This window comes from Thamnophis elegans, chromosome 1 (genome assembly GCF_009769535.1).
Source record: "Thamnophis elegans isolate rThaEle1 chromosome 1, rThaEle1.pri, whole genome shotgun sequence".
In the NCBI taxonomy this organism is placed as follows: Eukaryota; Metazoa; Chordata; class Lepidosauria; order Squamata; family Colubridae; genus Thamnophis; species Thamnophis elegans.
In genome coordinates, this window is record NC_045541.1 from 25385210 (window position 1) to 25609905 (window position 224696).

General features: G+C 38.7%; 3 protein-coding genes across 9 annotated transcripts; 1 reads left to right on the forward strand and 2 right to left on the reverse strand.

Moving 5' to 3' along the window:
* Positions 1 to 62041: 62041 nt before the first annotated feature.
* Positions 62042 to 119628, forward strand: LOC116503307 (neurabin-1-like). Of its 3 annotated transcripts, none has more exons than XM_032209634.1 (19): positions 62042 to 62548; positions 63871 to 65770; positions 74652 to 74784; positions 77046 to 77166; positions 78072 to 78176; positions 78677 to 78794; positions 81299 to 81442; positions 83332 to 83385; positions 84646 to 84875; positions 86497 to 86587; positions 86674 to 86845; positions 87476 to 87627; positions 91026 to 91335; positions 98336 to 98417; positions 102636 to 102707; positions 104106 to 104301; positions 109032 to 109148; positions 112686 to 112874; positions 118429 to 119628. In XM_032209634.1, exons 2-19 carry the CDS (start codon positions 64157 to 64159, stop codon positions 118594 to 118596), a joined length of 4068 nt encoding a protein of 1355 aa, XP_032065525.1. In that variant the 5' UTR covers positions 62042 to 62548; positions 63871 to 64156; the 3' UTR covers positions 118597 to 119628. The 3 variants fall into 3 exon arrangements, with proteins under 3 accessions (XP_032065525.1, XP_032065541.1, XP_032065534.1); XM_032209643.1 differs by lacking the exon at positions 62042 to 62548 and adding an exon at positions 62716 to 62841; XM_032209650.1 differs by lacking the exon at positions 109032 to 109148 and having other exon boundaries at positions 62043 to 62548.
* Positions 119629 to 120850: 1222 nt separating this feature from the next.
* On the reverse strand, positions 120851 to 142809 carry PDK1 (pyruvate dehydrogenase kinase 1). Of its 4 annotated transcripts, none has more exons than XM_032209690.1 (11): positions 142491 to 142808; positions 138038 to 138179; positions 136711 to 136782; positions 134517 to 134701; positions 133907 to 134002; positions 132977 to 133054; positions 130160 to 130236; positions 129524 to 129622; positions 127773 to 127883; positions 124575 to 124688; positions 120851 to 124473 (listed from the first exon to the last, which is right to left on the reverse strand). In XM_032209690.1, exons 2-11 carry the CDS (start codon positions 138145 to 138147, stop codon positions 124333 to 124335), a joined length of 1083 nt encoding a protein of 360 aa, XP_032065581.1. In that variant the 5' UTR covers positions 138148 to 138179; positions 142491 to 142808; the 3' UTR covers positions 120851 to 124332. The 4 variants fall into 4 exon arrangements, with proteins under 4 accessions (XP_032065581.1, XP_032065552.1, XP_032065572.1 ...); XM_032209661.1 differs by having other exon boundaries at positions 142430 to 142808; XM_032209681.1 differs by lacking the exon at positions 127773 to 127883 and having other exon boundaries at positions 142430 to 142809.
* Positions 142810 to 151582: 8773 nt separating this feature from the next.
* On the reverse strand, positions 151583 to 224482 carry ITGA6 (integrin subunit alpha 6). 2 transcript variants are annotated; one of them, XM_032215272.1, is made up of 26 exons: positions 223961 to 224481; positions 195218 to 195345; positions 194049 to 194128; positions 192054 to 192315; positions 187968 to 188099; positions 179678 to 179891; positions 177567 to 177760; positions 176964 to 177055; positions 173790 to 173917; positions 172521 to 172616; positions 171517 to 171578; positions 170811 to 170968; positions 169691 to 169846; positions 168600 to 168715; positions 168098 to 168287; positions 167918 to 168001; positions 167060 to 167139; positions 166832 to 166909; positions 166642 to 166744; positions 165120 to 165293; positions 163461 to 163559; positions 162038 to 162148; positions 161858 to 161953; positions 160946 to 161071; positions 158069 to 158198; positions 154448 to 154535 (listed from the first exon to the last, which is right to left on the reverse strand). In XM_032215272.1, exons 1-25 carry the CDS (start codon positions 224110 to 224112, stop codon positions 158091 to 158093), a joined length of 3219 nt encoding a protein of 1072 aa, XP_032071163.1. In that variant the 5' UTR covers positions 224113 to 224481; the 3' UTR covers positions 154448 to 154535; positions 158069 to 158090. The 2 variants fall into 2 exon arrangements, with proteins under 2 accessions (XP_032071154.1, XP_032071163.1); XM_032215263.1 differs by lacking the exon at positions 158069 to 158198 and having other exon boundaries at positions 151583 to 154535; positions 223961 to 224482.
* Between the last annotated feature and the right edge of the window lie 214 nt (positions 224483 to 224696).

A 224696-nucleotide genomic window follows, 5' to 3' on the forward strand; every position in this document is an offset into this window, starting at 1 on the left:
TGAACCATATTAGAAGTGGAGGAGGAGAAAAGCTGGACTGGGGTGGGTCTTGATGTCGCAATGACTTGACATGCAATATTGGGTCTCCAGGATTGCTGTCGATATCTCTGTTTCTGGATGGTCCTTTTGGACCTAAACTGTTCTGAAGGAACAGTGATAGAGAAGAGCATGTCCTGCTGATCTCAGAGGCATCGCAAAGCCCCTGATTGATCCAGGAGAAAGCTCTTTTTGCCAGCTACAAGAGAAGCAAATGGCTGCCGAAGGTTGGGACGAGCCTCTGAAACAGAAGCAGTACAGGAGTGTGTCGAATTGGTGAGAAAAAATTTTATTATTAGAGAAGGGAAAACCCAAAAGAATTGGAATTTAAAATAAAATTGAAGACAGAAGAAAATTAACTCTGGTTTAAGATGATCGTGTTATCTTTTCTACTTTAACTTTGTTTTCTATGGATGGACTCTTTACAAATGCCTCTTACTTTTAAACTGGACTGGGTTTTTTTCCTTCTTCCTCTATACTTTCTCCATTTTTTGTATTCGTGGATTAAAAGCTTCTCTCGTAAGGCTGGGACGGAGAGTAATTTTTACACTTTTTTTTCTTTTCCTCTCTCAGAGAGGCAGAAACAGATGGAAAAGAGGTAACACTGCCATCTATGGCTAAAGGCTTGGCAATATCTGATAAAGCTATAAGCTTTGTTTACAAAAAGGCTCAGTGAAAATGTTTTGTTGATACAGGTGTTGCTTTGAAGGAAAGAGAAAGCTTTGATTTGAAAAACTCCACTGAATTTGTTTGACCTAAAAAGTCTCGGATGTTTTGGCAGTGTTTATAACCTGGAAAATGGCACAACACAAAGAAGAAAGGGCACTAAGTTTACAAAGAATTTTTTTAGAAATTCAAAAAGTTTTAATAATTACAGAGAGAATTGAAAAGAGACTTGAAATTATAGATCAAAATACAGAAAGTACGGGGACAGTGATGAAGTTTGAGGACAGAGCTGAAAAAATAACAGAGACATATTAAAGTGATAAGAAAATTGTTGACACTGACAGCAAAGTGAGAGTGGAGGGAATTGACAAATGTGAAATATGGAAAGGATAAATTGATGAACCGGATCTTCATTTCGGATGTCAGAAAATAGATGAAGAAAGGAGATAAAATTTGGCAGAAATAATGAGAGTAATCTCGGCAAAAGCACTAATGATAACAAAAGTGAAGCTGATAAAAAGAGCAGATAAAGGGTTTTGAATTCTTATAAGACATGCAATGAACAACAAGTTCTTAAGAGAAGTCCACATAAGATTTATCAAGAAAATATTTGGAATACAGACTTTACAAATGGCAAGAGATATTGGCCTACACTATCTCTGGAAGGATACAGAATGATGAAATGAAATGTCACAATAAATTTTAGTTACATGTAGTTAAATTTTGAGTGCTATGTACAACGTAATAATAGCTATAGTCAAATAAATGATTAATAATGATAACAAAGCATTTATATATACTCGATTGATAATATGAAATTTTATACAATACTGTAAGTGAGGATATGGAGATGATGTTGAAAAGCCTTTTTACAAAAGTTAAACAATTTTATATAGAGTAGAATATAAGGATGTAATATCATTGGATGATTTCAGGATGATGTAACAAAATGTCATAATATAAATTTACTTTAAATTTAATATGCTTTATGTTGAAAGGTTGCAATAATAGCTAGGCTTAATGGATGTTTAATAATTATATCAATTTGTATATAAGTATATTAGATTGATGATACTAATAATGGGGGGGGAAACATGGAATTGAAAATTATTAGAGAATGTTATCAATGCTAAAATAATAGAATGATGTCATAATAAATTTAGTTAAATATAGTTAATTTTTAAGTGCAATGTACAACGTAGTAACAGCTATTGTCAAATAAATGATTAATAATGATAACAAAGCATTTATATATACCAGATTGATAATATGAAATCTTATACAAACTGTAAGTGAGGATCATGGAGATGATGTTGAAAAGCCTTTTTATAAAAGATAAACAATTCTATATAGAATAGATTATAAAGATGTAATATCATTGGATGATTTCAGGATAATGTAATAAAATGTTATAATATAAATTTACTTCAAATTTAATATGCCTTATGTTGAAAGAATGTAATAGTAGCTGGGCTTAATGGATGTTTAATAATTATAACAATTGGTATACATGTATATTAGATTGATGATAGTAATAATGGGAAAAACATGGAATTGGAAACTATTAGAGAATGCTATCAATGCTAAAATGATTGAATGACTTAGACTAGGAGGAAGCATAATAACAATATATACAAAGATATCTTGATTGTCAATATGTGAATTTTGATAAAATTCAAGTGAAGACTACGGAAAGGACACTGAAAGACTTTGCAACCAATCGACACACTATGTGTAATTGAAGAGGCTTTTATGTTATATGTGTTCTGTGTTTGTGTTTGTCTGAAAATAAATATATATATATATTAAAAAAAAGAAGTGGGGGAGAAGGAGCAAACTCTTGTGGATGCCTGGAATCAGAAAACAACAATGTTATACAGAATGTGTTTTATTTGACCAGCAGGACAACTCACTCTTTATTCACTAAATATATTTTTGGAATGAAATAGTATGTCTCACAAACTTGATGGAGTTTCAGATTTATAGTTATGCTCTTTTGACATATGAGCTTTTTTCAGCAGTAAAATGTATTTGTGTAAAAGAATGAGGTCAAATATTTGAACACAACATCTACTAAAAGATGACCTCAGATCATTCCCTAGTCAGAACTGGCTGCTCAGAGGGACTTGGCTTCTCCAAACTTGAGGTCACAAGGGCTCATTTTTCCCTTCCATTCTGGGCCACGACAGCATCCATAAATTCTTTGTTGTACATCTCCCTCAGGATTGCTTTTCCTGACAATGCTGCTAATTACTAAATTAAATGTGAAGTTGGAGAATTGTAAGTCAGGATCAGATTGCCTCTGGAGTTCTAGAAAGCAGGAATTACACCTCCTGGTCTGAAAAATGGACCGAAGGGAGATGCTGAACAATAGCAATAGCACCTAGACTTATACACTGCTTTATAGTGCTTTTACAGCCCTCTCTAAGTGGTTTGCAGAGTCAGCCTTTTGCCCCCAACAATCTGTCCTCATTTTGCCCACTTCGAAAGGATGGAAGACTGAGTCAACCTTGAGCCAGTGAGATTCAAACTGCTGAATTGCAGCTAGCAGTCAGCTGAAGTAGCCTGAAGTACTGCACTCTAACCACTGCGCCACTTCGGCTCCTAGTTAACAACCTTCTCTGTTAACTAATTCTCAGCAGAGCAGAGTTGGGTGTTCTCCTATTAAACACTGATAGAAATAAACTTGCCCCAGAAGAGGAAAACAAGAACACAGTTCCAAAACTAAACTGTTTTAGGAAGAGAAAGGCAGTTTATTTATTTATTTAGTTTGTCAAACATGTACGAGATAACAGGTATAAGTATAAACATGGACATAAACAAAGGAAATGGCTACAAATAAATGGGGACAGTAGGACAGGGGCACGCTGGTGCCCTTATGCATGCCCCCTTACCTCTTAGGAATGGGGTGAGGTCAATAGTAGACAGTTTAAGGTTGAAGCTATGGGGGTTTGAGGATGTAACAATGGAGTTAGGTAGAGCATTCCAGGCATTGACCATTCTGTTACTGAAGTCGTATTTTCTGCAATCGAGTTTGGAGCGGTTTACCTTGAGTTTATATCTATTGTTTGCCCATGTATTATTGCGATTGAAGCTGAAGTAGTCATTGACAGGTAGGACACTGTAGCAGACAACTATGTGTACTATGCTTAGGTCAGACCTTAGTCAGCATAGTTCTAGGTTGTCCAAGCCCAAAATTTCAAGCCTGGTGATATAAGGTATTCTATTGTGAGCAGAGGAATGGAGGACTCTTTTCATGAAATACCACTGGACTCACTTGATTGTATTAATGTCCAAATTACAGTGTGGATTCCAGGTAGATGAGCTGTATTCGAGAATAGGCCTGGCAAAAGTTTTGTATGCCGTAGTTTGCAGTACAATGTTACCAGAGAAGAAGCTTCACAAAATTAGGTTAACAACTCTTAATGCCTTTTTGGCAAGGCTGTTACAGGGAGCTCTGGGGCTTTGATCGTTTGAGGTGAGTACTCCTAGTTCCTTGACTGAGTGAGGGTTGAGCTCAGGCACTCTTGTTATGTTTTAAGCTGTTTTTAGATCTTGGAGTCAGTCTTGGGACTAGTCCTGGTGGCTGCTTGGACTAGTCCATGGAGTTTTATTTGCAATAATTCGAAATGGATTGCCATTGCCTTCTCCCTAGGGCTAAGAAAGATGGACTGGCTTAAGGTCACCAGGCTTTCTCCCTGAGTCAGGACTAAAACTCATACTGACTCACCAAACTGGCTCTCTTTTATGGAATCAGGGCATAAAAATAAAATGTTTGTGCTGAACTTAAAGTGCATTAACTTTAATGTTTTCACCATTCTGTTTTGTTCGTGTTCTTTTTTTCTTATTTGTAACCCCCCCCCCCCGACTTGGTTGTGAGCTGCCCTGAGTCCCTCTGGGGAATAGGGCGGCATAGAAATATAATAAACTCAACTCAACTCAACTCATTCTTATCAGAACAGAATGCAAGAGAAGTTTTTCCCTACCAGGGTCCCAATAAACTTTGCAACTGCTTCTGCTACATGTATGCTTTGAAGAATCCATGGAGCTTTTCTCCCATTCTAAATAGCAGGGGGGGAGAAGTTGAAAGAAAGGGGATCTATTCCCCCACCACCTCTGTTTCTTCTGGTACTAATCAAAAAATTAGAATAGAGCTGGAACGGACCTTGGAGGTCTTCTAGTCTCAGGCAGGAAACCCTACACCGTTTCAGGCAAGATATTGTCCAGTCTAAAGCCTCTAATGATGAACCACCCACCACTTCTGAAGGCAACCTGTCCCCCTGATTAGTTTCCATCCATTGTTTCTTATCCTGCCCTTTGGTGCTTTGGAAAAATAAGTTGACTGCCTCCTCTTTGTGGCAGCTTCTCAAATGCTGGAATCATGTCACCCCTGGTCCTTCTTTTCTCTAGACTAGCCAAACCAGTGGTGGGATTCAAATAATTTAATAACTGGTTCTCTGCCCCAATGACCAGCTGGGTAGGTGTGGCTCATGTGACCATGTGTGCATGGCCAACTCAACATCACTCATGTCGATGGGCTCTTTGTCTTAGCTGCTACAATGTAATAAGGGTTAACTGGAGAGGCAGTTTCTGTAAGCAGGGCAATAAAGATTAAGCTAGAAACAACACCAGAATGTTTCCTTCCTGCCTTCCTTACAGGATTAGCCCTGCAAAGTGGGAGGAAAAAACAAAAGGATGTTTCTTCCAACAACTAGTTCTCCGAACTGCTTAGAAAGTTAACAACCGGTTCTCCCGGGTAGTTGCGAACTGGCTGAATCCCACCACTGAGCCAAACCCAAATCCTGCAACTGTTCTTTCTACGTTTTAGTCTCCAGGCCTTTAATCGTCTTGGTTGCTCTTCTTTGCACTTTTCCCAAAGTGCAAATCCTTCCCTTATGCCACTGCACACTCCTCTGCATTTTCAAAATGCGCCTATTAAAGACATTTAACATCCTCCTTACTTAAGCACCTACACGGTAGCCTTAGGCAGTTTAGAAGAGGTAACTATGCTGCTGAACTCAGATTGATTTCTCTTTGGCAGCATGCCCAGAACATGCCACCTAGGTTGATTACTCGGCTTCCTGCTTTTGTGTAATGTGGACTCTACATTTGGGGGCAGGGGGGCGGGGGAACGTCTTTAAAGAACACGGCTCATCAGCAAGCCAAGTATTTCTGTTGCTGTTTTTGCAACTGATAGGGCACCTATTGGTCATTTTCTGCCTCTGGTAAGCAGCAGCACCCGGCCTCTTGCACTTGGCATAGAAGTTCCTGGTTATCCCGCAGCTGGGAAGCATAAAAGGGTGTGTTTGCATAGCAATGTGAAATCTTGTGTTCTGCAGCTTCCAAAAGGGATGCTAATTATATGGTACTGTATACAGCACAAAAAGCAAGGCAAAGCACATTGTTAGGTGAGATCACACTCTACAGTACATTTTTGGCTGCATATAGAGAAGAGTTCAGATACATTTAACGATTTCATTGTCGTTAAGTGATCACTGCAGCAAAAACAAGTGGAATAGTTCATATTAATTAATATGAATTATGATATGAATTAATTATAATATGAATTAATGGAAGAGATGCACCAAAACATGTTGTAACCAGCTGATATACTTTTTTTTAATAATATATACCTGTGTTCCTTTTTTTGGGGGGGGGGGGTTTCTTTTTTTCTTTTTTTTTGTTCTTTTTGTCTTCTTTGGTGTTTTTTTTTTTCTTTTTTTCCCCGATTTTTTCTTTTCCCACTGGTGTGGGCATGTATTGTTTAAGAAACAAAAATTATTATTATTATTATTATTATTATTATTATTTAATAATAATTATAGTCAAATGAAAATGGATATATGATGATGGTGACATGTATGAATATTTGAGTTAAAATGCTCGAGTTAACATGAACTATGTTTGTTGACTGTGGAAGAGATGCGCAAAAGTCTATTTGTAACCAACTGATACACTTTCTATAGCATGTAAAGAAGGATGTTGTATTTGTTTTAAATTAAAAATTAAAAAACTGAAAAAAAACAAGTGGAATAGGAGAGGTCTTAAACCGAATCAAAGCTTTTTATTTCAGAAATAATGTTTCTTATGGACAGTGTCTGTAGGGATAAAAACCATAATGATGCTGAGCATTATATCAATACCAATGTTGTCCCCTGCAGTTGTTAATATCTGACCAATACTCCACAGCTAGCATACATATCTTTTCCACTCCTATATCTATGGAGTTTCTCAGTCATGGTTGTCCCAAAGGTGTTTTTTAAAGAGACAACTGGACTTTCTGGTTTGTCTTTGAAGACGTTTCACTTCTCTTCCAAGAAGCTTCTTCAGCTCTGACTGGATGGTGGGGAATCTCCCATCTATAACACAGTCCTTTCAACAGTTCCAAGAAGCTCCACACCCATTGGCACCACTCAGGTGACCCTGATAACACAGATGAACCTCCAGGTCACTTGAACGACTCTCTAAAAGGATGCACATGTCCAGCTGTCTGCAAGGAGCATAAAATCCTTCCATTCCCCACCATCCAGTCAGAGCTGAAGAAGCTTCTTGGAAGAGAAGTGAAATGTCTTCAAAGAAAAATCAGAAAGTCCAGTTGCCTCTTGAAAAAGCACCTTTTGGATTTCCAGACCTATGTTTTCTGAACAGCAATATAAGAAATACTTGGCATTCAGTGTCCTTTGCCCACCAATTCTTTCTGTATTCACTTTTCTAGTCTTAAAGGGTTTTTTTTAAATGGCAGGAGATGAACCAAGTGAGGGATGAAATCCAGTGGATGTTAGGCTGTCAGTGAAGTCCAGACAAGAGGCACTAACCATGTATGATAAAGTTACAGGGACAGAATCTTGCAAATCCTGACTCTGTGGCTTCTTCTGCAAACCCCAAAAACTTTAATCTTAGACTGCCTACTGTCGACCTCACTCCATTCCTAAGAGGTCTTTAAGTGGCGTGCATAAGCACATCAACATGCCTACCATCCCTGTCCTAATGTTCCCTTTTATTTGTTTCCATTTCATGTATTCATAATTATGTTTATATTTATATCTGTTATCTAATACATGCTTGACTAAATAAATAAATAAAATTGAAAGTAATTCTCTCCTCCCCACCTATACAGTCAAAAATATTAGGGAGGGTCCCTTCTGAGATGTTTGCTGTGCCTCCATCGTATCTCATCTGCATCACCACCACCTCCTCCTTCTCTTCTTCTGTCCTTCTGTCCTCATTTATTTGTACTCATTTCCTTTGTTCATGTCCATATTTATACTTATACCTGTTATCTTGTACATGTTTGACAAACTAAATAAATAAATAAATCAAAATAAAATAGTCACAAGCCAGGCCACTAGCGCAGGAATGGGAGGACCAGAAAACCACAGGCAGCAGCAGATTACCATATCCTCCAGGTTAGTATCTGATTGTACCTTGAATTTCTAAGGAAAAACAGGACTAGGAACTCTACTGCGTTTGTCCCTGATAAAAGTTTTCCCTCTGCAAAATATGCTGCAAAAGTTCCCATTCAGTGATGTGTGTTAAAAATTAAGGCAGGCTGACTTCCGATTCCAGATTGCGTGCTTTAAAAATAGTGATCTGTTTGTAAAATGTACTAGGATATGTCCAATCCAACTGGAACAACTTATGACCTACTTCCAGAACACAAACCATGAAATAAATAACATCGTGGAAGAAACAAGATTACACTGCCATGAAAATTTGATTGCTTTGTTAATGCCTGGCTGCATCAGAATGTGATGGCTGAGATCCCAGATTCCACAAGGAGGGCCTTCAATATTCACACAAAACCCTGCACACACACACACACACACACACACACACACACAAAAACACACAAATAGAACTATTTTTTTCTTTCTCTCTGGTGGACTGGAAACATTTACCCTCCAGCAGCATATCTGACTGTGAAAACTACAGAGATGAGTAGAAATTAATTTGATAATGTTTTTGCATGTAAATAAAAAAAAAACTTTCCCAAACTTCAGATATAGAATAGATTCATTATGAATAGCATGCAGTTTTGGTTACCTTGGTGATCTTTGCTGAGATGGGGAGGGAGAGCAGGGAGACTTATGCTGATTGACTTCTTAGACCTTTTTAGGAATTTCTCCCTAGTTTCAGAATTTTTTCTGAATTGACCTGCCACCTCTCGTTCTCTCTAAAGTTAATGTTATGTAAAGATGGATTTCATTATTTGGGTCATTCATTCATTCATATTTTTTATGACTCCCCAACTCCAATGGGTAGGGTAAAAAACCCAATACACACACACACCCATTAAAACTTTCTCTTTAAATGTAAGGTCAAATAACTTTTTCTTACCACTCATAAAAAAAAGTTAAAACATAACATCATACACACAGATTAAATCAACAAAAATCAGAACAACCTCCACTCCATGCATTAATACATTAAACCCTTGCCAACCAAAGCCACGTTTTGAGTTTTCCAGGAGACAAGACACTGTCCTTATCCTTAGAATGTGAGGGCCACAACAGAGAAAACCTTCTTCCTCAATCTTAAAAGATGGCAATGTGTTAATAGGTAGGACCTGTAACATACTTGTTCTGCTGGAATTGCAGACAAGTTGTCCTTCAAACATCCAGATCGGGGTGGGCTGCTACGGGTTCGCCTGGATTCAGAAGAACCCATAGCTAATGTTATGGCTGGTTCGGAGAACCTCCAAATCCCACCCTTGGCTGCCCCTCCCAGAAATCTCTACGCAGCCCATTTTGGTTGCGAAGTAAGTGCAGGGTCCGTGCAGAGGCACGGGGAGGGGGAAAATGTTTCCGGCTTCCGGAGGGCCTCTGGAGCCCAGAGGAGGCCCTGCTCTAGATGATATCAAGTTGCACATCCCTGATTTAGTATAATCCACATTTGTGAATATGATTGTTTTGCTTCTATTCTTTGACCCAGTTTAAACTCAGTTTCACTCATTTCATCCCCATTACACTTATTAGCACTAGGATGCTCATTAAATATTATTGAGATGTTGTACCCTCACTGTGGAAATACCAAAGAAACTTGGTTTATACAACATTCAGCTTTGTCAAACATGAGGAAGATTTTCTTAGCTATTCAGCCTTACATTAGGCCTTTAATTCTGAATTTTCATTTGGTTGGAATTCAGAATCCTTCCATGCTCCTGAAATTTTGCACGATTTGAGTTCAAGTGGGTCACCCACCATTAAAAGTATGTCCACTGATGCTTCCTTTGTTTCCACCACTCTACCATTTTTTCAAAGATGCTTTCAATTAAAAACAACAAAATGGGTAATCCGCATCTTGCAAAAGGAAGCACTAGCTCGTGTGTGTGTGTGTGTGTGTGTGTGTGTGTGTGTATAAGAAGCAAGAATGGATGATCTTGAGCCCCTTTGGGAAATAACCTTTATGGTAAGTAGACATTGTAGGAGGCGAGATATATGTTGATGACAGCAAAAACAGGACTTGGAAAAGGGTCTACCACAGTGGTGAAATACAAAAAGTTTTAGTACCGGTTCTGTGGGAGTGACTTGGTGGCATGGCAGGGGAAGGATACTGCAAAATCTACATTCCCACCCCACTCCATGGGAAGGATACTGCAGAATCCCCATTCCCTCCCCACTTCTGGGGGAAGGATATTGGAAAATCTCCATTCCCACCCCTCTCTGGGGCCAACCAGAGGTGGTACCAGTTCTCCAGACCTGTCAGAACCTGCTGAATTTCACCCCTGGTCTACCAGACCTTTCCTAATTTTATGTAAGGAGGTGTTTAGTAACTGGGCCTGCCCATTAAAATGGCTGCCTTGTAACAATTCCAATAAAATGCTCTCAAGTTTCCTAAGACATATACTAGTCCCGAAAAATTGGGGAATCACAATTGCAAGTACTCATGCTGAAGCCACATTTCTAAAGCCAATTAGACCTGGCTCAAGTCAGTGATTGCTTGCAAGACCATTTGAAAAACTCATGAGCTGGGTTTTGAATCTTTGTAATAATATTTTAAATCATGTCATTGTCCTCCTAGCTGTTGTCTGTATTTATACATAATAAGTAAAGTTGGGAAATGCTTTATTGATATGTCCTAGCAGCCTGATTCACACATACTATAAGTTGGCATCATTAACCATAATTTGCAAAACACAATGGAATGTATTTATATAGTACCATGACCTGTGTAACATAGCATAAAATATATTGTAAAAATTGCAAGCCTTTCAGCAATAACAATTTATACTGCATAGTATAAAGATTAACTAACTGGAGTTGATATTTACACAAAACTATAAAAGAGGATGATACAAGAGCTACTAAAAATGAAAAATAAGGAACTAAAAGGCTGGAGCCAGTCCATGAATAAAAACAATCTAGACAATAAAACATGGCAAAAGATTAAGAGTTGGTATGACTAACACAAAACTATAAAATATTATGGCTCTAAACACCTAATACATTCTGTAAACCTATCTAACAAGAATGCTACCATTAATGACATCAGACATCAGCTATTTATATACAGCGTGTCAACACAGCATTACTTTAGAACCTATCGAACTATAGAAGGAAGCATTACAGCATAATGTATAAGATCAAAGAGACATACTCACAGATAGAAATTGAACAATTCAACAGTAGAGTTGAACTTTCTCTACCGATTTACTTGTTTCTATTTTCAATAGATTCTTGGCAATTTCAATTAAATGTTTCAATTTAATATTTTAGCAGAGTAGCATGATGAACTGGACAGTATAAGTAGTATATTTTAAATGTTTTGAATACAGTAATCTTATGCACTGAAAGAAGACCTGCTCAGTGGATTCCAACTTTCTCAACCCAAAATAATGCATATGTTCCAAAAATGGGGATTTCTTATATCTTCTCTCCAATGCTCAAGAAGGGAGAACATTAAAACACATTAGTGTGAAGGTCCTTGTGTCCTTTGGAAGCTCTTTCTGAAGTATGCCACAGTGCTATTGCATACCTTTGATTATCAAGAAAAAAAAGATATTGACCAAACTATAAAGTGGCCAGTCTATAGTTGCTTGAAACTTTCACGGATCTTTCACGGTTTCAATCACGCATGATAGGCTGTCTTTCATGGCTGCAGGATTCTTTTTGTTACAGTGCTTCTTCTTATGGCCAAATCAGTTAAAAACCACATTATGGGTAATTAATGTGAGAAAACAACCAATGTCTATAACTGTATCTCCAATATGATGCCCAGATACTTTACTATATTGTGGATACTTCCTTTGGCACCTATCAGATTCTCTGCTCCACAGGACTCCTTACATACATGCGGTGCCAGCATCTCGCTTGATTCTTATTTACTAGATGTGGAAAATTCTGAAGAAGAAGAAAAGCAGACCATTGAGGAGCAGGGACGTGCAGTTAGGGGAGGCAGGGGAGGCAGGGTCTCACCACTGTCATCATGAAAAGAAAAAAAATGTAAAAGGAAAAAGGCTGAGCTAGTTGCTGCCAGAGTCACGGTGGATGACTCTGCTTAGTGCTTAACTGTTTAAAAAAGCCCTAAAAAAGTATCCTCTACAGGAGAAGGCAAGAGAATGAGGTGCTCATCTAGTCTGACTTTATGATCACTTGAGCAGAGCTAAGCAAGGGTTAAAAGCCAAAAAATTCCTTATGTAGATGAGGCACGTTGTTCTCCTGCTTCCTGTAGAGGACACTTTTTTAGAGGTTTTTTTAAACAGTTAAGCAGAGTCATCCACACGGTGACTCTGGCAGCAACTAACTCAGCCTGATCTCAGCTCTTGCCTTTTTCCTTTTACATTTTTTTTCTTTTCATGATGGCAGGCAAGAATAGAGTTGAAATCCTCTCTGAAACAGCTGGAAAAGGTACGTGTGTGGGTCGGAGGGAGGGGGAGGAATTCAAACTTCATCCTCAAGTGTAGATCCCTCCCCAAGTGTAGTTTCATTGCATGCAGAGCTACGTTGCCTTTAGACACACACACACACACACACAAATACACACACACGGATAAAAGTATATAAGCCCAGCTTCACTGATTATAAGTTTGAAAAGGCAATGTGGCTCCACCTGCAATCAAAGGCTCGGATCGGAAGGCAGCAGCGGAATCGGGGGGGTATGGCAGAGGAGCTGCTTTCAAGCCATTGGAAAATATATCCAATCCAACTTCTGTGTTTGTGTTTGTTTGAGATTAAGTGAGTGAGAGAGTGATCCAGCTTCTCTGTGTGCGTGTGTCTGTTTGAGGGAGGGGGGAGGGAGGGAGAGAGGGAGGAAGGAGGGGGAGGGAGAAGAAAAAAATGAAGGAAAACTTTTTTGCAAAGGAGAAAAATAAATGCTGTCGCTTTAAATCAGAACTGAGCATGCCTGGCTATGGAATTCTGGGAGTTGAAGTCCACAAGTCTAAAAAAAATTGAAACCCCTGTGTCAGTGCCTCACCAACCTCACTGCATGTCATTGTTGAGGAGGAATATTTATTTTGATTGATCTTGTACCATCAAGTCAATGTTAACTCTTAGCAACCCAGTAGGTTTTCTCCATGACAATCTGTTCCTAACTTGGTATTTCAAGTCTTCCATCTACACATCACCACTATGAAGTCCATTCACTTTGTTGCTAGTCATCCTGTTTTCTTTCATCTTTCCCAGCACAAGAGTCTTCTCCAATGAACTGGGTCTTCTCACAATGTTCCTGAAATAGGATAATTTGAGTCATGTTATTTGAGGAGAAATACCCAACTGTTTATTCAATGATTGTTGGATCCCAACCTTACAAGAAAGATGATCTCCAAAGAATGAGAAGGCAGTGTTTCAAGATATTGAGGATTATAGAACAGGAAATTCTAGACATGTGATTTGTTGGCAACATTTTGGAAATCTACACAGTCCTTATCTATGTACTTAGGGCACACAGTTTTCTTAAGTAAAATGGCCCTTTTGGCAGCAACAGCAGAGTTGGGGAAGTCCTAGTAAACAGATGGAACATTGTAGGACTTGTAGAATTAGGCAAAGAGAAGAGCAGGTCACACCCAAAAACAGGGAAGAAGGATGTGCAGTCTCGTTTTCATTTGTTACATCAATTTTTCCTCTAACACACTAAATTGTCTCTCAGCCAGGGGTGGGATTCAGCCAGTTTGCACCAGTTCAGATAAATCAGATATTAATTGTGCATCCATTCACTGAACCAGTTGTTACAAGGACCAGCTGAGCCCACCCATCCTACCAATAGGCCTACCGGAAGTACTGGAAGTACCAGAAGTACCGGAAGTCCAAAACCAAGCCTGTTTCTGACCTCCAGGGGGCCTCTGGAGTTTAGGAGAGGCCATTTTCACCCTCCTGGAGGCTCGGGGAAACCCTCCAGAGCCTGGGGAGGATGAAAACTCTCCCCCCGCCATGGTGCAGGAGGCCAAGTAGGCGACGCCCAACATAGCCATATCCACCCAACAACCAGGCAGAGTACCAGTTGCTAATGTTTTTCAATCCCTACACACAGTAAGCCCTACACACAAGCTTTTCTAGAAAAAAAATAAGTGTTTAAGCAAATGGATATTGGCTGGATATTGGTGATCCATATAAATGTTGATCCATTTATATGATTCTTCTGAATGAAAGAAGAACATAATTCAGGATACGGGCATATACAGGATTGAAGCTGGCAAAGTCAGAACAAAGAATGAGAGATGGGAAGTACTATCTCCTTTTTCTTTTGGTTTTTTTTTAATTGCCAGAAATCTGTCAGATACAGTTGGGGCTGGGAAGTATGCCATATAAAGTGCACTCGGGGAGATATATGGTGACAATGGGAACTGGTCAGTTGCTAACCCAAGGCAGGAGGCAGAGTATGAAGATCCACAGGGCTTCTGAGACCAAAGGCAGTGGTGAAGAAAAATTTCCCTACTGGTTCTGTGGGCGTGACTTGGCAGTCATGTGACTGGGCGGGCGTGACTTGGCGGTCATATGACAGGGTGGACATGGCTTGGTGGTGATGTGATGGGGTGGGGGTGGCTGTACAACTGATTCACACACAATGTAAAAACAGTTGGACTTCACACAAAATGGCCCCTGCAACAAGCAGGAACCTCACAGAGAGCTCAAAAACCAACTATCACACTTTACACAAAAATAATACAAAAGCTGCACAACTGACTCACATACAATATAAAAGCATATTGCCCCCCACAATCTGAGTCCTCATTTTACTCACCTCAGAAGGATGGAAGGCTGAGTCAACCTTGAGCCTGGTGAGATTTGAAGGGGCAAATTGCAGGCAGCCGGCAGGCAGCAGAAGTAGCATGCCGTACTGTACTCTAACCACTGCACCACCTCGGCTTATTAAAGCAGATACATCTTTAACACAACCTATTAAAATAGCTATATCTTGTGCCATTAACTTGAAAAAATGTGTGGTTACTTAAAATGCTTCTGGGATGTATTCATTCCAAGCATCCATTCTGAATACTTTTTGCAGCATGTATGTACAGCCCAAGTAATTATACGTTTACATGAAACACATTCCCTGTTAGATTGGCGCAAATGCAGCAGGCAAGAGTCACTAGTGATCTCAGCCCTTTTTTTGGACAGCCAATCCGCGGTGAGCATAAAAACTGATGTAGATGTTTGACGTCCATCCGTACGTAACACTCCCTTTAATGCAAGGTCAAGTAGCTTTTCCTCACCACTTGTAAAAAAGAATAGCATTTATTTTCAGCTATGTTAGACTATGGCATGATACTCTGTCGTGCTTCGTTCTGCTTATGAAAGAGGCATTTTCATAAAGCCTTGCCCACTATTTGTTAATGTATAGCCCGTTTTTTTGTAGAGGCCATAAAGTTGAGTCAGAAGGACATGCCGAAACACTGAACCTGATGAGACATGTTGGGAACAGAGTCCAGTAACCTATTTCAAGATTACCTGGGAAGTCTGAAAGATGGTGCATTGACTCACCTTGATTGTCTTACTGCAGTTTCAGTGTTAAAAATCTCACCTATACACAGAATTATAAACCAGACCCACAGCAAGTAAAAGGATCTTAGCTGTTTGCTTACAATCCTATCGTCCGTAAGTCCGTTTGATTGATTGCAAAACTTTTAAATAGATAACCATACGCTTCTACCATAATGTTCTACCATAGCATTTTTAAACATTTCTCTTCTTTTTAAATCTCTTCTTCTCCTGCAAATGATCAACAGCAGTAAAGTAATAAAAAATACAGAAATAATGAATTTTTAAAAGGAGAGAATTGTTTGAACTAGATTCACATGCTACAGCAGGGGTGTCAAACTCTATGTCATTGCGGGCCGCATCAGGGTTGTGTTTGACCTCAGGGGACCTGAGTGGGCATGGCCAGAGTGGGTGTGGCCAGCTCAACATCACTCGTCAGAGACATGAGTGATGCCACAGGTGGAGGCCCCAGTGCTCTACCAGCAAAAACGAGCTCCGGGGCTCTGTTTTTGGTTGTGATGGCCTCTTGCAACCCTCTGTCAGCAAAAACGAAGGTTGGGAGGGCACACGCAGTCCTCCCGAATTCCGTTTTCACTGGCAGAGGCACCATAGGCCAATCCTTCGCGGTTTCCAAGGCGGACCTCCAGGCCAGATCTAAGCACCCTGTGGGCCAGATCTGGCCCCCAGGTCTTAGCTTTAATACCCCTGTGCTACAATTAGCTATTCAGGTAGTCCTCGACTTACAACAGTTCATTTAGTGACCATTTAAAGTTACAACAGCCCTGAAAAATGTGACTTAATGACTATTGTGACCTTTGCAGCATCCAGATGATCATGTGAAAATTCAGATGCTTGGCAACTGGCTCATATTTGCAACCTTCTGACAAGCAAAGTCAATGATTCACTTAACAACTGGGTTACTAACCTATCAGCTGCAGTGATTCACTTAACAACTGTGGCAAGGAATGTCATAAAATGGGGCAAAACTGACTGAGCAAATGTTTCACTTAACCACAGAAATTTTGGACTCAATTGTGGTCAAAAGTCAAGGACTACCTGTAGTTGTTTAACCATGGCTTGTTCAGCAAAACTGTTTGGGTTCATAAAGGGCATTTAGTCACAAGCCCTGGTTTACAAACTCTAAAGGCTATGCTCACAAAACAAACCATACTATGATAGGATGATGAGTGAATTGATTGACTGAATACATATTGTGAATGGCAACAATCCGAATCATAATCTTCAGCATCTCCAAATAGGGCTGGAAGACATTTGTGTCTAAAACCCATTAAATTATTGCTACCTGCCAATCTGGATTTCCCCCTGTGTGTTTTCTGTTTGGATCTTGCATTGGAGAGCTGGCCAGCAGACTCTCAAATCAGGTCAATGGGCCCATTCTAACCAAGGGTGGGCTTCAAAATTTTTAGCAAGGGGTTCTCTGCCCGGTTGCTGGTGGGGTGTGGCCATAGTGGGCGTGGCCTAGTCGGCTTCCTGCACAATGGGGTGGTGGTGGTGGTATTGTCATCCCAGGCTCCAGAGCCTCCGGGAAGGAGGCTTCCTCGAGCCTCCGGGAAGGCGAAAATGGCTGAACTTCCTGAACCTCCTGTAAGCTCGTTTTTCCCCTCCCAAGGCTCCGCGCGCATCCTGAACTTACCTGCATCCAAAACAGGCAGCGTGGGCATTCCTGGGAGGAGCAGGGTGGATGGGGCCAGCCAGGAGTAGGATTTGGGGGTTCTCTGAACTGCACAGAATCTTAGCTAGAGGTTCTCCTGAACCCGTGTGAACCCCCAGCAGCCCATCCCTGATTTCTATCTACTTCAAACTGCAGGTAGGTAAACAATTAAGGATTGTATTAACATATCAGCAAAACAAACAGTGTAACCTGCTTCACCTGCAGGACCTATCAGAGGCCAAAAGTGTCAAATACATGGAGGGATTCCAGCTTACCAGTAGTCCTTGACTTACAACAGTTCATTTAGTGACCATTCAAAGTTATAAAGTCACTTGAGAGATCGCCTGCTACCAATTATCTCCAATAGACCGATTAGATCCCACAGATTAGGCCTCCTCCGAATTCCATCCACCGGCCAATGCCGGCTGGCGACTACCCGGAGGAGAGCCTTCTCTGTGGCTGCTCCGACCCTCTGGAACGAGCTCCCCGTGGAGATTCGAACCCTCACCACCCTCCAGGCCTTCCGCAAAGCCCTTAAAACCTGGCTGTTCCGACAGGCCTGGGGCTAAAGAGCTTTTGCCCCCTTTCTTGAAGGGTATGGTTGTTGTGTGCTTTTAAATTGTGTATTGTTTTATTCGTCTTTTTTATCCCTTATCTGTATCCCTTCCCTGACTTGGATTGTGAGCCGCCCTGAGTCCCCTTCGTGGAAAAGGGCGGCATATAAATGCAATAAATTCAATTCAATTCACTGAAAGAAGTGACGAGAATGTTTTTCACAGTTATGACCTTGCAGCATCCCATGGTCACAGGGTCAAAAATCAGGGGCTTGGGCTACTGACTCACGTTTATGACAGTTGCAGTGTCCTGAGGTCCTGTGATCCCTTTTGTAACATTCTGACAAGCAAAGTGGAGGGGGAGATTCACTTAACAACCGGTTTACTAACTTATCAACTGCAGTGATTCACTTAATAACTGAGGCAGGAAAGGTTGTAAAATGGGCAAAATCCCCCCCCCCCGGCTGTGGTGCAGGAGGCTGACTAGGCCACGCCTGGTTGCTGGGTGGGCGTGGCAAAACTCACTTAACAAATGTCTGACTTAACAACACAGTTGTGGTTGGGCTCAGTTGTGGTTGTTAGTCAAGGTCTATCTGTATTTCTGAAAAGCACAGACGCATAGATCGAGACATAGATACTGTGTTAAGCCACAATATAGTTAAGTGATGGTAAACCTTTTCGGCCCTGAGTGCCAAAACTGGAGCATGCGCCGGGACCCAGAAGGGAACAGCTGGTCGGTGCATATCTGCGCAGCAGCCAGCTGCTCTTCCAGGTTCTAGCAGACAACTGGTATGCGCATGCCAGAACCCAGAAGAGAGTAGCTGGCCGGCGCACAATGGTGCAACGCAGGGGTGGGTTGCTGCTGGCGTTATTGCCGGTTCGCTACGTGCATGCTTTACGTGTGCGTCCTCTGTGCGCTGCTTGGGCATACACAGTTGCCTATTAATTGTTCTGCGCATGCATGGCCAGCCAGGTGGCCCTATCAGTTCGGCAACCCAGTCCCCATGTCCACTACAGTTTCACCTGAACCGATGCGAACCGATAGCAATCCACCTCTGGTGCGACGGAACCCAGAAGAGCAGCTGGCGACGGCACCCGTGCCCATAGAGAGGTGTGGGCATCAGGGGTATAGTTCCTTTATGGGTAACTTAATGCAAGCCAATAAACCACGGTTAAACAATTCATGTCTTAGTATGGCGCAAAACAGTCAGAATTGGTAACATTAAGATACCTGTCACAATAGCTTGACTTTACAGTTAATAAAAACAGTAGCTGCCTTTTCAGGTTACACTTGTTTACCGTTCCATTCATAAATATAAAATGTGCTGAAGCCATATGGTGGGCCATCTGTTTGAATAGGATAGTAGTTAACTGGGCTTAGAGCTTATGTTTAGCTATTATGTTTAGCTACCGTGTGTCTCTGGCTCTACACAAAACAATGGAACAATGAAGTCTACATTAGATTTCCTACACATATACACTCCTCCTTTTTTCTTTGGCAGTTTGGTACATGTGTTTGCTACAATTCCTTTAGTAGTGCACAATGTTACTTATCAGTTAACACATCTAGAAACACATTTGATTCAGAAATATAAATTGTATGCTAAGAAATGTTGTATAATACAATATAAATTTCTCCAAGGTTTTGTTGAAATGGAGAATTTCACTATTGTACTCCTTTCAGCTGGTCTTCCAATCTTAGTTATATACAGTCCCCCCCCTTTCTAATCCCTCCTCATTTGCAATTGCTTTCGCCTGGCTACAGCTGATCTGGTCAGCCGCAGCAGCAGCTGTAGGAACAAGCAAATGCCAGACTATAATTCATGTTTCAGGAATGTCTCCTGTGGGGGTTGGAGCAATAACTATCCCGCGTTTTTCAGAGTCCACTCAAATAACCAGTAATAGAAAAAAGGTGTGGTCGACAGGTTTTTCTTTCTTTCCATGTCTTTGCAGCAATGCCTATAGGTTCATTCAGGAGGTTTATAAAAGGCATAGTCTAAAAGATTAATTCAACATGAGATGTAGAAGGTCGGGACTGAGTGAACTAAAGGAATATAATAAAAGGATAATCACATCCATCCAGTAATATATATAAATATATATTCCTATACACAAAGACACTAATCACTCATGTCAAAATGGATCTACCATTTTAAAAATGCAATTGAATATGCCTGCAGTTTTAACTATTTTATTGTATTCGGCAAAAGACCCACTTCATATATTTTGACTAATGAGGAACGAATGGCTAATGTTGAATAAGGAAATGAAAAATGTAATACAACCCTTATGATTTTTGGGGGTGGGGGGGCGGCTTAGCACTAAGAAAAGGTCACAAATCCTAATAGCATATACTTTGGGTAATAATGATTTGTGAAGTCCTGGACTTTATTGGAGATGGTAAGGTTTCTTCAAGAATGAAATTAACATCCCTTTCCTCTAGGCTTAAAACTTCTTTTCTGAAAATGCTTATGTCAGAACCTGAGACTTCCTGGACATTTCACTGTTACTCACAATGGGAAGTTATGGTGAATTGCACCTGAGTGGAATCAGGAATGACTAATTCCATTCTTTTAAGACTAAGTAAAATTCCCCATCTTGTTTCCTGATTGAGGTGACCTTTCAATCCATGTTTAACGCAGGTTCTAACTCCTCCTATTATATATAATATAACTCAATAATCCTGTTATTCATCTCTTTCTCTGCCTCCACAGTGCCATTCAGAAACTGTCTGAATAACAGTTTCCATGTGGTAAAGCCACTGTAGTTGCAGAAGGATAGGTTGCAGATCAGTTGCGAAAGGTCAGCAAGGCCTTTGGGACAGAACGGTGCAAACATGTACTGTGATCTAGATGTCATTTTCAGTACAATTATGTAGGAGGTATCCAGAATAGCAACTACACGGATTCCAAAGACTCAATTCCAAAGGTTGTAATGGGAGGATGCTGTTAGGATACTGAAAGGTTCCATTGGTCCAAAGCTCTTTAATATCTATTTCAAATTGTTGGCCATCTGAGTTCACTTTCTCTGTATTATCTGAACTGCACCGTAGAGGAGTTGAGCTATTTTCTTGAATCCTTAATGAATCAAATGTGGGGCTATAATCTTGGTGGGAATAAGTATTCAACAGGCCAGGGCTGGGTTCTTCCCAGCATTACTACTGGTTCAGTGCCTGAAAAAATTTGCTCCACACGTGTGCTTAAAAGGGTCTGCACATACGCACACCATTAAAAAAAGCCGGGGGGGATTACATTTTTTCAATAAAGATTGTTCTGCGCATGTGCAGAACAGAAAATAAAGATGGCAGCACTCAGGATAGAACCGGTATGGTCACGTGTCCCGCCGAGTTATTACTTATTCGGCTAAACCAGCCCGAACCGGCAGGAACCCATCTGTGCAACAGGCCATGTTTGGAACAACATTTCCTATCTCTATCAATAGAGACGTTTACGTGGCTTTAGTGATTTGAAACATCTTTGATCTGATCAAACTAAAGCCATTCCTGGACAGGGATAGCCTGATCATATTAATCCGTTACCCTGGTGTGGCCCTATTGTATCATTCTGCAGGAATTATATAGAGGGTTGTCCTCCTGTACTGTCCTCCTGTATTGTACACTTCTGGATGCTGATGCCTGGCTTTAAATCCCACAGAGGCTTGGCATCCAAATATTTGGAGGAATATCTCTTCCTCTTGTATTTTAATGCCTTCAAAATAATGTAAAGAGCTACAACTAGCATCAATTCAATGTTCTTTTTGATGCTGAGTTTAAAAAAACCTTGTTTGCCTAGGCGTTTCAATAGGGTTGCCTCCCTGTTCAATAGCATTGCCTCTTAATTTATTGTATTGATTTTTTTGATTGTGTATCTATACAATAAACACACGCACACACACACACACACAACCTATTGGTCATCCTTTTAGAGATATTTTCTTATTTAAACAGAGAAACAGAAGGACCACATGCAGATTGCTATTGTTTGACTTTTAAATTTAAAGTAGAAAATATCATTTTTCTAAAGAAGAAACGTGCACAGCAAGATACATATAGATGTTTTTTGTTTAACAAAGGCTGCTTTTGATGACAACATTTATGGTTGATCTGCTATTCTTTTTACCACAATGCTGTATGTTGCCATTTTTACCTCAGAATAGTATAGAATCCCTGCCAGCTTCTCTAGTGAGTTGTAGGAAGCTGTCAAAGACAGATTAAAAATAGGATCGTGTGAGTTCCCGAGGACTAGGGCGGGAATGATCTTCCAGGAGAAGAAGGTGCCAGTTGGAAGGAAGCAATTGAAAAATGAAACATATGAGCAAACATATGTGGCAGCCAACTGCATTAACAGAGGGCTACAATCAAGATCAAGTGAGGTACTAATACCACTCTTTAAAGCCTTAGTAAGATCCTACTTAGAGTACTGCATCCAGTTTTAATCACCACACTATAAAAAAGATGTTGAGACTCTAGAAAAAGTGCAGAGGAGAGCAAAGAGGATGATTAGGGGACTGGAGACTAAAACATTATGATGAACATTTGCAGGAACTAGGCATGGCTAATCTAGTGAAGAAAAGGACCAGGGGAGACATGATAGCAGTGTTTCAAAATTTGAGGGGCTGCCACAGAGAGGAAGGGATCAAGCTATTTTCCAAGGCACCTGAAGGCCAGACAAGGAATAATGGATGGAAACTGACCAAGGAGAGATTCAACCTGGAAATAAGGAGGAACTTTCTGACAGTGAGAGCAATCAACCAAAGGAACAGCTTGCCTTCGGAGGTTGTGGGAGCTTCATCACTGGAGGCTTTCAGGAAGAGATTGGACTGCCATTTGTTGGAAATGGTATAGGGTCTCCTGCTTGAATGGGGAGTTGGACAAGATGACCCATAAGGTCCCTTCCAATTCTGTTAAACTAATCTAAGACAAAACTATATTAGCTAATGTGTTTGACTGACTCCAGAGATATTCAGTTTCTACTCCATCTGCAGTCTTAACATCCCACTTGATGACTTTTAGCTCAATCTACCTCATAGGGTTGTCGAGAAGAAATATAAGCCGATGGAGCACTATGTATATGCCTTGAGTTCCTGTACAAAGACGAAGTATAGATAGATGCTAGAGATACAAGAGAAGGAACATATAAAGCAATAAAAATATCCAGGCCTTTCTTCTTGTACCTTATCAATGTTGGTTCTTTAAGAGTCACATGATGAGTTAATTCTTTGCTGCTGGGTAGGGGAGGGAGGGAGGGATTACGAGAATGGCTGGGAAACTGTCACAGAAGATTGAAAATGAACATCGCATTACCATTGCAGCAGCCCAGCAGTCACAACTTCCCCAAATTTTATTATCTCAGAAGTCATGGGTCCCAGATTTTGAACACACATTCGGTAAGTTAACCCACTTGAGATACCGTGGTTCAAAAATTGTGATCCTATTTTACATCATTTTGCCCACTTCTAGGTTGTGACAATAACAGGATGGATGGATAGAGGGATGGATGATAGATGGAAGGATGGAGGGATGATGGAGGGATGGATGGAGGGATGTTGGAGGGATGGATGGATGGATGGACAGACAGATACTGTAGATAAATAGAATGTAAATCATTTGTATATTCCTCTGGGATTCTTGGAGTACTTATGTATTCGTTTCAAGGAATTTTCATGTGCCTTTCTTCATTGGTTATAATCCTGACTACAAGCAATAGTTTTTCTTTTCTTTAAACAACAGTTTACAAAATTATCTTTTTATGTGTTTCCTTCATGTTTGCTAGAATGAAAGATATTATCCAAATATACAATCTACTGTACCCTGTTTTGAGGACTTGGTGTTTTATGTTTAAAACATTTTAAAAACCATAATGTTGGATTATTTTTTTTAAAAACAATAACAAAATAATAAATAAATGTGTAGTATTTGATATGTAAGATGGTTTTGAGGGTCCCCCCCCTTCCAATGTTATCCTTCATTGTGAACTACAAATCAAATACCCATTTCTGGCTGGGGAAAAAGCCATGAAGTAATAATACAATTTGTTCATATTTGATTAAATATGGAATTAGAAAAATAGTTTACATATAAGATAGTATTGGTTTAAGATGTTATTGAAACTTATAAAGATCGAACAAGGATGCTTTAAAAACTGATTTGCTGCTTACAGTACACTACCTTATGTAATGAACTGTTATTTCTTTAATATGCTATTGTTTTGTTCAGATTGAAACTGTAAAATAGAAAATACAGTTCTACTACAAAACATTAGTGAATAGATACTAATTCAACAAGGTTTCTTTTGTCTCTTAATCTGTACTATTTTGCTTGTGATTCCATAAGGCACCAATCAGTTTTTTAAATTCCATCTGCCAACTATCAGACAATTTATCACACCAGACCCTGAAATTTTTGCTTAGGCCTTTTTTTCCCCCAAAAGAAGAATTTGTAATGAGAAGATTGTGCATTTTCTCAAAACTAAGCAACAATATTTTCTTCTTAAGAAAATGCAAATACATTCCTAATTTGCACAGTTAGTTCATTAGAAGACAATGGCCATGTAATCTTTTGGCACAACTCCCAGTTGTAACAGCTAATTTGGCCAATGGTGAAGGATGCTTGTTATTCAGTAGCATCTGGACAAACATAGGTTATCTACCCTGATTTAGCCCAGAGCCTCTTACTGACTCTCTGACCCACCCATTACCACTTTGCAGCTGCATTGCACATCTGGTCTATTCAAGCCTCCAAATAAAATCCGGGGGTGATAGAATAGCCAGCATCATCTCATCGCTTCATCATACATTTTGATGTGTTTAAAACTTCCATTTTATAAGAAGAAGAGGGGGAAAGGTTGCATTCCACCCCTCTTCCTGTCAAGTTAGTTTCTATTTGCAGAAGGCTTTCTTTTCTTTCTAGATGGGAAGCATTTAAATATGATATTTCTCTGATCTGAAATGCATATCAAAACTGTGCCATCTTATTCCCATCTCATTCCCTTGTGTTACTGAGATTAACACGAGGCAGATTTTTTTCCAGTAAGAGCACTGTTAATGAATGCTTAGATTTTATTTCCATTTGTTTAGTTGAAATCTCGGTTCCACCACGAAATCGCGGAGGACAAAATCGCGCTCGCCGAAAGCGCGCATTTGACGTCATCACAGCGCGAGGAAAACATCGCGCTGTGATCGAAAAATGTAAAAATAAAGCTAAAACCTTACCCTAACCCCCCCAAACCTAACCCTTAACCTAACCCTAAATCTAACCCTAAACCTAACCGTTAACGTAACGCTAAACCTAACGCTAACCCTTAACCTAACGCTAAACCTAACGCTAACACTCTAAACCTGACCCTAACCCTTAACCTAACCCTAACCCTAACCCTTACCTTTATGTGAATCGGCTTGCTTTAATTTTAATTTTATTTCAATTTTTAATTTTTTTCATCGCGCTGTGATGACGTCACATGCGCGCTTTCGTCGAGCGCAATTTTGTCCTCCGCGCTTTTTACGGGTCATGGAAATCTCAGCAGCTCAAGCAGTATATGTTTCAAGAGTCAGTCATGGAACTGTCTATATTTCCCAAGTCTGGATTTGCCTGATATTTTTTTCAATGGGTTGTGTCATTTAATGGTCTCTATATTTTTCCTCTATAAGGACATGGTGGCTCAGTGGCTAAGATGCTGAGCTTGTCGATCAGAAGGTTGGCAGTTCAGCGGTTCGAATCCCTAGTGGCGCGTAACCAAAGGAGCTCCCATTACTTGTCCCAGCTTTTGCCAACCTAGCAATTCAAAAGCATATAAAAATGCAAGTAGAAAAATAGGGACCATTTTGGTGGGAAGGTAACAGCTCTGTGTGCACCTTTGACATTTAGTCATGCTGTCCAAATGACCACGGAGATGTCTGCAGACAGCAATAGCTTAGTAGGTCTATGATGAAGTGGAACATTCAAAGCATTGAAATAATACAAGGTCTGGAAAATAGAAAGAAGAGGAGGAGGAGGAGGAGGAGGAGGAGGGGGAGGAGGAGGAGGAGGAGGAGGAGGGGGAGGAGGAGGAGGAGGAGGAGGAGGAGGAGGAGGAGGAGGAGGAGGAGGAGGAGGAATGGTGGTGATATGAACCCTTCAAGGAGTAACACCAGGGAGGAGAAATGAAATATAATGTCTGATACAGAATTTGTACACTAAAGACAAAGTCAAAGTACCTTCTATAGAATCTTCTATGGAGAATCTCCGTTACACTAAATAATATTCCATAAAAGTTCCATGGAATAAAATTTAGAAAGTGGTAGAAGATGGATAATTCTGAAGGAAGAGTAATGTGCAGGGTTCCAGAGATTTTAACATGACATTTTCCTAGAAATTGGCACACAGCTGAATCCAGCTATAGGTGAAGTGTCCTAAATCGTACTGGTTTTAATGGAGGAAATGAAACATTTCCCCACAATTTAAATAAATGGGAATAATTAATTCTATCTGGTTTATGCTCCTATTGCCTATATGGAGCCATGAAAACACTTGACTCAAAATAGGTAACACACAAGGAATCAAACGTTGGAGTAGAAAGTCATCACATGGTAATAAGTTAGCCTTTCAATTTTTAATGATATAATCCAATTAGGGAAAATTTTAAGAATTCAAGAACTATAGTTTATTATCTATTTTTCTAAAGATCTATCGGTGAATTTTAATTAAATAAGAAGTCCTGGTTCTGATCATATGTATGTATCTTCAGAGTATGCTCCATTAGTAAACCTAACTAACTTTTGAATCAATGTACCCAACAATTTCTGCCAATTTAGCAGTTCGAAAGCACATAAAAAATGCATATAGAAAAATAGGGACCACTTTGGTGCGAAAGTAACAGTGTTCTGTGCATCTTTGGCATTTAATCATGCTGAACACATGGACACAAAGACATCTTTGGACAGTGCTGGTTCTTTGGCTTTGAAACGAAGATGAGTACTGCCCCTAGAGCCAGAAACAACTAGCACGCATGTGTGGGGGAACCTTTATCTTTACCTTTACTCAACAATGGAATAAAAACCAGAGCAATAGACATTTCCAATGCATTCAAACTTACTTAAATCTATTAAAAGAACATGGAGAAGATTAGGCAGCATCAATTACAAAGCCAACTGGATCAGCAAAAGCAATCTCTTGATACATATTACATGCCATCTGGAGAAAATACATTTGAGCTTATAAAATTCTGTTATCTATCATTGTCCAGCCAATTTTCTAGTAATTTCCATGGCATAAAAATATTTCATTTATAGCAATCCATCAATGATAAATTGAGATACTTGCAGATTGGAAAAAAACAAAATGAAGAGTCCAGTAAATCAAAAATAATTATTAATTTGTCTTCATAATGGGACAATGATGTCCTTTTTCAGCAGTATTCCTCAACATGTTGCCCTATAAATATCTTAAACTTCAATATACACTCCAACCATCATGGAAGGATATAAGAGCTCCTTTGCTCTAGTTTTTGTCTATTCCTGTAGAGCTGTATTTCACCTGACAATGTTAATGTTTTGGTCGAATAGTATATATGCAATAAATGCAATATAAAGTTAGTTTCTTCTTTGGTTTCATTCTTTGGATGAAGTCTTTGTAAAAATAGATTGTGTACTTTACATAAATTTCTTGGCCTTCTGGTCAACAGCTTTTAAATCATATTTGGCTTTCATTAAACTATATATTTTATTTTTAATTAAAAAGGATAAAAGGAAATTCTGAACCCACTAAAAGAACTTTGTAATAGATACACGAGCAAAATACAAGGAAAAATCTAAAAAGTGAGTAGGAGGAGTTGGAGAAATCTGAAAAGCTCTAGGAAAATAAGAGAGGAGTGGGCTGAAGATCACCAAATAACTGTTGGAAAACTTAGTATATTAAACTATGTCAGGTTAAATAGTATAACTAGTCCTTCTTAGCAATAGTTGGATTGGAGAAAGTCTGTTTCATTAGATCTTCCTAGCTTCCATTTGAAGGAAAAGAATTATACGAACTCACTAACTTTTCATGGGTATATCTCGACAATAATGTAACATTTTAGGTGGAAACACAAGGAAACTTTTATTCACATGGAAGCATCCACATTATCTGATCCTGCTTCTAGCCTTTTTTGGTTGGTAGGTTGACCTGGCCTGGCTTTGTCAATCTTCTTGGCGCATTGAAAAGAAAGTCAAGAAATGAAAAGAAAACTGAGAAGGTAAGAAAAGTTGAAGTTCTAAAAAGACCCCTTTTCACCGAGCTTGCTAATAAAGACGATCTATCTCTTCATTACCATGCTACACATCCACCTCAGTTAGACTTCACAAAAGGGGGAAAAAAGCGGTCTTTATAGTTGTACATGATTATATTTTCCTTTTGTGTTGAGTTCAAAGTCTTTTTTTTGAAAAAGCATGGGTAGATTGCTCACAATGTAATGGGCCATTCCCAGGAAATGAGGGAGAAATGGCCTTTGCGGTTTTATATGAATAGAATAGGTTATGTATAAAAACAGCTTTAAAAAAATTAATGCATATTAGCTTCGAACAGCCATATTCTAACACCGTGTGGCTCTTCCAGTAGAGCAGATGAATGGAGGTATAGAAGAAGAAACCTTCAATGACAAAGAGATAAAGGCTTAGCTAAAAGGACCTGGATCTGTGTTTCAGGTAGCTCTATAGGTTCCATCAGGAAATGAGTTATTAGGAGTAATGAAATCAGAGATCGGCAATACAAAAACTTTTCAGATCCTTCAGAACAAGGCAACGACACTGGCCTTTACTTCTCCACTTTGTAATGATTTCCTTTGAATGGTGGTTCAGAAAAAGCTGCGAGACGTCTTCCTGTTAGTGCTTTTTCATCTGTTCCAAACATTGGCCAATAATAACCCCAAACCTATTCTTCTCTTTCTTTTTAAAAAAAACATATATTGACTATAATGACTATCAATTATCTAGTCAATGCATCCGATTTGAGAAAGAGTTAGAGCTCCTCTGTGCTGCCGCCAGATGCCAATATAGAAGTTTGCTAAGATAGAGCAGGAACGTAGCGTTTTGCACGGCTGTTCCTTTCCCAACTGTATCCTCCATTGTGGAAAGAAAAACATGTCAACACTGTGACATATTGGCAAAAATTGTGGTCAATTGTTCCTAGCAGCTTTTAGAAACAACTCTTCCGTTGAAAGAAGTGCTTCCTTCTTAGGCTGACATTTGCAAGAAAGCAGGAAAACATGCTAAATGGCTTTCAAAAGAACTCTTCTTCTGTAATGTCCTCACCAGTTAAGCGTAAAGTTAATAGGATGGGTTAAGAGCTCATTTATTTTCTTAATTTTTTTATGCTGTTCATCTTCTCTGTTGGTCAAGAGTTCCCAACAAAGAATTGGCCTTTTGGCTACCTTTATCTATTTGCTTATTACAGTTAAGGCTATCTAATAATGAAAGAACTCTAGAATATGTAAGGAATGGGTAAATTAAACTTAACATTCAAAATAATTAAGAAATAGGCAATCTTTCTCAATATGATGACCTATTGAAGAGATATTATAGGACTGTGATGGCAAACGCATGGCATGTTGGCTGCGTTTGCACGTTGGGCTGTTTTTCGCCTTCCTGAAGCCTCCAGAGGGAGAAAAACAGCCCAACAGGCAACCCAGAAGTCGGAAAATGGACCGTTTCCAGTCTCTGGAGGGTCTCCAGGGGGCAGGGAAGGTCGTTTTCACCCTCCTCAGGCTCCTAGAAAGCCTCTGGAGCCTGGGGAAGGCAAAAAATGGACCTACTGGACCCATCGGAAGTTGGAAAACAGGCCGTTTCCAACCTCCCCAAGCTCCAAGAAAGCCATGCATGCATGGGGCAGCAGGGAGGGGGGTCACACATGCATGTACAGGGTGCATGATGCAGGTGGGGGCATTAAATTATGGGGTGGGCATGCGCACATGTGTGATAGCGCTTGTGCGCGTGCTTTTGGCACCCGAGGCGAAAAAGGTTCACCATCACTGTTACAGCTGTTTCTCCAACAAATATGATGGCATCAAAGTGATGTAGAATGTGCTATACAATCTTATTATATTGATATTTTGGGACTTTTTCATCCCATAATCCAAATTCAGAGTTTTACCGATTTCTCTCATATTTTCCCCTGCCAAACAAGCAAGCTGTTTAAGAATGGATCTTTAAAACCTTTTTAGTTCTTTGCTTCTATCCCATTGGTTTGCTAAGGACTCACAGGGTTGACCCTAACTAAATTCGAGGGATGCTTTGAAATTTTGAGCCTCAATGTATCAGTACAGCTGTGTACCCAGTTGAAATTTCTGCCTACAATTACGTACACTTATGGAAAGCTCGGGGAAATAGGGTTTTTTTCATCAGAACTCTGCCTTTATGGAAACTTGGCAGAAGTTGACATTTTAAATTAGAAGTTTGTTGGAAGGATGTTGTATTTTTTTAAAAAAATATTATTTTATTTTGGGAGAACTGATCATATTTATATAGCAGATACAATTTGTGTTATAGAAAATAAGATGGAAGGGGTCATGGTTGCAATAGCCCTTGTCAAGCCCACTTGGCAAGATTTGCATGTAATTAAGACGAAACAATGAAACTAATATAATGTCATTATCTGGGCTTACAAATGCACAATTTAAATGCACAGTTTGACCCACAAAGACCTAGGAAGGAGGAAAAAATTGGCTGGGGGAAATCAAAATATACTTTCAAAGTTCAAAATTTCACTATTAGTTTCCAGTGGAACGGCATATTTTAAGAATGTAGAGTTAGGATTCCTTCCAGCATGTAAGCAATTGCCTTTTTCCAAGTCAGCACCGATCAATTAAAAAGATGATAACTGAACTGGAAGAAATTTTAAAGGTTAGCCCAAAATCCTAATCTGTGCAGGATCCATTATAGCATCTCTGAAAGATGAGCAGCATCTGCTTAAAGACCTCCAAAATAAGAGAATTTAATGTATTGTTTGCCTTACAACGTTGCTATAAAATTAATCAGTTATACCATTACATTGTAAAGAATAGCTAAAATATAGAAGCATATATAGCAATAGCACTTAGACTTATATACCACTTCACAGTGCTGTTACAGTCCTCTCTAAGCAGTTTTACAGAGTCAGCATTTTGCCTCCAACAACAATCTGGGTCCGCATTTTAGCCACTTAGGAAGGATGGAAGGATGAGTCAACCTTGAGCCAGTGAGATTTGAACTGCTGAACTGCAGCTAGCAGTCAGCTGAAGTAGCCTACAGTACGGTACTCTAACCACTGCACCACCTTGGCTCTATATATCCTGGTGTCTTTATCCTCTCTACATTAATGTGCATTCCTCCAGTCTCTGGGTTGGCAGAAGAGTTAGTTAGCCAGCATGGTAGACTGGTAGTTAGTTAGACAGCATGCAAGATTCACTGTTTTCATCAAATGTCTTTTTTTTATATGTGCATGCGATGTCGAGGTGGTGCAGTGGTTAAATGCAGCACTGCAGGCTACTTCAGCTGACTGCTAGATCAGCAGTTCAGCGGTTCAAATCTCACCGGCTCAGGGTTGACTCAGCCTTCCATCCTTCCGAGGTGGGTAAAATGAGGACCCGGATTGTTGTTGGGGGCAATATGCTGACTCTGTAAACCGCTTAGAGAGGGCTGAAAGCCCTATGAAGCGGTATATAAGTCTACTGCTATTGCTATTGCTATGTCCGAACATGAGTACAAAAAAATGGAACTTGCATTGCATTGATAAGTGAACTGTTTTCATCATTCCTTTTACCTTTTGGTGGCACCAAATTAATGTCTCTTTCTTTCCTGCCTAGGTCTATTTTATCTCAGTAATGAGGGTAGCGATGGATGCAGTTTTTGCAACTGGATGGGAGAAAAGTAAAAGAAAATTGTTAGTGAACTCCCCTGGCTTCATTTGCCTTATCACCAAGTGTCACCTGCCAACAGGGGGACAGTGTGGAATCTATCAATAATTTTTCTTAGCACAAAATTGGTTGAGGAGGAGACAAATCTTTGGCATAAGGTAAAGGTTCATCCCACACATATGTGCTAGTCATTCCGAAGAGCCAGCGCTGTCCAAAGATGTCTCTGTGGTCATGTGGCCAGCATGACTCAACGCCGAAGGCGGACTGAACACTGTTACCTCCCCACCAAAGGTGGTTCCTATTTTTCTACTTGCATTTTTATGTGCTTTCGAACTGCTAGGTTGGCAGAAGCTGGGACAAATAACTGGAGCTCAATCTATTACATGACACTAGGGATTTGAACCGCCGAACTGCCGACCTTTCTGATCAAGAAGTTCAGTGTCTTAGCCACTGAGCCACTGCATCCCTTTGCCATCGATGCATTCAAAAGAATCTAGATTATCAACTAAGACTTGGATAAAATTTTAGTAATATCCCAAACTGTGGTACAGTATTGTTATTTTGGAACTGTCCTAAACATTTTTTTAAAAAAAGATATTCACTCATACGTAACTGCTGCAGAATAAAGTACCTGCAAGGTAAAATGGGGATGAGCTTTCCTGCTGCATCCAACAGGCATGTTATTTGGCTGTCTTTCCTTACAAGTTAGACTTCAGGATTCACTTGGAAGTGGGGAGAATGCAGAGAAACACGAAGAAGAAGAAGAAAAATAAATGAGAGAGACTGTCATAAAATTAACTTCCTGCAAATCATTGTTTCGCTTCTCTGCCAGAGGTGGGTTGCCAATTTTTTTCCTACTATTTCGGGCGTGATCCCGCCCGCGCGCAACACTTCTGCACTTGCACAGAAGCATCCGAGTGGGTGGGTGGTTCGCCCAATCCAGGCTGAACCAGGAACAACCCACTTCTGTTCTTTGCCCTCCCCCATCTCCAATACCGTACAAAACATCTGGTGTAATTTAATAAAAATTAAAGACCCAATCAATTTCTATTAAATTGATCTTCACCAGGTATCAGGCATGCCTAGGGACAGAGTTCTTTTGATACGGAGGAGCTTATTCCAGTTGACTCGCCCAGTTTATGGACAAAATCTGATGCAATGTTGATGTTTTCATTTGAAACAGAACTAGCATTTTGACTCTGCCAAATTCATGTTCTTTTTTTATTTTATTTTTTGGCCAGGGTTTTGATCTATACTTTTTTTCCTCTGTTTTATGGCTTTCTTCAGGCTGGGCATATGCTACTTTGAAATCCCAAACCTCTGGCTACCTAAATTGGAATGACATATGAATAATTATTTCCTCAAAATGCTATTGTTATTATTAGGCATGGCATGAATAAACTTATTGAGAATTCCTCTTGTACGCTTTAAAATCCTTGTCTGTTTTTAGATCCTTTTTTTGTGGTCCTTTCTCTTTCATAGTCTCTGTATCAATATTAAGAATTGTTATAGCTATCTTGAATCTTGATTTAGAAGTATTGTGTGAAAGCGCCCTGCTTTTAATTATATTTTATTTCTTATAGGTTCTGTGCCATTACTGACATGGGAGTGATTTTTCTTGCTTGTATTTTATGCTGATGGATGACAAAAATAGAGGCTTCATTTAGTGTTGCCATCGTTGTTGTTTCGGAGAATGCACACTTTGTCCAGCAGGCAGCAGGCAACACAAACACAATCATCTAAGAGAGTTGTTTTTCACACCAGCTGTTCTTTCTCTTGTTCATTTTCAATGATGTAATTTGCAGGGAGGATCATTCTGACTGACACCATCATGTGTGAATGGGCGGGGCAAGCTTAAACATGTCACCCTCACAGGCACTTGCTTTGAAAAATCATCCCCCCCCCCCCCACTTTTCTGATGCTGTTAAAAGAAAAGGGAGCGGAGAGAGCGGAAAAAGGGAGAGAGACTGTAACTCTGCTTGGGGGTAATTCAGCCTCGAGGATATATCTCAACACATTCTTTGATATCTGGCTCAGTTTATCAAACCAAAAATAATTATTTAATTGTAATAATGGAAAGGTTGAAAGAAATGTCCTTCTGGGTTCGGCTCCAAGTGGGGGGAAAAGACACTGGAGACATGGAGCTGCTTGGAAAGATGGTTTTAATGGTGGACAGGACGACATGGCTTGAGTCCTGAACAGAAAAGGTGATCACATGCTTCAATGTTGGTGGAGAAGAAGAGAAAGCAGGGCTGAGATGCTGAGTCCCTGGTTTTATGCCCTCTCTGGCCTTTGATCTTGATCTTGTATTCTGATTGGTTGTCAGACTCCCATGGGGCCATGCAGGGGCAACTCTCTAGGCTGCATTTTGCACCCAGGATTGGTTGAGTTCTCAGATGCCATGTGGCAAGTTGGGTAAAGGGCCAATATTATCATGCCTTAATCCCATCTCCCTGGAGCTGAAGGGGAGAACTCTTTATTATGTAAAGAAACTGGCTTGGCCTTCTTAATGGCCCATTGACAAAGTGGGTGGGGGCAGGAAGCTGCAGGGAGCTATTCTGTCTTTATAAAACATGTTTCTTCCTTTTCACATCCAGAGAAATATTCAGCCTTTTCAATATTTCCTAGGATATTTCATTTTTCTGGGAGAGGGCTGGGTGATAACTTTCCACAGAAGTATGGAACCAACGTATTTAAGTACAATTATAAAGATTATAACTTACTTATATACGTGCCACTTGATACTGTAATAATATGAGTATGCATATGTCACTCAAGATATCTGGGCAGGGAAGATTGTAGTGAAGTAGTTCCTATAAATTCAAAAACTTCATCTTTGAATTGTGTGTGTGTGAGAGAGGGGGGGGGATATATTCAATTTGTTTGGCATTACAAACTTCTTATGCTTCACTTTTCAGTGCTTTTCTTAACACATGTAAAACAAGATTTGATTAACCATCTGACAATCACTGTGCTTTTCAATTGTTCCGTTACATTTAGACTATCTTAATAAATTGACACCTACTTTCAGAACGAAAATTATGGGATTATTTATCTGTTTCCTGTCATTTCAACCAATTTAATGCCTTGAATTTGCCAGAGTATTAAAAAAAAAAGTCATTTTGGTCCCTTCTCTTAAACGTATGTTGCTGTAGTTACAATAAAAGTATAAAAATGCTAAACCAATTTAAAGCTCTAATTTCTTATTGGGGATTTTTGTACTTTCTTTACTGTTGTCCATAGCATTTTCAAGGATTTTGCAATTAAATTATGTAAAGTGCCATGGGAATTAAAGAAAACAACAAGCCTAACATATATATCTTTGGTGCTGCTGAAGTAAAACGCCAAATGAACAAACAAACATTTATTACGGTCACAGACCAGCATAAGAACCTCAATATATTTTAATGGAGTAAATTTGTGCACTACCCCGCACAGAAACTACACAAAGGCTGAAATAAGCCTCAGAACATTAGCTGCTATTTGACCAACAGCAACACTGGGGGCAGCAGCGTCATTCAGCAGACTCAGGAGCCGATACTGTTGATGGATGGTAGAAGAAATATCTTGCCCTTGGGTTTTGGTGGAATATGCTATGCTTTCACCACTCAAGAGTGCCAAAACAAGATTCCAGAATGCTTTTAACTACTTAGCAGGTGCTTTCTTCCCAATTAAGAGGCACATCAGCCTTTGCAATTTTGGCGTTGTCTACAAGTTTTCCACAGTGCAGCCTCAAATTGCTTGAGGCCATTTTAAGGAATTTATTTCTTTATTTCTCCACTAGGCCTCAGGAATACCCTGATATTCAGTCCAGACCATACCATCTTTGATTGGCAGTTTATTCTGCTTCGTTACACCTCTTGCGCTGGTTTAATATAACAACAATACCTTTTACCATTATTCCTGCCATTTAAGCTTGGAGGGGAAAGTAGCAGAATGCTGGCCAGTTTTGTTGTGGGGAGGAGGGAAATGTATAGTATAGCCTTTATTGTGATTGTACATTGTGTATACAACGAAATTATACATCATGTATACAATGAAAGTGCCATTGTTTCATACAGCAATGAACTTGTTCAAAAGAAGGGCCAACTTTTCATCATGCCTTGGGTGAAGCAGTGGTAGGATTCAAAATATTTTACTACTGGTTCTGTGGCTTGGTGGGTGTGGCAGGGGAAGGATACTGTAAAATCCCCATTCCCTCCCCACCCCAGGGCAAGGTTATTGCAAAATTCCCATTCCCTCCTGATCAGCTGGGACTCGGGAGGCAGAGAATAGATGGGGGCGGGGCCAGCCAGAGGTGGTATTTACTGCCTGAGAAATGGTCAGTAGCCACTACTTGTTCATAAAAATCCAGAAAAGAGAATTGAAGAGATTCTGCGTCACAGCACACCAGTGAAGGTATGTGTCTGTCATTCAGAGACGGTTGCATAGCTGTTGCATTTATATTTATCCTCTAATTCCTCCATGTTTCTATTTGAACCGAAAAATGTTCATCTGCCTGCCTCTCAAAAGGAAGTTGGATCAACTAATCAGCATGCAGGACTCACATCCCCACACAACATGTAGTTGAGATTTCTGAGGTATGAGCGTCAGTCTGTCTGCAATCATCTACAGACAGATGGTTACCCATCAACTCCTTCAGAGTGTAGTTATGCATCAACACCTACCTGCCCACCATTGTGGACAAGTCTAAACCAAGCTTAAGGGAACAAGGATTAGCCATTCTGGAATGAACATCTTGTGTCAAAACATCTTTGCTTATTTTATGTATCACATAAAGTATCATCCTGGTTTTGCTGCAACAAATTGATGTGGCTAATCCTACTAAAAGATGCCAGAATTGTTCTAGATCGCTTTGTATATTTAAAGCCTTCTGCAACTTTCTGTCTCAGATGCTGATTAAATGCAGAGATGGCTTGAAAATTCACCTCCTGTGTTTTGGATATTAATATGCAATGCTGAATTAATTGGATAAAAGCCCTTCATATTACTTCCTCATCCTGGCATAAATGTTACAACTGTTTAACAGTTTATTACAATCAAAATACCCATTCACAAATCTACTTTTAGAAGTCTGACTCATGGAGTTATTTGACTATTTTAGAGGCACCCATAAGCAGCAAGACAACAGCAAACTGCAATTATGCACCACAATTGTACATGCTTGATTGCCTCGGTTATCAAAAGCGAAGATAAGCAGCTGCATGGCCATTGCCTCCTTCTACAAATGGAATCAAAATAATCCTGCATTCAATTTTACATCATCAATTCCCCCACTTAAAAGGACAACCTGGTCATTTCCCCTATCCCCCTCCAACAGAGGTGCATGGCTACATTTTTTAAAAAAAATCAAACGGCAGAGATCCAGAAAGCTTGTGCCATCCATATATATATATATACAAGGCAATGAACAGAGCAATGCATAAAAAATGTAAAACAAGTGAAATGTATAAAATGCTGAGAAGAAGATATATATATGGATACCCGTGCTTTGCGATGAAACGTGTGATCAGGCTATGCAGAAGAAATTGGCTCAGTGGTAGTTGGTGATTGAAACACATAAGGGAATATTTCTCCCACAGCCTTGAGCTCGGACACAGTTCCATAGGTGGAAGGTGTAGACATTTTGATGATGTACCCACATTTAGTACTGTAAGGAGCCCCAGAGTGCTCTGAGTGAAGGAGTGGAACGTCTGCCAGTTTGAACTGAGCTAACAGAACGGGAGGCAACTGGCAATTGGAACAGAGTTCTTTTCAGGTGGGGAGGGTGAGTAGAACTCCTTAGCATCAGAGCATATTAATTACCGTATAAGAAATACTAATGATCTGATGGTCATTCCGAAAAATCTTTTCTTAGCGAGCACCTAGAAGCCAAGAGGAACATATGTGCCAAAATTTCATGTTTGTAGGCTTTACAGTTCTGGAGATTTTGTGATGAGTGAGTGGTATTTGGCTTTTATATATATACTGTAGATTAGAGTAGCAGTCCCCAGCCTTTCTGGCTCTGTGGACTGGCAGTAGTGGTGGTGGTAGGATATGATTTTGTGTCTGTATGCACACCATTTGTGCGAATGGAACTCCGCACACTCTCCCACCACTTGTGTGGGCCAGTTGCCAATGGGTCGAGGATCAGTAACGATTTGCAGACCAGGGGTTGGGGCCTCTGTATTAGAGGACATTTAAGTTCCCAAAATATTAGAATTCAGTCTTCCCCAATTTGTCAGTCTTCTTGTATGTTGGACAGAATGGCCAAAAAAAAGGACTGCAAAAAATGGCCATTCCTGAGCTGGTTAGGGACTCATTTTAAGCAAGAACTGGATTCTTGTGCCATAGTAACAAGCAAGAACGCTACTGAGGCCCTTGGAATGCTAGAGGAAGAACAAGCTTGCATTCTTCATGAGCACACAGACAGGACTGCCTGTTTTTGTTTTCATCACAACTTCAACCATGACTGTAGTAATATATTGCCACAGCTAGCTAATTTAGATCAGGGGTCCCCAACCTTTTGGGCACCAGGGACCAGTTCCGTGGAGAGAGATTTTTCTGCAGACCAGAGAGGGTGTGGTTTTGCGCGCTGCCTGCATCCCATGGATGGGGCTTTGCTTGTTTGTGCGGCCTGATTTCTGGCATGCCATGGCCTGGTGCTGATCCATGGACCAGGGATTGGACACCCTAATTTAGGTTACCTTTCTCATGGAGTTTTCCTTCTTTTAGATTCTCATGCCCTCATATGTTTTTGGCTGGATTTACAGATAATCCTTGACTTACAACCATTTGTCTATTGACCATTCAAAGTTACAACAGCACTGGAAATAGTGGCCTATGGTTGTTTTTCACACTATGAAAAACACTGCAGCATCCCCGTGGTCACAAGTTCAAAATTCAGACACTTGGCAACTAGCATGTATTCTTGGGCAGCGGGTTGGACTAGATGACCTACAAGGTCCCTTCCAACTCTGTTAATCTGTATCTTTAAAGACAACCTGAGTAAGCTCTTGTCATTTACAGACACCACAAGGTGTCTTCTATAAGTTTAGTGGAAGTACTGTTTTAGTTTCAGAGGCCATTTCATCCTTAACCTACTGATTTTTTTAAACACGGGATGCTTAACAAAACAGTCCTTTCAGTGATGGGCTTTTTTTTCCTGCCGGCATGGAAATATATAGAGAAAAGGGGAATCATGACTTTCAACTCTTTCAATTTTCCTTTGTGTTGACCATGCCTGAAATATGCACCCGATTCAGTAGTGGGATTCAAATTTTTTTACTACCGGTTCTGTGGGCGTGGCTTGACGGATGTGGCTTGGCAGGCATACTTTGGTGGGTGTGGCAGGGAAGGATGCTGTAAAATCTCCATTCCCTCCCCACTCCAGGGGAAGATTACTGCAAAATCCCCATTTCCTCCTATCTGGGACTTGGGAGGCAGAGAATAGATGGGGCGGGGCCAGTCAGAAGTAGCATTTACCAATTCTCCAAACTACTCAAAATTTCCGCTAACTATTCTCCAGAACTGGTCAGAACCTGCTGAATACCATCTCTGACCCGTTTGAAGCATTTTCCCCTCGAAGGAACCCCCATTACTGTCAGCGAGTCTTTTATTACAAGTGCTTTGAGCAGCAAGTTAAGGCCTCACTTGCAAAACAGGTATGAACTCACAATCCTAAATACACTTTTCAATTCATTTAACACAATCAAAAAAAGTGTTTAGATAAGGCTGAGCTGCATATCAAAATGAGCTTGCTTTCCTGGAAGACATTCTCCACCCAAAAGAATAAACACTACCTTTAGTTATTCCAAGCATGCACCTCCGGTGACTCGTAGCTGGAGGCTAAAAGTTGCAAGGCGGTACCTGGCTTCGCTTGCATATTTGTATCTAAACGGTGCTTGCTGAATTCACCTTTTCAGGTATAAAGATGAAGAGGACATTCCGCGGATGTTTTTTTCAACTCAATCTGTAAAGCTGCTTGAAGGAGCGATATTAAGAAACACCCACGACTCTGAAGGATTTTAAAGTCTGTCTCGCTTATAGCCTGAACACATAGTTCCACAAAGGTAAGAAATGATGAATTAAAGAACTTTAAAAGCATTTTGGAATTTATATATAGGGTATAAATTAAATGCCTCAATTTCTATTTTATAGATAATCTGATTGACTTTAAAGAGTAAGTTGGGATTTCAATGTGTTCAGTCCAGTTCAGTCTGATATTGTCTTTTCTAACAAATTTTATTGCACTTTTTGTGTGTGAGCTACAGCTCATTTCATCAGGCACATCCTGCAATTAAAAAAAAAACACCATATGACTTTTATTCAGATAAGGCACTACAGCCTGATTATTAGTATTTTTTACTATAAACCAGTATGACTTTCTTCCTACAATTCACTGTAAAGCAATCGCAGTAGCTCTTGTCTTATATACTGCTACACAGTGCTTTATAGCCCTCTCTAAATGTTTTACAGAGTCAGCCTATTGCCTCCAACAATCCGGTTCCTCATTTTACTGACCTCGGAAGGATGGAAGGCTGAGTCAACCTTGAGCCAGTGAGAATCGAACTGCAGCAGCTGGCAGTCAGAAGAAATAGCCTGCAAGGCTGCATTCTAACTATTGCACCACGGCAGCTCTTTAAGTATTCCTGTTAAAATCCAAGAAAGCAAATACCAGTAGCTGAAATGCTATACAGGGGAGCGGGCTGTAAATTCTTTATCTTTCATGCCTTCAAGTCACTCTTGACTCCTGGCTACTGCCTGGACAAGTCCCTGTAGTTTCCTTGGCAAGATTTCTGGAAGTGGTTTGCTGCTGCCTCTCCCTAGGGTTGAGAGAGAGGGATTAAATGGCTTTGTGTCTAAGCAGGACTAGAACTCATAGTCTCCACTTTCTAGCCTGGTGCCCTGAATCACTGTTAACTAACTAATGCTCAAGGATAGAAATTCTTACAATATACCACAATTCATACAATATATAGGAAATGCTCTTCCCTCCTTCCCTGTCGTTTTCAGATCAACTTTCAGAAGCACCACTTAAGTATGAAAGAATGTTTCAGCAACCCACGAACTCACACAACCAACAAAAACAAATTAAACAAATACACTAATGTTGCAAGGGCAAATATATTTACAGAAACATCTTGTCTCGAATGTATATTCATCAGAATATTCTAAAATGATTTAGAATCAGTTTAGGCTATTCTAAAATGATTAGGCTATTGTGTCATTCCTGTAAATCTACTTTGCAGTGAATAGTATAATTTGAATAAGTATTTCTGATAAGTAACTAATTTTAAAAAATTACAACTAAAGGCATTGAGATATCTGACTCTCTGATTATACATGTGTGCAGGCAGAACAGTAGCATGGTAAGAAACAGTTCAGACGTATGACAGAGAAGTACAGTTTGTGGGCGTACTGAGGGATTGTAAAGGAAACCAGAAAACCACAACAACTATTCAAACCACAAACCACATGAATTTCTAGCCATGACAATCTATTGCTACATTCCTTTGTGGCTGTTTTGTATTCAGAAACATGAAATGCAATAACAATGCTGGGCTAGGCCCAACCTAGATTGCCTCGTATGGTGCATTGAGAGCAGGATTTCAAGGCAGAGTCCACCATTCTGCTTAGCTGACTGATTGCTTCTTTTGGGACTGAGTAACAATACTATCTAAGTGTTTCCCAAACAACATTACTTGAAGTAAAAAAAAGGAACTTCCCTATGATAAAAACAGGCAATCTTAATCTCGTCGAATTTTTGAAGTACAATTGCCTTTAACTAGATATATTACCTAAGGGGATGCAGTAGCTCGATAGCTAAGATACTGAGCTTGTCGATCAGAAGGTTGGCAGTTCAGCAGTTCAAATCCTTAGCGCCACGTAACAGGGTGAGCTCCCATTACTTGTCCCAGCTTCTGCCAACCTAGCAGTTCGAAAGTACACAAAAAATGCAAGTAGAAAAATAGGAACCACCTATGATGGGAAGGTAACAGCATTCCATGCGCCTTCTGCATTTAGTCATGCTGGCCACATGACCATGGAGAATATCTTTGGACAGTGTTGGCCTTTTGGCTTAGAAACAGAGATGAGCCCCGCCCCTAGAGCTGGAAACGACTAGCGCACATGTGAAGGGCAACCTTTACCATTTTAGATATAGTACCTAAGAGTACTAGAAGTTAAAAAGTCCAGACCAGAGGAAGTCTATCTTTTAAAAGACTACTGTCATCCCAAAGTCATGAATTTTGGGTTCGGGTCATCACTAACTGTGTATAATGTGGTAACTTCAACAATCCCATGATGGCTTGAATCATATCAGAGCCGTGGTGGTGCAGTGGTTAGAATGCAGTATTGCAGGCAAACTCTACTGACTGCCAGGAGTTCGATCCTGACAGGGCTCAAGGTTGACTCAGCCTTCCATCCTTCTGAGGTCAATAAAATGAGAGCACAGATTGTTGGGGAAAATAAGATGACTCTGTCAACTGCTTAGAGAGGGCTGTGAAGCACTAGGAAGACTAAGTGCTATTGCTAGTGCTGTATGGGCTGTTAAAAAAGAGCTTATCTGAGCTAGACTATATTGCCTAATATAGAAAAAGTTACTGAAGACAAATTGGATACTTTTCAGTTGTGTTGGACCCATTCCTAATGAACCTGCCATGATTCCTAATTCTAGTGACCCTACTGGGAAAGGCTATTAAACAAAGTCTGAATCTTCTGCTGAGGTATGGACAACCGAGTGCATATCATTTATCACTGAATAATGGGGAAAAATTAAACTGAAGTGGGGTAGAGTTTCCTGCCTAAGCAGGGGGTTGGACTAGAAGACCTCCAAGCAGAGGTGGTATTCAGCAGGTTCTGACCAGTTCTGGAGAAGCAGAAATTTTGAGTAGTTCAGAGAACCGATAAATACCACCTCTGGATAGCTCCGCCCCTATCCATTCTCTGCCTCCCGAGTCCCAGCTGATCAGGAGGAAATGGGGATTTTGCAGTAACCTTCCCCTGCCACGCCCACCAAGCCATGCCCACAGAACTGGTAGTAAAAAAAAATTGAATCCCACCACTGCCTCCAAGGTCCCTTTGAACTCTGTTATTCTATTCTAAGATTATTTGTTTATGAAAATTTCCTAAAATATAGCATGCTTGGGAGACCTGGAATGAGGTAAGGAGGACTTTGAAATATTACACAATATTTTGTACATACACCTAGGATCCGAAAGGCTGTGGATTTTTGTAAGCCATAATGGACTTTGGTTTTGGCTTAGGCATTGAATCCGGGCGTTGTGATTTGTACAGTGCATTTTATGGCTTATTATAGTATGTGACTCAACCGAATATGGGCTATTCAGTTAACTAAAACATGGCTTAGCACATTGTGCATATACCTCATGCTTCTCTTCAAAGTGCAGAGGATAATCAGTAAAATGGATCATAGCAGTTAAATTGTTAGGAAATTTCGATCAATTCATATTTAGGACATACATACGTGCATAATGGTGAATGTTCTATAAATAATAAATATAATATAAATAAACCCTTCTGGAAGAGGAACAATGGGGCAAAGGTGAAAGGAAATTAGTCTTCTGCTACAGGAATCCTTTCCTGCATGGTATAAAAGAGGTTGCAGTTGCAAGAAGAATTGGCTCAGAGGCTAGTTTGTTATAGTACATAATAAGGATAAAAGGGGAGGATTTATTATGCGACATAAAAAGCAAATTTCAATGAATAATAATCAAGATTGTATGAGAGTGGCAGTATTCACATAACATGCAAAGGAAAAGAAAGGGGAAGTACTGGAACATAGAAAGCTGATAAGATTGAGAGAGTGAAAGAGAGAATGATTCAGAGGTGGTATTCAGCAGGTTCTGACAAGTTCTGGAGAACCGGTAGCAGAAATGTTGAGTAGTATGGAGAACCGGTAAATACCACCTCTGACTGGCCTCGCCCCCATCTATTCTCTGCCTCCAGATTCCTAGATCAGGAGGAAATGTGGATTTTGCAGTAACCTTCCCCTGGAGCGGGGAGGGAATGGAGATTTTATAGTATGCTTCCCCTGCCATGCCCACCAAGCCACATCCACAGAACTGGTAGTAAAAAAAATTTAAATCCCACCACTGGTTACAAGGTGAACACTTCCAAGTTGTTGCTGAAAAGTACATGGTGAACAAGTGGAATGATTGACAATCTCTCTGAATACTTAAACTTAGTCTCTGATATGATACTGAGAACTCATCATTCATGCTGAGACTAAAATGTAAGTACAATATCAACTAAACTGAATGTCATGGCTGTCTAAGAACTACAGAGCTGTCCAGATCAAAAAGGTCAGCAGTTTGGCAGTTCGAATCTCTAATACATGTCTCCTGAATGACTAGGGGGTTGGACTGGATGACCTCCAAGGTCTCTTCCAACTCTGTTACTGTTTACTGACATATCATAAACCTGACCTCTGTATCACAATATACTTTTTGATTTGACATTTCCATCTGTCAAAGAAGATGGTGGAGGGAGATGTTCCGTTATCATGGTTAGTTTTCTATCTGGAAAGGCAATCAACAGTCGCCTTTCCCCCATGTAATTAAAATGGATGATCCTGATGATGAAGGAATCTGAGGAGAAAAAAATCTCAGAGCATTTTTTTGTGTGTGGCTTGTTTGTTTTTGGAAACTTGGATCTCCTATCAGCGCCCCATCCATTCTGTTTATGGTATGGCGAAGTTCCCGTTCAATGGAAAATTATATGTTGGAAGAAAAGATCTGAGCACAAGAGAAAAGCTTGTAGCTTCTACTCATGCAAATTATCCAATAACATATATGGTTTTGGTTTTTCAGCTACAAAGTACAGGCTAATACGACATTTGTCTATAATTCAAATATTTCCTCTACCATAAAAGGTTAGGAGATAGGGGATGGGCTGATCAAGTAGATAATAACTGGATCTAAAGATTCACAGAGTGGAAAGTGCATATATTCATGAGAACTTAGAATACAAACCAGGAAGTAAATAAAGCAAAGATAAATCATATTTAAAACATGTACTTCTGTTTAATTCAATAATCTCCTAGTGATCTTTGACTTCAGAGGTAACAAGAGGCTAAATTTCTTTGTTGTTGTTGTTGTTTTGTACATGCATTAACTGAGGACCATATCATTACCTGGAGTGTACATAAACATTACCTTCTATTTTACCAGTTTTTCATTTTTTAATGTACCTTTTGATCATTGCTAATATTTTATCATTGTTGATTAGTCTATTACAATTCAACTAAAAAATTCCAGAGGAATCCTTTCTCCAGACTTTTTTTTAAAAGTTCATGACTATTGATACCCATTTTTCAATATAATAATGAAATGGAGTCATAATGTCAGATAATCAGATTTTTTTTTCAATATTTAAAAGACACATCTACTAAAGATCAACTCTAAGTTATCTAAACAATAATTCCTGTTCAGTGAAGACTCAGTTTTCCACTTACTTGAAAATATACTTTGTTATTTCTATATGAACAGATTTATATAGCTGTCCAATTCACATACCTCAGTATTTCCACTGATATTTATTTCCAGCTAATAATACAGATAGTTCTCAGTTTACACCCACAATTAAGCCCAAAATTTATGTTGCTAAATCAGATACGTGTTAAGGGAGTTTTGCCCCATTTTATGAACTTTCTTGCCACAGTTTTTAAGTGAATCACTGCAGTTGATAAATTAGTAACATGGTTAAGTGAATTTGGATTCCCTCTTGCTAGTTAGACCCGGGGGCAGGGGGTGTGATGTTGTCACAGGGGGTCCACAAAGGCTTGAAGAAATGTTATGATTTAAATCTTGAGTTAAGTCTTGGGGGTACATGGCCACAAAAGGTATTTAAGGGGGGGGGTGTATGGTGAAGAAAAGGTTAAGAATCACTAGGATAGAAGGCCGGTTTTTCTATACACGTGTTGAGATAAATAATTTGCAGAAGTTGGGGGGGAAGGAATCTAATTTTCTGCAGAGAATTTTGTCCCTGCTCTCTAGGGACAATTTTGTTACACTTTAATCTGCCTTGGTTGATCTCATGCATCCTGTTATTAAATGTTTCATTGCAAATAACATCTGCTTTCATTGTTCAAAAACAAAGGAATATCAGCATCATGGTAGGATGATAGGAAGACACAATGCTGACTATAACATCTTTGAATTACAGCTTTAAAAGGCATTTTAAAGAGAGCATTTAAAAGTATGTGAAAAACTACTATGCAGTCTTAATCAATATGTTCAGCACATTGACGAGGGAAGCCATGGGAAGGAAAAGAGCTTAAAGTACAGGTAGTCCTCAAGTTACGACCACAATTGAGCCTAAAATTTATGCTGCTATGTAAAATATTTGTTAAGCGATTTTTGCTCCATTGTATGACTTTCCTTGCCACAGTTGTTAAGTGAATCATTGCATTTGTTAAGTTAGTAACATGGCTGTTAAGTGAATCTGGCTTCCCCGTTGACTTTCCTTGTCAGAAGGTCGCAAAAGGGAATCACGTCGTGAATCTACAACCATCATAAATGTGAGTCGGTTCCCAAGCATTGGAATTTTGATCATGTAACCATGGGGATGCTGCATCGGTCGTAAGTGTGAAAAAGGTTCATAAGTCAGTTTTTTCAATGTCCTTATAACTTTGAATGGTCACTAAATGAATAGTTGTAAGTCAAGGACTTTCCTGTAGCTGGGACTGATTTTACCTGTATCCTGTCATATTATGGGTACTCATATACAAGTGGCTATGATATAATTCTTTGCAATAAATTCATATTGTATGGAGCCATATTGCTTTTCCATCTCTTGATGTTTAGGGATCTGCAGTCATAAACCAAATAAGACTTGTTGAAAATAGGTACTTTCTCTGTTGCATCCAGAAAGGTTTATTTTCACCCTAAAACACTTCATTATTTTACTGCTAGTTTGCAAATGTATAATAAGAGGTGGAAAGTGGTAAGTGATGATTGAGGGGAGCAAATGCATTTGTTTATATGTAATGCATCTATTCCCCACCTTAGTTCTGAAAACTTAAAATGGCTGACAAGAAGGCCTACCTAACTGTAATCTGGTGAATCACCCAATAAGTTATTTGGTCAAGTGGAGACATGAACCTCAGTCTTTTGGTTCAGCTCCAACTCTTATTTACTACCATTCCTTTTCTGCCACTGCTTGACAATGTTGTCATTTTTCCGAGAGCCAAAAGTTTTCATTTCTAAAAGCCTTGTGAAGCTACACTAATATTGCTCTGCAGGGAACTGCAGACCATTGGAGAACACTTCGTCCAATTGTGGTGGGTTTTTGACAATCTCTGATGTTCTGTCTGTGGGTGCACCCAAATTCAGCAGGCTTTTTTTGAACTGCTTCACTTGTCACATGAAATTTGAGCGTTGAGAAATTTGGTTCGACCCTTGTTAGAACCTCCTGTCATCAGATCGCTTCCCTTTCTTCATCTCTTTGAATGAGTCACTGTACTGAAAAATATTAAGTCCATTCTGGTGCTTAAATTGCATCTGGAAAATGCAAATATCAGTCACTGGGGGAAGCACATCATTATCGGAATCACAGATGGCAGAGAGAGTTCAAAGTGCTCCTTTGAAGTTAGCATCGCACTGCGAGGAAGTCTCCCATAGGCACCAACGTTTTGAATGCTCCATAGCTTTGATTATGAATAATAATAGTAATAATCCTTTGCCATATTTTAAATTTTTTTCACATGTATATCTTTAGCAGATACTTTGGTCACAGAGGGAGTCAGATTTCTTTGGGAATAATCATCTTTGCCAGATTTATATGCCGCCTTTCATTTAGAAGCTCATGAGAAATATACCACATTTCCTCCTTTGTATTTCTCTCTCTCTCTCTCTCTCTCTCTCTCTGTATTAGAAAGCAATATACAAACTTTTTTATAGAAGATTCTCTCAATGGTAGTTTTTTTCAAACTATAAATATCTCCTTGAGTCCCTTGTTTTGTCATGGGTAAGATAACTTTCTCCAACATGTTCCATAATCAAATAAATGAAGATTATCTGTCTCGTAATTAGTAATTTACCAGGCCGGGGAGGGGGGGAGATACACATAGAAATCACTAAAATATTAAAAACAGTAAAATTAAAACTATAAAAACATAGGCTGCAGGAGATTGCCATTTATTCCCCTGGAAGTACAAGCATTTAGCAGGCCCTCACCCATGTCACCAGATCCCTAGGCCAGATGGCAAAGCCTTCAGGCTCTTCAATAAGGCCAGTAAGACCAGAGCCAATCTCATCTCAGGAGGGATGATTATCAGATGGACTTCATGGATTAGAGAAGGCAGGAGCTTGGTTACTTCTATGTCTATTATCACAAGGGCAAGTGATGTTTTTGAGCCACCAGCTTGCTAGAGCTACTCTCAAAGCAGTGGTGGGATTCAAATTTTTTTACTACCGGTTCTCTGGGTGTGTCTTGGTGGGGGTGGCAGAGGAAGGTTACCACAAAATCCCCATTTCCTCCCAATCAACTGGGACTTGGGAGGCAGAGAATAGATGTGGGCGGGGCCAATCAGAGGTGGTATTTACTGGTTCTTCAAACTACTCAAAATTTCTGCTACCGGTTCTCCAGAACTAGTCAGAACCTGCTGAATACCACCTCTGTCTCAAAGTGTCAATCATTAGGGCCAGAGAGGGTGGCATTTAAAAATGTGTGCTGGAGTGTTGCATTAACATCCATTTACCAGATACTGATGAGTGAAAATACACTTTGTCACCCTTCTGGATCTCCAGAATATTCTCTGTGACCCCTACTTACCATTCTCCTTTCTTCTAAACAGATAGATAGATTTCTACATGAACTAATCCAATTTTCATTTTCTAAGAATAGAATATTTATGGGCGTATATAGCTTTTAAAGCTTTTTCCTTTAAAGTGAAATAAAAAACAAACAAACGGCGCACAGGATCATCAGGCACAAAGGGAGACAATAAGTATTTTAGTGCCCACGTTGCCTATCCCTCTCCTTGTAATAAGATAAATTTTGTACTGTACCAACAAAGCCTAGATTTGTCTTGATGAGGTGTGCAAGTCAAGACAAATTCTCCTGGATGTATTCCCAAAAAATAAACATTAATATTTAGTATTAACATTTGTTGCAGATTACAATTCAAAGAGACTACCACATTGTATTGGCACACACTCTGGACAACAATATCTATTCTGAGAAATATTATAGATCTCAGGTGGGTTCTGAAAAGAAGATTAGGTTCTCCACTCCCTTCAAAAAGCCTTTAAAACATCTACATTGTAGATGATTTCCCCTACTTTTTGAAGATATTTAAACCACAGAACCAATGACTTTACCTGGAAACTTATTGTCAACCAGTGCAGGACCCGCAGCCTATAACATGACCAAAGTAGTTTTTATCTCCAGCATGTGGACACTTCCACTTTGCAGCCACTGTAGGTTCCAACCAGTTCTCAAAGGAGCCCCATGTGGAGAGCATTGCCATAATTTCTTCTGGTGGTGATGAGAGCATGATACCATTCTATGTCCCCTCATTCCCTATGACAACAGCTATTGTATTGTATACCCAAGATTGTCCCTAGCCATTGTCTCTCTGGCAACCCAACAGCAGTAGCTGTGAATTCAGGAGGAAACCCAAGTCACAGACCTGCCATTTCAAGGAGACTTTCATCCTTCCAATGTTATAGCCTGGACAAAGAAAGAATAAAATGGTTTTCTCTCTTGTTAGGATTTGATTTCAGCTTGTTTTATCCTATCCAGACCCCTACAGCCTTCGGGTAAGAGGTTGATATTCATGGTATCTCGGTAGAAACATAGAGGTAAATGCTATCAATGTTCTGATGGTTGTTGTTGTTAGTTGTGAAGTCATGTCCAACCCATCACGACCACATGGACAACATTCCTCCAGGCCTTCCTGTCCTCTACCATCCTCTGGTGTACATTTAAGCTTACACCTACTGCTTCGGTAACTCCATCCAGCCACCTCATTCTCTGTCGTCCCATTCTTCTTTTGCCCTCAATCTTTCCTAGCAGTAGACTCTTCTCCAGTGAGTCCTTCCTTCTCATTAGGTGGCTAAAGTATTTGAGTTTTATCTTCAGGATGTGGCCTTCTAAAGAGCAGTCAGGGTTGATCTCCTTTAGGATTGACTGGTTTGATTGCCTTACAATCCAAGGGACTCGCAGGAGTTTTCTCTAGCACCATATTCAAAGGCTTCCATTCTTTGGCGCACAGCATTTTTTATGGTCCAACTTTCACAGCTATACATTGCAACTGAGAAAACCATAGCTTTTTCTAGTTCCGATGGTAACTCATTCTAAATTGACAGATAATACCTCCTCCCCCCCCAAGCAGGATCATGTAGATATTAAAACATATGGAAGAGAGAATTGAATCCTGATCATGACAACAACTTCTCCTCTGCCCTTGATTGGAATTGCTTTTTTGGAAATATCAAAAATAGTATTCTCAATCTACAAGTGATCAGTAATGGATGGAGTGCCCCTATGGAGATTCTGAGAAATGATGATCAGCCACAACAACCAATGCTGTCTCAGATCAAAATCATGACTGAAAGATTTTTCTTTCCTTCAAGGCATTCTGCAGCTGAATCACCTGTTTGACCACCTTTCTGGAAAAGGGAAAGATAGAGAAAAGTTGATAAATGTCCAAGATAGCTAAGTACAGGGAATAACTTTTCAGAAAAGAATGTACCAACATCTCATTAAAGTTATCAGATATAATTTCTTTTTCCAAGAGATACTGACTACTGTATTTTCCTCAATCAGCTACAAAGTTTGGTATAAAATGAGTATAAAAATGGTTCAAACAACCTATTGGCTTAAAACAATTTTTCAAATTTAAAAACCTCATCAATACAAAATTTGAAAATAGCCATTCAGAAAATAAGTTCTCACTCTTAGAGAATCTTCAAGCTTACACATTCCCATCTGGAATCAGTTGAACTGATTTTAATAACATCTCTTGCATGAGCAACCCAAGCACAAAAGCTTTATTGCAAATGTCCGATTGATTAGCTTACAAAGCAGATGTTTTGAGCCTTCTTTTAGGCAAATCTACTGCCGAAAATGTTTATTTTTGCTACTGATGTTGCTTATTTCAAGTCTTATGTGCTAATGACAGTTGTAACAGAAACTAGGTTGGGGGCCTCAAGAGCAGCCATAGTTACATCTGCTTGAATCCTTTGAGTTACAAGGATGTTGACAGACTGTGTGGTGTTGTGATGGCCACCCACATGTTGTTTAGACCCCTGCCCAACCTGTCTGGGTGCTGGCTGAAATAGTAAACATATCACTTCAAGAGTAAAAGGTCCTTTTTTATGCTTTTTAAAAAGCAACTGGTTGTTGGCTCCAAAACAAAATAATATTGGAGGGAATAACTGACAACTCACTCACTTTCTAAGCAATCAGTCAAATAAACAAATATGTAATGGCAAAGGAATTGTTGGAAAACCTGTTTGGTATAGTCATTAAAGACATGAAGTTAAGAACAGGAGACTGTGAGTTCTAGCCTGTCTTAGGCACAAAGTCAACTGGATGACCTTGGATCAGTCACTTTCTCTCAACCCTAGGAAAGAAGCAATGACAAAACATTTTTGAAAAAACTTGTCAAGAAAAGTTTCAGGGACTAGTCCAGATAGTCTCTGAAAACATGATTGAATGGAAGAAGAAAAAAATGAATTATTAGTATAAAAATACCATACATCGTATCTTTCTACAAGATCATTCAGCTCAGTTCTAGACTGGAGCTCAAGACTCAGACCTTAAACTGTTACCCAGAACCCTTATATAGTCACATGAAGTACATTAATATGTGATTGTATTCAGTGGTGGGTTTCAATTTTTTTTAGAACCTCTTCTGTAGGTGTGGCCTGCTTTGTGGGAGTGGCTCACCAGCCATGTGACAAAGTGGGAGTGGATTGGCAGTCATGTGACTGGGTGAGTATGGGCAACTTGTAAAATGTGGTGAAACTCACTTAACAACGCTCTTGCTTAGCAACCAAAATTTTGGCTCAGAAACTCTGGTACTTGAAACATGCAAGTCTTAAAGCTGTCAAGTTACAAGACCCTTGCACCCCTAGCCCTTTAGAAAAAAAAACACCCAGGGGTGTTCAAACCTGACAGCTTTAAGACTTTAAGGTTTAGAGATGGGGGTGTGTGATTGGTGAGCCAGCCAATCAGTGAGCGGCAGGTGGGGCAAGCGTGGTGCGGACAGGCAGTGGGAGGGAGCTGGAACCGGTTCTAAACGGCACAATAGATTTGTGGGACCTTTTCTATTGAAGAGGTTAGAACTGCAGGAACCCACCCCTGATTGTATGTAAATAAATGTAAAGCAATACGGCTATTCCTATTATACTGTATATGACAAAGAGCTGTTCCCTCAACAAGAGTACCCTTGGCACTATTCTGATTACCTCACTGAAAGAATAATTTTCTTTGTGTAGGCTCAAGGCATAATAAGATTATTGAAAAGCAAATAAATGAAATACCTAAGAGTGAAATCAGATAAAATGAACATGCTGCTCCTAACACTTCCCTTCTATACATATACAAATCCAAAGTGGACAGGTTTAACAACAGTAGTCTGATTTAAATCTGCCCAACAGCCAAAATGGAAGCACAATGATAAAATTTTGATTTCAAAACCATCATTTTTTTTCTTGACATTGCATTGTGCCTAGGACTTTCAAACTGTCTTAAGTCTTCCCTGCTACAAGGTTTCTTTCATTTAGCTTCCACTTCCAATTTGCTAACTGGAGTCACTTCCAAGCAGCCTCCTTATCCCAATTCGAAAGTGTTCCACCAGCATTTCCAGAGGATATGACCAGAAGCTACAGTATCTCATCATCTACCTTCAGGTAAAGGAATTCCAAACTAACTCTATATGCTATATTCTGAAATTGGTGTTTTCCCTCTTATCCCCTTGTCAATCTAGACCAGTGATTCTCAAATGTTTTGGTCCCAGGACATCCTTAGTTTATTGGGTTATATCTTATCAATGCTCTATTAGAAATTAAAGCTGAGAAATGTTAAAATGTATCTATCTATCTATCTATCTATCTATCTATCTATCTATCTATCTATCTATCTATCTATCTATCTATCTATCTATCTACTGTATCTATCTCAGGGATTGCCAAGGTCACCAGACCACACTTTGAGAAATAATTTTGCAAGAATTTATTTGTCCAGATGTGTTGGACATTTTGGAATATTTGGAGCAACATACTGAAAAATAAGCTGCATTGCTCTTAGATGTAGAGGCCTTTGACAATTTGAACTGGACGCTCAAAGTTTTGGAAGTTGTGAACTTTGGACATGTAGGAGAAGAGCAGGCGGGAGAGGAGGTAGGGGTGGAGTAACACATTATCAGTTTAGAGTCCTTACATTCCCACAAGTGCTGCAAGTCCAATTCCTTCTCAATTCTGTTGACCCATATCTAATGCCAATTTAATGTTGAACTTTAATTGACCAGATACTTGTGTATCGGCTTGAATAAATCTTCTATGCTACAACCTTATGAATGGTCCTGATTCTTTGCGCCTGATAGGAAGGAATTTTATAAAATGTGTAAGATCAATTAACACTTTGCAGACAACTGAAAAAACCTGGAGATTTAATGAAGGTTTGTGTGAAACAAAAAGGAGCAAGACAGGATGTCCACTGTGTCCTCTCTTGTTTATTTTGGTTCTTCAAATATTAAATAGAAATAAAGCCCGAAATTATAAAAAAGAAATACCAATAACAGAAAGCTGTAAAAGTGTAATTGTGATTTTAATGTTTGGAAAATGTCAAATATTTTTTTTAATAATAATAAAAAAGAAATATAAGATGAGAGAACCATGGGAGTTAAGTTTAAAAAAGAAAGCTTTTTTAAGAGCTTTTGTTATCACTTGATGTTGGTTTTGGAAAATTATTTAATGGGAATTGAAACATCAATGGCAAAAATAAAACAATTTGTTGCATTAGACAGTTTTAAGCTCAAAGAAATAAAAGATCAAACGGAACTGATGAATAAAATGGCTTTTAACATCAAGGAATAATAAAAGATTTGAGTATCATGAAGACAAATACGAATTATATATTATCTCAAAATAACTATATTAAAACACAGAAAGAAGTTAAAAAAGACATGTTAAGATGGCAAAAACTACAACTGTCATTGCTAAGGGGAATTTCTATGATAAAAATGGAAGCTTTTCCTAGAATTATGTCTCTTTCAGATAATACCTGTTTTGACAAATGATGCATCATTTAAACAGAGACAGAAGGATATACCTAAATTTGTGTGGCAGGGAAAACAATCTTTATTTTAATATGAGGTGCTACAAAATGCAAAGGAAAAAGGAGGATTGGGTCTATCCAATTTTGAAACTTCATTTTGCAGCTTCTTGTTTGTTTTGGATGAAAGAGTAGGTGTGGCTAAGAAATAGAAGGAATTAGAAGGTTAAAACCTGTGATTTGGATGGTATAGATATTTATGGTATGATAAAATTAAAGATAATGTGCATTTTAAAAATCATTACATTAGTCATAACATATTGAAATATGGAATAAATGGAAACTTAGGATATACCTGTGGCTCTCAGCACAGGAAATATTTTATAGATGGGAAATAATAGGCTAACCTATTGTGACTTACTAGAATTTTGTCAGGGGGAATACCAAATAAAATGAAAAGAACTGGTGGTAGAAAATGTTATTGCCTATTACAGTGACATCTTGCTAATCATAGTTAATTGGTTCCAGAAGCAATTGTATCAGAAATGATGAGTCCAAGCAAATTTTTCCCATCAGAAATAATGTAGGGCAGTGATGGCAAACCTTTTAGACACCGAGTGCCCAAACTGCGCATGTGCACGTGCCCAAACTGAAAGGTGTGTGATGCATGAATGCACATATGCACGGACATGTTTCTGTTTCATCGTTTGCAGGGAAACAGAAGCTCACGAAAGAAATGCCACGGAGATCTGACCTGGGGCAATGGTGCATGGGCCAGCAGAGAGGGCACTGCGTGCCACCTCTGGTACATGTGCCATAGGTTCGCCATCATGAATGTAAGGAGTTACAAAGCAGCCGACACTGGCAAGTTCTAGCTTGTGTGTTGCGTACCAAATTCGATGAGTTTCAAAACAGTTGAGTATCAAGGAACCACTTTAGTTTTCTTATTTAAAGGTAAACAAAAAACTTTGTGGTTTTGTGCATTGCAAGACCATGTTTGAAGTAGAATTGTATACAAATGGGAAACATGTAATTGCTAAAATAAATAAAATTTTATTAAAATTTGAAACAAAGGGGGAACAAATAAAAGAATGTATCATAAAATGGGATTAAAAATTTGCTTATAATATACAAATGGAACATTGAGAAAATATGTAGTTGAAAGATTGAAAATTATATTGCTATAATCTTTAATATACGTCACCAGAGAAATTGTTTAGAATGTATAAAGGCACTTCAAAATTATGTTGGAAATATGAACAACAGAAAGAGACATTTATCCATGCTTGATGGACAAGTAAAAAAGGCAGAAAATTTTGGATTCAAATGCATACTTATCTGGCAGATTTTAAAGACTATTATAAAATTGAAACCAGAGGTTTTACTTTTGGGATTGATGTATAAATAGTTGGGGGAAAAGTAATGGAACTTAGTTTTTTCATATAGTAACTGCAATGAGATAACAGAGTGTCATGACTTGGTCTTGCCCACAATGGGGAAATGGTTGGTGAAGATGATGGAACTTGCTGAGATGGCCAAATTGATTTTTTTCATCAGAGGAAAGATAATATCTATGTTTATTGCTGCCTGAAAAATCCCTTGTGGACTTTTTGCATACAACAGAAAAAAATAAATGTATGATGTATAGTTTTGACAAATTAGACAGGATAGATTAGAGAAAGAAGAGAGTTATGTTGCAACTATAGAGTAAATTCATAAGTATTGTGGTAATTAATGTGATTACAGACTGCAGAAATGTACTAGGGTAGAGAATATATTGTAAATGATATAAAAATACATAAATAAAATGTGCAAAATCCTATGAGATCACCAAAATTTCACAAGCTCTAACATTTTCATGATTTTTTCAGGTAACTTTTAATATTTTTGTTAGATTGATAAATAGATAGAAACATGGTCTGATGTGGACTAAAATTCTGGTTTAACCACTCTATCACCATGGTAGAACAGAACATTTTTAAGGCTTGACGTCCAAATAAAGTTTAATTATAGCAGATATTCAACTGAGCTGGGATCATATTAAACCTATTAAACAATTAAACCTCGGGCATTATGATGATTTCATATTCTTGTCTAGATATACAGCAGTAATGAAGTAAATGTGAACTATCAAACAGAAGTATAAACAAGAAAGTTGGTTTAGCTAAGATGAGAGGCAGAGAGTTACATTTGCAGCATTAAAAAAAGTCCTTCAGAAAATAACAGGTTTGTTGGTACTAGACTAGCAGTCTGAAAATTTTGAAAAGTTTACATTTTGAACAGAAGAGATTGTTTGTCTATAAAATGTATAAACAAAAGCAATAAATATTTTTTTCTGGTGTAGCATGCATTTTTATCTACCAGAACTGTTCCAGTCCATGGTACGCTAGACAAGGCTAGGAAGGACAGCTGGTTAAAACCCTGGTAGACTCTGCAAAGTAAACTAAATATATATGTAATGATATACAATAGCATCAATTCTATGCAAAATAATAGTCATTTTATAAACTCTTATGAAACACACCAATAAGTGAAAGTGGCCATGTTAAAGGAGAATGAATATAAAGTAACATAACTGGATCCTCCAAATTAAGAAAAGCTGAATTTAATTTAGTCTGCTTTTTTCTTAGAGCATATTTTGTATACATGTTAAATGTTTTAAATTATAAGAAAAATACATGGTTAAGATTGCACATTGCGGTTTAGAAAAACAAATAATTGTGATCAGCTTTTCATTGCATTTTGGCTTACAGTTGTACACTATTAGTCATTGCTTCATACTTATTAAAAATAGAAGTGACTACATTTTTATGTTTCTTTTTTCATGCATGCACTACATCACCATAATAGGATTTGGTAGAACTTGAACTAGAGTTGCTATGATAGTTTTAAATTATAACCTTCAGGTCTGACTAGAGTATAATCTATAATTACAGACCTAGTTTAAGCTTACAGAAATTGTGGTCTAATTGTATGTAAGGAGAAATTCCGTTGCCTTTCAATTGACTAAGCCAATCTACAATTGAAATTTGATACCACTTCAACCAGTAAGCTTTCCTTAAACCTCAAACACTTCCTTTTATTACATATGATACAGAAGAGCATGCACTTTTTAAATTGTATACACATATCTGTGCAAGAAATTAGAAAAATTAAAATTTGGGAAAAAAACCCTTTGCAGACAGGTTTCTTCATTCTTCCAATGGAGTTTTTCCAAAGCTCTAAGTATGTAGAAATTCACTACTACTTCAGAGGAATTTGTTTATCGATAAAAACTTTAAGACAGAAAAATAATGCAAAAATGTAGGACATAAATATAATCTTATAGATTTAAAGTTATTGTATTAAATTTCAATAAATTATCCTTTAAATATATGTAAATTAAAATACAGCTTCATATTTATTTGTTATCTCTATGCTTTTACATCAACTGGAAAATGGGAGCGTGTTTAATTCCTTAGTGAATGGTATTTTCTTATATATTCAGAAAAGAAAGAAAAACAAGGAGAGAGAATCTAAGACTCTAAAAAGGTTGCTCAATAAACTATTCCAGGGCCCTTAGTTCAGCCCTTAGCTGGCTGAAAACTGCTAGGAATTAGAGTTGGAGCAACAATTCAAGGACCCTACATATCTCTCCATTGGAACCGAAAAACATTTCGGTTAGAATTATACACAGCATAATGTACTATGATTAATAGAATAAATCTAAATTGACTGGATTCATGCAACATGTTAAACCATATATCATGATGAAGAGATCACAATTATTAGGTTCCAACAACATACCAACTGCAACATATTAAACCAACTGTAAACAAACCACTATAGTTTAAGGACATTGGTTAGTTTCGGGCATCTCATCAACTTAAAATGTAGTTGGTTTAATTTTGACCGAGCTGAACTCAACTGTTGTGTTTTATTCAACAAACGAAAAATAAAAATAAATAAATAAATAAAGTGGTTCTCCAAACCCTGGGGAAACATCGATTCTCTGTAAACCAACTATGATGTCTAAAATGCTCAAATAATGGCAACAAAAATTCACATGGATGTCTAGGCACAGGACTTTGCTAGCAATTCCAGCAGAAATCTTGTTTGTGCAAAAATATTGTAAAAAACTGTATACACACACACACACACAATCTCAAATACCTCCTTCTGGGACAAGATACTTGGGAGATGGTGCCTGTGCAGTTGCAAATGTTTTCAAAGGTTGCATATTTTTAATATATCATGATGACATGACATAAAATACCATGATGACATGACAGAGACTTTTTTTCCACCACATTTGTTCTCTCACTATCTCAGTAGCTTTCAGTATCGCTCATCATGGTATTTTGCTAATCCAATCATATGAATTGGGGTTTGGGAATCAGGGAAATGTGGTATGGTCATTACTATTTGCAAGAATGCTCTTAAAATATGGAACTGATTAACTGTATCACTGTTCCTCACAATCATACTGTTATTTACTTCAGTATGAAACTGAGTGAGTAGCTTTTTTCATAGATCTGAATGAGGAGAGCTTATGCATATTCTAAACTGGTGTCTGTATTCAGTGAATGGCTAGATGACAGCCAGTTAACTGAGACCGAATCCCAGTAAGATTCCTTTGAACGGTGGTTCTCTGGTTTGGGAACTAAATAATCTATCTCTTAAAAATATATACTATTGTGTCATTTTTGATATTCTTTGATACAGGAAGTATATGTGCTAGTCATTCCCGACTCTATGGGGCAGTGTTCATCTCCATTTCTAAGCTGAAGAGTCTGCGCTGTCCAAAGAGTCTCCGTGGTCATGTGGCCGACATGACTAAATGGCGAAGGCACACGGAACGCTGTTACTTTCCCACCAAACTGGTCCCTATTTTTCTACTTGCATTTTTTATGCGCTTTCAAACTGCTAGGTTGGCAGTGTCTGGGATAAGTAAAGGGAGCTCACTCCATTACATGGAACTAGGGATTCGAACTGCTGAACTGTCGACCTTCTGATCAACAAGCTCAGCGTCTTAGCCACTGAGCCACCGTGTCCCAGTAGAGGAAGAAGCACGTGTTATATAAATACATAAATTAAAACAAGAGATTGTGGTACCATATCGTTTAGTTTTTGTTTGTTAAGTGCAGTGGTGGGTTCCTGCGGGTAAGGTCTGGTATGGCCGTACTGGTAGTAGCCAGGAGCAGCTGATAGCGTATCGGTACGGTGACTCGTTTGGCCTACCTGCCCGCATTGTATACCTGTTTTTAAAGAAACCAGCCAATTGTGCACGTGCACACAGCGTGCGGTGCCTGCGCGAGCCCCAACAAGCAGCTGGGCATTGCAAGGGTAGTGGATTGCACATGCGCATGCAGCGCATGTGCACAAACTGGATGCGCGGCTCTGTGAGCAGCGAACCAGTAGCGACGGTAAGAACAACCCACCACTGGTTAAGTGTCTTAAACTTTGAAAGTGTATAAGGAGTATTTTTTATATAAAGTTTCCAGCATCCTCTCAAGGAGGCAGCTGTTCCAATGCAAGCTCTTAGCTGAGATTTGGGCAATCTCTCTGAATATCCTTGATGACTACCACCTCTAATTTTGTATCTACACTATGCTGTACAAGTGTCTTATAGTTCAATACATCTTTGAATAAAAATGGGATGCTTTCAAAAATAATACAAAAACATACCAAGATCTAATTATATCTTTTAATCTTTATTTTGTGAAAATTCTACAAAAGGTAAAATTTTAAAAAAAGCAGATGTTACATTATTATAACACTAATGAGGTTAATTATATATCTAACTAAAACAATCTTTATAACTCATTAAATTTAAGGCTGCAATTCTAAACTTTTTTATTAGGAAGAAAGCTTCAATGATGGCATAAAGTAGGGTTTTCTTCAGAATAAACATGAATTAAAAAAAATCTCATATAAGATAAAGTGAATAACTATAAAGGTAAGCACTCAAGACTGCTTATGGGAAGAGTAGGAGTATGTGTAAAAGGTATGAGGAACTGGAAATGTTTTAACCTTAGCAATACATAAATGTTATATATTATTGGACTTTAATCATTATTATAATTATTTTTCAGGGTAACGCTTTGCATGAAGCAAATAACTTAAAAGATTTTTTAAAAAAGCAAATGCAATACAATACAATACAAACAACTTTTAGAAATGTAAGCAAAAAAATTGCATGCTATCCGTCTCCCCATCTCAAGAGTGTTTGTGGTTCAAGACGACTCTTGTTATTCTGTTCTTTTCCAAGAACCCATCAGTAAGATTTAGATTGCATTTTATACGGTACATAATTATATATTGTACAACATTTGTAGTTCTGAGGAGTTATTCACTGTATAATGATGATAACCTCAATAGAGAAAACAGAATACAATATTCGAACCAAGAGTTTAAATTTTAGCTTCTGTCTTGGGACCAAATATTTTACACTTTTTCATAGCTGTTGCCTTGATATGAAATTGGAGATAATTAGATTTCTTACAGCTTTATTGGCAGTTACTGTTTTCCAATTAGCATCTTCCAGATATGATGCTGCTGGCAATAAATTGAAAAACAGGAAAATGTGAGGAATTCCAGATGGCAGGACCTTAGTTTCACCTTCTTCAAGATCTTTCTCAGACTGGAATGTTGAAATATGTTCCCCAACCTTTGGAGTAAGATGAAGATGACGTACCACTCGTTTTATGGAGTTCAAATTTCCATGTTTTACTACCAAATGACAATGTTATATCCTACACTAGCCTTTTTCAGTGTGGTTCACCCTAAATGCATTTCCCAACAATTTCTGTAATTCTCAGTCAGTACAGCTAATGCTAGGCTGAGTATGATAGAAAGTATGTCAGATCTTATTATAGCTTGTAGACATGTTTAATATGAGGAAAGGTTTGCCCACGTTGCTCATCAAATTTAAACAATTGTTTGTATTGTTTGTATTAAAATATTATATATATATATATGTGTGTGTGTGTGTGTGTGTGTGTGTATGTATGTATGTATGTATATATGTGTGTGTGTGTATATATATATATATATATATATATATATATACACACACACACACACATACACATACACATACACACACAAAAAAAATAGTGAACATATTGTAAATGTACTGCATGGTGACATTTCTTGAGGTGTACACAACCTTATCCAACATACGTATTTTCTCTAATTTTTCTCCATTGATATTCCTAATGTAGATGCAAAATGTAGATTTATACACACATTGACTTCAGTACAATTTACTCTCAAATCAGTATGCTGTGTTTGCAGTTGTAACTTCAACTTGTCATTAATATAAAATATGGTGATGAAACTTTAATTTTAAAAAAACTGGGGGAGGAAAGCAGGTGACAAACTCTGTTGAAATTTGGTCCAGAATAATTCTTCCTTCTTCTTTGATAGGAGCATTACTAACAATTATGTATAGTTTAGTTGCCATTACCATTTTTTTTTCAATTTTTGTCATTCTTTTTAAAAATTTCTCATCTAGAGCTGCTTGAAAAATTGATGTGGCTTATAAATTAAACAGATCAATAAATCTTTTTAAAAATATTTTATTATATTATATATTTTTGATTTAAAAATCTTAAGTTGTTTGTATTGTATTTGCTTTTAAAAAAAATCTTAACTTATTTGTATTGTGGAAAAGGTTACCCTGAAAAATAATTATAATAATGAATAAAGCTCAATAATATGCAACATTTATGTATTGCTGATGTTAAACCATTTCTAGTTTCTTATATCCCTTTATACATACTGAGCAAACAAAATCTGTGTTGTGCAAAAAGTGAATGAAGGGTAAGTTAGCCCAAAAATGCCGACAACTTGTGCTGTTGAAAAAGCCAACCCCTTCCCCTATCTTCTTGATTCTGACTCTGAACTGCCTAGGAAATAGAAAAAAAAACAGAATCTTTTATTTATTTATTTAATAATTATGGCCCGTCACGTTTTATTAGGCAGGGAGCGAAAACGCCAGCAGGGGGGCAAACTCAACAGAACAATAGACGCGGCCAAGTTTTCCTGACCTTTTCCCTGGTTGGTATCGCCCAACGCTCTCCCCCCCCCTTTATCCCGGGATGGTACATCCCAACAGATGCAGGCGTTTCCTTAGAACTTAGACTCGCTCGCTTTTCGCCTTTCCCCCTTCAGGTCTCTCACCTCTGATCCCGCCCCCTGCTTCGCCGCTTTCGTCTCCCTCGGGGAAGAGGGGAAGGGGAGGGGGGCAGAGAAAGAAAGTCGGGCTCACGCTGGGTCGGATAGGACTCTTTGTGCGGGGGGGGGAAGAAGTGAAGCGCGCGCTCGCCCGCGCGGCCCCGAGGGAAGAGGGGAGAAGAAGAAGAAAAGAGCCGAATTCTAAAGCGATCGCGCGGGTGGGCGAGCGGGCGGGCGCGCGAAACCGAGAGTCGGAGGGGTAGAAGAGTTGGGAGTGGAGGAGGAGGAGGCGGCATGAAAGAAAAACGCAACCGATGAAAAACAACGGCCAGCCCGGGGGCAACTGCTGTCGAGAGGGGAGGCGCGAGTCGGACGATCCGTTGCGCGGCTTTGCTGGTTGGGAGAGCCAGGACGGGAAGCTGCAATTAACTGGGGAAAGGGGAAGCGCCGCCGCCGCTTAGGTTCCGCTCTTTATCTCAGGTAAGTGCGAGGAGGAGGAGGAGGAGGAGGAAAATAAAAAAAGGGAACGGTTAGTTTGAAAAGTTGGGAGGGAGGGAGGGAGGGAGCGCCGGGGCCTCGAGCGCTTCGCCAACGGGGGACCAAAAGAGGGAGGGGAAATCCGAGTTGGCAGCGGCTCCATTGTGAGCCGCTCAAATCGCTGCTTCTTGACTCGGCTCCTCCACCTTTCCTGAAGGGGGGCTGCTCGAATGAGGGGCTACTGCTCGTTCGTGATCCTGGTGGAAACACCGATTTTTTTATGATTGGCATTTCTGGTAGGGAATGCAAGAAACCCAGATTCGTGGGTAAAGGAGAGGAGGAGGAGGTAGAAGGGAGTGTTGGTGGAATAAGTGCTTGGGGGGTGGGGGGATGAGAGATTAGTTGTAATGAAATCCAGGTCTCCCTTTAATTTTCTATAATTTCTACTTTTCCCTCACTAAGGGAACATGTCCAGAAATGGTGGGCCTAGACCAGTGGGTCCCAAACTTTTTGGCCATACGCCACCTAAATATCTTTAAAATCCTGATGCCCCCCCCCCTGACATATAATTCTTACTTTATTCAAAATTGAACTTTATTGATGCGGAGGAAGCATAAAAGGCCATTAACTTGGTTTGAACAAGGTTCAAATTGCCCCATTAAAAAATCAATCCCCCCCCCCGCCCAATGGGGTGTGGGCCCGCGTTCGGAACCACTGGCCTAGAAGAAGGAAATGGCTAGTTAATAAGTTACGTTTTGGAAAGGAAAGAAGAGTTTTGTGGGAGGGAGGGAGGACAGGCAGGGAGAGAGCGAGAGAGGCAGAAACTCCAAATCTTCAGAAATGCTTCATGCCTGGAACCGTTCCGAACAATTTCTTTCCCAGTGAAAAATGTTGTGGTTGGATCCTGTGTGAAGGTTGCACACTTTCAATAGTAGATTCCTTAATCCTGAAAGGGGAAGAACTTGTCATAGTTGTTCGTCGAAGAGGGGAAGAAGAATCAATTATTTTTTGCACAGGTTGAAAGCCATTATCTGCTTTTCCCTTGTTTACTCTGTCATATGTTACAAAGGCAAGCCTTGGCAATGAAAATATCTTTCACTGTGTGGGGCAGAGTCTCTGTAAGATCCGCCTTGTGTGAACTCTTGAGTTTTTAAAGATTTTTTTTTTGTTATTTTACCCCCGTCCCTTGGCTGATAGACCACATTTTAAATAATTTTTGTCCTGTTCCTTAGGCTATGGAATTCCATTTAACACATAGGATGAAATACTTAGTATACATGAGTGATGTCTCCGGCTCACAAAGTGTTGTTGTTGTTTTTTTGCAGATATTTTTCAGGATAAGAATGGATCAGCTATGGTGCTAGCATCTCATTTTTCTAGATACATTCCTGAAGTTCTTGTTTTTGTGTGCGCCTCTCCTCCTCCTTCCCACCACATATTTCATTGCTCTTATGGAGGAATAAAATGGTGAGAGGCGTCTTCCAGTCTCATTCTCTCTCCAGGCTGTAAGAGGGCTGTATCACATTGTGGGAGCAGCACTGGCAGCTGCTGTTGGTTTTCACCTCTTCAGACTCTCATTTGTAAAGAATTAAAGGCTTTCTCCATTTGACAATGATGAAGACTGAAGGCAAAGGAGACAGGACTTTAAGAAGTGCTTCTCCACACAGAAATGCCTATAAAACTGATTTTCATGCAATTAAGTGCAGCTTTGATTCAGTGACTACTGATAATGCTTCCAACAAGTCTAATCCTCAGCAAAAGTTAACCAACTCATCCAATGGAGAAGGTAATGATCCACATGTTCGTGGCAGAGCTGTTTCATATGGCAACAGAGTGCACAAGATCAAAAACATGTTCATGCAGATGGGTGGCTCTTCCAATTCACCATGTTGTGAAAACAGTCCACCCTCTGAGCCCCGAATTATTAATAAAATAACTTCAGCTGATCTTGCACTTCCTCCTAGTAGCCCATCTTACCTCTGTGTTCAAAAAAATAACCTACTCAATAGTGGTTCCTTTGGTAGTTCCCCGGATCCTTTACCTGCATGCTCATTCACTGATAAAATTATCTGCAGCAAAGAAGAGGGAAATTTAGACAAAGCTACACTAGCAGAGAAGTTTTCTGAGACCAGGAAACTGTTTGAAAGGAACATTAAAAAACCAAGTTCACTGGATAGAAGTCCTCCCATTAAAGGTGAAAGAATTGAAGACAGGAGACGACATGGTTCTACTTCTTCTGATGGCAGCAGTGTGACAGATCACTTTAATTTCAATATTGATGTAACTTCTCAGGTTGCTGTAGATAAAACAGAGAATCAAGGAAATAGTGATCAAAAGGGGCAGCAATCTACTGGCAGTTGTAAATCCTCTTCACTGAATGCAGGACCTATTTCTCGAAGACTGGAGAGTTTCTTGGCTGACATTGACAATGATGACTTCAAAGATACTTTGAAAATGAAGGATATCCCAAACCCTGTTCAAACAGTGTTCTGTGGCTGGGAATCACCAGGAGTTAGGAAAGAAGTGTATTTGCAACAAAATCAGCCCGTTGTAGAATCTTCCCTTTTGATAAGCAGCACTTCTACTGAAAAGAGTGAGTTAAGTGATACAACTGAAGTAACTTCTCAAACAGATCACACTGCCGAAAGGGAACAACAATATAAACCCAGCATATCTTCTAAAGTAGATAGAGCCCCTATAAAAATTTCCCAAGTAGAGGTAGCTAGAGCTGAACTGATTATGGTGCAGAACAAAACTTTAGGAGATAACAACGAAATCACTGGGGAAGTCAATGTATTTCAGAAGGAAAAGCCACTCAGATTTCCAAGTTGGAAAGAGGAGAAAAATGACTGTACATTTGAGGAAATGGAAGAATCTAATAAAGATGGTGCAGTTGATCAAAAAGGAGCAAGAGAGTTAGCGTTTCTGGACAAAATTCAGGAACAAGAGCAGGTTCATGTAAAACCTGTAGGAGAGGGTGAAGAGGAAGAACAAGAACAGAGAAAGAAGTTGAGTGGGTTTTCTTCCAGTGCTTTTGGGATAGAGAATGCCGCTTTCGATGATGACAGAGAAACAGAACTAATTAGCCCGGGCCCTGAAACAGAAGAAACCTTGCAAGAGGAGGAATATAACTATAATAGTGATTACGAGGAACTTTCTGGACTTTCTGAGGAAGAAGATCCTGATCCAGCTAGAAGAGTGAAGTTTTCTACAGCCCCAATCAAGGTAAAACTTCATTAATGGGTATAAAATATAATTATTGTTGTTAGTTATTTAAATATAGTAATTATAACAATGAAGTCTATTAGTATATTCATTAGTAAATGGATGCTTTGAAATTGGTCTCTTAATTACGGTCTCCCTTCCAGATAAGGATTACTAAAGTATTTTGAGTTCTAAAGTACCTTTACGTTTAAAAAACAAACACTGGTTCAGTTAAGCAGAAATGGAATCATGACCAACCTGACTGCTTGGGACAGGCTAAGTCATTGGTTCCCAACCTTTTTTTGGCCATACCCCACCTAAGCATCTCTAAAATCCTGTGACATATAATTCTTACTTTACTCTGAAAGTGAACTCTGCTCACCCGGAGGAAGCCTAAAAGGCCATTAACTTAGTTTAAACAAGTTCAAATTGCCCCCCTGTGGGGCCCACATGGGAACCACTGTGCTAAGTGTATAATGCCCGTGTTTCATATCCTGCACTGACTGATTCAGCTGCACTGATGTCTAGGCCCATTCTTGGTGGTGTTATTTAAAGCTTTGAATGGCATGAAACAAATAAAAAGGAAATGGCTTTTTAATTATCTTTGGTGTGCTCAGCTATATGGGAGAAGGCCTTCTCAATTGTTAAGTGTTTATGAAATGTCTTTTCCAGAGAGGTATATTTGGCACCCCCAATTATGATCTATAAAAGCTGTGGTGGCACAGTAGTTAGAATGTAGTATTGGAGGCTAATTTTGCAGTTTGGCTGTTCAATTATGACTGGCTCAAGATTGATTCAGCCTTCCATCCTTCCAAGGTCGGTAAAATGAGGACCCAGATTGATGGGGGCAATAGGCTGACTCTGTAAACTGCTTAAAAAGGCTATAAAGTACTATGAAGCAGTATATAAGTCTTAAGTGCTGTTGCTATTTGGTGCCAGCAAATGTATCGCTCATAGATATTTCTGGTTTTTGTACATAGATTTTACATTCTTACTCTGTGCTGTAATAGTTCCTTTTACATATAAATATATTTCTGGTGTGATTTATTGTATTTTTATTGTTTAGCTTTATTTGATTATTTTTAATTTAAAATCCACACGTGAACTTTAGCTCTTAAAGTAATGTGGGTAGTCTTCAGCTAACAATGGTAATTAACACTGGAATTTCTGTGACTAAGCGTCACAGTTATAAAGTGCAATATCACATGACTATGCCATTTAGCAATGAAAATTACAATATTCACAGTTGCAGTTATTAAGTGAATCACAACAAATCATTATGGTCGCTATTTGCACCATCTTTTCTGGCTTCCCTGTTGACTTTGCCTGCAGGAAACTAGCAAAGAAGGTCATAAATTGTAATCACATGAATGCAGGGCACTGTGATTGCAAGCCAGGTCCACATTGCAATTACATGACTATGGGGACCTTAACCAATGTTAAGGACAAAGCCCAGTCATAACTACTATTCATTGCCACTGTCACAAGTTTGAGCAACCACTGAATGAATAGTTCTTAAGCGACGACCATCTGCAAGAGCAATAGTAGTAATAATTTAGGATATACATTATGTGGGTATAGTATCAACTTTTGAGCGGTATAGGAACTATTTTCTATGTTAGAGTAAATGAAGGAGGGAGGTATTGTGTTGTCATTTTGGTTGCCAGTCAGGAGTCAATAAATTCTTTTAAGATTTAAAGACAGTAGGTCAGATCAGAGTGAAATGCCAAAGAAAAAGAATAGAATAAAGGACTAGGGGTAATATGATAGCAGTGTTTTAATATCTAAGCATCTACCACAAAGTTAATTAATTAGAATAGAATTGGAACGGACCTTGGAGGTCTTCTTGTCCAATCTCCTGCTCAAGCAGGAGGCCCTATACCCGTGATGACATGAGTGGCCACCTCTACACAGGTGGCACGTGGAGCCATTTCTTAGGGCATGTGAGGCGTTGACCTGTCAGCTCCAGTGCATGCCAGCTGATTTCAGCCTTCATTTTCAGCCGTTTTTTGCCCAAGGGCGAAAAACAATTCAGTTTTCAGTTCAGGAACGGACTGCCGGTTTGCGCATTGGGCGTTTTTCTCCCTCTGGAGGCTTCAGGGAAGCCACCTGAAACCTCAGGAGAGTGAAAAACAACCCAATGCGGAAACCAGAAGTTCGGGAATGGACTTCCGGATTGCATGTAAAACTGTTTTTCTCTCTTCGGAGGCTTCAGGGCCTCGGGGGGGGGGGGGAGGGGAGACCGTTTTCACCCTCCCCAGGCTTCTAGAAAACCCTGTGTGCATGTGCGGAGTAGCGGGGAGGGGGAGTTCATGCACGCATGCGCAGGGGGCACAGCACAGGGGGGCATTAAATTATGAGGTGGGCACGTGATAGTGCACATGCTCATGCTTTTGGCACCCGAAGTGAAAAAGGTTCGCCATCACTGCACTATACAATTTGAGACAAGTTGCTGTCCAGTCTCTTCTTAAAAACCTCCAGTGATGAAGCACCCACGATTTACAAAGGCAAGCTGTTTCACTGGTAAATTGTCCTCACTGTTAGGAAGTTTTTCTTTAATTCCAGGTTACGTCTCTCCTTGATTAGTTTCTATCCGTTGTTTCTTTTTTTGCCTTGTGGTGCTTTGGAGAATAGCTGGAGTCCCTCTTCTTTGTGGCAGTCCCTCAAATACTGGAATTGTGCTATCATATCACCCTTTGTCCTTCATTTCTCTAGACTAGCCATACCCAGTTCCATTCTTCATATGTTTTAGTCTCTAGGCCTTTTAAACATCCTAGTTGCTCTTCTTTGCACTTTTTTTTCAAAGTCTCAGCATCTTTTTATAATATGTTGACCAAAACCAGATGCAGTATTCCAGGTGTGGTCTTATCAAGGTTTCATAAAGCAGTACTAATATGTCACGTGATTTTGATTCTATGTCTCTGTTTATTTACACACACACCCTCATACCCTTCAGGAGCTAATAGTTATGCAGCATCCCCCCAGGGCTTCAGGTTTATGGTGAGGTTCAAATTGTCTGAATTCTTTTACTACTTTTTGTTCTTGAAACAGAGTATAAACAAGAGATGGAGATGACTTCATAGCACCTCTTATCAGGGACTTGATCATGAATTTAGATAATGGAATGCCTACAGTGAATTTTTAGGGAAAATGGATTCTCTAGTAGTCATAGTCATGGAATCAATACCTTAGGAATCCTACTTCTTTGTTTATGGAAACATTGCTCTTATTCCCCTTTCCCATGGCAAGTATTAGATTAGGGAGCTGGTGTGGTCCTCTTTATCTTAATAGTTATAAGTGATGATAAGTAACAGATAAGTGGTAATCCAGAGAGATTAACAATAACAATGATACAGTCTGCAAAATTGTGCTAAGTAACTTCTTTTAAGTGCATGTGTGGAATAATATACAATGCTAGCTGGCTAGCAATTTTGCCCAGGGATATATTGATTAACTATGATGAACATCAACCATGTTTTTTTAAAAAATAAAGAGAAAAGTTTGTGAATTCAGGACATGTGGCTCATCCCTGTTTCTTTGTGCCTTACTAAGTTATGGTTTAGTACATCTTTTTCATTGCTTCGCCCACAGATAACATTGCACATTCCTTTCATTTTCAAGTACTGTGGGCAAAGAGCAGGTTAACTAGCAATTATGCAAGCTGAATTCCAGCTTATCCAGAGAACATCATATGGAAGCCAGATACAGTAAAATGTACAAACCTTACTAGTATATTAAAAAAAGAAATGAATTGGTATCTTTTAGCACAGTAATATTATCATTAATGTTGTAATAAATATAATATTAATTAAGATTCCCTTTAATATTTCTGCCAAGAGTGATAAAATGTCTTTGGCTGTAGGTTCCAAGTGAGCAAGACTTGTATATTTAAAAGTGGAAAAATAACTTGTGCATATTAGTAGATCATTGTGTTGGAAACATTAAGTGAAGTTTTCCTGATTGTGATTTTTTAAAAATTTGGAAGTAGTTCAAAATTGAGGGTAATTTGCAAACTATAAAAGTAGGATTACTTGTTTTTCATTTCTAAACAGAGATAAAGATACTATACATGATGGTTGTAAATATTCCAAAGTCACTTGGGTGAGGGTGGTGGTGCTGAAATTTAATAAATAAATTCTATAAATTAATCAATATTTGAGGCTGGCCTGATTCAGGTTATCATTCCGCATTTGATAAAAAGTAATAGGAAAAAATAGCTGATTGCCGTATGTATTATATCACCTTTAAAAATAAAAATGAAGTATAGGTATTTCTTGACTTTACAACCATTCATTTAGTGACCATTCAAAGTTAGAATGTTGCTGAAAAAGTGACGTATGACTGTTTTTCACTCTTCAACCATTGTAGCATTTCCATGGTCATGTTATCAAAATTTGGACCCTTGGCATCTGGCATGTATTTATGATGCTTGCGGTGTCCTGGGGTCATGTGATCCCCTTTTGCAACTTTCTGACAAGCAAAGTCAACGTGGAGGCCAGATTCACTTAATTGGGTTAATTCATTTAATAGTTATGGCAAGAAAAGTCCTAAAATGGGGCAAAACTCACTTAATAACTGTCTTGCTTAGCAGTGGAAAATTTGGGCTCAATTGTGGTCACAAATCTTAAGTGTATTTCTTGAATGGCTGATGCTTTCTCCTGAAGTTTATACTTGAAGTTGTGGAAGATTGATTGGATGCCTATATCCCGGTTACTTCCTCTTTAGCAGTTAAAAATTGACTCTGGTGTTGGCAAGAAAATCAGTTGGAGCAGGGCTTTTCCCTTTGTTTTATATTTGTGTTTAGGTCTTACTATTATCTATTGTTTTTTTCAAGGTTACCCCAGCTCCCCCCCCCACACACAATAGATTTTATGATGGTTATCAAATACTCTAGTTTCTCTTTGGCCCCATGTTAAGATCTCCCATCTGTTTGTTTATTTTTTTAACAAAGTAGATTTTATTTCTTAAACATTGAAATTTATAGCTAGGAAATGTATTAAATGAACATTTTATCTCTATACTATTTGGGGACTTTTCCATTTGTTCTAGGTTTCTTGTGATAATACATTGCAGTATTATCCACCTCTGTGCTCTTTACAGTTTTTTAAAAATTATCACATTCGTAGCGTCTATTTATAAATATTTAGCAGTGTCGTTTTTTTCCCTGCTTTAGTAAGGAAGATGCTTCTTTTCTCAATACATAAAACACATGGAATTATTCTGTTTTTTTGCTCTTCACATTAAGACTTATAGTAACAATTTCTCATCTAGACTACCATAACCAGTCTTGTATTTATTTTGTACAATGACAATAAAGACAATACTATACTACATCATATTTGTATATTTCAGGGTTCCAAGTAACACCCTCAATGAAAGAAGACTCTGAGTTTCCTCAAAGTTCCATTTTTATTAGAGATGTCATATTGGCACATCTGGGAAACCCCAAATGTGAAAGTTTCCAGGTTTTCTTCACTCTAGTGAAAGTTTAAGTTTCTGCCCAGCACACACATGTCCAACACATTGTCCAATCAGGCACCATCCCAACTAGAGATGCCTCCCAGTCACAGCACTCAAGGTGTAGGGCAAGATGAACTTCTCTGAGAAAAGAATTTTATTTGGATTATATATCTCCATATAATTCCCCCCTCCCATTTTCCCACAGTAGAAAATGTGGCAGGCCTAAAGGCCCAATCTAAACGATGTCTTCCAGGCCTGACACCATATATAATTTAATAAAAAACCCTCTTGTAATATCTATTCTTTTAATCAGCCATATGCTATATATGGAAATGAAGGTGTTGCATAAACACAGATCAAGTGGGTTTTTAAAAAATTGCTGTAATTTATGTTTTTTAATTATAAAATTATCTGTACTAATTTCTACAGGATGCATTTTGTTGTTGCGTGATGGTGGTATACTAGGCCTGTTAAACTCTCTAAATTAACTCTCTTTAAATTAATAGAAAGTAAACATTAATATTAAATATAACATAGGTACCCAGAATATTGTGTATATTTTTTAGATTATTTAGATTATTTTTATAAATAACTCAAGGCGATGAATTTATCTAATTCTCCTTTGTTCTCCTATTTTCCCTACAACTATAAGAGATGAGTTGGGTTGAGAGAGAATGACTGGCTCAAAGTCACCCAGCCAGTTTTCATGCCTAAGGCACAATTAGAATTCAGCCTTCAACTGGTTCAAATTGATTCTTATGAACAAAAATCAAAGAAGTTAATATACCTAATGTTTTTTTCAGTGTTACAAAGTGCTTGCACTGATGCAAATGGACAATTAGAAGAAACACCTGTTTGGTTAAATGCAGTAAATTAGCATAATCCATAATAACTACTGGTACTATTCATATATCAGAATTCAAAAGGACAAAAAAAACTATGGAATTCAGACAGTCCTTACAAAAGAAAAAAGGATGTGGTGGCATAAAAATATTTACTAATGTATGGATGGTACATGTTCAGACATGCTTCTGTTAGCATCTGCAAAGCAGGCACAGTTTTTATATTGATGTTTCAATCAGTCAGGCTTGTTTGCATTTGGCTGACTTACTCAGACATATAAGAGCTTTCATTAAAATATTTCCAAATAAGATGTCTTATATAGTTTGCGGCACTGAAAATGAAGGCACAGATCAGGAACAGAAACACATTCCTCAAATCATCAGGGATTTAGGAATATGTCCTATTCATTGCTTCTTTTACTTTCTATAATTCTCCTGCTTTCCCTTTATAACCATAGTTCTCCTCAGAAACAATGTTATCAATCCAGCACATGGTTAGGTTTTTCTTTTGATGAAAAACTATATCTGGTCCTTGACGTATGACCCTTCATTCAGTGACTATTCCAAGTTAAGACAGTCCTGAAAAATGGAGTTACAGCCTGTGTCTAAAGTTATGGCAGTGCGGTACTTTAGATGTCACATATCAAAATTCAGGAGCTTGGTATCTTGCCCACACTTACAACTGTAGGGGCACTTCAGTTCCTTCAGCTCACCTATCTCATTTACTCCCTTTTGGATGCTGTGTACGCTGCCTTGTATGGCAGCAAGCAGTCCCAAAACTATGTACCTCTGGGACTGCTTCCTCATGCACTGGGGAGCCTCAGTTGCCCCAGCCTGCACCGACAAGCATTTGTTCACCCAGCTGCCTTCTCTCAGTTTCCTACACTGATCTTTTGCGCCCAGTCCCTGAAGCAGTATTTGCTGCCTTGCTGTGTTTGCTGTCTCCTTTTGGACCCTTGTCCACTATGTTACCCTGGGCACTCCAAATTTTCCAGCTTCCTATATGTGGCTCCCCGGCATTGCACTATCCATGAAGCCCTAGGAAGCATCAGCAAGCATTCATTTACCCAGCTGCCTTCTTTTCCATTTCCCTGCACTGACTTTTCTCTTTTTGAGCCCAGCTGCCATGGCTGAAATAGAAGCACTTTGTTGTCTTGTTTTTGGACCTAGCTTCTCCAGTGAAGATATCCTACGTATGGTTTGCTGAACAGTGTCTTCCTTAAACACTGTTGGAGGGTGCTGCCCTCCAATAAGCAAACAGCAAGTTGACTCCACATTCAGTTGCTAATTTTGAACTTCATTTGGTGCTAGAACCTATTCTTTGAAACATTTCTGAAAGCGTATTTCATTTTATTTGTTTTAAAAACTATGTGGCCAATCATCTTGTGAGACACAATTCAAGCTAGTCGATTTTTTTGTTCTTTGTTTCTATGAAAGCCCTATCGTGTACTTCTAGCCTAAGTTCTCAAGAGGATTGCAGATGTTAGATACAGCATAACTGAGAAAACATAAATACTTCTCAGTCCAAAAATTAAGTCTATTATTGCCTCAAGATGAAGACATACAAAAACAGGATTTCTTGTAGCTCAGCTGAAAAGTATGTGTCAACTTATGTTTTTTTGCAAAGAGAAAGACAATATACATCCACACTCCTTCAGTTTCTACTCCAACTTACATAAATAAACTGACTAAATGGTTCCATGTCCTGCATAGTAACAGCCTATGCTTATTTACCCAGAAGAGTCTACGGATTTAATACAGAGGAAATATCTATAGCTTTATCCCCCTGGTTTATGTGGTGTTGCTTTTTTCCTTGTGTGAATGTTCATATGTGGATCTCTGCGTATTCATATTTGAGAAAGTAGTTAGTGTGTGAGAGAAAGTAGTTTGTAGACTACTTTGTAGACTGTAGATTGTAGATCCATATGGAAGATCAATTTTACTAACAGATACCTTATTTTACAGTTTAATTACTTGGCAATTCAATTAATACTAATTTAAATTTTTGCCTTTTGGGGGGATGTAGATAGTGACCAGTATGTTTGCTCATAGATCCACATTTGTTGCAGGGGATTAGTTTCAGTGGGAGTTAGCAAATACTGTTAACAAAGAAAGACGTCAGAAAGCATGGATTTTGCTGTTTATCACCTTTTCTTCCTGTCTATTTTTCCATTGGCTGGTGTATTAAATTTTAAATTCAGCAATATTATCTTTTTGTGTAAATGTAGTTATCGTTTTCTGAAATCAGTTCCTAGTTTTGTTAAGCATATAATTCAGTACATTTTGCTTCTCAGCCTTTCGGCTAAGATCAAGTGCTTCAGGTATAATGTAGAATAACATAACATAAATCCTCTAATATTTTTTTAATTTAAAAGCTGCACTATATTGAAAAACATCATTTTTCAAATAACAAGATTAAATATTTTATGGGCTTTTAGAAATTACCAGGATGTAATTTGCTGTGTGGTCCACATACTCTCAAACATTGATTTGCAAATGGGTATAACATAGGCATGTTCTAAATTGGTATTTAATTGACATTTAAAACTATTCAACTTGCATGGATAAAAAACGTTTTTGAAAATACTGTATTTTTTTAGGTATTCAGTACTTACTCAAATGAAGACTATGATAGACGCAATGAGGAGGTGGATCCTGTGGCCGCATCAGCAGAATATGAACTTGAGAAAAGGGTGGAAAAAATGGAGGTGTTTCCTGTGGAAATTGAAAAAGGTACAAATCTCGAATGTCTGTCCTAGAAAAACAACAAGGCCTTTTTAATGTTTATACCTTAATTTTGCATCATTGATACTGCAAAACCTCTAATTAGGTGTAGCATTACAAAGTCAAGAATATAAATTACTTTTAAGCTTAAGATCGTCTTCTTAAAAATTTGGATGTATAAGGGCTGGAAAATATTTTAGAAACGTTGAAAGCACTATAAAAAGCAAACATTTTTAATATATTAGTCCTGAGAGAAAAAGTCAAAACTCATATTGAGGCAATGTCATTAGCAAACTTTAAGACAATGTGTGAACTTTCTGACTTCATCTGATTTATGTTTTCTGAATGCATCAAGAAAAATAGGGTGAGAATTAGAGAAACGTGGTTGTACTAAGTAGTATTAGGTTTGATGTTAGCCGATATTTAAATAGTAATGTTAAGTATCACCAAGTTTAAAACTTAATCTGTTAGTTTGGGTAATGCAAATTCCAGTTCTTAAATTTGTGCAAAAATTACCTAGCTTTATACTTTATACATTATACTTTATCCTTTGGAGTCTTTAAATACATCAATATTTCAGTTTTTATTATAAGCATAGGTTGATTTGTCTCTTAATATCTATCTTAGCTTGAAGGAAATAACCAAAGAAGTTATTACGTTTAAAGCATAAAAATAATACCAAAATTGATTCATTAAAAATTAAAGACCTGGTGAAGAAGGTCTATCTTTATTCTTTTTTTCACTGGACAGTGGGAACTGAACCCAGCTCCCAAGGGACCGTATTCAATAGCCTTGGATCAATAGGTGCTATATAGATAAATTTCTGAAAGCATGGACATCTTCAAAAAGGCCTTCTATTGCTATTCATATGACTGCAAATAGTCCCTAAATTGTTTAGGATTTAAAAGCCATAGTAACACATTAACTATTGCCAGTGAGCAATTAGCAAGTTCTACTGGCATCTTGTGACTCTTGTAACTTATATAAGTTACACTTAGCTGCCACATTACATACCATTTGTGACTTAGGGCGTTACTCAATAAGTTGCAGTAGTCAAGAAGAGATATAATGATGATATAGATAATTGTTGTCAAATAAGATTAGCAAACATATTCTGGCATATTTACCACCTGTGCTGGTGATAGATGAAAATCAAGGACTACTTCCAGTCTGTTGACGTGCTTGTCAAGAAAGAATGCAATTATGTGAAACTCTTGTCTCATTGCCTAGATGAGGCTGCTGCAATCTGGATGGAGGGGAAAAACCCTGATGAAGCACGGCTGCAATTTGGGGTGGGGGTGGGCTTCCTCAATTCACACTTGATGCTTGAAAGGCAGAAAAAAATTATGGCTGTTAGGGCATTCATCTAGCGCTAGCTGGTTTCCCAGTTGCAACCTTACTTCTCTACAATCATGTCTTGATCGTTGCCTATCTAGATTGCTGCAATGTGCTCTACATTGCTGTTGTGATGGCTTTGAAAACACCACAACAGCAATTAATGCAGAATGTGGCAGCTCACATAATGGCAAATACTACCACCAGAAATACACATCTTTGCCCTTTATTGTTTGCCTAGAAGTTTCCTTGTAAAATGTAAAGTGCTAGTTTTGGCATATTAAGCCAGGAAGTGCAATTTTTTCCCATCCAGTTCTGGCCTCATGAAATGATTTCCTCTCAAAAATTAGACTTGCTCCTTCCAGAAAATACCAGAGAATGTTAAAAGATTAGTTTTCCAGAGGGCACTCCCCCACTTCTGTGCAGTGTTTTTGTGAACTGTCAGGAGTCTCTAATTGATTATAAATTCCTATGGAATCCATTGTATTGAAACTCTTCTGCAAGCCCCAAAGAATGCAAAATAAGGGGACATGTGGTTGCTGAGGTTTCCTTCTTAGGATTTGACCGAACACTTGGAATCCCATTTAAAACAGATTTCATTGACATCATTTGCAAAAAAGAAAAAAGAAAAAGAAGGAAAATTGTCAGAAAGATTCTCCAGCTCTTCCACATCCTTCTCACACCCAAATAAGAAGAAGCTTCACTGTATGAAACAAACACTTTTTTGATCTGTTTGCAGTGGAAGCCAAGAAGTAAGCTGTGTTCTCTGCTTTTATTGCCTCAGATGGGCCTCAAATCATTGTGCCCTACTGTAAAATTCCTTCATTTATGTTCCAGCTGTCCCAGCCACTTCATTAGTCTCAGCCATTGGCTATGATAACAGTATGCTCACAAGTTACAAAAATAGGATCATTTTGCTTGTGTTTTTCTTGCAGGTGACAATGGCTTGGGTATCAGTATAATAGGAATGGGTGTTGGTGCAGATCAGGGACTGGAAAAATTGGGTATCTTTGTAAAAACAGTAACTGAAGGTGGCGCTGCTCAGGAAGATGGCCGGTAAGTTTCAATTAAGACTGCTTTTTGCATAGTATAATAAATGAGGCATAAGGAGGACTGGAATTTCCCGTTTCTTTCTCTTCTACTTCTGTATGAGAGACAAGCTTTAGACAATCTGCGTTCTTTATGGGTTTTTTTTAGATTCTTGTTACTTAGAACAAACTTGAATAAAGGCATGGTTTTATGTGCCAAACTTAAAATGGTATAGGAAGTTGAAATTACAAATGTACTCCAATGTGTTTTATGTATATACCAATTAAAAACCAAAAATTTGATTTAACTTGTGAACAGTATCTAAACTGAACAAATAACACATCTAAACTGTCTTTTTGTTATGTCTATTTAGAATTTGAGGTTCCTCTTTTACTCCTTAAATCCACTTCAGCCATTTGTTTTAATATGGTTAATTAATTCAATAATGAAGAGTTGTAAAATGGGGCAAAACTCACTTAACAACTGTCTTAATTAGCAATAAATGCTGGACTCAGTTGTGGTCGTAATTTGAGGACTATCTGTAAATTGAAAGATTAATGACCCAGTCTACTCATAGGGATGTATACATCTGTCACTTACTGATTCAGATCTTATAGATATAACTCATGTGTAACCTTGAGAGTGTATACTCTAATACTAGCCAAATAAATAGTGAATAAAAAGGCATGTATTATTTTATGTAATTTATATTGAAAACGCTTCATACAAATCAAGTTGACCTGCATATTCTATTTATGCTGAGCTAAGTGTTTAAAAAACTATGTCGCAGGATGTTTGTTCATTACTTTGTGAAAAATGATGTAGATTTTTTGATTGAAAGTGATAAATATGACTTATATATTTATTCCTAGTTTTTTTGCATCAAATGTAATGCAATATGCAAAATCTAATGTTTGTTCCTTGCCTTGCAGAATCCAAGTGAATGATCAGATTGTTGAAGTTGATGGGATAAGCCTGGTGGGGGTAACCCAGTTTTTTGCAGCAACTGTATTAAAAAATACAAAAGGCTCAGTCAGGTATAAACAATTATATATAATTAAGCAATCATTGATTTATTCCCTTATGTACAGTATGAATGTGTATGCAAAGCACCTAACAAAGCCATAGTCCAAATAGTTAACATTAAGTTAATGCTAAAAGAACATTTTCATCAATTTTCTAAATTTAGAGAGAATGAGGGGCAAACACAGCTCTTGAGAAAATGCTATTCATAGTTTGGGTGGAATGCAAAAAAATAAAAAGGTTTGTGTGTTTTGTGCCAGATATTGTGCCCATTAATGCAGATATATTAATACTACACTAGCATTATGTGATACAAAGCAGTATATTAGTCTGTTATTGCTATTTCGATATTATACTACACTTTGCTTCCATTGCAATTTCTGACCATATTTCAAAATGTCATGTAAGAAAACAAAGCATAGTTAACTGTTGCCAAGGTATAAGAAAATATTAAAAGCACCATTGTATTTTTTTGGTCATTGATGTATTAATATTGGTTATTTTTACACCTTAGATTTCTGATTGGAAGAGAAAAACCAGGAACTCAGAGTGAAGTAGCTCGCCTTATCAGCGAGACATTAGAACAAGAGAGATACTTATATGAACAGCAATATGCCCATGAAACAGAACAGGTAACAAGATGGGTGTGTGTGTGTGTGTCTGTGTGTGTGTACATATACATGCACACACAAAAATATGTGTATACCTATTCATGTTGGGTTTGGAGTAAATTGTTGCTTTTCAAAACAGTATTTCTACATTAGCTTTTTCCTGTAGGTATGAGAAAGAATGAGTTTACCAGAAACCTTGGAGCAACAGATAGAAAAAGTTATCTAAGTTGTTATCTGACAGTTAGAAATCATTCATGAATTCTTATCTAAGGTGATCATCAGTTGAGGAAGAAATAAGTGGGATGGGAAGAAGAAGAAATTTCAACAGCAATTTATGAATTGCATAAATTTGATAAAGAGATTACATGGCAGGCAAGTCAAACATTTTTTTTAATTGAAAAAAGCCCTTCAAGAAAAACCTGGCACATGGGTGGAGAGTTGTGTCCTCATTGCATCCCACATTATTTGTTCCTTCTGTCTCATTCATAGACTTAACAAAGTCATTCCCAGTTCTTCCTATGAATTATTACATTTTGTTCTCCTTCTTTTCTTTTTCTTTTTCTTATTAAGTTGCATTTTTTTTCTCCCTGTCTCCATTTTTCTTTCAACCATGGACAAGCTTCAGATTCCTTCTTTTATATCTTGTTATTTTAAATGGGACCTAGGAAAGTTGCCTTTTCTGTGGTTGCCCTATTCTCTGGAATGACACCCACCCCAAGATATTTCACAAGTTTTTTTTTGCGTTTAGGAAAGCTATGTAGCTGTCTCTTCCCTCAAGTATAAGGGGCCAGTTGAGTGGGAGTCCCCTGTAACTGCTGTGTTATGTCCTTGGTTGCCATTTATAGTTGATATTTATGTATTGTTTATTGTTACCCTCCTTGTTATTTATTCATTTTTATGTTGTATGCCTCGCATGATCACATTGGTTGAGTTGGGCAGAGTTTTAAATCATATAAAAATGCTATATCCTTTTTCCTCTTACACCTTTGTCCATATGTTGCAATCTGTCTACATAAAATTGTCCTTGGCATGTGTCTCCTATCTACATATATAACAAGGTAGTCAGTTTCAGTAATTAAATGTAGTTCATCCAATGAGTAATTTGCGCCTTCTCCCATTTCTTCTTCCCCATGCAGTTTTGTGGTTTAATCGTGGAAGATTGCTTCTTTTATTAAGATCACTTTATAGATCTGTAAAATCCTTTTGAAAGGGGTTATTTCCAGTAAATATTCATGCTGTAAGGGGTGAAGAGCCTGTAGCCACACAAAGCAAGAGCAAATCCCAGCATTTCCCATGTTCAGCTATATTTATTCCTCTGATAAAATACAAATTGTTAATGACTGCATTTGATTGAAACAATAAGCCATACATCTTGGTTTAATAAGCATTGGACATAATACAATTTAGCTATCATTTTATATTATTCTTATAAATGCTGTCATTTATAAGAACATAAATATAAGAATGGTAAGGCCACACTTGGAATACTGCATTCAGCTTTGGTCGCCACAATGTAAAAAAGATGTTGAGATTCTAGAAAAAGAGCAACAAAGTATTGGGGGGGGGGGCCTGGAGGCTAAAACATATGAAGAACGGTTGCAGGAACTGGGTATGTTTAGTTTAATGAAAAGAAGGACTAGGGGAGACATGATAGCAGTGGTCCAATATTTCGGGGGTTGCCACAAAGAAGAGGGAGTCAACCTATTCTCCAAAGCATCTGAGGGTAGAACAAGAAGCAATGAGTGGAAACTAATCAAGGAGAAAAGCAAGTTAGAACTGAGGAGAAATTTCCTGACAGTTAGAACAATTACTCAATGGAACAACTTGCCTCCAGAAGTTGTGAATGCTCCAACTCTGGAAATTTTAAAGAAGGTGTTGGATATATTTGTCTGAAGTGGTGTAGCAGGGGATTGGATCAGAAGACCTCCAAGGTCCCTTCCAACTCATTATTCTATTCTATTCTATTCTAATACATGGAAGTCTGGTTGGTTACGTTTGCTTTGACATATGTAGTGCCCTTATAAAGATAACACTGGACTATAAATTAAATACTTAATTATTTAAGCATTACATCAAAAATTAAAAGCAAGGCAAGTGTACATTTTCTTCATTTTCTTTGTTTTTCTTCTGCTACACTTTGTACCCATTTGTGTTTTCCTGATTTGTAAAGTCCCTTTGCTCAAAAAGAGGAACAAAGCCAGAACAGTCGGGCAACATGGACTAGGAGATTTCTTGCTCAAAATATACTTTCAGCCAAATTTGATGTTCAGATTCAAAGTTTATTTTGGTCAGAGACTAATGTAACCAAATTTGATGGTTTACAATGTCATATGAAGCAACAACTAAATGTATAAATATAAACTATTAAGCATTTACTTTTTAAAATGTCATATTTTAAGATTTACATGTTCATAAAAATGTAAAAAATGCTGAATATAATAGCATTATATATTTATTGTTGTATTAACATCATTTTAAGAAAATTTGATAGTTTTAATAAAACATTGAATTTAATATTGTTTCAGGATGAAGATTATGATGAAGATGACGTTTCTTTTGAATCACATTTACAAGAAAAATCAGTAGAAGTATTTTATCTTCCTGAAAATGAAGATATTACTTTCCCATTAGACATGGATTCAGCACAGTTCATGCTGAAGTTTAAAGAGGTAGAGTGCAATTTTGTTATCTCTTTAAAAGGATGATAGGGCGTTTACTGTGAATTAATCTATTGTATGTTATAAAATCTGATGTTACAATTTAATGATACCGTTTTCAATGATATCTTTGGAATAAAATAAAAATTTATGGAATATATTGTATCTTTAAAATATTTTTCTAGATGTGTATGTAGGAATTCTACTTCCTATACAAAATATAAAATATTCTGGGAATTATCTTTATTTTAATAAGGCCAGAAAAACCACTTTATATAGCTTATTCATTAAAAAATATTGTTTAGTAAGCATATCTAAATAAGTGATAAATTTAATACATAATCATAATAAATCATTAAAGCATGAACAATACCAGAATCAATTCAATATATGTAGTCCTTGATTTACAACAGTTCATTTACAACAGTATTGAAAACAGTGACAGATGACCATTTTTCACATGTACAAACTTTGCAGCATTCCCATGGTCACTTGATCAAAATTTTGATGCTTGGCAGCTGGCCTGTAGTTAAGACGGTTGCAGTGTCCCAGATCACATGATCCTCTTACGACAGACAAAGTCAATGGTGAAGTCAGATTCATTTAACAGCCGTGTTACTAACTTAACAACTGTAGTGATCCACTTAAGAACTGTGGCAAGAGCAATCGTAAAATGGGGCGAAGTTCACTTAACAAATGTCTCACTTGGCAACAGAAATTTTGGGCTCAATTGTGGTTGTTACGGAGTACCTGTATTGCAATAATCCAAGCATACAAGCACAATAAGGGCATAAGTTACTGTTCAGCACATGCAACATTTTCCATGTAATATCACCTATGGGATTACACTATGTTCTTTTACCTCTTCCCAATCCTCACTCCATCTCTTACATTCCATTCTTCAGTCCTTTCTGGGGCAAAATCCAGATAGCTGTTCCAGCTGCGGTACTCAAATCTCAGCTTTCTCCACCCTATTCCTTTTGGCTGCCTCAGCAGAACAGTTGTGACCTCGGTGCTGTTGATGTAACACTGTCACCCCCTCACATCCCAAGCCACTGTTCCCAAAGGAGTTGCCTTTTCAGATTCTGTTACTTCCTTCCACTGTACTTTTAGCTAATAACACTTTGAAGGCTCTTCTCTTTTGAGAGAAAAGCACATCCTTTTTATATAAAGCATATATTTTATACCTTTCTTTTGATTTAGTTGTATAGTAGGCTTGAGAGAATTAATTTTTATCTTTTAAGCCTCCTAATGAATACTTCTTGCCATCAGTAATAATGCTGATTATGTAAAGAAATATTTTCAGGCAGTTTATATCAGAAAGTATATTAATATATCAGTTGGAACCATTTTTATCTAGCAATATATCATGATCTTTAACATGAATCAATCAGTGACTCTATTCATATTTATCTTACATGAGTGGGTCATATAATTATCAGTTGGAAATAATTCAAAAAGAGGAAGAGCTGCCTGAAATTGGATGTCAGCAAAATTGGTGGGAAAAACAAGTTATAACTACTTCCTGTGACTAGTTCTAGCTTTTTATGTTTAGATAAACTATTGTCTCTAAGCCACAGAATGGGAATTTGCAGTCCATGCAGATATTGCTGAATTTGATCACTTAGCAGATTTAGCCAGCATGGCTAGTAGTGAGGTAATTCATGAACCGTAGCTTAGCAGTATCTTGAGACCAATTGGTCTGGTGTAAGTATACAATAAACGAGTGGTTTTATTCTGCTTGAGGAGAAGAGCAAGTGGGCACTTTGAGATTATGAAACCTTATTGCTTACAATGTGATGGAAAAAATGTGAACAGTAATAGATATATAAAATGAATTTTCAAATATCTGTTGCACCTTTTTTTTCTTCAATAAAACTTTCCATGCACTTTTCTTCTAGTTACAATTAAAGCATGCAGTTACAGTGGCTGAAGTTAATCAACTTAAGGAAAAGGTAAATCTTCAATATATACTTTAAAAAAATATTTAAATTCGGTTATTTGTAAATTCAACTTGAATATATTAAGGACAAACAAGATAAAACCGAATTCTTAATTTCAACTAAAAACAGAAAACATTATTGATGTAATTTGTGCTAATCTGTGAGGAATATTTTCTCTGGAATTTCATTACACATGTCATATACTTGTTGAAATAAAAATAAATAAGCATTGCTGGATACATGCAAATGAAAAGCACAAATAAAAAGGAGGAATAATTTGTTTTGTGAGGATAACAACATGTCATTTGTAAGTAAGGGCAGTGCCTTATTCTCATCCAGGGTACATGGGTTAGAATTGTTTGATACTTTGAGATTTTTAATATTCTGCTATAGAATATCTTTTTACATAAGCCCTGTCTCCCTTCCCCAATCAATTAAACAACTGTTCCACTGCTTGTAATGCATTTTTGATAACAGAGAAGCATATTTCATAGTGTATGGATCTTCTATAATTTTTAGGCCATTTGCTTTCTTGTAATTAAAACATAATGTATGACTTGATTACTGAATCTAAATCACATACGCACTCCTAAAACTTTAAAACCTTTGCAGTATGAACTGAAAACAGTTTCTAAAAGTTCTGTAGTGATAGAAAAATACCAGGTAATCCAGTGGGGTTTTTTCTAGCAATGAAGCTAAAAATTTGCTGACTATATTCCTTGAAGTTTTGAGTTTGACAATATAAGTAAGAACATTTTCCTTATTTATATGCATTCTTCATTTAGTATATTTAGTATACATTCGTCACGTAGTGTAACCTATGAGAAATTGCCATCAAGAAACTAGGCAATTGTGTAGGAGGGAAACATTTGTTTCAAAGCTAGCATATTAATATCAGCAAAAATATAAAACATGTCCATAAAATTTAGCTTACAAGTGAACTTTTGGAAAATAAGCTAAATATTTATTTTGCTTTCGGAGTAGTAGATATTTTATATCGGTTAGAACAGTTTGAATATTAGAAATTAAAGGCAATAATTTTAGATGACAAGAGATTTTAAAAAAAGCATGAATTACTACAAAATGAATTAATCTGTGTGGATTTTATGCAAATGGACAGCTGCTGATACTTAAAACTAAGGCAACATTAATAATTGTTCCTTGTTACATTTTGGAGATAAACTTAACTTGTTCGGCTTAAAATCTAATCAATTAATCTATATACATAAATGAGTAATTACTAAAGACTAATAATTTGAACTTTTTTTAAAGCTAAAAGCAACAGAAGCTGAAAAGATTGAATGGGAGTTAAAGAAATCGCAGCTCCAGGAAACTATAGATGATAACAAAGAAAAAATAAAAAAGCTAGAGACCTACTGGTTAGAAGCCCAGAGTTTATGCAAAACTGTAAATGAGCATCTTAAAGAAACTCAAGAACAATATGATGTGCTGGAAAAAAAGTATAACAAAGCGAAGAAGTTACTCAAAGAATATCAGCAGAAGTGAGTGTGTTGTTATACTCTGTCAGTTAAGCTCATAGATATCTATGTGTATAATTTCTTACATGTAAAATGTTGTGTGCTATTGCTATATGTTTGTTTCTGTGTGTTTGTAAGTAATTCACATCAGGGTTTTAAATTTGTCCCTGAATTAAAGTCCCTATGTTTTAGTACATAGGGACACAGTAGCTTAGTGGCTAAGATGCTGACCTTGTCGATCAGAAGGTTGGCAGTTCAGTGGTTCGAATCCCTATCACTGCATAACAGAGTGAGCTCCCTTTACTTGTCCCAGCTTCTGCCAACCTAGCAGTTTGAAAGCATGTAAAAATGCAAATAGAAAAATAGGAACCACTTTGGGGGGAATGTAACAGTGTTCTGTGCACCTTTGGCGTTTAGTCGTGCCGGCCACATGACCATGGAGAATGTCTTCGGACAGCGCTGGCTCTTCGGCTTAGAAACAGAGATGAGCACTGCCCCTAGAATCAGGAATGACTAGCATGCATGTGCGGGGAAACCTTTACCTCAACCTTACAGTATTAGTGCTTTATTTTGGACCCTAGGAAAAAATGTAGGACAACATGAATTATGTAATTCAAGGAAAAGAAGAAAATACTGAAATGATATATTTAGTTTATTTAGTTTTATTATTATTTATAGGCCGCCCTTTTCCCTAAGGGGACTCAGGGCGGCTTACAAAATATACGGAGGGGGGTACAAAACAGTAAACATAAAACAATACATAAGTAAAAATAGTACACAACATTCATTCATCATTCGGGTGGGGACAGATTACGATCTTTATCCCCAGGCCTGACGGGATAGCCAGGTCTTGAGGGCTGTGCGGAAGGTCTGGATGGTGGTGAGGGTACGAATCTCCACGGGGAGATCGTTCCAAAGGGTCGGAGCTACTACTGAAAAGGCTCTCCTCCGTGTGGTTGCCAGTCGACACTGACTGGCGGATGGAACTCGGAGGAGGCCTAATCTATGCGATCTAATAGGTCGCAAGGAGGTAATTGGCAGGAGGCGGTCTCTCAAGTACGCATATATTGTAGACAGTGATGGTGTTGCAGTCTTATCAAAATAGATGGATAATGTATTCTTCAGTTATTGCCCAATTATATCTTTTATCATCGGTTGGACTGGTTGAAGCTGCCAGGGGTTTGAAGTTCAGTAATATTTAGAGATCATAAGGTTTAGGTTTTATTTAACTTGTATGCCGCCCTATTCCCGAAGGGACTCAGAGCGGCTAACAAAACCGGAAGGGGAAGGGAACAATATAAAAGGAAGAACAAAGACAGACAACAATACAGAACCAGTATAAAAGGTCTCAACAAACACACCAATTCGAGTGGGGATGGGACTCAGCAGCCCCAGGCCTGCCGGAACAGCCAGGTCTTAATGGCTTTACGGAAAGCCTGAAGGGTAGTGGGGGGTCCGAATCTCCACGGGGAGATCGTTCCAGAGGGCCGGAGCAGCCACAGAGAAGGCCCTCCTCCGGGTGGTCGACAATCGGCATTGGCCAGCAGATGGATTTCGGAGATGGATAAGTTCCTCATCTCTGATGTAATGTCATTAAAGAGGTTGTTTCCCAAAAACATAATTATGTGTTTGTTCCCTCTTCCAGAGAAGAACTCGCGATAAAAGAAGATCATACAAAAATTATTGAAGAGAACAATCAGGAACATGCAAATCAATTAAAAATTTTGCAGGAGAAGGTCTGCACAAAATGATATTTTAAATGTTATTTTAAAGGTCTTTGTAAATATGTCTCAGTTTTTAAAATGATGTTTATCATCTTCAGATCACAGAGCTTGAAGACAAGTTAAAAATATATGAGAAACTTCCTTATTTGTTTGGAAATAGTATGTTATTAGACTCTGTCACACCAAATACTGAACAACTGGCAGAACATTTTGAAATTAAGGATGATATGCAGGAATTAGAATCTTCGGTGGAGAAATTAGATTTTTCTGGTGAGTAATAAAAATATCTATTGGTATGCTCTGCAAACTATGATACCAAAACCTCTGGCAAAGTCCTAATTGGTAGATACTATCCTAATTGGAACCAAAAATTCCATTGTTAAGCAACGTGGTCATGTGACTGCACCGTTTAGGGATGTCCAGTCCTGCTTGCCACCGTCAAGTGAGAATCCTACTTGATGTTGACTTCCAACTTTCTGCTGGCTTTCCCATCAACTTTGCTTGTGGGAAGCTGGCAGGGAAGCCGGCAAATCATGATCATGGGAGCTGCGAAGTTGTAGTTTGCAAGCCCACAATCAGGACTGCAGGGACTACAATGTCTAATTGTAATCATTGCTTGTTGTCGTTGTAAATTTGAACAGACTCTGAATGAACAGTCATTAAATGAGGACCACTTAAATGGCCTGCAATACATTTTTATAAAATGACATTAAGTTGTCCTTCTACTACAGCTGATACAGTGATACTTATCTTCTTTTGTAAAACAAAATATCAGAATCTAAATTGTTATTTATCTAATTGTTACAAAGAAAAGGGAATGTTGAATAATTTCATAATAAAATGAGGTGATGAATAAATACTATAGTAACTTTTGGATAAGTGACTATGCATTTGTTACAGATTTTGATACCTTTGTTGGAGACATACCAAGGTTAGATACAAGTGCCCATAAAGCTAAAGCCCAGCTTGCCTTGAAAGTAAAACGTCAGCCACCTTCTCGGTCAAAGCTAAAGGAATCTCTTGGTGCCAAACAAAAAGATAGAATCTCACAGGTATAGTGTTCATTTTATTTTTCTAGATATCACATGGTACTTTGTCTATAATTAAAGTATACATGAGATAAAATATACAATTTACTCTGCATTTCTGGCAAATGATCTAAAACAAGTGTTTTTAGCCATATTTAACATTCATTCGTTCATTCATTCATTTTATGTAGCCACCCAATTAAACTAAGTGACTGGATGTCTTGCAATTGATGTAGATACCGTTCATTCTTCTCAGCTTTCCAGTAATTATCAAATTTCAACTGCTGGTGCATTTGACAGACTTAGAGGAATATTAGGCTAATAGGCATATACAGTTCCTTAAAAATATGGATTCAGTTAACAGGGACACAAGGGGCTTTATATTATCTCTTTAGTCTCACTTCTTTCCAGATGTACAAGTACTTTCCTTCTTGGAAAACAGCTAACTTAAATTGGGTAGAAGAGGATAAAGTAATATTATATTTGTTACATTTAGTTTGTGGATTTGGATTTGGCTAGAAGGTATATAATTTCACAGGCCTTTTTCTACTGCTTAAGGAAATACTTATTTCTCATAAAACTGATTTTTTTCCTCTTACATTTATTTCATCTCTATGAAAATCATTGCTAATGTGGAATATAGAAAGGACTTTAAAAATCAATTTAAAGCATAAAGCTCAGCCCTACTTGTGATTAGCCCTATAATCTATACTGAAACACCTGATTATGGGGGAAAATAAAGATTTAGAATAGCTTATGTTTAAGATACATGAAATCAAAGCTTTAGTATGCTCTTGAGTACTATATCTGGGCTGCTAGGAGGTTGAAACAGACAATTAAAATAGGTTGACTTGCACTGTAATTTGCAATTTATTTATATAGCAATAGCCCTCAGACTTATATACCGCTTCACAGTGCTTTACAACCATCTCTAAGTGGTTTACAGAGTCAGCATATTGCCAACAATCTGGGTCCTCATTTTACCCACCTTGGAAGGATGGAAGGCTGAATCAACCTTGAGCCTGCTGAGAATCAAACTGCCAAACTACTGGCAGTCAGCAGAATTAGTCTGCAATGCTGCATTCTAACCCCTGTGCCACCACAGCACAATATAAGATTTTTTTTATCTGGAAATGCTACTTAAGACATCACAGTCTCAGGATTTATTAGTTTCTTAATTATTAAATGCTGCATACTAAATTATGAATGCTTTTTTATCTGAATTCTTAACTGATATTCTACTGCTGGGTATTTTATTTATTTTGGCTGCCTTTTTATGTGTATGTACACATAACCAAAGAAATATCATTTTCATATATATGTATGTATGTATGTATGTATGTAAGTATGTATGTATGTATGTATATGTGTATGTATGTATATATATATACATACATACATACATACATACACATACATACATACATATTTGTAGATTTTCATGGGTGTAGGTATGATGGTCTTGTATTCGGGTCTTTTCCCGTGTAAGATTGAGATTGTCTTGGCAACATTTCGGCGAGGCCCCACTTGCTATCTTCAGGCTGGTATTTTCGGCTTGTGCGAGTAAGGCGTGGTCAGAGCTGTCATTTTTCTATAAATCTTGGTGGGTGGGTGTGTGGAGTACTGGCTTTGTTGCTGTAAGTGGGTTGATTGGTTGTGTGGTTGCATCCTGATTGGTAGATGGAGTTGATGTTTGTAGATTGGTCGGCTGTTTCGTATCATCCTGTGTGGCTGAGGTGCTGGCTGTGTGTCCGTTGTTCTTTTGTGTTGTAACGACCTGGGTGATGGGTGGGGTTCGTTTGTTGACTAGGGCTGGTTTCCAGATGTCTGGTAGACAGGAGGTATCGTCACGTTTATTCATGTTGTGGGGGTGTTTCTCTATTTCGATGGCTTCCATAATTATTTTCTTGTTGAAGTGTTCTGTTTTGGAGATTAATTTGGTTCCTTCAAAATCAATTACATGTCCTGTTGCTTTAAGGTGCTGGAAAAGGGAGGAAGTTTTTTCTTTTTTTCTGACTGCATTCTTGTGTTCTGCAATATTTTTACTGTTGCCTTTGTTATATTTGTGTTGTATTTGTGCTGTATTTGTGTCCTTACTGGGAGGGTATGGCTAGCTGATGAGAGCTAAATAGCTTGAAATAGATCTATACTAGTCTCCCTTTATTTATTTATCAGCACAAATACAACACAAATATAACAAAGGCAACAGTAAAAATATTGGGTTTCTGTCGTGATGGACTCTTGTGATGAGCCGATTGACAGATAATGGAAGCAGTTAGCTTCCTCCCATAATTGGGGCATACCAGGGGTTGTGACACTAAATATATACCTTCTTCCCTGGCTTCAGCTGATAAGGAGGAGGACCTGTGGCTTAATGGCGAAGACGTCTGCCTAAGATGTAATACAGCCCAGGTTCAAATCCTAGTAAGGGTATGGCTAGTTGATGAGAGCTAAATAGCTTGAAATAGATCTATACTAGTCTCCCCTTTATTTATTTATCAGCACAAATACAACATTTATATATGTGTGTGTGTGTGTGAGTGTGTGTGTGTGTGTATATGTATGTATGTATATATGTATATATGTATATATGTTGTATTTGTGCTGATAAATAAATAAAGGGAGACTAGTATAGATCTATTTCAAGCTATTTAGCTCTCATCAGCTAGCCATACCCTTACTGGGATTCGAAACTGGGCTGTATTATGAATTATCAGCACAAATACAACACAAATGTAACAAAGGGAACAGTAAAAAATGTTGGGTTTCTGTCTGGATAGTCTCTTGTGACGAGCTGATAGACAGAGAATGGAAGCAGTAGACTTCCTCCCATATTTGGGCATACCAGGGGTTGTGACGCTATATATATATATATATATATATATATATATATATATATATATATATATATATATATATGAGAGAGAGAGAGAGGTAAGAGAGTTTAATTATATCAATACATAATAACATAAATAATTATTCATGTTATTAAAAATAATATATAATGTTTGCATAATATAATGTGTAATTACAATTACATTTTAACATTTTATTTCATATTAATATAATTACATTGCTTATTTTTATATGTTAGTACACAGAGATGAAAAGATGTGGTGAAAGTGAAGTTGTAACAAATTAAGTAATGTCCTGGTTATGACAACTTAAGCAATTTAAGTTGGTGTTATGAAGAAAGAGTGGTATGCAGCAAGGGAATATTTCTAGAAAAACCTTTCACAAAGAAGGCGTCACAAAAAGGATACTGTCATAATGTCATCTTAAGTTATTTCAGCAAGGTGATTCACAGCGAATTATGGATAACAACTTTAACAAATGAGCAATGTAGGAAAACCTGGATGTTGAAAAATCATAGTCCTAAAGTTGCTTAGAATATTAATGTTGTTTCCTTACTTATCTTTTAGGACATTAATGATGATACGGAAGAAAATACCTTGAGTAAGTTTCCAGATGTGACAGAAAAGGTCATTTCATCACAGCAAAGAGATACAGATAAAGATGATAAATTGGAGTGTGCTGAAAACAGTGATCTTTCATTAGAACCAAGTCCACCACTTTCTGTGCACTCTTCTCCGGTGTATAAACTACAGACAGAAGAGACTGCTGGAATATCTCAGCCAGTACCTAATGATGATTCTACTCCAAATTCTTCTGCTGGATATTGCCGAAATGTTAAGCAAAGAGAATCAAAAGGAAAGGGGAAAGTGAACAAAGGTAAGATTAAGATGATTGTATTATGTTCAGCCAACTGGGTATCATTGTGGTTGAAATAATTTCTTATATCTGCACTGTCACAGAACCTGAAGGTTTTCTTGGAGAAATGTGGATATCTGCTTCAGAAAAGGCACAAAGAGAATAGAGTCCATAGCAATTTTGTAACACATAAAGGCAGAATATTTATTCAGTGTAATGTTTGCATAGGGCCATTTCAATTATTGGGTTCCTTCAGGATCCAAAACTGGACAAATCTCTACTAAGGAGCATGACTGATTTTCCATGAAACGAATCCCTCCTCCAAACTTTTAAAGGGTTTACCCTTTTTAAACCTTGATTTACAAGCCTCTTTTTAAAAGATAAATTATTAATTCAAATAATGACCCATGCCCTATACTTGCTTTAATGAGCATGCTAGAGTGCTCTGTACTGTGATATTTAGTCACCCATTTACTAATTTTATGCTCCCCTCCACCATATAATGCTCCTCTTCCTCATTACGCTTTTGCTTATATATATATATATATATATATATATATATATATATATATATATATATATATATATATATATATATATATATTTAAATCCTCTAGCTTTTTTATAATTATGACTTTTTTTAGACTATTGGATTTTCTATGCTTTTTAATTCTGTACCCCATCTGCCTTATTCTGGTCTTTGACCGTTTCTCTTTTTGTAAGCCACCCGGAGTCCTTCGGGATTGGGCGGCCTATACATTTTATTTATTTATAAATAAATAAATAAATAATTAAATAAATAAATAATTAAATAAATAAATAAATAAATAATAAATACAGGAGCACAGTGGTTTTCATGATTAGGATGCTGGGTTGAAGGTTAGCAAGTACATTTTTGAGAGCCAAGTGCTACTATAGGGCAGGGTGAGCTCCTGTCCGTCACTCTAGCTCCTGCCAGGAACATGAAAGGAGCTTGCAACTGGAAGTCCCCCCGGACAACAATGATATTACCTAATCCTTTCAATTTGGAAGTGTGTCAGTGCTTCTGACACAAGTAGAATGACAATCATAATAAACATTTGATATTAGCTGAATCTGTTCAGTGAAGATAAAATATGTCCTGATCATATATTAAAGCTATTCATAAACTATAAGACCAAAGTGCCAGGGATGTAACTCTGGCCACAATCTGAAGTAATACAATTTACAAAATGCAAGTAATAAGCTACCATGGGATTGTAACGGCAACTTATTGCTAAGTTTAGCAAGGCTGAATTTTGTTATAATTCATGTTATAATTTCTATTGCAGTTACACAAATGCCTAGACGTGGTGGAATAATTATTACTTTATCATTTTAAAACATGAAGCACTTTACCAAATATTACATCGTATTTCCATTCGTGCAATGATAATTCTCCATTCCCCTCCCCTCCTTTCTTCTATTCTTGTAAATTGCTGTCAGAATATTTTTATAGAATGATTTACATTACATGTAATATAATGATAGATGGGAAACATAGATAGATGGATGTGTATCAGTTAATATCTCCTCACCAAGACAATCGTGTACATATTAGGTTCGTGATAATTATGCGTTGACACTGTGTGAACCATCCTTATTTTGGTGGGATTATTCTTCTTCCCACACAGGTCTTCCCTGCCACCATGTTGGTTTTTCTTCTCTCAAGTAGTCTTTCTCAAGTGATGATCAGCAGTCTATTACCTCTTATTTTCTAAAAACAGTGCAATAAAAAGAAAGCATTAAATGGATCATGGGAAGTGGAAGAGATTTAGAAAAGTCATTCCCTAGAATTTGACAGGATATATTTGTTAGGTTAGGATAGTATAGGTTTAGTCTGGCAAAATTCTATCTATACAGTGTGTGTACAGTGTATGTAAATAAAGACTGAACTTTGGCTGATCTAGGCCCAACAGATCCTCAAAGTTCCAGTTATTGCAGCCTACTTGCAGTCATTTTCTAATAATTTTATTAAAGATTATACAGATAAAACTAATAAAACTAGACTTGCAGCCCTCAAGGTTTTCAATCTTTAATGAGCAATAAAAAATTCACTCCAAAGTAATTAAAAAGCTCATGTTTGGTTGAACCTTGAGTCCATAAAAGACTACATTAATGGCTTTGAGCTCATTGCAGTCTGAGGATTCTCAGATGTCTGTAAGACATTGTAAAAGGTGCAGTTTTGCCTTCTACTGACCTTCTCCTCCCCTCCCCCCTCCACTGTCTGGAGTTCATATGCATAATCTAAAGATATGTCCTTGCTCCAGAGAGAATTCAGCAACCTGGATATAGCATCTAATTGCCTTTTGGCCATAATGTCTCCTGCTGTCCACAGGGCATCAGGCCACCATTCTTCCCCAGAAGCAACCATCCCACAAGCAAAGTTGATGAGGAAGGCAGCAGGAAGTCAGATGTCACAGTTATGTGAGGTCCTCACTTAACGACCTGTGTAATCTTGCTTCACAACAGTGGCATGAACTGCTCTTGCTAAATGATGAGGTCACTTGATGTCACACTTTATGATCGCAGAGCATAGTAATGGCAATATCGGTCCAAATTGCCATTGTACGCAGAGAATTACCTGTATTTGGGATTCTTGTTACATGTTTTATTTTAGATTGATTTAACCATGATTTGTTGGAATAGTGGGCCCCTCTTTTTTTCAATTTACAGTTCAGTATACTTGAAGATTGCCCTCCTTATTGTTATTATATGCTGATAATATTTTGCATTTTATAGAGTAGAAATGTATGTTCCCAATCTTATTAATATATGATATAACATATAAATTCTATAAACAGTAAATCAGACTTGATGCTGTAACAACATTTAGAAAAGTGTAAGGACTGAGCTTTTTAGTTTATGGTATATATTGTCTTCTTTATTACAACATGAAAATTCCCACAGTATTTTCAGCTGATGACCTTTTCCCATTTTGGAAATGAAAGATAATCCAGACAGATGAGTACTTGGTGTAAGATGTATACTTAAGATAAATGCAGCACAGCAGTTGATTTATATTTTAAGAGGCTTTTACATATTTATTATTTCATCCAATTACCTTAAACAAATTTGTAAGGTAATGAATAGATTTGTATGGCAAGGACTTCCAGGAAGATTTCATTGCATAAATTACAAGTGCCTGCTAAGAGAGATGGATTTAACTTCCCACATATTCCAGTTCATTCTTGTTTCTTTATTATAATGTTGACTACTGTCTGGAATAAGGAATTTCAAATTTTATCCTCACTGGATCAATATATACCCTATTGAAATTTTGGCAAGTAATAGGAACTCGGCAAAGGCAGTTTAAAATGAATGGACCCTTCAACTATGCAAGACAAACAGTGTAAAAAAAGTAGATTGGTACATTAACAGAATAATAGAGTTGGAAGGGACTTTAGAGGTCTTCTAGTCCAACCTCCTGCTCAGGAAGGAAACTCTATACCATTTCAAACAAATTGGTTATTCAATCTCCTCTTAAAAACTCCAACGTAAATGTTGGAGCATTTACAATTTCTGGAGGCAAATTGTTCCTGATTAATTGTTCTAACTATCAGGAAATTTCTTAGTTCTAGATTGTCTCTCTCCTTTATTAGTTTCCATCTGTTGCTTCTTAGCCTGCCTTCAAGTGCTTTGAAGAATAGCTTGACTCCCTCTTCTTTGTGGCAACCCCTGAGATATTGGAACACTGCTACCATGTCACCACAGTTCTTTTCATTTAACTAGACATACCCAATTCCAGCAACCATTCTTTATATGTTTCAACCTCCAATCCCATAATCATCTTTGTTGCTCTTCTCTGCGCCCTTTCTAGAGTCTCAATATCTTTTTTTACAAGTGTGGCCTTACCAAGGTATTATAAAGTAGTATTAACACTTCATGTGATCATGATGCTATGTCTCTGTTAATGGAGTCTAGGACTGCATTGGCTTTTTGGCAACTCCAGCACACTGCTAGCTCATATTTCAGTGATTATCCACTAGGATTCTTAAGATCCCTCTCACAATTATTACTATTGAGCCAGGTTCCACTTATATTATAAATGTGTATTTGGTTTTTCTTGACTAAATGTAGATTCTTACTCCCCCATAAATTTCACTTTCTTAGATAGTGCCCAATGTTCAAATCTGCCAAGATCTTCTGTGTCTTAAACCTATCTTCTGGATTCTACCTGCCAGCTTGGTGTCTTAGTATTCAACTACTTAGAAACTCACTGAATTTGGTATTCAGTGCATTTTGATATGAAAATTTTGTCCTGGTACTCGTTTGTGTGGGTCTCGATCAAAAGCTAGAGTTTGCTAATGTCAGCTACCTTGTGACTCACTACATTATTCCTTATTGGAAAAAATTATTTGATACTCATTGCTTTGGTATTCATTGCGCCTCCTGGAACCAATTAATGTTGAGTACACAGTTGAGTCACAGATATAACTGAACCATTTACCCATAAAATGTCATGTACAATCACAGTTAAAAATAATATATTTCTGGCAAACAAAGATAATACAAGCCATTGGTAAGTGTGCACATGCAGCCTACAGAATTTATGCTTTACGAATAAATTAATTTGCTGTGTACTATGTGGACCAGAATATTCTGCACAGTTTAGAATGGTGCATTATTCTTGTCTTTTCTTACTGTATCTTTTGCCTTTCTGCTCATCTTGCTGCACTATATTTTATCCTGCTATTTTTATTATGATAAGCTTGATGGTTTTGTAACGTAAAATGTAAAAGTTATGTTGCTTCTTAGCTTACAACTCTTTATAGTGAGTTTGAAGGAATTTCATAGTAGTTATCTCTAGGCCTTGGCTATAAAGAGTTTAAAGGTCCTAATCTGATAAATCAATGGAGGATCAATTGATTTTGATACAACAACATATGTCATCTATATTGGACACCTCAAAGAATGTTTGAAAAGATGTGACTATAATTAATGTTTGGGTAATTGTAGATTCCCTCAGGAGTCAAAATGTAAACACATATGGTTTAACTGTATCCTATTATTATTATTGCGCTTGGAGCCGACATCAGCAAGATTATTAATATGACTCTGGTTCTATTGCAGTATGGTAAGAATATGCATATTATTCTTGGCTGTATCCCCAGTATTTGGAATATATTGAGAAAGAGTGGATTTAGAGAGCGTGGGAGTTGACCAGAAAAATTAGACAACGCTAGAAAGAAAAATTGATTTGCAACAGTGTTTTGAACCAATTTTTGAAGTAGCTTGTTTTTGGCAAGACTTCAAGGAATATTATCAGTGTTTGGAATTACTTATTAATGTGATTTTAGGCCTTTTTTCTTTTCATTTATATGTTGTTATATTTATTAAAGTTATGGTCCATTAGTATTGTTATACACATTTATATAATAGTATTTGTTTGCATACTATTGTTACAAAAAAGTTCCACAAATGAAATATTTTCAATAGTACTCAGCCACTTTCTACTTCTCACTCATAATCCCAATCTTCCAATTTTGCTGCACTTTATTAAGATTCTTGAAATCTTAATTTTGGCATGTCCTAAAGATTTGAGAATCTCTCCAGAGTTTAAGAGATCTTGAATCTTTTTTGTTCAAGCCCCCACTTATCCCACCATTATGTCACAATGCTTTCATTATCATTGAAGTTTTACACTGTGGACTGAACATCAAACTCTATTTCATCCCCAAATGTAAGTTTTTGTTAAGGTTTTATATCGTCTAATACATTAAAAAAGAGGGTATTAAAAAGTATTACAAATGCATGGATATATGTTTTACTTTACTTTAATAATCCAGGTCTTAAAATTGTTTAAAAAGAGGGCAGAAGAAGAAAAAGAAAGAAAATGATAATATTGTTTTGTTTATCATTTTTTTTCTTACCTATGTTTTAATTATATTAGCCCATGCTATAAATGCTAGTAATGCAATTTTAGCAACTGTTATTTTGGGACCTTTATTTAATAAGAGATATTGAATGTAAAATTCACCTGAGCCGCTTGGGAATAAAAGCTCCAATATGGTAAAGAGCTTCTAAGAAGTCTATAGAAAATGCAGTGAAGCGGGTCATGAGACAAGGATTTAATGGCCCCTGAGCTACATGAACAGAAAAGCCCTCTCTCTTTATCTATGGGACCTTCCTATATTGGCCTTCAAGAACTGCTGATGGAAAAAATAGAACAGTGAAAAAGCTTTTCAATATTTAGCGATCATTAAGCAATCTAAATATCACTCTGGCTTGGGAGCATTCATACAATTTCCTAAAACTGTCCTCAGTTTACTGTATTCTGTGTTTTTATGGGAGTTGTATTTTTTTCAGTGTGTCCCAGTAGATAAAAATTGATTGCTGTTTCTCAGAGCAGTAGAGATTCTTCTCATTGATGGCTAGATTTTAAAGTATTTCAGATGCTATTGGGAATTTATTTCCTTGTATCCTGCCTTTATTATTTTTTCAAATAACTCAAGTTGATGAATACGTCCAACACACCTTCCTCCTATTTTCCTACAACAGCCCTATCAGATGGGTTGGACTAAGAGAGATTCACTGGCCACTATCACCCAGTTTTTTACTGGAATCAGACAACATCAGGATTTTCCTCCTCAACTTTTGAATGGGCATCATTTCCTGCCTTATTATGTGCCTCTTTCAAATTAGATAGGCAGAATTAACCTGTAGATACTAGGTCTTGTCTTGAGAACTCGCTATCTTTATAAATCTTCACCATTGGAAATTGCAAAAATATTTGTTTTTAGAATCTGTTATTTTAAAAACATGGTGTAGGGTTTTTTTTTTTATCTTGGAGGAAAGTTTATTTTAATTTTCCTATACCTGTTACGTAATTATTTACTGTATTTTATTCACTGTTCTTAAGATCTATGAATTATCGCCTTAAGAAAGTATTGCTCAGTAATATCTCGTTTAACCTTACGTAGAATTGCTCCATTTTCTCTCATCGTTTGATTAAATGAACATTATGGTACATAATTTATATCAGTAAATATATTTATTACAGATGAAAAAAGAGGTGAAGAAAAGGCTGAATCCGGGGATGGTCCTTCTGTGGGGAAATCCAAAAGACGTTTTCCTGATTTTGGGTATGACTTGTTTGGTTTTAACAAAGAAAGTTAATATTCTTGCATTGGTTTCTTAAACTACAGTTCTGTTACATTAAAATTAGACATTCATCTGAATAATTATTAGAATAGAATAGAATTCTTTATTGGCCAAGTTATTGCTGCTGCTGCTGCTGCTAATAATAATAATTTAAAGGTTATTTAAAGCGAATGTATGAATTATGGAAAGAACAATATCCAGATTCAAATGTTAGTGAACAACGACTAGCAGATCAAAGGCGATTTATTATACGGAATAAAATGTTTAGTGAAGTTGAACTTGAGGAAATTCAGGCAAATTGCAAAACCAAAAAAACAATATCACAAGCAGAAATAACTGATATTCAAGACACAACTAAAGACATTATAGTAGAACTCCCAGAAGAAGCTCTCGGGGAGGAAATAACACCACCACCACTAGAACCAGTTATCACTGAACCAACTGATGAACTAACTCAAAAACAAAAAGAATTGAAGGATAAGATCATGGAGCATTTTCTGCTTAATGAGGAAAGGCAAAGTTTACCATCACTAAAAACTGTGCCTAAGAAAATTTTGATCTTAGCAACGCGGTCATGGCGTTGTAGGTAGTCAGTTTGTGAAATTTTGCTGCATCCACTGATCAAGTGGTCAACTGTCTCGTCTTTCTCATTACAGAGGTGACATTTGCTGTTGGTGGTAACGTTGAATTTTTGCCTTCATGTAGTTTGTGTCTAAGGCTTGTTCTTGACCTGCCAGAATAAAGCCTTCTGTTTCTTTTTTCAGTACTCCTGATCTTAACCAGTTCCAAGTTAGCTTTTGGTCAGCTTTGCCTTCAATACTTTTCAAGTGTTGGCTATACATAGCTTTGCTTTTCCAATTTTCAGCTTGCTTCTCAATTACTTCTTTCTTATATTCAGCTTTTGATTTAGTTGTCTTTAAAAGGCTTCCTTTATTTACTTCCTTAATCATTGGTTCTTCACTTTTCTGGATGTAATCATTCAAGCTGTGTCTTTCTTCTTCCACAGTCTGCTTTACTTGTAGGAGTCCTTGACCACCTTCTGCTCTTGGTAGATATAATCTGTCAACATCACTTTTAGGGTGCAAAGCATGATTCATTGTCATAGGCGTCCTTGTTTTTCTGTCCAAATTGTCCAACTCCACCTGGGTCCAGTCAATTATCCCTGCAGAGAATCGAATCACAGGTATAGCCCAGGTATTTATGGCTTTTATAATGGTTCCTCCACTCAGTTTGGACTTTAATATCTTGCAAATTCGTCGAATGTACTTGGCTGAAGTTAATTTCTTGACTTTATTATGCATTAATTCAGAGGCTTCTAAAATCCCCAAGTACTTGTAGCCTTCTCTGTTTTACTGCCTTTATCATTTCTTCATTCTCAAGTTCTATTCCATCATCTTCTATGACCTTGCCTGCTTTGGTTGCCATTGTTGCACATTTGTCAATTCCAAACTGCATACCAATGTCTTGGCTAAATTCTTTTGTGCTTTCAATTAATAAATTCAGTTCAGCTTTTTACCCAACAGCTTCAAATCATCCATGTACACCAAGTGCAAAATTTTCAGTATCCATAAATTTGGTTTGCAAGGATACCATTAAGGAGCTTGTATGTTGTTGGCAAACAGGTGATTGACCTATAGTTTCCAGGATCCTTTCCTTTCTCTTTATCTTTTTGGATCAAAAATGTCCTTCCAGTTGTCATCCGTTTATCATTTTCAGGTGTTTTTAAGATCTGGTTCATTTGGGCTGCCAATCTTTTCATTTTTTGTTACTCCATCTCCACTTTCTAAGCTCTTATAAAACTGGTGCTGATTTGCTCTGAACTTTGAATTTTCTTTGAATTGAGTTACTCTGTTTTCATATCTTTTAATCTTTTCAGCAATGGCAACAACCCTCTGCTTCAGCTCTTCAATTACTATCGCAATCTCTCTATTCTCCGAATCGTATCTTGCTTCCAGGCTGCTTTTGACCTGCTTGTTCTTTAGCTGACCTTGCCTTAGGTTCTTCAAGTTGCTCAAGTCTCCACGAATTTTTTTGATCTTCAATTCCAACCAAATTTTCCATTTAGGCTTCCTCTTCTTGCATCTTTGGTTCTTTTGTATTTTCAAACCCAATTCTTTGGTGGTTATGAAGGCTGCTGCATACATCAGTTGGTTTGTTTCAGCTAATGTAGTGGTTTGAATAGTTTGCACAGCCCCATTGACCTTTTTTAGTACCTTTCTCAATTCTTTCCGGTTCACTTGGTTCAGTTTTGGCAAACATGTTCTTTCAGCATCTTCCATTTGATGCTTTATTTTCTCAGCTAATTGAGCAATATCTGTTGGTGTTTGTTCTTCAGTGCTTCCTTGTTCTTTATCTTCATCCATTTCAGCATCCTCTTCCTCCCTTTCTTCCTCAGTTTGCTTTTGAGTCTGCAAATCATTCTTGGTGTTTTCCTCTTTATTGGTATACTCAGACCATTAGTTGCTTTCTCTTTGATTCCTATTAATTCTGCTGTAGTGAAAAATTTGTGGCTTAGAATTACACGTTGTTGGTCCATTAGCCTTTGTTCACTGATATCACAATCCCTGTGATTCACCTTCAAAATCTGATGCATTCATTTTTGAAATAATGTTTTGCTGGCTCAGAGTGATAGTAAGCTTTCATAATAGAGATGTTTTCTTCCTTAGTCCAGATTTTTCACTTTTTCTTCCAGTAGCTTGTCAGCTCCATGCCCTGGTTGCCTAGCAGAGGGAGCTGAACCCTGTAGCTCATTTTGCGCAGAATGCCCAAGAGCCATAGCATTCAATGGAACCCTTGTTAATCCGGACGATGGTTCAGCCAGCATAAATTTCATTTTTTTCATATTCACCATATTTGAATGGGTTGTCTGGCCCTTCACCTAAGACCTGTCTGATATGGTTGTACCTGTTCAGCATATCCCTTAGGATCATTAGAGCATGTCCACCATGACAAGGTAAAGCTCCTCGGAGGGAGCTTTATTTTTATATGTATTATTATTTTATTATTATTATTTTGCTGATTAATATAATATCAGTGAATATAATTATTGTGTATTATATACATGATACAGGCAGTCTTTGCTTAACAACCAGTTATTAATGATCTTTTAAAGTTATGTTGGACTCAAAATAATGAACCAATTTCAAAGTTAACACCCCCTCCCCGCGGTATGGTCATACGATCACATTTTGGGAGCTTGGCAACTGGTTTGTATTTGCGACCGGTTGCAGCATTCCATGGCCATGTCATCATATTTGTGACATTTGTTTGCCAGTTTTCTGTCATTTTTCAGCAAAAAACAGACATTCAGAAGAATGGAATCATTTAACAACCAGGTGATTCACTTTAACAACCATAGTGACTTATTTTACAACAATTGTAAAAATGGTAATAAAATCAAGGCAGGTCCTGGGGTGATCTCCCTAACAATCGCAACAATTTGTGACCAAAATTCTGCACCCAATTGTGCTTGCTAAGTGAGGACTACTAATATATATATATATAAATAATGAAAATTATTTCGTTCAAACTAATTTTAAATTGTAAGGGGACTATCATTTGGATTTAGATTTAATTAAAAGTAAAACTTCTCCACTTCTTCTCCAGAGACATTGCCTATAATGTGTGTGAAGTAGTCCAAAATCTAGAAGGATAATTATCAGATTTTTATTATATAGCAAATTGCTGTTAAAGATAAATGACAATTTAACATAACTGTGTTATGCATAATGCTGAAAAGTACTCAGAACCACTGCTGGTATATAAGTCATAAAAATTCTGCGTGATAATAGTATTATACACCCAACAAGAGAAAATCAAGTCATTTGTGGCCTAGAATTTTGGAATGTCTTGGGGGTTGGGTCTAGGCAGCCAGGAAACCATTTCTCTTTACGTTATATTATTGATTTATATTATAATGTGTCATTTCTCATTCTTCAGCAAATAAAATTTTATAAGTATTCAGTGTAGCATATATTCTATTGTGAAAGTTTCAAACTGTAAAATATATTGTGATGTATTTGTTTATCTGAGTAGAGTGATAAACTGCTATATTTTTTATGATGTAAGCACTTTAAAACAACTCAATCCTGTACATGCCTATTCAAGTCTGTGCCTTAGTTAATAAGTCTTACTTCGAGGTAAGGATTGCAGTTTAAGATTTATAAAGTGCTTAACTTATTGGTCCAATATAATTTCAGGGGCCTAAGAAAATCAGGAGGTAAAGGCAAAAAGCAAGAAAAAGAAAATGCAAGGGGTTCTCTGGACAGCAGGTATGTTAAGATACATTCTTATTAGTATATTCTAAGTTGAAGTATTTCTTTGGAACTAGAATGTTTTTTTCTGAATGAATTCATAGTTCAGTGTTGCATACTTTATTGAGAATTTCAGTCTTCAGGAAATAAAATGTCCAGTGCAAGCATTTCATCCATCTATCAGATAGGTTGTTTCCATGTTGTTGTTTTTAAAGATTTAATAATTTGTAAGATCTTTTTCCAGAAAATCTAGAGTCCAAGCACTTACTGTACCAAAGCTTCAATGCATTTTTCCCTTGTACTTCATTGGAAGTGTCTGTGGCAATTCATTGGAAGTGTCTGTGGCAATTCATTGGAAGTGATTTTAATAGAAAAGAGAACAAATGTTCTATATTTTTAACTTTTTCTTTTGAAATTCTATATTTAAAAGTCCAAGTTGCACTGCAGTTTGCTTTATATATTTCCAAGTTATTAATCATATGTTTACAGTATTATAACTTCTGGTAAAATTGTTTGTATTGTATTGCTAAATCACTATACATGTTCCATTTTTATTACATACTCTCTGGCATAACTATGAGCCATGTGAGAAAGTACAATTAGGTGAATTATTTTATGTAGTATTTTAAGAACCATTTCTTATATTTTTGAAGAACAATTAGTCTGTGTGTTTTGTTATACACTGTGTTCTAAGTCTAACAGCAGGCTGTATCTTAGCTGTGGTATCTGCTAATGCTATTATATAGCACTTGACTCAAAAATGGGTTAAGGTTTGAAGAGCTTGGGTTTAACTTCAGAATATTGTATAAAGTGATTGATTTGTGCCTATTATACCCAATTTAAATTGTATCTTTAAAATATTTGTATTGCTGCTTTTACTTTGGAAATAGCTTCATAAACATGTTTTAGATTCCAGATACTTTTTTCAGACAGTTTTGAAGCAGTTTAACTGTATTTTTTTTTTTTTAAAGCTAATAGTGAAATTAAAAAGGGAGTTTCATGGATTAAATGTTGAGGTCATTTTTTTCCATACAGAAAACATAGCATCTGAAAGCCTGTTTCTATAGCCAATCTTATATAAACTTTCCTAAAAAAAAGAAAAGTATAAAACATATTCAGAGATTTATACACTTTCTGTGTATGCCCTCCAGAGTTATTGCTAAAAGGTTTTCAGCACTGACAGTTCTTCTCCGTTTGCTAGAATAAGACAGAAATCCCTTAGTAACAGAACTATTTTAAGAATGTTTTAAAAATAGTAAGCCAAGCTTATTCACAGTTTCTTAAATTGATTTACGTTTTGTGCTATAAATGATTATACTGAATGTTAAAATAGAATTGTGACAAACATGTTAAATAGCTTGATTTGCATGTACAGTAAATGTTGATATATGGTTTTATGACATGATATTATTTCAGAGGTTCCCGCGAATTATTGGAAGACCCTGACAACAATTTATCTGCCTCAGATTCCGATTCGCCTATTCCTACTTGTATGCCTTTCTCTTGGTTTGGAGATAGCCATAAAGAACATAGCTCTAGTAGCACCCTGAGTTTTTCTCAGGGTGGGCAGGACATTGCCATTGAACAAAGTCAAGAGAAGACCAGAAACAAGGTAAATGTAGTCTGTTTGAATATGCTATGCACATTTAGATATGCCGACTTCCTCAATAGTTAGTATTGCTTGAATTTCCTACAACTATCTTATGTCATTTTTGAAACCAAAGGACTACCTTAGATCTTGTATACAAGCTGGAAATGCAGTTTACATGTTAGTCATCACTGTACATATTTCTAGGAATGTTTATGTGAGAACTGCAGAGATCTTTCTTAATGTGTGAAATTTCAGTATGGCATGAAATGCTAGTTAAATTTAGCTTCTACACTACAGCCTGGAAAGGGTTACTGAAATGCATAATGTTGGATTCAGAGCTTCTCCTGATAAGGCAGTACTTCATTTGCAGTAATTCAAGTCATGGGAAAGAGCCCTTTTTCTTTCTCTTTAGTCAAATCTTCTGTCACCCCACTATTTAAGGAATAACCCAGCCCTTCCTTAGGGCATTGGACATAGCAGTGTAAAGGACTGCTAAGAGAGAGAGAATTGTTGAGCTTTGTTCCATCAGAAGAAATATTTTGCTAGATCAAAATCTTTCCAGGTTCAGCAGTCCTTTCCTATTGTTTATTAAAGATAGTTTATTACAAGCTGTAAGATAATTATTTCTTTCTCCTACCTTCTTTAAAATTGTATTTAAAAAATAATTAAAACATTGTTTTTGACAGCTTTTCCAAACATTTATAAAGATACGCATATTTGTACAACAGTTAAAGCAACTCACCACAAGTACAGGCAGGGCGGGGGGGGATTACTAATACTAACTTTCTTTAAATTAACATGTCTCTACTTGGCAAATCTTTATTAGTATTGATGGATCGAAGAACTTTTAAGATGGCTGTCAAGATGTTGAAAAAAGAATATGAAATGTGGGAAGGCATAAATCCATGTCTTTTAAATTTTTGGTTGTTAAATCAAACATTACTATTAAACTCCCTGCCTCAAATTTAACAAACTGCTAAAGTACTGAGTCAAAAAGTTAATTTATGTGGCTTTATTTCCTGCCTGCTGCAATAATTTAATTAATTTAGTTAATCAATATTAATTGATCATAATAAGCAAACTACTTTTTGATACCAGTGATCCACCATATCATTCTGAAAAAAATTCTATCAACGCTGCAGCTTTCTTGGTTAAGATGCAAACAACATATTCAAAATAGTAAAATTGTTCAATATTTTTAGTTAAACTTTGGGCAAATTTAAGCTCTAAACTCCTTAAGCAGCAACACATGGAAGACAATGGGATTCCTCTGCTATAATAAAAAAATATGTTCAGTAAATTTGCTAAAATATTTATCATTGAGAGGGGCTGTTGCATATTTTTATGTATCAACAGTTGATAAATAATATTTAGATAAATAATAAATAACTAAATCTGTTAAAAGCTACATTTTCCGTGCTTACAGAAAGTAATTATTCCAAAGCAGAATCTAATAATGTCATCATCTAGTCTAGTGCTTTGTTTTATATCCCTTAAAATGTTTTTAAGCTTGCATTCTACATCCTTTTTGAAAATGTTAATTTAGTGAGTAAATCTTTCTGTAGCTTGGGTTTCTTTTATAGATTATTTTGTTATTTCAGTTTGGTGATAATCTTGGGTATGCATTCCAAGCCATGTTTTTTTTTCCATTTTGTCTGTCTTTTCTTTGACAGATCATTTCTTATATTTTGCAAGCTTGCAAAGTATTTGCAACATAATTTTAACCAATTTATGCCTAGTTCAAATGTCTGAATGGTTTCCTTTCACTAGGGAAAACTTCTTTTGTATGGCTTGTCAGTTAGCAAAATAGAGTGAATCAATCAGGAAAGTAGCAGCCTGGTTAGATTCACAATCATCCTAAGGTTTAGCTAAACCATAATATAATTTTGTTGGACTTAGGATGTTGTATGAACTTAGCCAGTCAGTTTGTAATTCATCAGTGAAGCAATAATGGGTTGGATCCAGACTGACCATTCTGTGCATCCATTAGCACAATGCATACATTCATCTATGTATGTCCAAGAGTCTTGTTGGATGCAAAACAAACTTGTTTCCCCAGATATCATATCCCCACTGTAGAGCCTGACTGGTACTTCCCTTTTTTCATCCAAATTAGTTAATATTAGTGCCACATTAAATACATTAATACAAGAAATAGGAAATGCAAATTGATTGAGTCATATCAAATGGGATTATTTAGTTGGTGCAAAGTAATAGTTGTAGAATCACCACTTAATTTTTGTGTGGATATCGAATCCATATTGTAATTCATCTTGCACAATTTAGTTATTGCACAAATGCTTTTTGCAAATTATTAAACAAGTAGTTTCACATTCTATTATGATGACATCCTGCAAGTTGCTGTTAAAACTAGTTATACTTTCTTTATGTTGTTATTAAGTCGATTGGGTAAAGTTCACTGTTTAAAATTTTAATATTTTTCTCATGCTGTTTCTTTCCTTCTTCAAGGAAAATATAAGTAGTTTTAAAGAGTGTGTTCCTAATCAATTCTGCCCATTGCTCTTCAAATTCTCATTGAACATAAATACTTAATAAAAGTATTAGTAAAGTAGTCTAATTTTAGTTTCCTTGGTGATTCTGATCATTAGTCTTGAGCAGTATTTGTTTGTAATGCAGCCTAAATAACAAGCACTAAATGAGTTGTACTAGCGCGTAATGTTCAACAACTTAAAAGTTTTAAAGAAGTTTAGTGTCTCTGGGGTATGAAATATTAGAATACAGGTAGTCCTCAACTTACTACCACAATTGAGCTTGGAATTTTGGTCATGTCATTGCTGTCATAAATTGAGTCACCATATTATCACAACAATTTTATAGCCATTTTTATGACAGTCAAATCACAGGATCATAAGTCGAAATCAAGCTCATCCAATGGACGTTTTTTGCCACAAAAAAAAAGCCATAGGAAAAAATATCACAAAACATAACCATATGATTGCAGGATGCTGCAATCAGGTGTAAATGTAAGTTGGTTGTCAAGTGTCCAAAATGCGATCACATGATTGCGGGATGGTAACAGTTGTAACTTTGAGGATAAGTCGTAAGTAACTTTTTTTGAGCATGTTGTAACTTTGAACAGTTGTTAAGTGAATGTTCATAAGGGAAGGAGTACCTGTACATATTTTTCACCTTTGTAGCTAGCAGCAGCTATGATATACATTTGGAATTTATTTATTAAACTAATATGCTGCTCATCTTGCCAAAGGCAATTCTAGGCAATTTAAAATCAATAAAAACTCTAATGTAAAACATTAATGTATAAAATAGAAACATTAAATTTGAATTTAAATTGACCAAGATGGAGAGGAAGGCAGCAAGATATTTACTTCTTTTCCATACATTATTTCCCTGAAACAGTGAAAAAATAAATAATTAAATGTATTTCAAACTGGGACTAAAAGTTTGTTTTGCGCAGAGAGGCAGGATATAGGCATAAAAATAAATATAAACTACGTCCTTTCCACTTAATATACAAGTATGTACCTGGATTTTTACCTTATTTTTAACAAGCATAATTAGAATCAAAATAGCTATCCTATATTTTTTTGTCTCTTTGTTCCCTCTTTCAAGTTAACCGTTTGTATAAATCAACCCCTAACTGACCAGATGATGTTGTCAAAATCTTGTCACAGTGTCTGGAGTGTGTGAAGAACTGTATGGGGAGGAATAAGCTTAAGCTTAACCATGGCAAAATTGAATAACTGTTTCTTTGGACCACCTGGATTTGGAAATGTTCTCTCTTTAATCCTGAAATACTAGGACTGTTACATAACTTGTGAATATTCTTGAACTATAGTTTCTACTCAAAGAGCCAATGGAAGCTGGGGTCAATTCATGCTTGGTCACCTCATGTTTGAACTACTGCAGCAGTGTTCATGAGTAGAGACCACTTACTGCAACTGATCCAAAATGCATTGGCATGGGTAGTGATGAGCATGCCCACATAACACCTCCAATTCTTGAAGTGCCCTGGTTGTTAGAAAGCTTCCAGGTATCAGTGTGTTAGTGATTATGTATAAAGGCTGGTATGGGTTTGTTTATCTACCTGACTTCTATAACAGGGGTCCCCAGGCCCTGGCCCGCAGACAAGTACTGGTCTGTTTCCTGTTAGGAACTGGGTCACATAGGTGGAGATGAGCATGGACAAGCAAAAATGTGCATGCACGGGATCTAGGTTGCACGTCCCTGTGCCCTCCCCCACCGCCCCCAATCTGTGGAAAAACATTTTCCATAAGATTTGGTGTTGATATTTTCAGGAGAAAAGATTTCTGTCTCTTCTGCCCATTTGGGCACTACTTCTTATCAATCCAATAAAAATACATTTCTGAGGATTGAAAGGAAACTCCAAAATAAAAAGGCTGCAACAGGAAGGGGCAACCAATAAAATTGTTTCTCCTTTGCATAATTGGAAAGCAACCAGTAACTAGTGGAAATCTCCATTTTACATTAACATTTATAACTTTATACCTGAGATGACCACTGGTCTCAAGGAATAACTTCATCACTAACCCTGTATTCCTAAAATACTTCCTTTCTACTGATAAAACCTCAATATTTATATATTATATGTTGGGAAATAATACATAAATGAATATTATTGTAGATATATAGCTTAATGCTATTGTTAAGTAGGTGCTTTTTTATTTTTACAATTTTAAAAAGGTACTTTGTCTCCTTGTGATTAATTCCAAGGGATAAGTTAACAAAACATTATTTTCACTTGTTTGCAGAGTAGAATTTTCATAGATGATTCATATCATAGCAAGCCAAGTTGTGATCTGTCAGGGTTAGTGGCAGAGCCCAATCTTTCAGGGCGTTCACACACTTTAACCTTCTCTTCAGATGAGGTGAGTTTCAGTGTGTCTATGTGTGTTGTTAATGTCAGTTCAGACCACCTTGTCATTTCAGTTTGCCTAACATAATAATAGTAATTAGTTATCCTAGCCAGTTTTTGTCTGCTACTTAAGTTCAATACTTTACGTTTTTTTCTTTGTCAATATTATCATTATTTTCTGTGGAGTTTTGTAAATAACAAATGTACAATAAATTTATTACATGTATTTCAAAACATAATAAATTGTATTTTTATTTAAATATTTAAATGAACTGATAATTTGATCAATTATTTGTTATAATTTATTTTTGTAGTAAATGCTACAGTCCATATAAAAATAAAGCCATCATTTAGAAAATATATCTCTGAAAAGATAAAGACATTTATCTTTCCAAACATGGATCCAATCATTTTTAATTGCAACTGAAATCTATGATTTATTGATTTTGAGTAGCTCTGATGAATCCAATATACTTCATAAGGATGCTGGTGATAGGATTGATATGTATGGCATGCAATGTCATTTCTAACAGAACTACAGAGTTCTCAAGTGCCATTTTCCATGCTAAAATGCTTTTTCAGTCTTTGGACTATAGAGTATAATTGTAGCCATTGAAATTAGTTTAGAATCTTTATGAAGATTTTTTTTTAAGTGGGAAAACTGCGTCTTTCAAAATTATGCAGGATTGATTGAAGGCTTTTGTTTTGTTTTTGTTTGTGACAAAAGATAAGATCAGCATTTGCTGATAAGTGTTAAGAGTCCATTATGTGGTTTATAGCCTGCATATAATTTACTTTAACAAAACATTTTTGCTAGTAATGTCTGTTTTTATGCTCTTGGGGCTTCTTTGTAAGAATTTAGTTTAAATTCTTTTCCTGTATCTGTGACTTCCAATTGTCTTAAGAATGTTGTATTTTTAAAGTAGTTTAATTATGTTTGGCTGTTTATTTTCTTTGTTGGAAACATGAGCTGATTTTGGTTGGATGAGAATGATGGCTCCATCCATGTTTTGTTTAAAATTATGGCTTTCCTATTTAAAAGAAAAAAACTGGTCTCTGGTTTGCTTGATTTTCTTAAAGTAGGGAAAGGCAATTTTAGTTTGTGGACTGCTTATAGCATTGATGGCGAACCTATGGCATGCGTGCCACAGGAGGCACACGGAGCCATTTGTCAGGGCACGTGAGGCGCATGCGTGCACTGGCCAGCTGAGTTCACCCTTTTTTAAAGCCATTTTTCACCCTCCCCAGGCTCCAGAGGGTTTATAGGAGCCTTTGGAGGCTGAAAAGAGTCTCCCCACCCTCCGGAGGCCCTCCGGAGGCTTCATGAGCTTCCCTGAAGCCTCTGGAGCGCAAAAAATCAGCCCTACGGGCAAATCGGAAATTCGGGAATGGACTTCCAGTTTGCTCGGAGGATCGTTCGGAGGAAGCCTCCTGAAGATCCCTGAAGCCTTTGGAGTGCTTAAAACGACCCTCCGAGGAAACCAGAAGTGACTTCCACTTTCCTCATCGTTTTGACTGCTCTGGAGGCTTCAGGAAAGTCTCCTGAATGTTCCTGAAGCCTCTGTGGGCTTCCAGGGGGGGCAGGGGAGGCTGTTTTTGCCCTCTCCAGGCTCCTATAAAGCCTCTGGAGCCTGGGGAGGGCGAAAAAAGCATGCAAAAAATGGGGGGAGCACCTGTAGTGCATGCATGCGCACTGAGGGGGGGGTCACACATTGTATTATGGGTGTGGCATTCCCGCACACGACCCCCTCCCCGCCTTCCCCCCACTTATGGCACGCGAGCCAAAAAAGGTTTGCCATCGCTGGCTTATAGTCTCCAAGCTTCTCCAACTTTGCAATATGTATTAAAATTTGGTAATGAACTCCTGAATAATGATACTATAGCCAAAAAATTAAAATGGGATTGGCAGAGCCATTTAATTCCCATTTTACAACATGTTAAATACGATGAACAAAAATACTTTAACGTTTACAGCAGGGTCCCCAACCCCCAGACCATGGCCCACTACCAGGCCGTGGCCTATTAGGAATTGGGCTGCAGAAGCAGTGGGCTGGCCTGTGGACGCGCAGCCTTTGCACAAGTGGCAGGCTGGTGTGCAAGGGCTACATACATGTAAGAGCCAGCCCATTGCTCATGTGGCCCTGTTCCCCTCCCCCCCCCCAGCCAGACCACCAAGCCACAAAGGTTGGGGACTGCTGGTTTACAGTATTAGCTGACTACCTGTATCTGAAAGCTGGTATGTATTGTTGGCCAGACATACCAGCTTGTGTTTTAACTCATTTTAATTCATATTATGGCTTTATGCAATGCACAAGCTAGTTTATACTTGTGGGGGCCACCGAGATTAATATAGTAATTGTGTTTAAACGTGAGGCATTTTAGACTTCCTCTTACGTTGTGACTTTGAAATGAATGGCATATCTTGGTCCAGAAAGAACATGCAAATTAAAATAGTTTTAGCAAACAAGATGAAATTCCAGGATCAAATGTGTTGATCAAATTATCAGCTACTTGCTAGAAGTGTAATCTGCTATAGGAGAAATATGTAAAGTAATTTGGGTTATAATGACAGGTGAAATTGATCTCAGAAAAATTATTGGAATGCTCTGTCAACATTTTTAAGTATAGCATTCTGCATAGAGAATGGACAGTTGTATTGTGCTCAGTAGATGTCATTGATTAAGATTATTTTCTTTAGTCAGATTGTATCCATTTTTTAGGAAATCTTTATTTTTGAATAGAAATTTGTTGCTAGAAGTGATGGTAATGACAAAGAACATGGTCTCTGTAGTTCCCTTAGCAATATCTTCATGAGATACTGCAAACTAGGGGAAACAAACCAATTCACCAATAAAAGAATACTTTTATTATATATTAATTATATATTAAAAACAACATAGAATTATGTATACACAAATAAGCATTACAATTGCTTTCATTGGTCCATCCACTGAATAAACAGAAATTGCATGTCTAAGTCAAGCAGTATAAAAATGGTTTCAAATTTCATTAAGTTTTTTTCCTTTTATTTTTTACTTGATCCATCTTTTAAGTTCCAAGAAGCTTTGCAATGTAAAGCCAACAACCATAGATTTTTCAATCATTATTCTCTACTTAGAAGACCATAGAATGGTAAAGGATTTTTACCATTAATTTCAAATTATTATTTTGCATTTGCCCATTTTAATTATATAATTAATGAAGTTAATAACAGATGTAATTTATCAAATTGTACCTGTAAGTACCAGGGTTTGGGCAAGGTTTGTTCATTGTCTTAATGGTGCTCATTTTGAGCTGTTACGGACATAAAAACAGCATGGAATATTATTTAACTTCAAAAGAGTAACTGACTCGTCTATTCAAAAGGTGTTAAACTTTTGTATGGAGAACAATGTAAGGAATGGTCTCAGAGATTTATGTTAAGTCCATTGTGAAAACCTTGTAAGATTTTAAAATACTGGAAATGTTTATTATTTTCTAATTTTAAACTTAATAAAATTAAACTATTGTTCATTGGGGGAAATTGATTAATTTGATTTCACTCAATCAGGCCATAGATGATGAACCTTCAGCTACTGGAAAACAAAACCAGTGGCACAACAGGCCCATTTCTGAATGGACTACACAACAGGTCTGCCACTGGTTAATGGGAATGAACATGGAGCAGTACATCTCGGAATTCACCACCAAGAATGTTGATGGGCAACAATTAATGTTGCTTGACAGTGAAAAGTTGAAGGTAAGCACATATTTCTGTGTAAATTTGTATTATGCTTAAGGTAATGGTATATAACAAGGGACACGGTGGCTCAGTGGCTAAGACACCGAGATTGTCTATCAGAAAGGTTGATAGTTCAGCTTTATGAATCCCTAGTGCCGTGTAACAGAGTGAGCCCCCATTACTTGTCCCAGCTTCTGCCAACCTAGCAGTTCGAAAGCATGCAAAAATGCAAGTAGGAAAATAGGGGCCACCTTTGGTGGGAAAGTAACAGCACTCTGTGCCTTCAGCGTTTAGTCATGCCGGCCACATGACCACGGAGACGTCTGCAGACAGTAGTGGCTCTTCAGCTTAGAAACGGAAATGAGCACCGCTCCCTAGAGTTGGGAACGGCTAGCACATATGTGCGAGGGGAACCTTTACCTTAATGGTATAATGGGATACTATTTTTACTATATTTAGTAAATCCTGGGTGGAACAATGTATTGTATTAAATTGACTTTTTACTTACAGAATAATACAGTAATACTTAAACTCGTCCATCCCATCTAGGGTTTATAACATTAATTTGCAGTTTCTTCTAGATTCTATATACTCTTTCTGTGACAGAATAACGACATTGAATATTGTATTTCCCTAAATGATTAAAAATGACGTAGTACATTCCATAGGAAGGCAAACCAATATGCTTGCTAGGCAATGAAGACATACCAATTTGACACAGTTGGTTTTCTTAGAAAACAGCTTCAGGATTATGTTGTAAAACCACTTTAGGATTTATTTCCTAAATTATAGGAAACAATCTAAGGCAAGACTATCAGAAGCAAGTCACATTGCATTCAGTGAGGATTATTCACTATTAAACAGTATAGGGTTATAATCTATCCAAATTCACTTTAAGTTTTTATTTGGGTTGAGAAAGAGGGAATTGTAAGTGCATGATGTAATGTGCTAAAAAAGCCAAAATGGGTTTATAGTCTTATCAGAGGTTGCCACCTGCTGATTAAAATTTGTATTACATCTGTTTAGAACATTACTGTGATTTCATCTATCCTTTTTAAGAAATACAGCCATGGTATATATGGGTTTCCTTTTAATTTTAATAATTTCCCTCTGAAGTTGAAATTATTCCAGAAATTGCTGTTAGAGTAAGCCAGTGATCTTGATGATTGAGGAAGTGTTAGAATCCTAATTGTTTTCTATTGGCTACACTTAATTTGGTACATCTATTTACTTACATATCCTCTGAATGATATTCCACTTTTTCCCCTTCAAAATCCTCTGCCACAATAATTTTTTTGAAAGCTCCCTCAGAATTTGCAGCAGTCTGTACATGGTAATAAAAATCAGCTGCTATTTACAAATGTGTGAACACATGTTTAGAACTGGTTATTGGCTTTTAGTAGTGGTGAAATTTAATTTTTTTCCTACTGGTTCTATGGGCGTGGCTTGGTGTGGGTGTATGTCATGTGATTGGGTGGGTGTGGCTATGTCATGTTCCTGGGAGGTTAAAAGACAGAAACTCACTTTAACAATGTTTTGCTGGAGCAGGGGGTTGGACTAGGTCACCTCCAAGTCCCTTCCGCCCTGGATTACTGTGTTCTTTCAAGGTATCCTCTGAAGCTGTGTCTAGTGCCAGGTTTGTGGTCCTTACTCCCTCTCCTTTTTCCCTTCCTCCTCTCTTTCTTTCTTTTCTCTCTCTCTCTCTCTTTCTTTCCTTCCTTCTTTCTTTCTCCCTTCCCTCCCTTTTTCTTCCATCTTTCTTTCTTTCCTTCTTAGCACACACCCCCCCATTTTTGTCCCTCAGGGAAGCCTCCTGGGAGCAAAAATGGACACTCCCCCCCACTCCCCCATTTTTGGCCTAGCAAACCTCAGGGAAGCCTCCTGGGAGCAAAAAGTGATCCCAAATGCTTAAAAAAAGTTTTTAAAAAGTTCCTATCATCACGCAGCACAGCTGATTGATGGAATTTTTTTTTACTTTGTTAAGCATTTTTTTACTACTGGTTCGGGCGAACTGGCCCAAACTGGTAGCATTTCACCCCTGGGTTTTAGATTCTATAGAACTAACGGTTTTTAAAAATAAGATTCTGAAAAGATGTTCTATAGTCCAATGCATTTTAGTTACACTGAAACACATTGGGGTTAAATCCAGACGAACAGTCTAAGAATTTCAATGAATCAATAAAGATTTAAAGATCACCATGACAAACAATGTTAATAAGTTTGCTACATTTGTTTGTTTATAGGATCAGTCTAAAATGGAGTTAGCAATGTATACAATAAGAAGCTGCTGTTGTTGTTATTATTATCGCAACAACAGAATTATATCACAGCGGCCAGTTGTTTTGCCGGATTTGGCATTGATTACAATGTTTGTTGTAATTGTTATTATTTGTTGTGATTGTTGTTGTTGTTGTTATTATTATTATTATGTTAATCTTTGGTGAGATTCACAGCCTTTGGGGCTGGTTGGTAGCTCAACAGCTCGAGTCTTAACCAAGGACCTAGAAACCGTTAAGGTAACGTCGGAGGATATAAGCTGTTATTATTATGTTAATCTTTGGTGAGATTCACAGCCTTTGGGGCTGGTTGGTAGCTCAACAGCTCGAGTCTTAACCAAGGACCTAGAAACCGTTAAGGTAACGTCGGAGGATATAAGCTGTTATTATGATGTTAATCTTTGGTGAGATTCACAGCCTTTGGGGCTGGTTGGTAGCTCAACAGCTCGAGTCTTAACCAAGGACCTAGAAACTGTTAAGGTAACGTCGGAGGATATAAGCTGTTCCAAGTAGGGTGGTTTTTTGCAAAATCAGAATGTTCAAGTCTGATAACTTTAAAATTTCCAAATAGCGAGGTAACCTTTTAGGTATTGCTCCAAGGTCTCCAGTTACAATCGGGACAACACACAATTTCTTTTTCCACAGTCGCTTAACTTCAATTTGCAAGTCCCGGTATTTTGTGATTTTTTTTTGCTGTTTATCTTCAATTCGTGCATCACCAGCTATTGCAATGTCAATGAACCATACTTTTTTTTCTTTTCAACTATTGTTATGTCAGGTGTGTTGTAGGCCAAGTGCCTGCCAGTCTGGATTCTGAAGTCCCACAAGATCTTGACTTTCTCATTCTCTAAAACCTTCTCAACCTGATGGTCCCAGTGATTTTTGCTGTACTCAAATCCAAACTTTTGCCACAATTTCCAGTAAATGATCTTAGCAACACGGTCATGGTGTTGTAGGTAGTCAGTTTGTGAAATTTTGCTGCACCCACTGATCAAGTGGTCGATTGTCTCATCTTTCTCATTACAGAGGCGACATTTGCTGTTGGTGGTAACATTTGAATTTTTGCCTTCATGTAGTTTGTTGCTAAGGCTTGTTCTTGAGCTGCCAAAATAAAGCCTTCTGTTTCTTTTTTCAGTACTCCTGAACTTAACCAGTTCCAAGTTAGTTTTTTGTCAGCTTTGGCTTCAATACTTTTCAAATATTGGCCATGCATAGCTTTGCTTTTCCAATTTTTGGCTCACTTCCCAATTACTTCTTTCTTATATTCAGCTTTTGACTTAGTTGTCTTTAAAAGACCTCCTTTATTTACTTCCTTAATCATTGGTTCTTGAATTTTCTGGATGTAATCATTCAAGCTGTGTCTTTCTTCTTCCACATTCTGCTTTACTTGTAGGAGTCCTTGACCACCTTCTGCTCTTGGTAATCCATCAAAATCACTTTTAGGGTGCAAAGCATGATTCATTGTCATAAGCATCCTTGTTTTTCTGTCCAAATTGTCCAACTCCATCTGGGTCCAGTCAATTATCCCTGCAGACTATCGAATCACAGGTATAGCCCAGGTATTTATGGCTTTTATAATGTTTCCTCCACTCAGTTTGGACTTTAATATCTTGCGAATTCGCCAAATGTACTTGGCTGAGGTTAATTCCTTGACTTTATTATGCATTAAGTCAGAGGCCTCTAAAATCCCCAAGTACTTGTAGCCTTCTTCTGGTTTTACTGCCTTTATCATTTCTTCATTCTCAAGTTCTATTCCATCATCTTCTATGACCTTGCCTACTTTGGTTGCCATTGCTGCACGTCAATTCCAAACTGCATACCAATGTCTTGGCTAAATTCTTTTGTGCTTTCAATTAAATTCAGTTCAGCTTTTGTTTTACCAAACACCTTCATATCATCCATGTAAACCAAGTGTCCAGGATCCTTTCCTTTTCCTTTATCTTTTTGGATCAAAAATGTCCTTCCAGTTGTCATCCGTTTATCATTTTCAGGTGTTTTTAAGATCTGGTTCATTTGGGCTGCCAATCTTTCATGTAAGTGTAAGTGTCTTTGGCCAGAAGCTATGTAGCTCATCTGGTCCAGGTACACTCCAATTCTACACTTTTCTTGACTGTCTTTGCACCATTTCTTTTGTTATTTTCACATCTTCCATTTTATGCACTTTAATAGAATCCTCAACCTGCTTGATCCATTTTGCATTTCTGTTGTGTTTCTTCTTGTTTTCCCACAAATTCTTCCAGAATTTCAGAGCTTTCTCTCTCTCAGGCTTTTCATTTGTTGTTACTCCATCTCCACTTTCTAAGCTCTTATAAAACTGGTGCTGATTTTCTCTGAACTGTGAATTTTCTTTGAATTTACTGTTTTCATATCTTAATATTTTCAGCAATGACAACAACCCTCTGCTTCCATAATAGAGATGTTTTCTTCCCTAGTCCAGATTTTTTGCTTTTTCTTCCAATAGCTTGTCAGCTCCATGCCCTGGTTGCCTAGCAGAGAGAGCTGAGCCCTGTAGCTCATTTTGTGCAGAATGCCCAGGAGCCATAGCATCCAACGGAACCCTTGTTAATCCGGGCGACGGTTCAGCGGGCATAAATTTCATTGTTCTTGTATTCACCATGTTTGAATGGATTGTGGAGCAAATTTTGTCTGGCTCTTCACCTAAGACCTGTCTGATATGGTTGCACCTCTTCAGCATAGCCCTTAGGATCACTAGAGCGTGCATGCCCGCTGTTGTTGTTGTTGTTGTTGTTATGATTATTATTATTATTATTTTCTGGCACCTGTAACCCCCAGTAAAAACATTCCACTCTATTTTTACCAAAACTGAGTAAAAATCTTCTAAGCCATGACCTCCACTTTCCAGCAAGAGTCATGAGTCAAATATATCGTCCTAGATTGAGTTTTCTCTCCCTGGCGTCTCATCAAGTCATGGGTTTCTGAATCCATAGCAGCTCCAGCCTGTTTGGGTTAGGTCTGAGCCTGTTATTCCCCATTCAGGACCTGATAGGTTCCAGACAACAGTCAGATGTTTAACATACCTGCCATTTAGCCCAGAGCGATACTAAAGAACTGGGTATCTCCCACATATTGATGACTTCTTTTCAATAATGTTGCCAATTGCTTCTGTAGAGAAAGCCATAAAAGTTGGCCTTTTTTTATTTCTGCCATCGCTGATACAGGGAAGACATTTTAACATTTGATTTTTTTTTTGTTTATGAAAATTAATGCTATAATAAGAGACACTCTTTTTACTATATTCTGCTCTGCTCTGCTCAACATACTTTTTCCTTTTAAAGGCTTTAGGAGTATCCAGTCAAAATGACCGATCAACAATAAAGAAGAAAATTAAAGATATTAAAAAAACACAAGAAAAACTGGAGAAACAGAAAGAAAAATTTCAGAAGAAGGAGAAGGAAGTGCGGAAAACTGGCAAATTGGTGGCTGCCGTGGAATCAAACTGCTAACATGATTTGATAACATACTACTTTCTTCTGAAATAGCTGGAGCTAAACTAGAGCTGTACCAATATAATGCTTCAGTCCTTATTGGATAAGAATCCAACTTGAGAAAATGCAACAACTGTATATTTCTGTATAATTATGGAGGGAAGAAAATGGTAGTTTTACAGTGTCAGGCTTAGTTTAGCTCTGATTTCTATAGTCCTTTCCCATTTATACAGTTGCATTAAAATATTTCAATTTTTATATTTAGATTATTAACTTGTACTAATGGATATTAAATTAACTATTTTTCAAAAAATATGTATATATGTGTCTGGCTAATTCCCTGAAGTGTCTTTGGTAATGGCATATGCAATTTATTAAAACACAAGGTGTCATACAAATCACAGTATAACAGGGGTATGTGGTGAACAGATCAAGTCATTATGTTCTGTTGGAGATAGTTTGTTGCTCATAGTATTGTATAGAAAGAAATTAAGTTTTAAAAAGTGATAGAAAATTAATTTAATCTAATGTAATGAAGTGTTTACAATCTGTATTTTTCAGAGTTCACTTTAATTTCAAAGCATTGTAATAATATAATTCGTTAATATTTTCTAAAATACATTTTTTCTATGTTTTGAATATGTTAAGCATGGCTTCAAAAGTTATCTTTTATATACTTTTGTATACAATGGTTTTTATAGTTCATGTGATTAATAAGGTCAGAATGCATAACCTTTTCCTACTTAAATATTTGAGGACCAAATTATATTTTTGATGGTTTCTACATGCTGTTGGTCTTCCAGATTTACAGTTTCAAAATAGAATTATTCTTATCTCTCCATTTAAATTAAACACAAGGTTTCTGCATTATACCTATTATACACTGTAGACTTCAATGTGTCTTTGTTTTCATGAATAATTATTTGTTCTCCAGAATGGTGAAAATCACAATTGATTTGCCATTGAGCAGCAGCACAATCTTTTGTAAAATACGCTATCTTAGAATGACACTTTTGAAAAATGGAATAAATTTTGTTCAAAAAAGAGAAATCTGAATTTTGGAATGTTATTAATTCTTGTGAAAGTTGCACAGTGTAATCCAATAGACAAACTGTTGAAAAAACTGTTTCAAAGAACCCAAATTATGATTCATTTTTCACCTAAGCTTTTCACATTTCTCACATAAAATTACAATCTTGTTAAATCTGTAAGTTATGTGCCCAGAAAATTTACTTGTATGGCCTCAAAAATGTATTCCAATGATCTGGAGGAAAACCCAGGTTATTGAATTTTTTAAATCTGGGAAAGAACCAAACAATCTAAAGAACTTTTGTAAAACTTTCCTCATCTGACATCCCTTTAAACTCTACAAGAGAGATTTCTAATAAACAGAATGTTTCCTGTTTTTGAACCAACTCTTACCTCCCAAAAAGCTGGTTTCTGCACAAGTCAGATATTTAAACTTGTTCAGCATATAGGACATGGTTTTCAATAAAGACTAATCACAGCTGTTTTCATAGACTTATCTGCAGCTTATGACACAGGAAACTTCTGAAATTATATACCACATGCGACTTTGCTTTGACTAACTGCTTTGACTCAATCTCTTAGTCTGGGTATTCAGAATGAGACTGATTGTCCACTACCTGGACTGAGAGATCAGATTTAAATTCTTTTGTAACTTGTCTCTGAACCTTTTGGGATGAGATTTCTTTCTGTTCTCTACAAAATGTAAATGCTTCAGTCCATAGTCACATATATTCAGAGAAGTAGACTACAAACTTTTCTTGTGACCAGAATGAATTGAAAATTCTTCTGAAACAGGAGCTGTCATCCATTCAATATGCTGTAGGCCTTTTTTTAAAAAAGTCAAACTTTATTATTTTTTTACAAAACTTAGTGTCATTTTTCTTACAAATCCAACTTTTCATAGTACAAGACTTAATATTCTAAAAACAAAAAGTATGATTGCTTTCCATTTTACTTTTCAACTATGAGGACAATGATTTTTGTATCTAGTACTATCAATGTGAGAAATTCCCATAAAGGTGTATTATTATTATTTTATATATTGTGTTAATAGAAATCAAACTTCAAAATAACAGCAAATCCACTTTGTAGCATAAACAATTATTTCTATAAACTTTCAATAATATGAATTGTCAAACACCCAATACCATTTTATTTAAGTAAGGACAAAATATACATATATCTAAAGGCCTATATGCAAATCTAGTGGTGTTTGTTAAACCTATTTGTATCATTTTCAGTCTAGCACAAGGCAGATAAATTTCATTATTGGATTATCAGACCATAGGCTTACTTGAGTGCTGCTGACATTTGTAATTTATTCAAGGATAGATAATACTAACAGTCTTTCTCTGGTCCTTTGCTCCAGATTGTATTTTTATGAGGTTCAAATGGACACCTGAGCTTGGAAAAATAACTTTTCAAGGGCCAAATCCATCTACAATGCTCCTGTGATTGATGATTCATGTAATGAATTATTTCCTTCTGACAATGATTAATTCCATAATGTAGGTTTACTATGTAGTGTAGCTTATTTGAAAACTACCAGCACTGATCTACCGGTATCGAAAGGATAATTTATCCTATGATTTTAGTAGATTTATCTTAGTTTCTTGATAGAGGAAATGTAAAGTTTCCCAACACGAAGGCAGCTCTAATCTATTTTCTTGATCATCTAACATCCATACATACGTTGGCACTGTCATGTTTTAAGGCTTTCTCTTAAGTAAAAATGGGTTAAGGATTATGGCCTTAAGCATTGTAATTGAGAGGGATGTTCTTTAGTTGCCATCACTAGACTCTCCATTATTCTTCTAACAACTGCCTACAGGGGAAAAAAACACAAAATAGAAACACAGTTTTTCCACAAAAGAACTTGAACCTTTTCATAAGGAATTTAACAGGGCTGCTCTTAGAACATTTTTTCCCAAGAAATTTCACCAATTAGCCTCGAAGAGATCAGCAATTTCCATTTAAAAAATAAATAAAAAGTAGAATGCAAAGTGTTTCATAAAAACACTTTGCACTGAGACATTTAAAAGGCTTTGCACTCAAAATAGCTTTTTCAAGTTTGTTAAACATGGAACAAAAAAGTCTTTTTTCCAAATGAGTCCTGAGTTTTCTGACACCTTTGATCTACCTTTCATTCTCCCAAACGTGGAGCTTACAATAAAGGCTGTAGTTCACAAAGCAAGGGGCAGAGGGTCCATCACTGCTCTTGTCCAGAGCTGTTTTGAGCAGGAGGGGACCAGTGCCAAGGAGGTTGGTTTATGGGCAAGTCAATAAATTAGATTTTGGACAAAAGGAAGATAGGTAAGCATGATGAATTTTAAAAATTCCTTGTTATAGAGGGGTTTGTCATTTTGCTGCCTTTCTTCCATGAATGGCTGATCACTGATGATGCTTCCTCACTGGGCTCTATTCTATGGCTAAGCTGAATGATTGTTTTCATTATTGGCTACAGGTTTTAAAAAACATTTTAAACATGCCCATTTTCTCTATTGGTATGAAGGACTCAGGATGGACTGCCACCACCTTTTCTTGGGTGGTTCTAAGGCAAAAGAAGGAAGCTAATTCGAACTGCCATTGTTCCCTATAGCAATAAGTTTCACAGTAGGTGAAGTTTTGTTCCATCAAAGACTTGAAAATGTTCTATCACAACTGCAGATGAGGATAACTGTGTATCATCTAGGGGTCAGTCTGTCCAAGTAACTTGGGATTATTTGGGGGGGGGGGTTGAGGTATATAAAAAGGTGCATTTCCAAAATAAAAAGCTTGAGATTTGAAATCATACTGGAACGCAATGCAGCACAAACGAAACAAATAACTAATTTTAGCATTGAGTAAATGGTTTTACTTGCAGGAACATTATTTTATGTATCTATCTAGTGACTAACTGGCTTTGCACTCTTATTGTTTTAATTGTCCTTATTAGCTATCTATAATATTTTTTTACAATTCAGGGCTCATTTTGCCGGGAGAGAAGAGGTATTTCATCGTCTGACCAATAATTATTTTTTGTAGGAACAATATATTATTGCTTCAAGATTCCTGGTGGAACACAGGATATTGTCTCCTACCTCTAAGTGGAGTGATACAATGACTATGAACTATTGCTCAACAACATCCTCCCTGATGAGAGAAACCCAAAAGCTGTAACAGGAAAATGAGGCTGGTTTTTGTTTTAATTTCAAAGTATATTGTTTCATTTTGCACACAACCCATTCTGTACTGATCGGTCTGAAATTCATTACATATTATCTCCTTATATGGTCTTCTGAAACTTTCATCTGTCAGTCAGACAAAAATGTTCTAGTTATTTTTTGACTTGAAATGAAAATGGGAAATGGGTCCCAAATCTGCAGCGGTGAGGGGCTTCAAATCACTCAGGGTGTGTATGATGCTTTCCCAAGTATCAGCTGAGAAAGTTAAGCCAGACTTCTTCTCTGTATCCCACTAAGTCCAGGAACAATGGGACTTATGATGTCATGCAGTTTCAAAATACATATTTTACTCATGCAACGGGCTTTTGTTTTTGAGTAGATGTACCACTTTAGGTAACTACAATAGTAAAGGATTAGCAGTGATATCAGTATTCAACTGATTTCAGTGGAATGAAATTTGGTTTGAACGCCTAGGTTATTTGTCAAATCTGCCTTGCAGAAAGGGAAAACATAACTGGAATCATTAAAATATGCCATAAAGCAATATAAATAAAATGACACACTATAACGCTCCAATTTCTGTTTTCTTAGAAAGCAAGCATATCTCACTGTTCTATGGAAATATTAGAATAAATGTGAAAAGAAACGAATTCATTGCAATCCTATGGCAACCCTTACATTGCATATTGTGATCAAACTCTGAGACCAACTGTATTTGGCAACACTTGTGTATGAGTAGTATTTTATTAGGAAGGGTTTTATCAACATTACTAAGTTCCCTGATTGTGAATGGAAAATTCAGCTCAAGTTATACACTTTTAAATTCCATTAATATCCCAGAGGAAAATAAGACAATCTTTTGCCTACTTAATGGTAATAACTCCTTTCTGGATCCTTAAAAGATCTGCTTTCCCCAGTTGGGAAAACACCAGACCTGGACAAGCCAAGTGCTTTAAGTCCTTTGAAATATCATTTATTTTTTTAAAATAGTTCAATTTTCAAAACAAAATGAATGAGGCTCAAGCACTTCTACGTCTAGATGTAAATATAGACCTATAAATATAAAGAGTTGTTTACGCTGACAGCAACCAATTAATCAATTCCGCATAATGTTTAATACAAAAAAAGGAACAAACGGGATAAGCTCACATTGTTTCTCTCACATTGGAAAGCCCTTCTGAAGTCCTTGAGAGCAAAAAAAAAGGCTGCGCTAGTGCAAATGATCCCAGAGGAGGTGTATAAAGTAAATCATCCATCCCATGAATCGTTCACTGGAATGACTGGTAGTTAAGCAGAACAATATCTGAACACTGTTCGGGTCTTTTGCCTTCTAGTCTTTGCTCAAATAATCTAAGGTGCATTTGCAGAAGGAATTTAAGATGCAAAGAAGGAAAAACATCACTGGTTAGAAATGAACATTCTAGGCAATGATATGGTTTTCAGACTCCAGCTTGGATATGGAGATGCATCCTTCCCCATTAAAACATGTGATAGTGGTGCTAATAAGGAAGCTGACCATAGATGACACGACCCTCTTTGGCTCAGCATGCCTGGCCTCCTGCTATGTGCTGCGGAATGTTGTCATGTCCTTTGGTTCGCTACTTGGGACACACCAGTCATCTGCTTCGTGATTGGCTGTGTAATGTTTCCAAGCCGATTTGTTATACACTGGCAATTTTTCAACAGACTCGGTTGATAAAGCCTGCAGCAAAAGAAAGGAGAGCGGAGTTAATCATTTGCTAGGAACAAGTTTTGTGTGTTAACCTGAAAGGGATTTGCCCCCACAACTGGTCCCTGACATACCTTTATAAAGACAACAGCATCTGTGCCATAACCTTCTAGAGAATAGAGCTTCAGGTCTCCTTGGAAGTACTGGGCATACAGGCGCGAGATAGGTAAGCCGTAACCAAATCCAGCCTAAGCCAAAAACAAAAACAACCCAAAATTTGAAACCTCTGAAGCCGATCTAATGCTCAAAGGACAGATGAAGAGACCAAAACATTACTATTACCACAAAAAAGAAAATGAAGGTACAACCCAACACAAAGACATAATATTCTCTGTGTTTTTTCCCCATTGATGCCAAGGAAGTTTTGCACAACTTGCATTTTGCCCTTCTCTTTTTTCCATAATTCCTGAAATGCTTGTCCTATAGGAACATTCAGAGTTTAGGGAGGATGTTTCCAGGCAGGGATTGCAGCCTTTTTGTTTTGCTGCTAATTACTAGTCCTTGCAGATAAGGTTGTAAAATTATTTATGTCTGTTAATGTTAACAGAAGATAATGTTATCTCTGCATCTCAGAGGTTTCATCAGCAAGTGCCCACAGATCAAGCTGCTATTAAAAGCAGAAGAACACGTTCAATAATTCCCCGCCCCCATTACATAACAAGTACACAGATGTAATACAGAAAAGTAGTCTAAAAAAAGTTGTACTGAAAAGATACGAACCTTTGCCTTCATCCTAGGGGTGGGTTGCTCCTGGCATTAATGCCGGTTCGGTGCGTGCAAAAATGTGCCTGCACATTTGCTCATAAACATGTCTGTGCATGCACAAAACGTTAAAAATGAAAACAAATTAAATTTGTTCAATGAAAATTGTCCTGTGCATGCGCAGAACCGAAAATCAAGATGGTGGTGCCATAGGAGAACCAATTCAGGGCGTGGCAGGACTGGCTTGCAGCTGGTTTCAGCAGCCCAGGCCACCAAACCACTACTGGTTCGGTCAAACCAGTAGGAACCCACCACTGCTTCATTCCCCCCACCAAACAGCAAACCTGGTGCATTCATCTATTTTTGCTCTACCAAATTATCAAGGCCTTAAATGAGATTAAAGTTTTTCTGTGCTTTTCTCAAGAAAATGTGAACATAGTATTTCCAAAACCTTCCTTGTATCCCACTTGAGAGCAACACTAAGAAACTCAGAAACAAAATACTGTTTTCCAAGGCATACTGTTGCAGGAATGATAACAAGGGCCTTGCAATGCTTCCAATTTGCATGGAGAGGGGTCAGTAATGGTATCCTCTTTTCTTCACTACCAGTTTGGTAGCGGGAGCGCGCACAATGAAAGTCCATGAAATCTGACAAAACATAAGCACTGTGGTTGCTGAATGATGGATCTGAAGAATTTGCCTGTTCTGAATGGAGCTAAGCTCATCCTCGGAATGAACAGGTCCATAGTTTGGGAATGCCCCTAGACACCCAAATGATTTCTATTACTAGGCAATTGCTGTACCAGATTCAACTGACAGATCGAGTGTTCCCTTCCTTTAATAAAGCTAATGCTATTATGGTGGATTATGCACTGATAGTTTTGTGTTCTGACCACTGAGGGGCATTTGTTTTCAGAAGCTACAGCTAATGCAGAACGCAACAGCCAGATTGCTAAACAATTAACCAGCTCTATACCTTATTCTACTACTGAAGCAATTACTCTGACTGCCAACTGTGTCAGACTCAGAGCATTCCTCAAAATGTCCTCCTGAAGTCGGGCTATCTTCATGCACAGGCACCTTCACTCTGAAATTCATAGGGCAACTATAATGAAATCTAGCAGGCACCAAGTTGTCTTCATGTGAATGCTGTATTTATCATTTTGCTTCAGTTCTTCTTACTTTCATTTCTAAGACTGGTATCATGTTAACATTGTTTGAAAGCTATTGTTAATATTTGCAGTTTAACTGATTGTTGCTCACTTTGGGATTTATAATGGAAAGCAGCACACAAATATATTGTTAAATAAGTTGCATGCTGCTTAAATGCCCCCAAATGGGATCTTCCCGAGCTCATGATTGAAGTTCTATTTTTCTCCTGGAATTCCACAGGATCGATTTTTATTCAAGAATTCAGCACCAGTTTCAAAGTAGCTCCAGGGCTCGGGGTTTCAACAATACGAGCAGTGTTAGAAAGCTAAACTTATTTATTTCCAGTGGTTAAAACTACCACAGTCCTAATGTTTCAGCTCCATTTCTCTACTGGAGAAAATGCTTACATCGCATCTCTCCTCCAAGCTCCTAAACTTCAGGAGCTGCAGGGATAATGCCACTCTTAATGGCTACCCAGTACTGTCTATAATCTAGGCAAAATCAGCAAGGATAAGATTGGCAAGTGCTTCTCAGTCTCGCCTCTCTTGGGTCTATGACAATTCGCCACGGCCAACTCACCATGACCAACTTGCCACAGCCAAGTCACCACAGCCAACTTGCTACAGAACAACTTGCCACGGCCATCTTGCCGCAAGACAACTGGCAAGAGTTACATTAATATCAAAGAAATGATTCTTTAATAGAATCATTAAAGAAAGGATGCAAAAGGAAGAACGGAATAAAATGGGAATGGCAAAAATTAAAATATTTTTTTATTTATTTTAAATAATAATTGTTACATTGTCCCGCAGCTAGTTGGCCGTGGCAAGTTGTTCTGCAGCGAGTTGGCTGTGATGAGCATCCCCCATCTCTCAGTAGGAAACCAGCCAGGATCCAAACTGCTAAGCTACTGAGAATGTTTCATTCCCACCCACTCCCCTTTAAGATGGATTGGCGTGGGTGGGATTTTTTTATTGCTTTAGGACAGTGTTTCTCAACCTTGGCGACTTTAAGTCCTGTGGACTTCAACTTCCAGAATTCCCCAGCCAGCTGTGCTGGCTGGGGGATTCTGGGAGTTGAAGTCCACAGGACTTAAAGTTGCCAAGGTTGAGAAACACTGCTTTAGGACCTGCAACAATTTTGAGGCAAGACCACACTTTGTTTACCTTTGTTCCCAACATTTCTGAGTTGAGCAAAAGCAAATGCAATCATGGACCGTCTTCAAATTATTTATGGGGGTTAAGAAGGGGTTGTGGGGAAAAAAATATTTCTTGATATAAAATGTCCCAGAATTCATTAGGCTTTGACTGTCCAAATTCAGAGGAACCATATGTTAACAAAAGCTACTGGAAAAATAAGGAGGACTTGAGTTTTTCATTCCACAACTGATAATGTAAAATATTATACAGACTACGAACCAGAGGGGTTGCTCGTGATGTCTCCACATGGGGACGTGGTGCAGTTGAATACATATAGTTAAATAGCCGGTCTATTTTCCTCAAAGGAACACCACCACCACGGTCGCACATCTAAATTGGGGGGGGGGGGGGGAAATATTATACAGTATTGAGCTCCTATGTTTGGTGTGTCCCTATATCTACATACAATGAGTCATTCTTAAGAATATATTCCAGAAACAACAACAAACAAAATTACAATCATACAACCAGCCCCTAATCTAGGTAAATAGATCAACAGATTCTTCTCACTTACTCCAATAAACCAAAAGATTATTATGCTTTATTCAACTACTGTATTTTTCAGACTATAAGATGCACTGCATATAAGCGTATAAGACGCACCAAGATTTCAAAGAGGTAAGAAAAAAAACTTTTTGCCTTCCCTCAGCCCCTGCTGAGAGAAGGCAAAAAAGCCTCAGTTTTTGCGAAAAATTGCCATTTTTCGCAAAAACAGGAAGTGGGAGTGGGGCTTCGGGAGGCTAAAAATGGCTGTATTTGGTGTATAAGACGCACCAACATTTCCATGCTCATTTAGGGGGGGGAAAGGTGCATCTTATACTCCGAAAAATACAGTATTCAATACTATGATAAAATGGTGGCATAAAATAAAGTAATTGAAGCTTAAAAATAATTTCCAAAGTGCAACAAAAGCTAATCAGAACATGATGCAAATAAAGCATCCATGACGGTAAATAGGTTGGTCCTATTGCAAAATGGTGCAGCTGGTGAACTTTTCTGTCCATAGTATCCATTTGAATACTTAGAGCACAAATATCAAACTCGCTACGTCACGTTGATGTCATGTGACATATCACCACATTTTTTGCCTTTCTGGAGCTGGGGTGGCTGTAGCCTGCGCATGACGCATCCGGACCACAGGCTGCCAGTTTGGCACCCCTGATTTAAGAGGCAATGCTTCCCGCCCCACCCAAACCCCCTTCTTTTTCACTCTCAAATTATTTGACTTTCACCTATTCTTGCAATTCTGGGCAATTTATAATAAGTACAATAAAACACAAACAATGAAAAATATAGGAAGTATATAAAAAACTAATACAGGTAGTCCTGAACTTACAACCAAAGTTACCACCAAAATGTTGAGCCCAAAATTCCACTTGCTAAGCCAGACAGTTGTAAAGTGAATTTTGTTTGTTTTTAACTACCTTTCTTGTCACAATTGTTAAGTGAATTATTGCAGTTGTTCATTTAGTAACAGGTGACTCTGGCTTCACCATTGACTTTGCTTGTTGAAAGCTGTCTTGGAAGGTTACAAATGGTGATCACATGATCCTGGGACAATGCAACTGTATAAATACATGCCAGTTGCCAAGCATCTGAATTTTGACAACATGACCACAGGGATGCTGCAACAATTGTAAATGGGAAAAACGGTCCATAACTCACTTTTTTTAGTGCCTTTGTATAACTTTGAACGGTTACAGAATGAATGGTTGTAAGTCAAGGACTACCTGTAGGCAGCTAAAAATAATCAAAACACTAGAAGTAAAATTATTCATAGTCATGAAAAATTAATCAGAATGTAAGTCCTATAAAGAAATGAAGCAGTGGCTCTGCAACAGATCCCTGCATACACACACACACACACACACAAACACACACACACATACATATACACACACACACACACACACACACACACGTCATTTGCCAGACTTAAGAAACAGAAAATGTAAAACTAAATACTTTACCTTCACAGTTAAATCTTCAGTGCCTAAAGCGACTTGGACATGAACTGGAGGGTAGATTCCCCGTTCTGCATGATGTTCCATGGTAGCCCTCATTGCATTCTAATTTCCCAAACAATTACATTTACAGTCAATTTGTATAGACGTTTGCTTAATAAGTAAAGAAAGCATATTCTATAAATGCATGTGACTTGTTTTCAAAAAATGAGGAAAGCACCTGTTTTGGCAAGTTAGGAAGTCTGACTTCTCATAATGATGTGGCCTTCCTATTCTGATGTAGGGTGATCTGTTTATTTGCTTTCCTGCAAGTTCTCAAGCGCACAGGCAGCCTCACCCTCAGTGGAGATCTCTAGGGTGTGGGGAGACACACCTGGCTCTAAAGTGCAGGTAAAGGGAGTTACATTTTCAGAAACAGCCAGCAGACTGGCAATGCTCCTGAAGGAGAATCAGACAGAAAGTTCAGCAGAGCACCCAAATAGATCTTCCATGAAGGTACAGATCGTGTACTGAATAGAATTTTAGACACTTGCTTTACCCCCACACATGCTTCTTAACCAATCTAGAGGGAGAGATTATTATGTTTGGATAATCTGACTAAGGGAAACAGAAAAAGAGTACGCAGAAGAAATCGATACAAACCTTGAAAAGTTCAAAAACCATGTAGTAGAGATGCGATGGCACATATACCACTTGCATAGGCTGCCCTGGTGATTTTACTGCAAAACAAAGAGAGTGAAAAAGATCAGTTGTACACCAACAGCCACTGTTAAACTTGGTAGCCTCTCCATGGGTCAACAGCTGAAAGATTACTAAGACCCATTTACTTTGGTCCTGGCTAAGAGTTCACACGAGACTGTAGAGTTACGTACAGAGTCACTGTAGAGCTGCTCTCACTCATAGCACAATAGTCAATTTGAAATTCTCCTAAGAGCAGTCCTTCTTGTAGTTGTGGAAGTCATTTATTTGAGAGATAGAAGTCAAATGTGGAATTACTGTTGTGTTTGTTGGGATCCCAATACATTTTATTCTCAAATCTGTAAATGTGTGCATATATATGTAATCCTCTACTTATGACTAACTCAGCCTGGAATTATGCTTGTAAATCATGGAGGTTAAGCAGGTCATGTGACAACGCCTGATTTTATGACTTTTGTGGTGGTATTAAACAAACATCATGGTTGTTAAGCAAATGCCACAGTTATTAAAGAAACCAATAGATGGGTGTGTTTTTTTACCAGAAACTGGAACAAAAATGCTGGTTTTGGGGGCGGAGGGATAATAATGGGACTGAAGGATGCTGCAAACAGCCATAAATGTAATCAAGCACCCAAAATGGAATCACAAAACTAAGTAGCTACAAGAATTTTAAAACCAGGTCATAAGTCGAGGACGTGTGTGTGTGTGTGTGTGTGTCTGTGTGTGTCTGTGTAATCAAAACCAATGTTGGAGAAAATTTCTGTTCTCAACAGCAGATATTTAAAGTACATTTAAATAAAAAGAATGTCAATTTAAGAAGAAGGAATTTATGAAGGAATGACAGGTCAGAACAAAATTTCTTATTCGCCATTTGTCTCCTTATGTTGGTTTTAGACCCAGTGACTACTGCAGCATGTACATTCTTAATGTGATTGTGATTAGCTATCATTTTGATCATTCTTCAAGATATAGCAGATTATGGTTATGTTGTGCATGTGTGCGTGCATATACGCACGCACACACAGAGAGGAGAGTGCTAAAATGTATAGTGTTAAAACTAAGCAAGAATAAAAAGGATAAAACATCATCACACAATTCAGTAGTAATTACTAAAAAAAATGTAACAGTAATTACTAAATCTAGATAATGTTTTTATGCCTCTGCAAAAACTGTTTGTTGTTGTTTAAATGAAATGATAGCTACAAAAGGCAATTTTGCATATGAAGTTACTCCATACAGCTCTTGTCTCATTTACATGTGTTTAAACACAAACTACACTGTTGGAAGACTTGAAGGACTGGACTGGGGACATACTGTACAGTCCTAGAGAAGATTTATACATGTGGTTACTGAGAGTCAACACTAAATTGTTAGCTAATAGCAGCAACTTATCAGGTTATACATTAATTCTTCACACTAATACTGCAGTCATACATAATTTATGCATTTCAATTATTTTTAATTTATCTTTCTGTATAAAATCACTAATACAATCAAACACCACACATAGGCAATATAAATTATTACATTTAAAATGATACCGAAGAAGACCAGAATAATAATACAAAAACATTAGTAAGCAAATAATCTTTTCCTTTCTATGACCCTTTAATATCTTTATTCAGGATAAGAGTTGGGGTGACTGAATGGAGCTGAGCATTTACTGACGGGATGCCCTTCCTGTTGCCTACGCGGAGTTTGCAAGTTATTTTCTCTTTGCACCTTGATAGAGAAACATCTGCCGCTAAGACTGAACTCTCAACTTTCTGAGTGGGAGGCGAGTGTCTTCACTTCTAAGCCACTGCACTGCTCCATATTAGTAAGCAAATAATATTCTCAGCAAAAACAAAAAAACAGGCAACTGCTGTTACTAGTATTACCATTAACCTTGGCCTTACCACCAAGGTTTCTGAAATATCATCTACCAAAAGATCAAAAGGAAGAAAGACAATGCTATAGAATCTCTGGGGCAACCTAAATACTTTTGCAAATTCATACTATAGATAGGTTTGGATTAAGGGATGCCTATATTGGTCATTACATATAGAACCACGATACCCGTTTCTAGTCATAACCACAGAAAGCTGTTGCAGCTTTTTCACAGGCCAAAAGTTCTCTATGGGATGTATAAGTTGTCCAAATGTAATGGAGAATGGAGAATATGTGCTACATATACATCAAGATATAGAAGTTCAAAATGCATTTTGAACAAAGATTAGCTAAAATGTCACAAGATTAAAGAATAAAAGCAAGTGAAGGTTTCCTTGGCACTTATTGTACTATTTGTGATAATGTGTGACAGAATGTATGATGTGATTAAAAGAGAAACTCTAACTTAGGTTTAGCTTGATTGATACTGAACGCTGTCCATTTTCAGTCAGTATATTATTTTACACTGAATTCTAGCCCTAGCCCACAGGCATATTTGAAAACATGACACAGATAATTGCACTTAGCTTCCTAAAACCAATTTCTGCAGTGAAATGAGTATGTTCAAACAGTTATTGTTATAGGACGTACTCTGAACACATGCTAAATATTGTCCATCTATCAAATGCTTATAGAATTCTCATGACCTACAGTCAAAGTGGAGTACTTGCAATATAAGCAGGCTAGTTCTATAACCAACTTAAAGACTATCTACTGTTACAGAAATATTTAAATTAAGTCCAAGGCAAAGTAGAGGGATATGGTAAAACTTGCTAGGAATTGGTTGAGAACAGTTAATGAATAAGCCAATCCTCCCCTTTCCATGCTTACCATTCTTCTCTTCAAGAATTAATTCTGGAGAACTCATATAATATAAGTCACAGAGGCTCTTCGCATTTTCATAACCATCTAAAAAAAGAAATACAATTTTGCTTAAAAGATGCACACAAAGACACATGCATACCCACAAATACACACAGACAGACACCTCACCCATCCAGAGTTTATTCAATTGGGCTGGCAGCAGTTCTTAAAACAGAGTTCTGAGAAGGAACAGTCATTCGCATTCCATCTTTTACTGCTATTCTATGAATAGCAGCTGACATTTCTCTTGCATACTTCTGTCTAACTTCAATTACCACTTAAACAAGAACAATGTCTATGTTTAAATTCTCTGCATGAATATAAGACCATTTATCTATCCCCTGCATAGTCTATATTAATATCTTTAAAAGATGTGGAAGATGTCCAGTACAAATCTCAGATGGCAAAGCTTTCCAGTAGTTGGAAGGTGGGGCTCCACTGATTACTTCCTACTTATCTCCCGTTCAACCCAACAAACTCAACCAAGCAAAATTAGACAAACAGCTGCATTTTTAAAAATCTATATATTCATCACATTTTTGAACCACTCATCTCCCCGAGAGGCTCTCCGTACTCTTGAATTCTAGAAATACATATAGGATGTGTAGTTGCAGGGATTTAAGATGATGGAGGAGGGATTGAATCAGGGGTGGGTTCCTACCAGCATGGCAATGGGAACACCTAATAAAAGTCTCTCAAATACTAGGTCATTATTACAAAAATTGGATAAAATTGTATTGTTTTTTACACGCAGAATGACATCTCAAGGGTAAACATTGTGTCTCAGCAGAATAGAAACTTTCCATGTCTGACAGAATGAGCTTGCACGAAGTCATCAGCCCAGAAAGCCTGTTTCGTGCCACATTAATTTTTCTCACCATGTCTGTCTGAATGTACCTTTTATAACATCGACAACATTGCATTTAGGGTCAATACTTCCAATGTGCTTGGGATGTGCTGGATTAACTTCAACGTTTCCTCCAAACAACAAAGCTGCCAACAACAAAAACAAAGTAACATAAATGATTTCACAATAAAGAGGCCGTGAACAGCATATAATTTATAGGTAGAGGTCTGATAATGACTGAACAAAAACAATAGACAAGGATTTACCATTTAAAACAAGGATGATACTAAGCTATACTATATACCATGTATATAGAAGATTCCTTTTTATTCTTAAAAGTAAACTATTTGCACTTGTTTTACATTAGGGATTGTTATCCTGTGGCCTTTTTTATTGCCCCCAGATTCCCCTCTCTGATCTGGAAGAACTAAGGACTGTTTCCTACCATTTTGAGTCACAGAAAAATTAATAGTTTAACTTCCCCACAAAGCCTTAAGAAGAAAAAAATAGAAAACCCCAGCTCTGCTTGCAGTCTCAATATCAGCGTTATGCCCACTGTGAGTCTTGGCTCACCAAAATCTAATTGAAATCCTTCACTTCTAAAACGTTTTCTGACCTTACTCCATAACAACAATTCATCAAGTTAATAAAAGTACTTACTGTGCTGATTAAGCAACATTCGGATTGAAATCCGGCTCATGAAGAAGCGATCTAAAAAATACTGCACATTCTGACTAGTCACTGGGTCAACCCCATAGTTGTCCTTGTACTCAATCACGCCTTGAGCCATGGTAGGAATGACATCATTGTGGCGGTTCCGGATTGTTATCACAGTATCTTTAAAACTGAAAGCAAGTATGGTATATTTGTATTAAGATACTAGTACACCTGTCACTAAAAGCATATCTAATTTTAACTACCGCAAAAGCAAGAAACTAAAGAAAGCATCCTACTAATCAACAAAAATTGTGTCGTGTTTAAAACAATGTAAGAAAGCAATCTTTTAAAATGGATTTTGGACTTCGAAACGCAAGGTATTCTAATAGCATAGTTATAATTATTTTTAGGTCATCTATATTTATGTTATGTCCTGCTTTGGTTTAGATACTTAAGAAATACTGGCTGAGACTTAATGCATAGACCTCAGCTCACAAGGATGTTTCCAACTATCATAGGTTTTTTTTACCGATTTCTTTTTCTTTCAGTAGTCCTATGAATATTTTCTCTATGTTTTGGAGAAATGATAGTGGTGGGTTGTAGAGGTCGCCGATATTTCTCTGTCAGCAGGAATTTGAAAGCTAACAGAAAGCAAAAGTGCACTTTCAATTTCACTTTGTCAAATAAAACTTCTTCCTGTTCTATCATTTCTTCCAAAACATCTTTCAGACACAATCTATCCATAGAAGCAAGCATCTGTATTTATTGATATTTACTTCCAATTCAATTTTTTCAAAAGTCCAATTTTTTTCCCCTCTGTCATGTGGATAAAATTCAAAACAGGTTGACTTTCTCACCGGAAGGACTCTATAATTAATTCCAAATCTTACTTCGAATTTATCTGAACTCCTAATCCATTTATACTTTTCTAAAATCAAAATCTTAATTAGCTTTTTGCTGTTTATTTCAATTATTTTCAGTTCTCAAGCTTAAAAAAAATAAGCTTCTTAACTAGTTAAGATTTAAAATGTTCTTCCAATAAGGGCTGAAAGCAGTCACACAGTATTTTTAGACTTGTTGATCCAATTTCTAATATGTGCAAAGTAGTTAATAAGCAATTTTGGAATAGGATTAGTAAAGGAAACATGGAAACTTAGTGTCCTTTTAAAGACACCAATTCTGGTTAGAGCAAGATGGCTATTTCCTCATCCCCCATGCTCAAAGCACTCCTCACAAGGATCAACTGTCTGGAGTACTTATGGGTGATCTCCCATCTTCTTTTGACAGAAAAATCCAAAGAGCAGTCTACATTCTTTGCTATAGTTGTTGGTCCCCTTGTTTTTCACAGAGCTGCCTTCAGTCCACTATTTCTTCCTTCAAAGTCCATCTCACAATTCTTTTAACACAAAACATCATTAGAATTTTTCAGCTCAGCAGCTGCTCAAGTTCTAACAGATAAAACTGTCCTCCTAATCTATCTCATCTGAGAGATTATGTACCCTAAAAAGGGCCATTTCCTTGGAAAATAATTTAATTTAATCTCTTCACAGCTAGCATGCCCCATACAACAATAAATTGTTACTTCTATTGTCATGTATTTATAACGTATTGACGTTATAAATACATGACAATAGAAGTAACAATTTATTACAACCTAAATCTCAGTAAGAATTTTTTTTTAAGGATGAATGTCTGTCATTGGGCTTTGGACAGAACAATGGTATTGTGGTTGAATCTGAAACTAGTAAATTGAAGCAGAGCCATTAACATTAAGTTACTCGAATTCTACACAAATCCACTAATTTCAATGGGTAAACTCAAAATAAGACTATAACACTTCATTATTAATAAACCTTAAAGAAAAATTAATTAAAGACGAATCAATTGAATTAAAAAAACATTGATTGTACATGTACGTCAAACCTTGCTAATTTTAATACAGAAGTAATTGTAAATGAATTACAAAGAGTAGAATTTATTTTGTAAGTTTATTATTTTTAGACAGCCCCCCTGATAACTTACAAAGAATAAATTATTTAAAAGAAATTTTTCTTCATACTTAATATCCCACTATTTTTGAGATCTATATAATAAAACAAATATAATAAAACTATGGCTCTGAATGTCTCATGCTACAGGACTGGCATAAAAAAAACTTAGATAATCGATTGTCTTTGAGAAGGCCGAAATGTCTCACCAAGAAACAGCTTCTGCATCATCAGCATTTTTGTCTTTAAAATCAAGGATCTCCTGCAGACTTTGCACATACCTAAAAACACAATTTCTGCATGTTTGATTTTTGTCATAAAGAAAAATAAACAATTTCTTCTCACCCAATCAAAGACAAGAATATAAATTTCCACATAGTTTTATGATTACTTTCAAATTTCAGCACATTCTAATTTTTTTAAACAAGAGATAATTTATTATATTATATATATTATATATATTATATATATTTTATATATATATATTCATATATAAGAATATATAAGATAATAAATACTATTCATTTCTACAAGTGTGTATGAATGCCCATTATCTCTTACCCCAACCAAGGAGCAGGACATCTACTATTTGTAATAGTAGTAGGACATGGATTTTGAAAATTGAAACACTTCCTAACTTTACCATTCTATATTCTAGCCACCCACTAGTGAAGGTTTTTTTCCTCACAACAAAAGGGCTTCAATATATCAAAAAACCCTTCAAAAGGAAAGGGGAGCATTTTTTTCCAGGTTTCCCTTTCTTTTACAAACCCTTCCTTTCTCATCATGTAAATTTGTTTCCATCCTACAATAGAGGCCCTTTTTCTAAAAATTATTCAAAACCTGTTTCAAATGTTGCAGTGCTAGGTCCATTCACTTGGAAATAAGCTTGGCTAAATGAACTGTTCACATTCATGCAGCACTCTAAAGATAATTGGGTACAGAGATCAACCAGATGGTATCATTAATTCAAATAGGCCAAATCTGACTTCTTGAACAATTTAGGAAGGGACAGAACATCACTATGCAATGTTATTGCTACTGCCAATTTAGCACAATATGCTTGAGCAGAAAAAAACAAAAACAGAACGAGACAAGAGTCGCTGTGTTCCCTCTTCAGCAAGAAGGACCTTTCATTCGAATCACGCTTTGATGCTGAGGTCTCGTTTTGTAAATATTAATATTAATTGAAGTCAGGCTCAGAAACCACAAGATGAAGCTGTATATGTGGGCAAGATATTTGCCCTTAGGATTTCTTCAAGAAAAGGATGATGGTTGACAGATGATGATATGTTAGGAGTCTGGGCTGTGAGTTTACGACCAGTGTTGGTATCTCCTGCCTCTGGCACAGAGCTATGTAGGTGGTGGGGGAGAAAATACAAGCCAGATGTCTACTCACTGTGCTAGATCAGTGCATGGATACTATTAGGTGCCTTATAAACAACCATAAGTCTCAGCTTCTAATATTTTGAATCTTCATAAAATATTCAAATTCGGTTTCTTGAGGCTTTGTTTAAAAAAGAAACAGGTTCTTACCAACTCTGAACAAGCTGAACTGAAGGTGTTTTAAGAAGGTTGTCTGGAAGCAGACTTATTTCTTTCATTATGTTTGCCAATCTTACAGGCAACTCTTGTCGCAGAAACATAAAGGAGGTTTTCTCACAAGCATTGTCAGATCCTATGGGGAAAATGTCATAAGGAAACAATTTTGAAACCACAGTTAAATAGATTATAAACAATTCATTATGCAGTTCATTCAGGATCATAGGGTGGTAAATAATAACAGCTTCTCTATGAAATCCTGGATAACATTTTACCATTACAGTAAATATAGGTTTACATAAATTCAGAAGGTAGTAATCTGATGTTCAGAACTGTAGTAGTAGTTAGACTAATGTGGCTTGGTCTCCCACGAAGACCACATTGGATTCTTAACATTCATGATATTAGTTCAAGATACATAACATTTTATGTTACTGATTGCGGCTTTTTAGATATTTTAAACTATTCTTTTTTGAAGAAGCTAAGGATCAGTGAAAGATATTACAAAAATAAATTCTTCTTCACTACAGATAGTCCTCGACTTAAAACAGTTTTTAGTGACTGTTCAAAGTTATGATGGCACTGAAAAAAGTGACTTATGATCGTTTTTACACTTACGATTGTTTTTTTGTTTTTTTTTTAATATAATTTTTATTAAACATTATTACCTTAAAAAAAAAATACAGCGACATAAATACAACGACATAAGCAAAACAAATCATACATAACAATATAAAGTAAAACCTACAGATACAACCCCCCCTCCCCTCCCCCCCCCACGGTGACAGTCATTCACAGCCCAGTTTTTTCTTTCTTTCCTCATTGTTAGGTCTCTAAGCCACATCTTCTCATTGCAAGATTCAGGGATCTATTACGGTACCTATGTTAACTTTCCCCATTTTAAGTCCCTGCTGTTCTCCTTGTCGCCCACATATACCATAGGTTCCAGCTAAGATAATGTTCTGTTTCTCCTTTGTCCCTCAGCCAACCCGTCATTCTGTCCATTTCTGCACATTCGTAGATCTTTTTAATTATAGCATCTTCTGACGGAATAGTAGTGGATTTCCAAAATTGTGCATAGGTTATTCTTGCGGCCACAATTATATGCAGGCTCAAGTGCCATATTGAACTGCTTATGTTTTCTGGTTTGATGCTTAGTAACAGGTTCTCGGGTCTCCATTCAATGTTTGCCCCGGTAACCTCTTTTAACCATTTTTTAATCCTTTTCCAATATTTCGTGGCCTCAGTACAGGACCACCAAATATGGTAGAATGTGCCATCCTTTCTTCCACATTTCCAACACAATGGAGATAACCCAGGAAACATCTTGGCTAACCTCGTTGGGGGGAAGTGCCACCTATAAACCATCTTGTATATGTTTTCTTTGAATGCGGTAGATGTTGTAAGTTTAATGGTCTTACTCCATAGGTCCCACCATTTGCCCATTTCAATTTCATAGCCTAGGTTGTTGCAGTATCCCCATAGTCACGTGGCAAAAATTCAAATGCTTGGCCACTGACTCATATTTATGACCGCAGTGTCCCGGGGTTATGTAGTCACCTTTTGCGGCTTTCTGACAAGCAAAGGCAATGGGGAAGCCAGATTCACTTAACAACCATGTTACTAACTTAGCTGCAGTGATTCACTTAACAACTGTGGCAACAAAGGTCATAAAATGGAGCGAAATCCACTTAACTGTCTTGTTTAGCAACAGAAAGTTTGGGTTCAATTGTGGTCATACGTTGAGGACTATCTGTGTTGAAGAGCACAGCCATTTCCAAAGTAAACAATGGCTTGATACAGATGTGGGGAAAGAGATAAAGCATATCAGAAGTCTTCAAGTGAGTATAGCTTTGTAGCAAAGTCTACAGATAATTTGAAAGGAATACCATTTCAGGGTATTAGAAAGAGAAGAAAACAATGTTGTGGACTATGTTGATAAGATTTAAAAATATCTTTCCAACCGAACATGATTAACAGGATCAATCCTATCTTTAGGTGGAACAAAATAGCATTTTGAATCTGGTTCAGCCTCCCCCCCACCCCCGAATTGGCTCATTATTCCTGTTGAATGCTTTGCATTCATCATTTCAAGAGGGGATCTTCAGTGTTGCGATGATGATGATGAGGTAACAGTGATATCTGCCTTCAAAAGCCATCTCAGAAGGCACCACTCCTAAAGATGATATCCTTAAAGGAAGATGTAGGAGATAATGCAGGAAAAGTCCAGAGCTCCATCAGCTACTCCTACATTTAGGAATAGGAGATAATGGAACCACAGAATTTTCAATATATAAACTGAACCTTGCTCTCTACCCTGTACTGGTTATTACTCAATGCAAAAAATACGCAGAATAAAATAAAGGTTCCCCTCGCACATATTGCTAGTCGTTCCCGACTCTAGGGGGGCGGTGCTCATCTCCGTTTCAAAGCCAAAGAGCCAGTGCTGTCCGAAGATATCTCCCTGGTCATGTGACCGGCATGACTACACGCCAAAGGGGCACGGAACGCTGTTACCTTCCCACCAAAGGTGGTCCCTATTTTTCTACTTGCATTTTTGCATGCTTTCGAACTGCTAGGTTGGCAGAAGCTGGGACAAGTAATGAGATCTCACTCCATTACGTGGCGTTAGGGATTTGAACCGCCGAACTGCCAACCTTTGTGATCGACAAATTCAGTGCCTTAGCCATTGAGCCACTGCATCCTTTTTATATGCAGGATACATTGGTGTCAATATCTGATTGTTCTGATTATGATACCAATACCATATGTATTAAAACATCTAAAGCTAAATAACAGTATTAATAGTGATCAGTGCAATATCCAATTGGATATTTTTTTTTACTAAAGTTCAGCAGAAATTCTAGTCATGTTACAGAATTCACATTTGGTACAACCAAAATTATGATTTTTTTCCTCCAAGGGTTTCTACTTTTTTTTTTCATACGACACTGCACATGAAAGAGTTACTTTGCTAGATTATAACTTATCAGTCCTGTCATCTCAAACAAACACACTGAAGCAAGTGGCAGTTGTAGTTTTGAGAGATACTGCAGGGGGAAAAATATACCCAAAGACAATCCTATATTCTTTTGGATTGTGAAATGGAACCTACAGTAATTCTGAGTAATTTTAGCACTATACAGTTCTGGTAGTTTACTCTATGCATATTAATACAGTGGAATATTATACTTTCTTAAGCAATATTAGCTAGAGTAGTAGGCCTATCATTTAGCTAAAATAACAATTCTTTAAAAAAAGAAAAATCACTAAGGATGTATGTGGACAAATATTTGTGACCCAAATACGCATTTTTATACACACAGACTTGCACATCCACTTCTTAAGACAGAACTTCAAAACTATGAAATGCTAATGTAACAACAATCCTCTGGAAAATGGGGCTTTTAAACTGAAGATTTGTCCTTGAAAAACACCAGCTGTGACCTTAGCATAGCCAAATGTTCCTGTATGTTTCAGGCTCATTCAAACTCCAGCCACCACAGTTCAAATGGAATTTGGTGGAGGTAGTCCTTGGCTTACAATCACAATCGAGACCAACATTTCTGTTTTTAAAGCAAATCATTAAGTAATTAATTTTACCCATTTTACAAACTTTCTTGCCATAGTTGTTATGTGACTCTGGCTTCCCCATTGCCTTTACTTCTCAGAAGTTCGCAAAAGGGGATCACATGATTCCAGGACACGGAAATGGTCATAAAGACGAGTCAGTTGCCAAGCATCCAAATTTTGATCACAGGACCAGGAGGCCACTGCAACAGTTGTTACCTAAAAGTGTGATGGGTCATCGGTCACTTTCAGCGAGGAGGGGTCCTCTGTGCCGGTGTTAACTTTAAACCGTCACTAAACGAACCGTTGTAAATCGAGGACTAACCCGGCTGTCCAAAACTTACCCGGGCAGCAACGTGAGACCCCATACCGTGAATCTAGAATTCTTTGCATGACAACACCCTCCGTTGCACAACGCCTTTGGGTAATAAGCACAACTTTTGTGTTGCATTTCGGGGATAAAGGGGCGCGCCAACATTCCTTTTTCTATCTCTCCGCGCGTCCCTGGAAGTCGTGGAGAAGGAAACGGGTCGACAGGGCGAAGGGGAGGCACGCTCCTCCGCGGCTAGGGCGGGAAGGGGCGGCTTCGGCTGCAGCCTCCGCGCGAGGCCTCGCTCCGCTCGCCGCCTTCGAGGGCCGGGGGTGGCGGTGGAAGCGCCTTTCCCCGCAGAGAGAGGGGGGTGGCGGTTCTCCCTCTGGGGAAAGAAAATGGTCGGCCGAAGGGGGGGGAGGAAAGACTCGCAGAGAAAGGAGCCGCGCAAAGGAGGCGGAGGAACCCGGGCCTGGAGGTGGGGAAGCGACACCGTCGCCACTCACCGAAATCCAGGAACTGCTTCATGGAAAGCGGGGACGGGGAGAAGCGGCAGTAGAAATCCACCTGCTGAGGGATGGTGTTCAGAGGGGAGACGCTCCTCAGCAGCGTCCGCAGCAATCGCATGGCGGCGGCGGCGGCGACACACCCGGAGGGGCGCCGGGCAAAGTAGCGGGACGACGGGAGCGCGGCTGGGCTTCCGCCTCCCTCCTTTGCAGCTCGCTTGCAGCCTCTTGTCAGAAAGGGACAGCCGCCTCACCGGGCCCCTTTCCCGGCCCGGCGAAGGAAGGTCCTAAGGGAGAAAGGAGCTCTAGCTCGGGCCAGGGCCCGGGCTATTTCTTGCCCTCCGTAGGGGCAGGAGGAGGCGGGCGGAGAGGCGGAGCCGCTCGGGTCGGCCGGGGAGGAGCGAAAGTGCGGAGCCCGCGGTAAGAAAGGAAGAGCGAGAGACCTCGCTCGGCTCCTCCAAGCTGGGAGGATCCAGGTCCCGCGACTAGGAACTCAAGCCTCCCCGCCTTTTTGTCCTTTGCAAACAGGGGTCTCTGCGTCGCCCAGGAGGTGGGCTCCCTTTCCCTCCATTCCCCTTGCAGGGTTTTCAGCGGGACGGCGCCTGGTTGCGCCTGCCTGCCAGGATACGAGCGGCTTGACGCCCAGGGCGCCTCGGTGAGCAGCCCTGCCTGGATCTAGAGCAGTAGAGGTAGTCCTCGACTTACGACCTCAGTTGAGCCCAAATATTTCGTAAGTGAATTTTGCCCCATTTTTCCACCTTTCTTTTGGGACGCGGTGGCTCACTGGCTAAGATGCTGAGCTTGTCGATCAGAGGTTTGGCGGTTCGAATCCCTAGGGCCGCATAACAGAGTGAGCTCTCATTACTTGTCCCAGCTTCTGCCTACCTAGCAATTTGAAAGCATGTAAAAATGCAAGTAGGAAAATAGGAACATTTGATGGGAAGATAACAGTGTTCCATGGGCCTTTGGCATTTAGTCATGACGGCCACATGATCATGGACACGTCATCGGACAGTGCTGGCTCTTCGGCTTTGAAACGGAGATGAGCATCGCCCCCTAGAGTTGGGAACAACTAGCACATATTGCGAGGGGAACCTTCACCTTACCACCTTTCTTGCTACCGTTGTAAAGTGAATGGCTGCAGATGTTAAGTTAGTTGCTTGTCAGAAGGTGATCACATGTCTCCAGGACATTGCAACCGTCATACATATAAGTCAGTTGCCAAGCAGCTGAATTTTGATTGCGTGACCATGAGGTTGCTGCAATGATTTGTAAATGTGAAAAATGATTGTGTCACTTTTTCACAGCCATTGTAACTTTGAATGTTGACTAAATGAACTGTTGTAAGTCGAGGACTGCTTTACTGTACTCATTTCAGGGTGCCTCTACTGTTCATTTCCCTTGAGATTTATGAATCAAGACATCATGACAAGTCAATTCCAATTTATTCTGTTAATACATTGGAATGTCCCAGGTCTTCTATAGCAACTGGAAAATTAAAGCAGGTTTCTTTGGAATTTTAATTTTAGACAAAGTTTCTCTATGTGTGCAGGAATAATAGCTTTTACATTTTAGTCTTAAGATTGTAAATATACCATAAAACTGTGCAGTTTTCCCTCATTAAAAAGCATCTAGTTTGTTAATTGTTCTCGATTATTTTGATACAGGTAGTCCTTGACTAATGACCACAATTGAGCCCAAAATTTCTGTTGCTAAGTGAGACATTTGCTAAGTGAGTTTTCCACTTTATGATCTTTCTTGCCACAGATGTTCTTGTCACTGCAGTTGTTGTTAGTAATGCGGTAGTTAAGTGAATTTGGTTTCCCCTTTGACTTGGCTTGTCAGAAGGTTGCAAAAAAGTGATCACGTATCCCCGGAACACTGCAACCATCATAAATATGAATCAGTTTCCAAGCATACGAATTTTGGTCACATGACCATGGGGATGCTGCCATAGTCATAAGTGTGAAAAATGGTAATTAGTCACTTTTTTCAGTGCTATTGTAACTTTGAATTATCACTAAATGAATTGTTGTAAGTCACGGACTACCTGTATTTTGCTTCGCTGAAACAAAAATAAGTACAAGTTAGTTTCATTCATTTCCAAGAGAATATGGACACGTGCTGCAATCTGATGCATGTAGTGTATAGAAGGAAGACGATAGTTATGAAGTCTAGAATTTTTCAATTCGCACGGTAAGTAATTATCCATTGGAAGGGAGTAAGATTCCTTTGCAAGTTCGTGTGCCTTCTTTAAGGCAATCTTCGGTGGTAGTTAAAATTTTGGCCTAATGATCCAAAACTGAGTGAGGAAGCAAGCAGAACCAAGCTTTTCAAACACTTTTTATTGGCTTTCGTTAAGCATAGTTAAAACCTTATAGGACAGAAAAAATGGTCTCAGTGCAGGCCTGAAGTAGGAGCTGATTTGATACTGTGCAAGTATTATAAATCTTACAATGCCACTACCAACCTTGTGTTCTCAGTTGGGGATCTCTATAGAAATGCCTACTTTATAGTCTGATTTGTATTAGCAAGTTCTTACAATGATTGGAACTATGACTCAAAGCATAGTACATTTAGTTTACATTTCAAAGGAAGCAGAGGTGGGCTGCCGCCGGTTCGGACAGCTTCATCCAAACAGCTTGTTCCAATTCTGTGCAGTTTGGAGAATCGGAAAATCGGACCACCAGCTAGCCCGCCCATTTTTTGAGCTGTTTTTCAGGCCATTTTTGGGCCAATTGCAGTCCTGTTTTGGGGACGTTTTCAGGCTATTTTTGGGCTGGTTTTGCCCAAGAAAATGGCCTGAAAATGGCCCAAAAAACATCCCAAAACAGGGTGTTCTTTGGGCAGTTTTCAGGCAGTTTTTCAGCCAAAATCGGCCTGAAAAACACCCTAAAAAAGGCTTGAAAACAACCCAAAAAACCTGGATGCGAGAGGAAGAGGAGCCAAGTGAGACAGATCCAGACATGTCCCGGGTCCCCTTGTCCCAGAAGCAGCAACCTCACACTCTTCTCTGCTGTTCCCCTTCTTCACACAGGATCATCCAGCAATGGAGACGAAGAGGAAAAAGCAGGCAGGCAGCATTTCTGGGTGGCACTCTCCCCTCAATGCTAGCAGCTGCCGCTGCCTCCTTCTCCCTCTCTGTCTCTGCTGCTGGGAAATCCTGTGCAAAGAAAGAGCCTAGCAGAGAGGGGAGAGTGTGAGGTTGCTGCTTCAGGGGATGAGGGGACGTATCTGGGTCCAGCTGACCCAGCTTCTCTTCCTCTTGCAGCCAACTTTCCCCGTCTAGTTTGACAGTCTCTCTCTCTCTCTGTGTCTCTCTCTCACACACACATACACACACATGTACACACACACACTCAGGCACACACACAAACAGATTGGATCTTTCTTTCTTCCCACCCCCTCTCCCCACTGGAGACTCCTGGATTCCCTTCCCAACCCTACCTGTTCCATACAGGTACCACCCACACAAGTGACGTAGAGTTGGCCATGACTATTCAGTCACACGACATTCCCCAACCACACTCACCCAGCCAGTTATTAGGGCAGAGAACCGGTTGGTAAAAAATTTGGACCCCACCTCTGAGAGGAAGGAGAGACTTGAAGAACTTTAGGAATACCGCCCTCTATTGGAGAGCAATATATTATCAAGATAGGCAAATATGGATTGGCTATAATCAGCCAAACTTGTAAATTACACGGCATTTTAATTATTAACCAAATGGTTTTTACTGATCTTCCTCTCACTCCCCCTAGTCATGTTATCTCAAAGGCAAAATAAAAGAGGAGAAAAAAATTCTAGAGCCAAGCAGTACTTTGAAGTATCAGAAATAAATTCTGTTAAAATCTTTCAGATTTAATAGGGTTTCAGTTAATTTTAGCAAGTACACAACAAGCAGGAAGTATGCAGTAGTTATGTATATATCACAATGCAACATTTACTGTAGCTAGGACTTGGTTTCTTCTTTTGCTAGGGGTAGTTAAAGGATTTGGATTTTTTTAAAATTAATTGATTTTTTTAAAAAAATACTGCACTTTAAAGTTCTGGAATTAAAGTGTTATAAAGTAACTTCTAATAGATTTACCTTGGTATGTAAAATATGCTTTATTGCTACATGGTTTAAATACATTAATGTATTTGAATAATTAGGCCCAACAAAAGACAATACCTGTTGAGTTAGGTGAGAGGATAATATTCTGTTATGCCCATGAGTAAGAACCTTGTTTGGAGTTTACAAGGCAAACTTCCTAGCTAACAACTCTTTTCACGCCTTGCCACTTATCTGAATTAAGTAACTCTGTCTAATAACACAGCTGTCTTCATGAATCAGCTGGAAAGAAATTTATAACTAGTTCTGGATTCCTAATTCACATGTTCAGTGAGGTAAAATAAGTCAGAAACACATACTATTTAATAACACATACATCTTAGCCTCTGCAGTCCTGCCAAGCTGAAATAGTTAATTTAATCATCCCAGCATAATTTAACCACCCCTATATATTTTGTTTTGTGCTACTTATAACACTTCATTTTAATCAATTATTCTTTATAGTTAAGAAAAATTCTGCTGTCATATTTAATTCTGCTGTCTCTTAATTTTACTTTGTATATATGTAACTGCCCGTAATTCCTGGATTTACATTTAAACCAAAAACTGGCTTGCTTGCTTTAAATCTCCCAAGCTTTTTTTCCAATTCACTTGTTGAGCATATATAGAGGGAGGTAGAGTAAACATTCAATTTAACAGATTAGGGAAGGGGGGAGGGAAATCATTGCATCCAAATATTTGTTAAAAGCTACAAAATTGCAAATGGAATTTTATGCATGCATAGTAATGTTTTATACACTGTTTTGTGCACTGATAATGAATAGATTCTGCCTACCGCATGTAAACTAAAGTCTGATAAATTGAGAATTTATTCTGTATTTATTCAGTCCAAACAAATGTGTTTGGCTTTGAGAATTAAACCATAAACCAGTCAGCCACTTTTCAACTGAACTGCTGTGTGACTATAGTCAATATATTTATTGGTTTAGGAAGTCATGCAAACACGAAAAATGATGTAAGTGGAAAAAATTCTGGTTAAGATAACTATTGATAAACATGCACACACAGCCTCTGATTATTTGAGAGCATAGCTAGCTTAGTTTTACCTTGCCTGTTAAGATGTAATTTTTTGATAACTCTCTAATCATCAAAATCCTATGAAAACTTCTGAAACCATATCTCAATTATTAGTCCTCTGTGTGGATTTCTATAAAAAGGAATTCTCAGTCCTCAGTAACTACTGTGACCCTTAACTAAAGTTGAAATTAAAACCGCAATAAAAGATCTGAAATTGGATAAAACTCTAGATATAACAATATTACGTGTAATATCCTAGGAGACTTTCCAAAAATTTTTTGGCTAAACCTGTATCTCAAATAATGAAATAGATTTAGGAATGTGAAGAACTTTTTTTATGGAAATAAAGTTCTTTTTATTTATACAGAAGGAAATTAGGAGAGTCGGACTGACTTTTGTTTAATCAAATGTAAGAGATAAGCTTTTCATTGCAATACTTGCAGAAGAGAATATATTTTATAACTGAAATGTTACATCCTGATCAGACTAGTTTTGTTTCAAAAAGATGTCTGAGGTAAAATGTCAGATCTATTTTGAAGGAAATCAGAAAGATATGTTTTTAAAATATGGCTATAATCTTCCTTAATGTGGAAAAATGATAATCTAGATTGGTTTTGTTGTTTGCACCATTCACAAATGAGTTGCAGTTCGAACTTTTTAACATGGATACAGAATATTTATAAAACAAAAGCCAAGATAATAATAGCTTTTTATCACAATGTTGTAAAAAGAATCCACTTTTCCTGATTTGTTTTGTTTATTACTAAAAAAAAGAGGCATCGTTCAATATCAGTTTTTTATGCCTGTAAAATGTTGAGGGTAATTGTGTAACATTAATAATTAATAAATTGAGTAGTATTTTGGAGAGAAAGTTTGTTACCAAGTCTACTAAAATAGATGAATGGAATAAGCTATTTGAATTATGCATTTAACACTTGCTGGTTTTTAATGTAAGAGGTTCCCAATCTAATAAATATCTAAAATATTTCTGTACTCCAAATATAAGTCCATTTTTGCTATAGACCAAATATCACAGCTGCATTAGATAAATGTTTTGCTATACATATTATATAGAGCAGGGGTGTCAAACTCACATTGTCACGCCAGAGTCACGTGACTTATCAGGACCTTTTCCCCCTTTCGCTAAACTGGGCGAGGGCATCCAGCCCATGGGCCAGGAGTTTGACAGCCCTGATGTAGAGCCTCCTGAAGGCAAGGAGAAATTGGATAGTGGTATATTCTTCTTCTCTTTAAGTACATGGTACATGGAATGCTATGTGATTTTATATTTATGTATAAATAGTTCAGTATATCATGCAGAATTCAGCCAGGCCTTATTTACTAAAGGCCATATTTTGTTTTGCCCTGTACTTGAGTGGTCTCCAATCTTTCTGGCTTTGTGGACTGGCAACAGAATGGGGAAGAAGGGATGGTTCTGTGCATGCACTCATGGGTACATTCCATTTGTGCAAGAGGCAGGCACTTGCGTGCCACTTGCGCAGCCCAGTTCCTAGAGACCCCTGGTGTACTTGATGAGATATTGGTATAGAGTAGGATAATTTTTCTCATTTTCAGTTGAGAACTTCAGAAATAGATACTTCTTAACTTTGGGATGATCTCAAAGTTAAGACCCCCTGAAACCTGATTCCTTGGTAAGGCTCTTCAACTTTGAACCTTGATTGTTTCAGTCTTGATAAAATGGCAAATCATTCCAAGATGAAATATTTATCCTCCTTGTCCTTTGTAAAATCCAGCGGACACAATGCAATTTAAAAGTTGGTATGTTTAATTATGCTTCAGAACTTAGTCAGCACTTTCTCCCTTGAAGACCTGATCAGGAGGTTGCTACACATTTGCTGATCTTTCAAGATTGATCTGCCATTATGTTTCCCATGTTCCTGATTGGAAGATAAATATTTGCAATTATTGTCTTGTGTTTAATAGTTTGCCAGATCCAAACGCTGTGCAACCGGGTCAGCACCTATTCCTGTCCCAGTTCCTGCCCACCTGGCAGCCGAAAGCATGCAAATGCAAGTAGATTAATAGGTACCACTTTGGTGAGAAGGTAACAATGTTCTGTATACCTTTGATGTATGACCATGCTGACGACATGACCATGGAAATTGTCTTCGGATAATGCTGGCTCCCTCATCAAGAAACAGAGATGAGCACCGCCCCCTAGAGTTGGGCATGACTGGACAGGGAAACTTTACCTTTATTGCTGCTTTGGCTTATCTTATATTCTTCAGTATTCCTGTATATTCCCTATTTTTTGTCTCATGTGATTATATTATTTTCATATACAGGTATTCCTTGCTTAACAATGGTATTGTGATTACCAATTCTGTAGCCAAGCAACACAGTCATAAAGCGGGATGTCATGTGATTATGTCAACTTATAGAGGTGGTTGTAGCAGTTCCAACTGCTGTCATTAGGTGAATCCTATACAATCACAGTGTCCCAAGCTCACATGATCACCATTTTCAACTTCCTGTCAGCTTCCCCACTGACTTTGCTTTTTGGATGTCAGCAGTAAAGGTCACAAATGATGACCATGTCACTATGAGACACTGCAACTGTTGTTATTGTAACCCTGTTGCCAACCAACTGAATCACAATCCCGTGATCATGGGGACACAGTAACCACAACTACAAGGAATCCTCATAGGTCCCTCTCATTCAGCACCATAATAATTTCAAACAATTGCTAAATAAGTGGTTGTTCAACAAGGACTACCTGTATTACCTTAGAATTAAGCATTAAATATTGTTATTGGCTTGAATATTGTTTCCAAATCCAAAAGAATTATAGAACCTGTGATGCAACCCTCCAAATTTAGATAAGTATATAGAAATTTAAAGTAACTAACAAGTACATAATTACTACCAGCATAGAAACTGTTTTCATACAAAATTTATTTCACATGTTTATTGACATATCCACATGTAATTTTCAGGCATGATGCAACATTAGATGTTAGTAACAATTAATGTGGAAAATAAATATATACCAGTGATGTGACTCAAAATGATACTTTTACTTATTGATTACATTTTTTTTTGACAAACCACCGGAACCACCAGTTAGTTTTAATGAAAAATTATAGTAGTGTTTCAGTTACTTTTTCAATTGACTAAGCCCATTACAGAGATGGAGTTTTAAATAAAATTTATCCATCACATTTAAGGTTGTGGGATTATTTTTATGGGCCACATATAAATAAAGTGAATGGAGGAGACAAAACAGCAGCATTTAGTGGATTAATGTCAGGCACCAAATTTGTACCTGAAGCTTCAAAAAAGAGCTTATACCTTTTAAGTTAAAAAAGCTTTATGAAAAATAATTTGTATAAAATGTGTGGTCAAAAAGGTATCTGGATAACCATAAAAAGTGGAATGATAGAAATTGACATTAATAACTAGAAATCAAACCTTGGAACAAACTGTAATCCTGCACCAAACAACATATTTTTATACTGACCTACACAGCACAAGACATATATATATATTTTAGGGCAGTGGTCCCCAACCTTTTTATCGCCGCGGACCAGTCAGCCTTTGATAATTTTACCGTGGCCCGCTGAGCGCGCGCAGGGGTGGGGGGGCGTTGTTCGCGATGACACATTGATTGTTTATATATCACGTGCGTACCAGCGCGGGGCTCTCTTCCCTGGAGCCTTTGCGCACGGCCCAGGAGCTTTTGCGCACGGCCCAGGAGCCTTTGCGCTGCAGCGATCATGTCCCCCGGCCGCTGCAGCGATCATGTCCCCCGGCCGCTGCGCGGCCCGGTGCCAGGTACTCCACGGCCCGGCACCGGTCCGCGGACCGGGGGTTGGGGACCACTGTTTTAGGGCGTGTCAAATTTTTCAACTTTCAATTTCCAAACATTAGGGGTGCTCAAAAGTTGTGACATGCCTTGGGGGTTGTAAAGATATTTTGGTTACTTTAATATAATTTAGATGTGCTTGGTAAGTAACTACTAAATATCATAACTTTTTAACATTTCATTTGTTTGTGAATACCTGTTGTTTTTTTTAAGGTAAATACTTACAGGTTTGCATAGTTTATATCTGTTGTTAAATTAGATCTGTTAGCGCTGTGCTATGTTTTGCATTTGATTCCAAGAAAGCACTTCAGGGCACAAGACCACAAATGCAGCATCCATCTAACGCTCACCAGAAAAGATACGGCTACTTTTATAGAGCTACGGTGCAGTGTTCAGTCCCATGTGATCTGAACATTCTACTTGGAATTAAATTGCAAAGCCCTGCATTGCACAGTTCCAAAATCTACTTTCTGATGGGCCATTGGAATTTCATATACTGTAAATGCTAGCATATGTGTAATACTTAATCAGTACCAACATTTTGATATGATAAGACCGTAATTACATTTATTACAAGTTTCAAATGGCAGTTTATATGGAACTATTCTTAAATTTTAGAAATGTAGAAATTATTCAGTAGTCCTTAACCCGTCCATTAAAATACCATAGTTAATTTAGCGAATTTATATTTTGGTTCAAGTGCTATCACTTCTGTACTATTTAACCTTGTTCCAAACACAGAACAAAGAAAATATTTGCCCCTCCCCACTCCAATAAGCACTTGCTATATTTTCAATTAAGTTAGTCATATAAAACTTCTATAAATATCTGTAAGTATGCGTTAGCGCACAAATTACTTAGAAGATACATCTCTAGTACATAATTTAGAAATACATAAAGAAGAGGTTTCTGAGAATATTCTAGTCATTGGAATTTAAAAAGTTATTGGCACATTTGGTGGGGAAAAGTTCACTTTTATTCACTGAACTTGATATGCTATTGCTGACTAATCAAAAATCTTTGGCTTAACCATTAGTTAAAGACAAAGATTTATGGTAAAAATAAATATATAAGAATGACTTACAGTATATACAAAAAGTACAACCAATATTCAAGCTTTAAAAAAGACAAAACCTATGTATATATCAATGCAGGCTTTCATAGGCAACGTTAATCCAGTGGTGAAGAGCTGTGGGGCTAACAGAATGTGGTCTAATTCTTTAGGATCCTGATATTTTGCCAGCAATTGTGGCTGCTGTCTTCAGAGGTGAAAGTTGCCTGCTCTCTAGTACACAATTGCTGACAAAATGAATTAGACCATAATCTATTAACCCAGACATACCTCATCATCGGAAAATCTGTATATATTTGGTGTAAGCAACATTCAGCAATGCTAATTTTTAAAATATGACCTATTGCACATTAAAGATTGTTTTAAGCCTGGTGCTCACACACCTAGTCTTAGAATGTGGAATTAGCAGATTTAAATTTACCTGAAAAACACATGTCCATATCACTGTGTACAATGGTGGGATTTTCTGCACACACTATTAGTACATAATCAGAGTAAATAGTGCCTTTGAAACAGATGCAGAATGCCAAGGTCTCCCTACTCAGAAACATAAATTACTATTTCTAGACAAGAAGGCTTTTGCGGGAACATGGTTACAAGATAACTGCACTTTCCTTTAGAAATTCAGCCATACAACATTGCATCAATTTGTGAATATAAAGAGTTGGATCCACATGAAATTTGTTGCAGTTAGCTCTCATTGTTTCAAACAGGATCAAAATGCAATTAAGTCTAGAAGATCCAAAATCATTCACTAATAGATATCTACTGTCAAAAAACCCACTCCAAAGTTACAAATATCAGCAAATGTTTGCTTCCCTTAATACGCACTTTTTCCAGCAATTTACCCCTTAAAAGCAAAAAAACCCAAACACTGCAGTTCCTAAAACTGAACAGAGTTACATAGTACAAGCTAATCTTCCTGATGTTAGAACCAGTTCTTAATGTCATGGTTTAGTCCTATTAATGTAAATTATTAACTTCTGTCCATATGTCCATATCTCTCCTGAATAATCAGTCAGCCATGAAATTAGTGGGATTAAAATAAACATATTCTGGGCTTGGAGATAGGAAAAAATCTTAGTATCTTGATGGGCAGACAAGTTTGAAACCCCCAATTTTAATTTAAGCATTCTGCCACAAAAAGAAAATCAAAGTCAAGTAACTATCCACAAATGAGAAAGAATGATAGGTTACGTTACTTTCTATCTCATTTGCAGTTCCATAGAATTTGCCTGACAAAATACTTACTATTCTCTTCTGATATTTAAATAGTATAGGCAAATATACTGAAATACATGTCTATTCGTTGTTGGGAAAATTATCTTGCTATCTAACATTTGGTGAGAGAAGTTTCAGCAATGCAGGAAAGGTGGGATCAGAGGAACAATGTTAAAGCTTGACCTAACACGTAATTCAGACTCGAAATAACAAGTAATTGTAGTTCAGTCAAATTTTGCCAAGAGCATTCCAACAAACCACACATCTCAGGGCGCTTCCCTTCTCTTTTAGACCGTGGTCAGATGTCCTTGCCCAGACAACCAGTTTCAATGTGTTATTTTTTTTTCCTGAAAAGCAGCCAAGTGCTCTCAAGATTAAGCTGGAAGCAGCCAAAAAAAAAAAAACCAACTGGGAAAAATTCATATAGCTCCATTTCACCCAAAAAAAAAGAGAGTAAATCTATCCCTTTCCATGTTGATAATTTGGATTTTAACTGCATTTTTTCCCCCAAAAGACTAGAGATTAGTTAATGCATAGAAGATGGTTTAGGGTGTCTTAAAATTTAGATCTGTAACACCAAACAACTTTGATATGAAAATAACATTTATAAAACAAACAGGTTTTCACTTGCATCCATCATGTTGCTCAAAGACATCTTAAAATCCATTCAATCTTTTTAAGTTCAGCTGGGATCCCTAGGAAAAACTCTCATTTCCATTCCATTTTGTGATCCACTGTTTTTTTGCATGGTTCTCTTTAGCTTTTCCATCTTTAATCTGTCTTTCCTCCTTACGAATTCTTACAGCATGGTAGCGGGGGATGCTGTCATCGTACCTGGAACGCTGGAAGAACCCGCACTATAAGAAGGAAGAGACAATGTCACAATGCTCAATGTTATTAAACAAGTATGGTCTTACCCAGCCTGGAGACCCCCAGATATGTTGCACTACTCATCTCTTTATCTCTATCTTGAAGAAATATATAGTCACAGAGTGTATATTTAAAGAAAGGGACAAATACAATACTGGATGTCCTACAGGAAAGTCTCACCAAGATGGCAATCTAAGCTTGCCAGGAAAACTGTCAAACTCAAATTTATTTTACAAAAGTAAAATCACTTTGTAGTCAACCTGGTAATATTTTTTATTTAGACCATACCTAATTTACCTGGTTCAGTAAAAGTATACAAACTGATCATTCACTTTCTAGTTTATACCCAATAAGACATACCTTTGGGAATCTATTCCAACGAATCTAGGATTATGGAGACTAGAGATCAAAATTAACGCAGGCCTGGCATCAGAATACACCATGGCCAAATGCCAAAATCCACGCCACAGACAACCTGCCAGAACTTAGGTCAAGTTCAAAGTTAATTTTAAGGCAGGCACACAGAAAAGTGTCATCCAGGTAGCTCTCATCTCCTCATATCCCAAAACATTATTTTAAGGGGGAGAGACACTGGAGAAAGATGGGGAGAATAACAGCCATCCAATTTGTGCTACTCATAGTGTTGTTCTTCGTATGAATGAATGTAAATCCAACTCTGGATCTAGGCTTTCTTTTTTCCCTTGTCATGCAAAAAAAAAAAAATTGGGCTGAAAAAAATGCAGCTCAGGAATGTTGCAGCATTTTCTTCTCACTGAGTTGCGCCTTCCTGTCACCTTGCAATTTCCCAGGGGTATAGGAATTGTTATGGAGCTTTGCTTGGGAAATTACAATTGCCTGAAGAACCCCATGAAGGCTTGGATAGGGAGGAAGCTACTGGCCGTGGGGCTCAGTTCTGAGAGAAAAAAAGACAGCATCACCTTGGTATCTCAGAGGGAACCTCATGCAGGTCTCCATCTACCTAGCTGAGCACTTGTGTTTTCTCTCCTATTTTCCAATATTTGCAATCATAGTTTGAGTTTCCCTCCTGCGTATGATTCTTCTGTATCATGTTTCCTTCTACTAACAAGGTCTACAGGCGCTTTCACCTTATGTACAAGAAATGTCAGCCAACAAGGCTAGCAGATCTTCAGAAGATAGGTCATATAGCTGTGATGGTGAACATGTGGCATGTGTGCCACAAGTGGCATGGGGAGCCATCTCTGCAGGCACGCGAGTTCTTGCCCTATCTCAGCTCCAGTGCACATGCGTGCGCTGGCCAGTTGATTATCACCATCTCTGGAGAGCCGGGGGGGGGCGAGAGGCTGTTTTCACCCTCCCTAGGTTCCAGGAAAATCTCCGGAGCCTGGGGAAGGTGAAAAACAGAACTTCCAGGCCTACCGGAAGTTTGGAATCGGACCATTTCCAGCTTCCGGAAGGCCTCTGAAGGGCTGGGTGAGTCCATTTTCACCCTCCCCAGGTTCCAGGAAAACCTCTGGAGCCTGGGGAGGATGAAAAATGAAACTTCCATGCATGCACATACAATTTCATCACATGAGGACAGAAACGTTCGCCATCACTGTCATATAGCAACCCTTCTTTTTGTTTTTCAAATAGCCTGGATCAATAACTTCTTATTATTCAGACTATTGCCCGGAGATGTCATAAGATTTTTTGGGGGGTCATGTTAATTATTTAAAATTCACAATGTTTCTCCTGCTCTTCAACCCATTTGGTCAACATACAACCTGTATTTATAACCCACACTTGTCACTTTACTGTATAACTGTTATAGCAAAGACTCGGGCAGAGAAATATATTTTGATCAATTTGAGAAGCCTTCCTAACTGGGACTTTAGACATAAAGCAGCAAAAGAAACTGGAAATTTCGACAATCCAGGTACAATACACATTTATATCTATGCATTCAAGGTAAACACAACATTAGCCAGCATGCAATAGGCACTCTTTAGAGAAAAAAATGCAGATCCAAATACAGAGAAAATAAAATGAAAATTCTGTAGTAAACTTCCATAAAAACTGAGAATTGAGAATTGCCTTATAGTGGAAAGAGCGACCATAGCAGTAAAGGCTTTTGGCATGCATTTGTGTTAATAAAGCTTATTACCTGCTCACTAAAAAAATAAAAATATGTCTTGCATTTCAAAACACAGTCCATATCTTACTGACCCTTATTATGAACAACAATGGTTAAACCTTTAAATACAGATGCTTAAATCTGGAGGTAGACATAGTTATAATCTAGTTATAACAGTTCTATATATAATATCTGAGAAAAGCTCCATTAAATTCAAGAGAGCTTTAGCACAGGAACTTATTAACTATTGGACTTGATTGTGGTTCAGGCACAAGTCAGAACAGAAAATGTTAAATAGTTGAATAAATGGTAATATTTATTATTATTGTTAATTATATCTATATGGTCTCCTTTTCGCATGCATTCATCTAAATGTTGGAAAGACTGCCCAGATAGGTTTGAATTCATCCCATTGAATTTTTTCATTAACCCGTGTATGAAAACTAGATTTGTGGTTTAAAATTGTAACCCCAACACTTCTGTGCTGCTTTGTCCTTTAAGAGGTAAGTGTTCACACAAATAGTTTTAAGGAGACTCAAAGACTATTTCAACCTAAGTATGAACATGCTGTTATTAGATAAGACAGATGGAGTTTACTGAGTGTCTGGTTGTTTGTTAAGAAATGACAATTTAGCTCAGCACTTTTCTTTCTGGGAAAGTGCTCTCCTCATATCATTGAAGGTCTGCTAGTGAAGTGGTGCCCAACCAGTCCATGGCATGTTTAGTAACCAGCGAACCCTACTATAAACTGTGAGGGATCTAGTTTGCACGCTCCTCTCCCACTCACCCACCCACCCTCCGGTCTGCGAAATAATTGTCCACCATGAAACTCGTCCCTGGTACAAAAAAGCTTGTGGACTGCAGTACTAGTGAGCCCCAAAATTTTATAGGAGATTTAGGATGATCCTCTAAGAAGGACCAACAGTTTACTCAACTCACAGACCGGTCTTTAAAGATTTGCTTGGACATTAGCTGCTGGCAAGTTGTTTTTCTGGAAAAGCTTCTTCGAGTTTCCCGCCTTCTCAAGGAACTGAGCCAACATTCTTTGGAACACAGTTTGAAAGCCACCAGAGTGGCTTAACACAGGACTTCCCTCCTTACTTCATAGAAAAATCAGAAGAGGGTTCCGGAGATGCGGTTAGTCTCCCGGACTGTGGACCCAGTGTATTTAGGACTGGGACGCCAACTCTAAGTAGCAAGTCTCCAGAGTGGAAGGGGAAATGCATAAGTAAACAGCAGTTTAAAAACATCTGACAGAAGGATTGGCATATTCGTGCACCGAGAAAGATTATTCTAAGGAATGTAAGCAAGCATTAAAAAGAATTGATATTTTGAAACGAGGCAACCAGCAGAACAAATGCAGCAAGCTTTGAGTCGTTAGCCACCGCAACCAACCTGCAGCTAATAAATTCAAAAAGCAATTACCAATTACAGAAGTGGATCAATACTATGCATCAGAAGTAAGCCTCTCTTTATCAGATGGCTGAGCATGGATCTCAGCCTTGTGATATGTGGCATCAAAATGATCTTTCTTATCTCTCTTGAAGAAACCACACTATAAGGAAGCAAGGCACTTGGTTAATATTAGGGTCTAATGTGGGGAATAAGAAAAAAAAGGAGAAAAGATTGAAATAACTTGACTGCTCTACCTGAATGTTAAAAATCTGTCTTGTAAAATAACTACAATAGGCTTGTGGTTATAATTTCCCCCATTACAGCTAAGTCCTTTATTAGCATGCTCTAATGTTTCAATTATGAACTTTGAACAGTAGCTCTCAGTAGATGGGAAAGCCTTTTTAATCATTATTTTGAGAATGTGAAATAAATATATAATGCTTGTCAGAGTAACCAGGACCTGTTTGCTCCCTACAGATGCAACAGCTACTTTTCTACAATAGATTTGATCTTAGAGACAAGCATATGAAATGTGAATAAATGTAGCTTTGATTCGGTATTCAAAATTACTTGATAAAAATCTTTTTGACTGTGCCCATGCATAAAAGATGCCCAAGGAACTTAGTGCCCTGTTTCTTCAATGAATTTTAAACCCTAGATTCTGACTAATTCGAACAGCATTGGCACAGCAATTCTATTCAATCTCATAGAGCACCTATGGAGGTCCGATAAATCCGAATCGAACCGAGCACTCTTAACAACCTGCACCAAGGAGTACATCAGGGCACTTAGGGCAGCAAAGAGATCTTATATTGCCACCTTGGTTGCGTCCGCTGAGTCCCGCCCAGCCGCCCTGTTTAGGATAACCCGCTCCCTCCTAAATAGGAGGGATACAGGGGAACCCTTGCAGGGTAGGGCTGAGGATTATGCCCAATTCTTAACGGACAAAGTTGCTCGGTTTCGGTCGGATTTGGACTCCACCTCTGCAGATCCAGCCGAGGCACAAGAGGATGAATTGGTAGACCACCCCTGGGTTGAGTTTCAGGATGTTGCCCCTGAGGACGTGGACAAGGCCATGAGAGCTGTGAGTGCCTCCACCTGTGTACTGGACCCGTGTCCCTCCTGGCTGGTTGCCAACAGCAGCGAGGTGACACGAGGCTGGATCCAGGCGGTTGTTACCGCCTCCCTTCGGGAGGGGCACTTCCCCGCCGCACTTAAAGCGGCGGTGGTGAGACCCCTCCTGAAGAAACCATCTTTGGATCCAGCTGTCCTCAACAACTACCATCCAGTCTCCAACCTTCCCTTTGTAGGGAAGGTTGTTGAGAAGGTGGTGGCCTTCCAGCTTCAACGGTCCTTGGAGGAAGCCAGTTACCTTGACCCCTTCCAGTCGGGCTTCAGACCTGGTTACAGCACAGAAACCGCTTTGGTCGCATTGACCGATGATCTCTGGAGAGCCAGGGATGGAGGCCATGCCTCCATCTTGGTTCTCCTTGACCTCTCGGCGGCTTTCGATACCATCGACCATGGTATCCTTCTGCGACGACTGCAGGAGGTGGGGGTGGGAGGCACTGTCTTGCAGTGGTTCTCCTCCTACCTCTCGGACAGGTCACAGTCGGTGTTGGTTGGGGGACACAGATCGACTCCTAGGCCCCTAACATATGGGGTGCCGCAGGGGTCGGTCTTGTCCCCCTTACTATTTAACATCTACATGAAACCGCTGGGCGAGATCATTCGGAGGCATGGGATAAGATACCATCAATACGCGGACGATACGCAGCTGTATCTGTCCGCCCCATGCCAACTCAATGAAGCGGTGGACGTGATGAACCAGGGTCTTGAGGCCGTCAGGGACTGGATGAGGGCAAACAAGCTTGTACTCAACCCCGAAAAGACCGAGTGGCTGTTGTGTTTCCCTCCCAATAATTTGGCTTGTGTTCCATCGCTCAGGCTGGGGGGCCAAACATTACACCCCTCAGACAGGGTTCGCAACTTGGGAGTCCTCCTGGACCCACAGCTGACCTTTGATTACCATCTGTCGGCTGTGACCAGGGGGGCATTTGCCCAGGTTCACCTGGTGCGCCAGTTGCGACCCTACCTGAACCGGGAGGCTCTCACAACAGTCACTCGTGCCCTTGTGACCTCTAGGCTGGAATACTGCAACGTGCTCTACATGGGGCTGCCCTTGAAGAGCATCCGGCAACTTCAGCTAGTTCAGAATGCGGCCGCGCGAGTGATCGTGGGCGCACCTCGGTTCGCCCACATAACACCTATCCTCCGCGAGCTGCACTGGCTACCTGTTGATCTCCGGGTGCGCTTCAAGGTGCTTCTTACTACCTATAAAGCCCTTCATGGTAGTGGATCTGCGTACTTGGGAGACCGCCTCCTGCCAATTACCTCCTCTCGACCCATCAGATCTCACAGGTTAGGCCTCCTCCGAGTGCCATCTGCCAGCCAGTGCTGGCTGGCAACTACGCGGAGGAGAGCCTTTTCAGTAGCAGCTCCGACCCTCTGGAACGATCTCCCCGTGGAGATTCGTACCCTCACCACCCTTCAGACCTTCCGCATAGCCCTTAAGACCTGGCTATCCCGTCAGGCCTGGGGGTAAAGAGTATAATCCGCCCCCACCCGAATGCTGAATGAATGTTGCTCGATTTTAATTATACATTGTGTTATATGTCATTGTATGTTTCCCCTCCCATATAAGTTGTTAGCCGCCCTGAGTCCCCTCAGGGAAAAGGGCGGCCTATAAATAAACTTAACTACAACTACAACTACAACTAGACCAAATAAAGTTCAGCTGAGTTTATTGGGACTTTAAGTAAATGTATATAGAACTGAAGATTAAGAGTTCTCTGCACATTTCAAATAATTAAATAGGAACAAGCATGTTGATAAAATATAACTCACCTTCCACAATAAGAACACCAACAAAGCAAGCATTAATAACCCAGTGAGAATAGCAACCAAGATGATCCACCAAGGAACTCCATGATATAAAGCTACTGTTTTTGCAGGAAAGACGGTAACTCGAACCTACAAAAGGAGGAGAAAAAGATGTCATTACACAGGGAAAAGTTAGCCAATGTGCTACGATGCTGATTCTACATCTATACTGAAGCACTCAATGTTTTTCATCCACTTTTGTTACTTTTATATGTGTTGGATTCTTCATTCCGAGAGCCCAACTTCATGTCCAAAAAGATGGGCTCTTGGCCTTGCCAAGAATTATAAACCAAACATTTGTAGCGTATCAAGTAGAGGCTCCCTTTGAATTACAAACTATTTCAGTGCAAAACTATTTTCAAATTATTTATCAATCACATTGTAAAATAGAAGGAACTATCCTCTTTCGCTACAGTTACTTTTTTTGAAATCTGCACATTCTTATTAGAATCTGTGGTAACTCAGATTTTTCACTAGAGTTTTCTTCCTGAAAAAGGTAGAAAGGTGTGCCGCTGGTCTTGGCAATTGGAGTCATTCTGAAGGAGGCTTTAAGGTCACTTTTTCTTTTGAGGTTGCACACTATTGATCTAAAACATTTTACTCATTCACAAGAACAATGCAGAATCATTTGCCTCCCCTAAACAGTACCACAGAGTTTCTTTGGGAACCAGCTCTGGAAATGATGAATTTCTAAATGCTATTTGAGGAAAAGGTGTAACTAACATCTAGAAATTAGTGACCAAAAGTGTCTAGAATTTTCCAGGTTTGAATGTGCTGTACTATCCCACTGAAATGGGAGGGAGGGAGGGGGGAAGGATTTACATTCAACAATTCACACTTATGACAACCATAAATAGAGAAATATTGCAGACTCACATTCGTAGCTTCATTTGTCAGCTTGACGTTATCCGCAGCAGAGAGGCCAATTCTAGCTCTAACAGGAATGTCTAGATAATTCATTTTATAGAATTCCTATAGGGTAGTAAAAGAAGCTTTCTTTAGAACAAATACAAGAACTCAGTTCAAATCTGTGTAAGGAAAGTTTATGGACTCTACCTCTAGGAAAGTGCTGTTCCACAACCTTGAGCGTAGTACTACTATGGCTTTACTGTCTAAGCCTTGCAAGGAACATGTTATGTTGACGCAGTTTGCCTCTTCGTTGCATTCCTGCAAGTAATACACAGAAAGCTTTCAAAAAATCCTTCACTCAAAAACAAATATACAGCATTTGTTTTGCAAGGTTCATGTAGTCCTATGACACAGCAAGTTTTTTCCCCCAAAAAACAAATGGAAAAACACTGATAAAACAATACGAAAATAAGAGGAAAGAGGACATTTGTATGAAGAAAAAAAGAGAAGTTTTTTTAAATCTTATTTTCCTTGTTCAGTTTCTTATGGCCTACATCATGGATTGGATTCCAGTGAATGTGAAATCCAGGTGTTCATGGATGGCACAATTTTACTCTTGCTCAAGAATTTATAGAACAGAAATACTGGATCCAAGCTGCTCGCATTCTGTTGTTGCACATCCCATTTTGCCCAACCATGAAGACCACTGGCATCAAAGAGGCAAGAATGGCAGGACTTTCCACACTCACAAGGAGGCCTAGGAAAATCACTCAGTTTTTTTTTAATGTTCTCATTAGAACTTAGGGATTGCAGCCGCAGAGGTCTCAAGTTTATTTTAGTGCTACTGCTCTAATCACCTGGTTGGATAAATCCCTACTTCCATTAATTTCACTGAAGAATAAGTTCAGCATATGTGTATATATATGTACATGAAGGAGGCTGGGGGGTTATTTTTATAAAATATATTTCCATTTTTTTTTATCTTTCTGCCTTTTTAAAAAAATTACCAATGGCTTATTTATTTTGCCTCTGAGTCAATCTTGACTCCTGGCAACTGCCTGGACAGGCAGTTTTCTTAGCAAGATTTTTGGAAGTGGTTTGCCCTTGATGCCTTCTTAGAGCTGAGCAAAAGTGATCAGCCAAAGGTCACCCAGTTGACTTCACACCTAAGGCAAGACTAGAATTCACTGTCACCTGGCTTCTAGCCTAGGGACTTTAACCACTACCTCAAACTGGCTCACTCCAAATGGCTATAGGTAGCCTTTACATGCTTTCTTATGTTTCAAGTTGTCTCTGACTAGAATTTAGTTTTCAATCAATCCTTAACATGACACTGTATGGACTGATCTGAGAAAAATTGTGCCGCCATAAAACTATGCATCTTTAAGATGCCCTCAAACATTTGTGGGTGTTTGGAAATTTTAAATATGGGTGTTTTGAATGTACTAAGTGTAGTTTAATAGGTGTACTTGACAATAGACTGCTTTTAGTAGACTCTGAAATCTGAAAGAAACAAAGCAAGTGTGGAGTTCTGGTTATTTTGAGACACACGCCTTATTTCTGGTTCCAAAAATAAATACTGAGGGGGAAGTTGACAAGGCAATTTGTCACTGGTTAAATAAGTGCTTACCAATGTCTTATATTTTCTTTCTGAAAACAAAGAAAAGCTTTTGCTACCATCTATCTGCTTCTCTGCAACTTCACGTTTTATCCGAGAATTTCGAGACCGCTAGAAATATGAACAGACGTACAAAAGTAGTTAACATAAAGCATGCTGTGGATAATTTTAAAAAAATAAACAGAAACAACCGTTTAAGGCAGATTTCACTATTGAATTCTGTAGCCAAGTTCACAAGCTTTTATTAAGTTTCCATTTCAATATCGTTTTCAAAAGTCTTCAAAGATTTTATTGGGAGTGCTAAGGCAGGGTAAACGACAAAAAAAATATCATGCCATTGTGACATATGTTATACCCATGTCATACATGGGACAGGTTCTTTCAGGTAGCTCAGTCCTGGGTTATAAAGAACTTAGCAAACTCTGCCTCTAGGACCAAAGAGGAAATAATTACACTGGTAGCATATAAATATGTTGTTGTGGGTTTACTTGCCACAAGCAGGAAGATGGAACTTGTTGGGATAGAGGCTGCTTAACGGAATGCATACAGAATTTACAAAGCAAGGAGTATGAACATTCCACAGGTTATTTATGCACAGGTATGGGCTTCCTCAAGAGAAAGGAAGGGAAACTTTTCTATCTATATTCTTCGTTTCTAATTCAAGCAGATACTGTATGCTATCTTTTCCCGCGTTCCAGAAATTTATTTATTTTTATTTCATTTGTATCCTACCTTTATTTTACAAATAACTCAAGGTGAAGAACATATCCAGCATACATCCTCCTGTTTTCCCTACAATAAGTGGGGGCCAAAAGCATGCAAGGTGGGGTGGGCTGAGAGACAGTGACTGGCCAAGGACACTCAGCTGGCTTTCTTGGCTAAGGTGGGACTAGAACTCAGTCACCCACTTTCTAATCTGATGCCTTAATCGCTAGTCTAAATGGTTCCACCAGAAAACCGCGGTAGACAAAAGCGCGTACGTGACGTCATCACAGCGCGACGAAAACATCGCGCTGTGAGCGGTAAATTTAAAATTAAAGCGAAAACCTTACCCTAACCACCCCAAACCTAACCCTAAACCTAACCCTAACCCTAACCCTTAACCTAACGCTAAACCTAACGGTAACCCTTAACCTAACGCTAAACCTAACCCTAACGCTTAATGTAACGCTTAACATAACCCTAAACCTAACCCTAACCCTTAACCTAACCCTAACCCTAAACCTAACCCTTACCTTTATGTGAATCGGCTTGCTTTAATTTTATTTTAATTTTAATTTAATTTATTTTTTAATTTTTTTCGTCGTGCTGCTGATGACATCAGGTACGCGCTTTCGTCGAGCGCGGTTTTGCCGACCGCAGTTTTGACGGGTCACGAGTCTAAATGAGCTCATTCTTGCCATTGAGATACAAAGGCAAGATTATGTGTGTAATTTCAAGTTTTATTTGATCATCCCAAAAAAGGAAATAATCTTTTTTCATACATTCCAATTATGTGAAATATCAGCAGGACTTGCCAAAATAGCGTGCCAAAGAAACTGGCAAAGATCCTGAGGTGTTTCATTCTTTATTTTTCAAAAAGCCGAGATTGAGCCAACCCAATCACCAATCCCTTATAAATACCACAGAACAGCCATTTTAATTGAAAAATATGCAGTCACGCTCATTTACCTGAACATTCAAAAGGTTTATTTCATTTTGAGGAGTACACTGTAATTCTCCTAATTCCTTCGAATGAATGGAAACCAAATAGAGCAACCACTTGCCTCCTCTCAGTTCTTTCGGCCACATAATTTCCAAGAAAGCTGTACCAAGTGTTTTCAGTGGTTTACCTAAGTTCGTGATCTGTCAGAAACAAAATACACGCATTTGCCCATATTAGTAGATAACATCCCTTAAAAAAACTATCGTGTAAAATAAATACAAATATTCAATTTATTGTGAATGTATTCCCTTTTTGCTTATTATGGCAAGATAGTATAAAACTCTCATTTCAGCCTTCTTCTGTATAGTCTTTTCCACATGTTTAGGGTCAGGTTGAAGGAGGTTGCTCAACATGCAATACAACCACAAAGAGTGTGTTATGATACATGAGCCATTTCATTTATTTTGCTTGAATCTTTGATTTTGAGAAAAATCTAACCGAACCAAAATCACTTGAATGTATGATTTTAAAAACAATTCTGTTTCATATAAGCAGCTTGAGGGCAGGTGAGTCCTGGGGACTAGGAACATCTGAAATTAGTATTTCTAGTGATTCCTATGGCTGATTAGCACTATTAGTTTGATAGTGCTTCTTCTTTTTATGGAACAGGACTCTGACACACCAAAGATTCCTGCTGATGGAAGGACGTTCCTGTAACTCTTTGCGTCACTCCCCACTCCTTTTCCTGAAATCCAATCTGGGGCAAGTTTATTACAAGTTACCAAGGAGCAAAAAAAAGGGGGGGGAAATGTGTCTCTTTTCTCATTACCAGTGTGAGAATCCTGTGGTAATCGTTCTTATCATGGGAACTTAAAATCTAAATCACTACATTCCCACCATATTTACTATGGAATGAGCTCTCATCTCACTCAAATTCTTTCTTTTCTTCTCTTTTTCTCTTTAACAGCACGTGTATACTACCAAATTAAATAGATTGGATGCAGTGTTGATGCATTCTCTAAAGATGGAAATTTGCATCTTTACAAATGTTTTGGATAAATTCAATTAATTATAAGACCGAAGAACATATCAAGAACCACCCACCTATCAAGAGATGATTATCAATTATAAATAAACATAGATTTTTTAATGTTAGCAGATATTATTTCTTAATCACTATACAGTTTGGGATTTTCCCTCATCCCTACCCTTTCAATTAATATTTCTCAGGAATATGCACTTAATGATTCATCTAAAAGATATGAAATAGTTTGAATATAACATGCAATGGTACTGTGTCCCTTATTTCTCTCTCTGTTTTTAAGCACCCAAGTGTACTGGTTGATTTCAAGCAGTGATACAGCTATAGGCACAGCTGAACACCTGTGCATTGTTTTTGCCAGAAATGCAAAAGTTAACTACTCCCTGGTGAGGATCTTTTTTTTTAATGCCATTGAGATACAAAGGCAAGACTATGTGTGAAATTTCAAGTTTATTTGATCACCCAAAAAGGAAATTAACTTTTTTTTTTCATGTATGCCAACTTACCCTGAATTCATATTCAATTAAACTACCGATCTCATCTTCAGATTTCATTGCACTTTCCCCGTTGATATTACCACCAAAATACACCTGGGAAGGTTTAGCAACCCTGTTGTAAAAAGAAAAAAAAAACAAATATATGAAAATGACCTTAAAGAGGGACCGTTTCTGGCACTGAATTCTAAAGGACACTTACCCTGTAAGTGATAAAAGAAGTTCAATAACAACTTTAGCTTTTGCAGTAATTGGTTCCAAATTAGTCTGATTGCTTGTCCTGCAACAAAAAGGAAACAAAAGGATACTTTCAAGGAATAGTTAATTATTTTCATGTTATAATGCAGATGCGTTCACAACCTAATCCATAGTCATATCTAAGTATTATAAACAAAGCAGGTGAATCCAATTTTTTTTAAAAAGATCTTACGTTTCCAATTTCAGATTGATATCCAGCTCCTTCGTATCGACATTAACCTTGGTTGTACTTAAAATTACATAAAAGGTAACCTAAGAAAAGGAATAAAAAGAGTGATTACACTATATTGCAGGCATACTTCTTATATGCCATTAATTTCCTGGGATTGATTAAAAACTGACGTACTGGCGGCAGTGTCTTGTTACTGAAATTTACTAAAGCCAATGTTTTAGTAAGATGTTTTACAGTAAGCATTGTATAATTTCTAGCTTTTTACATTGTGTATCCTCCCCGATTCTCACTTTTTGCTAAAAGATGCGTCTTCTCTTTTAATATTACTTTTATGACTTCTGCCATAAATAAGAAACAAGGAGTAGCTGCTTTGCTTAATTTCTGATACGTTTGATCATACAGATAAATATGGTTCTGCTTTAATTTTTAAACTCAGTCATTTAATGAGAGGAGAGTATGCAGGTATTCCTGGAGTAACAGCCTGTCATACCCCTGTCAAAGCCATTCATTTACAGAGCATTAAATGGAATTGAAAAAAAGTGAATAATGACCAGTTCTCACACTTCACACTTACGACCGTTCCAGGATCCCCACAGTCATATCATCAAATCAGAAGGGCTTGGCAATTGACATGTATTTATGATGGTTGCAGCATCACAGGGTTGTGGGAATGTCATTTGCAACTAGGGAGTTTCTAACAAGCAAAATCCTCAGTTTACCGACCTTGGAAGGATGGAAGGCTGAGTCAACCTTGAGCCAGTCAGAATCGAACTGCCAAACTGCAGTCAGCAGAAGTAACCTGCAGTACTGCATTCTAACCACTGCGCCACCACAGCTCATAAAAGAAACCATACTTACGGTAGAATTTCTTTTGAAAGGATTTCCAAGTTCACAGTCCACTTGAGAGCCATTTGAATTAGGACGACAGGCAATGGGTTTTTCCTGAATTAATTTTAAAAAAAAACAGCTGCATCAAGCCAAAATTAAGTGAAACCACAGTATCTTTGAACATCCTCATCATTTGGCGGAATTATTTACCAAATAAGCTTGATTTATTCTGAGAGAAGAATAAGTCAAGCTGTCGGGAAAGGTTGCTACAAGTCTCGCTTCATGAGCGTCTTCGCCATCTTTCAGTGGGTGCATGGCATTGGAAGGACTGTTGGTCACTGTGATTTCAAGGGCGATATCTTTCTGGTCTTTGAGAACAAGCACTGGAACATTGTTTTCCCTGGAGAAATAGAACAGTGTCACATCACTGGGAACTGGATGTGGGTAAAAGTGTTAGTGCCATGTTTCCCCGAAAATAAGACACGGTCTTATTTTCTTTGGACTCCCGAAATAAGCACTTGGCCTTATTTTCAGGGAAGCTTTATTATTTTTTTGAGGTGCAGGAGGCAGCGAGCGTGGTCACCTATAGCTACTGCTGTGTTGCAATATTTCAGGGAGGGCTTATTTTAGCACATGCACTCAAAAGCCCAATTGATCTTTTTTCCAGGTAAACAGGGTACCACATTATTGCAAATTCCTTCTGTAGACTTACATGGGGAAATAGGCATATCTTTCGTCGTTTCCCTCTTTGGTGCAAAATTTGTAATGCATCTTCAGATTGCTGTGGCATATGTTGTCTGATCCACAGCCTTCTTTCAGAAACTGCACCTAAGAAAGAATACAAGTTCAATGGTTTGGTAGCAAATGCCACAGGTGATATAACAAAAATCAAGAGGAAGGAGGTTTTTCTAATTTATTTTATATATGCCATGTATTAATATGAGCCGCAGTCAGCTGTCTCATTATATGCAACCATAAATAGGAAAATAATTCAGTCTCAATATCTAATCTATCACTCCCATCACATTGTATTGCATCCACAGAAAGCTACCTTCAGTTTTTCCTATCCTATTTTTTTCATTTCCACAAATTAGTACCTTTGCTATTCCACCTGGATGGCATAAGACCCACTTCCCTATTTCTACTTTGTTTCATTAATGTTTCATTAATGTTTAGATCCAACAGGAACAGGATGGATGAATCAATGTTGTCATGAGCCTTATTGTCTAGACCAGGGCTCACCAAACTTGCCAATTTTGCTCCTGATTTGTGGGCTTCAACTCCCAGAATTCCCCTGCCAGCATGGCTGGCTGAGGAATTCTGGGAGTTGAAGACCACAAGTCTTAAACTTGCCAAGTTTAGAGACCTCTGCTCTTGCCCATCAACAATTCTCAGTACTAAGAAGTCAACATTCCATTCATCAGAAGCAGCGGGGGGGGGGGGGGGGCTTGTATTTGAACCAGCATTTCAAGCTCAGGGACTGGTGTATCACAACCCTTAGTGGTACAAAATTATGGGAAGGAGGCTACAGAGCCATCAGTCTGTGGGAAGAGGAACATAATTTAATGTGCCTTTTTATCAACTCCAACAAGGGAAGGAGGATCTACTTTTCATCCCCAATGCTTGCAACCTTCTTTTCTTGACAAAATAATATACAGTATATTGGCACTGACTAAAGTGGCAAACATTGTTGAGATAATATTTCCTTTTTTAATAGATTTTCTAATCCAATTTTCTAATGATGATATAGCATACATAGAGTCTTATAGATATCTAGCATAAAGATTCAAATAGATAACTTACTTCTGAATGCACTGTGTTGGGCTCACTAGCATTCAGAATTGGAGTAAGATCTGGCAGTGACCTTCCTTGTCTTCTGGGTTTTTCAGTGGTCTCAGGGGTATGAATTGCAATGCTAAGAGATACAGGAATTGGACGTAATTTATCTTTGATTTTTTCCTAAGAAATAAGAGAGAAGGTTCTGATTAATATATGGATTTCACTCCAACTGGGTTGATTTGGAACCTACTAACACATATTACCACAAAACTGGAATATAATGCTATTCATTCATTCATTCAACATTCAAATTTCAAGCAAGAAATTTATAGGCCACACAACTTTCAATGATTCTGGGTGTCCTACAATTTAAGTTTTGAAAATTAAAATACAAAAATACAAAATAAAAATACAAAAATAAAAATATGAATGGCCCAACAACAGCATGTAACTCAAACCTTTGTCCTGTCTGAGTTGCATCTTCACTTTATCCCAAAGCCTGGGAGAATTGCCCAGTTCTTTAAAAATTCCTGAATATTATCAGGATGGGTGCCATCTAGATCAATTAGATGTTTCCAATGCCCTCAATTCAAATGACAGTTTAAAATAAAAATATCTCCTTCCATGTTGGATCCGAGAGCATGTCAGGCAGAGAAAAGACAAGAGCAAAGGAGATCTGCCAGATTACTTAGGAGAAGGCCCAACCCTTCTTGATGGGCTGCACTGCAAAGCTATTTATCACAGCAGGCAGAAGGAGGAATTGCTGGGAACAATGTGTTTCGTTTCCGAACTCTGAACTTCTCTTGCCAAGTGAGCTGTCATGGATGTACATTCAATTTTGCCTGGTGGCTTTCAGTTTGTTTGGTGGACTTACTTGTTGGAGCAACTTTCTATTGCTTTATGGACTATTGGCCATTGCCTTGTGGATTAATCTTTGTCTGCTTGTGGCTGCCTTTATTTGGGGTAGTTCTGAGGCTGGGTGGAGGGAACTGTTGGGAGTATTAATAAACTCTCTAAAACACATGTGCGTGTGTGAATGAGCGAGCCACACACCGTCCCTGTACTAATGTTGGGTTTGATTCAACTATAACCTGAAAACAAGAGCCCTACAACAATTGCAGCCCTTTTTAAAAAATCATCATACCTCTAATTCGAGCCTCTTAGTCACACACTTTTCCATCTGCTGTATTTCGAGAGTTACAGTTCCGTTTAATGAAACAGAGCGAGGGTTAGAAAAATGCACTCTTGCTGGCAAGCCTAATCGCCTCCTCTCATGTTCTACATCAAACGTATAGTCCAAAGCTGGAGAAAGGAGAAGTGTGAAAGAAAAAACAAAACTAGTAAGTCTAAGAGATACACATTGCACTCCATCCAAGCTAGCTCTGGGAAGAAAACCTCTCCACGTGGTTAGCCAACTATCCAAATACTTTTGTTTTGAAAAATGCCCCTGGAAATTACACTATAGTTTCTTTTTTATGTGATATAGTGCCTTACCCCAATTGCTATATTTGAACTCATTGGCACAATGAGTTAATTCAACCGCATGATGATTGATAATCTCAGGAATTATGGTAGTGATGTGATGTGACTTTTGTTTTCAAAGGGAAAAAAAACAGAAAAGCAAACAGAATGCCAGCACTCTGCAGTCTTAACCATTTTTGCACAGTGGGGGTGGGGGGGTTAAAAATAAATAAATAAAATGAAATATATTTTTCTGGAAACAGGCATTCAGTTCAATCCATTTTGTTCCTAAATTTCAGCTCTTTCAGACTTAAAGAGGCCCAAGATCAACAAAGTACTGTCATATTCTAGGACTATAATGGTAGACAATTATTCTTATAAAAACTTACTTATTTTTTGATTGAAGCTACTCTCGCTGGCTGTATATTCAAAACATGATCTAATGTTCAGGCTGCAAAAATTCAAGAGGATAAAAGGGGTTTTTAAAAGTGAGTTCTATACGGCTGACATTTTCTTAAGTCCCAAGAAGGAAGGACCTCTTTTTAAGAGTCCTTCCTCTTCTATTGGACGCTCAGATACATTTTAGATAGCTAAGGTTCAGTTCTGCCAGTTGTCCTAACAGCACAGTTTTGCACAAGACCAGAGTTCTTTAGAAGCTAATTACGTAACGTACAAAGTCTCCTACCATTTGGAAAACTTCCACATTGTGACTTAATCCTTGCTAGCCTCAGGAAACCGAAATAAAGTTAGTGTGGAGTTGCAGGCTCCATCAGGGAGAGGAAGTGTTGGATGTTTGTCTAGATCAGCACCTGAGCACAGAGTTCCAACTAAGCCTTGAAACTTCCTGATTCTGTGCACAATGCATTTGTTGTTGTTCTAACTCTACCAACAAGACAGCACTGAGTAGAATAAGGAAATAGAACACAGCCCTTGTGCTTGCCTTGCTCTCTCCCCTTCTGGGCTAAGGCGGGATTTTTTCAGCCGTTTCTAGAGATCCTAGAGCAGGAGTGTCAAACTTGCGCATGCGGCCCAGATGCCTCACACACTGGCCACGCCCACCCGCATTTTAGCAAAGGGGGGGAGTCACAGTATGTCACGTGACAACGTGACGATGCGAGTTTGACACCCCTGTGTTACAGTGTGAATCTGGGACCTTTGCTTACGAAGCACATGTCCTACAACAGAGTTAGAACCATCCTTAATGAAAGGGTGATGTATTTATTCTATGCTACTAATTTCTGAAAGAACCATCCTAAAAATATTAACAGGCTAATTGAGTATCCTTATGATGATACATTGCACCAAGTTATGACTAAAGTTCCACATAAACCACTTACATGTAAATCCTTTTTGCTAAAAATGGAAAACAAAAACAAAAGGCTCAGTGGCTCACCAAAGGTTACTGGACACTTCACAGTTCCTCACATTCAGATCAATTTTCTCTGGAGAGATCATAATGGATTTCTTAATGCTTATCACAGGCCTTGATCTTGAGAGATGTGAAGCAAGGAGAGAAAAAGTCATTAAAATAGAAGTAGCAATAAGAAAGAAGAATGGCATTACACTAATAAATAGTAAGAATAACGTGAAGCTTCAGTCTTAAGAGTAGGATATCACGCAAAGAGAATGAAAGCTATCCTGCTTTATTTTGTATAGTAGTATATATAAGTCATCCCTATCCATGGGTAAATCATTTTATAGAGTGGTACTTGTGGGGAAATAGGAGGAGAAAGGAATACAGGTAGTCCTCGACTTACAATCACAATTGAGGCCAACATTTCCGTTGTTAATTGAGATACTTGTTAAGTGAGTTTTGCTACATTCTGCAACCTTGTCTCAGTTGTTAAGTGAACCACTGCCATTGATAAGTTAGTAACCCAGTTGTTAAGTGAATCTGGCTTCCCCATTGACATTTGCTTCTCAGAAGGTCAAAAAAAGGTGGTCACATGAGTTTGGGACTCTGCAACCATCATAAATATAAGTCATAAGTCATCATAAGTCACCTTTTTCAGTGCCGTTGTAACTTTCAATGGTCACAAGATAACTGTTGCAAGTTGAAGATTACCTGTATTATGTATGCCCACTGCTTTAAGTTATTTATAAAAGTAATGAAGGCAGGATTTAAAAATCTCATAAGTAAGTAAAAATAAGTAAATGGTTCCATTCTAATCACTATTTTGGACCTATTTCTTAATGGTATAAAAAACAAAGATCTCAAAAGCATGAAACTGGTCCTTTGCAAATAGCAGTAGGGATGTTTCAAAGTTTAGCTGAATTTCACATTGGAAATCATCTAAAACTGTTTCTCAGCCTTGGTGACTTTAAGGTGGGGTGAACCTCAACTCTCAGAATTTCCCTTTGCTGGCTGGGGAATTCTGGGAGTTGAAGTCCAGCCAATCTTAAAATCGCCAAGGCTGAGAAACACTGATCTAAAATGATAGGAACAATCTACTTTGCACTAGAAGTAACTGATTTGAATAAAAACCAACACATCAGAGCCAAGATAGTTTGAATTCAAAATATTCTTCACACCCCTCAGTAGACTTAAGAGTTGTTATGGAATCGATCGGTCTTACAAATTTGATAACTAGCTGAATAAACTTACTTTAAGAACCTCTTTTATTTATGGAGACAGTTAAACCATAATAAAGAGAGCACATACCTGTAAACTGAAACAGTATCTGAAAGAGATCCAACAGCAATGTCAGGGTAAGCGTTTCCATCAAGATCCATATTTCCAGTGATAGAGTACCCAAAGAATATGACATTATTTGTCGCGCCATCAAGAATCTAGAAATGCAAAACAAAAGCATAGAAATGCAGCACAGTGTTAAACTACCCCTTTAACATTCAACATGTGGGAACCTAGGCTGAGACATCCACAAGACCAAGGTGGCACAGTGGGTAGAGTGCAGTACTGCAGGCCACTTCAGCTGACTGCTATCTGCAGTTCAGCGGTTCAAATCTCACCGGCTCAGGGTTGACTCAGCCTTCTATCCTTCCGAGGTGGGTAAAATGAGGACCCAGATTGTGGGGGGCGATATGCTGATTCTGTAAACCACTTAGAGAGGGCTGAAAGCCCTATGAAGTGGTATATAAGTCTAACTGCTATTGCTATTGCTAAATGTTTACGGAGATTCTCATCCAGGTCATTGTTGTCCCAAAGGTGCTTTTTCAAGAGGCAACTGGACTTTCTTGGTTTTTCTTTGAAGACATTTCGCTTCTCATCCAAGAAGCTTATAAAAATGCTGAAGAAGCTTCTTGGATCAAAAGCAAAATGTCTTCAAAGAAAAAGAAAGACCAGTTGCCTCTTGAAAAAGCACCTTTGGGACAAGATCAGATGCTTTCATCAACATGACCAAAGCAGCAGTGCGCTGGAAGCTCCGCCATTTTGTACATGGACATGACATCATAATGCCACAGGAGAAAGGACATAATTTGCAGAACAACAATGCAACACTGCTTTCTCATTTAGCTTCCACCCTTGACTTCATTTATAGAGAAGTCTTGGGGTGACCCTTTAAGTCAATCTTAAATCTTGGCAACTTCCCAAACACTGTATAAGTCAGTGTTGGCAAACCTTTTTGGCACCAACTGCTGAAATGGGAGCGTGATTGTGCGCCAGAAACCAGAAGAGCAGCTGCCTGGTGTGTACACGCGGGAGTGCTGGAAACCGGAACAGCAGCTCCCCAGTGTGAAGCTGAGCTTCCGGTTTCGGACACGCATGCATGTGCAAAGACCAGCTGGCTTGTGCACATGTGCGCGCCGGAAACCAGAAGCTCAGTTCTGGTCTTTGGGTTTCCGGTGCTCCCACACATGCGAAAACCAGCTAGGAGTTCTATGTGCGCACCGGAAACCGGAAGCTCTGTCGCCTGTTGGTCTTCTGGTTTCCGGCGCGCAAAGACCAGCCACTGGAATCCAGAAGAGTAACGGGCGACGGCTGGCATGCCTGGAGAGATGGCTCTGCATGCCATTTCTGGCACGCGTGCCATAGGTTCACCATCACGGTATAAGTTATTTGCCATCACCTTCTTCTCAAATGCTTTTCAGCCTCCAAGTCTATGGTTGAGAGAAAGAGACTGGAAGTTCTATCACCTACAGTATTAAATAGATGAAAAAAATCAGGAGCACGCTAGACAGAATGAAAGCTGCAAGATAGATGAATCACTGAACTGCAAGTGGCAATTTATTGCAAGGCTTAGGCCCTTTCCTGTGTAGATCACTGCATTTTCCTAAACAAGAAACAATATAAACAGAATATTCTGGTCAAATTGAGCTTTGCTCAAATGACAAAACACTTCTGAACTGTGAAGAACACTTTTGCTGTGTTCTTTTTAACCTTGTTTGATTTGCCAGTTGTGACTTACTCTTTAATCCCCACAATTAGTTTCTCCATTAGTTTCTAATTCATCCCAGTTGCTAGCCACAACTAATGTCTACATTCATAAGAGAACTAGTCATGCATCTCTTCATCACTCTTGTCAAATTGTAAACTCTTATTAGAATTATTGACCTACAGAGTTAAGAATTTATTGTTGACTGCTCAGAACAGATAGTCAATTTTTCCCAGATTTCTTGAATGCATAATACTTATGAATAATGCGAGAATCAATGGCAATTAAGAGAAATTATATCTGTATTTATCTGAGGTCATTTCTTCACTTTGTATATGAAGAAAATGTATGATTTGAAACAGAAAAGAAGAATGAAAAACCTGACTGAAAAAGAAAATATTCACAAAGCTTGCAGGAAAGAAGGATCCAAGCTTAAATGCTAGTAGTGAATTTAAACACCCTAAATTTAAAAAGCACATGTTGTTTTTGCAAGCAAGACAGCTCTTGAAAAAAAACTAAAACTATATCAAATATAAACCATAAAACTATATCTAAGAGCCGTGGTAGCACAGTAGTTAGAATGCAGTACTTCAGGATAATTCTGCTGACTGCTGGCAGTTCAATTCTCACCAGCTCAAGGTTGACTCAGCCTTCCATCCTTCCGAGGTGGGTAAAATGAGGACCCAGATTGTTGGGGGCAATAGGCTGATTCTGTAAACCACTTAGAGCGGGCTGTAAATCACCGTAAAGCTGTATATGTCTAAATGCTATTGCTATTGCTAATATCCTTACGTCAATGGAACAATATCAATATACTGCATGTTTCTGTATTTCCTGCCCCTTTCTATCCTTGAAATTCAGATATGGACAGGAAAAACTGGAGCAGTGAAAGCGGGAATAGGAAAAGGAATATGCATGGTTCTCCTGTCCTCACCATTTTTGTTCTCTTTCCATTTAAGAATGGAAATGGAATTGGGCTTTTGAGAATGGTGGGTAACCATTCTCTTTGGAGGTGTGGTGGTTGGACGTAGTGGTGCACCATCAATAACTTTACTGTCCATAATACTTATTTGAAAGATGCAACACAGTGCATTGCCTTCCTTATACCAAGGCAATGACTTTTTCCCATCCAGCATTGTTCTCCCAAGTTTGCTACTGCCCTCTTTCCCTTCCTGCGAAGAGAAATAGCAGCTTTGTTGTTGTTGGAGAGAGGCAAAGCTCCTTTTCTACCCATTAACTGTGCTTTCTTGTAAGTCCATGTCATGGTAGCATGAACAGAGACCTAGATCCACTCGATTTATATTGAGAAAGAATCAAGTTTGAAAAAACTATAGGAAGGGCACAGGAGGGGTAATATAATACTAGATAAAATACTAGGTAAAGTATAGTGTAAAAAAGCCAGTAAGTGATTAAAGCTGATAACTTCAATGACTGGGCAGGAGCAAGTAAGTAGATGAAATGAAATTCCACTACACACAGAAGCAAATGTTGCAAGCTAATACCTGTGCTGGTTTTGTGTTTATTCCATTCCTGGAGCCATGATAGAGATACACCCTGCCAAACTCTCCATCATAAGGAGCCCCCACAGCAATATCTGTATTTTAAAAAGAGGAAAAGAGAAAAGAAAACAGAATACTCAAGGTGACCCTCCTTATTTCTAAACATGAGTTGTTTACATCAGGCATAATAAAACAAGCACACAAATCTTAGCAAGTGAGAGAGAACTGTAAAATGACAAATCTCTAAAACTTCAAATTATAAATTAAGCAACAATGAACATGTTTTGCAAGATGCAATTTTCCTAAGGATAACTGTAAGTTTCAAAATGTTAGAATGTTAGACAAAATGCTGCTCAGTATTTCATAATATTTGTAGCTCTATGATGTCAGCTTTGTTGATGAATTTTAAAACAAAATATGGGATATAAAAATGATAAATAAACTACACAAAAATAAATGAATAAAGAAAAATTTTATTGGCTCCCAAAGAAGTATGGATTAAGCATTATGTTGGATTCAGATTTCTGGATAATTTGGGCCAACTGCTGAATGTTAACAAAAAAATCCATGCAAATCCAAATCCATACAAGATTCTTTCCTGCTTACCTGAAAAGCCGTCTTTATTAACATCACCAATGTTTTCAACTGCAATCCCAAACATGGAGTCTTTAGATCCATTGAGCCGGATTGGGTGTACTTTGTCCCATTTGCCTTCCTGATTAATATACACATAGACAGCACCACCAATTTCTCCATCTCTGTCAAAATACTGTGGAGCTCCAACCACAATATCTTGCCAACTGAAAAAAAGGAGAGCAAAAATTGGTTTTAAGTTCTCTCCCCCTTCAAAAAAATATATATACACCCCAGCAACTTTGAAGGGATCAGATCAGTTAAATGACTCCTGCTCAATGCATGGTGCGATAATGGAAGTGATTTGCTTGAATCAAGCTGGATTTCTAGTTCCTTCATGGACTTACAGAGGTCTGTCTTAGAAAATAATACTAGAAAATACTTAGAATTTTCTTAAAATTCTTACAAAAGCAAGGTTTATTCTTGCTTTTAAATAGATCTTTTAAAAAAATGTTCTCTTCTACTTATAACCTTCTGATAATTTCCAAATACTAACCAGTTTTAATCCAGCTCTCCCCCTTGCAATCAGCCAAAATCAGCTAAGTGCTAACTATTGTATAATCATCTGTGAAGAAAAATTTCTTAACTGCAACTTTAAAAGTTTCAACAGTGAAGGGCTACTGCTGGATAGGAATAATGGAAACTGCAGTTGGACACAGTGAGGTCACAAAATTGGGGAAGCCCTCTTATATTGCTTCATGATAGTCTTTTAGTGGTTGATTATCACAAAAATCCTGGAATGTTTTCCTATTACGCTTCCAATAGGTGGTCATCTCATGGCATTTGAGATTCCTCATTTGGACCCAGACTTGTTTCTGAGGAAATAGAGAGAGTAGGTAGGTAGGTAGGTAGGTAGGTAGGTAGGTAGGTAGGTAGGCAGGCAGGCAGGCAGGCAGGCAGGCAGGCAGGCAGGCAGGTAAAGTGATAGAGAAATAGAGAGAGAGAAATACAGTAGGCAGGTAGGGAGAGAGAGGGGGTGTAGGTAGGTAGGTAGAGGGATAGAGAGAGAGAAATAGAAAGAGATAGAGAAATACAGTAGATAGGTAGGGAGAGAGAGAGGTAGGTAGAGGGATATATATATATATGTATGTATGTAGGTAGGTAGGTAGGTAGGTAGGTAGGTAGAGAGGTAGAGGGAGAAATACAGTAAGTAGGTAGGGAGAGAGAGTGAGAGTAGGTAGATAGGTAGATGTTTCCAGGTGTATTTATCCATGTGCTGGACAAAAAAATCACTGACAATCTGCAGCACCTAAGACTTTGTTTCTGCTGGCACAGCACTTGATCAATCTAATTCTCATCAATCACTTTAACTAAAGAGCTTTCCGAAAGGAAAAAAAGTTTTTGCATTCTGCAAACCACCCAAAAATAGTACGCTTTTCTTGAAAATGGGCCCATTCTCCCCCCCCCCAAAAGGCATGAATAGCCTTGAGGAGAGGGCTTGCAGAGTGCTCCTGGGGGGTGGGAGGGCCAAAAATGAGCAAAAAATGGCTCGTTTTTCACGAAAACAGGCCTGTTTTTTGTCCAAAAAAAATGCATGCATAGCCTTATGGAGGCTTATAGAGTGCTGCTGAGGGCTGAGGGGGGCAAAAAATGACCCATTTTTTGCTCATTTCTGCCCTTCCCAGCCCAGCAGCTCTCTGAAAACCTCCATAAGGGTATGCACGGCCATTTTGGGGAAGGGGTTGGGGCTTCGAGAGGCAAAAAATGCTGTATTCGATGTATAATACGCACCCAGATTTTCAGCCTCTTTTTTGAGGAAAAAAGGTGCGTCTTATATTCCGAAAAATATGGTAGTTTAAATTCTAGAATCTAAGTCCTCCATCATCCTCTTTTCATCCTTCCTGATCTTGATACTTGCTGCATGTATTAGGAGTATAGGTTTTTTGTTTAAGGTATAAAAGATACTTTTATCTTTTGGCTGGTGCCTTTTCTGAAAGGGATACAGGGGATGTTACATATGCTGTGGTTGCCCTCTGCTATTTCTAGGCTGCAGGGAAAGAGCCCAATTCCACTCTGACTTCTGCCAAAACGAGATCACGCATCACAGAAAAGCAACTTGGAGGTGTGAAGGAGAGGAATCTCACCCATCGTGGTTGAGGTCCACTACGGCCACATCATAGCCGAAGGAAGAGGCCAGCCCCTCGCCTTCAAATATGTGTACTGAGGACAAGGTCCGCTGGATGTCACTGTCTTTTTTCAGAAGGACCACAGCTCCACTATGGTTGGCTCTCGGGGCACCAGAAACAAAAGTGACCTCCTCCTGAGAGATGATCCCTTTTCCAGAGTCCAGAGAAAACCCTAAAACAGAACACAAATATTCAGATAAAGACCTCACACTGGGACCCGCAATGGTGCCTGGCAACTACGGTATTGTTATGTTAAAGGAGGATTAGGAAAGTGAGACAGGTATGCCTGTATACACTTTAGATCATCACATTCCCCCCCCCCCTTTTAAACAGGAGATCCGGGTTAAGGGAAAACACATTCCCTGACTTTTAGGCACATCAAAGCCAAAACTGCCAGCCTGACTTTTAGGCACATCAAAGCCAAAACTGCCAGCAAATGTTGACCGGCCAAAAAGCTGAATGCATCTCAGGACAGATTATTTCTGTAGAGGTCCACATCTCCTTAGAGGTATCTTGGGAAGGTACGGGCCAGCAGTAAGTAAGGCAAAAGTTCAGATAAGCACCAGTTTTATCTGCCTCACATCTTTCTTGTGGGGTCCTTGGTGCTCTCAATCCTTACTCGCACTGATGATGTTACCTAGTTTGATAACGAAATGTCTTCAAGAAAATAACCAAGCTCAGAGGACCCCTCATTTCAACCCTCAGCCACAAATATTCTCTAGGTATCTTTCTCTTTCTCCCCTTATTTTTTTGTTTGTTTGTTTGTTTGCAAGAGAAGGACCAACAGGCTAAGAATGTTGAGTCTTACAAAAGTTGTGACTGAAAAGGGCCTTTTCACCTTCCCAAACATCTGTATGCATTGGACTATAATTTCCACTCTTTCCAGACCAGCTCATCTGACCAAAGCTGATTAAAACAAAAAAAAGACAATTTTCTCTCCCCTCCTCCCTCCGTCTCTCACACAGACACAACTACCACATCCCACGTCCAACTTTAGGTATCCATTCTTCAGTCTATCAGTGCACACCTCATACATCCATTCATTTATTTTTATATACACACCCACCATGTTCATATGTAGACACCCATTTATTTGCTTTTGCATACATATCACAAAACCAAAATGCAAACAAGGAAGAGGATGAAGAAGAGAGAGATGCAATAGATTGCAATTTCCTACCCTCTGATACACAAACAGAAGGACAGATACATAGGTGCATATATACAGTGCATACACATACAAACCCAACTTCCTAAATATATTGCTAATCATGCATGCAATCTATTTCAGTGATGAGTGAACATTAAGAAATGCACTTTAAAATGACTGTGCCTCTTACCTACAGCACCCTTATGATGTTTAATGAATGTTCACACTATCATGGAAAATGGCTCATGCTCTCACATCTCAAAAAAGGACACACTTTGCCAAGAATGTCAAATTAGGATTAATTTGCCAAATACTCTACATTAGTTTTTATAGGACTCACATAGCCCCAGCCAAATGTACCCCCCAATTTTGGTAGCAGCAGTGGTGTAATTACTAAAGGCACCTGGATAAAGTCCTTCAAGAATGTGAAAACAACAAAAACCCAGAAAAGTCACATGCTTAAATGCTATTCTGTGAACAGAACTACATGTTATACACAGTGATTGTCCTTAGCCCATTTATAGTATTGGTATTTTACCATTCCTTCAACAACTGGGAGGAAGAGCAGTTGCAAATCAGATGCATCACTCAGTTTACCTTTCCTTTTCCAAAAATCCTTTCTTGTCAGAATTTTAAATAGTGGGCAGATATCATCTTTAATCTCTGGCTCACAATAATGGTAAGAGTTGGGTGGTGCTTACAGAAGTGGGATGTTGGATGTGGGTGGGCCAAGAACTGTTTTAATAGCAGTCCAAGTTGGTTGTCTCAAAACCCAGGCAACCCTTTCCTTTCTACCCGGAGGTGAACCTCAAAATCACATGGCTTTGTGTTGGGATAGTTATGAGAACAAAGCCCATTTTTAAGTCTTCATGAGCCTTACCATCTCATTACTTGAGAGACCGCCTACTGCCAATCACCTCCACTAGGCCAATAAGATCCCATAGATTAGGCCTCCTCCGAATTCCATCAGCCGGTCAATGTCGACTGGCAACTACCCGGAAGAGAGCCTTCTCGGTGGCTGCTCCAACCCTATGGAACGAACTCCCCGTGGAGATTCGTACCCTCACCACCCTCCAGACCTTCCACGTAGCCCTTAAAACCTGGCTGTCCCGACAGACCTGGGGCTAAAGACTGTAACCCCACCCGAATAGTATGACTGTTGCGCTTTTTAATGATGTAATGTCTTTATGTGTGTATTTTGTTTTGTTCTTCCCTCCCCCTGGATTGTGAGCCGCCCTGAGTCCCCTCAGGGAAAAGGGCGGCATATAAATAAAGTAAAATCCTAAATCCTAAATTACTTAAAAGTGGGCAATGATACCCAATTATGGTCAGTTCCCCAAAATCTCCTTGGTCCTTTAGGGAAAGAAGCATCTGGATTTGGGGTGGGTAAATATGGATGCATGCCAAACTAAATAAAGACCAGCTATTATGGATCCTATAGAGACCAAAAAGGGCTGGAAATGAAAGCAACTTTTAGAAGCAGCTTTTCCTTTGTCAAAATGTTTTTTAAAAGCATTGCAAAAATCTTTTTAAAACCCTGATTAGAAAAGCCTTACGAAGAAGCTTTGTATCCCTAAGTATAAAAGTGATAAAAACTTCTCCTTTGTGGAACCAGGCAGTCTAGGCAAGGGATGGGCAGAAATGGTTTTCAAATACTTGGGGACTTCCCAACAATTTGGAATGCAATTCTACTGAGAGCCAGGTTAACACCTGGAACTGGATAACAATCAAGGTTCATATATCATTTAATTGCTCCCAAGTGGCCTTTTGCCGATCCTAGGAAGTCTCTTGGTTTACAGAGAAGATGAAACCATAGAAGAAACACCTTGCCTGCTGGCAGAGGAAGTTCAAAAGTGAATCTGATCAAGGACATGTTTAAGCCTACACCATGGTTATAAGAATGATTATGCATGCTTGCTTCTCCGTTCTTATGCCAACGGTGAGTTACCTTCTAGTGGCATTGTTTAAGGTTGCCTAGTCCCTGTTAGGGTACATTGAGCAAGAACTACACCTTCCTGGGACCAGTCCCTCAAATTTGCTGTAATCTTGACTTTTTGTGGACAGAATCCAATGTGATGCCTTGAACAAAGTCTTGCAATGTTATCTGGGAATCTTTTCAGCCTATAGACTCTGATGGAGGTACTCTCTATAGCAGTAGCACTTATATACCGCTTTACAGCCTTCTCTAAGCTGTTTACAGAGTCAGCCTATTGCCCCCAACAATCTGGGTCCTCATTTTACCCACTTCCGAAAGATGGAAGGCTGAGTCAACCTTGAACCTGGTGAGGGCTCATTTAAAGAGAAGGTTTCCACCGGGTAGGAATGGGGTGATAGTGTATCCTCATCAAGAAGCCATCCCTGTATCTGATAATTTTGGATAACTATCATTAAATCTCCAATTTTCCTGTTCTTCAGGATACTCTCAAGAAACAGTATTGTATCAGATACAAAGTACTTATCAAGAAGTGAATTATATAGAACTATTTCAATCTGGATTCATACAGAGTGATATCTTTGATTGCTCTGGGCGATAAGCTTTATTAAGACGTGAATGATGAATACATTTCTCCTGGTCCTTGTAGATTCCCAGCAGCTTTTCATATCACTGAGCATGGTATCTTCCTAGGCTACTTGCAAGTGTACTTCGTTGGTTTTATTCTTATGTAAGTAGTAGTACCAGATGGTGGCAATGGGGGAAGAGAGATTGACCTGGTAGATCCTCAGTTGTGAGATTCTCTAGGGTTCAAACCTCTTCCAATTACTGTTTAATGTTTATATGGCACCACTGGGAGAAGTCATCCATCGGTTTGGGTGAAATACCATCAGAATAGCAGTGATACACAGTACTTTCCCATTCTGAGCCAAGCTGATGATGCCATAGATACCTTGAACTAATGTTGGGAGGCTGTTTGGATCTAGAATTGAACCCAAGTAAGACAAGGTCATTGAAGGGACCTCTACTGGTTCCAACTCCTGAAGCGGCGACACCCTTTCCTTCCATCATTCAGTAGGAACACTAGCTTTAATTGTGTACAAAGTGCTTTTAGTTTTTCTAGTGAGAAACCCTGACCATTCTCTTTTCAGGCATGGCTAAGATTATCTTCTGAATATAATGAAAACCCATGGCACCTGTTATTTATACATTTAGAAATTAGATGAAATAAAGTCAACTATGAATTCATGCATTGTATTCAGGGAACAAAAAGACCCATTTCCCAAATCTGAAGAAACAGATTGTTAAGCATCATTAAGTGTAAACAACACTTGATTCTCTCATGGCAATTTTTAAAAAAATAAATAAAACCTATTGCCTCTCTTTCAAAAGAAAACTTTAACGGTGAGTTAGAGAGGAAGAGGAAGACTTAAATTAGAACCAAAAGAGTTATGTAGCTGGTTTGGTCCAGTTTATAGAAACTGGTGTTACAATTCTGTCTAAGATGGGGGTTTGATCATCAGAAAGATCAGTAGTAATAGCAGGAAGATGAGAGGCGGCAGTTACAAAATGTTGACAAGATTGAGGGTAACTTGACAAGCTGGTTGCAAAGTGCTGGATAAATTGGACCAGACAGTACATCATTGCAAACAAGATATGTTCAACTCTGTGAGTGTTCTATCAAGTAAGACAATGTTTGAAGAACTGTGAATAAGGTGGCAATCTCTGGAGAGCTGAAACTTCTTGTGATGCCTGTAGGACACTAAATGAATGATTTGCTTAAGAAGTTTAAACTTGGTTTTTAAGCACATACAAGAGGCATCATATAGTCCAGAGGTGAGGAACTATGGTCCTTTTATGACTTGTGGACTTCAATTCCCAGAGTTCCTGAGACAGCATGGCTGGCTTAATCTGGGAGATGAAGTCCACAAATCATAATAGCAATAGCAATAGCAGTTAGACTTATATACCGCTTCATAGGGCTTTCAGCCCTCTCTAAGCGGTTTACAGAGTCAGCATATCGCCCCCAACAATCCGGGTCCTCATTTTACCCACCTCGGAAGGATGGAAGGCTGAGTCAACCCTGAGCCAGTGAGATTTGAACCGCTGAACTGCTGAACTAGCAGTCAGCTGAAGTGGCCTGCAGTACTGCACTCTACCCACTGCGCCACCTCGGCTCTAAAAAAGATCCACAGTTCCTCGCTTCTGATATAGGCAATGAAGAACTAAAAGGCAGTAGGACAAAGCACAAAGCTACTGCAAACCATGGATTCCCCTACTGAATTAACTTCCCCTTTCCACTAAAATGTATTACTCTTATCTATTTAGTTTGATAACATTTCCATATAACCATTCATGCCATATAATTATCAAAGATATGGAAGAGGGGTTGGGGATATGTACAATCATAAAATATGATTTAAAAGATAATAGCACATTTTATGGGGAATGGGGCAGGAATGTTGACCCAGAGATGTTGGATTTAATGACACATCATCCCCATTATGTATAACATGTAGTTCTACCCCATTTCATCTGCATCAAATTCAATTCTAAAGAATACTGGTATATTGTACATTAAGGTAAGTATGTACCACAAATTATATATATACTTAATTCCTAGGTTTTTAAAAAAACAAAGTTTGCTCATATCAAGAAAAAAATTGGGATGTGTTAGAAAAGGAAACCTGAATTGCTTCACTGCTGCCTTTCCAATTCTCGATTTGAGAATAGCATTGTGAGATAAGAGATTTAGATAAGATGGTGATGAGGATATATTTTATTGACTAAATATTCCAATACCATTTCTTTGGTTCTATTATATTCACCCAATTATTTCCTTGATTTGTTTGGTAAGGGAGTCACCCAAAGGATGACCATGATCCATATGTCTAATAGGCCTTCTGATTCCAGTGTCATATCTCTGACTACACAAGCATTTGATAGCTCCCAGATTTTGTTTATTCAAACCACCCTCTCCTGTAAGTCTCTCATCTCATCTGCGCTTTTCCTCAGACATGCTTTGACTTGAAATGGAAGTCAAACAATGATCTCTGAAGTGTCATGAATGAAAGCAGATGGGCTGGTGCTTTGGAAGTCACAAACCTAAGTAGCTATTCATCATCAAATCAGCAGGTTTGTCTACTCTGACACTGGGCGGCAGTGTTTTGTACACAAACTGATCAGGGTTGGCATAAGACACGCTTGTCACAAAAAGAAGACCTGCAATGATGAGTAGAGAAAGAAAAGGCAGAGAAGGAGAAAAAGTTAAGCAGGGAGCAGAAAAAAATAGAGCGTTCCATGCAGTCTGGCTGAAGCGCTTGCTACTACCAATGAAGGATAGTAAAGAAACACACGGTGATAATATACAGCAGGGATTGGCAAACTATTTCTGTAATGGACAGGATCCTGCTCCTCCTCTGACCCTGTGGGAATTATTGACAGGTCTACAGGCCAAGGAACATACTATGATAGCCAATAGATCACGGGTATCAAACGCGCATCATCACATGATGTAACACAACCTTTTTCCCTTTGCTAAACTGGGTGTGGGCGTGGCCAGAGCGATATACATCTGGCCTGTGGGCCGTGAGTTCGACAGCCATGCAATAGATGGTAGGGGCCTCCCAGCAAGAGGCTGTCAATAGATGGCCACCACCCAGGACAATCTTCCTCTGGCCCTCAGCCCCACCCCTCTCACCAGGAGCTCAGTTGAGGCTCACGCCTGGCAACCTGCTACCTGTCTGCCTGTCCATTCTTTGCTTGTAGGCCATAAAATAAAATAAAAAACAAGCAGCAGGCTGGATTTGGTCCATATGCCCATAGTTTGCCAACCCCAGTATAGAACATTAACCAAGAAACAGGATAGCCAATAACAGGTTTCTCCAACTTGGCATTCTCTACATGCCGTGGAACTACAATTCCCAGAATTCCAATGGTCATGGTAGCAAGGCGGTTTGTGAATTGTAATCCCGATATATGTCCTTGTTAGAAAGCCAAGTCCAGAGATCACACTTTCTGGAATGTAAATAAAGCCGATATTTGTTTGTTTCTTCATTAGCAAACACTACTAAATGAAATTGCCATGCTTATTTTTTTTTATCTCATTTGTGGAAAACTATTTTATGCTGTTTTCTCCCCAACTTTCACCTTCATGTTCCATTCTAGCTGTGAAAAACAGATTTACTGTAGATGTCCCCTATACCAGCAATAGAGGAACGAATGACACACGCAATGCTTACAGAAGAGTCAACTCTTATTGTTATTTTTTACTCTTTACCTTAATAAAACGTATTTTGTCATTTTTTTTAAAAGTGCCATCTAAATGGTCATTTGGCTGTACCCATGTTCAGTGCCTCCCATCTCCTCAGCATTTAAAAGCAGGTTATTTATTCCCACGCAATGCAAAATTCTATCAAGACAGCCATTAAACGTTTCAAGGAAGCCCCGGAGGTTAAGCTGATGGTTCTGGAATGTTGCTTCGATGCTTTTGCTACAGATACATTTGCATAGTGTTCAGCAACCAGCAATTTATAGAACTCCTGAGGCTTTGTGTTTGAAATGGAACCACTGATCCTCAAACCACAGTCTTGCAAGAGAGAGAGGGTTCTTAAGTCACACCATAAGAATTTCCAAGTTGACAATTGCGCCTCTTAAACCTTTTTTCATGTTAGCGGCTCTTAAGGACTCTACAGCCAGGATGCTATCTGTACTTTGGACAAGGCCTAAAAATGGCAGCACGGATGGCTAAAGCTTTGATCAAAACTCAAGCTTTCCGTCACTCTGTGTACCAAAGGTGGTGTTCAGACAGTTCGGACGGATTCTGGCATACCGGTAGCAGAAATTTTGAGTTGTTCGGAGAACCGGCAAATAGCACCTCTGGCTGGCCCCCACCCTCCTGCCCCCGCCATTCCGTCCTATATTCCCTTGGTTTTTAACTCAGCTGATGTGCGCGGCAGAGCAGATTGACGCACCTCAGCTGAGCTAAAACACAGTTCAGTTCACCAGCGCTGACACCGAGGGCGGTCTTTGATTGCTGCACAGTGTGTCGTAGAACCGGAAGAGATTTGGAGTCCTACCACTGTCTGTGACCTTCTGGGAGCACTTGAATTTGGCCATTCGGGTGGCCATTTTTCCTTCCAGTTCTCTCAAGCGCTTAATCCTACCTAAATAACTGTTAGCAGGAACCGGAACCAGGGACTCCTTTCGCAGGCTTTCACCCCCAACTTCATAAGGCCCATCATCAAAGATGCCCATTTCATCAAGGGTGTGATTCTTTTGCTCTGCACGCACCACGCCTGGAGGAATGAAATGGCAAAACAGAACAAAAACAAAAGATGGGATGAATGTTAAAGGATGGGGAACATTAAATAAAATAGTTTTAAAATGGAAGGAGCAAAGAAACACCTATAAGTGGGAGTGACCACAATTGAGCCCAATTCTATCCCTGGTTTGAATACAACAACATAATGAATGGCACAAAGAAAGATATGAACAAAAAAAAAATCCCAAAATCTGCATATTGTATTGGCAATAGACATGTGGCATGTACACACACCTTAAAATGCACTCCACTTGAGAGCATGGGATGAGTTGCAGAGTCTGGATTATTTTGGCAAAATCAAATTTGCTCAAGAGCTAGGAAGGAACAGAAACAGTAAGAAGAGGAAGAGAAATCAGAGCTTTTCGAGAACAGAGAAAGATGATAAGGGAAAACGATGCCCAGAGAATTTGAAAATAAAAATGCAGATTGGAAATGAGCATGAGTTACTTGAGGTTTTGGAGGGTGGTGGTGGTAGAAGAACACATTTCCAAAACACATCAGTTTCATAACTGGAATACTGAGTACTTGTGACAATCAGAAAGTCATTTCTTTCTCCTTAAATTTAAAGGGAGAAAAAGGCACCTTGGAGCCTAACATACATTAAGCAAACTGACAAAAGCAAAGCTTCCTTGTGGCCCGAGTCCCTCTTCCAGACCCCTGCCAAGAGGGAGGCCTCCTGAAAGACATTAAAGAAGTATGGGCATCAGCTGAGTAACAGTTTTAGAAATAGAGGAATTGGCTTCTGTGCTGCCAAATTGTTCCTCCAGCACTGTAGACAAAGTTTTCTATCACTATGTGGAGATGCAGGAATTAGATCAGTGTCTTAGTGATGCAAATCAGATGCTCTGCCACAAAACAACACTCTGCCCTATTGGTTTTCCGTGTTTCCCCTCCCATGATCACTATCCTCTATTTCCTAGCCCACCTTACATTGTTTAGATGGCTGCAAATGGAATGGAAAGGATATGTTCCTCAAACCACAGAGAGGAGCTGTAGCTCCATGTCATTAAAAAAAATGCTTTGCAAAGAGAAAGTGATAGCATGTCGAGTGAAAAGGATCAGATCACAGGTAACAGCAAATGAAGAAGCAGAACAGAAAGACCTGCTGACACTCTGTAGAATTCGGGAAGTCACAGCAAAAAATGGAAAAGAGAGATGGATCGATACTTTCATTCAGTCTAAATCAGCTTTTCGTGGCTCCCTATGTTCTCCTCCTATAACTAAGAAGGCAGGAAATGAAGTTGGGTATATGGTGAATTAGTCACCAGTTTGTGCTGAATTCTGGTTACAGGCAGTCCTCCACCTTCAACCAGCTGTTAATGACCATTCAAAGTTAGCCTCAGAGAGAGTGTTTAGGGCCTACGAAACACTTCCCATAGCACTTCTGGCTGGTGGTAAAACATCACTCTTCCTCCTTGAAGTCATCTGACTGCATTTGGGATACTTAGCAATCAGCTTACATTTACAGCCTGTTGCTAGGCTCCCTGTCATGGGGAAGTCGGTAAGAAACGATGCAAGCATTGGTAAAATACCCATCGTTCAAATGTTCCATCCAATAAAACTGTCCACTAAGCAAAACTACTTCCGCTCTACATGGGGCTGCCCTTGAAGAGTGTTCGAAGACTTCAGTTAGTCCAGAACGCAGCCGTGCGATCGATTGTGGGTGCACCCAGGTACACCCACGTCACACCTATCCTCCGCGAGCTGCACTGGCTACCCATTAGTCTCCGGACCCGCTTCAAGGTGCTGGTCGTCACCTATAAAGCCCTACATGGCATCGGACCTGAGTACCTGAGAGACCGCCTCCTGCCAATTACCTCCCATAGACCGATTAGATCTCACAGGTTAGGTCTCCTCCAGATTCCATCTGCCAGCCAATGTTGGCTGGCGACTTCTTCCCGGGGGGAGAGCCTTCTCTGTTGCAGCTCCAGCCCTTTGGAACGACCTCCCTGTGGACATCCGGACCTTTACTACCCTCCCGGCCTTCCGCAAGTCCTGGCTGCTCCAGCAGGCTGGGGGGCTTGTGAAATATCCAGCCCCACGGTAACTGTGAATGTTGTATATTTTAAAGTGTTGTTTTGTTTATTTATCCCCTTCCCTTGTTTATTGTAAGCCGCCCGGAGTCCTTCGGGAGTGGGCAGCATACAAGATCAATAAACTCAACTCAACTCACTCACTTTTTTAGGAGCTTAAACACCACTGAATAGACTGCACAATATTCTCTCACAAAAGAAACAGGATTTTTCCCCTCCCTGGCTAGGTAACAAGCCTTAAAACTAAGCATGCTGGCAGCAACTACTTATATAATTTAAGTACAGCAACAGCTAAATCTGATACCTTATCTCAGAAAAGTCCAAATTTTCTTGACAAAAACCCAGTGTGTGGACAGGTACGCTTTCACTTGAAACCATCTTGTGCCAAGGCACAAAGATCGTACGGGGCTTATGTGTCAGGCACAGGTGCACACTGCAAGGATTTATCACAAGAAGAAAAAAATGCAAAGCAGAGGAGAATTCCACAGCTGTCGGTGTAACAGAGAGCACAAGAAAAACAGACACTGCTTGGACAAACAGGAAAATGGTGGGGAGGAAAGGCGAGAGTGAGTTGTGTTTTACAGCTTCCCTGCATAACTAAGATGGGACAAAGCCATGGACTCTCCGGCTAATCACCGAATGAAATTCAACAGGTTTCTTTCTCTCCTGATTACTTTGGCTTTCAAACCAATTTTCTTCTCAATGAGGTTAATGGAGTTTCAGTTGATATGAAGAAAAAAAAAACAGCAATAATTTAGGCGGTTTATGTAAATGCCTCTTGATCTGTGTGTTGGATGTTTGTGTTATGTGTGCATACACAGACATACATAGATATTCTCTTTGCACAAACCTCCATGGGGTTTGAATCATCAATGCTGTATACATTTTTTTTATTAAATTTGTTTGCAGGCCATCTGGCCACAGGGTGACTCCAAAAAGATGCTTTGCAGGAGAGAAGGACATCCTTGTTTCACCCGTTGGGGCCTCACTTGTGCAACTGCATCTTTTCTTGGGCACAAATGGTACCCGCAGCATCCCCAGAAAAACACCTTTAAGCTAAATTTTACTGCTGTCTGTTCTGAAGCACATCTTCCTTAATTCAATCCCTATGTTTAAGAGCACAGGTAGTCCTCGACTTACGACCACAATTGAGCGCAACATTTCTGCTGTTACGTGAGATGTGTGCTAAGTGAGTTTTGCCCCAGTTTCTTGCACTAGCAATAGCAGTTAGACTTATATACCGCTTCATAGGGCTTTCAGCCCTCTCTAAGCGGTTTACAGAGTCAGCATATTGCCCTCAACAACAATCCGGGTCTTCATTTTACCCACCTCGGAAGGATGAAAGGCTGAGTCAACCCTGAGCTGGTAGATTTGAACAGCCGAACTGCAGAACTGCAGTCAGCTGAAGTAGCCTGCAGTGCTGCATTTAACCACTGTGCCACCTCGGCTCTTAACTTGCCCCAGTTGTTAAGTGAATCACTGCAGTTGTTAAGTTGGCAACCCCGGTTGTTAAGTGAATCTGGTTTCCCCGTTGACTTTGCTTATCTGAAGGTCACAAAAGGGGGTCACATCACACCAGGACACAGAAACCACCATAAATATGAACCACTTGTCAAGCATTTGAATTTGATCCTGTGACTGATGCTGCAACGGTTGTGTGAAAAATGGTCACTTTTTTCACTGCTATCCCAACTTTGAACGGTCACTAAATGGCCCGCTGTAAGTCGAGGACTACCTTTAATACACCAGAAACTGTTCTTCACTTTTGGGGGTGAGTAGCGTAAAAGAGTAGTATATCATGGTTTTCAGCAGTGGTTATTATTCTGTAGGAAACAGGATATACGTATAATCTGGAAATGGGCAATGGGAATGATAGGAAGATAAAGAGGTTATACCTTTCCAGTTATAGGTCCCTGGTGCACCAAATACAATGTAATGATTATCTCTGGTAAATGTGGCTGCAACACCTTGCTGGCAGGAGCCAAATTTCTCATGGCCCCTCAATCGGCCGTCACAGAAACTCCATTCCCCACCATCCATATACTCATCGGCGGAAATGGAAAGATCCTGACTCAGCACGTAGCATCTCCCAATGATGTCTCGGGTTTCCTGTTCCGTGTTGACATAGTACCTTTTCTCATAGCGGTGTGCACAGGTCTGTAAAGCATCAAAAGCAAATTCAATCAGTCAACAGACCTGTCTCCTCTACACATGAACAGGGCTGATTTTCCAAACAATTAACTCCGCACAGAAGGTCTGAGGATAAGTGTGTCTTTGCTTTAACCAGACGGAACCGTATCGTAAATGCGGCTTTCGCTATAAAATGTAGCAGTGCACTTCCAATCTTATGTACACTTACTTTGTTAACTGCACCTTTGGAATAGTTCATTTCATTTTGTTTATTTCAGCCATCTATATATCAATGTGCCTTGTGTGGAAAGTCCATAAATAAGATATAAGAGAGCACTCAAGACCGGTTCCCATCTCAAATGATCACAACTGTGCAAACCCTTTGAAAGAGAGGCTGCGCAATACATAGGAGGGCACACAAAACCCCACTTTCCAAATCCCTCAAGCAGGCACATCTTTTTCCAAGCTTCTGTGTGACTACTCTGGAACCTGTCCCTGGCTGTCTCTGCACATGCGTGCATATACTGTCATTCCACAATTCAAAAAGAAAAGATACATACAGCCCTGAAAATTAAAAATAAAATAAAATGGCACAACAGCACAACTACAACCTTAGAGGTAACAATGATTAAACAATAGTCTGGCAGACAAAACTATATTTTTTTCCTTTTGTTTTTGAATGCTGTGGTGGGGTAGGGCTTTATTGTGGAAATAGGAATTCAAGACTCTCGGTTCGTTGGAGGGATTACAGGTTTTTGATGGGCCGGACCTTCAAACACCTATCTGATTTCTCTTTAAAAACTTGGGGAAATCATTCCTAAGTTGCTTCATAACTTGACACCAGCACAGTGTTTCTCAACCTTAGTAACTTTAAAATTACTGTGAATGACTCCCAGAATTCTGATTGAGGAATTCTAGAGCAGAGGTCCATACATCTTAGTTTCTCAGGATGAGAAATACCAATTTAGCAGATCCATTTTTGGGAGCTTAAAAAAGTGGTTTGCGGTATATGTCCCCTTGTGGTCTTTAGGTCGTCCACCTCTGGCTCTAAAATAGTCCTCATTTAGCAATGACAATTGGGACCAGCAATTTGGTGGTTAAGTGAAGTGAAATGAAACCATGTCTGTACTTTCTTTTCCTTTACAGACCTGAAAAGGTCATAAATGTGAGGCTAGGACACAAAGTTACTTTTTCATCACTGTCAATAATTGTGAATGGTTGCTGGACAAGGCAGATGCTAAATAAGGATATGGGAAGTCTTCAATTAATGACCACTCATTTAGCAACTGTTTGAACTTACAACTGTGCTGAAAAAAGTTACTTATGACGAGTCCTCACACTTCTGGCAATTGCAGCATCTTGTGTGATCACAGTTTGAGACCTTTCCAGCCAATTTCCAACAAGCAAAGTCAGTGGAGATGCTGGAAGGTCGCAGGCCGCAAGTCACAATCATGTGATGTCTCACTCAACAGCCACAACTGGAACTGATGTTGTAAGTCAGCACGGTGGTGTGATGTTTTACCCAATAACTGCTTTGCTTAGTGATGGAATTGTCAGTGCCAATTAGAGTTGTTAAGTGAAGAGTACCTGCACCTATAAAATCAAAATAATCCTAAAGACTTGTCAATGTAAAAAAAAAACCTGAAAATAATCCTAAAGACTTGTCAATGTCAAAAAAAACCACCCAAATAATCCTCAAGATTTGTCAGTGTCAAAAAACCCAACAATGTTGAGGCTCAGAGAATATTCTCAAAACTTACCACAATTTTTCCACCTGGCCCCTGACTTTGCACAGTTACACCCATCCATTGATCTTCTTTGCTTTCTTTTTTCGGGTCAGCTAAAAAAAAAATCATTGCAAAAAAGATTTCATCTATTTCTACTATTCATTTTTATATAGTTTCTGTACAATTATGTGCAAATTATTAATACATTTTTCACTATGGATTCACTAAGTATTATTTATACCTGCTATAGTCTCTAGATGGCACTGTTTGTCTACAATATCAGTACAAAGTTTTCACTGATCAACATTACATTTAGAACCGAGATATCATTATAGTATTAAATGTGTAATGAGTTATATAATAAAATAGTAAAGAATGATATATTTGCTCATATTCCTCTTCTTCATTCTATTCATACAAATCTTTCTGTTTGTTAGGTACTTCCCCTATCCCACCACAATGAATCAAGACTCCATGTTCATTGAACATCCTCATTTCTCATTCTATTCTTGGGAATCTAACGTGTTTCCCCAAAAATAAGACAGGGTCTTATTTCCCACCCCACTCACCCCCGAAGTAAGCACTTGGGACTTATTTTCAGGAAGGTCTTATTATTTTTGAGGTGCAGGAGGCTGCGAGCATGGTCACCTCATGGCTGCTGCCGTGTTGCAATGTTTTTGGCAAGGGCTTATTTTCGGGGGAGGACTTATTTTAGCGCATGTGCTCAAGAGCCCGATTGGGCTGATTATCAGAAGAGGACTTATTTTCGGGGAATCCGGGTATGTAAGTCTAGAAAACTCAGAAATTCTTTGACTCTGCTGGTACATCATGTGCTGTTTTTGACACATAACAACCAGTGACCAGGGAATTGACACCACACTAATCTATATGCAAGATACTTTTTTTTTCTGGGACTATATATACTTTTTGAAGCATCCAGGAAACTGGCCCCTCTATCATTTACTTGAACTACATACATGTAGTTTTGAAAGAGCAAAATCTACTCAAATTGTCTTTACCCAAAAACAAGTAACAATGAAAATGGAAGCTGGAAACACTCGATAGTTGATTCTATCCACATTTAAAAGTGATAATTAAAAATAAATAAATTAGAACTGCCAAGCTGGAATCTCCCAAGAAGTTCCTAAATAAGTATTTTTATTCTGCCTAGAAAAAAAAAAACAAAGGCCCAGCTAGCTCACCTGTCTCATCAAATTTGATACGTTTGCAGGGAAGTTCTGGAGTTTCGATGTTGCAGCTGAACAAACCTCCGGTTCTGTTAGCTTGTTGCAATGGGAAAGCCTTTTGCCGAGGTGCACCAACCAGCAAGCTGTGGAAAGAAGACTAGAAGAATGTAATAGGGAACTGATAAATGAAGATGCAAATAAGGTGTCATCTCATACACTTATAAAACATTACATCCACATATGTAGCTAGTACCCCATCATTATCCCTCTGAGCCAAATACCGGAGTTGCATCTCTTCTTCCCAATTCCCTACAAAGAAACACTTTTCCTGTTTTGGAAAAAAAAAATAGCACAGGTAATCCTCAATTTACAACCACAATTGAGTCCAAAATTTCTGTTGCTAAGTGACGCATTTGTGGAGTGACGTTTGCCCCATTTTACGATGGTTCTTGCCACAGTTATTAAGTAAGTAACACGGTTGTTAAGGGAACCTGGCTTCCCCATTGACTTTGCTTGTCAGAAGGTTGCAGAAGCAGATCACATCACCCCAAGGCACAGCAACTGTCATAAATTTGAGTCGGTTACCAATCTCCTGAATTTTGATCGCATGACCATGGGAATGCAATGGCGGTCGTAAATGTGAAAAATGGCCATAAGTCACTTTTTTCACTATTGTTGTAACTTCAAACGGTCACTAAATGAACTTTTTTAAGTTGAGGACTACCTGTATTGGCATTCTTTAGCTTGCTTTAGTTTCTTGTTTAGGTATGGTTTTGCACCAGCTGTGTGCGTAAATTTTATAGAGAAGACCAAGTCCACTTTTTGCCCCAAGAGTTTCAACTTTGCTTTTCTTTGCCTGACTTACAGAGCCACCTATCTCCCATAAGGGACCCTGGGTGGCTTACAAGCAGGTGTGGGATTCAGCCGGTTTGGACCAATTCGGGCTAACCAGATGCTAATTTTACATCTGGTTCGCTGAACCAGTAGTTGCAAGGACTGGCTGGCCCCGCCCACCTCTCCCTGAGTCTCCACATGACCCATTTTGGATGCAGCACCCGCGCAGAGGCTCTGGGAGGGTGAAAAACAGGCCTCCCGGAAGTCCAGAAACTGGTGTGTTTCCTGCCTCCAGAGCTCAGGGGAGGCCGTTTTCACTCTCCTGGAGACTGGAGGAAAGCCTCTGGAGCCTGGGGAGGGCAGAAATTCCTCTCCCCCCCATTGCCGTGGTGCAGGAGGCTGAGTAGGCCATGCTCACCATGGCCATGCCCACCCAACAACCAGGCAGACAACCAGTAGTTAAAATTTTTGAAACCCACCCCTGCTTACAAAATTAGACAACAAACAAGCTAAGCAAATATAAACACACACACACACCACTATCCACAGATAAACGGTCGGACTCCGTTCACCATCTGTATGCTCATCTATCTGCCCAAACAAAACACCTGCAAAAACAATGCCTTCTAAAAGGCTAAGATTTAGAAATGGGGCAAAATAACCGGAGTCACACAAATTTTCACAGGGAAGGTGTTGCCACCAAGGAGACATGAACCTTATATTCCAAGATCTGTAGATCCTATCAGAAGAAATGCTCGTCCTCCTCTAATTTCACTGTCCTCAGTTTGCCAAATATATGGTGCCATGCCAGCCCAGCTCCTTTTGGACTTAGGAAAGTCCTTCAGGAATTCACCAATTCTGGGACTTCTGGTTACATATCACCTTAAGTACAAGTAGTCCTTGATTTAAAACCATTTATTTAGCAAATGTTTGAAGTTACAACAGTGCTGAAAAATGTGATTTAGGACCCATCCTAAAGGTATGACCATCAAACCACCCCGCAGTCATTGGTCACAATTTGAGGGGAGGCAATGGGATCACATTTATTGCATACTGTGGTCACATGATCACAATTTGTGACCTTACCAGTTGGCTTCTGACGAGCAAACTCAATGGGTGGATTTGCTTAACATTCACTTAATGATCACCTGCTTTGCTTAACAACTGTGGTAAAAACTTGATGATTATGGTCCATTTAAGAAACCATAGCTAATATTTCTAAGGTGCAGATGATAGATCAGTGATGGCTAACCTTTTTGTTTTTGGGTGTCAAAAATGCAAGGGCGCGTGCACGGTAGCATGCGCACGTGCCAGCACCCATAATGCAAAGCGCCCCCCACAGGTGCATGCATGCACAAACACCTCCACTTGCACGCCGTATTGCTCACCTCCAAGCTGAGCTTGGTATTCTCTTGCGGGGAGAGGCCATTTTCGCCCTGCCCAGGCTTCAGGAAACCCTCCAGAGGCTGGGGAGGGTGAAAAATGGGCCCAACAGGCAAACCAGAAGTTCTGTTGGCCTGTTGGGCCCATTTTTCACCCTCCCCAGGCTCCGGAAGCTTTCCTAAAGCCTGGGGAGGGCGAAAACGGCCTCCCCCACCCTCCAGAAGGCTGAAAATCAGCTGGTCAGTGTGCACATACACACTGGAGCTGACAGCTCATGTGCCAGCAGATATGGCTCCACGTGCCACTGTGCCGTAGGTTCGCCATCAGGGTGATAGGCCTAAAATACATCTTAATGTGAGCATTAGTGCAAATAGGCAACCAATGATGTAAGCGTATCCCCTGATTAAAAGCAGAAGTGAAGTAAATCCACAAGACAGGAGAAAAACCAATAGAAACGATAGCTGCAACTATTTATGTCTGAATACATGATACATCTCATTGGGTGCCATGTTGTTTCGTTTCACTTCATCCTATTCAGATACTACAAAAATATTCCCAAATTAACTCCAGTGACTCCAAGTAAAGCCAGGATCATCTACTGAAACCTGTGATTTTAAAATCATTGGCTTTTTCATCAGATGAGAAAATCACACGTTAAAGTGAAATGAATCATTGTGCTGTGTTTTTTTTCAGATGCCGTGAATGGCTTGTCTCATCTCCTCATAGCATTAAGGAACTCTGGGGTTTTGTTACATTGTGAGAATTTGTTGCTCTCCAAATTGGTAAATTACTTCATGCTAGACATACTGGTGGTTTCCAATAAGGTATTATTATTTTTTCTACTGTGTTATTTTTCCATCTGATTTATCTCATATACTGTATATTTAGCTTAAAGAGAGGGGGGAAATCACAAAAACAATGGCTATGTGATATGTACTGTATATGTTCAAGCTACAAAATAAGAAACAATTCTCATAATAGATGGCACAATGAGCATAAACTGTATACACACATTACTTTAAAAAAAAAAAACCTCTGCATGTTTTAAGAATTAGAAACAATTGGCCCTTTAATGCTTCCTTTCCCTTTAACAAAGCTCCAGCACAGTGACAAGCAAGCAGGACAGAAGGGTGAACATATCCCAGAATCCCTACAATGGACATGGTTTCTGTGGCCCTGTCGGCACCAAGGGGAAGCAAAGAGGAATAAACATTAGTGGAACGGACAAGAAACTCTGTGAGGTTTGCCAGACAAAAAGAACAGAGCAAGAAATTCATATGTGTAAAGCTGATAAATTCATCACATACATGTTCTCACACGGGACTAAAGGGTAGAAGGGTTACAATCTGAATGAAAGCCATCCCTTAGTGTTGGAATCTGCTGGTGGCTTAGGGGCTAAAATGTACAATATTTAAAACAGAAAACAATAGACAGTATTTTATATGCACTGTGTATGCACATATATACACACTATAAAGGAATCAAGAAAACAATTATAAATCCATCTTGGCACAAAACTATCACTATGTATGTAACTTTTGTGCATGTAACTGGTAGGATTCAGCCGATACGGACCAGTTGTTTCAGCAACCAGTTGGCTCCGCCCACCCGCCCCTGCTCTATTCTGTCCTATATTTCCTTTGTGTGAAGCCACATCTCAGCTGTTTTACTCATGTCATGGGGCTGCAGGAAAAGGTAAGATTTAGTCCTGATTTCAAACTTAATGCATGCACGCAAAGTGAACCTGTTCTTCCACCAGTTGAATCCCACCACTGTGTATACACCTGAGCAAATCATCTCAAAAGTGCTTCAGGAAAGTATGAATGAAATCCATCTAGTGTAGTACTCTAGCTCCTCTTTGGGATCTGCAATACATTGAACATGTAGTCTCAGGTAAGAAGAGACTCTCAATTTAGCAGAAAAGCACATATGCATTTCATGCTAAATGTTCCAAAATCTGTCTCAAGTCATCGTTAATAGTTAAAGAGCTAATCAGATTTGGAAGTTCTGATCCACACAGAAGCTTCACATATTCCAATTTTACTGGTGAATTTTTGGACTTCCAGGGAAGAAATGGCTGAGGATAGCTTTGCTAAGAATGAAGTCTACAACTGTGGCAGAATAAAGAGCCAGTGAGCTTTTCATAACTTCTCTCTGGACAGGGAGAGAACTTGAGATCACCCACAAGTGCTCCAGACAGTTGCTGCCCCTTGTGAGGAGACTGCAAGACAGAGGTCTCTGGTGGGCTTAGAGCTCTGAGAGATAAGGGAACGCCATCTTAGCTAAAACTGCAGTTAATATCTTTCCAAAGGACATTGTGTTTGCATATTTCCTTTTCTAAACACTTTTGGAAATTGCTTATTAACTGCTTTTCAGCTGTTAGGAGCATAACAGCCGAGGTGGCGCAGTGGTTAGGGTGCAGTACTGCAGGCTACTTCAGCTGACTGTTATCTGCAACTCAGCGGTTCAAATCTCACCGGCTCAGGGTTGACTCAGCCTTCCATCCTTCCGAGGTGGGTAAAATGAGGACCCGGGTTGTTGTTGGGGGGCAATATGCTGACTCTGTAAACCGCTTAGAGAGGGCTGAAAGCCCTATGAAGCAGTATATAAGTCTAACTGCTATTGCTATTTGGAGCAAAAGTCTGAAAACATCATATGAATCTCCTTCAATCCTTAGCCAAAAAAAGAAATTTAAATACAAGTTTAAGGATTTAAGTAAATAAAATATTTTGTGATGAATAAAAGGGTGACTATAGATTGATTTTGTAAATCAATTATACCAAGAATTCAGATGCATTTGAAATAAGATTTTGAATTAATTATAAGAATCCTTCCCATTGGAAAGTGAATATTCAAGAATTTGAATTCTTAATAAAAATGATAGGATGGGACTATGAAGACTGACACAGGAAACCAGAAGGAACTGAAGATTATAGTTAAAGGAGAAAAACTCTTAAAAGTTTATTTACGAATACAGAATGAAGCAAATACTTTAACATTAAGAATATTTGTGAACAACAGACCCAGAAGTTAATTTTAGGAGTTTCTCCCATTATAGATTGATTGTCTTTAAAACATGATGAATCTAGGAGGGAGATTGGTGGTCTCTGAGTATCATATGTAACAATGTTATGGAAGAGGAACAAAGTAGAAAGTCTACTTTCCTATCAATGCAACTGATCTGAAAGTGGATTTTTAAAAGACAGGCTCCAAGAATTATACGGAAAAAGTGATCTGGATCTTTCTTGCAGTAGATTTACAAAGGAGATTTCTTAAAGTCTTGACGGGTTTTGTGTGAAATTGTGAGACAAAGAAAAAAAATGAAAATAAATCAAGACCTAGCACATTATTGAAAGGCCAAATCAGATCAGATTAGAGATTTCAAGGAATATGAGAGAAGTGATAAATTGCTAAAAAAAATTATACTTACGATGAAGGGAGAAGTAATGTTTATGTTTCCTTTTTGCTTTACTAAATTATTATTATTGCTTTGTTTTTCTTTCTTTCTGCAGTTCTTTTCATTCATTCATTCATCATCATATGCATAATTTATGCGTCCCCATCTCCATTTCATGTTATGCCACACTTGGAATGGTTTCTTATTGGTTTAATGCTCCAGAGCAAATCATAACTGATTTAAGGGCCACCAACCAAATTTCACACATCATCTTAAACCAAAATAAAATAGCCATACCATGGTGCAGAACAGTGTGTGATTGCCTCTGTCAGACTAAATGCTTCATTTTTATTTGTCCGACTCCTCTTGACTTTTATTACATCCACCTCTTCACTTCCTTGAAAAGGAAATGCTCAAGTTCTTTTAGATATGTCTCCTTGAAAATTAATTTCTCTAAGAGCACATTCCAGCAAGATTTATTTCCTAATAAGTGTGCACATGACTGGAATAAATAAACTAGGGACGTAGTGGCTCAGTGGCTAAGATGATGCGCTTGTCGATCAGAAAGGTGGGCAGTTCGGCAGTTCAAATCCCTGTTACTTGTCCCAGTTTCTGTCAACCTAGCAGTTCAAAAACATGTAAAAATGCAAGTAGAAAAAACAGGAACCACTTTTGGTGGGAAGGTAACAGCTTTCCATGTGCCTTCAGTGTTTAGTCATGCCGGCCACATGACGGAGATATCTTCAGACAGTGCTGGCTCTTTGGCTTTGAAACGGAGATGAGCACCACCCCCTAGAGTCAGGAACGACTAGCACTTTTGTGCGAGGGGAAACCTGAACCTTTACCTTACTAAAATAGTCAGTGGCTGTCACTACCTTAAAATATATAAACTTTTTTCCCATTGTACAAAAATAAGTACAAAGAGAAAAATGTTTATAAGATGTTGCAGATTTTTTTTAAGAAAAAGCAATAACAAAGGAGAAATCAAGGTGAAATTTATCACATGTTATTTTTAGGCATGCTAAAAGCAACTAGCTGCCAGGTTTGGGTGTTTCCCAGACAAATATGTACTTCCTTTTGAATTCCAACCCACCCAGACAGTGTGTGAACGTGTCAAATTGATTGGATTTGTCTCAGGAAAATGTGTAGAGCAATTCAAAAATGTCTTAATCGCTTCATTTAAAGAAAATAGTTGTAAAGACTTGACCAATGCTAGTGAATAAAATAATTTTAGCCATGAATAAATTGAAGGTTCTCCGGAGATTGCTGAACTGTATCTGCCAGAATCCTTAACCACTGCCCTCCTGGCTACACTGAATGGACAGCTGTAGTTCACACATGTTTGCAAGGTTTTCTGAGGTTTGTTGTGGAATCAAATGACCATCTTGGAAACAGACTGCTAAACCAGATGGGCCAGGGATCCAATCCAGAAGTGGTATTCTGCTGGTTCGCCCAAACTGTTAGCGGAAATCGTGGGTGGCCCCACTCACTCACCCCAGCTCTATGGCATCCCATTTAGGCCCTTTTTTTAACCAAAGCACATATGCGGAAGGCTGAGTGCATGCGTGGTACACATGCCCCTCACATTTGTGAACCAGTAGTGAAGGTAAATGAATGCCACCCTTGATCCAATCCACCAGGAAGTTATTGAAGCGGTCCTTAGGTATTAATGTGTTATAAGGCAATATACTGTATTTAGCCAGAAGTAAGCCATAAAATTCTCCATCCCAGCCTTTCTCAGAAGTGCCCATCAGAGATGTATTTCATCTAATAGCAAACCTTAAGATTGGCAGGAAGATATTCTGGACTACAATAAATCCTATTCAACACCAACCATGCAAGTCAAAATAAAGTTTAAACGATGTGTGTGTCATGACACCATTGCACAAATAATCTTCCAACTCTTAATCTTCAGGAATTACGCAGATTATTTTTGGAATGTTTACAACCAGGGTATACCGGAAGAAAATATCCTATTTGTCAAAAATGTCAGGAAATCAAAGTTGCCTCTAAATAGGAGCCTTTTCTTGGAAACAAAGCGTGATTCAACTGACGTACAAAGAAGGATATATACATTTCCTTCTTTGGTTCGGCTGATTATCCGTGATCCTCCCACAGCAGAAGACTTCTGAGCAAACTGGGAATTTTCATACAAGACATTCAAGCAATAATAGGAATGCAGTGATTCTACCAGACAATAATAAGAATGGCTGTTAGGGGTAATAGACTATCATTCATCTTGGATAGTAAATGACACTTTCTATTGTCAGCTGCTAAAATATTCATCTTTGGTAAGGGATATGGACTCCAGCAATGCATGATCTGTCCTGCCACCTCCCCAGGTACACTACATTACAAATAGTTGTGCACAATCTTTGCTCAGATCAAGAGCTATTCTTGGCTTTTGAACAGCATGCTGGGAGTTGAAGCAGAACAGGACAAAATAGGAATAAAAATGATTAATCAACTAAAATGTTAAAATGATTAAACTAAAAGTAAATGTTATTAATTAAACTGTGCCAATATGATTATTCTCCAAATATAATTAGTTAGGTCCCCTTTGGTGACGCTAAAAATAGAATTCAATGGAAGCTTCTAGACTACATCCAAAGCTTTATGGGAGGTTGAAAGTTGTATAGCTTTGAGTAACAATAATGGAGGGGGGGATGATCTAACGTGTCTGGGAAAGTATTTAGACTAATTGTTTATAATTTTGTTACAAATAGTCCAGGAAACTGGTAAGCTTCAGTGCCAGACATTTACAAGTAATGTCACTTGCTTACCCATATATGCATCCCTTGATTTGTAACTGCCCACCTGAATACACCACCAGCCATCTCTGCCTTCATATGGCTGATGAACAATTATCATTAACAGAATAACAGAGTTGGAAGGGACTTTGGAGGTCTTCTAGTCCAACTCCCTGCTCAGGTAGGAAACCGTATACCATTTTACACAAAGGGTTGTCCAATCTCTTCTTTAAAATCTTTAGGGTCCCACAACTTCTGAAGCCAACTCATTCCACATATTAATTGTTCCAACTGTCAGGAAATTTCTCCTTAGTTCCAGGTTGGTTCTCTCCTTTATTAGTTTCCATTCATTGCTTCTGGCCCTGTCCTCAGGTGCTTTGGAGAATAAAATATTCTCTAACAAGTCAAGACATACACTGCAGCTGATTTAAAGTTAAAATGAATTCATGCTTGAGCGTAGCTGTTTTTTAAAGGTCTCCTTCAGGAGAAGGTCTTTTATAGAGCCTAATTTTTATTCTGCTTCCATCTGGCATTGAGTTTATTAGTTTGGGAATGATGTCTCCTTCGCCAACCTTCAATCTGCTTTGGGGCTCAGGGCAACCCATTTCATTTCAATTCTGGCAAAACATTGGCTACTTCTGTGAGAAACCGTCTGCCTAATTGTCTTGTAAAGGAGTAAAAAAAGGCTTGGTGGAGCCACTGGCTAGATGTTTAGCAGAAAAGAAAGAGTGAGTTTGGAATTTGGCCTATCCAGCTGCTTCCATAATGGAGTTGTGACTTGAAGGAGCCAAGCACCTTTAGTAGAATGGCCATGCTTCATTTTTCTTGAGGGGGAGAAGGGGAAACCATGGGAACTCAGTCCAGAAAACATTCTGCTCTTCTCCCTTTACAAGATGTAGCATTTATAAGGAAACCGCAAACTAGTTTTCTTGCTACAGCCAAGGCGTGTGTGGTGGGAAGCAGCCATTTCCTGCAACCCACCAGTAACTCAGTTATGGTTCCAGAACCTCAGATTGACTGGCTGAATTTTGACAACAGGATTTTGGGCCATTTTTAAGGCATATGTAGGCTCAAGATGAGATATGTGTTCATTTGGGAGATTCCTATCTTACCTTTCATTCAGGAGCCAGAATGGGAAAACCTGGCCTTCCTCTGTTTTTTCCTCACAACCATATGAGATAAATAGAGCTAAGAGAGAATGATTCGCTTAATAAAAAATATTAAATTGGTCCATCAGAGTCTACCATCTTCATTTTCATTTCAACATTTTTATGCTCATTCTGGTTTTATGTATTTATTATAAGCATTGAAAGGCATTTTGTTAATCAGTGAATCAAATAACAAAAGATTTATGATTGGAAAGGAAAACGTTACAGTAATATTATTCATTTCTGGGAATGAACCTCAAGAAGGACTAGCCATGGACCTCCTCTTAGAATGGGAGGGCATCCCAAAGTAAAAGAAAGAAATTTGTACTTATTTTTCTGTACCAATTCTGAGAGGGACTCTGCTCAGGGTGTCACTAAAGAAGGACAAGGAGGCCAAGTGTCAATTTAAATCAACAAAACTCTAAATTAGCTTTTGACAACCTAATAATTATGTGGTAAACACAACATGCACAGCTACCCTGGCCAATGACTACATCGGGTAAGGATAACAAATTGGGGAAGGATATTTTGGACCTAGTTAGGCTATCTGAAGGGCTTTTGTCCATCACATAAAGCATTCTTCAAAAGTGCGATGTCTTGTCTTTCAATCATATGGCCTTCTTGGTGATGGACCCTTATTTGAGCCAACTAAAATCACAGTGGTTCATATCAAGTCTTTGGCTGTGTTTTTTTTTATGCTCCATTTAATCATGAATTTTTTGTTTAATCATCATCATCATGATGCTTTATTGTATTTTAGTGTCAACTCCTGGACTTTCTCTAGCAAACAGGTGAATGGATTAGCTGGAAAAAGCCAAAAGTCAAACCCACCCTCAGCCTTAGGAAATCTTTGGCTGATTATTGGCTAGTCACCCTCTCTTCAATCAATTTCATGTGTTTATTACTTTGGGCTGTGTGTGTGAAAAAGAAAGAGATAGTGTTGAGCTGATGGAAGGAAAGGCAAGCTAATGAATGACTACTTAGAGAGCGGTAGTCTGTGTTAAGTTTGCACTTACTACTTCCTACCTCTATTCCATCTCATTTTTACATTATTGTACAAATTTAAAAAGAAAAAAAACTATGCCAACATTTGTGTTTTTCCTCATAAAAGCTATGTTTATAATTGCATTTGGAATGAAAGGCTATTATCTCTGTGCCAAAAGATGTATTTCAAAAGGTGTGTCAGTGTATTTTAAACCACCATGAAACCCAAAGGCAAACAATAGTACATTCCAATCCTCACATTAGTGTAGGAGAACCTTCTCCAACCGAGTGACCTCCAGCCCTGTTGGGATTGTTGTTGCTCAGATTTCTAGCCAGCGTAGTTAAAGAATTCTGGGAGTTGGGCTAACTATGTAAGAGAAAGGGCATCAGGTTAAGAAAGGCTGACCTAAAAAACCATTTAATCCTCTTGCGGAGGAATTTACAAACAATGCATTTTGCAAGCACATCATATCAGACACCCTACTTAAGACTCTTGGCTAGCTGGAAATAAGAGGGAGAGAGAATATTTTATATTGAAACATAATTTCTTCAATGCTGCAAAGGTGCACAAGGGAAGCTCAGTTAATACCATTCTTTTAATCTCCCTGAAATTTCAAGCCACAGTGCACATAAAAAGAAATAGGAATATGATGGCCGGGCAGGCTTGGGAAAGAAGCAAAAACAGCCTTATTTTTTCCACAAGCTCAGCAAAAGACTTTTTAGAAGACTTTTTGACCGTATTCCATTATGGTTCAAATTCTCAGCTCACATCTGTGCTTATTAGAATAGCTTTGAAAGCACTGATTTTTTTTAAAAAACAAAAGAACCAATTAGATAGCAGCTATATAAAAAAGAAAAAGAACTCTGCAAGGTTTAGGAAAATCACTGAATTGTGCTTCATGTCGCTAGCTCTAAGGCAAAATTTCCATCTGCCCAGCAACTTGAAAAAAAAAACCACAACAGCTATTCTGGACTTGAACCTCTAAATAAGGGGTGTCAAAGTCTCATCAACATGGTGGTGTCACATGACATATTGCAACTTTTTTTCCCTCTCACTAAACCAGGCGTGGCCAGCACACGCATCTGACCTGACAGCAGAGAATTTGAGAGCCCTGCTCTAAATCAAGAACAAGCATTTTAAACTCTTTATATTGTCCCAAAAAGTAGCAACATCAAAAAAAAAAAGTTGTGAGTCTATTTCATGGATTTGTCTTTGTGTGGATAGTATAGGGAGTAGAGCATAGGTGGTATTCAGCAGGTTCTGACCAGTTCTGGAAAACCAGGAGTGGAAATTGTGAGTAGTTCGGAGAACCGGTAAATATCACCTCTGACTGTCCCCGCCCCTATCTCTTCTATGCCTCCCGAGCCTCAGCTGATTAGGAGGAAATGTGGATTTTGCAGTGACCTTCCCCTGGAGTGCGGAAGCAATGGAGATTTTACAGTATTCTTCCCCTGCCACACCCACCAAGCCACGCTTACCAAGCCACGCCCATAGAACCGGTAATAAAAATGTTGAGTCCCACCACTGGAGTAGAGCAGTGATGGCAAACCTTTTTTGGCTTGTGTGCCAAAAGTGGAGGAGCACAGGGGGATCGTGCACGGGCATGCCACACATACGGACGCTTTCGTCCTCTGCGCACATGCATGCACAACCAGTGTTTCCTTCCCCCCCCCCCGTGTTTTTTCCGTGCTTTTTTTGCCCACCCTCCAGAGGCTTTCTAAGATCCTAGGGAGGGTGAAAATAGCCTCCTCCTCCCCCCCCCCCCAGAGGCTTCAGGAGCTTCCCTGAAGTCTCCGGAAAGCGAAAAACCGGCCCTATGGGCAAACTAGAAGTTCGGGAATAGCAATAGCAGTTAGACTTATATACCGCTTCATAGGGCTTCCAGCCCTCTCTAAGCGGTTTACAGAGTCAGCATATCGCCTTCCGGTTTGGCCGCAGTCCTGTTTTTTGCCCTCCGGATCCTTCAGGAGGCTTGTTTGTTTTATGCTCCATTTAATCATGAATTGTTTGTTTAATCATCATCATCATGATGCTTTATTGTATTTTAGTGTCATCTCTTGGACTTTCTCTAGCAAACAGGTGAATGGGAAGCCTCTGGAGGGTGAAAAACAGCCTCAAAAGAAAGCTGAAGTCAGCTGGCCAGCGCATGCATGCACACTGGAGCTGACAGGGTAACGCCTCATGTGCCCTAACAAATGGCTCCGCATGCCACCTGTGGCACCCATGCCATAGGTTCGCCATCACGGGAGTAGAGGTTTAGTCCAACTATTCCAAAGGTTGCTGGTTGAGGAGAATGGTCCATAGTCAATACCATGGATAGGAAATCAAGGAATACCCATGACCCAACAAATGCACGCTCGACTAAACCACGTCGCCAAAACCGCGATGTCATCAATGCGCCGACAACAGCGCGCCGACAGAAGCGCGATTTAAGTTAAGGTAAGGGTTAGATTCAGGGTTAATTTTAGGGTTAGGGTTAGGGTTAGCTTTTGAATGCTAGTAAAAGTTTATTTTGTTGCATCACGTTTTAAGCAGTTGACAGTTGACAGCCTTTTGAATTGCGCGCGATTGCGTCGGCGCGGAGATATCGGCATGCTAGTGTTGCATTTTGCTTAGCGCTTCAGACAGCGTGGATTAGACGTCCGCAGTTTTGCCGGCGTAGAGAAGGGTTTTGCGCTTTTGTCGGTGAACCAGGAATACCTGCACACAATTCTTTCATGTTGATCATGCTAGTTAGAAATGGTCAGAACTGAAGTTCAAAACATCTGAAGAGGAACATTGTTCAACAAGCTTTCCCATTCCCCGCTTTGCAGTGCAATTCATTCTTCAATATTACCCCATCGGTAACAATGTATGTTCAATTACTTTATCTTTCTATAGAAGTTTATAGCATTCCTTAGGAAAACTCATGCCAACCATTAGAGTTTATGTAATAGATGAGGTTTATTAGAACACAGCTGCACAAACAAGAGCACCTGTGCTTGACTTATTAAAGCAACCATCTAGGTATCCTCCCAGAGAAATTCAAGGGGGAGACTTACTTGATTATACATGTAACTACAGCAGCGAGAATCGTATCTGCCCCAAATTGGAAATTAAATAAGCTACCAACAGATGAAGAGATAATAAAAAAGATATTAGATTGTATGGAGATGAATAGGTTGACAATGAAAATAAAGGATAAAGAGGAATCGGAGTACTTCAAGACATGGGGAAGATTTTATGATTAGCTAGAGAAAGGAAACTAGAAAAGAAAGTAGGGAGAAGATATAGAATCCAGATGATGCACTATTAAATGGAAAAGGGGGGGAAGAAGGGGGAAACTATAAAGAAAATATTAAATATACAAGTATATATTCAAGAGCGAAGGTAAGGGAATAAGAAATGATACCAAATTATATTTGGGTTTGTGGAAATACCATCCCAAGGAAACATAAACTGAGATATGAAAGAGACACCTACAATAGAAAAGAAAGGGAGAGAGGAGGAGAGAATGAAAGGAAAACGGGCGAAAAGAAGAAAGAGGTAAGGAGAATAGGATGGAAGAGAGAGGAAGAGAAGGAGAGGGGGTAGGAAGGGAAAGAGGAAAAGTAGGAGAAAGGTAAAGGACGGAGAGGAGGAAGGAAGAAAGTAGAGAAGAGAGGGAGAAAGAAAGGGAAAATAAGGTGGTGTTACAACAGGAGGAAGGGGTGGTAAATAAAGCAACCCAAACTGCATATTATAATCTATTAAATGAAATAATAAATGTATAATAATAACAAATGTAAAGAAGAATAATTATGTGAATGTATACTTAAATGGTATGTCAGAGAACAACAAATAAAAAATTTCTAGAAATAAAAGCCAAAAAAAAGAAGCTGTCTCTTTTTCTTAGGATTGAATGGTTTATACCAAGGATCTCCAACCTTGTCAACTTTAAGCCTGGCGGAGTTCAACTCCCAGAATTCTGGGAGTTGAAGTCCGCCAGGCTTAAAGTTGACATGGTTGGAGACCCCTGGTTTATACAACAGAAGCACAATACTGGAAAAGGATTTTTAAAAGTCAGAGAGATTCATATTGCCACATATTCCAAAGCATCTCTTCTAAAGCAAATCTAAAGGATTTGCATCTTTTCTTCCCTATTCTATTTTATTTTCTGTCCTCTTTTCCTGTTATTTGAGCTCTCTCAAAATTCTGAATATTCACCTTTTATGAAGAAACAAATTCATCTCTAACCTTCTCAATGTACATTTTAACAATATAATGTCATACAAAGTGAAGAATTTTAATAGAGAGACCTGGCTTTATATTCCTTTGTCTTTGGGGGGAAAGCAAAATTTTAAAGAATCTTATATAGTTTTTTTAACCATACAACCCTACGCACTCTGCTAATTTTACTATCAAAATATTGGGTAGAGAACTGTAGCCCTACATCTATTTTTGGCTTCTACTTGACATGTAGCAGCTATTATAAAACATGTGATATCTTGTTCACACCCTGAGCTGACTTTACCACATCCTCTGGTGTCCTTCCCCTTGACGCTCCCTAAGACAACACTGGAATTTGAACTAGGGTATTATGGCCCATTATTTATTTATGTTTCAACTGTAATATATACCTATAATCAGATCAGAATGATTCAAGTTTCTCTAAATATTGTATATCAAAATTTTACTTGTAGAATTCATTTAGTCATCTAGTATTAATATTTATTGGCTTCATCAATTTTAGAAATTGTATTCATTTTCTGATTTATATGGTTTTGGTTTTTAATGGTAATCAGGCATTACCAATAGCAATATAGACAAATTAAGAGAAAAATTAAGGACTAGAGAAGCAAATTTATACATGGACTAGTGGAGAATTTCAACATTAGGGTTGCTCAAAAGTTGTGACATGCCTTGTGGATAGTTAAGATATTTTTGTTACTTTGTGGTGGCTTACTGGCTAAGATGCTGAGCTTGTCGATCAGAAAGGTCGGCAGTTCAGTGGTTTGAATCCCTAGTGCCGTGTAACGGAGTGAACTCCCATTACTTGTCCCAGCTTCTGCCTACCTAGCAATTCGAAAGCATGTAAAAATGCAAGTAGAAAAATAGGAACCACCTTTGGGGGGATGTAACAGTGCTCCGTGTGCCTTCGACGTTAAGTCATGCAGGCCACATGACCATGGAGACGTCTTTGGACAGCACTGGCTCTTTGGCTTTGAAATGGAGATGAGCACCACCCCCTAGAACAACTAGCACATATGTGCGAGGGGAACCTTTATCTTTTACGTAATATAACGTAGATGTGTTTGGTAGGTAACTACATAAATATCTAACTTTTTAACATTTTGTTTCATTTGCACCAGGGAACCAGAGACAATCATGGAAGTATATCCAAGTATTTAAAAAAATCTGACCCCTACTTAAAAATTTTAGGGACAATAATCAGGCCACACATAAGTAGAACCACTGAAACCAGTAGAAGTTGACCATATGACATTAATTCCTCTGGATTTCCGTAGACCTATTACACGTAGCTAGTTCTGGATCCAACCCAAAATATATAAGTGTGTCCTCTGTCTAGACATTTCCAAGATTAATTTTTAGAAACATTTTCTCATACTATGAGAACATCATTTAAGGCCTACCTGACTTCACAAAGCTGATTTATATATGCTAATGAAGTAAGAAATACATTGATCTTACATGCACTAGCCTCAGGCTGCCTCTGCCAATTCCGTACACAAATGAAATTGAAGGAAGCACTGTGAAAATTTTTAATACACTTAGAGTTTTGTTCTGTTTGGTTCTGTTTTCCAGAAGTCATCTCAATTAAAATAAATACCAATCATGTACTTCAATGTCATTATCACAGTGCAACTGTGCCTTTCCAAAAAAAAGGGGAGGGAAGAAAAAGAATATTAAAGAGAACATAAAAACTGCCCCGGCTTCAAATAAAATTTAACCTGTGGGACCTCAGGGTACTTGAGAGACCGCCTCCTGCCAATTACCTCCTTACGACCTATTAGATCACACAGATTAGGCCTCCTCCGAGTTCCATCCACCAATCAGTGTCGACTGGCAACTACGCGGAGGAGAGCCTTTTCAGTAGTAGCTCCGACCCTTTGGAACGATCTCCCCGTGGAGATTCGTACCCTCACCACCCTCCAGACCTTCCGCACAGCCCTCAAGATCTGGCTATCCCGTCAGGCCTGGGGTTAAAGATTATAATCCGTCCCCTCCCGAATGATGAATGAATGTTGCTTCTATTTTTAATTACGTATTGTTATTATATGTCATTGTGTGTACTCCCTTCCCTATACGTTGTAAGCCGCCCTGAGTCCCCTCAGGGAAAAGGGCGGCCTATAAATAAATTTATCTACAATCTACAATCTACTTGGTTACCCCTCAATTCACATGCTTTTATGGCTTTTACTTATCTCCTACATGTTCAAATAATCTAGTCTGCCATAACTTAATCTGTCAATTCATATTACAGTCAGTCAGATGCCCAAACTAAATAAGATATTGTTACCGTGTTTCCCCGAAAATAAGACAGGGTCTTGTTTTCTTTTGAGATCCCCCCCCCAAAATAAGCCCTCAGCCTTATTTTTGGGGAGGTCTTATTATTTTTGAGGTGCCGGAGATGGTGAATGTGGTCATCTCATGGCTGCTGCTGTGTTGCAATATTTTCAGGGAGGGCTTATTTTCGGAGGACTTATTTTAGCACATGCGCTCAAAAACCCAATTGGGGTTTATTATCCAGGGAGGTCTTACTTTCAGGGAAACAGGGTAGTACAAAATAGACAATTGTGATTCCTAATTACAGTTCAGAAGCAATACACAAAGAGATCCCTGGTGCACAAGGGTATAGTCAAGGTGTGATTGCAGCTGTCGGCAAGAACGGGGGTGTGCATGACAATCCAGCATTATGACATCATGATTCAGATAACAAGATTTATATATTTCTAATACTTTTGCACAATGACATCATGGCATACTAGTTGCCCTATCTAAATTATCCTGCAGACATAACATTCTAGTGACACCCATTCTAAAACTAATTAGAAAATTAGAAAAACCAAATAATGATTTTAATAGTTTCTGAAGCTAATTTCACCTTTGGCTAATTTCTAAGGCTGTAGGGTATCCTTTCAAGTAATCTGATCCTGGCCATTCAGGCCGTGAAAGACCGATGTGTTAAATTGTGTCAAGAGATGAATAGGCAAACCTGTGCAGGTACAAATCAGTTGTCATATGAACTTAATGCCTGATTCCCACAAGCCTTGTGGGAGCTGAAATTCTGTCCCAGGTGAAATTACAAGACTCATTTTAAAGACAATTCTATGCAAAGAGCTCCATGGAGGGTGGATGCAACCAGGTAGAGTTACATGGCAGGAATACTTATAAGCCTCCATCTCACAAAACAGTCTACAACTAAATTTCCATCTAAGCCCTCCTCCTCTTCTGGTTTCTTAATTAGGACATCTCCCTGAAGGGATTGCCATTACATATATAGGTTTTTATTTAAACTTCTACATTATTGAATCTACTCAGATTCTCTATGACTTACAAGAATGATGTATATCGACAAATTACAACACCCAAAGCATACACTAAAACTGTGATGGCGAACCTATGGCACGCGTGCCACAGGTGGTACCCGGAGCCCTCTCTGCGGGCACACGAGCCATCACCCAGCTCAGCTCCACCACGCATGTGCGCACGCCTCTCACCAGGCAGCTGATTTTTGGTTCTCTGCCACACGTGTGGGAGATGGGCATGCATGCATGGGGGTGGTGAGGATAGCGTGCGCATGCACGGCGGGCTGGGGGAGTGCAGAACCCCCCATGCCCCATTTTTGGTCCCAGGAGGCTTCAGGGAGGACCGAAACAAGCCACGGGGGGAGCACGCACATGTGTGGGTGGTGCGGGGTGCATGGAGTGTTGCACATGCATGTTCAGAGGGCGAGCACAGGGGGTGTCATGCGCGCATTGTGTAATGAGGGTCACAAGCCCAAAGATCAGATCTAGTTGCCCAAATAGGGCCAGTATACCAACATATCTCATTGGTATATGTTGGCTGGTATACTAACCTATACCAACAGGAAGCAAAGTTATCTCTGCAGCCCAGCTTAACACATAGACATTCACCCATCTCAACGCATAGGCAAGAGGTGTTTTAAGGTGAGAGAATTGTCATGAATCTTGAACTCGGAGTCAAAGCTACTGAAGGACCCAAAACACAGGAGAGTAGATTACTGAAATAATAATACCATTACCCTCACCCAACTAGTTTTGATAATACACACTAAATATTTTGCCCATCTTTCATAAAATCTGGCTGTATCAGCTTTGATTAGCATGGCTGATCTTGTGGCAGAATGACCAGGGTTCGTGGAATCCGGTCCGCATAAACAAGCAAAGCCCCATCCGCAGGATGCAGAAAAGCACACCAAACCGCGCCCCTTCTGGTCCGGGGAAACACCTTTCCTCATAGAACCAGTCCCTGGTGGCCAAAAGGTTGGGGGCCACTGAAATAAGCCATATTAATGGCTTAGCACAGTATATCAACCCAGGCACAATATATCAATGTAATATCTAGTAACAAGAATTTCAGGAACTGCCCTAGAAGTTTGTTTTTTCCCATACAGTCACCAATGATGACATTTTAAATATGCCAGACAACCAAGTAATTGGCTTCTCAGAAACCTGCCAGAAAGGAAGAATCGTAAAAAGTCAAATGCTTGATGGCCTGTAATATTTTTATGCAGCTATTAACCTTGCTTTGTAATATTAGTTATCTTGTCCAAGTCCACATTCACAATTACCTGCATGGGACCTTCTGTAGGGAAACAAAGCAGTTTATCCTTGAGCTGTGATCAAACCATGTTCAGATTGACAGAAGTAACCAGTTCAGATGACATTAACAGCATTCAGTCAGGAAGACAATTCTGAATTTTGACCAAAGCTAACACAAGCAGCTTCCCCAAATTACTGATTCCCCAGTGCCCTAGACTGCAACTCCAAGAACTTCCAAATAACATGGTGTGCACTGGCTGGGAATTCTGGATCTTGTAATATCAATACAAAAAGAGAACATTAGAATGGGGAAACTTACAGTCAAGATTTGTAAATCCATAGACAATTCCACTGAGATACGTCTTGCCTTTTGTGTAATACACAGATCTTTAATTTTGGTGTTGTTGTTTTTGTTGACAAACAATGGGCAAGGGATTATTTTACAGAACGACAACTGACATCAAGGCAGTCGCCAGAAATGATCACCAGAAATCAATTTCTCCGCAACGAAATTGGACCTTGACCATCAGCCATTATTGATAATAATTTGTGGCAAAAAATACAGTTTTTGTACTTCTTGGTTATGGTTTAATACATAGGTTTAAGTTTAGGTTTATTCGATTTATATGTCACCCTTCTCCCAAGGACTTAGGGCGGCGTACAACATTAAAAGAAACACAAAATACAAAGGTTTTTTAAAAAAATAGAAACGTAAGAACTATACGTAATTACGTATAGTAATTTATAAGAAAGAGGGAGTGTTTCAACTTCAGATATCCTGAACGTAACCTTTCAGCAAACAATGTAAAACACACCGAAATAAATACACAGACCTCCATTTGAATACTTACTGTTGGACTTTGAAGTTTACTTCACTCCTTCATCCTGATAAGTGAAACAAATGCAACTATTTTATCTATTTCTCACTGTTGCCTCAATGAAGGGTCAATAGAGAGAAGAAAGGTGGAAAGAAAGCTGAGAAGAGAATAGAAGCCCATACTTTTGAATCCGATCACAGCATCTCCAATTCTTTTACAACTATCAAAAGAGACTCAAATTTCCTTTGGGGCTATGATGAAGCGTTATTTGAATTTTACGTTATTTTCCTGTAAGCAATTAGGAAGATTATTAATGGAAAAGTCATGGTTTTGATCAATAAAAGCAAGTGGATTTGCATCAATATGCCCTTCATGGCACGAATCCCTGAAACGCTTACAGAACCAGTAGCAAATACCCAGTAATTTCCTTTAGAGTCAAGTCTACCTAGAAGGACATGTCATGGAGTTCAATGTATTTGAGATTTCCTCCATCACCAAAGACAAGAAAGATATGAACAAAGTTATTAAAAACAATCATATATGACAACTCAGAACAAAAAAATAGTACCACATTTCTGAATATCACATTTTGGCATTTCTTACCCGTGACCCGTCAAAACCGCGCTCGACTAAGCCGCGCCTGATTAAACCGCGTCGCTGACGTCATCAACAGGGCGACAACAGCCAGCGCGGAGAAACAAAGGCGCTTTAAATAGCGCTTTGAAAGCAAGCCGATTCAACTTAAGGTAAGGGTTAGCTTTAGGGTTAGCTTTAGGGTTAGGTTAAGGGTTAGGGTTAGGTTTAGGGTTAGGTTAAGGGTTAGGGTTAGGATTAGGTTTAGGGTTACGTTAAGGGTTAGGTTTAGGATTAGGTTTAGGGTTACGTTAAGGGTTAGGTTTAGGATTAGGTTTAGGGGGTTAGGTTTAGGTTTAGGGGTTAATTTTAGGTTTAGCGTTTACAGCGTGCTTCTGTCTCCGCGCTGTTGTCGCCCTGTTGATGACATCAGCTACGCGGTTTCGTCGAGCGCGGTTTAGTGGAACGCGGTTTTGTGGTGGAACCTTTCTTACCGCATATACTGTAAGATGGTTACAGCCTTGTAAAACCTAGTTCTGCTTCCCCCCACCCATTGATATATATTTTGAGATTTTTTTTGTATGCCTCTATTATTAACGCTTTACTCAGAATAAATGGATTCCAATTTGTGTAGGTTACAATGGTCTTTCACATTTCAATTTTACAGTTTGAAATTCTGAAACATGCCTTGTAGTATGTTCATGCAGAATTGACTCTTAGCTTACAGACAATGCTTTAAGATATTGCTTCAAAGAAATTGTCTTCTTAATTTCCTCCTCCTTTTGCCCAATTAGCCAATAATGGTAAATTGATAGGTGTCTGCAAACAGAATCAGTAGGGCCAAGATGGCTACTTCATAACCCAAATACAACTGTCTAATGCAATGGTCCTCAACCTTTACGGCTTGGCAGCCTGGCAAGTGGGGGGGAGGGGATGGTTCCATGTGAATGATTCCCCTTGCACATATGTGCTAGTCATTCCTGACTCTAGGGAACAGTGCTCATCTCCGTTTCAAAGCCAAAGAGCCAGTGCTGTCCGAAGACGTCTCCGTGGTCATGTGGCCGGCATGGCTAAATACCGAAGGGGCATGGAGCACTGTTGCCTTCCCATCAAAGATGGTCGCTATTTTTCTATTTGCATTTTTCATGTGCTTTCGAACTGCTAGATTGGCAAGAATCTGGAACATGTAACGGGAGCTCACTCCATTATGCGACACTTAGGGATTCAAAGTGCCAACCTGCCAATCTTTCTGAACAACAACTCAGCGTCTTAGCCACTGAGCCACCGCATCCCTCATGTGAATGGCAGGCGTGTGCGTGCACATGCAGTTCCTTTGAGCGTCAGCACCCACCACTCATGCAAGTGGAGCTGTGCATGAGCCCAGGGGTTGGGGACCCTTGATCTAAGGAACAAAGCAAGAAGGTCAAATTTATGAAATTTTTCAGCAGATGAAATCCTGCTCATTGGAGTAACAAGCCAACCCATCTCTGTGACAGATATAGCTCCTAGAGAACAAAAATCTGCAATTTCTGAAGCTAGACTTATGATCTTTTTTATAAGCTGCCTCTTTCAGGTCACTTTCAATGCAGATATTTGATAAGTGTTTCCTTGCCAGTTCCTCTTTCTGCCCCAACCCTTAGCAGGTTTTGTTGAATCAAGTCCCTCCTGACATCCCCATAAAGACAGACATGGAGATGGTGGCTTTAATGAGGATCCCCAAGAGAATGTCTTATATAGATTCACAGAAATGGCCATCCTCACTTCCCTGCTTGAAACCTACCATAGTATTTGTATAGTTTTCCCCATCTTTAACTATATGTAGAGAGGCAGAAATGATTTCCCAAGAACTGCAGATATAATTTCATTCCAGAAGCCCACAGGCAACCATAGTCTTCCTAACAAATGTGGGAGAACCATATAGAAATAGACACCTTAATTGACTAGATCCAAGCCCTGAGAGTTACAGTCCAGTATGATTGGGCAAATCTTTCTAAAAATGACCTTCACAGAAAAGTATCTGACCCACTCTGTTTTTTACTTGTTAAAGCAGTTGCATCTTTTTCTAGGCTCGTGCAATGGCTCCTGTCCCACATACGTGCACTTGATCAACCACTTTGCCCCACTGATGGGGAGAGGGAAGTGAACTTAAGACAGCTCCAGGACAGCATGCTATTAGTACTTATGACTGGAAGTAATCAGTCTGTGCCCCGTAGTCTTAAGGACATTTTCTTCCAAGGAGAAATTAACTTGGCTTATCAATTAAACCTGATAAAAAGTACTCCTGGCTGTTATTGAAACATGGGAAAGTGTTTAGATATACAGCTGCAGAAACACCTTCCAACTGCTTATGTGCTCCTTCTGTGAAAGCGTTACCTTTTCCAGAACATAAACTTTATTATTGCCAGTCACACCTTTGTTTTATCTGGATTCAATTTCAGTTTATTATACTTTTTTGATACTTAATTAATCTATATAACCATAGTCCAAAGCATGGGCTACTTACAACCATAGCAAGACTTACCATCTTCTTCGACCATTTTGCTGCCCCATGAGTTTGAAGGAGTAAGGCGTAAGAGACAACTGTCAATTTTCCAGCAAAAGATAAGTTACTGCAATAGGTAAAAAAGTCTAGGACAGTGATGGCTAAACTTTTTGTCAAGGTGTGCCAAAAGCGTGGGGAGCGTTGGGAGGGTCACCTGCATGCGTGCCCACATCCATAATGCAATGCCGTCCCCCGCACATGTGCGCACAACCCCTCCCCGCGCGCATGCATGCAGGCCTCACTGAAACCTCCAGACTTCCAAGTGGACCATTTTTTGCCCTCCACAGGCTTCAGGGAAGCCTCCTGAAGCCTGGAGAGGCCGAAAAGTGGCCTAACATGCAAACCGGAAGTTCAGGAATGGACTTCCGGGTTGCCCGTTGGGCCTTTTTTCTCCCTCTGGAGGCTTCGGGCGAAAACTCATCCAACACGCAAACTGGAAGTCGGTTCCCGAACCTCTGGGTCTTCTGAGTTGGGAAGCGCCTCCAGAGGGCGAAAAACAGCTGAAAATCAGCTAGCCAGCGCACATATGTGTGCTGGAGCTGAGAGGCAACACCTCATGTGCCCTCAGGAATGGCTCAGCGTGCCACCTGTGGCACACGTGCCATAGGTTCGCCATCACAGACATAGGACATCATCATGTACCCTCACCAGAAAAAATGATGGCCTACTGAGGTAGTCTCATCACAACTAAGGGATATTATAGTGAGACACATCTGCATATTTTAACTGACTCAGCTATTGTGTTTCAATTGAACATGGAACCAGAATCCTTTAGCATTCTCAATGATTAGGGATGAGCAATCATGCTGATACACACAGCTCAATCACATTCACTTGGTTCCTTATACCCAGTAGGAGACCCAAACAAAGCAGAAATCTCCATCAGTTGTTTATTTAGAATTACAGGTAGTCCTCGACTTATAACAGTTCACTTAGTGACTGTTCAAAGTTGCAACAGTACTGAAAAAAGTGACTTATGTCCATTTTTCACACTTACGGCCATCGCAGCATCCCCATGGTCATGTGATCAAAATTCAGGTGCTTGACAACTGATTACATTTACGGTTGCAGTGTCCTGGGATCAAGGTGACCACTTTCTGCAACCTTCTGTCAAGCAAAGTCAATGGGGAAACCAGATTCTGTTAACAACCATGTTACTAATTTAACAACTGCAGTGATTCACTTAACAAAAGTGGCAGGAAAGTCGTAAAATGGGGCAAAACTCACTTAACAAATGTCTCACTTAGCAACCTAAACATTGGGCTCAATTGTGATCATAAGTCGAGGGCTACCTGTAATGACAGGCAGAAAAAGGGATGTAATTTATTTTTCTCCCAAAAATAATTTTGCTGCCCATCCTTCCCTACAAAGTTCTAGTGGGAAACAAATGTCTCACTTGGCAACATAAATTGTGGTGGACTCAATTGTGGTCATAAGTCAAGGACTAGCTGTTTTTTATCTTATTCTGCACTCTACCATCACAATCCTGTCTTCAGAGTTCTCCTTCGATAATAAAAATACAAGCAAGAAACATCCCAGGAGCCAAACAAATTACTTCCAACACAGCAATGATGTCAAGCCAGCAATGGATTATTGTCTTCACAGGCTAGGAAAGATGTTGAAGAGTTGAATGCGCAGCTATGTAAAAGCTCAATTCTTTATTAAGAAGAAATTCGGTCTGATCAAGGCCAACTGGGCTTGGGAAGAGGCAGAGACTTCAGGTGCGTGGGCATAGTCATAGTCCAGATCTTCCAACAACCACACCTGGCTGCAATTTGACCTGACTTCCAAATTTGTTACTACTTTGGATGATGGTTTCATGTCAGTTTGCTTTTCTGTTCTAAACAGGGTCGAGGTTTATGTAGTCAGCATTAGGCTGATACATTTGTGTAGCAATAACGTAGATCATGAATTACCTCTTATCTGACAAAGATGCACACATGAAAAGATGGTGGTCTTATCTGTATAATCAAAGCCCCCTTCTTTTTGTATAAACATCAGTGTTGCACACATGTAGAGACAGGGTTTCAATTATACAGCCATGATCGCCATCTTCATTGGGGGGGGGGGGGGACATCTACCAGCAGACACTTTTGGCAATCACTAAATTAAATTATTGACTAAATTTGAGAAAGTGTAGTAAGACTGCAGGAATCCTTGCGACTCTTTTACATATAAGGTAAAGGTAAAGGTTCCCCTCGCACATATGTGCTAGTCGTTCCCAACTCTAGGGGGTGGTGCTTATCTCCATTTCAAAGCCGAAGAGCCAGCCTGTTCGAAGACGTCTCTATGGTCATGTGGATGGCATGACTAAAAGCTGAAGGCGCACGGAATGCTGTTACTTTCCCACCAAAGGTGGTTCCTATTTTTCTACTTGCATTTTTACAAGCTTTCAAATGGCTAGGTTGGCAGAAGCTGGGACAAGTAATGGGAGCTCACTCCGTTACACGGCGCTAGGGATTTGAACCGCCAAACTGCCAACCTTTCTGATTGACATCTCAGCATCTTAGCCACTGAGCCACTGTGTCCCTTTCTTTTACATATAGTTATTTAAATATAACAATCTTCATTCTTTTGCATATTTTTTTCTGTATAACTGCCATTTATTTTTCCCCCACTGCTATGAGATGAATTCTAGATAAACATTAAGAAAGTGTATCTTGCTATTTTTTTAAAAAAAATTACTTCCAGGTACACGTGTCTAGAACTGTAGTCTTAAGTTATTTGTTTACACATGCTTTGCTGGAACCCAGCCTTAGAGGAGATTTGCATGGTGCTTATACCCACCAAAAAGAAAAGTAGGAATCTTGGAAAAAAAGCATAATGTAATTCAAAGGTGGGTTGATTTACTGCTGGGTACGTGCCAGCTGTGGCATGAATCAGATGTACCCAAGGAAGCACATGTTCACACTTGTGGCAGCTCTCCCAGCCGCAGGGCAAAGAAAGAAGGGAGAGCTGAGCAATTCCTTTCTACTTTACAAAATAAAATGCAACTCCTGGAAGGAAGGAAGTTGTAAAAAGATGAGTACAGAAGAAGTCTGTAGTTCAGACACAGTCACGTCAATCCCAAACAGCATTGTCATGTCTTGCTTTTATTTCACATAAAATGGGAGAGCAGATGGTTTCAACTTTGCTCATGAAACAAAATACAGGAATTCCTTGAAGGCTGCATTATGATGATTAAAGAATAGAAGTTTGCAGCTATTTCCTTGAATTTTTCTTTTATATCTAACAACATAGGTATGGGACTGACTTCTGAAATGGAAATCAATGGTTTTAAGTGAGTTGTTCTCTGTGTTCCTTAACTACATTTAGCTATCCTTAGAATAATAATACTGAACTACCTTACAAGACTGCTTGAAGTGTAAGAAGGCAACGAAAGAAAATACACTAAAAGCTACAAGATAATGGAAAAATTTGCTAAAATTTGCTAAAAACTCTACTAAAGTGCTGACCCCCCTTCTCCAAAACCCCAACTTTCAAATGCACATAAATTGAACCACATAATTGCTGTTGGTTTAGTACTTCTTGGCATAATAGCATGGTCTACATCTGAAGGTAGCATAGGTATCATTTCAGTTCTGCTTCTTCTGCTTTCTCCAGTGCAAAATAGATTTTAAGCACAGATATTGGACCCATGCTCTTCAAATACCTCTTCCCCTTAAATGCCAAATTCTCAAAACAGACTGGTATAATGACTGTGGTGTCTGACTTTGGAGCAGTAATTCTAATGGGCATCAATCTGGTTTCTTTGGCAGGTGATTTTTTTTTTAACAGGTTGGGCTTTTTATAACTTGCACAAGAACAAGCATGACAGTATGGATTTTGTTGGGTGTCTCCTGAATTGCTGGCCTCCCAATTTTGGATTCCCTTTCTGGATGAAGAGCCTTGTCCTGCCCTTGCATCTGTAGAAAAACAGGAAGTTAAGGGCAGAAATACCCAAGGCAGAGGGCTTAGCCCTGCTCTGGGTTGGCACTGCAAGAATTGTATGCAGTAAAAGATGCATAAAATGGAAAGGTTTCCCCTTCATTCTTCAAAGATACATTCAGAATGGACATGCTAAGTCTCCAGGAGTTTTTTTTTAATCTGACAAACTACTCTTGGTTGTTTTTACACTGCCCTTCTGCAACGCCGTGACTATATATATATATTTATTTATTTATTTATTTATTTATTTATTTATTTATTTAGTCGCTCATGTACAAGATAACAGGGATAAGAATAAACATGAATAAGAAAACAGGAAATGGGTACAAGTAAATGGGGACAGTATGACAGGGAGGTTAGTCACGCCAGTGCACTTATGCACCCCCCTACTGACCTCTCAGGAATGGGGTGAGGTCAACAGTAATCGGTTTAAGGTTAAAGTTATGGGGGTTTGAGGATGTAGCAATAGAGTCAGGTAGGGCATTTCAGGCATTGACCATTCTGTTGATGAAGTCACATTTTCTGCAATTGAGTTTGTATCTCTCGTGTGCTTGTGTATTCTTTGGTTGCAAGGCCACCCCTACCCCACCAAACATTCTTTGCCATCAGGAATGAAGAATACACAGCACAGTGGACAGACCGTTCCTATTTATGGTTGTCTTCTAAATAAAGCTCGTTGCACAGCCCCCTTTGAAAGGTCTCCTTGATGTATAAATCCCAGCAACTTTCAACCAGGTAGGACTTTCCAGATTGCTTGAACCGCAGAACAAGCGGGGCTTTTCACACGAAGAGTTCCGTTCGGACATTTTGATTTCTTGCCATCCGTTTTGCCCCGCTTCCTGAAGTTCATCTAGTCCTGGCCAAAATCAGTCCCAGCTAACAGGTGTCTGGTGTGTGTTTTTTTCCCACTCCCCTTTTTCTTGACTTGTTCTAAGTCAAAACAGCCGCGCGCGGTCTCCCGCCGATCAAAGTACAGCCGATTTCGGGTGGCAGAGGAAGACATCGGCGCAGTACACCGGCGGAAGTGAGCCTGGTTCGCACCCACCTCCTGTTGCCCTCCACACACCTCCATCCTCCGGCGCGGCAGCACAACAAGGCTTATAGGCGCAAACTTCCAAAAGCTATGCCTCCGGCTACGTTGCTCCGCAACAAGCCCGGGCGGAGCAACCCCCGACGCCCCTCTCTCGCCACGGAGTCACAACCCCCCCCCCTAAAAAGCGATCGAGCGACCATCAGCCCCGAGGGAACAAAACTCAGCAGATTCTTCCCGCCGGATCCCACCTGCAGGGCTTGCGCGCGCTTTCTTTACCGCGATCCCAGCAGTTGTTGCTTTTATTGATTTATAAATTGGTGGATTCCACTTCAAAAAATCGGCACTTGCACCGGTCAATCAAGTGACTCCCCGCTCCCTGATCCTGCAAAGAGCAGCTCGAGAGCACCCAGCGGATCTAGAGCCCCGGAGAGCTACACCCCCACCCACCCCCCCAAGCGAGTCCACAGCGCCGCATGGCTTGGACAGGCCGATCTCCCCGATCCCACCTCCCTCCCCAGCTGCCCCGATCCTTCCACAAGCCCCCGGAGTCCCTCGCTTCGTCGGAATTCCTCCCGACCGCGCCCCGGAAAAAGGACAACTTACAGCCTCTTGTTGGGGTTCAGCTGCTGATGCATGGCGAGGGAGAATCCGAAAAGGCTGCCGGGCTCGCCGCCCCATTTGACGACGTTGTCAGTGTCCAGGTTGAAGGCACGGGCGATTCCAGCCCAGAGGCACAGGTAGAAAAGCGAAAGCATTTTCCCTCCCGAAGAGCCGGTGCCCGCCGATCCTGCCGCCGCCGCCGTTGCTGCTCCGCCCGCCGGAATCCCCAGGAAAGCCAGTCTCAGGGGGCGCCCCTCGCCCTGCTGGCCACGGATCGGCGCCGCTCCTCTTGCGGCCGCTCTGAATGGGCTCCTTGTTCTCTCCAGAGATTTGCTCGGGCTTTACACCAAGTGACGAACAACAAGCCAGGAGCCCCGCCCCGTCTCTCCCCAACCAGGCAGGAGTGCCTCGCCTTGCCCTACCCTGCCCAGCCTGCCAGCCGCCTGTTGCCCAGAAAAAGGACTCGCACCAACTATAAAGCGCCCAGGGCCACAGGCTTTTCAGTTTGGGAGGGAGCAGCGTTTACGTGAGGTCAGAACGTGTGAAGGCCACCACTGTGATTCATGGAGCCTTGCCTATCCGGGTAGCTGTGGGGTTGGTCAGTTCTAGGGCTGGCACCGGGTTTGTGGGCGGTTGAGTGCAGCCTCTGCCTCACACAAGAAAAATTGGAGCTGAGGTATCCCAGGACTTCTTCAGATATCCCTTGTAGAACGGGAAATGGGTGAGGGTGCTTTTTGAC

Bases quoted from the DNA above. Each gene is read 5' to 3' on its own strand.
- ITGA6 (XM_032215263.1), bottom strand. From the start codon at position 224,112: ATGCTTTCGCTTTTCTACCTGTGCCTCTGGGCTGGAATCGCCCGTGCC. The intron at 177,056-177,566 runs GTAAGCAGGAAA...TTTAAAATACAG, and splicing joins TAATAAAGACGGCTTTTCAG to ATATTGCTGTGGGGGCTCCT. The intron at 171,579-172,520 runs GTGAGCCACTGA...GAATTTTTGCAG, and splicing joins GAAGTGTCCAGTAACCTTTG to CCTGAACATTAGATCATGTT.
- LOC116503307 (XM_032209634.1), top strand. From the start codon at position 64,157: ATGATGAAGACTGAAGGCAAAGGAGACAGGACTTTAAGAAGTGCTTCT. The intron at 77,167-78,071 runs GTAAGTTTCAAT...CTTGCCTTGCAG, and splicing joins GCTGCTCAGGAAGATGGCCG to AATCCAAGTGAATGATCAGA. The intron at 78,795-81,298 runs GTAACAAGATGG...ATATTGTTTCAG, and splicing joins ATGCCCATGAAACAGAACAG to GATGAAGATTATGATGAAGA.
- PDK1 (XM_032209661.1), bottom strand. From the start codon at position 142,550: ATGCGATTGCTGCGGACGCTGCTGAGGAGCGTCTCCCCTCTGAACACC. The intron at 138,180-142,429 runs GTGAGTGGCGAC...TTTTCCCCATAG, and splicing joins GAAGCAGTTCCTGGATTTCG to GATCTGACAATGCTTGTGAG. The intron at 134,702-136,710 runs GTGAGACATTTC...ACTTGCTTTCAG, and splicing joins GATGCAGAAGCTGTTTCTTG to TTTTAAAGATACTGTGATAA.